Genomic DNA, 288,358 nt, shown 5'->3' on the forward strand with positions numbered 1-288,358 from the left:
CTGAGGGACTCCCTATCTAGTGCACAAAGCCTCTAGTATTGCATATTAATCAGTCCTATTTGATTTTGAAATATGATTTTTTTTTTTTTATTTGCATCAAGGTCCAAAAGCCACAGCTGGACCTGTGGTTTGGGCTCAGGAAACTCAGTACCTGTGGCGGGAGTAGCACGCTCCCTTCTCGCTGTACCTGTGACAGCCCGGGCAGCTGAAGCAGCGGCCTATGCTCGCGGCGCCAACCGCAGTTACGGAAATGACTGTGTAGCCGCACCAGCTCCACACGCAGGCAATGGCTGCCTTCCAGTTTAGGCTGAGCTCATTAGAAGTAGTGTCATGTCTATAATTAAAAGTGGCTGGGGCAATTATTTTCATTCAAAAATTTGAATTGGTTTTGGTCACAAAAAAATCCAGGTGAAATTTTTACCCCTGCTAGGCCATTATTACACCTGTGAATTTGGGCAGGTCTGAACTCTATCTCTATTTTTATATCTAGCTTCCATTTCTGACCCCAGGTGACATGACTGACAGCAGTTAGGTCCCTAGGAGCAAACGGAGCTGGTGTTTACAAAGTCACAATCATAGAGGTCAAAGGGGATGCACGAAGTCCCCGCCTGCATTACATTTCACAGGTTTTATAAGTTGTCCCATTTTTCTTTTTTTGCTGCGCACCCCTTATTGCCATCCTCAGATCCCACTTCCTGTTTCCTGGCCCACTCTGAGAGGATTCTTGTCCACAGAGACTTCATTTGGGTGACTGATCACGCAAACCTGGCTCTGCGTCCTCAAACAACCAACATCCAGCATACCCGCATCACCCCCGACTCCTCAGACCAACGGCTGTTGTTTTGTAAAGTAACTTTGCTCTTTTCCCAGTTCTCGGGTCTTTGAGCAATTGCTCTCACCGGAGCCAGGAGCCTTGGCCGGGCTTATTATTATTATTATTTTTTCTTTTTCTTTTTTTTTGTGTGGCCGCCACAAGCACCATTTAGCTAATTCACGTCAGTAAGTGGGCTTTGTTGGCTGGTTTACAAACGAGCCACTCAGAACCTCACTTGATTCCAGCCTCTCTTTCCACTTTTTAAGAAGACCCTCTGCCGTTATTAGACATCCTGCCAGTTTCTCTGCCACCTGCTTATGAGCCGGCACGTGTCCGGGTGCTGCTGTCGCAGTGCGGAGGGTGTCTGCAGGGGAGCTTTAGTGGACAGAGTGCAGCCGCTGTCCCCCCCGGCCTTCCGCCTCGGAGCACACAGCCACGGCCACTGGTTCTCACCCGGCAGGACCAGAGTGTCCCCAATAGATGGAACCGCCACAGTCCCAGACTGGAGTGGCGGGTCAGGCGGTCAGGGAGTCAGGGCCACTGGCAGCCACAAACACTCAAACACTTTGTAAAATGTTAACTCTTTAAAGGTGGGATGCTGGAAAAAACTGATGAGCTAATATTTGAGAAAAAAATGTTTTTAAATGTAAAATTTCCTCATTTCCTCCCTCTTTCCTCCCTCCCTCCCTCCCTCTCCTGCTTCCCCATTTCTCTCCTTCCTTCCCTCTCTCCCTTTCTCTTTCCTCCCTCCCTCCCTCTCCTGCTTCCCCATCTCTCTCCTTCCTTCCCTCTCTCCCTCCCTCTCTCTCCTGCTTCCCCATCTCTCTCCTTCCTTCCCTCTCTCCCTCCCTCTCTCTCCTGCTTCCCCATCTCTCTCCTTCCTTCCCTCTCTCCCTCCCTCTCTCTCCTGCTTCCCCATCTCTCTCCTTCCTTCCCTCCCTCCCTCCCTCCCTCTTTCCTTGTGTAAACCTTTCTCAAGTAATCACTGTAGCTCAAAGGGACTCACTGCTTTCCAACCTGATTCAATTATCATTTACAAAAGCAAAATAATAGTGAATTTTAGGACATGTCACACCATTAAAGCATTTTTACTGAACAATTACTGTTAAATTTATAAAATGTCTTGATCACTTTGTTTCAAGTGTCTTAACCAGTTTTTTCTAAAAATACATTTTTATTGATTTTTTACAGAGAGGAAGGGAGAGAGATAGAGAGCTAGAAATGTCGATGAGAGAGAAACACCTACCAGCTTCCTCCTGCACACCCCCCACCGGGGATGTGCCCACAACCAACGTACATGCCCCTGACCGGAATTGAACCTGGGACCTTTCAGTCCGCAGACCGACGCTCTACCACTGAGCCAAACCGGTTTCGGCATTAACCAGTTTTTCTTGCTTCATACTTTATTCAGAGTCAGAGATGCAGGGTGATTGCTGACATTTGGGGGCCCAGAGGCCACCCAACGGGAATGCAATTCATTTTGCGATAATCCCTATTCCTCCCGCACACCTCCCGGGCCTGTGTGGGCTGCCTGTGCCGAGCTCAGCTCCTGCCCCAGTTCCCTGACTGCAGGCCTGGTCCCCGTAACCCTGACCGCTCCTCCCAGTGGGCTCTCCCAGGGCCTCGCCTGCTTCCCCCGCTGACACTGCCCACACCTGGTGCCCAGCCAAGCGCTCTGAGCCTGCGTGCCAGGGCCGTGGGCCCGGCGGCTGTGGGGGAGCAGTGGCCATGGGGGAGCTCCGGCCGTGGGGATAAAAAGGGAGGCAGTCTCTACATCAGCTCGTTCTGGTCTTCACTTCCTTCTTCCCTAGGCTTTGTTTTCCTTTCTTCTTCTGTCATCGTCACCGTTGTTGTCGCTGAGCGGGACTCCCTGCAGCACTGTGCTCAGCGCCCCTGGGACAGGCGAGGCCATGGCCGCTGGGACAGGGTGACATGTCAGCCGGTGGGTTTGATGCCTTGGACTTGGACAGGTTAGACATTTTAAACCAAAGCCCAGGGTAATTTTTAACTTCGTTCATTAAAGTTGCAGATATAAACAATCAGAGGTCAGAGGTGATTTCTGAGCTGAGCTCGCACAAAGCATATAAAATCCACATGAAACATAATCAGGTGGGAAGAGAGAACATTTTGCATAAATACAAACCAGCGGGCTGGCCTTGTGCCAAGACCAGGAAAGGGCCGGGCTCCGCGGACAGCAGCCGGGGCAGGGCTGTCCCTCCACAGCAGGCAGAGGCGCAAGGCAGGGCAGTGACGGAGCAGCACCCTCCTCCAGGGAGCACGTGGGAGAAGGATAAATAACTCTCCTCAAACTGAAAAAACCCAGGTAGTGTTCATATCTATATTTAAATTACGTTTTCAATGTCGAAGCATATTTGAAAACTAGTTGAAGTGCTTGGATTGATTTTACTTGATAAATTGTGTTTAACTTGTTAAACTTTAAGTACCAGGATAAAAGTACCCCAAACTGCACGTTGTGCGATGCACAGGGAGTGGCTGTGTGGTCTTGGTGATGCTTACCAATTGCAGCATTAGTTTGTGTGAAATGGTCAACAGTTCATCCTTTTGTGCATTTTGCATTCAATTCTTTCCAAATTGCTCAGAATCCCACAATTTCCTCACCATGTAAAGCTAAGTTCCCTTTGTTTTTCTAAACTTTAGAGAGTGATTTGTTGTATTTCTTAAATGGAAATATTTCAATCGTGCATTCATTGTTGTCAGTATTGAGCTGTGATTGGCCATGAAGAAGTGCGCATCACCCGTCAGCGTTCATATCCAACACCACCCAGACGCCCCTCGAGTCTCTCCATCCACCGCTCACTCCTAGGACTGTCCTCACAGAACGATTTCTTCCCCTTCTAGGAGGTCAGGAGAAGGGGCTCGCTCCCTTTCCACGAGCGGTTCTACAGCGGAGGCTTCGCTGGCTCTCCTGAGTGAGCACTGCCGCCGCCCTGCCCTGCCTTCCCCATCTCTCCTCTCCCGGGCGCGCCTCGGAACCGTGAGGCCCACCGTTTGACATGATCCCGGAAGCGAGGTCGCGTGGGCTTTGTTGTGAGGCTGGAGTGGACTCCTGGCCCCTGGACTTGCTGCGCGACGGAAGGAGAAGCCCACACCCTCTCTCGTACCATCGGAAGTCTCAGTCTATGGCGAGACAGGCTGGTATTTGGGTGGTTATGTGAACTGAGAACGGTTTGCTATAGCCTCCCTCCTGCCTCCTCTGGAGGGGCTGCAGGTCGGTCCATGGTGCCGGCTGAACGGGCAAGGATGCCAGGCTGGCTTCGGAGCACAGAGGCCAGCCCAGCGGTTCCGCCTTCACAGGGCCCAGCGCGGGTTCAAGTCACTGATGTCCACGCCCACGGAGACGCCACCCGCCATGCCGCCTGTGCTCTGTGGGCCTCCTTGTCTCTCTCCACCAGCTCTGAGGCCGGTGGCCCTGTGGCGCCCGCTCCTCTCCCGCTGCACTCTCGGCTGTGCAGCCACCTGTGCAGGGCGAGGCACTCCCGTCCTCGGGCAGGAGTCAGGCAGGTCTGAGTGTTAAGCTCGATCCTCTCCTGACACGGTGCTTGCTTACTTCAGGGGCTGGGGTCACAGGTCACTTTTGCAGAGCCAGAGACATGTGTCTGTTCCTCTCCTGTCCCTCTCACTGTCCTCTCTCCCTCCCTCCCTCCAGCCTAGCCTTTCTTCCTCCCCACCACCCTAGATAATAAAACCCTAATATGCAAATTGACCAAATGGTGGAATGCCTGGTCTCTGTGATGCACACTGACCACCAGGGGACAGATGTTCAACGGAGGAGCTGTCCCTGGTGGCCAGTGCACTCCACAGGGGGAGCACTGCTCACCCAGAAGCTGGGCTCACAGCTGGCGAGCGCAGCAGTGGTGGTGGGAGCCCCTCTCGCCTCCGTAGCAGTGCTAAGGAACAGCGAGCTGAGCAGTAAGGAGCAGCGAGCAGGCAGGTGGTAAGGAGATAGGGTCCTGGACTGCGAGAGGGATGTCCACCCGAGGGGAGGGGCCTAAGCTGGCAGATAGACATCCCTCGTGGGGTGCAGGCTGGGCTGAGGGACCCCCCTGAGTGCACGAATTTCATGCACTGGGCCTCTAGTTCCCCTATAATTCTGTTTGTCTCTCTTTCTTCTTCCGTTAAGATGCCTAAAGTTTGACTTCCAGGAAGCGAGAAGAAACTATTTCATATGTCATATATAATATACATAGCTTATTTATTTATTTATTTATTTATTCATCTGCACCTGAAGGTATTTTTCCATTGATTTTAGGGAGAGTGGAAGAGAGAGTCAAAGACAGAGAGAAACATTGATGTGAGAGAACACATTGATTGGTTGCCTCCTCCACATGCCCCAACCAGGGCCCAGCCAGGAGGAGCCTGTAACTGAGGTAGGTGCCCCCGGACCAGAATCAAACCCAGGATCCTTTGGTCTGCAGGCCGACACTCTATCCACTGAGCCAAACGGGCTAAGGACACATATACGATAGCTTATATGTACATGTAGTTTGGAGTAGTTTTAACTGACTGTGTGTACATATTATACCCTATGAAAAAATGCCATATAAAATGCAAGATACCCAATTTGAATTTCAGATAAACAACAGATACTTCTTTAATGTATGTTCCAAATACTGGGATACACTTACACTAAAAATTATCTAAAATTCAAATTGAACTGTGAGTCCTGTGTTTTATTGACTGAATCTGCAATTTTAACTGAAGTAATTTTTACAGGCCTGTCTGATAAATGTGTGTTTTTTTTTCCAGTCAAAGAATGTTAAAAATCATTTTATGATTTTGAAAGTGAAAACTTGCAGTTGTCTAACAGGAGACATGAATAACATTTACATCAAGAAAATTAGAAATCGCCAAATTTAACTTGACAAAATTCTTATTGACGTACATGTACTAGTCACCAGGAAACTACCTGTTTTCACTTTTATAATAATTGAGTATTACAATAAATAGTCTAGTATTATTCATTATAACTTACCTCTTATATATTTTATTGGAATTAGAAACACAGATATTTACTAACAAATATAGGTGAGTAGCCACCTTATATTAAATTAATATACTGAATTATTGTAAAACATTTAGAAATTCTGTTGATTTTCTGAAGCAACTGATAATACAAAAGAGAAACCAAATGCAAGAAGTTTGCGATGAGAAGCAAAGGCTGAATCTGAAGCGCCTGAGTGGGAGTGGGGAAAGCGTGCTTTTTCCCCTTTCCATAAAAGTGCGTCCTGTGGTAGGATTTCACCGGCACGCCAACACCAAAGCCATCCTACACAGACGCCGTGGCTGAAGTGATGTGCGTCATAAGGAAAAGTGGTGTATGTGTCACTGTGCCTCTTCGACGCAAAAAAAACAACAAAATGCAAATCAAAAAGCATGCTCAGGCTCCAAGCCTCCTCTCCGCAGACTCCGTTTACGGTGACCCCTAGTGGTGAAGCCAGGCAAGTGAACACGCCGCAGAGACCCAGGCAGGCAGGAGGGGGCTGGGAACCAGAGAGTGACTCAGGCATACACAGACCCTCCCTGGCACCACTCCAGCCTCTGCAGAAATCCCTGTGAGCTGAAAAATCTTTGACAGTACAGCCAGGACGTGAAACTTGCTAAACTAGCAAACAAAATAGGTTAAATTACATTTATATCCAGTCCAATGCTTTAATCCCGACTTCTTAGCCAGCCAGGTACTGATTATGGCTTTTGAGTTAACGTGAACATAAGCATCCCCAGGTCTGAGAATGCAGGGTACTTCAGAAATGACCTGTTCCAAACTCTTCACTGCAGAAGCAGAATGTTTGGAGCAAAGAGGTTGCCTGGCCGGTTTCCTCACACACGGCGTCTCGGTGCAGTTTCCCCACGCTGGGCCCTGCTGAGGCCACAGTGTTCCTAGGCCAGCTCTGTGGCTGTGAGGCCAGGACTCTTTCCTGAGGGCAGGTGTCGGTCCTGTTCTCTGCAGAACATATTCCTGTCCTAAGAGGCAGGAGATAATAAGAAAGGCCCTGCATTCTTATTAATGTTAAGGTACAGCTAAATACATATATCAATGACAAATAAAGCTTGGATAATTTGAAAAAGTGAATTTAATAACCTTAAGGCAGTATGTTATAATAACAGAGATCAAGAAATATCACTATATAATACTCTGAAAATATAGATTTCACTTGCACAGGGAACATTTTTCACTAAATTTTAGTACGGAATTTTAGCGAAAGCTCATAATTATTTAAATAATTATGATATAATAGTAGAGATTTCTAAGTTTAAAAATAGGAAACTGAACTATTGTCTGAAAACCCCCAGAAACTTTGAGATTCATCATTTCATGGTGTTTATAACAATTTATGTATTATTTTGTTTAAAATAGCAGATTTCAAATATATCTTTCTGTTCCTGGCCAGTATACCAAATCATGAACTTTTATGTTTTTAATTTCACTTTTAAGTGGAAATATTTGGATGACTCTGCTGATAAGGTTATATATATTATATATTTATATATCCTACCTAATAAAAGAGTAATATGCAAATTAATCATCACTCCACTCCACAAACCATGCCCACAAGCCAATCAGAGCAAGTATGCAAATAAACCCAACCAAGATGGCTACAGGCACAGACAGCAGGAGGGAGACATTTCCTCGGCAACAGAGGAAGCCAAGCTTTCCACCTGTCCTTGCTGGCCTAGGCCTCCACTCAAGGTTACAAAGTTTCAATTATAGAAGGTAAACAAATACAAACAGAAATGGCTGCTTGCCACAGAGCAAGCAGGAGGCTTGGCTCTGCTCCAGGCTGCAAAGTTTCAATTGTAGAAAGATATCCCAGATACCAGGGCCTCCGCTTGGGTTGCTGGGGGGCGTGGCTGGCCTGCAAACCACCACAGGCCCCTCGCTCAGGCTGCCCTATACCGCACAGGAACCCCCACCCCGATCTGGGACACCCTTCAGGGCAAACCAGCTGGTCCCCACCCATGCACCAGGCCTCTATCCTATCTAATAAAAGAGTAATATGCAGATTGACCATCACTCCAACACACAATATGGCTGCCCCCATGTGGTCAAAGACTCTGCCCCCATGTGGACACAAGATGGCCAACACAAGATGGCCAGCATGGGAGGGCAGTTGGGAAGGACCAGACCTGCAAGGGAGGGCAGTTGAGAGGGACCAGGCCTGCAAGGGAGGGCAGTTGAAGGTGATCAACCCTGCAGGGGAGTGGTGACCAGGCCGTCAGAGGAGGGAAGGTCGGGGCAAATGGGCTGGCAGGGGAGCAGTTAGACATCAATCAGGCTGGCATGGGAGTGGTTAGGGGGTGGTTAGGCTGCCAGGCAGAAGCAGTTAGGGGCAATCAGGAAGGTAGGCAAGTGAGTAGTTGGGAACCAGCAGTCCTAGATTGTGAAAGGGATATCTGACTGCCAGTTTAGGCCCGATCCCACTGGGCAGTCAGACGTCCCACAAGGGGTCCCAGATTGGAAAGGGTTCACGCTGGGCTGAAGGACAACCCCCTCCCTCTATCCCATGTATGAATTTTGTGCACCCTCTCTCTCTCTCTCTCTCTCTCTCTCTCTCTCACACACACACACACACACACACACACACACACACACACGAGGCCCGGTTCATGAAATTCATGCGTGGAGGGGAGGGGTCCCCCCAGGCCAGCCTGTACCCTCTCCAATTTGGACCCCTCAGGAGATGTCCGACTGCCAGTTTAGGCCTGATCCCTGACAGTCGAACATCCCTCTCACAATCCTGGATCACTGGCTCCTAATTGCTCACCTCTCTGCCTGCCTGGTTGCCCCCAACTGCCCCTTCCCTACTGGCCTGGTTGCCCCTAACTGCCCCCCCCCTGCTGGCCTGGTCACCCCAACTGCCCCCTCTGCCGGCCTTATTGTCCCCTGGCCCCTGCCAGCCTGGTCACCCTTCATGGCCTCCCTACTGGCCTGGTCACCCCACACAGCCTGCTGTTCAATTGTTTGGTCACTGCTCACTAACCCCCCTAATGCCTGGTTGCCCCACACAGCCTCCTTATTCAGTCATTTAGTCTTCCCTCACTAAACCCCTTGCCGGCCTAGTTATCCTGTTTGTTCAGTCTTTTGGTCATCCCTCACTAAACTCCATGCTGCCTGGTTGTAGGCAGTCATCTTGTGAGGGCATGACAGTCAATTTGCATATTACCTCTTATTATATAGGGTATACTAGAAGCCTAGTGCATGAAAATTCATACACTGGTGGGAGTCCCTCAGCCCAGCCTGCCCCCTCTCACAGTCCAGGAGCTCTCAGGGGATGTCCTACTGATGGCTTAGGCTGGCTCCCCACTAAGCAGTAGTCTGGCCTCCCTCTGCAGGAGGTGACCAGGCCCATCATGGGAAGGTGCCACCTCCATAACCCTGCTGCTGCTGCCACTGCTGGCCACCACGGCTGCCGGCCCTCCTTGTCCCTGTAGCTGCTGTGGCATTATCTGAAAGGACGTCTGGAAGACATCTGGTGTATCTGTCTAATTAGTATAGATATCAGCCCTGGCCTGGCCAGGTGGCTCAGTTGGTTGGAGCAACATCCAATATATCAAAAGGTTTGGGGTTTGATTCCCAGTCAGGGTACATACCTAGATTGCAGGTTTGATTCCCAGTTGGGGTATGTGTGGGAGGCAATTGATTGATGTCTCTCTCTCTCTCTCTCTCTCTCTCTCTCTCTCTCTCTCAATTAATTAAAACATATTCTCTGGTGAGGATTAAAATACAATTAAAAATGATTTTACCTATGAAAACTATACAGTTGGATGTTATGAGCAAGTTGGTAAAACTCTCACAGGCCATATGCCTTTGGTTGCTCCACTGACTATTTCTCCGTAAGACTCCCCTGGATGTCTTGGGGAAGTCACTGATGGCTGCTCATTAGGAAAAGTTGGAAGGAGCTTTTTCATGGGGCGGGAGCATGGGATGAGGAATCCCTGCCCTTGCCACTCAGTGAGGTGTTTCTATAAATTTTGGGTTAACATTTGAGTCCTCAGGGTTCTATGAAGTTTGCTGTCAATGTGATAAACGAAAATTAAGCAACATTCCATGTAAACAATATCCAGCTAACTAACTTCATTATCTTATTTTCCAAACTATTATAAAAGAGGAGTCTGAGTAAGTCTTTAAAAGTATCAATAGAAAATAAATGTTATCTTTAAAATAACTGCACTAAGAATTTTTTAAAAGTAACCGAAGTGGGTGAACACAGATGTAGCTTTGATGGGGATAAAGTCAAGTTTCAGAAGCACAGTCACGGGGGAGCTCCTGCTGGGCTTTGCTGTGGCAGCAGCGCCGCCCCGGGGGCACCTGCTGTCCATGGAACGGCGAGCCCTCACGCCCAGGCCCTGCTGGGGCTGCGATGGCGGCCTCACTCGGAAGCACAGGAAGATGCCTGCTGGTGAGGAAAACCGTGGGAGATTTTTTCTAATTCATCTTTAAGACTCTAATTTGGATCAGTTTTAATCTTACGGAGAATAGCCGCATATTTTACTGAAAAGGTTAATGACGACAGGATCAAGTTACGATTTGCTGAATTGACTTACGCTCTGATCACACTGCTTACACTTGGTGATGCAGACAGAAATCCTATAAACCTCAGCTCATTTAACATGACTAGGGCTACTTTTTCAGAAATAAATTCTATGTCTCCAGGTTTCCTGATGCTGATTGCTTTGTGCTTTACAGTGAGTGAGCCTTTAAGTCTGATCGTATGATGCCACACACACACAGCTGTCCCAGCAGGCAAAACCAGACAGCCCACTGACATTAAAACTAACATGTGTGATAGGAAAGGGGCTTTCCTGGGGGTTTTGTAAATGTGCATGAACATGAAGTTCCTTAGAAGGAGCAGCACAGGAACGATTCTACCTTCCTGCCTTAGGGAGACGGGAGCCAAGGGGCTCACCCACTGCAGACGAGGGCCTCAGGACGCTGCCTTTGCTCACCCGCCATCGCTTCTCCCCGGGGATCACAGCCACACGGACCTGAACCCGCTGCCTGGTGGCTCTTATATGCAGGAAAAGGGTTTCCAACTAAGACGTTCAGTTTCTTATTAGTTCACATTCCAACTCAGTGCTTCTAATTTAATATAAAATATTCACTTCTCTATCATACACTTTATTGTGATTTCATGGCTTTTATAAATGTCGATCTAGTTTCCACTTCATTTTCTTTGCCGCTGAACTGAAGAGAAGCACGTTGGACATACGATGGGATTGTTCAAAGGGACCGGTTGTATTTTGATCACAGTGTGGGCTGTGATCCTCCGGCTCTTTCTTCTGCTGAGGAACGAAACCTTCTCCTTGGGTTGATGCCGGGTAACTCCTGCGCTTGTAGCTCTCCAGCCAGGGCTGAGAAATGTCCGTGCAGTGTCTCCACGCTGAGCACTTTAACACTGGCCTTTCTTCTTCCTAAAGTCCTTTGTTAACCAGCCTGGTGAGTCTGCCTGGACGTACTGTCTGTATGGCAAGCTACAGTCACACGGTCATAATCCCTATGAATTTAAACATTTACCGAATGTGCCCAACATAATAGCTCCTTCTGTCTTCACAGTGACCTAGAGAGCATGACATCCCATTTCCCAGAGGAAGGGATGACATTTAGGGATTAGCTGACCTTCCTGCTGCCGTGCAGGGCCTCAGGGACTCCCAATCCCTCTCCTCCGCCCAGCCACCTGTGTCCTTGCTTGTCCAAGGTCACCTGGCGCTGATACACTGACCCAGGACCAGGTGACCATCTGGACCGTCCACCCAGGGACTGGCATGACCTGGTCCCAGTGCAGTGAGCAGCCCCTAGCGGGCTGTTCCCGTTGCCTCCTGGCATGAATTCGAAGTCAGTTCACCATGCACTTCTCTCAGGAGGCAGCCACTGGCTGCCAATGCCTGCCTCCCCAGCCTCCTGAGTCCCTCCCCTGAACAGTTTGAATTCAAAGAGGAGAGGGAGGCTCATGAAGAACTCAAAGCAGAGGACTTGAGAAAGTTCCTTTGGGCCTATCAATGCGGAGTCCACGCCGAGGCTGCTGGGAGACAGTGAGCAGGCGGCCGTGGAGTAGCTGCAGATGGGACCGAGTGCGTGCACCGCGCCCGGGGGGGGGGGGGGGTCAGCGGGGCTCCTCAGCCTTGGCCAGGCCCTCGAGGCGCCGTGCAGAGGATGCACCAGGGCTTGGTGGAAACGTGGACCCAGGTTGAAACACAGGTCCAGGTCAAAACGGAGGGCCACCCCTGCTAGGGAAAGGGGTCAAGCTTGTTGGGATACGTTGAGTTTAGGGGAGAGGAATGACATGAATTCTAGACCATGGGATCGAGTTTAAGACTGGAGATGTGAAAATTACCAAAGCAGAGCAACAGGTAGAACTTACCAGAGGGTGAGGGAGCCAGAGAAGAGCAGTGACCTCACCTCACAGAGCTGGGGGGGAGGGGGAAGGTAAGGGAGGCGGTGAGACCCTGGGAACAGGTCCTGAGCACAATGCAGAGCCCGTGGAGGGCACTGACAGGGCCCCCCAACCTGACGGGTGAGGCTGCTGCCCCAGTCCTTCTCTCCACTCACGTGCAGGCCCGCAGCTCCGGCCGCCTCAGACCTCCGGCCCCTGAGGCAGAGACTGAGGTGCTGGGGCCACTTCTGTTCACTCACTTTGAGAACCTTTCTCTGCGTTTTCCCCGCCAGCTCTGCGTTTATGTTGATGGTAACTTCAAGTTGATGGAAACAAGGTTAAAGCCCAAGAGTTCATTCTCTGACTTGGAGCCTAAGCTAGCGGATATGGTGGGTGGTCCCATCTCCTGCTCAGTGCTTGGCCCACACAGTCGGTGAGTGTCCAGGAGGCGATGGCGGACAAGGAAATGAATAGAAAGTCAAATATGTGAGTGACACTCGGATCTGGAGGTGCAGAGAGTGTCAGTCCAGGCCGGACACCAGCGAAGGTACCGTTGTCAGGGGAGGCCGCCTCTCCCCCGTGTGTGGGCCGGGTCCCGGGAGCCAGGGAGTCAGCATTCCTGACAGGACTCCGGGAGTGCCCTTACTCGCAGGCTCCAGGTGACTGCCCACTGGGCTCAGCCCCTGCCCACTGGGCTCAGGCCTGCAAGACTCGCGGCTCCGGCTGTTCCCAGGTGTGCCCACTTCCCAACGCCGCCAGCTCCGGCGGCGCCAGCCGGGGCCGAGGCCCCGGGGACATGGTGGAGGAAGAACGTTTATGTGACTTCCAAGCTGTGGCCTCATTCCCAAGGCTCTGTTATTACGAAGTCTGGTCCAGTGACAATTGTAATGTTATCACCCTCCAAAATTAAGTCGTCACAATCCCTCCACTCACCGGGAACTCTGCGTCACCATTCGCTCTGCAAGTTGTGAGAAGAAAGGCGGGAACACACAGGGCAGAGCCCAGAACTGAGAGGAGGGAGTGTGATGTCTGCTGGGCCACCCACAGAAGCTCACCCCATTGAGACCAAGAATGGGACCTTCCTAATTCTGACTGACAACCCGGAGGTGGATGACAAAGGCAGAGGTTGCCTGTGCACAGGTACCAGCCGAGTCTGGGGGGCAGGGAAGGGGGGGGTTGCGTCAGGCTGACTGGATTAGCACAGATGGAAGGTCTGCAAAGACAGTAGATACAACAGGAAGTGAAATACCTAAGAGCTTCTAGAAGGCACTCTCTCTGGAGTTGGCAAATACACAACAAAGGGGTCCTGAGTCCTTGGTCTTCTCCCTGGAATCCTGTAGGACAAGCAGTCACACTCACAGGCGAACCCGGGCCAAATGAACAAGGGGGAGGTGTGTGTGGCCGCAAACAAACAAAAGCTCAATTTTCATAGAAATGTAGGTTTATTCCGATAGAGACGTGCTGAATGCAAAGGGCTGAAACAAATGAGTCATCGTTCACATTAAATAACAGAACATTTTAATAAAAATTAATATTTTTCTTGAACATTAACTTACCAGACACTGAATAACTGCACAAATTAATAAGCATATGCAAATAAACCTATTTTTCTTGTTCTCTGAAAGTGAAATATTTCCTGTTGCGCTCACCAAACAAGTCAGTCCAAGACTAATGACATGGCCATTGGCTGCTAAAATATTTGCTGCTGGTATTAGTGGAGAGAAATGGTGTGTAAGGGAAATGAATGCAACGCAATTATAGTCATCAGTCATTAACAAATGTTGTATAAATAGTTTGTTATTAATAATTATGTATAATAGGACATTGTAAAAATTAAGCTATGAAATTAAAAAAAATAATTTCTTTATTGATTACAGAGAAGAAGGGAGAAGGAGAGAGAAATAGAAACATCAATGATGAGAGAATCATTGATGGGCTGCCTCCTGCATATCCCCCACTGGGGATCAAGTCTGAAACCCAGGGATGTGCATTTGGCTGGAATCGAACCTGGGTCCCTTCAATCCACAGGCTGATGCTCTCTATCTATCCACTGAGCCAAGCCGGCTAGGGCAAGTTATGAAATTTTTATTAAGACATTTCTTATATACCATTATATTGACTGGGCTGCAAAAATATTCATTGTGGGCCGAGTGCGGCCTGTGAGCCACAAGTTAGACATGCGTGCTGTAGGGGGAAGTCGCAGACCTGTGTGGCGCAGGGGACTCTGCACACAGTGCCCCTGTGCCCTCGTCCTGGCTGTCCACACCTTGGTCTCCAGTGCCCGGTCCCGGGGAGCCACGCAGCGCATCTGTGTGGCCCAGGCACGGCTGGTGTGTCTGTCCCTCCATCGAGGGTTTCTGGCCCACCAGGGGGTCTCCATTCTCTTCAAGACACCCCCTGAGAACACTGCTTCCTCCATGGGCCTGGGAGCCGCCACTCCTTCCTCTGAATCCGCACACGTAATTACCCGAATCCTCTCTCGGAATTTTATTTCTGTTAGTGTTTCTAGAACCTTGAACATTTATTGACACATTCATTGCTCACTAAATGCAGACAAATGAATTTAATAATGTTTGTAAAAAAACTACCATTATTACTTTCCAATTATTTCATGAATTTAGGATTCCTCCTGCAAAGCACAGGCCCCGGGCCCCTCGGGGTGCAGGCCCTTTCCCTGCTCTCTCTCCCATTCCGGGACCAGGCTAGCATGATGTGAACACGGAGCCCTGCCTCAATCAACCCTTGTTTGCCTGTTCCATCAATGATTCCTGGCAAGCCCCTCCCGGCATCCCTCCTCCACAGCACTGCTCCAGGCCTATTGCAGCCTCTGCTCTGGGCTGGCTGAGGGGCTCTGACTGACAGGCGCTGTGCTGGGAAGCCCCCTGCTGAAGGCGGCCCGCACCCTGCACTCACTTCCTCTCAAGTCGTCTCCTGCCCTCTCTCTCTCAGCACTGGGCTGCTCCTGTCTGCATCTCCTCCATCTGCTGCCTCCCTCCGTGCAGCTGGGTCAGGAGGAGCTGAGCTTCCCTCCACACGCTCCGGCCTCCGCACAAGGTGCACAGGGCCCGGCTGCCCTCACTGGGCAGTGTGCAGACGAATGTGTTTCTTTGTATCTCTTCCCTCTCATTTCACACTTGGTGGATTCCCCATTGGTGGACGAATGCTCCGCCCACACTTTACTCCAGGTACACAGGGCGGCATGTATGTGAGTCTCTGCAGAGGCCATGTGTCCCGGCTGCCTGTAACTGTGCTTTCCTGCAGCTGTCTCACCTGTGGCTGCACACTCCGGGCAGAGCTGGCGGCTCCGGGACACCACGGAGCGGACTGCACTGCCCTCGGGACAGAAAGCGGCTGAGTCTGTCCTCCCGTGACAAAGCCACCCTGGAGACAAGGGAAGGAGCTGCGGAGGGTCAGGGCTTCTCCGTCCACAGGACCGCGGGCTGAGCGGAACGGAAAGGCGGCCCAGAGTGGGGTCAGACTGGGCGGCCCGCGGCCCTGCAGATGTTAAAGCCGTGGCTGCCAAGTCCCATCCTCAGCTTTTTCATATTTCTCTTTAGGTCATAAATTATTGCCTTGCAATACAATCTCTGGAGGCGTTTTCCCGCGTTTTCCATCTGCTGACCCAGCCTGCAGCTCTGAGGGGCTTCCCTGGGCCTGACAGCCCAGGCCTCTGTCCACCTTACTGTCCCTGCGGCTCCGGAGCCACTGGATCCCCACCGCCTTCCCCCCAGCGCCACGCTGTGGCTGCCCAGGCCCAGCATCTGGTGGCCTGGCCCCAAACACACCTGCCTCCCCTCTCCCCCTTCCCCCATAGCTCCAGCAGCCCCCACCTGCCCGCTGCCGGCTGCGGGTCCAGGCCTATGGGCCGCCCCTGAAGTTCCGCCCTGAAGGAGGACTTCCCCCCAGGACAGCGCTCTCCCTGCCCCCGCCGCCCCTGGCAACCTTTCCCAGACCCTAAGGGAGCCCCGCAGCACCAGTCCCCCCCACTCCGCAGCCCCTCCCCGCACCCCTTCACCGGCCTCGGCTCCGCCCCCTCCCAGCTCACCCCGCTGCTTCCAGAGGGAGCACCAGCACCTCCCCGGACCCCAGCGCGCAGGTGTGTGCACTGGCGGAGCCTCAGAGTGAGCGTTTGCTCCTCTCTGGGTCCCAGCCCTGGACCCGGCCGGGTGTGGCGATGGTGGGGGGGATTCCGGGATAGCGGCCACAGGCTCCATCCTTAGACCCCACGAAAGTTTGGACGCTACGACTTGCCTATCCTGCTTCCCAAGCTCATCCCACCTTCCAGCCGCTGGACGGGACAGGGGCTCCAGGACCAGCAGGGCCCCCCCTGGCGCCTGAGGTCCCGGCAGGAGGGCCGCCGCTTCCGAGGGCCCTGCGTCTGGCGCGGGGACCGGCCTGCGGGCTGGAAGGGGGGTGGAGGTCTGCTCAGAGCCCCTCCCGCCCTGTAAACCGCCCCCCCCCCCCACTTCCCTGCCGCCTCCAAGGAGCAGTGGAGGCTCCCCCAGCAGCTCCTAGACGCTCGTGCTCGGCCGTGGGCGTCCTTCTGTGCCAGTCAGTGCCTGAGCCTGTGTGTGTGCCTGTGTGTGGGCGCGTGTGTGCGTGTGTGTGCCTGTGTGTGCGCGCGCGCACAGATGTGTGTGTGTGTGTGCCTGTGTGTGAGCGCGCTCGCGCGCACAGATGTGGAGATGTGGGAGTGTGCGCGCGCGCACAGATGTGTGTGTGTGTGTGTGTGTGTGTGTGTGTTTGCGCGCGCGCTCGCCTGCGCCTGGCTGTGTGCGAGCTGCTGTGCAGATGTGTGTGTCTGTGTGTGTCTGTGTGTGAGGTGTGTGTCTGTGTGTGAGATGTGCGTGCTCGCGTGCGTGCAGCTGCATGTGCCGGCGCGAGGCAGTGTGCGCGCGCGCCCCCGCCCGCCGGCGCCGCGGACCGGCGGGAAGACAGGGGCGGGGCCATGCAGATGGGACGTTCCGGGGACGCGCCGCGGCCCTTCCGCAGGAGCCGGCGGAGGCGCGGGCGGGCGGGCGGCGCGGGGGACGGGCGCGGGCCGGGCCGGCGCTCGGCGGCGGGGGTGACCGCGGGCCGCCGCTGACCTGCCTGCGTGGCTCGGGCTGCCGAGCGCGGCCCAGCCCGGCGGCGGCGAGGACCTGCGGGCTCTGCCCACCGGGACCCGGGCAGGAAACGGGGAAGGGGCCGCGCCGGAGCCCGCCGTCCCCGGAGCCGGTCCACTATGCTCCTCGCCCCGGGCGCTGGCAGGCGGCTGGGCGTCCTGCGCCCCTCGGGGGCGGCCTTCCTGCAGACCTTGCTGTGGATTGTGTGTGCCGCCGTCTGCGGAGCCGAGCAGTATTTCAATGTGGAGGTAAGGACCGGGGCCGCCAGCCCGGCTGGGCCGCTCCTGACACGCTGGAGTCCCCGGGTCCGGCTGCCAGCGCCGCCGCCTGCACGCCTCCCTCCGCAGGCAGAGCTCGCCGCGCGTTTCCATCCCGGTGATGGATTCGCGCAGACCGAGTCCGTTATCCCGCGGCACAAAGGATGCTTTGAGCGGCGCGTCCCGCTGCCGCCAGGAGAGGCTGTCGCGGGCTCCGGAGGCTGCTCAGCTCCCGTTCAGGGTGAGCCAGCTGCCCAGGAGCCAGGACCCAGGACCGGGGACCGGCGTCTGGCATCCCCGCTGCCCGGGCATTGTTCCGGGAAGGAACCTTTCCGGTCCAGGCTAACAAAGGAGGCTAACAGCGGCTCCAGGGCAGGGGCACTTGCTCTGTGTGACTGCGCTGCTTGGTGACAAAACACTTGACCAGACAGAGGCGTTTTCCATTTAGAGTTAATGCCGGGTCGAGGCTGAGACACAGAGGACGTGGCATGGCTCTTTCGGTGTGTCCTCTCCCCTCCCCCGTCCTGAACATCAACGTGGCCCAATGGAATAGTTCTGAGGTGTGTTTTTAATTTGACTTCACACTCCTCTGGCAAAACAAGGAGGTTTTAGACTGTCCTGGGCTCTGCCTGGACAGCTCTGGAAACAGACAGACGCAAAGCCGAAGGGAAGTTAGGGGCAAGGACTTAGACGTCTGCCAAAGTGGCCTGCTGGCACGGCTGGCACCGCAGCGCTGGTAGCTGTGCCGCCTGGGCTCCAGAGGCTCTCCATGCACAGCACGGAGAGGCAGCAGGAGGGAATCAGAAAAGCTCCGGGCCAGTGGTCTCTGTCTTTGACACCTCAGAAGACCTTCCCAGCTCCCAGCCACTTTGCGGGGCGTGTGTCTGCACACCAGCAGGACCTGTTGCTCAGTGAGCAGCTTCTCTGAACAGACTGACATGCAGAGTCCCTGAGTCCAGGTGCGAGGGCCGTGCTGCCGTGACTTCCTCCGAGTTTCTGGAAACCGTGCTCAGGGCTGTGCTCAGGGCTGTGCAGCGAGCGGCGGTAGAGAAACAGTATTTGAAAAGTAGCAACTATTATCCAATGAGTGAGAGAAGTTTACAGATGTTAAGGTTGATGATGTTTTGCAAAAACCTCAACTTGAAAACCAAGGAGGTTTAACCCTTTGAAAAATACCACTTTGTTTTTCTGGATGGGAAGAGAGATGGAAAGTGCCGAGTGTCAGACTGTTCGTGAGGGCAGTTTGGGATTTATGGGATTACAGCCAGGGAGGCTCCTGGCAGGATTTAAGTCAGGAGGTTGTGTAGTGAGAGGAGAATGGAGTGGTTCCTAGGCTGTGGGAGAAGGTGCAGGCTGTCAGGCACAGTCCTGTGCACAGCTGTGCTGGGGGAGACAGGGGGGGGGGCGGGGGGGAGGTGTCTGTGGCCAGGGAGGCCTGCGGGCTGGGTTCGCAGACATCCTTGGGGGTAGTAGCACCAGTGCTTTCACGGTGAATAATCCCCCTTTGAGGTTCACCATTCATTTGACTGTATCTCTTCATAGTTGGAATCCCTCGGTCAGTGCAGACATCATCATGCAAGAAAAAAGTTATGCTTTTACAAAAATATTTTTAAATTTCCATTTTATCTTCTCTTTTTTCAAGATATATGGGGAATGGTTTAATGGAAAAAAATAGGTATTTTCCCATTTTTAGAGCTTTTCGGTTATTCCATCGGTATTTATTGTACCATGCAAAGACTGAATTATTGAGAGGTTAGAAGTGAGTGTCTTCTGAGACTTAAGCGGCTCTTCCAGTGGTGATTGGTGGTGATCTGGAGATTGCCTCCCTGATGTGTGCTCTGGCAGTTTCCTCACAGCGTGGGCCTGGCTTCCCGGTTAGGGCAGTGAAGGGAGCCGCTGCCTCTGCCGTCCTGCGTGTGGCCTGGTGAGGCCACCCCGAGAGACTGGCAGGCGGAGAGGCGCCCAGGGATGGTCCCTCTGCCCGGCGCTTCATTAGATGCTTCCTGCGGCAGGACAGCCAATGGGAACAGGCCTGTCGTCTTCGGAGCAGCACCGCTGGCGCTCCTCTTGCTCCGGCGTCCTGTGGGTGCGGTCAAGGGGCCGCCTGCACAGGTGGTGTCCTCAGCGTGGACTCTGAGCACCGCGCCTGGGAGCACCCGCCTGGGAGGACCCGGTCCTGGGAGGACCTGCCCGGGAGCACCCAGGCTGCAGGTGGAGGAGCTCTGGGAGACGCCTCCCTGCTGGCCTCTGAGATTGCAGGGCTCTCTCCCTGGCCAGCACCCCAGGCGGAGCCGTCCTCAGAGGGGGTGTAAGTCTCTGTTGTTCTCCGGAGGTGGGGGTGTGGAGGGTTTCTAAGAGCACAGGCATGGAGGTTGCAGTCTCAGAGCCGGAGGCGTGTGTCACGGATGGGAGAAGCCTGGTGTGAGAGGAACAGTGCACACTGTTGGGTCGTTTTGTTTTTAAGAAGCAGAAAGGGATGCATCCGCAAGGCCACTCAGCTCCCCCCGGGGCGTGGGGCCGGCACCCGGTGCCGCCCTCCCGGGCGCGCTCAGGGGCGGCCGGTGTCGGGTCCACGTTGGGTGGCTGCAGCGCGGAGGACTTCTCGGGGCACCGGAGGTGTCGCTGGGTGACCAGGCGGCGCTGCAGGCCACGGGTTGGCAGCTGTGGGCTCCGGAAGGTCATTTTGTCGCCGGCATCCCTTCCTTGTCCTCGTGGACTCCGCCATCCGGAGCTTTGTTCTGGTCTGTACGCGGCGAGCGTTCTTGCGGTGAGATTGGAAGAATTCATGATGCTACTAACTTTCATCAGCTTGACAGTTTATCAAATGTCAAATGAGTGAGCAACATTCTTATTGTTTTTAAAACAATAGCACACACTTCGAATGAGGAGATTATTTGAAGCCAATTTAATGTAAAATCAAAACATAATTGACTGGTGCACTTATCAAGGTATAGGAAGATGAGTATTTTATTGTGACAAAAACCTTAATAGAGGAAAAAGGATTTTGTTTTTAACTAAAGACAGAAGAGAGATTCTGAATTTCAAAAGGGTATTTGGTGACAGACGCTGTGAATCAGGTGCAGCTCTCCTGCACTCCCCTGCAGCCGCTCCTGGGCCCGACTCAGTGCCACTCACTCCGCCGCCAGCCTGAGCCGCCCTGCCGGCCTCTGCTGGCAGCTCTGCCGGTGGAGACAGCAGTGAAGCAGGGAGAGCTCTGTGCGCAGATTTACATGTCGTGTGTTGGCCACTTGTTTCGTATCCGCTGCCTCCTCCTCACGTCAGGGGTCAGCTTTACTTGGGCTGGAAGGATGGTGTCCCGTGGCTGGGTGGCCTCCTGGAGCAGGGACACTCTCACTGCACCCACCGTGCCGGGGCCAGGCCGGGCAGCAGGACGGGGCCATGCAGGCTCCGGCTGCTGCCGCTCTGGCTGCCCCGGCACCCAGGGCCCTCTGCATGTCAGAGCCAGACATGGCCAGGCCGGGGTCCTCTGCTCCCCGCTGCTCCGCGGGACCCCCTCTGCCTGCCGGACGTTCAGAGCTGCCTGCCAGGACACCTGGTGAGGAAAATGCAGGAGGCCCTGCAGGTTTGCCCATGCCAGCAGGCAGGCTGCCTCCTGCCTTACCCGTGAGGGGCCACAGCCAAGAACCAGCCCCGCCCGCCTGGCTGCGCCCGCTGGGGGCCCCCTCAGCTTCTCCTGGTCACAGCGATTAGGACCAGGCTAATAATGGCTTTTCTCTTTCTCCTTCATCTCTGGAGTCAGGTTGAAAACAACAAATCTAAAGTTTCTCCTTTCTCTTGCTCATCCCCTCTCAGGTAATTACATAATAAGGAAATTGTAATGCACTTGCTTATTGGTATAGTTCTTTGCTCAAATTGGATTGATCAGTTATTTTATATACATTTTTTTCACAGCCTACTCCAAGTGTTATCTTTCTACAATATTTGATAAATGACCCATAGCAATGATTTCAGAACAATAAAGGAGCCATTAAACATTTGAATAATTAGTTAAATTTATCCAGTGTCAGATGAGTAAAATTTCTTTTTTATGTTCCTTCAGGAATTTCTGATCCTTCAGTATGTAAATTTCAAATTGAGAAGGTAATTCTTCATGTTACTTCCCACCACAGTATGTTTACGTGTCTGTGAATGAGGCAGTCATTGCATTCCTTACTGTGGGAGAGTGTGGGGAGTAAGAGCACAATTCTGGCACCACATTGCTGGGTTCTACTCTCAGCCCTTCAGCTGACAAGTACTGTACATTATTAAGTCAACAAAGGACAACCCAACCTCTGTGGGCCTCAGTCTGCACATCTATGAAATGGGTCCTCACAGTATCTACCTCCTAAGGTTGCTTTTATTAAATAGATGGGTGGATGGACAGAGAGATACATAGATGCATAAAAAATAGATGATAGATATATAACATGCCTTCCACATGATTAAACACAATACTTTTTCATTATCATTATCATTAATAAAAAATAAATATTGATTCAAAGGTAACTGGCATGAGATTATTTGATTACACAAAAGTCTATCAGGTTAGGACATGCCACCTGGTTTAGGAAGATTTTCTTTTCATGCTTTTTTCATTTTTGAAAAGTGTGATCTACTGGAAGTCAACCAAGCCGGCACCAGTACATTTTCTTCCCATGGGTTTTTCTTAGACAGTTTGGATCAGCAACGTGGTTTTCACATTTTGTCTTGTCATCTGCTACTATCATAGAATGTTAAGTTCAGCTCACACCTTCTTTTGCAAGATTGAGTTTGCTGAAATCTGTTCATGTTCCCTAAAACCGTACAAGATAAATAGGCCTTTATGAGGTGAAGGCCTGTTTATTTTAACTGGCTCGAGGCCCACATGCCTCCCATCCACGGAGTAGGGTTCCATGTGTTACTTAGAGCTCTGGATTAGACCCCAAATCCAGAACATAAGAGTTTTTATTTCCAATTGGTGGAGGAAGGAGGGGGCTGAGCAAACAGGTATTAACGTTTTTTCTTACTGTGGAGAAATGATAGGTTCAGAGCACAATTTGACAATGAATCTGTTTGAAACACAACACACTGACCATGACCCCTTGGAATAGGCGGTACTGGGCAGTGTGGCATCTGCGTCGGACCAGGACAGACCTCGGTTCTGGACTCATGTAGCTTTGATCTTGGACTGTCATTTTGTCACTGCTTCTGTCTGTAAACATAAGGACTCAGCTAAGCCGTCCCAGTGCCATTCCGAACTTGAAATTCTGTTCTATTTAGCCTATGGCTGTAATTTACATAGTGAGGGGGGAAATACACCCATTTGCTCTCTCTGTAAGTTTTGGGGCAACTGGATCACAGAGGTGGGTGTTGGGATGTATTTCTGAAATGCACATAGTGATGTGCAGACCGTTTGGCTTCCAGCTAAGGTTTGTCATCGTCCGTGGTGACACGGGGAGTTCATGTTGGAAATAATCCTGGCCTTCTGAGAAGTCAAAACACCGACAGCAAATTATATGTAATTGTAAAATCAGTTTTTGGCTGAGGTAGGCAACTTAAAAAATTTAATGTTAAAAACATGATTTGATATTAGTTTGAAAAATATACACCATTTCCTAGTGGAACTTCAATCATAAAAAGGCAAATTGGAAAAAGAGCAAAACCTGATTTTGGCGGGGGTGGGGAGGTGGGATACGTAGGGTCTTGAAATTCAAATCCGTCTGCCTGCCTGTCTCCATCCGCCAGCGAAACGTGGCATTTCCGGGCGATGCAGCTTGTCCCGATGTCCCCGCGGCCCTTGTGGAGAGGGATTCTGGCACATGCTCTTCGAGGTTATTTCTGTTCTTTACAACACTTTTGATTTTGAATGTGAAAAATCAGATTGCATTTGTTCTATAAAATGTGCAGCTGATGTGAACAGCAGAAATACTTCATGCTACAAGGATAAAATGCTAAGTAACAATATGTGGGAAGCCTACTTTTCTTTTGCCTTTTTCCTGGGACAATTATTTATAGATTTTCCTGACACCATATGTGACCCCCCCCGCCAGCAGTTAGCTCTGAATGGGCGCTCTCTGCTGCATGTTTCACCACGACCGTTTGGCACGCGCATCCTTGGGTTTGGATCCGAGGACTGTCTCCACGAGCCACATACCGGGAGCCTGGCCAAGAGTCTCAGAGCCGCGCCACCTTCCCTGAAGTCAGCGGTGTTCAGCAGTGTGCGTGGCACTCGGTGTGCAGCAGGAAATTAAAAAAAAAAAAATTATTGATTTGAGAGAGAAACATCTATCTGTTGCGAATCTTGTATGTGCACTGACCGAGGATTGAACCCACACTTGGCATATGGACCACAGTGCTCTAACCACCTGTGCGACCTAACCTGGGCAAGACTTTTTTTAAGCCGTACAGCTCCTGACTATTTAGTCAGGGGCACTGACCTCTTTCCCCTGAGATTGTCAGATAGAGAATGACAACAGCAAACACAACAATGGCCATAAGAGTGAATGTATCAAAATTACACCTACTTTTTTTGTCTGATTGGCAAAAAATATATTTTTTGGTGTGCTGCAATATTTTAGAAATTAGCTTGTGCCCTTTTGATGAAAAAGGTTGAAAAATCCTGCAGTAAGTGACTGAGGTGTAGAATATGGAGGAAGGCTAGGGGGCACTGGTGAGCTGTGCACGAAGTGGAAGGACCTAGTTTAAAGTCAAGGACATGGGGGCAATCAGAGTCTTGAAGTGAATCCTAGCCAATCACAGAGCTTAAGAAAATCAGGGACTGCTGGCTCATGATTGAAGATGTGAGCTGGGTTTCCTGAGAGCCACTCAACAGCTCTGATTGCGTATTTGATGAACTGGGAGGAAATGAGCACTTCTTGGGCATGGCCCTGTGAGAAGACGTGGGCCGCCCGCCATGCCCCTGCCTTGGTGTGGTCAGCACCACACACTGTAGTGACGAGTCTCCTGAATTCTTATTGCAGCCACCAGGACGATGCTGTCCCGGGGCTCGCAGTTAGTGCAGGTGGGAGACATTTCATTGATCCTGCCTTCTAGATTGTGGACAGCAAACATCCCATTTCCACAGCGTTTCAGACTGAAGTTATATCCTTCATATAAGTTATTTCCATAGTGCCATTTTACTGTTCTATTGAATATTTCTTAACAAAAGCAGATTTTAAAACATTGGCTTTACCTATTTCTCTTTTTAAAAATATGTAAGAAATGAACCACAAAAATGAAGAGCAGTGATTTTTCTTCTTTAATGGGAACTTGGCTGATTGTTATGATTCAATGGAGGTCAGGGCCTGAGAAGAGGCCGTGACAGTGCAGTGGGGGCCGTGACAGTGGGGGTTGTGACAGTGCAGTGGGGGCCGTGACAGTGGGGGTTGTGACAGTGCAGTGGGGGCCGTGACAGTGGGGGTTGTGACAGTGCAGTGGGGGCCGTGACAGTGGGGGTTGTGACAGTGCAGTGGGGGCCGTGACAGTGGGGGTTGTGACAGTGCAGTGGGGGCCGTGACAGTGGGGGTTGTGACAGTGCAGTGGGGGCCGTGACAGTGGGGGCCGTGACAGTGGGGGTTGTGACAGTGCAGTGGGGGCCGTGGCAGTGGGGGTTGTGACAGTGCAGTGGGGGCCGTGGCAGTGGGGGTTGTGACAGTGCAGTGGGGGCCGTGACAGTGGGGGTTGTGACAGTGCAGTGGGGGCCATGACAGTGGGGGTTGTGACAGTGCAGTGGGGGCCGTGACAGTGGGGGTTGTGACAGTGCAGTGGGGCCGTGACAGTGGGGGTTGTGACAGTGCAGTGGGGGCCGTGACAGTGGGGGTTGTGACAGTGCAGTGGGGGCCATGACAGTGGGGGTTGTGACAGTGCAGTGGGGGCCGTGACAGTGGGGGTTGTGACAGTGCAGTGGGGGCCGTGACAGTGGGGGTTGTGACAGTGCAGTGGGGGCCGTGACAGTGGGGGTTGTGACAGTGCAGTGGGGGTTGTGACAGTGCAGTGAGGGCCGTGACAGTGGGGGTTGTGACAGTGCAGTGAGGGCCGTGACAGTGGGGGTTGTGACAGTGCAGTGGGGTCCGTGACAGTGGGGGTTGTGACAGTGCAGTGGGGGCCGTGACAGTGGGGGTTGTGATAGTGCAGTGAGGGCCGTGACAGTGGGGATTGTGACAGTGCAGTGGAGGCCGTGACATTGCAGTGGGGGCCGTGACAGTGGGGGTTATGGCAGTGCAGTGGAGGCCGTGAAAGTTCAGTGGAGGCCATGGCAGTGCAGTGGGGGCCGTGGCAGTGCAGTGGAGGCCGTGGCAGTGCAGTGGAGGCCGTGACAGTGCAGTGGAGGCCGTGGCAGTCCAGTGGGGGCCGTGACAGTGCAGTGGGGGCCGTGGCAGTGGGAGTTGTGACATTGCAGCGGAGGCCGTGAAAGTTCAGTGGAGGCCATGGCAGTGCAGTGGGGGCCGTGACAGTGCAGTGGGTGGAGGCTGTGACAGTGCAGTGGGTGGAGGCTGTGACAGTGCAGTGGGTGGGGGCCGTGACAGTGCAGTGGGTGGAGGCTGTGACAGTGCAGTGGGTGGAGGCCGTGGCAGTGCAGTGGGGGCTGTGACAGTGTAATGAGAATCTGCCCGCCTTATGATGCTGTCACCCCCAGCCTCACCCTGCCTGTTAGTGCTTTTAAACCAGGTGGTTCCGGGGCACAGGGTGAGTGAGTGAGCCACATTCCTGCAGACACACACACTTAGGAGAGATGGTCTCGGAGTGAGGTCCGCTGACAAACACCCCTCACCCTCCACAGGGAGCGGGGTGGCAGGTTTCTTGTCCTTAGTTAAGGCGGCACTGCCCCTGCTAGGGAAGCTGGTGAGGGCTGGAACGCATGCTCCTGGGGGGATGCCAGGGGCATGCTGCCCACACTCAGAGCCCGTGAGGTGTCCGTGGGCTGTTTCCCTCTGGAACGTTCCGCACTGGATCTCCAGCATGTGTTAACTAATAGATTCCATGTGTTAACAGATCCCATGTGTTAACAGATCCTGTTGCTTGAGGGATTATCCTTGCTCTTGTGTGAGGCTCTGATGTCCCTGCCTTGTTCGTCTTCACACCATCGCCCGCAACTCCTGCTCCCGGTCCCGCTGCCTCTCCGCTGGGCTCAGTTCCACTGCAGACAAGGCTTAGAAAGTGGGGAGCTGCAGGTGACACTGGGAATAAAGTAGACTCGTCACACCCAGAACCCAATGTGGGCGTAATGGTTTCCACGAGATTGAGGTCAAAACCACGGAAACCCCCTCTGAGGTACAGAAAACACTCGTGTGGAGGACGGGGCTGTGAATATGGCAACAGCTCGGTCCTGGAGCCCGGGATAGCCCTGCCCAGGTTCATTGGCATCTGCGTTTGCTCTGTGGATATCCAAACAGCTTCCTCCGCAGCCACCACTGGTTCTGACCTTTCACACATGGATTGTGACCCCCGTGGCTTGTGAGTGGCACGGGCTGAAGGGCACAGAGGGACGGTGACAGCACCTCCTGGAGGTAGACGGGGGTCTGCTCCAGGGATGACGGCTGGACAGAAACGTTACATGCCGGCACCGTTGTCTATTAGGGTCCAAAGGACCCTCGAAATGGGAGCACCTGGAATTGGCCTCGACCGCCAGCCAGCTCAGTGCCGGTAGAGACCACGGTAAACGGTAGCCACATGCTGCAGGCTCAGAGATGACCGTTACACTCATGCTGTCGGCGCCAGCCCTGCCTTTCTGAATCTGAGCGGAGGGGTGAGGAGTGGAGACCTCTGCGAGCAGCTCCACGTCACTGCTGGGGGGCTGCTCAGCCCAGGCTCCCCTGGAGCCCAGGTGAGAGTCAAAGTCCGGGTTCCGGAAGCAGAGCGCTGGGCTCCGCCACTGTCTTCCTGTTGCTCGTGGCACACGTGGGGAAGGGCGGGCACTGCACCGGGACCTTGCTGCCTGCATGGCTTGCCTGGGCACACCTGAGAAGGTGCTGTGGGGTCAGCTGTTGATTCTGAATCAACTGTTGGCTGATCAATTAGATTAGTGATGTTTCACTCACTAGAAAAATTGGTAATACAGGTGAAATTACATAGGATATTAAATTTTGAATTACATAGATTGCTTACATATACATATGTCATCTTGAATTATACATTATCCACTCACAAGTATCACTCCTTTATTCAAAAACTGAGCCATGGAAGATATTTAAAAAGACTCAGATTGAATTTTTAAGACATCAAAACTACAGTATGTGAGATTTAAGTTGCACTGGAAATTTAAGCAGATTTCACATGACTAAAGAATAAAGAGTGAACTTCAAGTCAGCAATGGAAGTTATTCAGAGTGAAACAGGAAAAAGGGACATTTAAAAAGTGAACAAATCATCGGTGATGCCTGGGACGGCTTCATGTGGCCGGTGATGTATAGCTGGAGTCCCTGCCAGGAGGTGCAGGGAGAGTATTTGAAGGAAAAATGAACAAAGCTTTTTCTAATTTGGTGGAAAATACATAAACTCAGGTATCCAGGAAACTCAATGGTTCTCAAGCACAAGATTCATGAGTAAAATGACACCATAATCAGTTTGGTCAGCTGAAGGACAAGGAGAATATATATATATATAGTGTGTATATATATATATATATATATATATATATATATATAGAGAGAGAGAGAGAGAGAGAGAGAGAGAGAGAGAGAGAGAGAGAGAGAGAGAAAGAGAGAGAGAGAGAGGAGAGAGAGACTTTACATATAGAGGAATAAAAAAATTAGACAGATTTCTTGTCAGAAGTAATGCAAACAAGAAGATACCAGAGGAACATCTTGAAAATGCCAAAAGAAAAAATAACTGTCAACTTGGTATTTTATACTCAGTTAAAGTATCTTTCAGAAAGGAAGGAAAAGGAAAGACTTTTTCAGGCTCACAGAAGCTGAAAGCTTCCATGCCCAGTCACAGGCAGGACATGAAATGTTAAAGACAGCCCGGGCCCACCACCAGCACACTGCTCCCCAGCAGCGTCAGCTTCGTCAGGATTCATGGCACAGCATGAACAAATCTCAGAATCACTGCAGGTGGGTGGAGCCAGGCCATAGGGGCATGTCCTTGAGATTCCATATCTATGAAGCAAGAGGCCCAGTGCACGGATTCCTGTACCAGTAGGGTGCCTTAGCCTGGCCTGTGGAATTGGGCCAAAACCGGCTCTCCGACATCCCCCAAGGGGTTCCAGAGTTTGAGAGGGTGCAGGCCAGGCTGAGGGACCCCACCAGTGCATGATTGAGGCCAGGGAGGGATGCCGGATGTTGGCCAGCTGGGGAGAGAGAGAGGGAGGACTCCCGGGCTTGTCCTTCTAATCTCACTCAATCCTGATTGGCCAAACCCCAGCAGCGTGCTAACCCACTGGTCGGAGCATCTGCCCCCAGTGGTCAGTGCATGTCATAGCCACTGGTTGACCAATTGACTGTCTGCTCCCTGGTTGTCAGAGCATGTTATAGCAGCAAGCAGTTGAGTGACCTTAGCATATCATTAGCATGTTACACTTTCATTTGTTGAACAGACAACCAGAGGACTGGACACTTAGCATATTAGTCTTTTATTATATAGGACTAGAGGCCCAGTGCATGAAAATTCATGCACTGTAGGGGGTTCCCTGAGCCTGGCCTGCCTCCTCTCACAGTCTGGGAGCCCTCAGGGGTGGGAGGCGACCTGGTGATCAGGGGAAGGTAACACCCCCATCATACGTCTGCTGCTGCCACTGCTGGCAGTGCAAGCCTCGGCTGGCCCTGGTTACTTGAGCCTTGGGCAGCCCTGGGCAACTGGGGGTCTGAGGGCAGGTCCAACCATGTGCCTGCCACCTCCTCTCCCCGCCCCTGGCTGGGCTGAAAGGACTGGGGTACTCCAATGAGGCTGGGGGGACTGGGTGCTGCCATCTTGTGGCTATGGGTGCCACCATCTTTGTGATGGTGTGATGGTCAATTTGCATATTGCCTCTTTATTAGATAGGATGATAGTAAACAAAGGCTAATCTATAGCAAGAAGAGCAGGTCAGGCTGGCCTGAGGTGGAACTGGCAGGAGAGAATGGTGGCAGTGGCTGGAGACTGCTGTGGGTGGGGATGGTCTCAGTGTGCCTGCCTAAGCTTATCGATAGCGCGTTGAGAATGCCTTCCTGCTCTCAGCCCAGAGTACCGAACCTGAGGAACCCCTGTGGACAAGGACTGGAGTGGGAGCTGGTGGAGATGGGAGAGAAGTCACAACCTGCCTACTCAGTGTTGGGTGGACAGGGCGTGGCGCTGCTTGTCTTCCTCCGGAATTCTCCTCTGGGCTGTGCTGTGGCCTGGCACTTACCACGCCTGCAGAGACCACTGCAGCACGTCTCTTCTCTCCAGCTCCCCTCCCCTCGCGCAGCTCCCTGCATTCCCGCCCTCCCTGACATGTCCTGTGTGTCCAGGGCCAAGCATTTCCTCCCATCTCCCAATGTCTGGCACTGCCCACCACTGAGTGTTCGTGTTGGGAGAGTGGGCACCATGCCCTGCTTCCAGTCTCCCTTTCTGGAAGGTGCATCCACAACATGTCCATGCGTGTGTCCTGCGCTGCACCTCTCCGAGCTTGGGCCTCGGCCTCCCTGTCACAGGCCTCTGGTGAACAGACTCCTCCCCTTCCCAGCCTCTGCTCCCTGGCTTTCCTCCTACTAAGGCCCTGCCCAGGCCTGAAGTGACTGTAGGGCAGAGTGTGCTTTGTGGTTCACACCCATGTCTGTGTGTAGTACTACATTTAAATCTCAGGAGTTTTCTAAATACTTATTTAGAAATTCATTTAAAGATAATAATAATTACCTTAATGTAGATAACATTTCTATTAAAAATAAATATTATTAAAAATATTAAAAAGAAGACATTGGCCTCACCGGTTTTTCTCAGTGGTTAGAGCATTGGCCCTGGGGCTAAGGGTCTTGGGTTCGACTCCCGGTCAAGGGAACATGTCTCAGTTGCAGGTTTGATCCACAGCCCTCGCATGCAGAAGGCAGCTAGTCCATGTGTCTCTCTCACATCAACTTTCTTTTTCTCTCCCCTTCATCCCTCCCTTCTATTCTTTCTCAAGATCAATGGAAAAAATATTCTTGGGCGAGGATTAAAAAAAAGACATTGTTTTACATTTTTCAAATATTTTAAATGTCAGGCTTAAAAAAGATAGCTCAATTTTCATATTTGTTTCTGCATTTGCACTTGAATATTATAAACCGTAGAGTCTCTGTCAGTTGCAAGCAAATGAGAGAGAGAATTCAACATTGGTATATTGTAACAGCTTTAACCTAGGCGATGCTCAGGGGGCTCTGGAGCCCCGGAGGTTCCTGCACCAAACTGAGAAGCAGGGTTCTAGCAGCCACTGTTTTGCCATTTCCCCCTGAATATACCAAGGCTCCTCCCCCGAGAGTCCTCCTCCAGCTCCAGCCTTCCTTTCTGCCCCTCTGCCTCCCGTGGGCCCAGCAGACAGCTGGCCTCGGTGCCCTCACCCAGCGGGGAGCCGGGAGGCCTCTGCTCTTCCTCAGGGCTCCCGCACATCCTGGTCAGGGCCCTGCTCTCCTCCCAGCAGATGCTGGCGCTGCTCGGGACAGGCAGCTCGCTCTTGGCGTTCCTGCGGGACATCCACTAATGCCGTTCGCAGCCAAGACTCCACGCAGGACGCTCAGCCAGGCATCAGCCTCTCCTGGGTCTCCATGCCTCTCAGTTTTTTGTTGGTTTTTGGTATATTTTTATTGATTTTAGAGAAGAAGGGATCAGTGATGAGAGAGAATCATGGATCGGCTGTGTCCTGCATGCCCCACACTGAGGATGGAGCCCGCAACACAGCGTGGGAATCTGTTTGTGACCTCCTGGTGCATAGGATGATACTGATCACTGAGCCAGCCAGCCAGGCGGTTTTAAAAAAAGTTTTTTATTGATTTTTAGAGAGAGAAGATGGGAGAGAGAGCTATTGTAGAAGCACCATCCATCGGCTGCTGCCTGCACCCCCTACTGGGGATGGAGCGGAAACACTGGTGTGTGCCCTGACTGCATCAAGCTGGTGCCTCTTGTTCCCGGGTCTCGCTCCAAGGCTCGCACAAAGGCCAGCGCGCCTCTCCCTCTTGGTCTTCTGGAGCCACGGAGTCCAGTCCGCCAGCCGGGAGAGATGAGGGATGAACTAGTGCTCCTCCTCTCTGCCCGGGGCGTACGGTTACATCTGGTATCTGTGTTAGAGGACGTTGAATGTGTGCGCAGACGACCTGCTGTAGAGGGTTGTGTGATAGGCTCCCACCTGTCTCTCCGTGGACCACGGCTTCCTGCGGGGCCAGCGACCAGGCTGCCCAGCCCTGGAACGGAGCTGCCGGGCACAGAGAAGGCATTCCCGTCGCCGGGCACGACAGGAGTTTCTGGTTTGCTCTTTGCTTCAGTTACTCTGTTAAAAGCATTTAACTTCTCATCACCAAAAGCTGCATCATCTTCAGGATGAACAGCTAGCTAGTGAGCAGCGTGGACTTTGGGGTTTTCTAGGGCCCCCGCTCCCGCCCCATGCTCCGTCAGTGCTGCTGTAAACACCGTTTGCCGTTTCCCTCACGGAGGCAGGTCCCTGTGGACCCTGGCCGGGAAGGAGGACTGTGCATTGGTCACTTCCTCAGAGGCGTGCCTCAGAATGCCTCGGTGAAATAGCCTTCTTCCAGCTCAATAGCTTCACCTGAAGCTCTTACTGTTCATAAGCGGCAAGGCCCCGGTTTGCAGGAGGAAGCAGGACCCTTTCCCGGATTTCACTGGGTCTCCCCACTCCCTCCACGCCCTGGGGCAGGTGGGCGATGGAAACGTTGAGATGCTGTCCACCTCGCACCACGAGCACATAAAACCCTGCGAGCGAGGGGTCACCGAGTGCTTTCCTTTCTCCTCAGTCATTCCTGTTTAGCTCCGATCGTGGCCACGGCAAGCACAGCAGGGAGGCCTGGGAGGGCTGGGAGGGGAGATGGGTGTGCGGCTGGTGCTGTCTCTGGCCCCCCTGCTCTGGGCACCAGCAGGCAGGGGCAGGGAGGACACGGGCTTTCCTGTCTGTGGCTGAAAAGTGCAGGCGGCCAGCGAGGCCCTGAGAGCAGACAGCCCCCTCCCCCCCGCCCCACCCCCGTTTCAGGGAAAGTGAGTCAGTAGGGATGGCAGAAAGCGCATCTCGGGTGAGGACCATCATCTGCCCGAGCCTGTAGGTTTCATTCTTTTTAAATGGTTTTCTTCTTGTTACTTGAGCTACTCCCAGAAATTTTCTAGACAGACACACACACATTCCCCGACCCTCCCTCCTCTCTCTCTCTCTCTCTCTCTCTCTCTCTCTCTCCCTCTTTCTCACTCAACATTCAGTTCTTCCTTCTGTGGAAACACATCACTTAAAACGTTCTATACATTTCTTACACTATGTTCTGGAGAACTTATCATGCAGAAAATAGGACATATACGACAGCCTTACACTGCCATGGCAACTTATGACTTATGTGGGGATTTATTTAACTGCAGTCTAATTGCTGACACGCAGGTTGTTCCCAAGGCTGTTTCTATGACAAACAGTGATGCCGTTTGCTTGCTCCAGCGTGTGTGCGCATGGCTGACGATGTTCCTGGAAGTGGGAGTGCTGGACTCAGGGCTGTTTTTAGTTATAATTCCGGGGGAGTCTGCCAAATCACTGCCCCCCAAACATGTCATTTATATTTGCCCTTGGCGCCTGAGTGTGGTGGACTCCGCTCCCTCCTGGTACTTTAATGTTTTCTAACATGACGAGTGAAACACTGATTTTATAAAAGTCCAAGTAATGTCAATAAATGGCATTCTCACAGTATTTTAATGCATTCATGTCGCTTTATTTCAAGAACTTCCCTTTCCTGCCTTATTTTGTTTTCTCTTTCTTACTGACTTGTAATAGTTTTATTACGTGTTAACTAAATCGACCCATTTTTTATCATGCATAATGAAAGGACTTATTGATTTGGCTAATTCTTTTTTCTAAGATTAGTCATTTACGGTTTCAATTTTTCTATTATGCTTTCAGAAATTCCCCAGCATTTCAAAACTGTTTCTAAAATCATTTGTTTATTTCTCTCTTCCTATTTTAACTTGAATCTTTGATTTATATAAAATGCTTCCAGGACAGCCACGGGCCTTGGAATCCACTTATTTTCCCCAAACTGACTACCAGGGGCCTCCGCGGCCATGCCCAGCACCCCTACCTCCGCCCTGAGGCCTTGTTAGAACCGTCAGTGTGAAATTGCTCAGACCACTGGTTTCCTCTGATGGACCAAGCGGGGAAGGGCAGCTGGTGGACAGAGATAGCTCAGCTCAGCCTCTCATGTGCAGCTGGACTCTCCTTGGCCTTGGCAATAGCACCCAGAAGGAAGCTTGATGAACATGCTTCTCTGAGGGGGCGGGACAGGGGTGTGCACAGAGGAAGAGGGATGGGTGTGCACAGAGGAAGAGGGATGGGTGTGCACAGAGGAGGAAGGATGGGTGTGCACAGAGGAGGAGGGATGGGTGTGCACAGAGGAGGAGGGATGGGTGTGCACAGAGGAGGAGGGATGAGTGTGCACAGAGGAGGAGGGATGAGTGTGCACAGAGGAGGGGGGATGAGTGTGCACAGAGGAGGAGGGATGGGTATGCACAGAGGAGGAGGGATGAGTGTGCACAGATGAAGGGGGACAGGGGTGTGCACAGAGTAGGGGGATGAGTGTGCACAGAGGAGGAGGAATGGGTGTGCACAGAGGAGGGGGGATGGGTGTGCACAGAGGAGGAGGGATGGGTGTGCACAGAGGAGGGGGGATGAGTGTGCACAGAGGAGGGGGGACGGGGGTGTGCACAGAGGAGGAGGGACGGGGGTGTGCACAAAGGAGGGGGGATGGGTGTGCACAGAGGAGGAGGAATGGGTGTGCACAGAGGAGGGGGGTGAGTGTGCACAGAGGAAGAGGGATGAGTGTGCACAGAGGAGGAGGGATGGGTGTGCACAGAGGAGTGGGGATGGGTGTGCACAGAGGAGGAGGGATGGGTGTGCACAGAGGAGGGGGATGAGTGTGCACAGAGGAAGAGGGATGGGTGTGCACAAAGGAGGAAGGATGGGTGTGCACAAAGGAGGAGGGACGGGGGTGTGCACAGAGGAGGGGGGATGGGTGTGCACAGAGGAGGGGGGATGAGTGTGCACAGAGGAAGAGGGATGGGTGTGCACAGAGGAGGAGGAATGGGTGTGCACAGAGGAGGGGGGATGAGTGTGCACAGAGGAAGAGGGATGGGTGTGCACAGAGGAGGAGGAATGGGTGTGCACAGAGGAGTGGGGATGGGTGTGCACAGAGGAGGAGGGATGGGTGTGCATAGAGGAGGGGGGACGGGGGTGTGCACAGATGAGGGGGGACGGGGGTGTGCACAGAGGAGGGGGATGAGTGTGCACAGAGGAGGAGGAATGGGTGTGCACAGAGGAGGGGGGATGAGTGTGCACAGAGGAGGGGCGATGAGTGTGCACAGAGGAGGAGGGATGGGTGTGCACAGAGGAGAAGGTTCGGGGGTGTGCACAGAGGAGGAGGGATGGGTGTGCACAGAGGAGGGGGATGAGTGTGCACAGAGGAGGAAGGATGGGTGTGCACAGAGGAGGAGGGACGGGGGTGTGCACAGAGGAGGGTGATGAGTGTGCACAGAGGAGGGGGGATGGGTGTGCACAGAGGAGGAGGGATGGGTGTGCACAGAGGAGGGAGATGAGTGTGCACAGAGGAGGGGGGATGAGTGTGCACAGAGGAGGAGGGATGGGTGTGCACAGAGGAGGAGGGATGGGTGTGCACAGAGGAGGAGGGATGGGTGTGCACAGAGGAGTGGGGATGAGTGTGCACAGAGGAGGGGGGATGGGTGTGCACAGAGGAGGAGGGATGAGTGTGCACAGAGGAGGGGGGATGGGTGTGCACAGAGGAGGAGGGACGGGGGTGTGCACAGAGGAGGAGGAATGGGTGTGCACAGAGGAGGGGGATGAGTGTGCACAGAGGAGGAGGGATGGGTGTGCACAGAGGAGGGGGGATGGGTGTGCACAGAGGAGGGGGGATGGGTGTGCACAGAGGAGGGGGGTTGGGTGTGCACAGAGGAGGAGGGATGGGTGTGCACAGAGGAGGGGGGATGGGTGTGCACAGAGGAGGAGGGATGGGTGTGCACAGAGGAGGGGGGATGAGTGTGCACAGAGGAGGGAGGACGGGGGTGTGCACAGAGGAGGAGGGACGGGGGTGTGCACAGAGGAGGGGGTATGGGTGTGCACAGAGGAGGAGGGATGGGTGTGCACAGAGGAGGAGGGATGGGTGTGCACAGAGGAGGTGGGATGGGTGTGCATAGAGGAGGCGGGACGGGGGTGTGCACAGATGAGGGGGGACGGGGGTGTGCACAGAGGAGGGGGATGAGTGTGCACAGAGGAGGAGGAATGGGTGTGCACAGAGGAGGGGGGATGAGTGTGCACAGAGGAGGGGCGATGAGTGTGCACAGAGGAGGAGGAATGGGTGTGCACAGAGGAGGAGGGATGGATGTGCACAGAGGAGGGGGGATGGGTGTGCACAGAGGAAGAGGGATGGGTGTGCACAGAGGAGGAAGGATGGGTGTGCACAGAGGAGAAGGTTCGGGGGTGTGCACAGAGGAGGAGGGATGGGTGTGCACAGAGGAGGGGCATGAGTGTGCACAGAGGAGGAAGGATGGGTGTGCACAGAGGAGGAGGGACGGGGGTGTGCACAGAGGAGGGGGTATGGGTGTGCACAGAGGAGGAGGGATGGGTGTGCACAGAGGAGGAGGGATGGGTGTGCACAGAGGAGGGGGGGGGGGTGTGCACAGAGGAAGAGGGATGGGTGTGCACAAAGGAGGAAGGATGGTTGTGCACAGAGGAGGAGGGATGGGTGTGCACAGAGGAGGGGGATGAGTGTGCACAGAGGAAGAGGGATGGGTGTGCACAAAGGAGGAAGGATGGGTGTGCACAAAGGAGGAGGGACGGGGGTGTGCACAGAGGAGGGGGGATGAGTGTGCACAGAGGAAGAGGGATGGGTGTGCACAGAGGAGGAGGAATGGGTGTGCACAGAGGAGTGGGGATGAGTGTGCACAGAGGAAGAGTGATGGGTGTGCACAGAGGAGGGGGGGTGAGTGTGCACAGAGGAGGAGGGATGGGTGTGCACAGAGGAGGTGGGATGGGTGTGCATAGAGGAGGCGGGACGGGGGTGTGCACAGATGAGGGGGGACGGGGGTGTGCACAGAGGAGGGGGATGAGTGTGCACAGAGGAGGAGGAATGGGTGTGCACAGAGGAGGGGGGGATGAGTGTGCACAGAGGAGGGGCGATGAGTGTGCACAGAGGAGGAGGAATGGGTGTGCACAGAGGAGGAGGGATGGATGTGCACAGAGGAGGGGGGATGGGTGTGCACAGAGGAAGAGGGATGGGTGTGCACAGAGGAGGAAGGATGGGTGTGCACAGAGGAGAAGGTTCGGGGGTGTGCACAGAGGAGGAGGGATGGGTGTGCACAGAGGAGGGGCATGAGTGTGCACAGAGGAGGAAGGATGGGTGTGCACAGAGGAGGAGGGACGGGGGTGTGCACAGAGGAGGGTGATGAGTGTGCACAGAGGAGGGGGGATGGGTGTGCACAGAGGAGGAGGAATGGGTGTGCACAGAGGAGGGGGATGAGTGTGCACAGAGGAGGGGGGATGGGTGTGCACAGAGGAGGAGGAATGGGTGTGCACAGAGGAGGGTGATGAGTGTGCACAGAGGAGGGGGGATGGGTGTGCACAGAGGAGGAGGGATGGGTGTGCACAGAGGAGGGGGGATGGGGGTGCACAGAGGAGGGGGATGGGTGTGCACAGAGGAGGAGGGATGAGTGTGCACAGAGGAGGAGGGACGGGGGTGTGCACAGAGAAGGGTGATGAGTGTGCACAGAGGAGGAGGGATGGGTGTGCACAGAGGAGGGGGGATGGGTGTGCACAGAGGAGGGGGGATGAGTGTGCACAGAGGAGGAGGGATGGGTGTGCACAGAGGAGGAGGAATGGGTGTGCACAGAGGAGGGGGATGAGTGTGCACAGAGGAGGAGGGATGAGTGTGCACAGAGGAGGAGGGACGGGGGTGTGCACAGAGAAGGGTGATGAGTGTGCACAGAGGAGGGGGGATGAGTGTGCACAGAGGAGGAGGGATGGGTGTGCACAGAGGAGGGGGGATGGGTGTGCACAGAGGAGGAGGGATGGGTGTGCACAGAGGAGGGTGATGAGTGTGCACAGAGGAGGAGGATGGGTGTGCACAGAGGAGGGGGAATGAGTGTGCACAGAGGAGGAGGGATGGGTGTGCACAGAGGAGGGTGATGAGTGTGCACAGAGGAGGGTGATGAGTGTGCACAGAGGAGGGCGGATGGGTGTGTGCACAGAGGAGGGGGATGAGTGTACACAGAGGAGGGTGATGAGTGTGCACAGAGGAGGGTGATGAGTGTGCACAGAGGAGGGGGGATGGGTGTGCACAGAGGAGGGGGGATGGGTGTGCACAGAGGGGGTTCTGGGACAGTAAGACAAGGTGTTTTCTGAGGGGGTTGTCTCCTGGGTGGGGACTGTGTGGTGAGTGGAGTCTCATGGAAAAGGGCTGAGCCTGGTCACCAGCACAGACTCCGGGCAGCGGGGGCGGGATGGGAGAGTAGGTGGGGTGGATCAGAGCCTGCGCTAAGACACAGCCTGGAGGCTGAGGGGGTCCACGCAGACCCTGGGCTGACACTCAAGAATGAGCAACATTCCCCCCGGAAATTTCTTCGCCTGATTCTATTCTTGATGCTCCTGTCCCTACGTGTCTCTCCCCTCCTGCAGCTCAGTGCTCTGAGGGGAGGCTCTGGGCCTGGCTGGGTCTGCCTCGGCATCGGGGTCCCAGCGGCTCCGGGGCTCCGTGGTGAGCGGAGGCGGCGTGGGAATCGGGGTCCTGGGTGCCCGCTCACAGGGAGCTGCCCAAGCTCCTGCTGGCCTCCGCCCGCCGCTGCCCAGACGCCTGGAGAATCGGTGCCGCGTGTCAGCCCTCTGATCCCAGATGTCGGATTCATTATTTGTGTTTCCTCAGAGCCCGTGGAATGGGGCAAGAGGACAGGAAAGTTAGGACGTTGCCAAACGCCTTCTCACCGTGGACGCTGACAAATGGACTTTGTCTCGGGCCATTTCCTCGGGGACGCAGTGCGGGCCGCGGAGAGGCCTGTGCGCTGGGGCTGACTCAGTGCAGCGTCACCAGCGGCCTCGGTGACAGGCCGCCGTGCGGACAGACCGTGTGCCGCGGCCGGCAGCCGACATGTGACCATGGCCTGAAAGAGATGCTGAGTGATTTGGGAAATAAATCCGATTTTCATCAACATCTTCAGATTTTCATCTTATTTTTAAACTTGGTGGCAAATAAGTGAGAGTGGCATTCAGAGGAGATGAGCATCTTCCTGCTTCCAGGAGTGTGAACGGCAGAGCCAGGCCGGCTCCTGCTCTGCGGCTGGTCCTGAGCGGCGACTGCAGTCCTAAAGCAGGGAGGAGGCTGGGTGCAGGGCCAGGGCCGCGAGGCGGGCCAGGCCTCCCTCAGCTCGCACGCATCCCGCACCCGCACCCCCAGGGAGGAGCTTTGCTCTGAAGTTCTTGGCTGGAGCCGGTGAGAGGTAACCCTCGCCCTGGATCAGCCTGGTTTAAGAGAAAGGGTGGTGTTGTTTTTAGGGTGAGGCAGAACGAAGGATTTGTTAAAATTAATGCCTAATGCCAGGCACAAGGGAGGCTGCCAGGGCCTCCTTCCCCGGGACTCCTCCCACTGCCCTCTCTCCTGCCCGCCAACAGCCCCGGATACAGCATCTGTGTCTTATTCTGTCAGCCCTGCTGGGTGGTCTGTGTTCCTGACGGAGGCATGCCGCTGGCTGGGGGACAGTCACTCGGTTTCAGGCTCGGAGAGAACAAGCTCTGCCTTGGCCGGCCGCTCAGTGGTTAGAGGCTCGCCCAGGTGCCGAAGGGTCTCAGGTTCACTTCCCAGTCCGGCACCTGCCCAGGTCACTGGCTCAAGCCCAGGCGGGTCGAGGCACGTGCATGAGGCAACGGCCTTCCTCCTCTCTCTGGAGCCAATGGGCAGCACATCCCCGCTCCCCCTCCCCCCGCCTCTCTGCTCTGAGATGAGAGCTGGGGCTGAAGCTGTATGGTGGCCCATGACTGGGCGCTGTTTTCTGGAGGCCCATGACTGGGTGCTGTTTTCCGGGAGGACGCTGACGGTAGGCTCGCAGGGAGAGCGCTAAGCGGGGACTCCCACCCGTAGTGCGATGGGCTGGCCTCTTGTCTCCCTGCGGCGAGCAGGGCTGCTCCGGAGGGCAGGTGGGCCTCCTCTCCGGAGCAGGGGCACATGCTGGGCACCCATCTGGCTTCCCCGCGGCCTCCTGGAGAGGCGGTGCCGGGGTGGCCCTGCAGTGCAGCCGTGTCCGTGGAGGACACGCAGGACGCGGAGCCTGCGCTGGGCGCCGGGGGCAGACAGGAGGCAGCACAGGTGGCCCTGCCGCTCCGAGGTTCGCAGCCTCCCGGCGGACTCGGAGTCTGTGGAGGGCTCCTGCCCACTACGAGCCCTCTGACTGACGTTTCTGTCCCATTGGGACACCTGGCCGTCCGTCCGTGTTGCCATAATGGCCTCGGACTGACTCACTGGCACAGCAGTGAGTGTTCAGGCCCCAGGCCCCTGGGCGGTCTCGGGTCCCGCGGTGTGTGCGACAGGGACGCGGGGAGGGGGTCCGTCAGGGCGCCCCGGCAGCGGAAGGGGGTGGTGGTCAGTCCGCTCCCAGCCCCCCTCCCGCTTGTTCCCCAGGGGCTCCGGCCGGAGGGCCCGGCAGGGTTTGCTTTAACCGAGGGCTTGGCGCTGGTGGACTTTCCCTGTCGCTCTCGGGGTCACAGGACACACACGGGAGAGGAGCTTCCTGAGCAGAGAGGCCAGGACAGGGACGACCCCGGGCAGCAGGCTGGCTGCAGACGGCCGGTGCGGACCCGGGCAGTGGCCAGGCCGGTCCCCGAGTGAGCTCCCGGGACCCCTGTCCTCCATGGACACATGGAGGCTGTCCCTGCTCTACCGCCCCGGACTGGGTGACTTTAAAGTTTAAGCTTAAAAAGAAAAAAACATTGGGTTTGTGTTGAGCAAATTTCAACCTGGACACAGTGTTAGAAATGAGCAAAGACGATTCTACTAAAGCTGTCCGGTCCACAAAGCCCCGAGGCCTGGGTGGGCTCAGCGGTTAGGCGCCGGCCCGAGCCTGAGGCCAGGGGTTTGATTTAGGTCAGGGGCACGGATCTCCGTCCTGGCCCAGCTGGGGTGAGTGTGGGAGGCAACCAGTCCTTGTGCCTCTCTCACATGGATGTTTCTCTTTGTGTGTCTCTCCCCGCCCTTCCACTCTTTCTAAAAAACAAATCAATGGGAAAATATCCTTGGGGGAGAATTAACAAAAATAAATAAATAAAACAAATCCTGCAGACCCCTTTAAAGTGAGTTATAACCAGGCATTGACGGGAGGTGAGCCGGCCGCGTCCTCCCTCCCCCTCCTCCTCCCTCCCCCTCCTCCTCGCTGCTCTCAGGCCTCTGCTCCCTGGCAGAGCTGCTGAGGACACCTGCCTGCCACGGGCATGCGTGTGCGGCTGAGTGTTTTTCCCAGAACACCGCACCCAGCAGGGAAGGCCGCACCCCGCCTTTGGGTCCCTTTTCTTGCTGTCACTGCTGTGCCTGGAGCTGTGGGTCTTGGGGTGCCGACCCGCCGAGGGCTGCGGACAGTCCGAGTCCTGGGCTCCTTGACCAGGGAGAGCACAGGGAGTTCAAAGTGGGGTCCAGGCACCCAGTACCTCAGTGCTGCCATCGGGCTTGGGGACTTCAGGCGCAGTCTCCTGGCAGCGGAGGACTGGGCCCTGGGCAGGGAGAGGGGAGGGACTGGGCAGGGAGAGGGGAGGGACTGGGACCTGGGCAGGGAGAGGGGAGGGACAGGGACCTGGGCAGGGAGAGGGGAGGACTGGGACCTGGGCAGGGAGAGGGGAGGGACTGGGACCTGGGCAGGAGAGGGGAGGGACTGGGCAGGGAGAGGGAGGGACTGGGACCTGGCAGGGGAGAGGGGAGGGACAGGGACCTGGGCAGGGAGAGGGGAGGGACAGGGACCGGGCAGGGAGAGGGGAGTGACTGGGGCCTGGGCAGGGAGAGGGGAGGGACAGGGACCTGGGCAGGAAGAGGGGAGGACTGGGACCTGGGCAGGGAGAGGGGAGGGACAGGGACCTGGGCAGGGAGAGGGGAGGGACTGGGGCCTGGGCAGGGAGAGGGGAGGGAGAGGGGAGGGACCCTGGGCAGGAGAGGGGAGGACTGGGACCGGGCAGGGAGAGGGGAGGACTGGGACCTGGGCAGGGAGAGGGGAGGACAGGGACCTGGGCAGGGAGAGGGGAGTACTGGGACCTGGGCAGGGAGAGGGGAGGGACTGGGACCTGGGCAGGGAGAGGGAGGGACGGGGACCTGGGCGGGGGGAGGGGAGGGACTGGGACCTGGGCAGGGAGAGGGGAGGGACTGGGACCTGGGCAGGGAGAGGGGAGGGACTGGGACCTGGGCAGGGAGAGGGGAGGGACAGGGACCTGGGCAGGGAGAGGGGAGTGACTGGGGCCTGGGCAGGGAGAGGGGAGGGACAGGGACCTGGGCAGGGAGAGGGGAGGGACTGGGACCTGGGCAGGGAGAGGGGAGGGACTGGGACCTGGGCAGGGAGAGGGGAGGACTGGGACCTGGGCAGGGAGAGGGGAGGGACTGGGACCTGGGCAGGGAGAGGGGAGGGACTGGGACCTGGGCAGGGAGAGGGGAGGGACAGGGACCTGGGCAGGGAGAGGGGAGGGACCTGGGCAGGGAGAGGGGAGGGACCTGGGCAGGGAGAGGGGAGGTACCTGGGCAGGGAGAGGGGAGGGACAGGGACCTGGGCAGGGAGAGAGGAGGGACCTGGGCAGGGAGAGGGGGAGGGACAGGGACCTGGGCAGGGAGAGGGGAGGGACAGGGACCTGGGCAGGGAGAGGGGAGGGACCTGGGCAGGGACAGGGCAGGGACTGGGCCTGGCCAGTGTGCGCTTCTATTTCTCCCCTAAAAGGAAGTCTGGCTGATGGGCCTGAGTCTCTGCTTCACCTCTGGTCCCTGTCACCTTGGCAATCCCAGGGGCCATGTGCTCTGCCTCCCAGGCTGCACCTGGTGGGCTGAGCCCTCCCTGCAGCTCCCTGGTGTGGGGTGGGGACAGAAATGTGCAGCCCCAGAGCCCCCTGGATGCGTAGTGTGTCCGCCTCTCCTATGTCGGACCTCAGGCAGCCTCCCACCTCTGCCTGGCCTCAGCATGGATGAGGGGAACTCGGCCCCTGTCGCCACTGTGCACCATCCCCTTCCCCTCCCCCTCCTCCTCTTCCTCCCACTTCTCCTGCTCCTCCCCCTCCCCTTACTCCCCTCTCCTTCCTCCACGTCCTCCTCCTTTCCCCTCCTCCTCCTCCTCTTCCTCCCCCCTCCTCCCCCTCCCCTTTCCCCATCTTCTTTCTCCACCTCCTCCCCCTTCCCCTCCTCCTCCTCCCACTCCCCCTCCTCCCCCCTCCTCACCTTCCTCTTCCTCTTTCCCCTCCTCCTCTCACTCCCCCTCTTCCCCTTCTTCCCTCTCCTTCTCCTCCTCCCCCTCTTCCCCCTCCCCCTCCTTTCCCCTCCTCCCCCTCCTCCCTCTCCTCTTCCTCTTCCTCCTCCTCCCCCCGCAGAGGCCTTTGCTGGCACAAGGCTTTGCGTGAGGCGGCCAGTGTGCGGTGGGTATTTCCCAGGGGCCTGCACGGACTCGGCCTCTCCGTGTGGGAAACAGCGGTGTTCACGGAGCAGGTCGCGGGTCGCCAGGCCTGGCTGCGTCTGGGCAATTCCGTGTTCTCTGTGAAGCCCAGGCGCGGGGGGATCATTCCCGCAGCCTTAGAGGATGCGCCGCCAGCACCTGTGCGAGCCAGGACTCCGACCGCCTCCCCGCAGACTCGGCCCTTCGGAGGCCCGAGGCCCCGCAGCACCCAGGGCCTCAGGTGTGCGGTGTCCCTCCGGGGAGCCTCTGAGCAGAGCCTGGCTCAGAGGCCGCAGGTGCGCCCCCTCCCCACCCGCCCCGCCCGCCGTGGCCTCGGTGGGGGTGCGGCTGCACAGCCCTGTCCGCCGCGTGTTGCTCCTGCGTTTCCCCCTGAGCCTCGGAGACCTGCTCTCGGGTTCAGGCACAGCACCGTGTTGGGTTAGGGATGGACGAGGGGACGGTGGGAAGCCGCCGCCAGCTCCGAGGAGACACGTGAGCCAGAGCGCGGGGGCAGGTGTGCCCTCTGGGGCGAGTCACGCCGGAGCAGGCAGGGTGCTCCCGTGTCCTTCAGCCACGTCCCCACGCGTGCCTGGCGCCTTGTGAGATGGGTGGGGACTGCACACCGAGCCTTTGAAAGGAGGAATAGAGCCTAAGTGGACTTGCCTCCCCATCATGGCTGACAGTAAGAATATTAAATCCAGCCCAAACACATACACACAGACACATGCACAGGCATGCACACACATGCACACACAGGGCTTATTCACCAGCTCTGGGGCCTTGCGGTATAGATCCCTGCTCCACATGGTGACTGCGGGAGTGTCATGGGAGCCGGCGCACGGTGTGTGGGAGCACACGTGCGCACACGGCTGTGACTGAGGTTTCCGCTGTCCATGCAGCCCGGGGAGTTACAGAGGCCCCGGCTCGAAGTCGGTCAGGAAAGCACCTGTTCCTGGGACAGGGCCGCGCTGACTCCTGACCGGGGCGGCCCCCCAGCTGTTTCTGACGTTCTGGCAGACCTTCAGGGTCTGTGGCTCTTCCTGTCCGCCCGCTCATTAGACAGAGCGTGCCTAGGAGAGGGCCTGGCACAGCTGCTCGCCAAACTCGGCGGGTGGCGTTCGCAGGCCGCCAGGTGCTTCCCCGGAGGAGGGGGAGCTGGGCCAGGCCGGCCTGGCCTGCGTTTAAGACCCACCTTCACTTCCATGTGCAGGCTCGGGCCAATGCAGAGATCGGCTTTCCTGGAAGAGGGTGACCTCTTGGCAGGCATGGGGATCATAGTGCCCATCCCATAGGTCCTGAGGGTCACGTGAGATTTAAAAAGATACAGCAAACACTCGGACGTATTTCCGGTCTGCCTCTGCGATTAGTTCTTCATGTTCAGAGGAAGTGGGTGATGGTCGCTTTCAGAAAGTAACGTATCAGAACCACACCGCTCTTCTTGTTGAGGTGACGGTGCTGCTAGCTAAGGGCAGTGACTGGGGGGGTTGCTGCAGTCTCTTCGCTGGTAACGGGTCTCCCCGCACGGTACCCCCCCACCCCCCCAGCTCCTTCACCGCCGGGAGCGACAGCTGCTGTCCCTGCTGTTAAACCAATAGTCACATGTAGATCAAACCAACGGAGGCTTATAGGCCCTTGTTAATTGTTAATTTACAAATGCAGTTTCTCCGTAACCAAAAAGTGTCCCTGACCCTGACCCTGACCCTGACCCTGACCGTGCACAGCTGATGGTGGTGAAGAACTAGACAGCGTTCCGGGCTTCCAGGCAGCTCCCGGGGGGCCGGAAGGGGTGAGGCCTGTTTTGTTAGACTGAGGCATCGCTTATGTCATGTAGAGTGTAGACTGACTTTTCCCATCAGGTGCTTTCTGTTAAGTATTTAACTTCCGCTTTTTCAACTACTATTTTCCTAACTGACAACTGGGGACATAACCAGCGTTATTTCAGCCCGATCTGAGGAGGGTGGTGTTGACCCCAGGAGGGTGCCCCCGAGGTCCTGGGTGGGGAGCGGGGCCAGTGGCCTGCGGGGCCTGGGGGCCGGGGGTTCCTGGGTGAGTCTTCCAGGTCTTCTGTCCAGAGCCCCGGAGGCTCCATCCCCCGCCGCTAAGAGAGCTGTTCGCGCGGGAACTGACATGAAACGTGAGGAGCAGGCAAACTGAAAGAGGGGCAAGGATTTTAGCCGACTTCTAATTTGCAAATGTAACTTCTTGCTAAATGTTAGTTTTTTACAAAGCGGATGCTTCTTCCTTAATGACTTGATGCTGCTCTCAAGGTTCTATTTTCAGGACGCCGTGTACAGGGTGCAACTATTTTCTATTTTCTTATTGTTTTTTATAAAAAGTATTGGTTGGTTTTAGAGAGGGAGAGAAGAGGAGAGAGAAACATAGACTTTTCCCACTTATTCATGCACCATTGGTTGCTTCTTGTATGTGTCCTGACCAGGGATCGAACCCACAACCTTGGTGTAACTGGATGGCGCTCTGAGCAGCTGAGAGCTTAGAAGATGGAGATTGCCAGGAAGTAACAAAGGTCTGTGTTCTGGGGCCTTGGCTGCTATCCTTTGTCCTCCCTCTCCGATCTCCTGCTCCCTGCCCAGCTGCAGGGCTCTGCCCATTGCCCCACCCCCGTTTGCAGGCGCCCCTTCCTCTGCTCACCTGCACTTAGTAGTCTGCTTTCCTGTCGGACTCTCCTGGACCAGAGAGGGCGGTATTTCCCCCGAAGACGGTGTCTGGTAACCTTGGTGAATGAGAGGAGAAGGTGAGTGACTGAAGGTCAGAGAATAGTGAGTGAGGACTGCCTCTCCACGCTCCGCTCAGGAATTCCCTGGACTGAAGTCCGGGTTGAACTCCTGGAACCAGCAGCAAGTTGGAGGGCATTTCCCATCAGCGTGGAGCAAGCATTGCCCGGGGATTTGTCGACTTCCATGGAGGGAGACACAGGCCTTGGGGACTGCGTCTCTGCGCTGCAGGGCCGCAGCCGGGGACGCGAATGGAGGAGAACGTGCTTGTGCGCGGACTCCCGAGCCCCGCAGAGGGGCCGGAAGCAGCGGGCCGGGCTGCAGGGGCTGAGCAGCGTGGCCGGGCCAGGCCGGGCCAGGCCAGCCGCAGAGAGAGGCCCGGCACGCAGTGTGCTCCCGGCGGAGGGGAAAGTACACTGGGGAGGCAGCGTCTGCAGAGAAAATAAAGCACAAAACAGGAGACAGCACAGCTGCCCCTCAGGAGGAGGGGTCATGGCGTCCATGGCTGGCCGGCAGAGTGGCTTTACGAGCGTGGACACGAGTTGCTGGCGGGAGAGTGGCCGGGCCAGGGAGCCCTGCCCTCCCTATGCCCGCCTTGCGTGGGCACCCTCAGATGCACCTGCTTCTGCCCACTCCGTCCTCCCACTCCCTCCCCCTGCCCCTTCCTCCCGCTGCGTCCTCCCGTTCTGTCCTCCCGCTCCCTCTACCCGCTCTGTCCTCCTGCTCCCTCCACCCGCTCTGTCCTCCTGCTCCCTCCTCCCGCTCCATCTCCTGCTCCCTCCACCCGCTCCATCTCCTGCTCCCTCCACCCGCTCCGTCCTCCTGCTCCCTCCACCCGCTCCGTCCTCCCGCTCCTTCCTCCCGCTCCGTCCTCCTGCTCCCTCCACCCGCTCCATCTCCTGCTCCCTCCTCCCGCTCCATCTCCTGCTCCCTCCACCCGCTCCATCTCCTGCTCCCTCCACCCGCTCCGTCCTCCTGCTCCCTCCTCCCGCTCCATCTCCTGCTCCCTCCACCCGCTCCGTCCTCCCGCTCCTTCCTCCCGCTCCGTCCTCCTGCTCCCTCCTCCCGCTCCGTCCTCCTGCTCCCTCCACCCGCTCCGTCCTCCTGCTCCCTCCTCCCGCTCCATCTCCTGCTCCCTCCACCCGCTCCGTCCTCCTGCTCCCTCCTCCCGCTCCATCTCCTGCTCCCTCCACCCGCTCCGTCCTCCTGCTCCCTCCACCCGCTCCGTCCTCCTGCTCCCTCCTCCCGCTCCATCTCCTGCTCCCTCCTCCCGCTCCATCTCCTGCTCCCTCCTCCCGCTCCATCTCCTGCTCCCTCCTCCCGCTCCATCTCCTGCTCCCTCCACCCGCTCCATCTCCTGCTCCCTCCTCCCGCTCCATCTCCTGCTCCCTCCACCCGCTCCATCTCCTGCTCCCTCCACCCGCTCCGTCCTCCTGCTCCCTCCTCCCGCTCCATCTCCTGCTCCCTCCACCCGCTCGGTCCTCCTGCTTCGTCCTCCCACTCCCTCCCCCTGCTCCTTCCTCCCGTTCCGTCCTCCCGCTCTCTCCACCCGCTCCGTCCTCCTGCTCCCTCCTCCCGCTCCATCTCCTGCTCCCTCCACCCGCTCCGTCCTCCTGCTCCCTCCTCCCGCTCCATCTCCTGCTCCCTCCACCCGCTCCGTCCTCCTGCTCCCTCCTCCCGCTCCATCTCCTGCTCCCTCCACCCGCTCCGTCCTCCTGCTCCCTCCACCCGCTCCATCTCCTGCTCCCTCCACCCGCTCCGTCCTCCTGCTCCCTCCTCCCGCTCCATCTCCTGCTCCCTCCACCCGCTCCGTCCTCCTGCTCCCTCCTCCCGCTCCATCTCCTGCTCCCTCCACCCGCTCCGTCCTCCTGCTCCCTCCTCCCGCTCCATCTCCTGCTCCCTCCACCCGCTCCGTCCTCCTGCTCCCTCCTCCCGCTCCATCCCCTGCTCCCTCCTCCCGCTCCATCTCCTGCTCCCTCCTCCCGCTCCATCTCCTGCTCCCTCCTCCCGCTCCATCTCCTGCTCCCTCCACCCGCTCCATCTCCTGCTCCCTCCTCCCGCTCCATCTCCTGCTCCCTCCACCCGCTCCATCTCCTGCTCCCTCCACCCGCTCCGTCCTCCTGCTCCCTCCTCCCGCTCCATCTCCTGCTCCCTCCACCCGCTCGGTCCTCCTGCTTCGTCCTCCCACTCCCTCCCCCTGCTCCTTCCTCCCGTTCCGTCCTCCCGCTCTCTCCACCCGCTCCGTCCTCCTGCTCCCTCCTCCCGCTCCATCTCCTGCTCCCTCCACCCGCTCCGTCCTCCTGCTCCCTCCTCCCGCTCCATCTCCTGCTCCCTCCACCCGCTCCGTCCTCCCGCTCCCTCCTCCCGCTCCATCTCCTGCTCCCTCCACCCGCTCCGTCCTCCTGCTCCCTCCTCCCGCTCCATCTCCTGCTCCCTCCACCCGCTCCGTCCTCCTGCTCCCTCCACCCGCTCCATCTCCTGCTCCCTCCACCCGCTCCGTCCTCCTGCTCCCTCCTCCCGCTCCATCTCCTGCTCCCTCCACCCGCTCCGTCCTCCTGCTCCCTCCTCCCGCTCCATCTCCTGCTCCCTCCACCCGCTCCGTCCTCCTGCTCCCTCCTCCCGCTCCATCTCCTGCTCCCTCCACCCGCTCCGTCCTCCTGCTCCCTCCACCCGCTCCGTCCTCCTGCTCCCTCCCCCTGCTCCCTCCTCCCGCTCCGTCCACTCGCGCTCTAACAGTGCTCTGTCCACCTGCGCTGCCTTTTCCTGGGAGTGGAGGCCATGATGGCCCATGTTGGAAGGAGCATGGGATGGGTCAGCACTCCCTCTGGGGGCTCCCAGGCCCAGACCTAACCTCACTCTGATGCTGGGTGTCCTCACTGCAGAGGGACCGGTCCCTGCCTTCGCCTTCCCCTCCCTCCGGGGCCTGCTGTCTCTGTCTGCTGTCCCGTCTGCTGTCCTGTCTGCGTCCCAGGAGGCCTGCTGTCTCGGCCGCAGCATGTGGCCTTAGTACAAGGAGCAGCAGCAGCCGAGTCCCAGGACTAGCCCAGCATGTGCGGGAGCAGCTTGGGGTGGGTGCTGTCAGGGGAACGGCCATTTCCACAGGTGAGCAGTCCTGTTCCAGGAAAACAGGGTTTCCTCGGAGAGGGCTGGGCACACAGGGGCTGGGGACGCCGGCTGCCTCCCCGTGACGGGCAGCCCACGAGTGCTTACACGTGGCGGCTCCTGCAGGTTTGGGCTTCAGTGTGGCTGTGGGGCGGAAGGACAGTTAGCTGTGCAGTCGTCGGTGGGGCTGGGGAAGGTCTCCTTCAGGTAGCGCAGTACCGCCTGCGCAGGGGATGTGCCTGCTTTGTGGGTTCTCCGAGGACGGAGGCCCATTCTGAGGGGGTGGGGCTGCCACCAGCCGGGCCTGTGGGTGCTGGGAGGGTGCAGAGCTGCCTGCCCATCGCGGCCTCAGCCAGTGGGCCATCACCAGCCACAGACCATTCCGTCCGTCTCCCTCCGAGGGACCCAGCTGTGGAGCGTGCTCCTGGGCCGCAGCGCAGTGCTGCTGGCCTGGGGTGCTCGGGGCCGAAGGCTCCATGGGAGGCGGTGAGCTTGACTCAGGGTAAGTACAGCCTGCCCGCCCACAGCGTCAGCGTGGATCCTGGAGAGACAAGGGCTGCTGTGCCGCCCTCTCTCTGGCAGACACTGGGAACCTAGATTAGCATCTTCCTGACCTTCAATGAATGTCAGCCCCAGCAGGGCAGGTGGGGCGGCAGCTCGAGGCCCAGGCTCCTCTGCCTGCTGAGCGACCGAAGGATGAGAAGGAGGGACCCTGAGCACAGGGACAGGTTAACGAGGGGCCATCTCCAGAGGAAGGGTGCTGTGTGGCGGGCTTGTGCTCATGTCAGAAACCGGCTGTTTTGAAATGGGAGTGAGAAGTTCAAGTGTAGGAGTTGAATATCTTTCGTTTCACTTGGTGGCTTAAGACCAGCTGGTTGTGTGCACTTCATCTGCTCGTGGCCTGAAGCAGGGCCAGTTCCCTGCTCTCGGTGTGGTCCTTCGATGCTCTCACCTTTCCAATATTGAACACACACACAAATAAAATACTTTATGGTGAAAAATCTTACCAAGTGCAAAAATGTTTAGATAACAATAGAGATAACTCACCCAGCTTAGTGTGTCAGGATTGGGTGTGTGAGATCTCTACACTGAGCGGAATTGTTATATGATGTTCTTCACACATGGGGCAGAACGAACGAAACTTGACCTGACCCTGAGTTACTTGAACGATGCGGGGTGATCCTCGGCCTCCAGCTTCCCATTTGTCACGGAGAGACGAAGGGCTTGTCCCTCAGGGACCGCGGACCCGGCTCTGGGGCCACTCGGGGAGCCACAAGCCCTTGGCTGGGGCCGGGAAGACACACCGAGTGGCTGCCCTCCACATCCCTCCTCACAGACCGCCCACAGGCGCCCACCGCTGCCCGCCCTGCTGCCCACCCCGCTGCCGTCCGCTGGATCTGTTCCGCATGCTCCGCCGTCCACTCCGCGGGCTTTTCCTAGAAATTGACAGTCTTTGAGGTCAACCCACCGGAGTCTGTATGTGCCCTGAGTCAGAGGGCACTGCATACAGAGGGCACGTAGGTGTCAGCAGTGTTGGTGACTCGATGATGGCGACGGGAACTGTGATGATGGTGATGCTTCATGCCGGGCTGTCTTATTCTCACTCAGATGTGCCCACTGGCTTGCAGACCAGCATTCCCTGTATTCTCTCTGTCCCCACCACTCCCTCCCCTCCTCTCTCACACTCACCCCTGCCCGGGGTCCACCCACCCCATCCCACAGCCTCGCTCCAGGCAGAGTCCTGGCACTCCCCTCTCCCAGCCTCTCTGCATTCAAGAAGCTCCTCTGTCTGGGTCTCTGGCTCAGCCGTCCTGGCTCCTCCCTCCTTCCTGGGAGAAAACAGCACTCTCTTAGTGCATCATGGAGTTTTCTTTGCTATTAAATTATTAACGGGAGGCATCTGAATTGAAGGTGCCAATGACAGTTCCAGTATTTGTAAGCACTCAGCAATGGGTTTATAGGGAATCTTTTATAATAAAATGCTAATGTGCAAATTGTCCCCTCAGGAATTTGACAGACAGGGTGTTTGACCACTCACTATGATATATGCTGACCACTAGGGGGTGGCACGGAATGAAGGAAGACCCCGATGAGCGCTGATCGCCAGCCAGGCCGAGGGACCCTACCTGTGCATGAATTTTGTGCACTGGACCTCTAGTTTTAAATATCTGAATCAGAAAAACGTATTTCATAGGGAAAACCTCTTAGAATTCATAAAGTGTTCACAATAACTTAGAGTTGATTCACCCATTCTAATTGGGAATGCCATGTTCGTAGAGACCATTTGTGTAGTTTACTCAGTACACATGTGGAGTGTGCTGTCCCGCAGAATGTGAGCATCTCTCTGTGCCAGACGAGGCCGAGAATGAGGACGAGATGCTGGAGAGAATGAGGACGAGATGCTGGTGAGAATGAGGATGAGATGCTGGTGAGAATGAGGATGAGATGAGGTGAGAATGAGGATGAGATGATGCTGGTGAGAATGAGGATGAGACGATCTGGTGTGAATGAGGATGAGATGCTGGTGAGAATGAGGACGAGATGATGCTGGTGAGAATGAGGACGAGATGCTGGTGAGAATGAGGATGAGATGCTGGTGAGAATGATGCTGCTGCTCAAATATGACAACCTTGATGATGACAGTGACAATGCAACTACTCTTATGCCACCAGCAGTGTACACATACATGCATGCCCGCACGTGCGCGCGCGCGCGCACACACACACACACACACACTCACACACACACACTCACACACACACGTGCACTTTGAGTTCAGAGTTTACTGTATGCCATTCAATTTCCATGGGAGCTCTGTGAAGTAGGTATTGCTTCTATTCCATCTATGGACAAATGAGAACTTAGTGGCCCATGGATTACAGACCAAGTGCTCCAATCCAGACCATAATGCAACACGGAGACACAAAGTCTACGTCTTTATACTTACTTTTCTGTTATCTGGCTGTCCCTCTTACCACTTCGCCTTTTGAAAACCCTCACCCAAGGATATGTTCATTGATTTTAGAGAGAGGAAGATAGATAGATCAATAGATAGATAGATAGATAGATAGATAGATAGAGATGGAGAGATAAACCTCAATATGAGACAGAAAGAAATCTGGACCCTGCCTGAGAATCAAACCTGTAACTTTTCAGGATTCCAGACACTGTGCCAACCAACAGCCACCTGGCCAGACAGGACTTCACCTTTAAGTAACTTTGTGTGTGTGTGTGTGTGTGTGTGTGTGTGTGTCTCAATTCTGAGTTCTTTTCCGATTCAGCCATTGTATCTGCGGACGCTGTATCTATAGGAGAGTACTAACACTTTCATTAGGAATGGTGAGCATCGCTCTTCCAGAACTCTGCCCCTGACTGACGATGCCCAGTGTGTGCTCGTGCAGAAATAATGTTCTGGATTTCTCTTGTAAGCGCTTCACCCACACATTTTTATTTTAGTCACAGTCAGATCTAGAGAAGTTGCTGTGTTTTCTTCCATCATCCAGGTTATGGAAGGACAGTATGAAGTGCATCAAGGGTCAGGCATCATCTGTGTTCTTCCTTGGAAAACTGGCATTCTAATGGGCCGTGAGTAGCCCAGGTTTCTGGTATTTTCTCTTTTCTGTCCGTTTTAAATCCACAACTTACTGCTTACTTCTTCTCTCTGGTCTGATCGTCTTGGCACGCTCCCCATGGGAGAGCGTGTCTTCCTCATTCGTTTTACGTTTCACTCTCTGGGGATTTACTGTCCTAAGTGCAAGTCCAGGCCACCCTGTTTCCTTGTGTGCACACAGATACTGACGCTAGGGGCTGCGCCAGGCCCCGGGTGGACAGAGGCGAGCAAGGACCATGTGCCCTGGTCATCTCTCCAGCTGCTTGGTGTCTGGACTTGTTTGGGTTCTGATTCCAGTAAGCCAGCTCTCTGTGGACGCTCTGGGGGGTAGCCATCAATTTTGCAGAAAGAACCGTGTTTGGTGGGTGTTAAAGGAGAGATGGGCAATGCCAGAGGCACAGAACAGAGCGTCGCTTGCCCAGGGTTTAGGAAACGTTTGGGAGGAGAGGACAGTGAAACGATAGGAGGTGCCTTTGATGTTTTTTGTGCCAAAGACTTTTAGCAGCTTCGGCCAGACAGCTGCTGACTCTGCTCACCAAGGCGCTTCTTCATTGCTCCATGTGCTGACACACAAACACATGTAGTAGTGACTCCGAGCATCCGGAGATGGCTGTTACTGTTTTTGTGAACTATACATGAACTCTCAATCAATGCTCTTATTTTGCTTCCAGTTTCCATAACTCGCTCTGGTTTGCAGGGGGAACACAATCCCTAGACCCGTTCCCCGAATCCCGCCGGGCCTCCCTCCTCCTGGTGTTTACAGAGTGGTCTGCCGTGCTTAGGAGGAAGTCACCACAGGAGATGTTCTACATCCATCAACAGTGTTGAGTTCTTGACCACATGACTTGGGCTGCTCCTCACTTTCCCTGGGAGAGCATGGCCCGTTGGCGGCTGTGCAGTGCCTGTGCCCAGCAGCACTGACGCCTCCCGTGGGAACACAAGCCCGTCCATTCGATCCTGTAAGCTCAGGGGAGAGGTGCCTGTGCTGGATTCCAACTAGAAAAAGGAGACAGGACGTAAAGACATAGGAGGCCTGCGCCTAAGACAGTTATCCTACTATTGGTGAACGTGTGAAACAGACACGCATTTTAAAAGAATGCCATGACATGAGCCTCTCCCATGGTGTGGTTTTTCTTTGAATTCCACGTAAACAGGGTTCTGTTTCAGTGGGACTGATATGGCATTCACTGGACAGTGGGATGGGGGAGTCGGGGGGGGGAGGGAGGGGTCGTTCCAGGAGCTGGGTGAGGGGTCAGGGGCCCAGTAGCTGGGACACTGACTATTCACAGGGATGGTTGAGACAGTGGGGATATGTGAAGTGGATTCAGGACGCTGAGTGCTGTGACAGCTAGCTGCATGGCCCTTAAGTTACTTATATTCTCACAGGCTTGCCTTGGGGGGTAAATATCATCATGTGTGAACCATTCGTCTTCCATCTGTAGATGGTTGCATGTCCCATCTATCTATATTCATATGGTATATATAGTATACACATGGTGTATGTTGGGATATATTTTGTGCCTATGAATGTGTATCTATTTCTATATATGATAATTAGAGACCATATATGGTATATACACTGAGTGGCCAGATTATTATGATCTCTGAACGGATAGTAATCTGGCCACTGTGTGTATATCCTATATAATAAAAGGCTAATATGCAAATTGTCTCCTCGACCAGGAGTTACACCAGCAGGCAGGCTGGCCACCCACCATGTCCCCTCCCCTGGCCAGGCTGGCTGGACCCCTCCCATGCACAAATTCATGCACCTGGCCTCCATACACTGAGTGGCCAGATTATTATGCATTCAGAGATCATAATAATCTGGCCACTCAGTGTAAATATGTTGTATATAGTATGTATATGAGTGAGTATATATTTCTACATATGATAGCTATAGTTCATACATGGTATTAGATGCACGTGAATGTGTCTATATCTGCATGAAACCTCACTGAAGGAAGGGCTTTGCATACTTCTCTAGCCTTAGAGATGGCTGATGCTAGCAAGTCCCTTTGTCTGATGGCTTTCTACCCAGTGGCCTGGAGAGTCTGCATTGAGAAGCAAGGCGAATGGCAGGGTGACCACACCCTGATGGCCAGCTGGGGTGTGTGGCTGGGTCAGGTGGGCAGTGTGCCTGGGATGGCCAGGTGGTGCTGGGTGGCCAGGCGGGGCATGTGGTGGGCCAGGTGTCATCTCGGGAAACTTGGGTGAGCGAGACAGGGCCTACCTGGGAGCTGGTCCGGGCCAGCCTGTCCGCCAACCTGTTCTCTCCCCAAATTATCTCATCATAATCAGTGTCTCTTGTGCTCAGCAATAGTTCATGTTGTTAATGTAGCTGAATCCGAGGGCTTGGGACCCTCCTTCTTCCGAGATAAACCCATAAGGTGGGTGGTCTCTGTGCAGCTCACTCTCCACAGTCTGGCCCTCTGTCGGGATCGGAGGGCCTGTTCTGGACGAAGGTGGAACCCTAGATCATGGCTTTGCAACTTCAGTAAGTGAAATGGAACTCAGTCAGTATTTTTATTTTTATTTAATTTCTTCTGTGTTGGTTATCTCTTTTTCTGCAGTATCTGTTTGTATACCAGGCTTCTCTATAAAAAGAAATGTCTACATTTTTAGTTGTTGAACAAGGAGAAGCATCAGGGAGGAAAATATTTTCAGTTATAAGCATTTTCCCTCTTGTTTGTAAGGTACCCAGGAGTGTGGGTCTCCAAGGATGACATTTTGCTCAAAAGGTGCCCTTTTCCCACACAGGGTCAGAGAGTCCTCTCTCTCAGTGACCCCTGTGTGTTAGGACAGAAGACTATGGAGGCTGGTGCTGAGGAAGGACGGGGGCTCAGGTGAGGGGCAGGCAGGGCCTGGTGTGGGTTAGAAGGAACGAGTACACCTTGCAGCCACTCCCCGGAAACTCACTCTGCTAAGCTCTTCATCATTTTGAAATTGAAAAGCTGTTTTAGCTTCTGATTCAGTGTAGGTCTCTGCCTGCAGTAGGAGGTGCATTTTCGTCATCTTTCATCTGGAGGGCAGGCAGGGAGGGAACGGGGTTCACCTGGAGTGTTAGCCTGCAGCCAGGCCCGCGCCGACAGGACTCCTCCGCTCAGCAGAGACAGCCCGTCCGCAGGAGCTCAGGTGCTGGTGGAGTTCCCGGCAGCGAATTCAAAATAAAATCAGAGTGGGCTTCACCGTTCCGGAGATAAACCCATAGTTGGCAGACCCTGAGAGGGTGATCCTGGGTGTGGTGGTGCAGGAAATACAGGGTGGGCAAACACATGTGTGCGGCTGTGTTTTTGGAAAATGAAAAGGTAATCTCTCTATAACACATGTGTCAAACACAAGGCCCGCGGGCCAAATCCGTCCCGCCAGGCCTTGCAATGTGGCCCGCACCGCGATGTCATCACTGCACTCCACTGCGTTTCCATCACAATGACAGTTTATGACTGTTCAGTAAACCATTCGGCCCGCGATTTAGGCTGGATTTTAGATTTTGGCCCCTTCTCTGATTGAGTTCGACACCCCTACAAAATTCAAGCGACCGGAATGATCAGAATTGATCCCCACTGCGGCTGGCCAACTGGCCCAATTGGGGTGGTGCAGGCCAGCTGGACCCCACCTGTGCATAAATTCTTGCACCTGCACCCGGCCTCTAGTTAATAATATGCAAGAATAAACTCTTGTATTTTGCATAAACACAACTTTTGCCTCCTTCTCTCTATGCCTACGCCAGTCAAGAGTAGTGACCGCAGACACCCGGCTTTTCCCTCGTGTGGTTTGTCTCCTGTTAACTGTGGGTTTGCACACACCTTCCGTCTCTGCTGCTGCGGGGCCGGAGCGTGCTCCTCCCTGCCTCCTGGTCACGTGTCCCAGGTCAGGCCCAGGCCTGCACCTCCACGTGTACGTGGCATCTTCCCATGGCATTTGCGGCCTGGAAGGCCCAGGACTGTGGTAGGTGGGTGTGAATGACTGGATTGACTGGATCAAGTGAAACGGAATCAAATTCAGCCTTAATCGGTGTTCTGAGAAGAGCTGCTCTAAATGCACAGTGACAGCCAGTGTGGAAGTTAAGAAGCCGAGTTACTGAATGGGAAGTCAGCCGTGGGCAGCGGGCAGGGCAGGGTCCCAGGGGAACCGTACGGAGCTTGTGGTTCTTACCTTGAAAGTGTTTGTGCCCTTCGCCCTGAGTGGCTGAAGCAGCTGCTGGAAGGAAGGGGCTGAGCAGTGCTGGTGACGGGACCGGCAGAGACGCCGTCCGCAGGAGCCCCCAGCAGGCAAAGCAGCGCTTGGAATGGTGACATTCGTGTTTCGGGTGCGGAGGTAGCACATCAGGGACCCTGAGTCGGAGTGAGCACGGCTGCCTTTCTGATGTGTGTGTGCAATATCTGTGTGCCTGTGCCTGTGCATGTGTGTGCACCTGTGCCTGTGCATGTGTGCGAAGAAGGCGAGACGATGGCAAGTACAGTGACATATACAGTTTGTCTTTCTTCTCAGAAAAAACCATCCAGTGGCCTTACAAGGAACTCTCCTGCTTCTCAGAGTGAGTTTTCCTTAGTCCCAGACCAGGTGCCGGGAGCCCAGCTCTGCGGGGAGAGTGGGCGGGCACTGAGGCGTGGCACAGCCGCCCGGGTGGCACAGACACCCAGTGGTGCCCGAAGAGCCATGAGAAGCTGGCACTCTGCACAGTGACCGCCTTCCAGGATCAAACCAGAGCACTCAGAGCGGTTTGTGATGGTTATGTTCACACCATTTGAATTCATCAGCGTCCTATCCCCACACCACGCGGCACCAGCCACAGGAGGAAGCTCCTCAGCTGGCGGACGGAGGCCACTTCCTCTGGGCTGAACAGCCACTTCCTCTGGGCTGGACGGTTACTTCCTCTGGGCTGAACAGCCACTTCCTCTGGGCTGGACGGCCACTTCCTCTGGGCTGGACAGCCACTTCCTCTGGGCTGGACGGCCACTTCCTCTGGGCTGGACGGTCACTTCCTCTGGGCTGGACAGCCACTTCCTCTGGGCTAGACGGTCACTTCCTCTGGGCTGGACGGTCACTTCCTCTGGGCTGGACGGCCACTTCCTCTGGGCTGGACGGCCACTTCCTCTGGGCTGGACGGCCACTTCCTCTGTGCCTGGACGGCCACTTCCTCTGGGCTGGACAGTCACTTCCTCTGTGGCTGGATGGTCACTTCCTCTGGGCTGGACAGCCACTTCCTCTGGGCTGGACGGCCACTTCCTCTGTGGCTGGATGGTCACTTCCTCTGGGCTGGACGGCCACTTCCTCTGGGCTGGACGTGTGATCCGACGTGGCTGCATCAGGCCTGCTCGGTGCCTGGTCTCCGGCATCCCCCGGCTCAGGAAGGCAGCTGTGAGGGAGCACATTCCACAAAGGGGATCCTCTGGGCTTTCCTCGGATCCACCTCTGGATTCTAGGAAAAGACGCCCCTGGTCCTCAGGATGCACTTTAGACACAAGGCTGACCTCACCCCGCACAGGCACCTTCACACTCTGCCCCTCGCCCACCCCTGCCCTGTCCCGCTCCCACCCTGCCCCAATCCCAGTTCCTACCCCTGCCTTGTGCCCTCGCCCACCCCTGCCCTGTCCCGCTCCCACCCTGCCCCGCTCCCATCCCTGCCATGTGTCCCTTGTGGTTGGGAGGACAGGTCACGTGTTGGGTCTCTCCTTCCTCTTCCTCTGGTGTCCTCCACGGAGACGCCGCTACAGCCGCTTGGGCCCTGTGGCTCCGGTGCGGTCAGCCAGGCGGCGGTCCTTCCTCGGCTCCTGGCACAGGCCGTGGCAAGGCGTGCAGCTCTGGTGCGAGCCCGCTCCCCACTGAGACGTGAGATACTGGAGCTTAAGAGCGGACACGGAGGCCCTTCCGCTGTGAAGCGCTGCTCGGGCGGACCGCAGCTCTGCGGGGTGTCTAGAGAACACCCACATCTCTGGCGCCATCGGTGCAGGTTTCTCCCATCTCAAACCAGGGTGTGGCCATCGGGAGGAAACGGCCCGGAACTCTGGCCGGCTCGGGCCTGACCTGTTCTGCCAGTGCCACAAGCTCCGAGTTACCGCCCGGCAGTGGCTGGGTCCCCACAGCCGCCGGCAGACCTGGAGGCCGGAGCCTCTGCCTGCCCTCTGCTGGGCTCCGTGCTGCTCTACTGTGGGCCCTGGGGGGTGGCAGGGCCGGGTGCCTGCACCAGCCCGGAGTGGGAGCCGGCTCCTGTCTCAGGCAGGGACAGCCGGAGGGGAGGGGGGCGGCCCGGAGGGGCGGGGGGTGGCCCGGAGGGGAGGGGGGGTGGCCTGGTTGGGAGGGAGGCGCGGGTGAGTCTAGTGGCTTCAGTGCCAGGCCTGATGTCCGGATTTGAGCCAAGTTTGCTAACAGCATGGACTCTGTCAGAGTAGACACCCCTCCAGTACAGCCCGCACCGCCGTGCCCTCACCATCGTGCCTGCACCGCCGTGCCCGCAGGCTGTCTCGAGGGTCCCACCTGCTCTCACAGGCCCCTTGGAGGGTCGGACTGAATGTTGTTTTCTACTTAAGGGCAGAGTCAGCTGCATTCAGTCCGCTCACCTCTGACCTCCCGCAGCCTAACGTGCCCGCCCCACAGAGCTGGCCCTCAGCTTGTTCTGTGCGGGAGCCCGCAGCCGCGCTCACGTTGTAGACACAGTGGGCCTCGGGGACTGCGCCGGCTGATTCTCTCAGACCCCCGTTCTGGGCGCCCTGCACAGCTCCCTGAGCTGCCACAGCCCAGGGGGGAGTGGGAGGGTGGTGCCCCCTGCCCACGCTTCAGCCTGGGATGGAAGGTGCTGATCAGCCCGGGGGCCAGAGCGTTGGGGGTCACTAACAGGGCTGTTTTGAAGGATGGTAAGTGACAAGGATTCTTTGCTTTAATCAGACTTCCTTGTGAAATCCAGTTTCAGCAGGAGCCCCACTAGGCCCCTGGCTTAGTATCTGATTAGGTGCCTCCTCCTCACTGCCTGCCAGGCGGTCCTGGTCCCCGGCCTGCCTGCCATTAGAATCCTGCTGGGTGAGCCGAGGTGCCCACGCATGGGCTGCTCATCTGTCCCCTGCACAGCACCCGCCTCCCTGCTCCCCTCCCGCCTCGTGGGCCCCGGCTGGCCCGCACTCTGCCCAGACCGCCCACTTCTGCAGTGCTGTTAGCTAACCAGGCTCAGTGTTTACCCTCCCGGCTCTGAGGCTGGGCACCAGCAGCGGCCGAAGAGTGAGGGGCTGGGGATCAGCAGCAGGGCCAGGGCCAGGGCCGGGGTGTGAGGGGCTGGGCCCCAGCAGGGCCGGCCGCTCGGCCGTGGTCCCAGGCACAGAGGCTGATGTTTGCAGGTGACCGAGGGCGCAGGAAGGTGGGCTGAGGCTCGGGAGCCAGTGCGTTGGGGCCTAAGTGACTTTCTGGGGCGGGAAAGAGGCCAGGACCCTCCTCCTGAGGAGACTTCATTTAAGAGAGAAAACAAAGCCCGAGGTCACATGACCACATATTTCGACCATTTGATGTTGGAGGTTGTTATGGAAATGCATTGGACCACTTGTTTTAATTCGGAAAGAAAGAACCTTAGCCCACTTACTGTTTAGCTGGAAAGATCGACTCTTATCAGACTGACTGTAAATTAATAAAATTGTTTTTACAAATACAAACATACTGTGTCTTTGTTGAAGAAAACGATGCAAGCATTTCCCCCTTATTTATTTATTTATTTACTTATTTATTTATTTTTAACTATTTAGACAGTTATTGGGCCTAGAGACTGCCAGAGAGACTGAGGAAGATCCTGGGGACAGCATTTCCAGGAGGTGTGCCAGCTCCACCAGAGACAGCCGCTTCCTGGGCCTGGGCAGCTGCCAGGGGCAGGAGCAGCGGGACCACTGGGCCCAGCCAGGCGGGGGCGAGTGCCCCTGGGGAGGGAGAGGGAGAGGCTGGGCAGGAGGGAGGGAAGCCACCGCCCCGAGGGCCCTGCGCCCGCGGGCGGCCCAGCAGTGTGAGCGGTGCGGTCCCGCAGGAAGGCCACAGCGGCGGCGGCTCCAGGAAACACCAGCCTCCCCCACCGGCGGGCGGGCAGGGCCCGGCTCCCTGTTCGCGCCAGGCACAGACCCGCTCACACTGCCCTGAGCAGTGAGGCCAGGCTCTGCCCGGAAGATGCCAGCGAGGCTTTGTGACAGCTCGCTGTGCCATGTGCGGAGCTGCCTGTGCACAGGGCGTGGAGCCGTGTGGTGCTGTTTAATAACGTTATTGGGGGGAACCACAGTAACCAGACTGGGGTGCGAGCTGGTGTGCGTTCAGCCAGCCCCACCGGAGTGGCTGCCCTGGTGTTACAAAGTGCAGGGCGCAGATGCCAGAGACAAGAGACTTAATTAGCGAAGCAGCGCCTCCTGAGGCCGCCCTGTGGGAGTGCCTGCTCTGCTCTGTGCGGTGTCTGAGCGGGTCCAGCCGCTCAGCGGTCAGTCAGATCCGGGCTCAGCCAACGCTTGCCTGCAAATGTCAGCTCTGGTCAGAGGAATCAGGGACCTAATTTGCATTATCCTTTTATAGCCAAGCTTTTCCAGACACCCCTTTACCATCAGTTAACTTTCCAGTGTGAGCCCGGTGCTGGGGAAGATGGAGAGAAGGCAGCCCGCTGGGATTTTACGTGCCCTTGGAAAGGAACAAAAGGAAGCGGAAGGAGAGGGCTCTTGGGCAGGGAGACGTGAGCCTGGCACGTGGCCGCCTGCCGTGCCCTGGAAAATGCCCTGGTGTGGACACGCTCAGACTCACGCAGCAGAAACCACACCGAACCGTGAGGAAAAGCCACGCTGGTGATTCAGTGTTATCTGAGAAAAGAGGGGAAGTAGAATTGCCCAAACAGTACTGGTTCCTGATACACTCTGGGGGGAAATGTGGCGACTGGGAAATGCCAATGACAGTCAGAATGGCAGGCTGGCTACGCCCAGAAGGGGTGGGCCGAAGCAGCCCTCCTATGGACAGATATTGTGTGAATGGGAAGAGCAAAACCCGTATCTGAGCCCGGAGCACACAGAGCGACGGGAGGGAAACGCAGCCAGGGCGCTGAGCGCCTCCAGCACAGTGACGTCCTGGGAGGAGCGGGAGGGGTGTGCAGACAGGTGTGTGTGCCTTCCTCTGAGCCTGTGGCGTGTTTGTGATGTGACCGGGACAGATGGTGCTCAGTAAAGACAATTGGTCACTGGTTTTTATGTTTGATTCTGACCTCTGGTTTAAAGAAGTTTAAAATGCTTGGCTCCTATTTTGAGAAAAAGAAGCTAAGAATGCTGGGTTTCCCAGGCCGGAGCATTCGGCACAGGAGTCCTGGCTGGAGTCGCATCATCAGTTTGTTGCTTTGATTGGGCTCATTGTTCAAACGGGAGAGTCTGGGCAGAATTGTAAGTTCATTTACTTGTCGTTAAGCCCTTAAGATGTTTTGGGAGCGCAAATTAAAAACGGAAACATCTATAACACTTTCAACAGTAAGGAGAGGTTAAAGATAAAGATAAATTAAAAAAAAAATAATAGTGGAAGTCAGAAAAACAATTCTGACAGACAATGTGAAGTGTGGTTTACGTCCCTTAAAAAAAGTTTACATTTTGTAAATTTTTATCCTTTTCTCCATTGAGAAGCAGAAAAAGCCCGAGCTGGTTTGGCTCAATAGACAGAGCATCGGCCTGCTGACTGAAGGTCCCAAGGTCCATTCCAATTAAGGGCACAGGCCTGAGTTGCGAGCTCCATCCCCAGTGGGGAGTGTGCAGGAGGCAGCCAATCAATGATTCTGTCTCATTGTTCATTTTCTGTCTCTCCCTCTTGCCCTCTCCCTTCCTCTCTGAAATCAGTAAAAATAGATATTTTTTAAAAAGAAGCAGAAAAACACTTGTTTCTAAAAAATCTTTAGTAAAAATGATATTAATTTTTTTTTTTTTTTTTTTACCTAAATCTTTAAGTTATATTTTGGAACTTTATTTATTTATTTATTTATTTATTATTTTTTTAAAATATATTTTATTGATTTTTCACAGAGAGGAAGAGAGAAGGATAGAGAGTTAGAAATATCGATGAGAGAGAATCATCGATCAGCTGCCTCTTGCACACCCCCTACCAGGGATGTGCCCGCAACCAAGGTCCATGCCCTTGACCGGAATCGGACCCGGGACCTTCCAGTCCACAGGCGACGCTCTATCCACTGAGCCAAACTGGTTTCGGCAAGAACTTTATTGATTCTTTTTGTTGAACACATAGAACACCTGTTTGTTTGTTGTTGTTGTTTTTGGAGGAGTTGAAAAACAGTTCGAAGGGGAAACAAGTGAAATGCATTTGTATTTGAAAGCTGAGTGTAGACATGAAAATCTCTCCATTAATTGTCCTGAGGGGAAAGGAACATACTGCCAGAAATACAGAAATAGCATGGGGGATGGTGAGCACGGGCAATGCACCCTGAGAGAGTCACAGCTGTCAGCATGGAGAGCAGTGCACCCTGGGAGAGTCACAGCTGTCAGCATGGGGAGCAGTGCACCCTGGGAGAGTCACAGCTGTCAGCATGGGGAGCAGTGCACCCTGGGAGAGTCACAGCTGTCAGCATGGGGAGCAGTGCACCCTGGGAGAGTCACAGCTGTCAGCATGGGGTGCAGTGCACCCTGGGAGAGTCACAGCTGTCAGCATGGGGAGCAGTGCACCCTGGGAGAATCACAGCTGTCAGCATGGGAGTGTTACAGGTGTCAGGGCCCAGGCTGGGAGGCAGGTAGAGTGATCTAGAAGCCACAGCCAGGTGATTTTGCAGGCCTCTTGGGAAAAATCAGAGGCCTCTGATTGGCACTCTATAACATGCTTTGTATGGATTTAAGAGGTGACATGTTTCTCCATGTACCTCCCACCTGTCGGGCCTCAGGGGTGGCTGGGGAGAGCTGAGGCTCTGACCATGCCCGCACCACAGCCGGGTCACCAGCTGGGCCCTGTGAGGCCTTCCCCAGGGACAGTAGGCTGATCCCAAGGAAAAATCTGGTGTTTGTAATTGATCAAGTGATTCAAAATGACATTAACAGTATCACGTTTAAACGTGTATTGCTTTTAATTAAGGAAAGAAAAGAACTTCATATGTTCCTGATCGTAGTGCTTTACGGAAGAATTGTTTCCTGTGCCTTTCTGTGCTGGCATTGTGCCTGGTGCTGGGAGTTAAAGCTGGGAGAGACATGCACAGTCTGTCTTTTAAAATATATATTGTTATTGATTTCAGAGAGGAAGGGAGAGGGGGAGAGAGAAACATCAAGGATGAGAGAGAATCACTGATCAGCTGTCTCCTGCACGCCTCCTACTGGGGATCGAGCCACAACCCAGGCCTGTGTCCTGACGGAATCGAAGAACCATTGCCTCCTGGTTCATAGGTCGATGCTCAGCCACACCAGCCAGAATGTTTTTTATTTTTTATTTAGAGAGAGAGAGAGAGAGAGAGAGAGAGAGAGAGAGAGAGAGAGAGACAGAGAGAGAGAGAGAGAGAGAGGGAGAGAGAGGGAGAGGGAGAGAAAGAGGGAGAGGGAAGGAGAGAGAGAAAGGGAGAGAGAAGGAGTGAAAGAGGGAGAGGGGTACTTGCTGTTCCAGGTATTCACTGATTGATCTTGTTGTGCCCTGACCAGGGATTGAGCTCCCAACCTTGGTGTGTTGGGATGACACTACCCACTGTGCTGCCTGGCCAGGGCACTGAGCCCCTTTCTTCCTTGGCCTCCACCCACACTGTCCCCTTCTGATGACGCCGCTCCCTGCGTCCTCTGGGACATTCTACCATCTTCCAGATGGCAGTTCCACGCTGCCTCCCCAGGGAGGACCCCTCGCATGCTGGTCAGCCTTTGCATTGTCCGTGCTTTCCTGCCAGTCCTGTCCCATGCAGGAGACTCTCACCACTTTTATTATGCAGTCCATGTACACACGCGTGTCATCAGGGAGGGAGCCTGTCATTGACGTGTCTGCTGTTGTGGGGCTGTGGGAAGGAGGCCAGGGCGGAGGAGGCACTGTGCGGTGGGCAGTAGTCCTCGGAGCAGACGCGGAGGGGGCTCTGTGATTGGAGGAGCCTCTGCAGTGCTCCCAGGAAAGCACCTCCTCCCTGCCCGGGCACCTCACCTTGTGCTTCCGTGTCTGACTCCTGCCGGCTCTGACGGGGCCCAAATCCCACACACCAGCCTTACCCCTTGGCGCTGGCCAACCAGTCTTCTGGGACTTTCTACCACCTTCCAGATCTCAGAAGAAAGAGGCTGCCAATCCAGTCTGGTAATTATAATAAAGATTATTAAGGAAAATTTACAAGGTGTGTCATAGGCAACTGCAAGATAAAATGGATCCCCATACCTCTGGGCAGGTGCCCAAAAAATCACAGAGGGTAAAAGAGGGGACTAGTCACAGGTACTAGCATGTGAATGCTACTAGATACGGGAAACTATTGTACTTTACACACTCGACCAGGTCAGAACACAACCTATTCCAGGAACTAGCACATAATGGGAGGCGAGGGAGAGGTAATGATTTATGTCAGAATGAACATCAATTATGATCAGTCTCTAAGGGGGTGTTTACAGAAATCAACCTGTCTGGCCTAAGTCTAGCTCATGGAACAAAAGTAATCACATCAGCCCTAACTGGTTTGGCTCAGTGGATAGAGCGTCAGCCTGTAGACTGAAGGGTCCCAGGTTCGATTCCAGGCAAAGGCATGTACCTTGGTTTCAGATGCATCCCCAGTAGGGGCTATGCAGGAGGCAGCTGATCAATGTTTCTCTCTCATCATTGTTTCTAACTCTCTATCTCTCTCCCTTCCTATCTGTAAAAAATCAATTATATATTAAAGTAGTCACATCATAGAACAGTCTCTCCTCAACATATGTATTTATTAATCCAGAATGGGAGATGCAACTATAGTAATGTGAATGGAAAAATGTGATCATTTAATACAGTATTGATATTTAGAGGGTTTTTTTTTTTTTTTTTTTTTTTTTTTTTTTTTTTTTTTTTTCCATTAGTCTTCTTTTGATTTCTGTAGGGAGAGGATTGATCTACAAAAGGTGGACCACAGGTGAGGAAAATACCAAAACCACATACTAATACTGTATTATTAACAAATTACCCCCAAAACTTAGTGGCTTAAAAAATTACTTGTTCACAATTTTGTCATTTGGACAGGACTCAGTGGGGATGGCTTATCTGTACTCCATTTGGTATCAAATGGGTTTACTCAACTGTAGGGGCTGGAAGACTCTCTTCCATGCACATGGTTGGCAAGACAGTACTAGTCGATGACCGGAGTCTCAGTTCTCCTCAAGTGGCCTCTTCACATGGCTAAGTTGGTCCTCTCACACAGCGGCAGCTGATTTCAGAAAGTGATTACTTTAAGAGTGAACATTCCAAGAGAACAAGTATCAACGTGCAGACACTCTTCATGTTTCTGTGAATGTCCCATTGACTAAAGCTAGTCCCTGACAAAGGCCAGAGTCCAAACGGGAAGAGCCCCATATGGGTGTGTAAACAGCAAGTGGTGTGATGCTCTGCCTGAGCATGCAGTTTGGTCGTTGGTGCGTGCATTCAGAGTCATGAATAAGTGCTGTCCCCCCTCCCCACCCTTCAGCACACCCCAAAGCAGCCAGACCTGCTTCCTGCCCGATCGGTGCCATGTTACTGATTTCCAATAAGCAGGTGGCTCTGCAGGTGCGGACTGGTTCTGGCTTTTGCAGGCAGCACACCGTTCTGGATTTGTCTGTGTGGCACGGTCAGCTCCTCCTTCCTTTTCATGGCTGAGCAGGGTCCCCACAGAGGGGCAGCAGAAGGTGCTCCCTGGTGGTGGGTTTACACAGGGCTCTGAGCTCTTGTCACTCACCCTCTGTAGCAACGTTCGTCAGAGCAGTCTGCACCCAGCGGGGAAGGGATCCCCAGATGAGGAGGTTGCACAGAATGGGGGTATGTGTTCTCGATGTTTGCGTATTGTGACGGGGTCTGGAAATCGGGGTCAGCACTGGCACACTTTTTCCATGGTGTGAGGTCTGGGTGTGATCATGGATCCAGAAGGTTAAAGGGTCCTGACTCAGGAACAGCAGCAGCCGTTTCATGGTAGACTGTTTTCTTAGATTTTAGATGCAGCAATGACTCCAAGTATAGCATTTTCAAGGTTAAAATCTAAAAACATACATCACATTATAACATTTGGGGGAAAGATTTCTAAGTGGATATAGCCTAATACAGGACATTTTTCACTTAAAACTATCTATCTATCTATCTATCTATCTATCTATCTATCTGCCTAAGGGACAGGAATGACTGAACAGCTGGAACAACCGGTTGCTATGACATGCACTGACCACCAGGAGGCAGATGCTCAATGCAGGAGCTTCCCCCTGGTGGTCAGTGCACTCACACAGCCAACCTCCGCCTACCACTCCTTACCTCCCCCTACTGGCCAGCCTCCTGTGGTCCCTCCTGGCCAGCAGGCCCTGATCATCTGATCCGGGATGGGACAGGGAACTGGGGAGTATGGGGTGGCGCTGGACACTGTGGCGAGGGAAGGAGGAGGGGATGAGGCAGGGAACCATGTGGTGGTGGGGCACTGATGGTGGCAGCATCTGGCATCCATTCTTTCCATGCCCAGCCTGGTGATCATTGCCTCCTCTCCTAACTCCATCGGGGCCTTCAGGCCCTGGGCTGGGATGGAAATGGGAGATGGGTGGTTACAAATATTTCTCTCTTTTCTATGACCAACACAGCTAGAGAGCAGACAGTAGTCCTGAGTAGGGGTAATGGAGGACTGGGAAAACGAAAGAGACAGACACAAAGACAGTGGGGAAAGCAAAGCCGGGAGCCGGTGGGACAGCTGTCCTCTGATGGAGAGACAGGGACCCAGAGCCAATACAGCACATTTATTTTATACAGTAAGATACCAGGAAGTTTTACTAAAGTTTAAGATAAAGAAAATATGTGCATTTTTATGGCTTCTTTGTAATGGTGACTTCTGGGTAGGCCCTGATAATTGTGTTTGTTCCTGGTGCCTGGCTGGATTTATTATAGATAACGAAATCCACCACCTTTCACCTGAGCAAAAGGTCAGATTGACAACCCACCTGCCTCTGGCAAGGTATGTTTCCTGGGCATGGCTCTGCCAGGCACCACTGGATTCAGATGACAATCATCGGCTCAGGCCTTTCCAAGGTGCTCGCTACAGGTTGTGGCAGATGCAGCCCCTTTTCTAGGGAGGCTGAGGGCTGGCTCCCTCCTGGGGCTGGGTGTCCATGGCCAACCTCCCTTGGCTCCTCCCCCCAGCCCCTCCTCCCTGCTGGCAGGCCCTGATCATCCTGGCCTCAATTGACCTGGCCTGGATTGACCCTGATTGCTGGCCAGGCCTAGGGACCCCACCCATGCACAAATTTTGTGCACCAGGCATCTAGTTTTTAAATAAAGATGTTTGAATCACTTTGGTGACTGGGATGTGTTTAGGGATGGCGGACAGGGAACCTGCTGGTTGCTTGCACAGGTGATATTTCAGCTGCGTGAGACTGGGGGTCCTACTGGTCCCCGGTGGCCACTGGCCTTCATGGCTCTCCTGCGTGTTTGCTGGGAGAGAGCTGTGAGACTTAGATGTGACCTGGATTGTGGAGATTTTGCTTTCTGCCTCACTGGACATTCATTTTTTAATACCATGGGACGTGTGCTCTTTAGCATCTTTCTGGGTGGACCCCAAGCTTCTGCCTGCAGATGCCAGGGAAGGAGAGCAGGGATAAGCTTGGGCTCTGCCTTCCGCTGGTCCAGGAGGACATTTATAACCCTGGTCCAGGGCAGCGGCTCTGGGACTCGCCCAGTGATGACAAAGGTGACAATTGATGCCTGCTGGGCGAGCCCTGGCTCAGTGTGCAGGAGGGCAGACCTGTTCTTCGGTGCTTCTGCTCAGCCTTTCTGCTCCATCGATTCCATTTTCTCTTCTCAAATCCATGATAGGTACAAAGAGGACCGAAAGGGGCATTTTATCCCTGGTTTCAATATGACATAGTAGATGTTTCAAACAAAATATCTAAATAATGTTTATTGAGCCATTGACAAATACATTGCCCGCCTCAATTCAGCAATATTTCGCGGGTAGAGGTGTTTTTTTAAAGTTATTTTTAATGATTTTAGAGAGAGAGGAAGGTGGAGAGAGAGAGAAACATCTATGTGAGACCAAACCATTCATCAGCTGCCTCCTATACACGCCCCACATATTTTTTCTTGATAACATTTAACATAGCATTTTATTATGTCACTAGCTTTTATAAAAGATCATTTTAGTGGCTGTGTAATATTTCATTGACAAGCTATCAGTGTTTAATCAATGTAATTGATTATATTTAGTTATTTTGGTATGTCTACTAAGATAAATTTTCACTATCTCTTTAACCAGCATACTGTAGTTTTCTGAGTAAAGACTTTTACCTCCTTGGTTAACTTTATTCCTAACTAACTTAATTTTTTTGTTGCAATGATAAATTGGATTTTATGTTTATTTCTCTTTCTGAAAACTCATAGGTGTATAAAATGCCATTGATTTCTGGCTGTTAACTTTGTATCCTGCTACACTGCCAAATTCATTTATTAAATCTTTCAGTTTTGGGTGGAGTCTTCAGGGTTTTCTATATACAATACCATGTCACCTGCAATTAATGACTGTTTTACGTCCCTCTTTTTTATGTTTTCTTCCTGTCTGATCATTGTGGCTAGGACTTCCAGTACTATGATGAATAAGAGTGGTGAAAGCGGACATCCCTTTTTCTTCCTGTTCTTAGGGGAAATGAGTTCAGTTTTGCCCATTGAGTATAATGTTGGCTGTAGGTTTGTCATATATGGCCTTTATCATGTTGAGGTATGACCCCTCTTATTCCCACTTTGTTGAGAGTTTTTATAAAAAGTGGGTGTTGGATTTTGTCGAATGCTTTTTCTGTGTCTATTGATATAATCATGTGATATTTGTTTTTCAATCTGTTTTTGTGATGTATCATGTTTATTGATTTGCCAATATTGTATCAGACTTGCATCCATGGAATAAATCCCACTTGGTCATGATGTATGATTTTTTAAATATATTGCTGGATCCGATGTGCTAATATTTTGTTGAGGATTTTAGCAGGAGTCTTAGACTGTAATTTTCTTTCTTGGTAGTGTCTTTATCTGGTTTTGGAATTAGGATAATGCTGGCCTCATAGAAAGAGCTTGGAGCTTGGAAGATTTTCTTTCCTCTTGGGTTTTTTGGGAATACTTTGAGGAGGATAGATGTTAATTCTTTGAATGTTTGGTAAAACTCCCCTATGAAGGCATCTGGACCTGGGCTTTTGCTTACTGGGAGTTTTATATTTTTTTATTTTTTATTACTGCTTCTATTTCATCAATTGTTATTGGCCTATTCAGATTTTCTGATTCTTCCTGATTCAGTTTTGGGAGATTGTATTTTTCTAGGCATTTGTCCAATTCATCCACATTGTCCAGCTTGTTGGCATATAGTTGCTCATTGTAGTATTTTCTTACAATCTTTTGTATTTCTGTGGTGTCAGTTGTTATTTCACTGCTTTTGTTATTAATTTTATTTATTTGGGTCCTCTCTCTTTGTTTCTTGATGAGTCTGGCTTAAAATATCTATACTACCCCAAGCAATCCTTAGGTTGAATGCAAAATGCAAATGGCCTATTGCACAGATCTAGAATAAATACTCAAAAAATGTATATGGAACTAAAAAATACCCCAAATAGCTACAGCAATCTTGAGAAAGAAAAAGAAAGTAGGAGGGATCTCAATACCAGATATTAAGCTATATTACAAAGCCATTGTACTCAAAACAGCCTGGTACTGGCACAAGAACAGTATGTAGGCCAATGGAACAGAACAGAAAACCCAGAAATTGAGCCAAGCCATTATGCTCAATTAATATTTGACAAAGGAGGCAAGAGCATACAATGGAGTCCAAATAGTTTCTTCAATAAATGGTGTTGGGAAAATTACACAGATACATGCAAAAAGAAATGCAACTAAACCACCAATTTACACCATACACACGAATAAACTCAAAATGGATGAAAGACTTAAATGTAAATCAGGAAACCATAAAGATCCTGCAAGAAAGGATAGGCGGTTAAATCGCAGACATCTTTCATAGTGACATCTTCCAATACATCTCCTAGGCTAACGGAAACTAAGGAGAAAATAAAAAATGGGATTACATCAAAATAAAAAGCATCTATACAGCAAAAGAGACCATCAACAAAACGAAAAGGGAGCCCACTGTATGGGAGAACATATTTGGCAATGATACATCTGATAAAGGGCTAATATCCAAAATGTATAAGGAACCCATACAACTTAACAAAAGGAAGACAAACAATCCAATTAAGAAATGTGTAAAGAACCTAAATAGAGAGTTCTCCAAAGAGGATATACAGATGGCTAAGACACATATGAAAAATGCTCAAAGTCACTGATCATCAGAGAGATACAAATTAAAAGGACAATGAGGTATCACCTCATACCTTTCAGAATGGCTATCTCAACAAATCAGCAAATGACCAGTGTTTGCGAGATGTGGAGAAAGGGAATCCTAGTGCACTGCTGGTGGGAATGCAGACTGGTGCAGCCATTATGGAAAACATAATTTTTTTCTCAAAAAATTAAATATGGAACTGCCATTTGACCCAGTGATCCTTCTTCTAGAAACCCAAAACACCTATCAGAAAGAATATATGTACCTTTATAGCAGCACAATTTACAATAGCTAAGATCTGGAAACAGCCCAAGTGCCCATCAGCAGATGATTGGGTAAAAGGTCTGTGTACATTTATCCCATGGAATCCTGTGTAGCTGTGAAAAAGAAAGATCTCTTACTCTTTGAGACAGCATGGAAGACCTGGAGAGTATCATGCTAAGTGACATAAGCCATTCAGAATAAGATAAACATGGCATGATGTCACTCATATTTGGACTCTAATGAACAAAATAAATCCAGAAACAAAGAAGCATGAAACAGTGTGGAATCTCAGAGCGAGGCAGGGGAGGAAGAGTAAGCAACCAAAGGACTTGTATGCATATGTATGTGTGCATGACCCATGGGCGCAGACAATCGGGTGGTGGAGGCCTGGGACGGGGTTGGGGTGGGCTAGAAGAGGTCAGTGGGGTAAAGAGGCAATAATAATACAATAGTAATGCTCACCCCAGTCCTCACCCTCCAGTTCTCTTAAAAAGGCAAATAGTAATACTTTAAACAACAAAGATTTTTAAAAAAGGTAATTTTTCAGAAAAATGTTTGCACAACTGTATCTTTCTGGTTTCTCATTATTTTCTCATAACCCAGGTCTTGACCTTGGTGTCTCCTGCAGGCCTGTTCCCGAGGGTGTGGCTGCTCAGCCCTCTGCAGTGAGGAGGGGTCTGGCTAGTTGTCGCTGGTTAGCCCCGAGGAAGCTAAGATCATTGCTAAGTTTATAATGGAAAACAGTATTTGGTTTTAATTGTATTTATTTGATGAATCCTGTTTGAGTATTTCCATGTTCATTAGTCATTGGTATTGCTTCTGGGAATTTTCTGTTTGTAGTCTTTGCCAGCTTCAGAAGTGTGGCTTAAAAAATTGGGTTTCATTTGTCGTTAAAGATTGTAAGCCCTGGTCTGTGAAAGTCACGTTAAGAAACAATATGACAATGATTTTTGAAGTTCTCACATGTTTTAGGGAGTTTGCACTTCAAAGTAAATAAAATGGATGATGGAACTTCAGGTGTGAAGGTCTCTTTGTGAAGCAGTTGCCAGCCATGGAGCAGTCAGTGTTAGTCAGTGGATTTTCACGCCTGTGAGCCAGGGTAGGAGATACAACCAGCTTTTAACGCCAGAAAGAGCAGAGCATGGAGAAGCCTCCTGGGGGCCGGGCTGAGGACGGGGTGTGCAGGGAGCCTCCAGGGCTGAGGGGCAGGACCCTGAGCTGCCAGGTGTGGCTACAGGGTTATCTTGGTTCGTTAAAATTTCTTTATATTTAGCTTTGTAATTTTCTATACCTCTTTCTGGTTTGACAGATTTAATTTTGATGCTGTAAAAATATATCACTACTAGAGGCCCATTACATGAAATTTATGCATTGGTTGGGGGAGGGGGGTGTTCCCTCAGCCCAGCCTGCACCCTCTCCAATCTGGGACTCCCATGGGAATTTCTGACTGCCAGTTTAAGCCCAGTCCCCAGGACAGCCTTCTCACAATCTGGGACCGCTGGCTCCTAACTACTTACCTGCCTGTCTATCTGCTTGATTGCCCCTAACTACCTCCCCTGCCAGCCTGATCAACCCCAACTGCCCCCCTCCCATGCCAGCCTGGTCACTCCTAACTGCTTCCCACCTCACCCCGCTGGCCTGGTTGCCCCCAACTGCACCCCCACTGGCCAGGTTGCTCTTCGGTCATTTGGTCATCCCTCACTAACCCTCCTGCCGGCCTGGTGGCCCCACCAGCCTGCTGTTTGGTTGTTACTGTGAGGGCATCCTGACCAATTTGTATATTACCCTTTTATTAGTATAGATTTCTGTGGTCATTTTCTATTCCTTTTAAACATGAAAATTCCAGTTCCATCCCTGGTAAGATAGTAAATAACTGAAGTAACCATTACTTCACAAAAATGTGGTTTGATGTTTCATATATGACCTTTTTTTTTTTTTAATACATTTTATTGATTTTTCACAGAGAGGAAGAGAGAGAGATAGAGAGCTAGAAACATTGATGAGAGAGATACATCGACCAGCTGCCTCCTGTTCACCCCCACCGGGGATGTGCCCGCAACCAATGTACATGCCCCTGACGGGAATTGAACCTGGGACCTTTCAGTCCGCAGGCCGACGCTCTATCCACTGAGCCAAACCGGTTTCAGCATTGTATATAACCTTTTAAATCTCTTGGAATTAATTATGATATATGTGCATTGTAAGGATTTAAGATATTTCCCCTAAGAGTTAAACAATTGTCTAAAAGCAAAGATACTTAACTGCCTTTGAGAGAAAAACTGACCTGGCAGATCAAACTAACAACCATTCATTATCCACCCATTGGTGGGATGTTTCCCTGACGAAAGGAAGTTGGCTGATTTGTTTATGATCTGGATTAGCTCTGTGCACTTGCAGGTAGGAGCGAGGAACAGGTAAACTGGATATTGGCGCCCTGGTTGTTTCAGTGTTCTTAAATGTTTTCACCGTTTTCTAGCAATGAGCTAGAAATCACAGCAGGCTGTGGGGCTCCCTTGCTGAGGAGCAAGTTTCCAGAAGCGGCTTTTCTGAGGTACCACGGGGCCTGGGTGGACACAGTGCCCCCAGGACCAAGCCTGCACCTGGACGTACTGGGAGCCCAGCAGGAGGGTCTTGGGTGGGGGGGAGGGAGCCTGGGAGCTGGGAAAAGGGAGCTCCCGTGGAAGAGGTTGGTAGCGAGTGACTTCACCTGCGTGAGAACAGCAGGGAGTGCCCTGGGCTAAGGCATGTGTCAGGAAGGCAAGCACCAGCGCCCCTCGATGGCCAGGCGCTGAGCTCGGAGACCAGGAGAGGGGTGCCTGGGGAGCGGGCTTGGGGGTAGGGGCCAGAGCACGGTGCCGGAGTGCTCCGCGGACTGGCGCGCAGATACACGCCTCAAGGCAGCTGAGCACAGACATGCCGGAACTGGTTCTAAACTACGGGAAAGAGCGTTACACTTTAATGTGTGAGAAAGTGGGAAAATAAACAGGAAGTGGTCCATCTTTCTAACATCCGGTGATAAAACTGGAAAAATAAGACGGTGTTTTCCTAAGTGTTGGCAGAGACAGTGTGGCTCAGTGTCAGTGCGGGAGTGGCTGGGCCCACACGGGTCACGGGAGGCGTGAGCGCGGCTGCGTGGCGGGTGGCACCCGCCTGACCTGCCCAAGCGTGTGGGCCCACCTGAGCATTTCCAGAACTTTCCACAGGAGAAAGCTCAGAAGGCTTCCTGCCTCTTCCTGTTGTCTACAATGCCCAGTCTGAGCCCACCAGCGTCCCCAGCAGCGTGGCTGTGTCCCTGATGGCAGATCCGCCTGCAGTCTAGCCCACCACTGCCCTCAGCTTTGGAGGATTGATGGCATACAGGGGTCCTCAAACTTTTTAAAGTGGGGGCCAGATCACGGTCCCTCAGAGAGCTGGAGGGCTGGACTATATGAACTACTAATTCCTACTGTAACACCTCGGCTGCGCTCACTGCCCAAAAAACTTGGCGGGCCGGATCAGACTCCTCTGCGGGCCGCATGTGGCCCACGGGCCGTAGTTTGAAGACGCCGGCGAGTGATAGGACATGGTCCGCTCTTTGGCCCCTTGAGTGTGGCTCTCCCACAAAATACCACAGCCTGGGCGAGTCTATTTTGAAGAAGTTTAAGTTTTAAAAATGTGGCTCTCAAAAGCAATTTCAGTTGTTGTACTGTTGATATTTGGCTCTGTTGACTAAGGAGTTTGCTGACCACTGGTATAGGAAGATGTTCATGATATAACACTAAAGGGCAGGACAGTTTATATGCAGCATGAGCCCCATGCACAACCGTGTGTACGTGTGTGTGTGTGGGGGGGTGACGTGTGTGTTTGTATCTGCAGCGTGGCATGGCTGGCGGAGGGTGTGAGGGTGGTAGGGATGATAAAGGGTGTGTTTGTGGGTTTGGGTAATTGTGTGATACTGAGAGTTGTGTGTGTTTGAGGTGTGCATGGGTCTGTGGACATGTGTCTGTGTTTATGGGTGTTTGCATGTGCCAGCAAATGCCCATGGATGTCACCATGGGAGCCAGCATGTGGAGCTGACCCTCATGGCCACAGCTGGACAGGGGGGTTAATTTCCTCATTTACATTTTTTCTCCAATACACACATTTTCATGTATTTGTGTGTATACAAGTATTTCATCACACTTAGAGAAAGATGGTAACAATTTTTAAAAAGTATTTTCAGTAATTATAAAGAAGTATCTCTAAGGATTATACATAACCTCCATTTTCAAAAAGTTAAAATTAATTTGGGTGAAATGGTAAACCGGATGATTTTAAGAGCAGAAAATGGACAAGCAGCCATTTGTATAGATTTTTCCTGTATGAGGGGACATGTCATGGGAAGTGTTGACTGGAACTAAATAACGGTAGTGTAGCTATTCTGTTTTCCCTCATGGTGCATTTTTATACACTGTAAACGGACAAAACATGTGATGGATGTTTCCACATAAAAGCTAGCTAAGTCATAAATTCTATGGGTGCAGCATGCAGTTTGGTGTGAAAGAAATCCTTTATGCCTCCGCGTGAAATGAATGAAAGTGTTTCAGATATTCAAACAGGCTCTGCTTGTTGGTAAGTGATTTGAAGTGTTGATCGGGTTTTTTTTAACACCTCGCTCAGGAAATGGCAGAAAATGTCAGAGGTTCATTTAATCCTTTAGGCCAGGGACCAGCTCAGAGGCATTCGTGGGAATTGCGAGAAAACAGGTAAATTAAAGGTTGTGTGGTCACGTCAGGATGGGAAATGCTCTCTCGATGATTTTCAGTTCCGGTTGGATCTCTGAGGTCCTTCAGAGAGAAGCCTGCTTCGCTTTGCTTACTTCAGCGTTTGCCATATAAACTATGGAATTATCTTTGCTTTTCATGGATGGTCTGTGAGCATGCCTTGAACATAGAGTTCTATAATTTGGGCAAGTATGTGCTTAATACTCTAGTTCAAGCACAGGGTTTATTTCCAGATTGAAATAGTTGTTTTGCATGGTTAATTCATTCAGACCATCCTCAAAATAAGGACAAAATAAGCTGCGCAGGGGGAGCAGCTTGGGGCCATCCAGGGGGGCGGGGGTGGGGGAGGGCCTGCCTGTGTGTGGTCACTCTGTCCTGGGAATGAAATGTTACTCAGATTGTATAATACATTTACCAACTATTTTAGCAAAACAATATATTTTATTTTTTAAATATATTTTTATTGACTTCAGAGAAGAAAAAAAAGGAGAGAGATGGAAACATCAGTTATGAGACAGAATCATGGATGGCTGCCTCCTGTACACCCCCTAGTGGGGATTGAGCCCGAAACCTAGGCATGTGCCTTTGACTGGAATTGAACTCAGGACCCTTCAGCCTCAGGCCAATGCTCTATCTACTGAGCCAAACTGCGAGGGCAAAGCAAGCTATGTTTAAAATGAAGTAAGAGCATTCTGTTTTTTCTAAAATAAATACAAATAAACGAGTCTTTAAAAAATGGATGTTTGTAATATGACAAGCCACAACCCCCTCCAGCCTTGGCGGGAGAAATATGTAATCTGATTTGTGCTTGTTTAAAATCCTGGGAGGCAGGGCGCAGTGGGCGGCATGTGGGAAGCAGTGAGAGCGCCCTCCCTCGCTCTTCGCGGGCTTTGTAACCATAACCGTGTCAGGACGGTACTCCGTCCCGCTGTGACGCCGTCTGTCACTCCGCACTGTCCTTTCCCCTGCAGCACTGATTACATTTTAGTGTACTCGACAGTAATTTTTATTTTATTTTCCAAGGAATTTTACTTTTCTTGAGTGTGTACATGTGAATTCTCTTCTCTTAAGGATGTTAATTATATGGGTTCTGTTTTTAATGTTTTCCTCGTGTCTGCTTTCTGTGGTTTTTAATGTTGAGTGGTTTCCTCTGTGACTCCGGCTTGGGGTGCGGGCGGCCATCCCCACGGGCACCTGCGTGCGCGGCTGCTCTGAGCTGCTGGCCGTCCTGTCTGGCTCCGCGGGACCTCGTGGGACTGTCCTGGAGCCCGGGCCCCCGCTCCGCTTCCTGGAGGCTCAGTCTCTCTGAGATGCCGGAGGCTAACACGGTGCTGGAGGCTCAGGTGAGCGCTGGGAGTGGACGCCACTGCTTTCCCGGAAAGCGGTTTCCAGCGGTGAAATGGAGTCCTGTGGCTTTGTCCCAGGCATCGGGTGGGAGGCCTGGAGTCACCAGGGTCCTGCCTGCTACTCACCCTGCAAAGCGTGCCATGCCTGGGATCTCCCCCAGGGAGGGTCTGTGTGGGGGAGAGGGGGAAGAGGAGGAGAGGAGGGTGCTTGTGTGTGAGTGGGTGGGGCAGGGAGTAAGCAGGGCTTGCTGGTGTGGTCCCACCTGGCCGGCTGTGCTTCCCCCATGTCCCCACTCACCACCTGGGCATCCCATCGTCAGCTTCAGAAGAGGAGCCCACAGGGCGTGGGGTTGTGTTTCCTGCCGAAGGAGGCGGAAAGGCCAAACACATGGACGAATGAAGCGCCGTGGAGTGAGGCGAGAGCTGCAGGCTGGCGCGTGCGACGGGCTTCTCAGAAGTCTGATTTAGATGTGAAGGATGAGGAGGAAGGTGTGTTTGTAATTCCCACCGAGGAGACTCGAATGCAGTGCCCCGAGCAGGAAGGTCTCGCCTGTTCTGCCAGAAAAGACCAGGTGCTGGAATGCCAGGAGAGGGCACTGGGAACAGAAGTTCAAGATTCGCCAGCGACTTGCGTGGAGTGGAGGCTGCAGTGCGGAGCCTGCGTTCTGTGTGAGTCAGGACGCAGGTCTGGTGAACTACGCGCTGGTGAACTGCTGAAGGCATACAGCCACGTGTGATATTCCTCCATCTACATGTTTAAAAGATGCCTCAGTCCACTTCCTCCCATTTGAATTTCTCTTCTCAGAAGCAGAGAGTAAGTGCTGGTGAGAACACGGGGAACTGGACCTGTGCTCCTGGGGAGATGTCACATGGAGCTGCCTCTTGGAATGGTGCGTCAGTTCCTGAACAATCGCACACGGAACGACCACGGAGGCAAACAGTTCTCCTTCTAGACCGGAGCCGTGGAGAACGGTCACGCAGGGGTCACAGAGACAATGTTATGACGGACTCCTCAGGAGCCTGAAAGATGGGACAGCCCACGTGTCCAAGGACAGATGCACAGTAAACACATGTGGTCAGTACATGAGAGGAACATTGTTCAGCATAACTACCTTACATGCTACATGCTGTAACACGGATGAACCTTGAAAATGCCCTTAATGGGATGGCCAGATGGGGGAGGATGCTTGCTGTATGATTCCATTACAAGGGTACCTGGAGTAGCCACATTCCTAGACAGAAGGTAGAGTGGAGCTTGCCACAGGCTGGGGGAGAGGTCAGGGGATGGAACCGCAGTTTGGGAAGATGAAGAAGTTGGGGAAGTGAGTAGGGGTGTCAGATGCACAGTGTGAAGGTAAAGACCATGAAGTAAACACCAACCACTTAAAGATGGTTAGGAGTCCAGGTTTCATATACAGCAGGTCCTCGGGTTACGTCGGAGATCTGTTCCTATAGCGACGTAACGGGATTTCCGCCGTCAGTCAGAACCCACCTACATAAGCACCTGCGTCACTCGATGGAGCAGACACAGCAGTGATGGTGACACAGTAACAAAGATTTAAAAGGAAGATAACAACTCCTGACCTTTACTTGTGGCAAATAAATAACAGAAAACATAAAGCACATCTGTGCATACGTTGAAATGACGGAACTTTTTTTTTTTTTATAAAAAATGGGAGATGGCGATGTGACCACGAAACGACATGAGACCAGTCTGACATAACCGAGGGCTGTCTGTATAGTCAAACTTTAGCACTTGAACATCTCAAACAATTCGATTCTTGCCCAAGTTGTTCACAAAAATTGTCTCCATTGTCAGGCAGAACTTCAGTTCTCGATCCGACTGCCCTTCGATGCTGATACCTGAGGTCAGTCACGCGGAGGAGGGAGAGGAGATGAGGACCGACTCGGAGGTTTTCTGGTGAACAACAGTTAGCAGGCGTGGGGGCAGGTCGCGGGACCAGGTAGGTTGGCCTGTCCTTAGCAAGTCGATGGCATTTCAGAGATTAACTGGACGAGAGGAGCAGGGGCTGTAGGCCCAGGTGACGGGCAGCAGCAGAGGGTTCGCACCTGCTGGGCACGCTGACCTGTGCGGAGGAGGCAGGTCTCTGGCGCGGCTGTGGCCGGTGCTGACCCACAGACGGCTGTGCCCACGCGGGAAGTCTCCTGGCCTAGAAATAAGGATGTTATAGGAGCCCAGGCCGGCGAGCTGGGTGGTTAAAGTGTGGCCCCATGCCCTTTGTGAAGCAGAGTGGGGCACGTTCTGGAGCAGACTTGCTAAGGATTAAAGGGGACCCTGAATCCTGGTGTTGGGCAGCCAGGGCAGGCGTCGGTGGCCCTGAGACCAGGAACAGACGCCAGGCAGAGGGACAGGGATGCCCCTGAGTCGGGGGCACTTGGGGCATTTTCCCGAGGACCTGAGATGCTGCCGTAGTTCCTGCGGAGAGAAGAGTGTGGTCCAGTCAGGGGACAGAACATGGGAGGGGCCGCGCCTGGGTCCCGGAGAGTGATGGTTTCGGGCAGCGGCTTTCTTTTTAAAAGACAGCAGTTGCCTTCCATGAGTTCAGCTACCACCACACCTTTGATATCACACCTCCAAAAGTTATTTTTAACCTTCACCCTCTTTTCGTCATAATTACAGTATCTTCGAAACAAATGAAATACTGTATGTTCTAAAACATGATCAAAATAGAAGTAGTAAGATGAGACATAAAATTAAAAAAAATTAAAAAGTAGTAGAAAGGACATAAAATTAAAAATGATTTCAGTATTTATTAATCATATTTGTGTTTTGCTCTCATTAGAACATATCAGGAATCGTGCCTTTTCTTGGAGAGTTCTATAACTAAATATGCCTCTTTATTTTGAAAATGCTGACTCAACAGCTTGAAATTCAGCAATTTCAAAATCCATTTATTTCTAATCTTCTTAAAAATTGCCACTGCACCGGATACGTGCCACAAGCAGGCAAATCCTGTCGCGGCTGGCTGCACGTGTGCCCCTCGGCGAGGCAGGATGTTAGTAAAATTCCGATGGTAAATTTCCATCTTCCCTCATGTCTGTCAATTGGTCCTAAAGATAAATCAGAAGATGCAGCATTTTCCTATTTAAAATAAAAGTTTTTATTGATGTTTAGAGAAAGAGGAAGGAAGAGGGAGGGATAGATAGAAACATCCATGAGAAAGAAACATTGATCTGCTGCCTCCTGCACACCCCCTACTGGGGATAACAAACAGTGACCTCTTGGTTCATGGGTCAACACTCAACTGCTGAGCACACCACTGGGTACATTTTGTCTATTTTTAACCAATAGGCTTCAAACCCACTGTAGTAATTTTTTGGCCGGGTAATTTTGTAGGTAGAAAATTCTGTTGCTGGGAATTTAAAAGGAAATTATGGGAGTTTTCTTTCTTTTTTTAAAATATATTTTTATTGATTTTTTACAGAGAGGAAGAGAGAGGGATAGAGAGCTAGAAACATCGATGAGAGAGAATCATCGACCAGCTGCCTCCTGCAAGACCCCCACTGGGGATGTGCCCGCAACCAAGGTACATGCCGTTGACCAGGATCGAACCTGGGACGTTTCAGTCCTCAGACCGACGCTCTATCCAGTGAGCCAAACCGGTTTCAGCTGGGAGTTTTCATAGACGATGCATTTATATCTCTTTGAGTAGAAAGTCATATGATAAGGGAAACATTTCCAAACAGGTTTTACTGTCTTGGCCTTTCTCTTCAAGCAGCGTCTCTGTCCCCTGTCAGACACCCCCTTCCCCCGGGGACTCCGTGTCCTCAGAGTCCGCGCCCAGCCGCCGCCCGGGAGCGCAGCTCTGCAGCAGCTGCCCACGGCCACGGCCAGCACTGCTTTCCTGTGACAGAAACGCAAGATTTTACTTCGACAACTTTTAACGCACCTTGTCATGAGAGACTCAGAAGTATCTATATGGTACCAGTATGTTCTTGTCATTCCCCATCACATCACGAAGGATTGTAGCGCTTCTCCTGTTTCAGATCATATAACCGAGCCCAGCCAGTGCGGCTCAGTGACTGAGTGGCTGTGCACTAAGCAGTCACGGTTCCCTTCCCAGTGGGGCTCAGGCCCAGGTTGTGGGCTCAATCCCCAGGCGGAGGTGAAAGGGGGAGTGGGGGGGGGGCGGCGTTCAGGAGGCAGCCTATGGATGTTTGTTTCTCATTGCCGTTTCTAGCTCCCTCTCCTTTCCTCTCTCTCAAAAATCAATTAAAAACATTTTTTAAAAAGATGATATAATTTTATCAGTTCATTTAATCTGTCCCGGAAACTAGCCTTACATTGTGATGTGGTGGGGTTGGTTCCTCATGCAGGACCTCCCCCTGGGGACCTGCCTCCTCCCTCAGGCCCCGGTGGGACATGCAGTCTGTCCCAGCCAGGGCCCGGAACCCTGAGCCTGGATAAAGGAGCCTTACTCCTCACTCTGTGGGCGGTGCTAGTGCCAGGGGGTGGCTGCAGAGGACAGGAACCCCGAATCCCGTGCCCACATCGCCGGATACAGTGAGCCTCAGTGAGGTCCCTCCTCCAAGTGGCTGTGGGTGAGGCACTCTGCCCCGCCCAGCGCGAGTCACAGGATCCCCTCCTGACTTGCTCTGACTTGTGCCTTTTAGAAAATCGCAGGCTGCCACCGGCCCGGCTGTGAGGCTGCTCCTGCTTCCACGTTGAGGCGACGGGGAAACATGGGATCCTGTGGGGAGCCCTGTCAGAAGCCACCTTTTTGGTAACCATTTCTGCCCACCTAAGGCCTTGCTGACAATGGGGTGCTTGCTGTGCACGCTTCGCTGCTGTTTATTGTTGATTGAGTTTTCTCTTTCTGGAGTTTTGGGTCTTGTTTTAAAGTGTGTGTGTGGCCGAAGCCGGTTTGGCTCAGTGGTAGAGCGTTGGTCTGCAGACTGAAAGGTCCCGGGTTCGAGTCTGGTCGGGGGCATGTACCGATAGGGGGTGTGCGGGAGGCAGCTGGTCGATGTTTCTCTCTCATCGACGTTTCTAGCTCTCTATCTCTCTCTCTTCCTCTCTTCCTTCCTCTCTGTAAAATATCAATAAAATATATTAAAAAAAAGTGTGTGTGTGTGTGTGTGTGCGCGCGTGTGCGTGCATGTGCTTCTGTATACACAGTTTTGTACATGTGCATGGTTGCACATGTGTATATGTGTTTGTGTGCTGTGTGTACATGTGTGATTGTGCATGCACATGTGTGTGTGCACCTGTGTTCACATATTCATTCTGAAAAGTCTAACTCACACTTAGGATAGACCAGTGCAGACAGATCCAGAGACATGTGCCGTTATCTCTGCCCGTTTCCCCCACAATGGCTTACAGATGATGGCCCAGGGGGGCTGCTGGAGTTCGTCTGTCTGTTGCTACAGCTCGGTCTTTGCAGTCGGAGGGTTTTGCTTCCTCCGCTGCTCAGTTCAGAGTGCAGCTCATTCGTAGGCGGATGGAGGACCTGTGCCTGGCCGACGTCCCCTGGCCTCTGACTTCCTGCCCACACAGAACGCCGTGTGAGGGTGAGAACAGGGTCGTCTCTTCGTGCCAGCTCTTCCTCTGCGCCCCATCCTGTGCGCGTGGCAGGGGCCGCTCAGGCCGTGTTCCGGGAGCTTCTTTTCGTTTCCCGCTGTTACATGTCATTTAGGAAGCCATTTGAATACACATTAGAATTCTAATGGAATTGATCTCTACTGCAGCATGCTCTGATTCATTCGTGGTGGGAGGGGGTGAGCTAGAGCCATTTACTTTTTTGAATGAACAGAAAGACTGGTTTCTGCCTCATCAGCGTACCCATTCTGACTGACTACGCCCACATCAGTTTAATGTCTTGGTTAATGGGTAGTTATAATTTATATTTATAGCCACTTTAAACTGGAAAATTCAGGCCCGAAATCCTGCCATTCTTTATAACCAATGACTATATTGTACTTCAGGGAGAAACGTCCTTAAGCTTTTGCTAACTTTGCTGGTGATACAACAAAATAGAGGGAGATTTCTTTTTAGTTGTTAATCTAAGAACAGAATTTAAGAAATACATTTAAAAGTTTTATACCAAAAATGGAAAATAACTTTATGACATTGAGAACTTAGCTATTGAAATGCATTCTTTCAGTTGCATTTCATCAAGAAATTTAGTTAATTATATCAGAATATTAATTATTATAGATTTAAACATTCTTTAGTAAACATGTTAAAATTTCACATGAAGTCAATGATTTTAAAAACTCTCGTTCCCAAATGATAGAAAACACATAACTACGTAAATGAAAGTAGCTGTCACTGACTCGGTGCCATATGGAGGGATTTGCCCTTTTCCCCCATGCCGAGCCCTCTCATTGGGTCACGTGGCCGCTGGGTACGTGAGCTGTGCATTGGCCACACCATGCATTTCTGACATGAATGTGACCTGAGACACTGGCTCAGTCACAAAGAGGCACTATGGTTTGCAATGTGCTTCTCCAGATGAAATGAAATTGCAAGCCCTTCCTCCCATTTCTTTTCCTCCAATAATTTCATCATCTCAATGGACAAAAGCTACCACCATGTCCCTTAAGACTGGGAACAAGACAGGGATGCCCACTGCCCGCTTTCTGCACTCTTACTCACCACAGCACTAGAAGCAATGGCCACAGCAAGAAGTAATAAAAGGCAAACGCATTGGGGAGAAGTAAACTGCCATTATTTGCAGATGACATGATACTGTATATAGTCAAATCCTAAAGATTCCACCAAAAAACTTCAATCACTTCTAAAATGCATTCATTTCTGCCCTAATAAGTTCATTACTGTAATCTCTAATCTTTTCTTTTGGAAAGACGGCTACATCCTAAAACATCATTTTAGGATGTTTTCTCTGTACCGTGGGTTCTGTGTTGGGACTCATCTAGTAAGAATGATGTAGTTTTATCTTAAGGCAATGATAAATTTACTAGGTTCAACCATGGGAGGAAAGTTTACCTCTCTGGCCCTTAAGGCTGGCCTGAGAGACTATAAACGAATATATTCTAAACATTCTCTGCTGGCATTTGCCATTAGTCATGGGGACTCCTTGTTTTTGTTATAACCATCTTCCAGGACATTAACCCAATATGTGAGTGTGGATTGCTGAGTGAATTAATATAGACTTTCACAATATGGCTACATGAAATATTAGTGATAAAGACATTCTTTCTGAATGGAGTCACTGAAGCCCTGGGTGCCTACTAGTCTGCACTTGCTGGTATACTACTACTGAAATCAGGTCAGATGCCTGGCACAGTGAAAGCCAAACTTGTGCTGGTGAGAAGTAAAGTGGTTTATTCAATGGCCAGCCACCTGAGGAGATCGTATGCCATCCTCCCAAAGCCAATCTCAACATTTCAGTGCAGGCAGGTATTTTTTTTTTGAAAGGGATCTTGAAACTGGTCAGTGATGGTCTGGTGTGCATCATCCTGGTCTTTGTCATACTGCTTTTATGTCATCTTGGCTCTTCAGTTGAAGGATAACAAATCTTCCAGAGCTGGGATGACTAAGGTTACAGTCTGTATTTTTTGAAGTTAGCGCATAGGATTTTTTTTTTAATTAAAAAAAAAAAAAAAAATATATATATATATATATATATATATATATATATATTATTGATCTTTTACAGAGAGGGAGAGAGATAGAGAGCTGGATACATTGATGAGAGAAACATCAATCAGCTGCCTCCTGCACACCCCCTACTGGGGATGTGCCCACAACCAATGTACATGCCCTTGACCAGAATCGAACTTGGGACCTTTCAGTCCACAGACTGACGCTCTATCCACTGAGCAAAACCGGTTTCGGCAGTGTGTAGGATTCTTATACAAATATGTTGTTTATCTTCAACTTATATATTAGACAGAGTCAGCATTTACAAAAACAGCATCAAAAGAATAGGTTATAATTCCCACTGTCGCAACACTGTGATCTAATGAAGAAGGAAATACCTGTCAGTCCAGAATTTCATATTTGTTGTCTTTGTTATGTGGTATGTCTTCTTGCCCTACCGAGCACAGCTCTTTCCCATTGATTCCTATATTTGGATGATAACTGAGTGCAAGAAATGTGTTTTGTCTATGAGGTGTCTGAATGTGTTAATGTAGCGATGGAATTCAAGGTTAGATTTTGCTGCTGCAGTTGAGGTTCTGTAGGGGGTTGTTCCAGTGAAGATGAGATGAGCTAAGTCTGGACAGTTAAAAGGAGTCAAGTTGTGCCTCAAGGAAACTTGTTTTCCTCTTAATTTGTTTTCAACTCTCTCAAATGCACATGTTCATCCCGTGAGCAAAATGCAGCAAAGCGAAGAAACGAACCAAAACAAGTTTTCCAGGTTTGTCACGCTTCCCCTTTTTCTTTTGGGCCTTGGGGAATTTCCGAGAAGTAGGTGACTCTTTACCCTCCATGTTTTGTCTTTCCTCACAACTCTGGCCACTGAGATCTCACCTGCATTTCCAGTCTTGCCTCATTCTAAGGACAGATCTTAACTCAATCAGAAGCAACTTCAAGAACTCAGAGCAGTTATGAGCACAAAATTTGACATACCGAGCAAGAATTATGATCATACATTTATATATTCTCACTCCTCCCATGATCCCTACAAATTTGATGTCATTTTTCCCAAATTCAAATGAAAGGAAATTATTTCTCAACTATCCACTATGTTTATTTTGAGAACTTTGAAAAAATACCAAAGGGACAAACAATCTCAGGAGGCAAATTTGGTATCTCCAATTGTCCCAGAGAAGCAGTATTTTAAAACAATGCTGAAAACTGGGATATATTTCAAACTGTGTGGATGGATGTCCATGATAGAGTCTTTAAGGGTGTGGGGGAAGGTTACCTTCAAATACTAGTTTGTAGATTTAATTTATTTTTTATCAATAAGATACTATAAAGTTTGCAATTTAGTAGTTCAGGATGCTGGGTAGAGGGGAGAAAGTTGAGGGGATGATGGGGGACATCTAGAATACTATCGACAATAAAAACTAAATTTAAAAGAGAGAGAGAAGGAAGCGTCTTCCTCTTTATAATTTCCCAAACTGCCTCTGGCTGTCCGCTGCAGAATGATGAACTGTGGCAGCTACCTACTGTGCTTGTTATGCACCCGGAGGGTTTTATTCTACAGAAACAGGATTGGTCCTGACCCCAGAGTCTCCTGTTCTTCTGTGGTGACTGCAGACCAGTGTGAGCACCTGACCTTCATTCACTGGTAACCGGGAGTCAGTATTCGCGAAGCGCGGCGTGTACAGCCGCAGTGGTTTCCTGCAGTGACAATGAGAGCACATCCAGCTGTGTCTGGCTGGTTTTAGGTCACCTTGCTGACCCACTTCATGTTCTCAGGAGCATGAACACCTCATTATTTAGGGGTAGTTGGTCCCGATCTTTTCCCTGTCAGACCAGAGATGATCAGCCAGGTTCAATAATGGAGTGTAAGACACGAGCAGACCCAAGAGAAGGTCCTCCTTGGTGAGTAAAAGATCACGGAAGCGCGTGTCTGTTTCCGTCTGCAGTCATATTGCGTTGTTATGTGTGAGAAGAAGCACTGTGGGTGCAGGTCACTCTGCACGTCGCTGCAGGTGAGGTGCTTGATTTTTGCATTGGCCTAGAGGAGGGTTGTCTATGGAAGTCTCAGCATCAATAAGAAAAGTCATGGAGGGCTCGCTGGTTTCACTCTCACCGGATGCCAAGGTAATCACTAGGAGTGCCACTGTCTTGTGGGAAGAGGTATTACGTTTCCTTTCTGGCCATCTTTTCAGTCCTCTCCTACCATCTATGTATTTACTTCACTAAATACATAGTTTGCATTCAGTCTATTTTACGAGTTTCTGGTAGTGGTAAGGCGATCACATACTTTGCAGTCTTCCCCGGTCTTCCCAGTGCCCACCTGACATACATAGTATATGACTAGAGGCCGGTGCATGAAATTCATGCATGGGGATGTGGGGGGGTTTGTCCCTCAGCCCAGTCTGCACCCTCTCCAATCTAGGGCCTCTTGAGGAATGTCCGATTGCCCTCTCATAATCCAGGACTGCTGGCTCCCAACTGCTCACCTACCTGCCTTCCTGATTGCCGCTAACCGCTTCTGCCTGCCAGCCTGATCACCTTCTAACCACTCCCCTGACAGCCTGATTGATGTCTAACTGCTCCCCTGCCAGCCTGTTTGCCCCCAACTTCCCTCCTCTGCCGGCCTGGTCACCCCTAACTGCCTTCCCCTGCAGGGTTGATCGTCCCCAACTTCCCTTTTCTGCCGGCCTGGTCACCCCTAACTGCCCTCCCCTGCAGGCCTGATCACACACAACTGCCCTCCCTTGCAGGCCTGGTCCCTCCCAACTGCCCTCTCTGCTGGCCATCTTGTGGGGGCCCTCTTGTCTCCAAATGGGGGCAGGATCTTTGACCACATGGGGGCAGCCATATTGTGTGTTGCAGTGATGGTCAATCTGCATATTACTCTTATTAGATAGGATAGAGGCCTGGTGCATGGGTGGGGGCTGGCTGGTTTGCCTTGAAGGGTGTACCTGAAGAGGTTGGGGGTTCCCTTAGGGAGTGGGGTGGCCTGGGCGAGGGGCCTGTGGTGATTTGCAGGACAGCCATGCCCCTCCCCCCAACCTCAGCCACCCAACCAGAGACCCTGGTATCTGGAATTTATTTACCTTCTACAATTGAAACTTTGTAGCCTGGAGTGGAGCCAAGCCTCCTGCTAGCTCCATGGCTGCCGCCATTTCTGTTTGGATTTGTTTACCTTCTATAATAGGAACTTTGTATCCTTGAGTAGAGGCTTAGGCCAGCAAGGGCAGGCAGAAAGCTTGGCTTCTTCCCTTGCCTGGGAATTCCAAGCCTCCCTCCTGCTCTCTCTGGCTGTAGCCATCTAAGTTGGTGTTTATTTGCATACTTGCTCTGATTGGCTGGTGGGCGTGGCTTGTTGGTGTAGCAGAGGCATGGTCAATTTGCATATTACTCTTTTATTGGGTAGGATTATATTCCCCATGCTGCACTTGACCTGTAACTACCGTCTTGTCCTTAATCCCTTCGCCTTCTTTTATGCAGCCCCCAAGCCCTCCTCTCTGGCAGCCTGGAGTCTGTTGTGTCATTTCTTGATGATGTTAGAGAAGGTGTCTTGATTAACAAATAACAATGACATTAAGAATGGTCATCTCAAGGTGACCCATAATCATAATGACATTGACCTGTTTGTTGGCCATGAAACAAACTGTCACCATAAATGGTGGGTCTCATAGCTCAACCGATATTTTGCAATTAAAAAGAATTGCTCACTTCTCACTCATATGGAAAAATAGCTTTTCATGCTAAATGACATAAAAAGAGAACTTTGAGAAAATCAAAATTCTTTTTTAAAATTATTTATTTTTGGCCAGGACCAGTTTGGCTCAATGGATAGAGAGTTGGCTTGGGGACTGAAGGGTCCTGGGTTTGATTCTGGTCAAGGGCATGTACCTTGGCTGCGGGCATATCCCCAGTAAGGGGTGTGCAAGAGGCGGCTGATCGATGACTCTCTCTCATCGATGTTTCTGACTCTCTATCTCTCTCCCTTCCTCTCTGTACAAAATCAATAAAATATAAATAAAAAAATTTATTTTTGAAAGTATTACATATATCCTCTTAATCTCCCATTGTCCTCTCCCAGCCCCCCTACCCCCACCCCTTAACCCAGGCCTTCAACCCCCTATTGTCTGTGTCCATTGGTTATGCTTATATGCACACAAGTTCTTTAGTTGATCTCTTACCTGCACCTCCTTCCCTCGCCCCCCTCCTCCCCTGCTTTCCCTCTGAGGCTTGACAATTTATTTGATGCTTCTATGTCTTCAGATCTATTTTTGTTTATGCTGTTCATTATATTCCATGAATTCATTTTTTATTATTCTAATTCATTTGTTTTAAAGTGTAAATCTAATATTTTTTTTAGAACATGCTATTTTCTGATTATGTACTTAAAACTTACGTATTTTATGGTCTTTCCAGTGGTATATAAATCACGGGATTTATTATTAATGGTTTTCCCTTGACTCATAAATGTTGCCAGTAGCTTGGCACCCACGAGTAACCTAGCAACAAGTCAGCTCTCCAGCAAACAACGTGTTGTAAATAAGAGAGTTCAAATTCAGGATATTGGTGCATGTGTACTCCTCAATCAAGTGCGGGGGGGGGGGGAGGTCTTTTGATGCGGGGGCTGCGTGGCAGTGGGAGTTGAGTGAGTTTCCTTGTAAATAGCGCTCTGGCGGCATTCAGACAGCAGGGCACCTGTCTCAGAGCACACCTCTGCCAGGTAACTGAGAGAGCAGGTGAAACGTGAGCCAGGCTCGCTGCCCAGCGCGGGGGTTTTCCGGGTACCGTTTCCGCTGTAGCCTTCTGCTTTCGGAGTAAATGCTGCTCTATTTTCAAGGCATTGTGCTTACAGTTTTGCACCTTCGGGGATCGACTTATTGAAAATATCACAAAATATTCCTCCTCATAGTTGTTTCCCATGTGAAGACGTTGGCATGTTTAATGTCTGTTTCCTTTAATGGAATCGGCTTCTGGACGGCTGTGTATGTTCTCTGAGAGGCCACTCCCTGCCCGGGCTGCAAGGCCACATGGAAGGGGTCAGGCGTGGGGAAGCGGTGGCTTCCGAGCCATCACTGGCAGGACCAGTGCCCCCGGGGAGGGCGTGCTGCTGTAACACGTGCTGGCTGTGCCCTGGGCCCGGGACCCCTCTCAGGCCCACAGGCAGCTGCTGCGCTTCCAGAACTCCGAGTCCCAGGAGCCTGAGACAGGGACCACATGGAGGAGTGCCCTGAACATAGGGCTGTGCGCTGGAAACAAGTCATAGGACGTCAACCAGGAAGCACCGCTCTCTGCTGACCATTCCCCTCCCCCGGAAACGCTGGTTTTAAAATCTAACCTAAATGACTCTGACTGGCTGCTGTAGGCCTCACCAGGATGGCAGCGCAAGTGCCTTCTCCCCCCGGGGACTGCCAGGCGGCTCTCACCTGGCAAAGCAGAGCATAAACCCCGGAGACCCAGGGGGAGGGCCAGTCCCCAAGGTCACCTGATGGTCTGTATGGGAAAGCCACCTGCCCGCCCACCCACGTTATGTGGATTGAAGCGACTTGCTTAACTGTGAAAGGCATGCCCTGCATGAGCCACAACGACGCCTGGCTCACGTCCCCGAGGGCAGCTCGCAGCTGTGGGCACACCTTTTGTCCCCAGAACGTGGGGACGGCATCTCAGCCAGGTGCTCAAGACGCAGACAGCTTTGGTGGCAGCTGCCCGTTCACTTCTCCTGCCAGCCGGTGTGCCCGGGGTGTGGAGGGAACTGCATAGTGTAGCAACGTGCGGTCTTTATTGGGAAGTTAGTTCCCAGGGGGCAGGAATGATCTGATTTGTGATTTTAGCTGTATTTACTACCGGGCCTTATAAACAGTCCGAGAGCAGCACATGAGCCGTTTTCTCTCATTAACATTTGTGGGCATGTCAGACATTCCTGGAGCCACCACCAAGACTGCATGTGAGGGCCAGACCACAGAACGTAGTTAAAAAGGCATAAATGCCCCAAATCGTGAAAAGCGGTAAAACCCTGAATGACAGGTGCCTTTGGAAAGGAAGTGGTGCTTAGAGGTCCAGGCGGACACGCCTGGGACCGGAAACCCGTGCTGGCGGTGACCTGATCCCAGGGGCTGTTGTCTTGCAGGTGTGGCTGCAGAAGTACGGCTACCTGCCCCCGACGGAGCCGCGGCTGGCGGTGCTGCGCTCGGCCGAGGCCATGCAGTCGGCGCTGGCGGCCATGCAGCAGTTCTACGGCATCAACATGACGGGCAAGGTGGACCGGAGCACCATCGAGTAAGTCCCGCGCACGCCCTCGGGCCCGAGCCAGACCGCCCCTGCGGAGAACCCAAGCGACCCCACGGCCTCCACCGGGCTCGCTGGTTCGGGAGCTGAACCCCTTTAAACTCAGTCCTGTGAGATGTCAGAGTTGCTCAGCTGATGTTAGCGACTCATTTTCAAAAAGGGAAAGAAACTGACAGGTGGGAGAGTCGGGTGGGCCCAGCGGCAGCCAGGACAAGAGGGGCATCAGCCACCTGTGGGCGGGTGGGCGGCTGGGGGGCAGAGGGGCACATCTCCCTGCGGAGCCCTGGCCAGCAGCCACTTGAAATGGACCAAACTAGAACACTGACGCCACGGGAGAGGGGCAGCTGTCCAAATGAGGGCCCTGGGGAGAGGGCGGCAGAGAGCCAGTGTTCAGCCCACTCACCTAAGTCAAGGAGGGGTTTCCCTAAACAGTCTCTGTCTTCAGTGCTTTTTCGCTCTGGAACACTGTCTGTCATCTTTCCGGCTGAGGCAGCACTCACTCATCCACACACAGTTCCTCACCCGCCACCGCCTCTGGGCTGTCCTCCGAGAAGGAGGCAGGCGGCTCGCGGGCCTCAGCGCCCCCCTCAGGCCGAGGGCCCGGGCCCGGAAGTTCCCAGCCTTGTGAAGGCAGGTGCTCCGGAGAGCAGAGGGGAGAGCCTCACTCCTCCTGGAGTCCCTGTGGTTCGAGTTCTTGGCACAAAGCAAAGCTCGCTCGTCAGGCACCATGCTCATCACCGTCAGCGCCCTCCGGGAGAGACGGGCGCGCTGTTCTCTCTGCTTTGTTCGATACAGAAACCATCCGCCCACAGCGGCTCCGGGTTACCTGGACGGAGCACATCGTTGTGGACCGCAGTTACAGCCTGCAGTCACTCCTGTGCGAGAGGCTATAACTTCCATCTAATCTTAGACTCTTGGCAAGATCTGCTGCTTTTAAATTAAATGATCACGCCCTCCTTCGGCAGGCAGACGTTAGTACGCTCAGTCTGTAATCCCTGGGCACTTAGAAGCGGTGATTTCCATTGTGGCCACCTCTGTATCAGAGGAAGGTGTTACCTTAAATGGCATACTACATCGCTTTTATGTTAATCAGCATTGGTGTTTGAAAGATGGTAATAAATATATATATACGGAAATGAGCCCATTGTCATATATGCCAACGGCTTTCAGATGATGAGCTTCTTAGCTAATTTGGGGAGAAAGCTCACTTAAGTTTCTTAATAAATGGGACCATTTATGTTATGGAGATAAAGGATATAGTTGGCAAGGAGAGAAAGACACGGCATGGCAATAATGAACATGAATGTAGTATGTTTTTACAATGTTAATAGGAGTTATTTCTGAATTTTAGCTTACCTTTTATGTGTCAGTGTTACGCATTGAAGTTTGGAGGGATATCATTCATGTTCAAGATGGCTTCCCCGCCCCCTCCCACACGTCCGCACGCGGTTCTGTTCTTTCCTGGGGTGTTTGTCACGGGGGGGGGGGGCGGCGCGGGGGCTGACCGGCACACGGAGTCTGCACCCTTGTCGCAGGCGTTCACCAGATTTATCGAAGTGGTATTGGGTGCAGCACAATGATTGCCTGGTGAGCTGGAAATGGCTGCGGCAGCCAGATCCCCCAGGAGACCCATGACACACTCGCAGGAGAGGCGCTGACCGAGTTCAGCGACGGGGCCTCCTCACCACTGGCTGCTCCACTGCCTGCAAGAGCTTCAAAACGCAGGAGGACCTGCCCGCCACAGCATGAGGTGTTTGCAGTGTTGCCAACCTGAAGCCGGAAGCCAGTGTACCTCAGGCTCCCCGCTGTCAGATGCCCTCCGGTTATGTTGTTGGATTGACACCTTTCAGTGATCAGTGCCCACTGACATCCCTGTGCACAGCGGGTGGCGTCACTATTGCTGGCGTGCAGGCGGATCATTCTCCACCTGACCAGCCCTCACAGGCTTCTTTGCTGGAAGTTTCCTGCTGGTGGTAGATCAGGCTGGTCCCGAGCGCCATTCCTGCATGTCAGCATCTGCCTGCTGAGCTGGTGTGCGTGAGCCAAGTCCAAGGGACCTGCTGGACAGCGGGCAGCCGGCACGTCAGAGGCTCCGACTGGACCTGAGCCCCCGCCTACAGCGGCCACGCATGGTGGCCCTGGGCACGGTGGCCCTGGGCACGGTGGCCCTGGGCACGGTGGCCCTGGGCACGGTGGCCCTGGGCACGGTGGCCCTGGGCCGGGCCTGCTGCTCCCTGGCCCGATGCCCAGGCCAGACAGACACGCAGGTTGGAACCCACAGAACAGCCTGCTGTGCCAGGGGGCAGCTCTGCCTGAGGAGCTGCCTGGTGAAGGTGTGGGGTTCTCTGGGGGAACAGGGAGGAGCCGGTGATCCTGACACGGGCCTGCACCACACGGGGCGGCCGGGCTGTGGGCCTGCGTGGCCTGGGGAAGCGGGGGCAAGGGGCCCACTTAGGGAGGGCTGCGTCCATGTCCTTCCATAGGGTGTTTCATGGAGGGACAGGAGGAGCCTGTCTGTGCCTGGGGGAGTGCTCCTCAGGAGGAGGAGGCCGGAGCAGGGTAGAGGAGAGGCCCCTGGGGTGGGGCGGGCTAAGGGGGTGGGGAGAGGGGAGCAGGGGGAGGGGGGGTGGCAGCAGAGGCCACACTGTGGTTCCTGGATTTGGGACAGCAGGGCAGTGGGACCTGCAAGTCCGTCCAGCCCAGGCCTTGGGGGTGCTCTGATTTGGGGCTGAGATTAGGCATCAGCGCAGTTGGTGCAGGTTTGGGGCAGAAGAAACACCGTGTGTTTTACTGCATGTGAAATACACAGGGAGGCAGATGTCTGGATGGAGACCGAGTCCGCGTGCTGGGAGCCGCTGTCGGTGTGCCTGGCCCACGGCGTGTGAGCGCAGGAGGGCCGCGGCTCGCTTCTCTTCCGCCCTCCAGGTCACTGCCCCAGCGAGTTACATGCTCAGAGGTGCTGTGGGATGAGGGATCAGGATGAGTAAATAAGGGAACAAGCACTTGGAACATAAATTATATGTAAAAGCCGGAGCACTCCCTGCGGAGGCCAGCGAGATGCCCTCGGCCGGGCCCGCCGGCCCAGAGGGGCGGCTGGAGGAACGCCTCGGTGTGCGCCGGGAAGGAAGCCAGGGCGACGCAGTGACACCGCCCAGTCTCTGACGCCTTCAGCTCTGTGGATGATTGGTGCGATTCCAGGGAATGTATTGTCATGGGACATACATTTGTTTCTGATGACAGCTAATTCTATCTTGTCAAATTGTATCCCATCACTCATTTCAAAGTTATTTCTCCTCTTAGAGCATTCCTTAAATACATTCCATAGCTAAATATGTGACCCCTTTAAGTACATCTGTGCATCTGTAATAACTTGATATTACCGTATTTTTCGGACCATAAGACGCTCCGGACCATAAGATGCATCAGTTTTTAGAGAAGGGAAATGAAGAAAAAAAGATTCTGAAACAAATAGTGTCCTAAAATATTTTATGTGCATTAAAACCCAACATCACAGTCATAAACACATGTAATCAACCCTGTAAAGTAAACAGCAGCATTTAGAACCATTTTAGAGCCGGGCAAGCACACAGAGACCACACAGAGCCGGGCAAGTAAAAAAACTTTTTTTTTAAAGTATATGTGTAGGCTATATTTGGACCATAAGACGCAGGGACATTTTCCCCCCACTTTTGGGGGGAAAAAAGTGCGTCTTATGGTCCGAAAAATATGGTATTTATTATTTCAGTACTTTCCATGCAGTAGGTAAGGGTAAGCTCTTGCCTGCGGAGTGTTATAGTTTGTTGATGTGATTATGAAACACCCAGAGATAAAAGCCAGTTTCCTCACCCTCGCCACCAGCGGTGCAGGTCGCGGTCTTCTCGGGTAACGCAGAGGCATGGCTCTCCAGGCCCCTCCGCACTGGACGTGGCTTTTCCAGGGCTCCCCGCAGGCTTGCGTGCCCGCCTGGGGCCTCACAGGCCAGGGCCCCTCCAGCCCGGGAGGCGGTGACTGCAGGGAGGGCCCGCCTCCGCTCAGTTCAGTCCAGCCAGTGCCGAGCCCACAGCCTGCGAGGAACCAGTACTTTCAGACATCTCCGTGGCTTTGAGACCTGGATAGACACACATTGGTTCTCCGAGCAGCTTCCCTCTCGGGGAGGGGGAAGTGCGAGGTCAGACAGGCCTCGGCCAGCTCCTGCCGGGCCCGGGGAGGGGGAAGTGCGAGGTCAGACAGGCCTCGGCCAGCTCCTGCCGGGCCCGGGGAGGGGGCCGTCTGTTGCCTGGAAGAGCGAGTCCGGCTCGCTGCTGCAGGAGTGAGGTGTTTGTAAGAGATTTGTTCACGTCACACGTGAGCTGTGTCATGTATCCCACAGACGGCATCGCTGGCCGTCCCCTCCGCAGGCAGCCCGTCCCACTCGCCAGTAAGACGTTGCTCAGTATTTGGTGAAATACAGTGAACGTTGATTCTTTTTGTTTTATTTCTCCCATCACCACGAATCCCCTCTGTGCCCTCTGCCACCTCCACACACCCGCCCGCAGCCGCACGCTGCTGTCCCTGCCCGGGCTCTCTCTGATTCTTTCCCGATTCCACGTTCGGAAGCCTGTTGGACCAGAAAGAGTCTGCTCCGGCTTTGTAATCATTGAATTTAAACGGGGTCGTGAGCAGTGGAGCCATTTTATGAGTCACTAAAGAAAATGTCCTAAAAATCCTGAGAACCTTGCTGATCGGAGAAGAAGCAGGAGCACCCAGGAAACAGCAGTCGTCAGGAAAGCAGACGCCTGTCTCTGTGCAATGTTCCAAGTTTGCACACCAAACGCAGCACCTCGTTGTGGCAGTATAAGCACAGTGAGCTCACTTGTGTGGTGCTGACCTCAGATCCGGGAAGCACTATGACTTAAGCACTGACTGTGGATGTCGTATGGCTCTATCCTGGGGAATCAGGATAACAAAGTGAAAAGAAAAGCCGGTGACGGCACATGTGCCTAAACAGGTTGTCCGTGTGAGGGGACAAGAGTAGCGCACACCCTCTTAGCTCCCGGAGCTTAAGGTCACGTCATGGATGTTAAACACTGTTGAAGGTTAGCTGGAGGAGATCTTACTGAGAATATCTTTCCGAAGTTTCATTTTAAGACACTCAGTCTACCACTGGCTCAGAGTAAGTTAGAGAGAGACAAGTGTCAGCGCTCTGAGCTGTGGGCTGGTGACTCTAGATCACTCAGGAAAAGCAATGCGCTTTCTGCTTAGATTCAAACCGCAGGAAGTGGGCGGGTTCCTGCTTGTTTCCCGGGCTCCCGCCCGCCACAGAGGGCTCCCCCGGGTCCCTCGGGGGCTAGGAGGCTGAGTCAGTAACGGAGGCCTGTTCTTGCAGCTGGATGAAGAGGCCCCGCTGCGGGGTGCCTGACCAGACCAGAGGCAGCTCCCGGTTCAGCGTCCGCCGCAAGCGATACGCGCTCACGGGCCAGAAGTGGCAGCACAAGCACATCACCTACAGGTACGCCCGCCGTCCATCCCGCATCGCAGCACTCCCTTAGGTGTCAGTGGCACACGCTGGCCACGGGACCGGTTGTGAACAGTGATCAGGAAGCCTCACGGAGAGGCACGGCTTGCCCGTGGGGCCCGCGGCTCCGCAGTGACTGCACACACACACACACACACACGCACACACACACACACCGCTCCCCGGAGGCACAGCCGTGTTCTGAGGGCTGTCGCTGCCTCCTGGACACATGGCTTCTTCCCCTGGAGCTCATGGTCCTAAAGCCTAAGGCACCCACAGGTGTTGCCATGTGGACAGCATGTCTGAACAGCTGATTGGCTTCCAGTGTCCGGTGAGGGCAAAGCTGTGGCACAGTGCAGCCCCTCTGTAGGAAGCCGCCTGCCGGTCCAGGTGGCTGCATGGTTGCCTCGTCCCCACCAGGAGGGGAGCCTGGGCTCACCCCTGCAGGGTGCTGTGGGTGCTCCTGTGACACTCCAGCAGGCGTGCAGTGGGTCGTGTTGTTTCAGCGTGCAGCTCCTACTGACATCCTCTTCCTGTGCTGGCTGGCCAGCTGAACGCCTTCTCCCGACAGGAGGGGAAGTGTCAGTGAGGCTGACCCCGAGGAGGCTGAGCTGACTGCTGGGGTTACGTCCACTGCGCCCTCCTCCCTTTCCTTCCGCAGGGCTGCCAGCTAGCGAGGCAGGCCACCCAGTCTCCAGCTGAGACAGGGCCTTGTCTAGTTCTTTTCTTGCAGTTCTATCAGCTTCAGCCTCTTGTGCTTGGCTGTTGTGGCCGAGCACATAAACATTAAGCTTTGCTATGTCTTCTTGAAAATCCGATGTCTTTATCATCCAGTGCACTCTGTCCCTGGTAATGTTCCTTGCTCTGCAGTCAGCTTTGTCTGCAATTAAGGTCGTTGTTACAGGTTTATTTTGGTTAGTGTAGTGTGGTATATGCTCATCCCTGTACTTTTACTCTTAAAGTATCGTTATATTTAAGGTTGGTTTCTTATTGGCAGCATGCCATTGCTGTTAGCGTCTTAATCCTCTCTCTCTTCCTTGGTATATAGTGACCATTCCCATTTCACTGCTCATTGATAGAGTTGAATTGGGATCTGCTGTATTTATAACTCTCTGCTGCCTACTGCTGGTGTTCTTTGTGTTCTTTTGTCTTCCCTTTTTCTGCCTTCTGTGCTTTTAATGAACATTTTATACATTTCCGTTTTCTATTACATGTCAATCACGCTCTTGAAACTTATGTCAGTGCGGTCCTGCGTGTGGGTCTGTTGGTTGGAGCTTCGTCCTGAACACCAAAGGCTGCTGCTGTCCCCTCCTTTCCCTGGAGCTCAGTGCTTGGCACACGTGGCTCCTTTTGCCATTGGAAACCCCCTCATCACGTACTCACCTGCCTCCTTGGCCCTCACCACCGTGTCTGTGATTGTCTGACTTTGTTGTTCTGTTTATTGTTTCTCATCACGACAATATAGACGTGCTGAAGAGCCTCTTCCAGCTCCGTCTCTTGTCCAGAGCAGTGATCCTGGACACAGGTTAGGTAAACAGCTGGGTCATCGCGGGGAGTCGCATATTCACGGGCAGTGAGACAGGAGGCAGGACGCCCCGGGCGTGCATCCTCTCAGATGTGTCGCAAGCGCTGGCCTGAGCATGGGGCGCTGCGATCCCGTGGTGTGGGAGGACGTGAAAGACGACTAGGAAGGCGAACCTGAGAAAAGCCGCAGTTCCCGCATGAACCGTGTGCCTCTTCAGCCATCACGCAGGAGGTCCGGGGTGGCAAGCTGACGAAGGTCGGTGGTGCCCGGCGTCCGCGCCCCCTTCCCAATGGAGTTTAGAACATCACACAGAAGGGGCTAAAGCAATGATAATAATAATAATAATAATAATAATAATAATAATAATAATGTAAACCATATCAAATCAGCCCACAGGAAATGCTGCACCCTCTCTCCCTGAGGGAACGAGCTCTCTCGCACCACCATCCTTTGGCTCAGGTGGACAACACGGCGACTCTCTGGGCACTCACTTCTCTATGCCCGTGTCTGACCGTTAGTGCATCTTGGCAGCCGTGTCCCACAGTGTGTCCCAAATCCAAGCATTTCTCAGTGTCCCCACTGGGCCTTGGCCCCAAGCTGACCCCGTGGTGTCTGCTTCCACTCTCACTGCCTGAGAATATGTTACTTTCCAATGATGACCATGCTGTTTATTTAGCCTGTAGTCCAGTGTCCCTTCTCTGCTCACAAGCTCCACCTCTAGGTGTTCCCCTCTCCTCTGGAGCAAAAGTCAGGCCCATAGGCCCTGCCTTGTCTTCATGCTGTTCCTTCTGGCCCCTGGCCCAACACCGCCCCCTGCTGGCCAGGCTGCATGTCACTGTTCTGCTTGTTGTTCCTGGAACTCCCCAGGCCCAGCTATGCCCACCTTGGTCTTCACTTGTCATCTCTCCTCCCAGGAACTCCCTGCCTACTCTTTTCCATGTGTTTCCTTACTCGTTTTATTAATATAAAAGAATATATACCATCTGGGCATAGTGACAATAGGGTTAAAAATATAGTTTGCATATATTGATAATTTTTCTACTGGGAAATGTATCTGAACTATTTTTCCATGTTGCCAAATGCCTTAAAAAGACAAAACTATTTTTAAGTTCTGTATATATTCTGATATGCAATGGAGACACCATCATTTAACTATTGATCCATTATCACAAATCATTTAGATCCCACTTCTTTTATTATTGCATTGCAATATATGTTAACTTGATTACTATATCTTCCTTTGTATATTAGGATAGTTCCTTGGTGAGATTTCATGGGTTCGTGGCTGTAAGATTGTTGGTTGAAGGGGTCTGAGATTTAGTTATACTTCTTCTGGAAATTACTCGTTGCTTTCCACAAAAATGATATAAACTTATCCTACAACAATATAAAATATGTGTAGGTATATTTATTTCATTCGTGTTCTATTTAGAAAAATATAAACAGAACTGAGAAAAGAGAAATATCTGATTAGTACAAAGTAAATTGAGAAAATATTTATAATTTTTATCTTTGTTATTAGCATCAAGACAAATAAACAAATTAAATAATGCCCAAGTTACTTCTTTAAATGTATATAATTGTTAAATATTTGTAGTTAAACGTTGTTCACTCACATTGCCTATTTTAGCTAGAACAGATTATGTATGTAATAAGAAAACAATAGAACATCAGAAACAGTAGTTAATTGACATTTTCTTTTAAAGCTGAGAAATGACTGTCTGAGAACTGGTGGCCACTGGGTGCAGAGGCTGCCGAGGATGGCGGGGCCCCCAGCGCTGCGTCTGGGCGTCATCACCCGGGAAGAAGCTGGGCTTTGTCTTCAGCTCAGAGGGCAGCACCTCCCACCCTCGGCAGCGCGCCTCCCCAGCGGGGCCTGGAGGCCCAGCACCTGCCCTGCCGCCCCACACTCCGCAGGGAACCCCACTCCCACCGGGTGGAGGATGGGGGCCCAGGAGAACCAGGCGGCCTGTGGAGTGAGCTCCAGCTAGGACGCGTAGATTTTGGTTCATCTCTCCTCTTTGCTATTTTACTCACTGAATAGATCAAACTCTCCGAGTCGGACCATTTGGAACGAAGCCATGGGCGTTCTTCTTTTCTCTCCATTTCAGTATAAAGAACGTAACTCCGAAAGTGGGGGACCCGGAGACACGCAGAGCTATCCGCCGTGCCTTCGACGTGTGGCAGAACGTGACTCCCCTGACATTCGAGGAAGTGCCCTACAGTGAGTTAGAAAATGGCAAGCGCGACGTGGATATAACCATCATTTTCGCATCTGGTTTCCATGGAGACAGCTCTCCCTTTGATGGAGAGGGAGGGTTTTTGGCACATGCCTACTTCCCTGGACCAGGAATTGGGGGAGACACTCATTTTGACTCTGATGAGCCATGGACACTAGGAAATCCGAATCACGATGGTAAGCACATCATTATTTTCATAGCAACCACCTCTCTCATTTTTAGTTTTGGAATGCCCAAGTAATTGACAGACTTGAGGTATTGATTCTAAATTAGTTTTTAAAGTTATAAAACAATGTATGAGGCTTTTCATAACGTTTAGAATAATAGTTTTTATGGGCCGCTGGGTAATGGTGGTTTCCATGTGGCCTCCACTGGAAGTGAGTGGCCTGGTTTTGTCCGTGTCTCTTAGGAGACTTCCCAGCGCTGAGGTCCTGGTGCCATGCAGCCTCGCTTCCCACACTCCATCCCAGTGTTTGTACTGGACACCGAGCCCTGACTGACATTTTCTTTTTTATTTATTTTCTTTCCTGTCTTCACCTTTCTACTCTGTAAATTTTGCCACTTTCTTCTCTGACCCATTTCCTATGGTTTCCCAATGTAATACAACTACAAAAGTTGTTATTTTGTATTATATCCTTCTTCATTTTTATGAAAAACCACTTTCTTGCCAATTTATTTTGACACATTTATCAATTTTCTAATCTTATGATTAGTCAATATGCAAAAATACTGTAAAAATAAAAACCTCAGTGTTACGTAAAAGAATAGTTACTTCAGTTATGGAATCATGGGTTTCCTCCCAGACAACAATCCTCCTTCCATTTTATGTTTAAAAAGCATCATGGAATTTGAAGGTTCCAGGGTTCAGCCATCTCTCCAGTCCCTGCAAACAAGAATGACCTCTCTTCTTTCCCCCATGTGGCAGAACGCTGGGAAAATACGAGCATGCATTGTTTTCATAACAACTAAGCAGCTAGTAACACTCTTACTTCCTCTTTGATGAGGTAAGCCCAGCCATCACACCAGGGGTTGTTAGTTCATTAGGAGGTTTGGTTAGCTGGATAATACCGTGAGTTTTTAGAACATACAGTATTCAAACACTGTATAGGACTATAGGATGCATTAAGTCACGTTAAACTTAAAATAGCGTCCAATTCCAAAGAGAGAACATGTATTAAGTATTCATGTTTTACCCCAAAAATATCTAGTCTTACTCAAAATCATGTTTTGAATTATTATCAATTGGAGTATTGGCTATAATATGAAATTATGGTTTCGTTGTTAAGAACCAGTTGGAGACGAATGATGAAGATGGTGGGAAACATGCAGTAGAATGGAAAGCAGGGATGTCGGGCTCAGACTGCCCGATGTTTGCTCCTGGCTCCCTCGCGGGCCCAGGAGCCTGCCCGGCGCCGCTCCCTGCTTCTGTGTCCGGCGAGCTCTGTGGGCCTGAGCGACCTCTTTGAGCCGCTGGCATTGCAGCCCGCAACGTGGGAGCTGGCTTGGGTTTACTTTATTTTTATCAAAACCCCACAAGCATTCTAATGGACTGGTTCAGATGTCTTCAGTTGTTAAAATTAGTTTGCAGAATGGAAGAAACGTTTGTATCCTAACTGTCTGAGAAAAACAGCAGTTACATTAGAGTTTTGCTGAAACGTCAAAACTGCATGTGCCTCCAAGGGAGAGACTTTCTTCAAAAATTCTGAACAGAGAAAACTGTGTTTCATTCCAGTGAAGAAGCTGTTGGGTGGAAGTGGTGCTCTGGAGGTGACGCTGGAGTAAACATTCCCAGAGGCCCCCCCGGGAAGGAGTGTGGGTGAAAGCTTTGTGTTTGTGGAATCACATCCCTGGCTTCCAGAGTCCACTTCTCTCCATCCAGTCTCAGAAGAAGCGGAGCTGGGGCTGCGGTCCAGCCAGGGTCCAGCTTCCTTTCCAGGCTGAGCTGGATCCAGGCAGCGTACAGCTAGTCACCAGTCCACTGTGCGACCACAAGGCCCCGGCCACATGGGAGAATGAGCAACTAGAATCCCCGGGTCTCAAAAGCGCAGGAGATGGAATTCCTTTGCTCAGGGGTTCAGTGTCCCAGATTTCCTAGCACTTGTGGTGGCCACGCGCCTCTGTCCCCGACTGTTGACAGCAAGTACCTCCCACAGCCCCCAGTGTTCCTGGGCAGAGCCCGCTCCCTCTGTGGCCCCGGGGAGTGTGAGGTGCAGCTCTCTGCTGCAGCTCCCAGATGGCCCCTGTGCTTCTCTCCGGTGAGCAATGGCTCCTCAGTCACACGGGGCCAGGCCTCACACAGCTGCTTACATCTGTATCTCTGGAGTTTTGTTAATTTGGCTTTGTGGCCTCATACATTTAAAATTATTTTTAAAATCTTCTCTGAAAGAGATGGTGCTTGCTAAAGACCCCTAGGTTCTTTTAAAACACTGGAATAAGAAAGCTGCAGAAATCCTCTAGATGTAGCCTTTCTCAGCAGTTTTCTCAGGTATCAGAAGATATTTCTTAAAAAGGAAGTTTTAAGAAAAAACTATGGGGACATTTGAGATGCCGTAGGAAACGGGACTGTTGGCAGGAGCTGGGTGGGATCGGTGCTCCCATGCTCACTTGCTCCGTGTGACGGGGTTTCCTGGGTGCACGTGTGGGGAGTCCGAAGCTGAGCTAAGGTGCCCAGTGGGCCAGTGGTGCCGACTCAGTCCGTGTTGACACATCCCGTTGCCTCTGAGCTTATACTGCCCATGTATAGCAATGTTCGTAAGTAGGCCTGTTATTGAAGTTCGAAACAAAACGATGATTTAATATTTAGCGTTATAATTTGGAGAAAAATATTGTTTTACTGGTCAAATAGGAATATTTTTTTTCTTGTGAGTTTAAAGGAAATGACTCTGCAAAATAATAGTGTTTTGCATTGCAGGATTAGGAGGCAGTTAAGTGACTATTCAAGAGGTAATCCATCGAGATAGATGCTAATTGGGTTCGGCCTTCACCTGACACCAGCGGCAGGAGCGGGGTCTGGGGTACCAGTTGTGTATCAGAGGGAGGGCTGCGCTGGCTCAGTGTGGGTCCTGGTGAGTGTGGGGAGCTCAGGGTCTGTCTGCGTGGATCCCAGCTCTAAGACTGTCTTTGGATCACAAAAATAGGAGGCAGGATTCTGATGTCTTCACTGATAAACATCTCTTCCCGTAGTCCCCGTGCTCCTGGCTTACTTCCCTGGAACGTAGATTTCTCTCCTGTCACTGCGTCTAAGCACTTGTCTTAGAAAGCAGACAGCCAGCAATTTAGCGGAAATGCAAATGGGAGAGCCTCTGGGTAAGTGCAGGCTCCTTTCCACGGTGTATTTTTCAGCTAATGACAGCAATTTGAGTTCCATCAACCTCAAAGGAGATAAACAGTGTTGTAAGCTAACTCTTCATTCATTGTTTTCCACCTTACCATCAATTTGCTCATAGTCATGATACCTCTTGAAAACTCAACCTAAAACCCACTAAGTAAATTATGTAATTGTTACATTAAAAATCCTATATAATAAAGAGGTAATATGCAAACTGACCATAACACCCTCACAAGATGGCTGCCTAAGATCAGGCCAGCAGGGGGATTAGTGAGGAATGACCAAACAATTAAATAAACAGGTTGCATGGGGCGACCACGCAGGCTGGGGGGGGGGGAGGGGCAGTAAGGGGTGACCAGTCCAGCAGGGGCAGGGGCAGAGGCAATTAGGAGCAACCAGGCTGGCAGGGAGGGGGCAGTTGGGGGCAACCTAGCCAGCAGCAGGGGGCAATAGGGGCAACCAGGCTGGCAGGGGAGGCAGTTAGGAGCAATCAGACCAGCAGGTTGGAGGGGAGCAGTTAGGGGCAACCAGGCATGTAGGCAGGTGAGCTATTAGGAGTCAGTAGTCCAGAATTGTGAGAGGGATGTCCCTGGAAGGGTCCAGGATTAAAGAGGGTGCAGGCTGGGTTCCCCCCACCACACACACGAATTTCATGCACCAGGCCTTTAGTAAATAAATAAACACACACACAGTCCTACTAAAAATGCCTTTTCTAAAAGAGATTTGAGTGTTGTTGTTTTTTTAACCTTTTATGGTGTGGATAAGCAAAGTAGGCACAGTAATTCCCAGTAGAAAATGTTACTGTGATTTGATTTTTTAAAAGTATCCATTGCCTGAATGTAAGATGGAAATTTTACCTCTGTCGAAATGTTAAGATTCCTTCTGCGAGTCATTATCATATTGTTTCCTTGGTGACAGTATGAAGTTTAAAGGGCACTATCCATGTAAATAGGCTTGTCACAAAGCCCCTTCCTAATCAGACAGGCATCTCCCCAGCCTAGGACCTCACATGGGTAATTCTCAGCAGAAGGCTCCCCATGGAGATGACGTAGAATTGTGGCAGCAAAGAGTCTAGAGGCAGATCTGATTGTACTGTGTTGCAGTTCTAGTGACAAGAAGAATGCATGCCTTCGGCTGTGTTTCTTGTCAGAAAAGTCCCTGCCAAAGACTTGTTCTGATGATGTCTGTTTAAACCCAGGAAAAGAGAAATGATGATCTGGATTTCCTCTGAGCTGTCAAAGCACGTGAATCTACTACCTTGTGTGATGTTTGTAACTGGGCTGGACTAAGGGGTGCCCTGGTACCTGGTAAATACCTCTGGGTGTGTCTGTGTGGGTCTCTGGGAGAGATTCCCATTTGAATCAGGAGACCAGGAGACAGAATAAAGAAGATTGACCCTGGCCAATGAGGGCTATCAGCCTGCCAGTGGGGAGGAGGGGGATGGGCATTGAAAATCAAGAGAGAGGACAAGAGTGTCACCTCTCTTCTTTTTTTTTTTTTTTATTGATTGAGAGATGGGGTTATCTATTTATCATTCCACTTATTTATGCATTCATTGGTTGATTGCATAAATTACCAGGGAATAGAAATGGCAACCTTTTGGTGCACAGGACAATGTTCTAACTGGCTGAGCCACCTGGCCAAGGCTGAAACTTTATTTTCAAAGTTGCCAGAGCATCCCTCCTCCCCAACGGGTGAGACCTGTCAGCAGGAGCAGCCCTGTGCAGCCCCCATGGACTGCAGCTGCCAGCAATGGACACCCCGGAGAACAGGAGCCTCGGCCTTCAGGCGTGTCCTGGCCGGAAGCAGGCCTGAGAGTGTGGACCCTCAGCCTGCTCTCCAACTTCTTCATTGAAAGGTCGTTTGACCAGATGCAAGAGAAAAGGAGGAAAGTCCAGAGACCATGAACAAGCATCCTCTGCTGGTTGTCATCACCTCATTTGAAGCTGTGAAAGGAGAAAACAGTAAAATGCAAATAACATGAGGGCCCAGATGTAATGGGGCATTTAGTATGTCCAGGTGCTATGTGAGTTCATTTTATGTATTTAACTCATGTGTCACAATAGACTTATAAAGTAGAAAGGACAATTACTTTCATTTCGCAAGGAAATTGGGCCCCAAAAGGGTGGTGACTTGCCCGAGTTTACCCAGTTAGCACAACAGCAGCAAATGAAGCCATTATAGATCCTAAGAGTCAGGGAAATGGAATATTACTTTCATTTTCAGGAGAAAAGTGTATCGTTGAAAATGAACCAAGAAAACAATATTGGAAACAACTCAGAATGCCCGTAAAGACTCGCTGGGAGCAGAGAAAGAAAGGACATTATACTCTAAAACCAGGCCCTGTCGTGTGGAAGGAAAGCTGGGTAAGCGTTTTCAGAAGAGCATGAGAAGGTAAAATGATGTGAAGTTCAAGACTATGTACAGAAGGCACAGGGATCAACCCAGCTTGTGAATTATGGGTTCTCCTGAAGGTGGGGAGAGTGGAAAAACTAGAGACAGAGATAAGCCCCCACAGAAGAGCAAAAATGCCTTGTTCTAAATTCAGACCAGTAGTATGCAGTTCAAAAGAGTCATTGCATTCATTGTAAAATTAATATAGTCAAGGTCATCTTATACTCTGTATTTTCCGTTGTATAAGACGACCCCCTAATATTACAGTTAAAACATAGGTTTAGGCCTATATTCACTGTATAAGACTACCCTCCACTTCAAAGAAAAGACTTACTTTGCCGTCAAGATCTGCAGGTAATTTTTGTGCAATTTTGGTCTTTTGCCCCCGATTTTCGGTTGACTTTTTTTCATTTCAAAAGTCACCTTTACTCTGGAAAATATGGTAAATATTGACACATGCTGGTTGTCATGTGCCCTGAATTGACTCTGACTCCTGGGGAGCCTAGGAGTGGTGATGGGTGAGCTGGCAGATGAGACAGGTTAGGAAAGATAAAGATCAAGGAAGACTCTTCACCTACAGCCACACAGGAAACTACCAAAGAACACAGATGCCAGGAGACAGTGCAATATTTTGAAATGCTAAGAGAAAATAACTAGAATTACCAGACAAAACTATAATTCAAGGATTAGGATAAAAAGAATAAAAAATGAGAAAACTGCCCATTCGTTTAACATGTATAAAAGGCTTTCTAAGATAAGTAGTACAGAATGAGAAGGAGCCTGTAAGAAGCATCTTTGATGAAAGGAAGAATTTTTATCAAAGAAATTAATTAATAAATATTCTCTCTACTAGTAGCCCTGCACATGAATCCATGCGCCAGTAGCTCTCTGTGGGGCCTGGCCACTCCACACCCACTGTCCAGGTTCTCCATGGTCCAGAGGCCCATCCGCAACCAGGTGTGGAACGCTTGCCTCGTTACCAGGGAGAGAATGCAAGCGTTCCACGTCCCGGCCTGGCGTGAAATGGTTGCTTCATCACTGCAGTAACGAAGCAAGCACTTTGCCAGGCTGCTCACACTAGGACTGGGGGACTCCTGTGGGGTTGAGAAGACTGGGTGCCACCATCTTGTGGCTATGGGCACTGCCATCTTTGTGATGGAGTGACAGTTAATTTGCGTATTACCCTTTTATTAGATAGGATAAGATAATAATGTGTAATCTGTGCAGTGAAAATGAGACAGAGCTCATTGTACAGTGATAGCAGGTAAACCAGGGAAGGAACAGACAGCATTACGTTATTCTTAAAGTCTTATATTGTCCAGCAGTAAGGTTAAAGAATAAATCTCACATGTTTTTAAGTGGATGTACTCAATCTTTAGGGATAATCAATAAAAAATGTGTTTTAAGGAGAGTATAAATTTAAAATGTCAAGAAAAGAAAAATAATGGTATAAAACAACAAGTTAAAAAATCAGGATAAAATAATTCTAAAATTCCAAATAGCTCATTAGAGCTATGTAAATAGACTGAACAGGCCAGTTCCAAACCCAAGTTCCTAAATCAATAAAAACGAAATCCCACTGTACACATCCCCCTGTCACAGGGAGGGTCGGTGAGGCTCGAGGTCAGAGAAGCAGGCGCATGTGCACGGCCTGGGGGATGAGGAGGCACAGCCCAGGTTCGAGGTTTCCGTTGCTAACACGGTAGTCTGACCAGAGTCTTGCCCTTGTTCACCAGCAGCCTTTTCACACCAGCACTGTTTCCAACAGCAAAGGAAGCAGAACCACCCGCAGGTCCCTGTTAGGAGGTTAATATAAACCGATAGTTTATAAGAACACACGGAGCGCCAAATGGCAGGAAAACGTGTCACAACTGCTACCAGCAACAACATAGACCCGTGCTCGGCAAACTGAGCCTCGCAAGCCACATGTGGCTCTTTGGTCTCTTGAGTGTGGCTCTTCCACAAAATACCACAACCTGGGTGAGTCTATTTTGAAAAAGTGGCATTAGAAGAAGTTTAAGTTTAAAAATTTTGGCTCTTCAAAGAAATTTCAATCGTTGTACTGTTGACATTTGGCTCTGTTGAATAATGAGTTAGTGCTGACCACTGACATAGACCATTCTGAGAGAAAGATGGTGAATAAGAAAAAGACACCATGATTCCATTTGTTTGAGGTTCAGAAACGAGGGCAATAAAAGATGCAGGCACAGAAATGCGCTCTCGCAGCAAGGGGAGGGTCCCAGCTGCAGGGGAATGACCAGCCCTCGGGAGGTGGGGGCAGGGGCTAGGGTCCAGCGGACCAGGAGATGGGGAAGGGGACGGCAGGGTTTCCAAAGTGAGATGATTCTTAAGACTGTATTAGTATTATGCTTCATAATTTGCATAGATGCCAGGAATGTAGTCTTCCATGTACCAAATAGCACATAACTAGGGTCCCTCCTCAGAAACGGGTCTTGCAAAGAGTACAGAAGCCCAAAATATTATTTGTTCTTAATCAAATCTTACCCATCAGGAAATTTCCATGCAAAAAACAAAAAGGCATGTGAATTAAGAATTGAAGGAAAAGTATAATTTTGGCCAAGTGACATAGGAGGAGGGGAATGTTAAAGCGACCATGGCGATGTCAGCCTGTGAACACATGAGGACACACTCCGCTGGGGACAGGCTCGGGACCTCAGCACTAGCCGCCCGGCCTGTGGGCTCCGCGGGGGCGGCCCCTGGCTCTGAAACCTCTATTCAGGCTATGAGGTATTTAACTTTGATGACTTTTCAAATGGTATATTCATCCTTTTGTCTTTTCAGAGTTTAAAATTTTCCCTATTAAAGTATGCAGATGTGTTCTTTAATTTATTCAAACACTGAATGTGGTTTAGCAGGCAGCATTTTATCCCTTTTCTTCTTCAAAGTTTTTGATGTAAAGTAATTGGTTTTCTGAGCTCTCTCAGGCAGCAGTGCCTTCTTATCAAAATTTTAGGAAATGCACTCAGTAAGGTCATTAAACCTTTTGAAGAATATGTAAAATTAGAGGCCCAGTGCATGAATTTGTGCACAGGAAGGGTCTAGCAGGCCTGCCCTGATGGGGGCTGATTGGGCCAGTGCCGGGGACGGGCTGCAGAAGATTGGGAGGGGGCAATCGGGGTCCCGATGGGGCCAGTTGTCCACCACAGTACACGTCATAGCAACTGATTGTTCCAGTAGTTCCACTCATTCCTTTCGTTCCATTGCTCCAGTCACTTGGCTTTTACAAATATAGACTAAAGGCCCAGTGCATGAAATTTGTGCATGAGGAGGTCCCCTCAGCCCAGCCTGCACCCTCTCCAATCTGGGACCCCTCATGGATGTCTGACTGCCAGTTTAAGCCAAATCCCAGGATCAGGCCTAAATCAATAGTCAGACATACCTCTCACAATCCTGGACTATTGAATCCTAATGCTCACCTGCCTGCCTGCCTGATTGCCCCTAACTGCCCCCCACTGCCAGCCAGGTTGCTCTCAAATGTCCCCCTTGCTGGCCTGGTTGCCCCCAACTGCCCCCATCCTGCTGGCCTGGTCACTCCAAAAAGCCAGCTGTTCAGTTGTTTGGTCATCCCTCACTAACACCTCTGCAGGCCTAGTTGTAGGCAGCCATCTTGTGAGGGCATGAGTGTTAATTTGCATATTACCTCTTTATTATATAGGCTACTATAAAGAACTTATTATATTTCAGTATCTTAACACAAAAATCAAGTCAGTGAAATTATATTCACAGCAACAGTGGCAACCATATTAATTTTATCTTCCTGGTTCCTGTAATTGAATAAATTACAGTTTGAGTCCAGCTAAGGCACGTGTTGGCATCAGTGCTTTTAATGAGTGTCCACACACTCAGACACTGTCCCTTTGTAGCCCTGTGATTCCTTCCTAGTGGCTGTGGGACTGAATTAATCACTCCAATGAGCAGAATGTGGTGGTGATGTTGGGACATACACAGAACTAACTCTCTCTCTCTCTCTCTCTCTCTCTCTCTCTCTCTCTCTCTCTCTCTCCCCACCCCCCCTTTCTCACTTTCCCCCTCAATACATTTGCCTTAGAGCCCTGTCACTCTGTTCTGTAGAAGCCCAGGCCATATGGAGAGCCAGGAGCAGGGACTTCTCCAGTAACCAGCATGCTGGAAGGGCACTCTGGCCTCGGCCTGCTGGAGGCACACCTAGCCTCCCAAGAGACACCTCACTCAGACCTGGTAGCAGTGAATAACTATAATATCACTCTTGAGGTTTTTTACAAAAAGCAACTATTAAAAATGTATTTTAGGGCTTTCAAGTATTGATGCTCACTCTTACGGACATAGAAAATCTTTCGTTTTCCACCTTTTGAAAACGAAGGATGTGTGGCTGCCTTCGGGGATGTGCCGATGTCCCCTGCAGGGCTGGAGGTAGCTGTGTAAGAGCAGCCGCCTGCTAGGAATCAGGAAGCCAAGCAGCGTGCCAGGGGGAGGCTGTGGGAGGTCTGGTGCTTCTGGGAAGCGGACCCCAGAGAAGTGCCTGCACAGGAAGTGATGGACTGGGATGAAGGGTCACTCCTGTCAGTCACTGAGTGGGGCTGTGGGGCCATGACAGGCACTGCCTTGTGCGGCCGGAAGGGAAGCAGAGGGCATGCCTGCAGCTGCATGTCAGGGATTCGCAGGAGCGTGGCCGAGGGCAGGCCGTGAGCGGGTGGGAAGGGAAAGGAGAGCTGCAGGGAAGGTGGCCGGGGCGGGGGGAGGGAGGCTGGTTACGTAGCAGGGCACCCGCACTATCCTTAGTAGGGACCCCTTTGGGGTGTCGCCGTGGTGAGGTTTCACACGCCCCAATGAGCCAAAGGCAGTGTCCTCGGCAGACATGGCTGGGCTCCTGGGAGACTTGGTCATGTGATGGCTTTGCTCCCGGTGACATGCGGTGGACGGTAACCTCTTCCTGTCGCCGTGACAGCGATGGCAGTAACACTCCTGCGCAGGGCCGAGGGCGTGGTGGCCTGGGAGGCAGCACTGGTCTCTGCCTCACTGAGCCCGCGGCCACGTGGCGGCTTAACCGGTGCGGGCAATGACGCTTACTCCAGACAGGTGTTTTTTGGGGGAGGGGAGTGGGGGGAGTAACTCATGGAGGGTCATGTTCAGCCCAGAAACGGGACTTCAGGGTCAAACAGACCTCAGTCCGAGGTGCTGTGCCACTTCCCGGCTCGTCCAGTTTTCTCCAAACCTTTGTTCGGTTGCTATTTGGGGGTGACCACGTCAGCTCAAGGGGTCACTGTGAGAATCCCCTCCTGGACCAAGTGCTCGTTCCCAGTCCCTCTGAAAGGAGCCTTCTCCGGCAGCGGCCCCAGAGGCCGGGCTTGTCCTGGACCCACAGGCCCAGTTATGGCTTCCATCCCAGTCAGGATGCAGCCAGAGGCACCGACCGCTGTCTTTCTCTCCCTTCCTCTCTCTCAGCACCAATGGAAACACCTCCTCCGGTGAGGATTGAGAATGAGGGTTCCTTACCGAAATCTCCTGTTCCTCCACCTCACCCTGTGGGCTTCACCGTCATAGCGGCAGACGGAGGAGACGTGGAGGCTTAGTGATGCCCAGCCTTTGGCAGGACCCACCACGAGTGAGATCCCAATAGCAGCCCCCGGCACCCCCTCCCCCAGCACCCTCCGGCACCCTCCCCCACCCCCGCACCCTCCGGCTGGCTGTGGGTGCTTTGTGCCTGTGCTGGAAGCCCCTCTGACTGCACAAAGACAGGGTTTTGCTGGAATGTTCTGAGAGCCCTCCCCTTGGCAGACGCACAGTTCTCACCAGGGCTGTGATCCCACGTGTCTGATCCCTTCACCTTGCCCTCGCTCTGGCAGTCATCCCTCTGTTCTCTGCCTGTGAGTGCTCTAGTTTGTTGTGAGTTCCTCCTGCTCTTTAGATGAGAATCAGCACCTTCGTTAGGAAAGGAAGTGGCAGTGGCTGAGGCCTGGACGCCGGGTTGTTGCCGGCACCTCGGCATCATGGGGGAGAGCGGACTTGGTCCACGGGAGGGGCGATGCGGGCCACGTGTCTCCATTACTCTGTGTCAGTCAGTGCATGGTGTCTGTCCCAGCTGCGGAGGGAGGGGCTCCACCCCTGGAGCGCGGGAGCACAGCACTGACCCCCGCGACGTGGCCAGGGCCAGCGTGTCCCAGCCGGGCTCAGCGGAGGCGGCACCCTGAGAGCCGGCACAGTGCAGGGAGCCACGGCCACGTGAGGTTTGCTTCGCAAGACTTTGCTGCTTGTAGTGAAGACATGAGACGTGCCTGAGTCGCTAAAAAGCGGACTTCTGTCACACCAGCGCCTGAGGGAAGCGTTTGGCTCTCGGGTCAATCTGGAGCTTTCCTGGCGCCCCTCCTGGCGTGCAGGCCTGAGCTGAGCACTGAGCTTATGAATTAGAACCGGAAATGTCCCGTGGGGCCATACCTTGGAAAAACGTAATGGTTTTGGAAGACCTATTAGATGGGTATTTGATTTCCTTATATTTTAAATACCAGAAAATGTCACGATATTAGTGAGGAAATGAGAGACTCAAGGCTCAGGTTGGCAGTGAGCTAAGGGGCTAGGGTGCCAGAGGAAGGAGGTGAGAGAAAGCAGCGGAGTCAGTGGGGCCGCCGAGAGGCCAGTGTTCGACAGGCTCATGAGACAACACCTGTCAGGATTCCTCATAACAGTGTTTAATCCGCACCAAGGACACGCCTGAGAGAAGAAGGTAGAGGGAGCGAAACATTGACTGGGTGCCTTCTCTGCGCTCCCACCCGGGATCAAACCCACAGCCCAGGCCCATGCCCTGACCCGGACTGAACGGGCACCCTCAGCTTATGTTCCTATGGTAAGGTGATCAGACGTCCCACTTTTGCTGGGACAGTCCCGATTTTAACAATTTGTCCCACGTCCTGCAGCGTTTTTTCCAAAAATCTGGACATTTTTAAAACACTGTGGGACAAATTGTTAAAAATCGGGACTGTCCAGCCAAAAGTGGGACATCTGGTCACCTTATCCTCTGGGACAGCGTTCCAACCCACGGAGCCGCTCGGCCGGGCTGCATCATCGTTTCTCTGTGCCTGGGGAAGTGTCCTCCCGGCACAGCGGGGGAACCCGCCTGGATGGCGAAGGGACACTGGGTGAGTGTAGAGGTAGTTATGGCAGGAGAGTGGTGGTGAGGTGTGATCGTTGGATGCTGGGGGTTCTGAGACGAGCACACCCAGACCGGGCACCAGAGGCGCCGTGGGGCCCGGCCCGCGGGGCCTCCTGTGAGAGCCCAATCAGGGTGTGTGCAGTTTCGGCCTGAGCAGTGCTCAGCCCGGAGCCCTTGGGATCCCGCGCTCTTTAGTTCTCTAAAGCGCACGTGCGACAGCCGCTGTTTCCAGTGGAATCCAGTCACAGGCGGTACCTCGTCCACAACAGTCCCGTTAGACTCCGTGCGGGTGGTTAGGGGATTGCCGTCGTCCGGAGGAGAGTGACCAGAGCTCTCCGCGGCCAGTGTTTCTGTGGACAGTGCGGGGATGCTCTGCGGGCTCTGTCCGATCAGTCAGTGTCCGTGGGCTCACCTTCCTCAGACGGGCAGGACCTTGGGCGTGGCCACAGGCTGCGCAGGACCTGAGGGCGCAGGTCCCCAAACGAAGGACCGGTGTGGTCACTGGTTTCCCCTGTTGGTCTCGGTGGTTCTCTTATTGGTCTCAATGTGCCAACCGCGTGTGATAAGACTGTCTTCCGGGGAGAAGGGAGCTCTCACAGCCCCCAGGCCCACACTCACCCCCCGGGGCAGCGGGGCCAGAGGCAGCCCAGAGCCAGACTCCCCGCCCTGTTCGCTGGGGCAGGAGCCAGTGCACAGGCTGGAAGTTGTGCAGGTGAAGAGAAATGTCACCCTGTACAGGCCCCTGGGACTCCGACCAAAAGCAGGCAGGAGGGCCCACAGGGATCTGGGACCCAGCACTGAGCTCAGGTGTCGCCTGGCTCTTCCTGGGCCCGGGAGCCACGGCTATGCTTGGGGCCCTGGTGGGTCCTCGGCTGCTTGAGATTCGTGCCCGGTGCGGGGAGTATCCGGGTCGGGGAGTATCCGGTGCGGGGAGGGCCCGGTGCGGGGAGTGTCCGGTGCGGGGAGGGCCCGGTGCGGGGAGGGCCCGGTGCGGGGAGGGCCCGGTGCGGGGAGTGTCCGGTGCGGGGAGTGTCCGGTGCGGGGAGTGTCCGGTGCGGGGAGCGCCCGGTGAGGGGAGCGTCTGGTGCGGGGAGGGCCCGGTGCGGGGAGGGCCCGGTGCGGGGAGGGCCCGGTGCGGGGAGGGCCCGGTGCAGGAGTGCGCGGTGCGGGGAGTGTCCGGTCGGGGAGGGCCCGGTGCGGGGAGGGCCCGGTGCGGGGAGTGTCCGGTGCGGGGAGGGCCCGGTGCGGGGAGTGTCCGGTGCGGGGAGTGTCCGGTGCGGGGAGTGTCCGGTGCGGGGAGTGTCCGGTGCGGGAGTGCCCGGTGCGGGGAGGGCCCGGTGCAGGGAGTGTCCGGTGCGGGGAGGGCCCGGTGCGGGGAGTGTCCGGTGCGGGGAGGGCCCGGTGCGGGGAGTGTCCGGTGCGGGGAGGGGAGTGTCCGGTGCGGGGAGGGGAGTGTCCGGTGCGGGGAGTGTCCGGTGCGGGGAGGGCCCGGTGCGGGGAGGGCCCGGTGCGGGAGTGCGCGGTGCGGGGAGTGTCCGGTCGGGGAGGGCCCGGTGCGGGGAGTGTCCGGTCGGGGAGGGCCCGGTGTGGGGAGTGTCCGGTGCGGGAGGGCCCGGTGCGGGGAGGACCCGGTGCGGGGAGTGTCCGGTGCGGGGAGGGCCCGGTGCGGGGAGGGCCCGGTGCGGGGAGTGTCCGGTGCGGGGAGGGCCCGGTGCGGGGAGTGTCTGGTGCGGGGAGTGTCCGGTGCGGGGAGTGTCCGGTGCGGGGAGGGCCCGGTGCGGGGAGTGTCCGGTGCGGGGAGTGTCCGGTGCGGGGAGTGTCCGGTGCGGGAGGGCCCGGTGCGGGGAGGGCCCGGTGCGGGGAGTGTCTGGTGCGGGGAGTGTCCGGTGCGGGGAGGGCCCGGTGCGGGGAGTGTCCGGTGCGGGAGTGTCCGGTGCGGGGAGTGCCCGGTGCGGGGAGGGCCCGGTGCGGGGAGTGTCCGGTGCGGGGAGGGCCCGGTGCGGGGAGTGTCCGGTGCGGGGAGTGTCCGGTGCGGGAGTGCCCGGTGCGGGGAGTGTCCGGTGCGGGGAGTGTCCGGTGCGGGGAGTGTCCGGTGCGGGAGTGCCCGGTGCGGGGAGTGTCCGGTGCGGGGAGGGCCCGGTGCGGGGAGTGGAGTGTCCGGTGCGGGGAGTGTCCGGTGCGGGGAGGGCCCGGTGCGGGGAGTGGAGTGTCCGGTGCGGGGAGTGTCCGGTGCGGGGAGTGTCCGGTGCGGGGAGGGCCCGGTGCGGGGAGTGGAGTGTCCGGTGCGGGGAGTGTCCGGTGCGGGGAGTGTCCGGTGCGGGGAGGGCCCGGTGCGGGGAGTGTCCGGTGCGGGGAGTGTCCGGTGCGGGGAGTGTCCGGTGCGGGGAGGGCCCTGTGCGGGGAGTGTCCGGTGCGGGGAGGGCCCGGTGCGGGGAGTGTCCGGTGCGGGGAGTGTCCGGTCCGGGGAGTGTCCGGTGCGGGGAGGGCCCGGTGCGGGGAGGGCCCGGTGCGGGGAGTGTCCGGTGCGGGGAGGGCCCGGTGCGGGGAGTGTCCGGTGCGGGGAGTGTCCGGTGCGGGAGTGCCCGGTGCGGGGAGTGTCTGGTGCGGGGAGTGCCCGGTGCGGGGAGTGTCCGGTGCGGGGAGGGCCCGGTGCGGGGAGTGGAGTGTCCGGTGCGGGGAGTGTCCGGTGCGGGGAGGGCCCGGTGCGGGGAGTGGAGTGTCCGGTGCGGGGAGTGTCCGGTGCGGGGAGGGCCCGGTGCGGGGAGTGGAGTGTCCGGTGCGGGGAGTGTCCGGTGCGGGGAGTGTCCGGTGCGGGGAGGGCCCGGTGCGGGGAGTGTCCGGTGCGGGGAGTGTCTGGTGCGGGGAGTGTCCCGTGCGGGGAGGGCCCTGTGCGGGGAGTGTCCGGTGCGGGGAGGGCCCGGTGCGGGGAGTGTCCGGTGCGGGGAGTGTCCGGTCCGGGGAGTGTCCGGTGCGGGGAGGGCCCGGTGCGGGGAGGGCCCGGTGCGGGGAGTGTCCGTTGCGGGGAGTGTCCGGTGCGGGGAGTGTCCGGTGCGGGGAGGGTCCGGTGCGGGGAGGGCCCGGTGCGGGGAGGGCCCGGTCCGGGGAGTGTCCGGTCCGGGGAGTGTCCGGTCCGGGGAGTTTCTGGTGCGGGGAGTTTCCGGTGCGGGGAGTTCCCGGTGCGGGGAGTGTCCGGTGAGGGGAGTGGAGTGTCCGGTGCGGGGAGTGTCCGGTGCGGGGAGTGTCCGGGGCGGGGAGGGCCCGGTGCGCGGAGGGCCCGGTGCGGGGTGGGCCCGGTGCGGGGAGTGTCCGGTGTGGGGAGTGTCCGTTGCGGGGAGTGTCCGGTGCAGGGAGTGTCCGGTGCGGGGAGTGTCCGGTGCGGGGAGGGCCCGGTCCGGGGAGGGCCCGGTCCGGGGAGTGTCCGGTCCGGGGAGTGTCCGGTCCAGGGAGTTTCTGGTGCGGGGAGTTTCCGGTGCGGGGAGTTCCCGGTGCGGGGAGTGTCCGGTGAGGGGAGTGGAGTGTCCGGTGCGGGGAGGGCCCGGTGCGGGGAGTGTCCGGTGCGGGGAGGGGAGTGTCCGGTGCGGGGAGTGTCCGGTGCGGGGAGGGCCTGGTGCGGGGAGGGCCCGGTGCGGGGAGTGTCTGGTGCGGGGAGTGTCCGGTGCGGGGAGGGCCCGGTGCGGGGAGTGTCCGGTGCGGGGAGTGTCCGGTGCGCGGAGGGCCCGGTGCGGGGAGTGTCCGGTGCGGGGAGGGCCCGGTGCGGGGAGTTCCCGGTGCGGGGAGGGGAGTGTCCGGTGCGGGGAGGGCCCGGTGCGGGGAGGGCCCGGTGCGGGGAGTGTCCGGTGCGGGGAGGGCCCGGTGCGGGGAGTGTCCGGTGCGGGGAGTGTCCGGTGCGGGGAGGGCCCGGTGCGGGGAGTGTCCGGTGCGGGGAGGGGAGTGTCCGGTGCGGGGAGTGTCCGGTGCGGGGAGTTCCCGGTGCGGGGAGTGTCCGGTGCGGGGAGGGCCTGGTCCTGGTCCGGGGTGCGCCTGGCGGAGGAAGCCCACAGGAGCACCTGCCAGCCTCACTCCCTGACTGCCCAGTGGACGCTCTGTCTCCAATGTCCTGTGATGTCAGATGAGGGTCTTAGCAGAGGCATCTGGTCTGAAACCAGAGGTGCTCATGCTGGACTCTGTGTTCTGTGTCCGGCATCTGGGCACGCCGGCGCTCCTTTCCTCCCGCCGCCATCTCAGCTGCGCAGGCTGTGGGCAGCGGGAGGTCTGCTGCCCGTGCTGCACGTGTGCACACACGCCTCGTGCCCCTCCTCCTGAGGGCCCCTCCTCCTGTGCACCTCTGCCCGTGACTGTGTGACCCAGGAGCCACATTGCATTGGTTTCTTATCCAGAGTAGCATCTTGAGAAAAAATTTCCTGGCAATTGTCAGCTGATTAGATGGTCATTCATATCTGTAACAGGAAGAAAGCAAAAGGGCTGGGGCATGAGGCGAAGTCGGGTGAGGTGGGAAGGCGCTCCTGTCCCTCTAACTTGGAAGGAGGACAGGCTGGAGAGGTGCAAGCCAGGCTCAGGGAAGCCCGGGCATGGCGCCGAGGGGAAGCCTCTCCACTTCTGCTCCCCGCACTCCTGCTTCGTGGCCTGCACTCCCTGCGCCTCCACAGCCCTGTAGTCTGGCAGCCACACAGCCCATGGCCCAGACCTGCACATGATGCCTGCAGCAGGGAGCACAGCTGAGCCAGTGTGCGGGCGGGACGGCTTCCACATGGACAGAGACCGTGGCCTGGCCATGGCCTCATCCCGGCCCTGCCCAGGATGGCTGGACTCTTCATGCGAGAAGGAGGATGGGGCATTGGACAGTAGGGGCCAAGTCCATGGGAGTGAAGAGACTCGGGAAGTGCGTTTCCTTGCCAGTCGCCAGAATTCTACTTGCACGGTGTCTCCAACTGAGCATCCCTGGAATGAGCTCTGTGATGCTGCCCACACGCACCTCCCCCAAAGGAGCCAAAGCACATGCTCACGCATGCACGCACACACACATGCATGCACATACACACACGCACATGGAAGCAGCTCGCCTGGGCTGTTTCTGCTTTCTCTCCTCGCAGCTGCACTCTTCTCTAAATACACCCCGGATGTCACTGCTTCCCTAGGTTCCGAGGCGCCTGCTTCAGGCCAGGTCACCCGCACCTTGGCGATGACGTCCCAGGCTAGCACAGCTGGTCCTGGTTCCCCAGGGCACCCCAGAGTCTGCCTGGTCCAGCGGGTCCCTGCTTTGCTCAGAGCATGTAGGGCCCACCACTCAGACTGAAAGCCTCCTGTCGCCATGGTCCAAAGTTCTGCACAAACTGGCTACAGGTGCCCTCTGGCTTCCCGGCCTCTGCCTATCTCCCCTTACCAAGTCACCGTGTAACACCTGTACCTCTCCCCTCATCATGTCACCGTGTATCACCTGTATGTCTCACCTCATCATGTCACCGTGTAACACCTGTACCTCTCCCCTCATCATGTCACCGTGTAACACCTGTACCTCTCCCCTTATCATGTCACTATGTAACACCTGTACGTCTCCCCTTACCATGTCACTGTGTAACACCTCTATGTCTCCTTACTATGTCACAGTGTAACACCTGTACATCTCCGCTTATCATGTCACTGTGTAACACCTGTACGTCTCCCCTCATCATGTCACTGTGCTACACCTGTACGTCTCCCCTACCGTGTCACTGTGTAATACCTGTACATCTCCCCTCATCATGTCACTGTGTAACACCTCTATGTCTCCTTACTATGTCACAGTGTAACACCTGTACATCTCCGCTTATCATGTCACTGTGTAACACCTATACGTCTCCCCTCATCATGTCACTGTGCTACACCTGTATGTCTCCCCTACCGTGTCACTGTGTAACACCTGTACGTCTCTCCTCATCATGTCACTGTGTAACACCTGTACGTCTCCCCTCATCATGTCACCATGTAACACCTCTATGTCTCCTTACTATGTCACAGTGTAACACCTGTACGTCTCCCCTCATCATGTCACCATGTAACACCTCTATGTCTCCTTACTATGTCACAGTGTAACACCTGTACGTCTCCCCTCATCATGTCACAGTGTAACACCTGTATGTCTTCCCTCATCATGTCACCGTGTAACACCTATAAGTCTCCCCTCAGCATGTCACTGTGTAACACCTGTATGTCTTCTTATCATGTAACACTTGTATGTCTTTTCTATCCTGTTTCTTTCCAGTCTCCCTCATTAGAATGTTACTTTTGTTAGGCTGGGGATTGTTGTATGACATGTTCTCATCTGTGCCATCTGAGTCTAGAGCTGTGCCTGCAGAGTGTAGGCATGCAGTGAACAGTGAGGGGGCCATGGACCAGGGATGGGTGACCCCGCTGGCTGCTCCATGGAGTCTGTGTGCCCTCAGCACTGCAGCGCTGGGCTGAGATTTGCTCTGAATTAAAAGGATGGAATCAGCTCGTCTATGAATTGATTAGAATTTGTAGTTATAGAGCTAATGTAATTACCATGACTGTGAGGCCACATTCTAGGTCAGTAAGGAGAAGAAGAGTTCTTATAACAGCCGAGTTCTCAGAGGAATATACTCAGTAATATTGTGCTGATGCTGTATGGTGCCACATGGGAACTAAACTTAGTGGCTTGTCATTTAGTAAATTATATGTCAGTTTATTGTGCTGTGCATCTGAAACTAATGTAATATTATATGTCAACTGGAACAGAATTTTTTTTAACTTTAAAAAATAATGTAAGCAGGAAAAATCAGTATATCTAATAGAAAAATATGTTAATTAACCAGGATGCCATAACAGGTCTTCTGGACAGGAGGAGGTTGTGCGTGCAGCATGGGGGGTGGAGCGGAAGGGGCCTCCACACCAAGGCTGCTTCAAGGGCCAGAGAAGGAGGCAGGGCTGGACCGGCGACTCGAGGGTGGGTGGTGCCGTGTGATTTTGAATCGAGTGCTGGGCTCCTGGTGTATAAATAATGACTGAGTTTTAGTTGCAGCTCCATAAACACAGGGGGCTGGGCACATGGCAGCCTGTCTCCGGAGCCTTCCTCACTCCTCCGCTGCCCGCTCTCACGTGTAACAGTGAGAGCCCCACCCGGGCCCACAGAGGGCTCCTGCACCGCAGGCTGTACAAGCAGATCCAGTAGACGGACCTCTCTGCGCAGAAGCAGCCATTTCTGATGCTGCTGCTCTTTCTTCAGCTCTCCTTCCTTGGTCATCCCTTCACATGTCTACACGCATGTGGCGTCCTACACGCCTCCCCACCCCACCCCCTTGTGAAGTAGCACAGGCAGGACATCCAGGGAGAAGTCAGGTTGAAGTCAGGATGCCCCATTCTCTTGGGTACAGCGTGGAGGACTCCGAGCTCGCGTGCTCCTCAGTCAGCCCTGTCTTCTCCCGCACAGGAAACGACTTGTTTCTGGTGGCCGTGCACGAGCTGGGCCACGCGCTGGGCCTGGAGCACTCCAACGACCCCACGGCCATCATGGCCCCGTTCTACCAGTACATGGAGACCGACAGCTTCCAGCTGCCCAGCGACGACCTGCAGGGCATCCAGAAGATCTACGGTGGGTACTGCCTCTGCGGGGTTGTTTCCGATGTGTAGACTTTAGAGAGAGGGAGGGAGGGACAGAGAGAGAGACCAGCTCTTCGCTCCACTTATTGGCACATCCTTTGATGGCTTCTGCCTGGAGATCGAACCTCCTACCATGGACTATCAGGGTGATGTTCTAACCAACCCCGCTACCTGGCAGGACTTTTATACTTTTTAAGAAATTAATTTATTTGAGTTATTTTCCGAAGTATAAAAATTGGTTGTATTTTTTTAAACCACTGCTTCCGTTTGCTTAACCCTGCAGAGGAGTCCAGAAATTCCTGCTGGGCCTGCTTCTTTGAAATAGGTGCTATCAGTACACTGAGAGGAAATGCTAGGGAAGCAGTCTTACCTATTGGCCAAAGCCTTCACTCCATCAAGTTTTGTTGGCAGTAAGCCAAGACGCCTGACTAGACAGATTATGAGAAATTCTTAAACACGGATAAGAGTTTCTCACTGAGTTTCATTGAGACATGTAGTTACAGTAAAGCGCTGATAACATTCAGTGTTTAAGTTCAGGTAAAAATAGGTGATAAATGACTGTAACCAATAAAAATGGTGAGAAACATAAGCTTTTCCTCTAACATCTGAGGCTTTGGTGCAGACTCACAGGCTGTCTCTCGGGTTATGATGCCGCTGTTAGATATTTCACAGACAAATCACCTTTGAAGTTGCAGAAAATGCCCTTGCTGGTTGGATATAATGAAACGGCCTCAAAGGCCTGTCGTTACTAAGAATGAAAGTTAACGAACGAGGGCGTCAACGTTAACACATGGCCACGCTGACTCACATGTATCCTAAGTGCGTGTCCAGTGCAGTGAGGGCGCTGTTATTTGAGGGGCCCGGTCTAGAATGCAGGTACGATGAAGGGAAAAGGACTATCCCACATTCCACCATCACCCGCTCCCTCACCGGACCTTGGCCTGGGAGGGCATTCTGCCACAGGCTGTGAAGTCCTTGGTGCTCATCGCCTGCAGACAGAGGTCGTGCTGTGCCAACCTGGCGCCTGTACCTCCCGCTTCCTCTGCTCGCCGGGGCTGTGCAGGCGGAACGCCCAGTGCCCAGGAGATGCTGCCGGCAGTTTAAGTGGCGGCATTTCAGTTCATTAATCCTGTGTGTATTCCTTAGTTTGTCCGCTGCGATAGCTCAGTGGTAAGCATTCTCACCGGGTTAGAACAGATTTGAAAAACACAGGTCCACTGTGTGCGGCTCTTGATTTTTGGGGAGACTCACAAGGTGACGTTTCTAGGACACTGAACACGCTGAGTATCCGAGGGAACTAGCAGGTCCTTCCTGGGGCCGAGTCAGGGGTCTGGACAGAAGGTCAGCAGATTAAGCAAGCAGGTTATTGCTTCTTTCTCCTCTTTTGTAAATCTTGGCATACTCTTCATTTATTTATTCATTTTTAAAATTTTCATTGTTGAACGTATCACATATGTGTCCCCCCTCCCCCATTCACACCCCCCAGCCCACGCCTGCACCCTGTCCCAGGCTCTCACCACCTAGCTGTCTGTGTCCATGGGTGATGCATATATACTGTAAGGTCTTTGGCTAATTCCACCCACCCTCCCCCGTCTTCCCTCTGAGCGTCCACAGTCTTTCCCAGGCTTCCATGTCTCTGGATCCTCTGCCCATAAGTGTATTTATGTACCACAACTTTTCCACCCACTCATCTACTGATGGGCACTTTCCAGACCTTAAATTGTGCTGCTACGAACATAGGGGTGCATACATTCTTTCTGATCGGTGTTTCAGGTTTCTTAGGATATATTCCTAGAAGTGGGAACACTGGGTCAAATGGGAGCTCCATATTTAATTTTTTTTTTTTTTTGAGAAAACTCCATACTGTTCTCCACAGTGGCTGCACCAGTCTGTATTCCCACCAGCAGTGCACAAGGGTTCCCTTCTCTCCACATCCTCACCAGCACTTGTCATTTGTTGATTTATTGATAGTGGTCATTCTGACAGATGTGAGGTGATACCTCATTGTCATTTTAATTTGCATCTCTCAGATGATTAATAACTTTGAGCATTTTTTCCTATGTCCTTTGGCCATCTACATATCTACTTTGGAGAAGTGTCTATTTAGGTCCTTTGCCCATTTTTTAATTGAATTGTTTGTCTTGTGTGTGTGTATTTTAAGATGTATGAGTTCCTTATATATTTTGGATATTAATCCTTTATCAGATGTATCATTGCCAAATTTGTTCTCCCATGAAGTGGGCTCCCTTTTCACTTTGCTGATGGTTTCTTTTGCTGTGCAGAACCTTTTTATTTTGATGTAGTCCCATTTGTTTATTTCCTCCTTAGTTTCCTTGCCCTAGGAGATGTAACCATAAACATATTGTTACGGGTGATGTCCTAGATTTGCTGCCTATGGATCCTTCTAAGATTTTTATGGTTTCTCAACTTACATTTAAGTCCTTTAGCCATTTTGAGTTTATTCTTGTGTATGGTGTAAGTTGGTGGTCTAGTTTGCATGTATCTGTCCAATTTTCCCAACACCATTTATTAAAGAGACTGTCTTGATAGTCTTGCCTCCTTTCTTAAATGTTAATTGAGTATAATGGCTTGGGTGGATTTCTGGGTCTATGTTCTGTTCCATTGATCTATATGCTTAATCTTGAGCCATTACCAGGCTGTTTTGATTAAAGTGGCTTTGTAATATAATTGAAATCAGGTATTGTGATTTCTCCAACTTTGTCTTTCTTTCTCAGCATTGCTGAGAAAGGGTCTTTTATGATTCCATATACATTTTCAGAGTATTTGTTCTAAATCTGTGAAATATGCTGTTGGTACTTTGATAGGGATTGCAGTGAATCTGTAGATTGCCTTGGGTAGTATGGATATTTTAATGATGCTGTTTCTACCAATCGTGAACACGGTATATTCTTCCACTTGTTTATATCATCTTCTATCTCTCTTTTCAATGTCCTGTAGTTTTCTAAGTACAGGTCTTTTGCCACCTTGGTTAAGTTTATTCCTCAGTATCTTATTATTTTTGTTGCAATGGTAAGTGGGATGTTTACTTGGTTTCTCTTTCTGAGAATTCATTATTGGTGTATAAAAAAAGCCATTGATTTTTGGGTGTTGATTTTGTATCCTGCTACATTGCCAAATTTATTTATGAAATCTAGCTGTATTTTGGTGGAGTCTTTAGGTTTTGCTCTGTACAATATGCCATCTGTGAATACTGAAAGATTTGCTTACTCCTTTCCAATCGGCATGCCTTTTATTTCTTCTTCTTGACTGATGGGTGTGGCTAGGATTTCTAGTACTGTGTTGATAAGAGTGATGAAAGCGGACATCCCTGTCTTATTCCTTTTCTTAGAAGAAATGGTTGTAGTTTTTATCCATTGAGTCTAATGTTGGCTTTATATTTGTCACATTTGGCCTTTATTATGTTGAGTATGCTTCCTCTATTCCTGGTTCCTCTAAGGGTTTTTAATAAAAAATGGATATTGGATTTTGTTGAATGCTTTTTCTGCATCTATTGATATGATCATGTGGTTTTTGTCTTTCAGTTTGTTTATGTGATGTATCACATTTATTGATTTACAAATATTGTACCAGCCTTGCATTCTTAGAATAAATCTCACTTGGTCATGGTGTAAGATCTTTTAATGTATTGCTGGATCTGATTTGCTAATATTTTGTTGAGTATTTTAGCACCTATGTTCATCAGGGATGTTGGTCTGTAATTCTCTTTCTTTGTACTGTCTTTATCTCATTTTGAAATTAGGATAATGTTGGTCTCATAAAAGAGCTTTGAAGTATTCCCTCCTCTTAGACTTTTTGGAATAGTTTGAGGAGTATAGGTGTTAATTCTTCTCTAAATGTTTGGTAAAACTCCCCTGTGAAGCCATCTAATTCAGGGCTTTTGTTTGCTGGGAATTTTTATTTTTTATTATTATTACTGTTTCAATTTCATCAATAGTTATTGACCTAATCAGGTTTTCTGATTCTTCCTGATTCAGTTTGGAATATTGTATTTTTCTAGGAAAGTTTCCATTTCATCTATGTTGCCCAACTTGTTGGCATATGGTTGTTCATAGTATTTTCTTACAATCCTTTGTATTTCTGTGGTGTGACGTTCATTATTGATGTTATTTATTTGGGTCCTCTCTCTTTGTTTTTTGATGAGTCTGGTTAATAGATCATCAATCTTGTTTATCCTTTCAAAGAACCAGCTCTTGGTTTTACTGATTTTTGTTTTGTTTTGTTTTGCCTCTATGTCATTTATTTCTGTTCTAATCTTTATTATTTCCTTCCTTCTACTTGCTCTGGACTTTTCTTGTTGTTCTCTTTCTAGTTCTTTAAGTTGTAGGGTTAAATAGTTTATTATTAATTTTCTTGTTTTTTAAGGTAGGCCTCTAGTGCTATGAACTTCCCTCTTGGGAATGCTTTTGCTATGTCCCATAGATTTTGGGTTTGTTGTGTGTTCATTTTCATTTATTTGTAGGAAGTTTTTTTTTTATTTCTTTCTTGATATCATTGGTAACCCATTCATTGTTTAATAACATGCTATTTAGCTTCCAGGTGTTTGAATGTTTTGGGTGTTTTTACTGTAGTTGATTTCTAATTTCATTCCACTGTGATCTCTGTAGATGCTTGAGAAGATTTCAACCTTCTTGAACTTGTAGAGACTTATTTTATGTCCTAACATGTGGTCTATCTTTGTGAATGACCCATGTGCACTTGAGAAGGATGTATATTCTGCAGCTTTGAGGTGAAGTGTTCTATAAATTTCAATTAAACCCTGGTGTGTCCTTTAGGATCACTGTTTCCTTGTTAATTTTTTCATCAGGAAGATCTATCCAATGAAGTCAGAATGGTGTTAAAATTCCTTATTATGACAAGATTGTTGTTGATGTCTTTCTTAAAGTCCCCTAGAAGTATTTTTTTTTTTTTTATTGAGGTGCTCCTATATTGGGTGCATATATGTTTACAAAGGTTATATTCTCTTGTTGGATTGATTCATTTAGTATGATGTAGTGATCTTTGTTGTTTCATGTGATGGCCTTCCTTTTGAAGTCTATTTTGTCAGATAAAAGTATTGCTACATCAGCCTTTTTTTTTTTTTCTTTTCCCTTTGCATGGAAAAAAAAATTTCCCATCCCTTCACTCTCATTCTGTGTGAGTGTTTTGTTATGAGGTGGGTCTCTTGTAGATAGCATATAGTTGGTTCATGTTTTCGTATCCATTGATCTACCCTATGTCTTTTTTTATTTTTTTTATTTTTTTATTTCTTGCCATTCCCCTCTGGCCTGCCTGCTTTCTTTTGAGAAATCAGCTAACAATCTTATGGGTGCTCCCTTATAGGTAACTACATGCTTTTTTCTTGCTGCTTTTAATATTCTCTCTTTGTCTTTTGCTCTTGGAATTTTATTTATTTTTATTTTATTTATTTATTTTTGTATTGTATTACAATTTTTTATTTAGATTTTATTTTCCAATTACAATTTACATTTACTATTGTTTTGTACTAGTTTTAGGTGAACAGAATAGTGGTTAGATAATCATATACTTTACAAAGTGTTCCCCCAGTATTTCCAGTACCCACCTGGCACCATACACAGTTATTATAATATACCAATTATATTCTCTATGCTGTACTTTACATACCTGTTACTATTTTGTAACTACCAATTTGTACTCCTTAACCTCTTCACATCTTTGACCCAATCTCCCAACTCCCCATCCCTCTGGCATCCACCAGTCTCTTCTCTCTCTCTCTCTCTCTCTCTCTTTTTTTTAAATAAATTTTTATTGTTCATATTATTACAAATGTTCCTCCCCCCCCCCCACAATTGCTCTCCTCCACCAGGTTCCCACCCCACCCTCTGCCCTTTCCCCTCTCCCCATTGTCCTCATCCATAGGTGCACAGTTTATGTTCAGTCTCTTCCTGCATCCACCTCTCCCCTTTTCCCCAAGAATTGTCAGTTCACTCCCCTTCCATACCTCTGATTCTATTACATTCACCAGTTAATATTGTTCATCAGATTTTTTTTAAATTTCCTTGGTTTTTAGATTCACTTGTTGAGTTACGTATTTGTTGTTCATAATTTTTATCTTTATTTACTTTCTCTTCTGTAAGAACCCCCTTCAGCAATTCATATAATTCTGGTTTGGTGTTGATGAACTCCTTTAGCTTTTTTTTATTAGTGAAGCTCTTTATCTAACCTTCGATTCTGAGTGATAGCTTTGCTGGATAGATTATCTTTGGCTGTAGGTTCTTACTATTCATCACCTTGAATATTTCTTGCCATTCCCTTCTGGCCTGCATGGTTTCTGTTGAGAAGTCAGCTGACAATCGTATAGGTGCTCCTTTATAGGTTACTACCTTCTTTGCTCTTGCTGCTTTTAATATTCTCTCTTTGTCTTTTGCTCTTGGAATTTTAATTATGATGTGTCTTGGTGTGGTCCTCTTTGGATTCCTTTTGTTTGGAGTTCTGTGCGCTTCCTGGACTTGTAAGTCTAATTCTTTCACCAGGTGGGGGAAGTTTTCTGTCACTATTTCTTTCAGTATGTTTTTGATATCTTGCTCTCTCTCATCTTCTGGGACCCCCATAATTCTGATGTTGGTTCGCTTGAAGTTGTCCCAGAGGTTTCTTACATTATCTTCAATTTTCTGGATTCTCTTGCCTTCTAGCTTCTGTGGAGGAGTGACTTCTGGTTCTTTATGTTCCAAATCTTTGACTTGATTCTTGCGATCTTCCCTTCTGTTTTTAGGACTCTGTATAATATTTTTTATTTCAGACAATGTATTCTTTATTTCTTGTTGATCCCTTATCATTTCTTGTTGATCCCTTATCATTTCTTGTTGACTCCTTATTAATTCTAGTTGATCTCTTTTCATATCCTCATAGGTCTTGTCGATCTTTTCTAGGAAATTCTTGAAAAACCTTAGAAGCGTAGATTTGAACTCTATATCCAGTCGCTTTTTGTCCTCCATTTCTTTCGTTTGTGATCTATTTTGTTGTCGCATTTCGCAGTTACAGATGGGATGGGATTTCAGGGTGGAGCCTACAGCCTTGGCTTCTGTCAGCCCCGCCCTATGCGGCTCCTGCGACTCAGGGTCCTTCAGTACTAGCTGCAAAGCGCCTCTGAGAGATAGGTGCCCTAGATTTTCGCCTGCTACTAAACAGTCTATGCTCCCCCCCAATGAGCCCGGTATTGGGGTTCAGTTCAGTTGGAAATGGAGTTGGAGGTGGCGTTCAGAGCAGTCTGGAGCCCCAGTCTCCTTCCAGCCAGGGCAATCCCGTGGCACAGCCGACCGTTCCTTCTCTGCGCACAATGTGCGCGCCGCCGGGACCTCCTTTTGCCAATTCCACCGGGGTTCCGCCTTACAGCCCAGCTCCCTATGGATGACCCTGGGTCCCCGGGGTCTGGCCTAGAACTGGGGTTCAGAGCAGTCAGAACTGGGGCCCAATACAGTCAGAGTTTTATCTCCTTCCCGCTAGGGAACGCCAGCCAGGCACTCGGCCTCCCTCCTCTCCGGCTCCGTCCTCTCCGCACTGCGTCTCCGTACCTTGGGCTTTTCCAGCTCCTCTGCGCCTCCTTTTGGTTTTCTCCTTGCTTCTCGTTGTAGAATTTCCAGTCAGTCGACTTTCCTGTAGTTCTGGGTAATGTCCATTTTATATTTTAGTTGTATTTTATTGAAATTGTTGTGTGTGGCTGCGGCTAGGTGTTTACCTGGGCGCAGCCATTTGGATCCTCTACCCTATGTCTTTTGATTGGAGCATTTAATTCATTTATATTTAATGTTATTATTGATAGGTACTTATTTATTGCTATTTTAATTCTTTTTTATATTTTCTTCTTTCTTGCCTTCTTAATTCTGTATGCCTAATCTCTCTTTCCCCCTCCCCGCCTCTCCTCATAACAGCATTCTCTTTACCATTTCTTGTAATGCTAGCTTTGCTAGCTTGGTTGTGATTTGAGATGAACTACTTTAGCCTTTTTTTTTTTTTTTTTTTTTTTTTTTTTTTTTTTTTTTGTCTGGGAAGCTCTTTATTTGACTATTTATTTTGAATGATAGCCTTGCTGGATATAGTAATATCCTTGCTTTCCATTTCCCAGAGTACTTCATGCCATTTGCTTCAGGCCTATAGAGTTTCTTATGAGAAATCAAGTGACAGCCTTATGGGAGCTTCTTTGTAGGTAACAGTTTGCTTTTCTCTTACTGCCTTTAAGATTCTCTTTGTCTTTAATTTTTGGCATTTTACTTATGATGTGTCTGGGCATGGGCCTGTTTGGATTCTTCTTGTTTGGGACTCTCTGTGCCTCCTGAACTTATGTGTCTTTTTCCTTCACCAGGTTAAGGAAGCTTTCTGCCATTATTTATTCAAACACATTATTCTTTTATGCATTACCTGGCACACCTGCTATGCAGATATTGTTATGTTTCACATTGCCCCACAACTCCCTTAAGCTGTCCACCAGTTTTTTTTAAATTGTTGTTTATTTTCTTTTTCGTTCTCTGATTGAGTGATTTTTTGCTACCCTGTCTTCAAATTCACTGATCCAATCTTCAGCTTCCCCTAATCTGCTATTTATTCCTTCCAATATGTTCTTTATTTTGCCATCTTATTCTTTATTTCTGTTTTCATAGCTATTATAGCTTTTCTCATACTGTTGAACATCTTACCATTATTATTCTGAACTCTACATCAGATAAATTTCCTATCTCACTTCATTTATGTCTTCTTCTGGAAAGTTCTCTTGCTCTTGCATTTGGACGTTATTTCTTTATCTCCTCGTTTTGGATGCCTGTTTGTGTTTCTGACTATTAGGTAGATGTGCTACACCTTTCAAGCTCTCATTAGGACAATGTCATTCGCTGTTTCTTTTTTTTTTAAATATATTTTTATTTATTTCAGAGAGGAAGGGGGAGAGAGAGAGGGGGAGACATCAATGATGAGAGAGAATCATTGATCAGGTGCTGCTTCTCACATGTCCCCTACTGGGAATTGAGCCTGCAACCTGGGCATGTACCCTTGACTAGAATCAAACCTGGGACCTTCTAGTCCACAGGACAACACTTTATCCACTGAGCCAAAACTGCTAGGGCTCAATTTGTTTCTGACAAAGACTCAAAGCCTTCAGAGACCACCTCCTTTTGCAGATTGATTGAATTTAGTTTGGAATAGCCCTCAGGCAATTGCCCACAGATGTAAGAGTTTTCCCCATCAGGGTGGGGCACTTCTGTCTGGAGGAAAGTTGTTATTCTCAGTCTCTTATGGGCCTCAGCAACTCCACACCATGGGACAAGGTGTTTTCCAAGGTGGGTAACCTCTCTTCCTCCAGGCAAAACTGCCTAGATAACAATTGTCTGCATGAGAAAAATGACCTCCAAAGTGAGAAGGAATGACTTAGCCTCTGAAACCAGGATGTCTGCCTTCTGAGGTTTAATCCCAGAGCCTCCAACATTGGCTTCTGCTCGCACAGCTCCAGTGTACTCTGCCTTCCCTTTGCGAAGCACAAGGTGAGTGGCTCCACAGGGAATTTTGTACATTGGCCCTTTAAGAGGGTGCCTGCATTAATAGCCATGTCTTCCTGGAAGAACACAATCTTGCTGCTATCCACGGCCAGATATTATGTGCATAACCTTCTCAGTTCTGGTGCTCTCTGAAGGGGGGCACAGCTTGGGGATTAGTCTGCAGAGTTCTCAGTGGCAATACCCCACATTTGAGATATTCTTCTGCAATTTCAGTTGCTGTCTGTGGGCCTGTGGCCAGCCCTTTTGTGCCTCCGCCCCTCCTACCAGTCTCTATATGGTCTCCACTTTCCAACCTTGAGTATCAGGCCTCTCTCCAGGGAGTCATCAGTTGATTATTCAGGGAGTTTTCTTACATTTAGTTGTAATTCCAGTTTGGTCCTGCAGCATCCACTTACTCCACTGCCATTTTAAAAATATATAATTTTATTGACTTCAGAGAGGAAAGGAGAGGGCAAGAGAGAGATAGAAACATTAATGATGATGAGATAGGACAACGGTGGCTAGCAGAATGACAATGTCGAAGAGAGTGTGAGGGAGGAGCGAAAGAGGAGTGTGAGGTGTGTCTCTCTGTGTGTGTGTGTGTGTGTGTGTGTGTGTGTGTGTGTGTGATGGACAGTTAGACCCTGCAGGACATTCAGGGGCTGGAAGATCAGGTTATCCTAGAGGGAGGGCCTCTGCTACTACTGAAATTACTCCCAGGGTGGCCGTCCTGACAGAAACCATGAGATCTTGAAAGGGAGAGCTGCTGTGACTAGGAGCCCAGTCTCACCACCACCCAGACTAGACTCAGACTCCATCCTGGGCCCTACAGGCACTCCAGCCAAATACCTGCTACCTCAGCTGTAGACCCACAGACACCAGAACTCCAGCCTCCCTGGATGAGGGCTCCTGTGAGTCCCGGAGTGTACTCGTCTCCTGCCAGTCCATCGCATAGTTCCCAAGCATCCTGTTGGTGACTCTTGAACTGTGTCCCTGCCAGCCAAGCCTGCAGCATCACCCTGGCCCCCACAGTCCCTCAGGTGAGTTTCTGGCTGAGTTCCTTCTCCAAGACTGAGTAGTCAGCTCCTGCCCTGTGAGTCTCATAATCAAGCCTCTGTCTGCATCCCCTGCCCACCAAGACCAAGGTGCCAGCCCAGCTTTGCACATCCAGCAAGCAAACTTTGGATCAGTGTTAGCAAGAATGGGAAGACAAGAAACAATCCCCAACAAGGAAAAGGGGGAATTACCAGAAAAGAAACTAAATGAAACATAGGCATGCAACATATCAGAAAAAGAATTCAAGGTAATGGTCCTACTGTTCATAAACCAGATGGGTGAGAAAATCAACAACTTATGTAAGAATCAGGAGGAAATAACAAAGTGATATAGTTACAAAAAGAAACATGATGGAAGTTTTCAACAGTAGACTAGAAGAAGCTGAGGACCCATTAGTGAATTAGAAGATAGGGCAGCAAAACACTCAATCTGCAATCTGAACAGCTATTGGAGAAACAAATTAGAAAGCAGGAGAGCCTAACGGAGCTTTGGGACAAAATGAAACAAAGTAACATACATATAATAAGGGTGCCAGAATGACAAGAATAGGAGCAATGATTAAAAAACCCATTTGAAGTACAGAAAATGTCCCACTAGGAGGTGTGCAGGAGGCAACTCATTGATGTTTCTAACTCTCTATCCCTCTCCCTGCCTCTCTGTAAACAATCAATAAAAAGCAATCCCATTTACTATTGCAATAAAAAAAATTAAGATTCCTAGGAATAAACTTAACTAAGGAGGTAAAAGACATGTAACTCAAAAAACTACAGGAAGTTTTATAAAGAGATAGAAGAGGACATAAACAAATGGAAGAATATACCATGTCCATGTATTGGAAGAATCAACATTAAAATATCCATACTACCCAAAGTAATCTATAGATGCAATTCAAGCTGCATTAAAATACCAGCAGCATATTTCATAGACCTATAACAAACTCCAAAAATTCATCTGGAATAAAAAAAAGACCCTGAATCCTGAAAAAGAAGAACAAAGTTAGAAGTATCAAAATACCAAATATCAAACTGTATTACCAAGCCATGGTTTTCAAAACTGCCTGGTACTGGCACAAGAACAGACATATGTAGACCACTGGAACAGAAAAGAGAACCCAGAAATCGACCCAAGCCATTACGCTTAATTAATATTTGACAAGGCAAGAGCATATAATGGAGGTGTCAAGACAGTCTCTTCAATAAATGGTGTTGGGAAAACTGGACAGATATATGCAAAAAATTGACCACCAACTTACACCACACACAAAAATAAACTCAAAATGTATAAAAGACTTAAAGGTAAGATAGGAAACCATAAAAACCTTAGAGCAAACCACAGGCAGCAAAATATCAGACATTTGTTGTATCAATATCTTTACCCATACAGCTCCTAGGATAATGGAAATTAGGGAGAAAATAAACAAATGGGACTACATTAAAATAAAAGCTGCACAGCAAAAGAAACCATCAACAAAACAAGAAAACCCACTGCATGGGAGAACATGTTTGCCAATGTTACGTCTGATAAGGGTTTATCTCCAAAATTTACAAAGAACTCAAAGAACTTAACCAAAGGAAGATAAACAACTCCATAAAAAAAAATAGGCAAAGAACCTAAAAAGATACTTTCTGAAAGTGGACATAAGGAAGGCCAAGAGACATATGAAAACATGTTTAAAGTCACTAATCATCGGAGAAATGCAAATCAAAATGACAATAGGTACCATCTCACATCTGCCAGAATGGCTATCATTAGCAAATCAACAAAGGACAAGTGTGTTGAGGATACAGAGAAAAAGGAACCTTCATGAACTGCTGGTGGGAATGCAGACTGGTGCAGCCACTGTGGATAACAATATGGAGTTTCCTCAAAAAACTAAAAATGGAACTCCCATTAGACCCAGTGATCCCACTTCTAGGGATATATGCTAAGAAACGAGAAATATCAATCAGAAAGGATATATGCACCCCTATGTTCATAGCAGCACAATTTATAATAGCTAGGTTTGGAAACAGCCTAAGCACCCATCTGCAGACGAATGGATTAAAAAGCTGTGGTACATCTACATAATAGAATACTATGCTGCTGTCAAAAGAAGGAATTCTTACCATTTGCAACATCATGGATGGGTCTGGAGAGAATTATGCTGAGTGAAATAAGCCAATTAGAGAAAGATAAATATCACATGATCTCACTCATTTGTGAAGTATAATGAACAACTTAAACCGATTAACAAAAATAGAGGCAGAGACAGAGAAGCATGGAACAGACCGTCCAACCTCAAAGGGAAGGCAGGGGGTGAGGGTAAGAGATCCACCAAAGGACTTATATGCATACACATGAGCATTACACAGTCACCAGAGTCAACAGGGAGTGAGGGCATTTTCTGGGGGTGGGAGTGGCAGGAGAGAAGTCAATGGAGGAAAACATAATATTGTAATAGTTATGTACGGGCCAGGGGGGTACTTGAGATATTAGAAGCACCACTCTGTAAAGTGTGTGACTGTTAAACCACTCTGTTGTGCACCTGAAATGTGAACTATAATGGGGGGGAAAGATGGAAAATTGTATGTTATGTTTTTAATAATAATAATAAGAAGAAACATCAATGATGAGAGAGAATCATTGATCAACTGCCTGCACACCCTCTACTGCTAGTTGGGCCTGCAATCAAGGAACATACCCTTGACTGGAATGGAAACTGAGACCCTTGAGTCTGCAGGCCAATGCTCTATCCACTGAGCCAAACCAGCTAGGGCTCCATTTTTAATCTCTCCAACACTGTTTCTTTGTAGAAACCCAAATCCCTCGAGGAATGATGATCTGCATCTGCACCGAATTACCTGTGTAAACTTTGGCTTGACTCAGAGCGCCTTAATCAGAGGGAGTTCTGATTCTGTGCTCACATGAAACTGTTCTAGCAGTTGATCCAAGCATTTCCTGACAAGAGAATGATGAGTCAGGAAGAGGTTGTAAACTGTAACAGGAGACATGGGACTAACTCGTTTATGTTAACTTTTAAAGATATTTGTGTAGAGACTGTCCCTCAAAATCCAGGACAAATGTTGGTGGCACTCACATGTGAGGCTCCAGTATTGATTGCCATTTATTTATTATTTATGCACCACCTATTCCAAAAGGGATTTGAAAGCAGCTTTTCCACAGAGATCTGTGCAAAGCTCTAAAAACTGTCATTAAAAATTAACTAGGAAAGCCTGGCCACCTGGGCCCGGAGGGAGCATGTGTAGCGGCCTCTGAGCAACGCGGCCCAGGGGCCCTGGGTCAAACGGTTTGCTGCTCAGAAGTGCATGATGGAGAGGCCTCCTACATGTGCCTCTGTGGATGGCGGGCTCTCGGGCACCATGTTCAGATCCCCGGCTTTAAATAAGCCGGCGCTGTCCTCCTGTTCCCGCAGGTCCACCAGACAAGGCCCCTCCGCCAACCAGACCCCTGCCCACAGCGCCCCCGCACCGCTCGGTGCCCCCGGCCGACCCCCGCAGGAACGACCGGCCCAGGCCGCCCCGGCCGCCCACCGGCAGGCCCGCCTACCCTGGCGCCAAGCCCAGCATCTGCGAAGGCAACTTCAACACGCTGGCCGTCCTCCGCCGCGAGATGTTTGTGTTCAAGGTAGGAGCTGGGTTCTCACTAAAGGGCGGCTCAGGGGTCCGCGGAGTGGCTTTGGAAATCAGTTCTCATGCCTTCTAAGACCCCTCCCCAGGCTGCTCACACCCGCAGGGTCAGAAAAGCATCTTAAAAACTAAAGGCCCCGAGCGTCTGCGTGCAGCAGAGACACGGCACTGGTTTGTTGCCTGGCGCACTTACGGTGGCGCCGAGGTGCTGGGCTGAGGGATAGGAGGTGCCGCCTGGGAACAGATGGCAGCCCGGTGCACACCAGCCAGGAGTGCCCCTGAAGTCCCGGGAGGGCCCCCTGCGGCCTGTCTGGAGGAGCTTCCTGTCCTCACGTTCAGGAGAGTGCTCACTGGGTCCTGGGCCATGGAGCTGATGGCTGTCTGTGAGGCTGCCCTCGCCCTTCACACAGGCCTGCTGGTCTCCTGTCAGGCTTCTGTGCTTACCCAATTCAAATATTTATTTGTTTGTTTGCTTTTATTTTTTATTTTATGCCACATTATTTTTTTAAAGGTTGGAAGCTAAAACAGATTTTACGTTGTGATAAATGTGCTTTTTGAGGCCATCGGTTCTCAGATAATCACACTAATACACACTATATTAAGGGGAGTCACATAACATTGAAAAGTGAATCTAGAATAATACTGAAAAGTCATTTTCTCCCTCAATAGCTGTAAACTGTCCTTAAAGATTAATGAAAAATATGTTTTACTTTAGCATTAGAGTATTAAAATGGCCACATCTTTACCAATAGCATCCATTCAAAAATCAAGTGACGTGCCCTCAACTTTGGTGCTCACAGATCCATAAATAATGGAATACGTTCCTGCTTATACAGGGTTTCCTGTTTGCCAGGGGCAGTGCATGAAAACAGATTCCACGTCATGTTACAGATAAAGCGCTCTGCCGGCTTCCCAGTGCCAGGACCTGATGCCATAGACAGCACCAGGCACCCCCAGGCAGAGCCCCGAGTTCTGAGGCCTGCCGCGCTCAGGCAGCATCTCCACCCTGTGGCCAGATCGCTGGTCACAAGGCAGGGAGCCCGATAAACAGCTTAGGAGACATTTCTGTTCACTACAAGCCGCCAGGCGACAAGCGAAGGCTGTGCTCCCAGCGCTCCGGCTGCCTTTTCACTCGTCTTCTCCCCGTGGCGTCGTGGTGATGCCTCCGAAGTGTCCCCCTCACCGCGACGGGAAGCCGTGTGGCCCTGATCCCTGTGGGCCTGTCAGACACAAGGCGCTCAGGGACACACGGGCCTTCAGGGCTGGGGTCATTCGGCCGGCTCCCGGCTCTGTACACTGCGAGCCCAGGGAGCCCTGACTGACGGACGAGGTGCCAGTCCAGGGTCCGGTGAATGGAAGGTCAGGGCCACTTCTCGGGGAGCACACAGGAGCCGCTATTTCCATTAGCAAGACAGGTGTGTGCGAATCACCCATGTTTTAAAGCATCTCAAATCCTCCCCCCCCCCCCATTACCTTCATCAAACTGAGCAGCAGCCGTTTGGCTGTGGACCACTGCCCTGCAGGAAGGAGCTTCCAGGCTCTCAGAAGTTAGGTTCTGGTTTTCACAGTCTCTGCTTTTTTCTAAGAATTACTTCTGTTGAAGATAACTTCTTGGCAGGCATTCCTTTCTCTTATGCTCCCCCTGCCCGATGGTTCTCACGTCATTTCATCATTTCTGAGCTCATCTCCTGGCCCACTTGGGCAGCCACCTGTGCCGGCGTGGCCCGTCGGGAGCCCGTGCTGCAGGATGGGGGCAGGGTACCTTCAGCTCCTGTAGCAGCAACAGAGCTGGTCGCACTGGCCAGAGAAGCTGCGGAGAAAAGGCTACGGGGAGTCTAGTGCCTGGGCGCCTTATTTGGTGCACTGAGAGGCCCATGTACTGAGGGAGGAAATAGAAATATGTGGATGGCAGCACAAAGCAATAAGTGATATAACTCAAAAATATGGAAGATTTGATCGAAGTGAAGAGAGCGGGACTGGGTGAGCCCAGCTCACGACACCATTGGCCCTGGGGGTACGCTCCTCCGAGCCCACGTCTGCTTACAGCGTGGATGGTCCTGTCCACTGAGGACGGGAATGCCTGCCGGGTCTGAGACCTAGGTTCGGTTTGCCTTTGTCGCTGACTGGTCTTACTGCTCCTGGTACCCACACAGGTCCGACGACCTTGACCTCGAATGGGTGTCATTCCCCCTAAAACCTGGTCTTCCTGCTGGACCCCTGCCGCCCTGCTCCCCGGCCTCCCGCAGACACAGCCTGACTGCTCACCGTCTGACTCAGGGCCCTTTGGTATTTTAGGATCACCACTATTGGATGTCGCTCTTTCTCAGGCAGCTTGATTTTTCACTTTTTTTACTCTAAATGCTCAGCACAGATCAGAAGCCTGTTATCTCTTCAGCCTCGTCCCGAGCTGGCTGCCATGTCTTGTGTGAAAGGTTGGCTCTTCTTCAGCTCCTGCCTCCCGCCACACCGTCCCAACCTCTCCCACCAGAACCCTCGTGGTTTTCCTGCCACTGCCTGCACCCAGCCAGCCTGTCCTCGCCTCTCACTTCCATCAGGACATCCTTGACCGCTTTATTTATTTTTAATTCTTCTGGATGTGCTTCCTATGCCACTTTAAAGCTTCAGAGCATTTTGTATATTTTGTTTATGTGATTATCTAAAGAAGCTATGAACAGTATCCATAGCAAATGAAGACCAGAACTATTTCAGATATGAACAATCACATGAGTCTGTCCTGCAATAAATGGTTTCCACAGTGACAATCCGTGCACATCATTCCCTCTGAAGAGGAGGAGGTGGCTCTCAGGTGAACAGTGCTCATTGCTGCTTTCCTGCCAGGAGGGAAAGTTCTGTAAGCAACCAAACTGCCCAGTGACCTCAGTGATATGGCAGTGAGTAGCGGACAGCAGTCCACCCACTCAGTGGAGAGTAATGCAAGCACTTGGGGGTTAAAGTTGGAGATTGTATGAAAGACAGTGAGAATGATTATGATGGATACTCAAATAAAACATAGCAAAATATCAAAATGTATACATCATGAATTGCATTGTTTGAAATGTGTGTTGACAAGGCATGGAAATTATAGCAAAATAAGGTTAGGAAAACTGAAGATTGAGGGAATGCAAGTGGATTGCTGTGGAGTGACGATGAATAGACAAGTATAGCTCAAAATATAGTGGAATTAGAGCCCAGCTGGTGTGGATCAGTGGTCGGACCAGGAAATCAGGGCACATGCCTGCGTTGTGGGCTTGATCTCTAGTGTGGGGTGGGCAGGAGGCAGGTGATTGATGATTCTTTCTCAGCATTGGTGTTTCCATCTCTCTCTCCCTCTCCCTTCCTCTCTGAAATCAATAAAAAATATGTATTTTTTTTTAAAAAGATAACTGACAGAATATAAGTGATGGTGGAGCCGAATCATTTTCAAAAATTATAGGTGGGCAAAGACTCCTAAAGTTCCCGTTGGAATCGTGCCTCGACTGTGGCAAGGCATGTCCTCTTCAGCTGGCAGGGACAGTGTGATAAGCAGGTTAGCCTGGCCAGTGGCATGTCCGCAAGGGGCCTGCCGTCTCCATAGCAAAGGCCTCTAGGGAAGCAGGCTGGTGTTTGTTTTTCTATAATATTATAGTTGTGTTGTTTTGTAAGCACCAAGGTGAGAATTACTCAGTTTACTATAGAAAAGCTTTTAAAATTATGCAAAGTGTCAAGATACTTGGCAGTTAACCCAGAGTGCTTTACTAATTTACTAGATTCAGCACAAAGTAGTGCGGGAAGGGGCAGGCAGCAGGGGAGGAGCCGAGCTGGGGCCAGACTCATCCTGGCCTTGCTGTGCCCGCCACCTCTGCTCAGGGGCGCAGGGGGAGTGTCCGTGGGAGAGGCCTGCGCCCCTGCAGCTGCGCTCACCAGCCCTGAGCCTGGCATTTGGCGTCCATCTGTCAGCTGAGTGGCTACTGCTGTGGGAGCGCATTGACCATTGGGGGCAGCTGCTGCACTGAGTGTCCACCCACTGGTGGTCAGTGCGTGTCATAGCGGCCAGCCAGTCAGCCGGTTGTCCAGTTACTAAGGCTTTTATATATAGAGATGCCGCTGCAGCTGTCATTTGGAGAAGTGTGCCAGCTCAGCGAGCACAGTAGGCCGTAGGCTGAGGCACACACAGTGTGTGGGAGTGAGGGCAGCAGCTAGGCGTGGGTGACTGCAGGGACCACCGTGAAGTGTGGAGCTGCGTTCCTTAGCACCCTTGCTCCCGAGGCTTTGTTTTTTAATTCTGTAATTTGACCAAGTGTCGGCTGGACACCAAATAAGAGTGAGGCCTTGAGCGTGACTTGATGGCAGGGCCAGGAGACACGGCCTCGGGGTGGGGTGCCAGGCACTGACCACACTGCACAGTGACTGCAGCCACAGGCATGGCACTGGCGTGGGGCGGGCACGCAGGGCACAGGCGTGGGGTAGGCACACAGGGCCACACCGGGAGGGAGCAGTGAGGGCCTCCCCAGGCGCCTGTGAGAACCTCGCCGAGTTGCCAAGCTTGGGGGTGAGGAGATGGTGCCCTGCAAACTGAATGAAGTCAAGAAACTGAGCAACGAGCTCAGAGACACAGTTGGGGCCATGTCACCAGGTCCTGCCTACCCTCGGGGAGCCCAAGGCTGGTTCTGCAGGCCGGCCCCCCGGGGTGACCAGGCGGGAAAGAGTGCAGAGGACCGAGCTCAGGAGAGCGTGGAGCCGACATTGGCTGTGGAGACTTGCGAGCCAGCAGAGCAGGGACAGGCAGGGCCGAGGTTTGAGGATCAGGAGAGCAAGGCTCTAAGAACTTCCGCTCTGGAGCCAGAAATGGACCCTGAACCAAAGGGCAGGCCTTGAGTTTTTTTTAAAATGAGGTCTTCTCTGTAAACATCACAGGAGCTGAAGTTGTGAGGGGCGCCAAAGGCCAGTGTTGGATGAGAAAACCCAAACATGGGACTTCATGAAGAGAAGTTCCAACCTCGCTCTCCTTCGTGTGTATAGTATTTACTGCATCTCTCGGATAATTAGTGACTCTGAGCATGTTTTCATGTGCCTCTTGGCTTTCCTTCTGTCTTCTTTTGAAAAGATTTTATTTAGATCCATTGCCCATTTTTTAATTGGATCATTTATCTTCCTTTTATTAAGTTGTATAAGCTGTCTGTAGATGTTGGAGATTAAACCTTTATCAGTGATAACATTTGCAAATATGTTCTCCCATACAGTGGGCTTTCTTGTTTGTTTTGTTGATGTTTTTTTGTTTTGTTTATTTGTGTTTGTTTTTTTTTTTTTGTGTGTGTGTGTGTGTGTTTTGTGTTTGTTTTTGTTTTTTGCTGTAAAAAAGCTTTTTATTTTGATGTAGTCCCATTTATTTATTTTCTCTTTAGTTTCCATTGCCCTAGGGGCAGTATCAGTGAAGAAGTTCTTTTGGCATGTGTCTGAGATTTTGCTTCCTGTGGATGCCTCTAGTATTTTTATGGTTTCCAGTCTTATGTTTAAGTCCTGTATCCATTTTGACTTTATTTTTGTGTATGATGTAAGTTGGTGATCCAGTTTCATTCTTTCGCATGTATCTATCCAATTTTCCCAACACCATTTATTGAAGAGACTGTCTTGATTTCATTGTATGTTCGTGCCTCCTTTGTCAAATATTAATTGAGCATAGTGATTTGGGTTGATATCTGGATTCTCTATTCTATTCCACTGATCTATATGTCTGTTCTTGTGCCAGTACCAGGCTGTTCTGAGAACAGTGGCTTTGTAATACAGCTTGAAATCTGGTATTGAGATACCTCCTACTTTATTCTTCTTTCTCAGGATTGCTGTGGATATTCAGGGTCTTTTTTTGTTCCAGATGAATTTTTGGAGAGTTCTTTCTAGGTCTGTAAAATATGCCCTTGGTATTTTAATGGGTGCATTGAATCTATAAATTGCTTTGGGAAGTATGGACATTTTGATGATGTTGATTCTACCAATCCATGAACATGGTATGTTCTTCCATCTGTTTACATCTTCCTCTATCTCTTTGTTCAGTGTCGTGTAGTTTTCTGAGTATAGGTCTTTTACCTCCTTAGTTTAAGTTTATTCCTAGGTATCTTAATTATTTTAGTGCAATGGTAAATGGAATTGCTTTTTTAGTCTCTGTTTCTGTAAGTTCACTATTGGTATATAGAAATGCCATAGATTTCTTGGTATTAATTTTGTATCCTTCTACATTGCCAAATTCATTTATTAAATCTATTAGTTTTTTGATGGAGTCTTTTGTTGTTTTTTTATCTACGATATTATGTCATCTGCAAATAAGGACAATTTTACTTCTTCTTTTCCAATTTGGATGCCTTTTATTTCTTCTTTCTGTCTACTTGCAATGGCTAGTACTTCTAGTACTATGTCAAACAGGAGTGGTGAGAGTGGGCATCCCTGTCTTGTTCCTGTTCTTAGAGGGAATGGTTTTAGTTTTTGCCCATTGAGTATACTGTTTGCTGTGGGTTTATCATATATAGCTTTTATTATGTTGAGGTATGATCCTTCTATTCCCACCTTGTTGAGACTTTTTATTAGGAAAGGGTGTTGGGGATTTTATCAAATGCTTTTACTGTATCAATTGATATGACTATATGATTTTTATCTCTCAATTTGTTTATGTGATGTATCACATTTACTGATTTGCGGATATTGTACCATTCTTGCATTCCTGGAATAAATCCTACTTGGTCATAGTGTATGATCTTTGTGATGCTCTGCTGGAGCCAATTTGCTAGAATTTTGTTGAGGATTTTGGCATCTATGTTCATGAGGGATATTGGATTGTAATTCTCTTTCATTGAGTTGTTTTTATCTGGTTTTGGTATTAGAGTGATGCTGGCTTCATAGAAGAAATTTGGAAGTGTTCCTTCCTCTTGAATTTTTTGGAATAGTCTGAGGAGGATAATCTTTGGTAAAACTCTCCTGTGAAGCCATCTGGCTCCAGGCTTTTGTTTGCTGGAAGCTTTTTGATGACTGTTTCAATTTCTTCCAAAGTCACTGGTCTATTGAGATTTTTAGATTCTTCCTGATTGAGTTTTGGAAGGTTATATTTTTCTAGGAATATGTCCATTTCCTCCAGGTTGTCCAGTTTGCTGGAACAGAGTTGTTTGTAGTATTTTGTAACAATCCTTGTATTTCGGCGGGGTCTGTTGTTTCTGATTTTGTTTATTTGGGTCCTCTCTCTTTGTTTCTTGGTAACAAATTATCTAACTCTACAACTCAAAGAGTTAGAAAAAGAGCAACAAGAAAATCAGTGAGGACAGGGAGTGTTGCAGCCTCGCCCGGGACAGCCCAGGTGGCCATGAGAGCTTCCCGCATCCCGCAGGTGGTCGCTTGCTGGCCCTGGAAATGGTCAAGGGGGCTGAGAAGCTGATGGTTTACATGAAACAGTGGCTGGGCTCATGGCTGCCATGCTGACTGCGGGTCCAGGGACTAATGGTAATCACACATGCAGACAGCAGCCTCCTTGGCCTCCTTAGGCTCCCAGCCATACCTTTGGGTGCGGCTGAGGGGGAAGGCGGATTGTGCAGACGTGGCTGTGGGCCAGGCTCCTCACAGGATCTCAGACAAGAGGTCCTGAGCAAGCTGCTGGGCTGCGACCTCTGTCCCCTGCATGCACATTGTGTTTACAGGAACAATTCCCACCATGTGTGATAGAGAGAAGTCTCAGTGACAGAATAGAAAATCTAGGTATTATGGTGTTGTATTAGAGAGAGAGAGATAGAGAGAGAGAGAAAGAGAGAGAGAGAGAGTGAGAGAGAGAGAGAGAGAGAGATGATTTTATGAGCAGAATGATAGCAAGAAAATACTGCAGAGCAAGAGCAACCTATTTGCTGGTGTCTGTGTGTGGACTCCTTCCTGTAGCCCTCATGGTGCCTGCGGGGGCACAGCAGAGCTTCCCCAGAGGTTCCTGGACTCCTCCTCCTTGGAGGCCCCTCAGCCTGAGATACCAGCACCAGGCCCCTTGGCCCCTCCCCCAGGAGCACCAGGCCCCTCGGCCCCTCTCCCAGAAGCACCAGGCCTGTGGGCCCTTCTGTTTGATCATTGCTGGATGCCTTGGAGTGAGAAAATCCCAAGGCTGTTCAGACACACCAGGCGCTGTTCGGGCCCTTGTTTGGCTGCACTGTTAGGAAACTTTCTTGCTCACATTCATTCTCCTTTTGCTCATCAACAGTAAACTCTGTGTATGGGCGTGTCCCTGGGTAGAAATGAAGCAGTAACACGTGCTTTCCAGTTGCTACTGGTTGTGGCCCCCAGCACGTGCGTGCGCACGCGCGCGCGCGCGCGCGCGCGCACACACACACACACTCACACCCCCCCCTGGTGGGAGCTGTCACTGTCTATGGTAATGGCGTTGCTTGTTGAGGACGTTCTTTGAGTCTTAGGAAGGCACTTGCCTGCCGAGCTCCCCTTTGAGTGCATACATAAAGCACAGCTGAGGAGGCAGGAGGCCCTAGCAACCCCCTGCTGTGGCAGCAGCCTCCTGACCCCAAGCCCCTCCCTTAGGAACCCCAGCTCCTGCTGAGGAATTGCTGGAGCTTCTGGGCCAGCCCACCTGCTGTCAGGAGCGAACCTCTGGTCCTGCAGGCCCTGGCCTCCTGTTGCCCAGTCCCCGTGTGTCCCTGCACCCCGTAGCCCGCCTCTGCTCGGCCTTGGTGCTGCAGGCGCACAGGGTGCTGGCTCGGCTTCTCTGTGCCTCTCTGTGCTCACCGCTCACTGCCCAGGGTCTCGCTCCCATTTCCTCAGCCCCGCGGGCAGGTCTGGGGGAAAGAATATACCAGAGGAAGCTGAAAGCAGTGCTCCATTGCACCATTGAACCTCTGCCTCTGCCTGTGTCACGTGAGACTCCACTGTCCACCGGCCACAGCATGATCCCTCATGGCGTGTTGGCTCGGGACACCACTGGACGCTGTGGGGACCAACGGCAGGTCACCCAGAGGGCAAGCTTCTGTCAATGTCCTGGCCGCGGTGACGCCTGTGCTGAGTGTTTAAGGAAATGGAGGAAGAGAGAATGATGAATGGGCTTCCGGGAGGGGAGGATGAGCAGAGGGGGGCACTGAGGGGTCGTGTCCTGCAGGGCTCGGGGCACATGGCCTAGAAGGTTCCTGTGGGAACAGCCCTGCCCCCGCCACAGAGGCCTGTCCCGGTCCCTCTCTGTCTGGGGGTCGGCGCTGGCCCGGCTGCCAGGGGTATGTCCCAATGGCACAGGGGGCTCCAGGCCCTGCGAGGCAGGGAGTATAAGCAAATATTCAGCGAACAACAGGTCAATAAAGGAAACAAAGATGATGGATTTATAGGAAAAGGTGGAGGAGACTACTTGGATTCAATGTTTACAAAGTTAAGTGGGATACGCTGCCCTGGGTACATCGAGTCAAAGAGCCTGCACTTTATCCAGCAGGGACTTAGTTTTTATTGTAAACTAGAGGCCTGGTGCATAACATTCGTGCAGGGAGGGTGGTGTCCCTCAGACCAGCCTGCACCCTCTCCAAACAGACCCCTCAAGGAATGTCTGACTGCCCGTTTAGGCCTGATCCCACTGGCTGCCTGCCTGTCTTCCTGATTGCCCCTAACCACTTCTGCCTGCCAGCCTGACCATCCCCTAACCACTCCCCTGTCAGCCTGATTGATGTCTAATTGCTCCCCTGCCAGCCTGTTTGCCTCCAGTAACCCTCCTCTGCTGGTCTGGTCACCCCTAATTGCCCTCCCCTGCAGGGTTGTTCACCCCCAACTGCCCTCCCTTGCAGGCCTGGTCCCTCCCAACTGTCCTCTCCTGTTGACCATCTTGTGGTGGCCATCTTGTGTCCACATGGGAGCAGGATCTTTGACTGCATGGGGCAGCCATCTTGTGTGTTGGAGTGATGGTCAATCTGCATATTACTCTTTTAAATAGGATGACGCATTTTTCTTTGGGTCAAAAACAAAGGGATGGGCCCTGACCGGTGTTGCTCAGTGGATATGGTGTTGCCTTGAGGACTGAAGGGTCCCAGATTCCCTTCCTCTCTGAAATCAATAAATATGTACACAAAAACACAAAGGGATGGGAATTCTTGGTAGTGATCTAAGGGCTCCTTGGTCTCCCACTCAGAACCATCACTGACCGGGGATCTACTTTATTGTTTTAACATCCGTCACCACACAGTTGCAGAATCGGTCTTTTTCTTTCTTGTTGAATTTCCTGGGGTGTTATTGGTTAATAGAATTATGTAGTTTCCAAGTGTACAATTCGATATACATCCTCTGCATATTGTATTGTGTGTTCACCACCCCCTTTACCGCTCTTCCCCCCTCCCTTTTCCGTCTGGCCGGTAATGACCCCCTGTCTGCATCTATGAGCTTTTGCTCCTCTTTCCTGCTTAATCGCCTCACCCTTCACCCAGACTCCCAGCCTCCCTCCCCTCTGCCAGCTGTGAGTCTGTTCTCGGGATCTATGAGTCTGTTTCTATTTTGTTTGTTAGTTTATTGTTCATTAGAGACGTAAATGTTAGACTCAAAACCATAAAACTCTCAAACATTGGTCGTAACCATATTTTTTTCTGATATGTCTCCTTGGGCAAGAGAAGCAACAGGAAAAGTAAGCAGATGGGAGCACATCTCACTGATGTGTTTGCACAGCCCAGAAGCAATCAGCAAACGGCCCTCTGTGGGGCGCTGTGGGAGCAAGTGGACGGGCGGGCAGTGGCCACGCCTGTGGCCGCTCTCATGATTCTCAAGATCACTTTGTTCATTCTCCGCGACCTGTAGCTCACTGCCCCCAGCAGGACACGTTGGAGGGTGACAGAGGACTCCATGACACCTCAGGCAGGATGGGTGCAGGCGGGCAGGCTGCATTCCCGCCCCACTGGTTCTCCAGCTCGGAAGCTGGCTCCTTCCACCTGGCAGGGCCTGGGCTGCACCACCTGCCCTGGGGGGGGAGGCGCGAAGGTTGGGTTTAACCTTGGTGCCAGGATGAGTGCTTTTACGTTATCTTGAAGCCCCTGTGGGTCAGCGCTGGGAGGTGACAGGGGCCCCTGTGGGTGGGGGCTGGGAGCTGACAGGGGCCCCTGTGGGTCAGCACTGGGAGGTGACAGGGGCCCCTGTGGGTCGGCGCTGGGAGGTGACGGGGGCCCCTGTGGGTGGGGGCTGGGAGGTGACAGGGGCCCCTGTGGGTCGGCGCTGGGAGGTGACGGGAGCCCCGGGTTGGTGGGGGCAGGAGTCTTGCTGTCCGGATGTGCGAAGTGGCAGCCTCAGTGCTGGCCCAGCGGGCCCCGGCGACACTGACGCCTCCTGTGCTTGGTTGCAGGACCAGTGGTTCTGGCGGGTGAGGAACAACAGGGTCATGGACGGGTACCCCATGCAGATTACTTACTTCTGGCGCGGCCTGCCTCCAGGGATCGACGCGGTGTACGAAAACAACGAGGGCAACTTCGTCTTCTTCAAAGGTGAGACGGCCCCGCCCTGCTCCGCCATACGCGGGCCACGTCCAGGGCCCTGACGCCCTCAGAGAGGTGGCCGGCAATCCTGCTGGGTGGGAGGAACCACTTATGATGCCTAGAAACACAAGTGAAGAGAAATTTTAATTCTTTCAGTTACGTTTTTCCATGTGGTATCCCATGTAGAAGTCAAATTTGTAGACTTCTTATATTTTGCTTAAAAGCACCCAAAAAAATAAAATGGATGGATGAATGAACGAATGATTAAAAGCCATTTTTTGCCCTGATCAGTGGTTCAGTGGTTAGAGCATAAGCCGGCACACAGAAGGGCCCCAGGTTCAGTTCTGGTCAAGGGCATGTATCTGGGTTGCAGGTTCAATCCCACATGTGGGAGGCAACCAACTGATGTATCTCTGTAACATCCATGCTTCTCTCTCTTCCTCTCTTCCTCTCCCTCCCTCCCATTTGCTCTAAAACAAATGAATGCTCAGCTAATGTGGCTCAGTGATTGAACATCAACCCATGCACCAAGAGGTCCCAAATTTGATTCCCAGTCAGGGCATGTGCTGAGTTTTGCGGCTCAATCCCCAGGATTACAGGGGAGGGGAGAGGGTGTGCAGGAGGTAGCCAATTGATGTCTCTCTCATCGATGTTTCTTTCTCTCTCTTCCTCTCTCTCTAAAAAAAATAAAAACATTTAAAAGGAAAAAAAATCCTACTTTAAAAATCAATGGAACAAACACTTTCCAGTGAGGATTAACAACAACAACAAACCAACCAACAAAAAGACGCTACACAAGCAACACTCACCACTCAGGTCAACAGCAAAGACTACATCCCACAGGAAGGAGTGACTCCTTTATGAGCAATCTCCTAGTTTATTGAAAACTATTTTATATAATACAAATTGACCATCACACCCTCACACAAGATGGCCTCCCCTTGTGGTCACAAGATGGCAAGCAGGGAAGAGTAGTTGGGGGGGGGGGGGTGTCAGGCCTGCAGGGGAGGGCAGTTATGGGTGACCAGGCTAGCAAGGGAGGGAAGTTGGGGGTGACCAGGCTGGCAGGGAGGGAGGGCAGTTGGGGGGGACCAGGCCTGCAGGGGAGGGCAGTTAGGGGCAACCAGGCAGGCAGTGGAGGGCAGTTAGGGGTGACCGGGTTTCTTTATGAAATACGGGGTTTGGGTTTCTTTTTAAAAGATTTTTTGGGTCACTTGCTATTTTATACAATGAAATCTATTTTATTTCTCAGACTTTGCATTATTTAGTCAGTATGTTAAACTAGAGGCCCAGTGCATGAAATTTGTGCACTGGGGGTAAAAGGGTGTCCCTCAGCCCAGACTGTACCCTCTCCAATCTGGGACCCCTCAAGGGATGTCTGACTGCCCGTCCAGGCCTGATTCCACCAGGCAGTCAGACATCCCTCTCACAATCCAGGACTACTGGCTCCTAATGGCTCACCTGCCTGCCGACCTGACCTCTCCCTAACCACTCCCCTGCCAGCCTGATCAATGCTTAAATGCTCCCCTGCTGGCCTGGTCTCCCCCAACTGCCCTCCCCTGCTGGCCTGGTCACCCCTAACTGCCCTCCCCTGCAGGACTGGGCCCTTCCAACTGCCCTGCCTCCCCTACAGGCCTGGTCCTCCCCCCTGCAACTGCCCTCCCCTGCCAGCCATCTTGTGACCACATGGGGTAGGCCATCTTGTGTGAGGGTGTGATGGTCAATTTGCACATTACCTCTTTATTATACAGGATAGTTTATAGTAAACTAGGAAATCACTCAAAAAGGATTTACTCCATCTTGTGGGATGTATTCTTTGCTGTTGACCTGAGTGGTGGGTGTTGCTTGTGTAGCTGCTCAAGGCCTGCTTGCAGGGGTGAGCTCAGAGGACTGGCCTGCCGTCCCCAGCACTTGGTCTGCTCAGAACAATAACACTCAGGTCTATGGGGCTGGGCAGAGCCTGGTTGAGTCAACCCCAGGAGCCAAGTCCAAACCGATGGGACTGCTATGTCGCCAGGACCCAGAGGACAGAAATGAGATTAAACAGGCCACGAAAAGGGTTCTGAACAGCAGCAGCAGCAGCAGCAGCAGCAGCAGCAGCTAGCCAGTATCCTCAGGGCCAGCGTATGTAGTGAGAGCGGGGAATGAAATGTGGCCTTTGGGACACTGGGTTAAGTGAGGCTGAACTTTCAGGCAAAGACAAGAGTCCTTACAATTTATTCTGTCTTTGCGGACTCTCCCTTAAGGAATGGGGGATGGTGTGGCCTCAGCCGAGAGGACATGGGGATTGGCCTCAGCTGTGGGGACACACAGGGTCCAGCCTGGGCTATAAGGACACAGAGCTGCAGTCAGACACAGTTTCACACGCTGACTGGCCCTGTGAAGTGGTCGAATTACTTGCTCCCTGTGCCTCAGTTTCTCCATTGGGACTATAGTTGGCATTCTTCTCCGGGATCAGCTGGAGCATCAGCTGGGATGTGTGCCTGCGTGGTGCCTGTTCGGCTCATGAGTGCCCAGAAGCTCTGCCCTCCTGTGAGAGAGGATGCTGTGTCTGTGATGGGGAAGCCCTCCCCCACTCTTCTTTGTCTCCTGAGCAGCAGGAGGAGGGGTACTCAGCCTGCTTCCTTGCAGGCAGCAGGCAATGTCCCTGACCCTGTGCTGGCTCTCACTGCCTGCCCCCTTAATAAACATTTTTAAAACTCCATTTGACCCTTTTCCATGTAGGAATAAGCATTTAATTTAAAAATTCTTCATGAGATTCTTTGCTTAGTGTCTGGCCCCTCTGCTGGTCCTTCAACTGCACTGGAGCAAGCACCTTGAGTATTTCTGTCATTTAGTCCACAGCTCCCACAGTGATGGACTGTACTAGGCTCTTAGTGGACAGATATCAGATGGATGGATAAATGGATGGATGGATAGATAGATGATGGGTGGATGGATGGATGGATGGTAGGTGAATGATGGATGGATGGATGGATGGATGGATGGATGGATAAATGGGTAGCTGGATGGATGAATGGATGGGTGGGTGAATGGATAATGGATGGATGTATTATGGATGAATGGATGGATGGATGGATAAATGGGTAGCTGGATGGATGAATGGATGGGTGGGTGAATGGATAATGGATGGATGTATTATGGATGAATGGATGGATGGTGGATGGATAGATGATGGGTGGATGGATGGATGGATGGATGGATAGATGGTGGATAGATGGGTGGGTGGATGAATGGATGATGGATGTATGATGGGTGAATGAATGGATAGATGGTGGATAGATGGGTGGGTGGATGAATGGATAATGGATAGATGTATGATGGATGAACGGATAGATGGATGGCGGATGGATAGATGATGGGTAGATGGATGGATGATGGATGGGTACATGGATAGATGAGTGGGTGCGTAGGTGGATGGATGGATGGATGGGTGCTGGATAAATCAGTGGATAATGGATAGAGGAAGATGGATGAATGGATGGATGGATGGTGGATGGATAGATGATGGATAGATGGATAGATGGATGGATGATGGATGAATGGATGATTGGATGGTGGATGGATAGATGATGTGTAGATGGATGAATGATGGATGGGTACCTGGATAGATGAATGGGTGGGTAGGTGGATAGATGGTGGATGGATAGGTGGGTGGATGGATCTCACTAGAGAATTACTGGAGTACATAATCTGTAATGTCCTCTCCAGCCCCAAACATTACAAGTAAGGCTGTTTGTATTATTTATAACGTCTCTGACTTTAATCAGGCCTGGCCTTTTCCTCTACTTTCTTCCCAGTACAGTGTCAGTGGGAGCAGCTTGTTACACTTGCTCCTGACTATGGCAGCTCCTATGAATTCAGGAAATGCCTCCCCTTGCCAAGGAGGCGATATTTTCCTAGAGAAATAGACGGCAAGTGGTACAATTCACATCTCCTATGTTTAAAAAAGGAAAATAGTTGAATATGAATCTCGAATACTCATTTCTAAATAATAGAAATGAAGTCCCTGTTACTTTGTAGTGTGAAAACCTTTCCTCATCAAGATGCAGAAGGAGCTGTCTAACTGTATGTCCTTAGTAAAGCCTGGAGAGTTAAATCTGTAACTCGAAATCATCGTTGTTTTCTGAGTTCTGTGCCACAAATATGCAGGCAAGGTGTTAATTTTCCTAATTTTGTGTATAATTAGCTGCTGGGATCTCATTTTGCCATCTGACAAATGCTGGCTGGAGATTTTCTGCCTGCTTTGTTTTTAAAAGAGAATATAAGTGCATTTTTAAAATCCTCCGGGTTTGCTCCTAGCAGGAAAAAAAGGGGGGATTGATATCTTCTGTAGTGGAAGTCTGATTGTTTCCCCCAGCACAGATGGAAAACACCCACAGTCCAAGGAAATATTTGCAAAACACATTAAGAAAAAAAAAAAAATGGGTTTTATACTATAACTAGAGGCCTGATGTATGAAATGTGTGTGAGTGTGTGTGTGTGTGTGTGTGTGTGCACATGCATGCACCTGTACTGTCTCCAATTTGGGACATCCCTGTCACAATCCAGGTCTGCTGGCTCCCAACTGCTCACCTGCCTGCCTGCCTGATTGTGCCTAACTGCTTCTTCCTGCCAGCCTGATTACCACCTAACCACTCCCCTACCAGCCTGATCAATATCTAACTGCTCCTCTGCTGGCCCAATTGCCCCAAACTGCCCTCCCCTGCTGGCCTGATCACCCCTAACTGCCCTACCCTGCTGGCCTGGTCACCCCTAATTGCCCTACCCTGCCAACCTGGTTGCCCCCAACTGCCCTCTCCTGTAGGCCTGGTTCTCCCCAACTTCCCTCCACTGCTGGCCTGATCACCCACAACTGCCCTCCCCTGTAAGCCTGGTCCCCCCGAACACCCCTTCCCTGCTGGCCTGGTTGCCTCTAACTACCCTTCCCTGCAGGCCTCATTGCCTTCAAATGCCCTCCCCTGCAGGCCTGGTCCCCCATAACTGCCCTTGCCTGCTGGCCTGATCACCCACAACTGCCCTCCCCTTCAGGTCTGGTCATTCTTAACTGCCTCCCCTGCAGGCCTGGTTGCCCCTGACTACCCTTCCCTGCAGGCCTCATTGCCTTCAAATGCCCTCCCCTGCAGGCCTGGTCACCCACAACTGCCCTCCCCTACCACCCATCTTGTGGCAGCCAAATTTGACCACATGGGGGTGGCCATATTGTGTGTTGGAGTGATGGTTAATTTGCATATTACCTCTTTATTAGATAGGATTGTATAGGATAAGAATTTCCTGGCAGAACTGTCACCATCTCCTTCCTCATACCCTGGCATCTCTTGCAATGCCTGGACAGCAGGCCAATGGAGCTTTTGTGTGCTTTTTCTCATGCTCTCACCCCAGGGGACCTCATGCTCCCTGATGGCAGCCATGACAGGAAACATGTGGAGGTTCCTTACCCGCTGCTGTTCACTTCTGGGTATTTATCCAAAGTCTGAAACACTAATGTGAAAAGACATATGCACCAATGTTCATTGCGGCATTATTTACAACTAGAGGCCCCATGCACAAGATTCATGCCTGGGCTTTGGCCCTAGCCCCTGCCCACTGCCATGGCCGAAGGCTTCTGCCACCTCTGCCGCAGTCCCTGCCTGCAGTGACTTTGTCCAGAGGAAGGACGTCCGGTCTAATTAGCATTTACACTTTTATTATAGGTCGCCATGGTATACATACAAGCCAACTAAGTGTCCAGTGATTGATAAATGGATATATAAATGCTACTCAATCATAAAAACAGGATGAAATCTTACCATTTGCAGCAACACTGATGGTCCTAGAGTGCATTATGCTCAGTGAAATAAGTCAGAGAGAGAAAAACAAACACTGCATTATTCCACATGCAATCTACAATGCAAAACAGAGCAAAAGTCGTAGACACAGAGCACAAGCTGGTGGCTGCCAGAGTGGAGGAGGGTTGGGAGTTGGCTGCTTGGTGCCAAATGTCAAGGAGTCCAAACCGCCAGGGACAGGCTGGTGCATCCTGGTGCCGGCAGCACGTGGCTGCATTCCCGGGTGTGCACACACAGAAGGTCTCCGACAGCACATTGAAGAGTGCCCACTCATCACAAGAAAGAGAAAGCTGTAATGTAACTAGACTCATTGTGGGGCCATTTCCCAGCTTATACAGATGTGCAAGCATTACACTGTACACACACTAATATCAATTCCATGTCAAATAGACCTCAGTACAAAACCAGGTGAGGTGGAGAAGGGCTTCTCTGGGAGGCGCTGGCCATCAGATCAGGCAGCGGGTGTTAGCGGGTGCAGGGAAGGCAAGGGTGGGTCGCGGGAGCGGAGCTGCGGAGAGTGTGGGCAGCCCCGAGTAGGGCCTGCAGGCTGTGTTGTCTGGAGGTCATTCCAAAGCAGCAATAGACGTCCTGCCGTGTGCCTTCTCTCTAGCACTGTGCATGCTCCGCAGTTCTGTTCTCCTCCCCTCAGGAACTCTCACACGGAGGGAGGGAGACCGCTAGACACGTGGATGAGGTTTAAGACTGCGGGGTTATGGATGCTGATTGTGAAGGGAAGGGGTGGCTTCAAGGCACTGTTATCTCAGAGAAGCACGTGTAGTGGGCTCAGTGTCTGAGGGGCGGGATGGGGGAAACCAGCAGCCTTGGGTCCCTGGACAGAGCACCCGAGATCCTGGGTGGCAAGCTGTAGGTCTTCCTTTGTCTCTTAGATTAGTCCCCCATGCTGATTGGGTTCTTACATAGTCATCACTGCATCCACCTTCAGAAATAACAGGGATGTTTCAGAAATAGTGTCCGGGTTCCAGATGTGAGCGTGGCGAAGCCGCCTGTGGGTTTCACATTCGGAGGCATTGCCGGCGGGGGCTCTGATTTCTGACCCGAATCAGCGTGTTGTGCACATGTGCTTACTTCCACAGGCAACAAGTACTGGGTGTTCAAGGACACGACGCTGCAGCCCGGCTACCCTCACGACCTGGTCACTCTCGGGAGCGGCATCCCCCCGCACGGCATTGACTCAGCCATTTGGTGGGAGGACGTTGGGAAAACCTATTTCTTCAAGGGGAACAGGTCAGCACACACTTGCCGGGAGAGGGGCTCAGTGGTTAGTGAGGGGGGTCTCTAGCCTACTGCAGGCATGCCCTGTGGTGTGAAGAGATCAATTAAAACCGAAATGTTTTTAACGTATTTTACAATATCAGGCAGCATCAGTCTCCCTCTCCCAAAGGAGACATATTTGTGAGCCTCAGTGTGTGGCCTGTGCCTGTGTCTCCTCTGTGGCCTCTCCAGCCGGGAGCTGAGGCGGCCGAGCGGCCTTGCCGCCCCAGGCAGTGCATTTTCTTACCATTGTACTTCCCTTGGTTCAAAAGCTATTTTTAGCAAAAGCTTTCTTCCTTAGGGTGTATATTTACAATACTTACCACTTTTAACATTTTTCATATTTTGTATATTTTTGAGGGAAAAATATTGAGAAATTGAGAATGTATTTGTCTTCACTTATCTCTACCTCCTATTGGCATCTTTCTGCGAAAAACTGGGGAGAGGAGCTGACCCTCGTAATTCAGCGGAGGGTGCTGTGTCCCCGCTCACCGCTCAGCATCTCCTCACCACTCTGTGCAAGGCGCAATGGCCATGCTTCACGCTAAGCTTAACCTTGGAGAAACTCAAGATGTTTTCTATTATTTTGTTTCTATTATTGTGGATTACACTAGCGTCACACAGAAAAGCACACTCACTTTTTCTTGTGGTGAGAACCTGGGACACGCGGCCTGCCTGTCCTGGCCCTTCCTGGGGCCACCTCTCCTCTGGCCCTCAGAGGGCCCAGGAGCCCCTCAGGGGTGCTGGTAGGAACCACAGCCCCAGCCCTGGACAAAGGACCCACCACCATCCTGGCCCAGAAAATAACCAGAACATAGTTTTTTCATGGTTCTCGCCAAAACAGTTCCAAGCTCATGCACAAAGTGTGTGATTTCCCAACCTGTTTGTCACTCTAGTCTCAGCCGATTGGTCAGGGTGTTTGGAAATGGTTGTCAGTGAATTTGGGGAACATTCACTGCATGTGGGAAACGGTGGACGTTACAACCAGACGGGACTGGCTGCCACGTGCCTGTTGGTCATCCTCCTCCCAGCGCCCTCCTCCATCCAGGAACAGTGGACCCATCTGAGAAGTGTGCTGTGTCACCACGTCATGCCTAGAACTTTCCATCTGCCCTGAAATAGGCGAGTTTATTGTTGATCCTTAGAACACCCCAGACATCAGCTTGTGAGGGTGAGAACATAGGGGTCGGGGGCTCAGTCCGCCCCTCCGATGCCGCAGTTCTGAGGCCGTCCCGACGTTGCCTCTGTCTTTCTGTCCATCCGCCCTGAGGACTCGCTGAGCTGCTCTGGGGTGTGCACCAGGCAATGTCAGCTCTGGAATGGCCACAGGGCCCGGGGGCTGTCCCTGCCGCCGCGCCCACTGCCCTCTCCCCATGCGTGCTGTTGTTTCTGCCGTTGGCAGGTACTGGAGGTACAGCGAAGAAATGAAGACCATGGACCCCGGCTACCCCAAGCCCATCACCGTCTGGAAGGGCATCCCCGACTCCCCGCAGGGAGCCTTCGTGCACAAGGAGAACGGTAGGCGCAGGCGGCCGCCCCTCGTGGGCTCGCTCAGCCATTGCGGGCCGGTCATAGGACGCGCCTGTGGGCTGCTTTCATCCCCGTGTGTGCGAACGGCCCTTCCTTCGAGCTACATTTTGCATTCTGCTCTAGATGTTTTCTTAACCTTATTTTAGTTTACACAAGAAAAAGGAAAGTTCTTTTTTAAAAGGGGGTTGTCATCGATTTTTGTATTAAAGTCCATGTGACAATAATAACACACTGTGGGCAGGAGCTGGTCGCAGAGAAGGTAGGTGTAAGGGGCTGAAGCACAGGCACGTTGAGGGTGTTGTCAGCTGAAATCCTCAGCAGACCAGGGGCCGCTCAGATGCCAGGCCTGATCAATTACCAATGTGCAGCAGCAGGAGTGGCCCTACCTCCTGGGCCTCCTCGGGGTCTGAGATCAGCGGGTCCCAAGGGAAGCCAGCCAGTTGATGGGCGGTCCACGCCCCGATGCACATGCCACACTGAGCACTTCTCACCTTGGACACTAACTAGGACTAAAGGGCAACAATAATAATTCAAAGTGCAGTCACACACAGTGTCCTGGAACAAGGGGAGGAGAAGAAATAGCACCTGAAGTAGCAGAAAGAAGCTCCCATCGCGTGGTTTACCACCGGACATAGCGGGGGAGGGGGGGCGTGTTTCCCTGTGGGTCTAGAATCCAGGAAAGCCTGGCTTTCCCACAAGAACCAACGCCCATCGCCTGCAAGAACAGCGCTGCCTTCCCCCCAAGCTAAACTTCCTGCGGAGAAGAACACCTCCCGTATTCTCAGGAATTAATGTTTTCACTCAGCAAAGAATAACAAGTACTGACAGAGACACAGGCATGTTGGGAAAATCTCTGCCTACAAGTGAGCGAACAGGTGCACCCTCAGCACATCTGTGTCTCCTGGACCGGCCCCGCCCCGCCCCATGGCATCACTCAACAGCTCGATTTTCATCTCCAGGGAACCCTCCTGGAGTACCTCTTCCGATGCCTGATCCTTTCACTCCCTGCCCGTACCACCTCTGCAAGGCGGTCCCCTGGTGCCGCATAGATGTGAGCTGCTGAAATCACTGTCAGTCTGCCCTCACCCCAGAGCCGCACTCCGGTCTGCACCCTGGTGCTGTCAGCGCCAACATCCGAATGGGAGCTCTCAGGCCCATCTCCCATAGCCACCTCTGTTTTCATCCTCTGCTCAGTGTCATCCTGTGGCTTCTTACCCTAAACGCTGCTTCTGTTGTGTTCGTCTGAAAGAGCAGCTCGGATGATGCAGTAACCTGTTTGCATTTACACTCGGACCCCAGGTGCCTCTCTCTCAGTCAGCCTGTGCGGGTGGATACCATTCCGAGCTTTTGTCTCCCTGCCTCCCTCCCATGTAGCCTTTCTCTCTCGGATTCTCTCCTATTGGTAATTATGTTTAACGTTCTTAAAACCCAGCCACATGTTTTTGAAGGCTGCGTTAAAGTGGACTATGCCATCCGGTCACACATCCTGTATTAAGTCTGCACCTCGGCCAATGAAGTAGGACAGCTTACGCCACTTGCTGAGCGCCTGCCTCCATGCAGCCATGGTGCTTATGGGCTCATTGTCTCCTGACCGTCCAACACAAGCACCTCTTCCCCTCATTGTGGCGCCCGTAGTGAGGAAAGCATCGCAGCTGGCTGAGGTGACCTGTCACCATCATAAGAGCAGTGAGACGAAGCCAGACATCCAGCCTCAAGAAGGTGCTCGGGTCACAGTCTCCATCACAGCCTCAGCGACGCGGCCCTGTGGGACCCGTGCTCGCTGTGTCGCCTGAACACCCCAGGCTGTTGGGACGTGGCCTGAGCCATGGCCTTCTGTTTCACCTGTACATCTGATGTAACAGTTTGCTTATCTTCCTCCTCGCTCTCAGCCCAGAAATAACCGCACCAATCCAAAGGCACTGGCTAACCGGAGCGGAGTGGGAGGACTGGGCCCTCGCCATTCCACAGGTGTAAGCAACAGCGAGTTCTCTCCGCTGTTCGTTGTTTTCATCACAGCTGACATTCAGGGACGGGCCTTACGGAGTAACCCTGGACAGGCCCGCGCCCGGCACCCTGCACAGTCCGTGCAGCAGGCTGACTGACCCTGCTCTGCACTCCCCAGCCTGGGAGACTTCGCTCACAGAGACTGGAGTAACAACTCTGTTTACCCCCTTCAAGGTGTTCCCTGTTAACTGCTTAAAACCCCGCTTCCTGGCCATTCCACGTTCTCTCCTTAGTGCAGTGTTTTTTTGTGTGTGTGTGTGTGTTTTTTTGTTTTTTTGTGTGTGTGTTTTTGTTTTTAATTCCTCGCCTGAGAACATGTTTTTATTGATTTTAGAGAGAACGGAAGGGAAAGAGAGAGAAACTTCAGTGTGAGAAGCACTGATGGCTGCCTCTGTGCCGGCCTGGCCGGGGTGGAGCCCGTTGCCTGGCTGTGCCCCCTGGCAGGGAGGGGAGCCCACAGGCTTTTGGGGTGCAGGATGGCACTCCCACACACTGCACCACCCTGGCCAGGCTCTTGGAAATGGGCTGCTAAGGTTACTGCAGATGCTGCTTTTAACAGTGCTGCATGCATGTGGCCATCACAGCCACGTTTGCCTGTGAATTTCCCAAACAGGATGATTTAGGTTAAATTCTTCTGAAGCAGCTACTCTTAGTAAGCAAGCAGATTACCTCAGATCTACCTCTAAAGGGAAAATGAGTACAAAAACATCTTCTCAACCAACTGACATTTCACAAACCGAAGAACTCCTGCGTTATTGACTGAGGTGAATTGGAGGGGTGGCAGGTTTCTGTTACGAAGACTTTGGGCTACTTCTCAAGTACATTTCCCTCTAACTGCTCCCGGCTGGACTGCTTGTCTCTAACACTGTCTTCAGTAAACACAGTTCGGCTTTTGCGGTTGGAGTGTGTTACGTAAAATTGGCCTGCAGATCGGATAAACATGAAAATGGAAACTTCTGAATTTCCGTAGGATACCCAGTAGCTCCTCATAATTGGAAGCTGTTGGCTTCCAGGTTATCAGAAGCCCGTGTGGCTGGTCCGTGGAATTCTAGACCAAGGCCGTCATTCCAGCACCCTGGTCCTGGGTCCTGTCCTCGCAGGCCCGCCCCGGGCTGCATCCGCTTGCTGAGTGGCTGCATCCGCTTGCTGAGTGGCTGCATCGGAGTCACAGCGCCATTGAAGAGCAGCTCTGCAGGCGCCTCTGCATGGACACGCGTGCTTTCCTGCGGTGGTCCTGACCCAGTGGTCCTGACGGAGGCCGAGCACGCGCGCTGGCATTGGCCTTGAACACAGCGGCTTCCCCAGCGGAGGGCCCCCGCCGCGGCCGCCGGGCCTGAATCTCCTGAGCGACGTCCAGCGTGTTCCGTCCGTGTGTCTGTCTCAGGGCGCTGTCTGTCACCGCCTGTGCGGTTAGCCGCGACGTATTTGTTCAGAGACAGGCTCTCTGCCAAAGGCCCGGTCTTAGAAAAAGCATTCGTGTTCAGGACTTGGAAGGCCTGAACTCTGTCTCTGAGCCTCATCTCTTTGCCTGGGAAGTACAGGAATTAGTTCCACTTGACAGAGTAGCTGTAAGGGTTGAAGGTGCCATTTCCAGTTTTTTAGCACAGACTTCTCCCATAGTAAGTGCTCAGTAACAGAGGGAAAGGAAACCCCATTAATGAGCATTAAGTCTAAAGTAGGTATACTGTTCCGAACACGCAGCTCCCCAAGTATCGTTTTTAAGTAATTATGACATTAAAGCATTCCTGTTGACCTCCTGAATTTCATCTTAAAGTAATAATTAAATGCGGCCCTGGCGGAGTGGCTCAGTCAGCTGGGCATCGTCCCATACACGGAGAAGTTTCCTGTTGGATTCCCTATCCAGGCTCACGCCCAGGTTTCAGGCTCATCCCCAGTAGGGGACTGTGCAGGAGGCAGCTGATGGATGTTACTCTCTCACATTGATGTTTCTCTGTTCTTCCTTCCTCACTCTTAAAAAAAAAAAAAAATCAATAAACTATTCTTAAAAATAAAAACACGAATTAAATCCAAGAAAGATAGTCACAAAGAAACTTGAGTTGAAGGTGTTATGGACAGAAAGAAAAAATCGGCCGTGTGCCAACAAAACCAACAGAAACTTAGAGGCCAGTCCTCTGAGAGACACACATGTCTGAATTGCCGTTCGCTGGGAAAGGCTGCCTTTGCACCCAACGGTCTGGAGCACAGCCACAGGCACTGCCAGACCCAGGGCTCCCCGTACCTCCTCCTCCCCATGAAATATATGTTAGTTATTAGAGATAGAACTGTAGATCTACCCATACTCCACGTCTCTTTTCTCTCAAAGGATTAGTAATGGCTTTGAAGTTCTGTAAAATACAGCTAAGTGACATGAATCTAACAGGCGAAGTGAGTGGCTGAGGAAGCTATGAAGTGAGGGCAGAAACAGGAGGCGCAGTGGGGGCCTAGAGCTAAACACAAAGTGCGTCACCAAGCACTAGTGATGCCCGTGGTTTGCTAACATTTCTGGTTCCCCTGAGGGAAGGCAGCCGGTGTCTGCCCAGCCATGGCCTGAGGTGGACAGAGCTTCGGGCTGTCAGGGGTAGCCGCCTTTTCCATGACGATGGGTGGTCACGTGGGTGCCTCCAGGGCAGACGTGTGGACGGGGCAGAGGCGCTGGGCCTGGTCTTTCTACACCTTTGGCAGGGAACCCTGCTCCGGGGCTGGGCCTCCCGCTCCGAGCGCACAATCCTAGGCACAGGGTCCTGGGCACACGGCTCGCTGCTCTGTTCATGCGTTCAGTGGCTGGTTCTTGTATGTGCCCTGACTGGGGATCGAACCACAACCTTGGTGTATGGGGACGACGTTCTAATGACTGAGCCACCGGCCAGGGCTTAGTCTGTCTGATTGTCTACATACACCCACTTCCACAAGTAAGCCTTTCCTCTGTGTGTTGTTTCCTCCTCACCAGGCTTCACGTATTTCTACAAGGGAAAGGAGTATTGGAAATTCAACAACCAGATACTCAAGGTGGAGCCCGGATACCCCAGGTCCATCCTGAAGGACTTCATGGGCTGTGATGGACCCACAGACAGACACACAGAAGGACACAGCCCGCCCGACGACGTGGACATCGTCATCAAGCTGGACAACACGGCGGGCACGGTGCGGGCGGTGGCCATCGTGATCCCCTGCATCCTGGCGCTGTGCCTGCTGGCGCTGGCCTACACCGTGCTGCAGTTCAAGCGCAAAGGCACGCCGCGCCACATACTGTACTGCAAGCGCTCCATGCAGGAGTGGGTGTGACGGCGGCCGGCACGCGATCCGGACACGCTGGATGGCTCCTCGCTCAGCGGTGGTGCGGCCTGGCCGGCTGACCTGCACCGCAGGCCGCTGTCCCGCACGCGGGCGGAACTCGGCCTCGGGGACGGTCCCGGATGCAGGTCCCTGCGCCCGCGTCTTTGTCTGTCTTTCTTCTTCCTTCTAGGCCTTTCTGCACGCTGGTGCGGCACACCTTCAGGACGGAGACCCGGGAGAGTCTTCCTTACACGTGCGGACAGGGTGCCCTTCCGAAGCCTGAGCCCATTCCTGGGGGAGAAAAGCAAATCTGAAAACTCACGCATTTTCGCTTTGCACCAAGAAGTTTGTGAGAGGTTGGACTGAACTTGCAGGAGAGCAGGAGACCCGGAACAGCTTTGTCTCCAAAGAGTGCTCTGACCCTCGGCGCCCGCGCCAGCCTGTCGGGCAGCGGCCAGGAGGGCCGGACGGCCATTTCTAGCCAGAATCTCTGCAATATAGTAACAGCCTTAATGACACCCCCCTCCCATCCTGTCTCACAGGCCCTCTCGTCCCCTCGTGCTCAGAGCCCCATTCAGTCAGGGCTCGGATCGTGGGGTGTGTCCCAGACCCTCCAGCCACCTCACCTTCATCCTTGTGGGGCCTCCCAAGCTGTTTTAGGCCATTGCCCCGCGCCCCCTCCCCGGGTCTGTCAGGAAGATCGCTCCAGCACAGTGAGAAGCAGCGTGTCCCTGAGGCGGCAGGGAAGCTGTGCATTAGCGGGTCAGCGGGGGGCGAGCTTGCAGAGCCGCTGGTCAGCTCCCCTGTGGGGCTGCTTTCCTGCTCATTGATGAATCTGAGCCACTAGGCTCTGCTGACGGCAGCTCTGGAAGGTCAGCTGTTCAGAGCAGATGTTCTAAACCCCATGTAATTTTTAAGTGACTTACAGTACCACGGACATGCATTCATGGCAGACGCAGACCATGTGACTGGCCAAAAGGTTTCCTGGCAAATAAAAAGGTATTTTATTATGTATCTTGTAAGAGTGAACCTTTATTTGAACAGCTGACGCTCACAGCCCAAGCCTGTTCTCCCTTTGGTCAGACGTCGGAGCTTCTGTTTTGAGATCCGCTGCCTGGCATTTGCAGGGGATGCGCAGTGTGTGGGGCCCGGGAGGGCATTGCCATGCCGACTCGGGGAGGAGGATGTCCTGCATGGCCCCACAGTGCTCCAAGGGCTCCTGCGGCCTCTGGCATCCTTCACCAAGCATTAGCAATCGCCACCAACAGCCACAACCGCCAGCCCTTCCTGCTGAGTGTGCTGTGTCCTAAGCGCCGTAGCGCCGTTCCCTCGAGCGGAGCAGATTCGTGACCGCACGCTTTTGCCTGCAGAGTGGCCCCTGGCAGGCCGCTTACCACCCTCAGAGCCCGCTGCTCAGGGGCTGCACTGGCGAAGGTCAGAGGGGGCCCCTAGCTCTGACTCGGGGTTCGGGAAAGCCAGCCTCCGGGGTGAGCTTGGTGATGGTGGACAGCGTGCCTTGAACTTGATTTCTGACCTGTTGACTGTTGTTCACAATAACGTAAATGTTGTCTGATGTAAAAAGCCCTGGTCTGTGTCTTTGCCCTTTGCCCTTTAACTTGCAAACTGGCCTGAAAGAAAGGAAGTGGGGTGTTTCCCCGGGGAGGGTCAATTCTCTCTCAGCCCAGGGAGCGGAGTCCCTGCACGGAGAGGCGGGCGGAGTCCAGTGTGCCGATGGACACTGGCTCTCACACTCGGGGAGTGCCCTGGAGGTAGAAGTGACTTTTCCTTTCCCTTTAATATATTTCCAAGTCTAAATTCATCATTTCAGTACAAATATAAAATAAGAGGTGGAAAAACAACTTCAGAATACTTTAATGGCCAATGTGGCTTTTACATAAAGCAGGAGTTTTATACCATCCATAGTAAGGCCTCCTCACTCATTTGCTGGTAACACCACGTCCAGGTGGTTTTTAAGGAGTGTGAGCACACAGTCTTATTTGGAAATGGGTGGTTTGGCTGCCTGACTTTACATGTGTCCTCCGTGTGGCAGGAGGCATGGAATGCCTTTCAGGTGCACTTTTCCGATGGGCTGGGATGCGGCGGCGTGCTGCGGGGCTACGCTGTTACTTCTGATAGCTGGATGCACCGCGTCAGGCTGAGGAGGAGACCAGTTCAAACAGAGTGGCCTCACCCAGAGGACAGGCCCTGCAGAGGACTGAGGTGTGGGAGGCACCCCCTGCAGGCACTCCGCTTCGGTGTAGCCGATGCTGGTGCTCCCAGTTCACTCCGCTCAGCTGGGAGGCTGTCTGTCTGCACACCAGCTCAGTCAGTGCTGAGACAGCAGGAGGTTCACTCCCGTCAGGACTGTGGTGTCCAGGGAGAAGTATGATGGGGAATTACACATGTTGCTAAAGACTGAAATGAGGAACTATGTCATTTGAGGACATATGTGAATCATGGAGGAATTCACTAAACCTACATGGAAAATTATTATTGTTATTATTATTATTATTATTAATGAAAAAGAAACCGAAGAAGCAATCTTCTGCCTCTTTATGCATAGGTCACCATATCCTGTTTCCCCCTACGACTAAGTGCATGAGGCTAGACAATAATGATGCCTTGGCGGGCGGGGAGGGGGTGCACGTCTGGATTCTGGCGGGTCACAGACAAGTGTGGGTTTGTCTTCACTTCAGCATGAGCGGCGGAGGTGGGAGACACGGCGTGCAGCTTCTCTTCCCGGGACCGTCGCCTCTCCAGCGGCGAGCCGAGGGGGCTGAGAGGACATGGAGCACCACGCCGGCGCGAGCAGGGATCCCGGTGCTCACTGCACGCCTCTCCCCCGGGGCGTGGGGGAGAAGCTCCCTCCTGAGGCAGCGGCAGCGGGACTGAGTGCTGGCACAGAGGAGCGGGTTCCATGGTCAGCCATTGGTGCCCAGTTCAGTGCCAACAGACACACAATCTGTCACACACTTTCCTGATCCCATCATGCGTGTATGAAAAGGTCATCCTAGGGTTCCCCAAGTTGAAACGAAGCCAAGCTCACAAGCACAACAAATACTTCTCTACTGGTTCATAGTGTTTTTTTTTATTACTTGTTATAAGCAAGGTAGTGTTCTTTCCATAAATAACTACATAGTTTATAATGTTAGTCAAATGCTGTTGTTCTGTATCATCTTAACAGGACTTAATGAAGAATTAAAAGAGCCAATCGGTCTTTATCCTCCATAAGCGATAAGTCCATGTCGGACCAGAGTGCCACTGGCGAGCTGAGCTGTGACCCTGTCAGTGCAGTGTCTGCTGGCAGTCAGAAGTCAGAGCGCAGTGTCTGCTGGCGGTCAGAGCAGGGCGCGGCGCAGTGGGGAGCCACATGGCCAGATCAGGTAGAGGAGTCTGTGAGGACATTTCTGTCACCGACCAGAGGGTGCAGCTTCTGAATCGGATGTAATAAAGTTCTAAGTAATAACTTGAAAACATAATTACTAATAAAGGAAAAAGACCAACTTATTGAATTAAGCAAACAGAACTTTCTCTAGTCAGACGGCTTGTGAGCTTCTCCTGAAGTGCAGTTTGTTTCATGGCTTATCTGCTTGTCTTCTCCCCTTCCTGTGTGTAATCTGAAAGTGCGAGGACACTGTCCAACCTCCCGGGAGTCCACACGTGGCTGGTGTGTGGACTGGGTCCTAGCAGCAACATTCCAAAATATGACAGAGGTCAAACAGAGACTTGTGTCTGACCAGTGACATCAGGCGAGCGATCATGAATGGCTACATGTGCCGCTCAGCCACGGTGATCTCAGAGAGGCGGCACGAGGGCAGTGTGCAGGATCTCACGTCTCCTTGCCCCTCACGAGACAGACCTGCATGGCCGCAGCGCAGGCAGCAGAGCGGGGCTCATGGCATCGGTTCCACGCTGCCTGGGAGGGAACCACAGCTACATCAGAAAAGTTTCATCAGATCCTTCTAAAAACTAGAACTTTATGTAATAATCTCATTTCACAGAACAACCTGCCGGAGAAAGTACATTCCACTCTGTTCACACCGGAGATGGTGACCTGCCACGGAGCAGAGTGAGCACCTGGGTGAGCACCCTACACTCAGGCCGCCTCCGGCTGCCCCGCCAGCACCGCATCATCACCTCACCTGGAGGGACGGGCACAGCCGGCCTCCCAGCCGTGCCGTGGCCGTGGCCGTGGCCTTCCCTGTGCTGCTCAGACCACCGCCCCTCTGTCTCCACGGCGTCATTTTGAAATCACGTTGAGTAGTTCAGGTCAGATTAATAACATCATTTGCAAATGTCTCCCAACATTGTACACAGATGTCTACTTTGAAATTTACGAAGACCAGGTTGGAAAATTCATAGAAATCGAAGGAAAAACCTTCCTGATATTGTAAAATTTTATTCCATTTTCTGGAGGAGTCCCGAGAGGGCAGCCTACGGTTGGGAAACACAGTTGTGAGCTTGTCAGGGAACACGAGCAGCTTAGACCTGTGCACATGACGGGACCTCCTTACACTGTGAGGTGTGGGCGTCCGGCCTGTGCTCCGCGGCCTGGCGCCAGCCCTCCAGGAAGGTGAGGACCGAGGTGGTTGTGGTCGAAGCATCATCTGCACAAGGCGATCCTCGGGAAGGAAGTCGCGTGTGAAGGGAGCAGAGGTTCCATGCCTCTTGGGTTCACAGGCAGCGTGTGGGCTCCTGTACTAACTGCCTGGGAAGGGCGCCTTGGCCTTCGCCGTGGCCTCAGTGCAAGGTGCACAGGCCGTGGAGGACCAGACGTGCCAGCTGGGATGGCGTGCTGACCATGCACCTGCCCCGCATCTGCTGCAGAGCTGAGTTCTCCGCCTTAAGGAGGGGAAGAAAAGCAATAAAATAAAGAGGCAGATGAGACCCTTGTATCCTGTTCAGTGGCCACTCAGCACCAGAGCAAGAGGTCATTAACCCTGACTTCACTTATGGAACCAGAGAGAGCAGGTAACACGAATAAAATGATGGCCTTTTTGACTTATGAAGACGCTTCTTGAGTATCTTGTTTTTCTCCACAAAAAAATACCATTCGGAATAGAACATTTTGGTAGTGCTTGGTCTGCGTGACGGGCAGGCAGGATACTGTGCTAAGGGGTCCTGGATTGCAAGAGGGCACAGACCAGGCTGAAGGACCCCACGGGTGCATGATCAGGACAGAGAGGGACCGCAGGAGGGCTCTAGGGCGTGTTCATCTCGTCTCGCCCAGTCCCAATTGGCCGGACACCAGCAGCAAACTAACCTACTAGTACAGGTCAGAGCATCTGCCCCCTGGTGGTCAGTGCATTTCATAGCAACTGGTTGAACAGTTAAATGGTCAGACATTTAGCATATTAGGCTTTTATTATATAGGATTGCATTTATATTAAAAAGAGAGGAAATAAGAGGATGGGGTTGGACAGCTTTGTGCTGTATAGCTGAAATGCTATTATCAGCATTTTTTGAAAAACCTCTCTTTTCAGAGGTTCAACCAACTCATCCATAAAAATTTGCTTCAGGCTTAAAAGTCTTGAGAGATTTTTTAGTTATGTATTTTTAAACAAATATATCTTGTTTTTATATTATAGGAGGGAAATAAATGGAGTTTACTAGTTCAATTTGGCAGTAATATGACTTTTTGACAACCTAAAATCTACTTATTGCATAGTCTATTGATGGTTTTTAAAAGAATCAATTATTGAAATTGAGAAAATTGCCTGCCTCATGGGAGTAGCAATCTATCTTCAAGAAATTTTAACACTTGTATATCTGTATCACATTCTCTGGATTCCAATAGAGGGCCACATGGTAATGATTGTGATTATCACCGTCCTTATAAGTTATCAGGTGATATAGGTTTGGAATATATATTCTATATTACTAGGTAAATTAAAGGGGAAAACTCCCATAAATTTAGTATGTCAAATAAATACTATATATATATACTTAAGTATTGCACAGGCATTTCTCTTTCAGAATGAGAATAAGCAAGCAGTTAAAAAGGAAGTTGTCTCCTGAATAAACAATAACATTTTATATTGTAGCATCTTAAGAAACTAATTTTTCCATTTTCTATTGTGTTATGGGAAGTTAAAAGAATTTAATGCTTAAAATGAATGCTGACTTCATTTAAATAGCATGAAGCAGAGGGAACACTGGGACATTTACTATGTAGGCCATTACCTGCAGCTGTTTGTCAACACTCGCCTTTGTTTGAATCCCTGTTTCAGTTATGGAGAGATGATCAAATCCAACTTGAAGCTTCTGCATTGCTCCCATCTCACTCAGTGTGACCCATGGCATTGTTGATAATAAGTAGGTTCCCCTGTGAGGGAAAATAAAGAAGGAACACGTTTATTAACTGAGTGGGTTTTCAGGATTCGAGTTGCCAGTGGTTCTTGCTCACACAAGGTTCTATATATTTATACCATCTTAAATCTGGCATGTATGTCTGTTTTCTCATATTGCCTTTGCTGACAAACCCAAAACTCATTTGTGTGCAAATATATAGCTAAATAAATGGTGCTAACATGTATTATGACTGTCAAATACAACCTGGCAATCTTGTGGTGCTTACATAATTTTTTCCATTGGTTTTATTGATCAATGCATTGAACAGTGTTTATTATTCACATATCTTTATTAGTCAATCAAGAGAGCATAGCACATTGTTAAATAAAATGTTGGTCAATCTGTGTAACAGCTCTCCAGCCTATCTCTCTAACTCCTTTCGTGTTGCCTCCTTAAAGGTCAAGGATCCATGCTGTTACTCTCATCACCATAGGCCATTAACATGTCTGGGCTTCTCCACACACTCCTCTGTTACAATGCTGTGGCCCTCTGACTGCTGTGCAACCCTGACCACACGCAGGTCACAAGCATCAGTGGGGTTCCCGCCACAGCAATCGAAGTGTGAAGGGCTGTGCAGTGATGGGTTTTTGTATTTATTAATTTCTATTTATTTTGTGTCTATTCGAGGAGGGGTCTGGATGGGGCATTTTGTCTGCTGTGCTTTACCCTCGGGAAGGGTTACATGGCTTTGCATACTGTGGCCTCTTCTGTATTTACCACCCATTCATGTGTTGTAATTAAACCACTGTTAATAAACAGGAGGACGGAGAATGGCTCAATGATGCTGTGTTCACTCTGGGTGAATGATGTGCATACATTTGTAATGAACGTTTAGGCTGTGATCTATAGAGGCTGCCTTTCCTATCTGTGTCTTCTTAATCAATAGAAAACAGAAAAGGAAAACTTGAGAAATTCAGGCCAAAATCTCCTGTGTGTTTGCCTGAATCGGGCAATGGAAGAATCCGTTGACTACTAACTGGATGGTATGCGTGACCAGGGATGGGGCGGGAAGCAGGTTTCTGTGAGCCTACGATATCTTGGGAGTGCATCTCCACTTGAAAAAGACAAAGATAACTTTGAGATAAGTGAGGATAACTGATGTTTAAAGCCATTCATCATGGCCATCTAGGTAAATTTAATTGAAGGGCCTAATGTTTATATCAAGCCTTTGTCCGCATCTCCTGTAAGGACTCTTTCCCTCGCATTCTCTGTAGGATAGGCTTGTAGAAGAGGGTGGCTGTGGCCATGTAACCACCTCAGAGAACAGAGAGGAAAACACTCCAACTTAACATTTTCATGTTCATCTCCTTAGAACACCAGGTAGTGGCGGGCAGTCAAGTGCCCAACCACGATTTCCTGACAATCAAAGGATGGCTCAGGAGTCCCCCATGAAACACTGGCTCCTGGACATGACAGTTCAGCTCTTTCCCCTTCCACTCGAACTTCCTAAATGTTGTGAATTTAAGGAAGTTCCCTATATGTGCTTACCCTCCATCCTGGGATCACTGGTGCGAACCATGTCTACATCTACAAACCAAGATCCCGCCTGACCTACCTGCGATCTTAGCCCCTCCTCCAGTGCACCTCGCCCCAGTCCCTGGAGTTTCCTGGTCAGCACAGTGAGCGAGCCCTTCTATCCCCCTCAGGCGGTGACTCTGAACCAACCCAGGCTCTCCCCCGTCTGCCGAGAAAGCCTTCTCAGCACAAAGATATGCTCCACTGAGCGACAAACACACAAGAGAACCCTGAATTCAGAGACACAGAAGTTCCATCCAAAGGGAGAGAGAAGCAAAGGGGTCCACAAAAGGCTGGCAAGAGGTGCTTCCAAGGTTGAGATATTCACCTGCCCCAGAGACACCTGGACAGACTGAGGCTGCGACACACACCAACCACAAAGACAGCAGGAGGGCAACATGCCCAAGGTGGCACCATCAGAACTGCCCTTCCCTTACTCAGGCTGTTGGGTGTTCTTCTCTAACCTAGGAAGCTACTGTGGGACATACTCTTGAAAACTGCACAATAAATGAACAGTAATAGCACATGAGGTCTGAGGAACAGAGCATCCATTTCTTAGGAAATCTAAAAAAATTTCCTGTTATGCTAGCAAGATAAATCCTAGGGTAAGAGCACCAGAGTTTAACTAGTTCAAATAGAAGTAGAGTGGGTGACTCCTGTACAGGTGTGTGTGTGTGTGTGTGTGTGTGCATGTACATGAATATGAGCACGTCTGCATGTATGTGTGAGTGTGCATGTGTTTGCACATGACATTCCTACATGCACACAGAGTGAAACTGATAAATTACATAATGTGAATAACCTAGTGGGAATTCTCCTGCGAGGCTTTGGAAGGTGTAGGGGGACTTGATAATAAGTAAAATAAAAAGAAAGTGAGTCTAAAGGCAAGACAATTGTTCATTTAAGAAACTGTTTTTGAAAATTTGTAAGGAAGGTCCAACTCAGTGCTCAGTCCTGAACACTGTTGAAGGCTTGACAGTGAATCTGCAAGGGTATGGAGGATAGAGAGGAACAGAAGTTGGAAATCAAGAGATGAGTCCTCAAATGGATTGATTTAAAGATAAAAGTAGATGTATAGTTACAATTTCTGAGGTGCTCAATTCAGGAGGGGTGGGGGGAAGATTAGACAAAAATATCAATAGAAGTTTGGGAGCAGAGGACTGTGGGAAGGGAGAGGGTGGGCATGTTGATATTTTTTCATAGCATCATCCTATATAATAAAAGGCTAGGACTATAAACGTAAAGACCAGAACAACCACTCGACCAGTTGCCATGAGGTGCATTGACCACCTCTCGATCCCTGCCTGCCCCTCCCTACCCCACAGGCTCCGATCCCCACATGGAGAATAGGGAACCACTGCTAATGGGCGGTGAGGGGGTGGTGGGATGGGACTGGGGACTGTTGAGTGGTGATGGGCTTCAGTGAGTGTTTGGCAGTGAGCAGCGGTGAGCATCAGGGGGCGGTGGCAGTGAGCGTTGTGGGGCATTACAGGACAGGGAGAGTCGGGAGCACCACGGGGCAGTGTGGGATGTTGTGGGGTGTGAGACATGGCCCTAATTCTAGGGACTAGGGACCCTACTAGCCCACAATTTTGTGCATTCAGCCTCCAGTTTTAGAATAATGTGTTCTAAACGATGTAACTGCATTAATATGACCCTAGAAAGTCTACATTAAAGCACAAAAACAAGGGTCAGCATGCCCACATTTTCATAGATACAGGTGCTGACTGTCATTGTTTTGTCTTTGTTCCTGGGCAGTCCCCATACTCAGTGGGCCACAGTTTTCCTTTTGCCCACTTCCTACATGTTCCCCTGTGTCTCTGACCTCACCCCTTACAGCACCTGTGGCCCATCCTTCAGCAGAGAGAAAGGGGCCGTGCAGCTACTGGCCACTGCTTCCCCAGGACAATGCCCGTCCCTTAGAGAGACGTTCTGGCTGAAAGCAGCCTGGGAAAGAGAGGCCTTTGAATCTCACCTACTGTGAGCAATAGTCTTCAAAGGAAGGTCACAGTGAGCAATAGCAGAGTTACACAGGCACCTCCAGGTCATGCTTCTTCCCAGAAAGAGGGCATACAGAACAGGGAGGGCTGAGAGCTGGTAGAGTATTTGTGAGCAATAAAAAAATACTTATAATATTGACATGTCACATGTCAGATTAATGAAGTTACAGTGAAATTATATTCTTTCCAAAAAAAACATATGAAGCTGCTTCATTTGCCTAATCATTTGCTATTAATTGAATATCTGTTACATTTCAAATATTAGTAACAACAAGGGATAGGATATAGAACCATGTAACCTATAAAGGAGTATGAGGAATGTTATAGGACTACAGGTGCAAGCAGATCATGAGAGAATTTAGACAGTAACACCCCAGGTTATCAGGGAAGACGTTAGAAAGTAAAAAACAAAAGTAAAGGTTGGCAATTGAACATGAGGAAGGATTGTTTTAGGCAAAAGCACAGCTTATAGAGAGGCATGCAAGTGAGAGTGAAACAGCACATTTGGGAAAACAAGTTATTCCAGAACAGGAGCCCAGGAGCCCATGCACATGGAGGAGACTTTGTTGTGGGGTCAAACCCTGGAGTCAAAAATAAGACCACCAGAGGCTGCTAATTGATTTTGAAAAAAGCAGGCAAGGATTTATTGAACTGGCCAGGATGGCTGCAAGAGCACCACACGCAGATGGAGTCCACCCTCACCGCACTGTTCCAGGTGCAGGCAGTCCTTTTAAAGGTCTAAACCACAAAAATTTTCCTTTGTTCTAAATTCTAAATTCTAAATTCTAAATTCTAAATTCTAAATTCTAAATTCTAAATTCTAAATTCTAAATTCTAAATTCTAAATTCTAAATTCTAAATTCTAAATTCTAAATTCTAAATTCTAAATTCTAAATTCTAAATTCTAAATTCTAAATTCTAAATTCTAAATTCTAAATTCTAAATTCTAAATTCCAGCCACATCCTGCAGGACATTGGAATGTGGCCCTATCTTGCAATAGCTGATAACACAGAAGCAGAACTGAGCAAAATTAATCTCTAAAGCTTATCTGCAGTTTCATCTCCTGGAGCTACTGAGTCAGTGGGAATCAATCTCCTGTGGTCCTGGTCCACAGGCACAGGAAAATTACCTTTGTGAGTTTCCAGGTCTCAATCTGGAAGCTGACGTAACTACCTTATTGTTTAAGCAAGTAAGTGTGTGCAGAAGCCAGAATAGCAGGATTAAAATTCAAACAGCAGTTTTTACTTAAGTATGGTTGCTACCATACTTCAACTTGTGCAAGGCAAGTTCAAAGACATAAGCAATGTCAAGGTCGTGAAGGGACTTTATGTCTCTGCCTTTGCCACCAACCCACCTGTGATTCTGTCAGGCAGGGCCGCTGTCTTGGGCAGGCACCTGAGGCCTTGACCAAGTTGGAGGGAAGACCAAGAATGCTCTGTCTGTCCTGGTGAGAAGAGAATGGTGAAAACTCACCTATTTCACACGGGGACATACTCCTTAGCCCCTGGCAGGCAGGGGAAGAGCTCATCTCCTACAGCCCCTGGAAGAGGAGTGCTGAGGCCTGGTTTTAGGGGTCTGGGGGCTGCTTGCACATGGTGAGGGGGAGACACAGGACCCAAGGCTCTGGGGCAAAGGCAACACTCACAGCACCGGAAAGCTGAAGGAAAGAAAACCGTAAGTTAAATTCCTATTTTCTTGGCTTGGGCATTTGCTGAAAACCAAGGCCTATGAATTTTATTTATTTATTTATTTATTTATTTATTTATTTATTTATTTTTTTTGCAGCCGCAGTTCTGAATGAGCCAGGAACTGACCCTCCTCTGACCCAGCACTGCTGGGTTTCACTGTTCCACCGTTCACAGCCTCCTTCGATCTTGTGAGTGAAGATCTCTGGGCTGAGCAAGAGAAGAATGCAGTTGTTGAAGTGAGAAGTGAAATATAGTGGCAACCACACTTTGGTAAAAACTGCTGTTTGAATTTTAACCCAGCTAAGTCTGGCCCCTGCATCTGCTTAAAACACAGTACTTACCTCAGCTTCCAGGTGGAGACCTGGAAGCTAAGGCAATTTTCCCTTGCCTGGGACCAGACCACAGGAGATTAATTCCCACTGACTCAGTAGCTTCAGGGATAGAACCTGTAGATAACCTTTAGAGACTAACCGCTGAGCTCTGCTTCTGTGTTATTGCTATCACAAGATAGGGCCACATTCTAATGTCCAGCAGGATGTGACTGGGAACCAACCCTGCGGGCTGTCCCCAGTCTTTAGAATTTAGTCTTTTTAGGATTTAGGAACAAAAGGAAAATTCTTGCGGTTTAAACCTTTAAAAGGAATTGCCTACCCCTGAAACGGTGCAGTCTTATGAGACCACCTGCGTGTGGTGCCCTCGCGGCTGTCCTGGCCAGTTATTTCAATAAATCCTTGCCTGCTTTTTTTTAATTAATCATCAGCCTCCGGTGGTTTTATTTTGAACCCAGGTTTCGACCCCACAATAAGAAGGTTATAGGCTCTGAATCCCTGAAGCGTCGGTGTACCTCCCCCCAATCCGATGTGGCTCTTCTGCCTTGTGTGCAGATCCTGTGGCCCCTTCCTCAGTGGAGTTGCCTCGAAAAAGAGAAGATAGTAAAATCTTTGCCTCATTCTTAACACTTAATTGTCTCCACGTCTGAAAAGTATAGGCATATTCCAATATACCCGCAAAGGCAATAATTACATTGTCAAACGCTGGAGGAAACAGCTTTCACACCCAAGTTACAAAGTCTCCTCAGTTTCCATCACCCAGGCTCTGAGGACGGAGAGCAGGGACCCCAAGCTGCTGCACCACAGGGAAGAGCATGGTTTTAATGGGCTGGTGTGCAGCCTGGGCTCAACAACCAGACTCTGCCGCAAATGAGAGAGGTCATGGGCGAGCCTGTAGGAAAACAAATCGCTGTGGCTGGGGAAATTGGAGATGAGATACAAACATTCCTGGTAGAATGAGATGAACCCAAACTTGCAGGGAGACAGAATGCAGGTGTGGAGGAAAGGAGCCTCATGCTGACCTGACAAGCTCAGGGGAGGCCTGCGTGGCAGTCTAGCAAACTCAGAGACTAAAATAACCACAAAGGATGGTTTGAAAGTTAAATATTTAAACTACAAATTGGTTATAGTGGGCAGTCATGTCCTAGATATTTTCCCCCACAAAGATCAACTTAGATCTTTACTGAGCCCATTTGCCTTTTTGCCTCTAAGATAACATATCTATGAGATGTCTGAGTAACTTGTAACTTTTTTTATTTTTCTGGAGCCCCTGGGGCACAACCAAATGTGGTGGACACCTGGACAGATGACTCAAATTCCTTCTTTATCATGTTAATTGTTCCTACACTCACCTAAGTACTCATCCATCATTTTACTTTTTATCCAATCCCACGAGTTTCTCACCGCTCTGCTTTCTTCCATCTCCTTAATCCGTCACCAATGGATTTCATGTAATCCACTTATGTCCCTCCTTTGATTGCAATGTATAAATACAGATGTAACCCGCCATTCTTCAGAGCATTATCTCAATCCATTGAGGTTCTGCTTCCCAGCACAGGTCAACAGTTTGGCTCAAATAAACTCACAAAGTTCTTTACAGGTTTCAGTAAGTGTGTGTGTGTGTTTGTTTTGTCTTTTTGTTTTTTTTATTAACACAGGGCTCACTGCTCTTGCTCCCAAGCCCGATGAGGCCATGTCAGGCTCCTGCTGGGAGGTGGGGGTCCTCCACCAGAAAGAACCCTTTACTGCTTGTCTTTAAAAAGCAGGGGTGCTGGGGGCGGGGATCAAGCAGGTGAAACATCTTTGCAAAGCCCGGCAAGGACTCTAACACCATTCACCACTTCCATGACCAACTCCAAGAACAGGAAAGTTCAAGTCACTATAAGTAAGCTACAGAGGCAAGGCGGGGTGGGGGTGCTGGAAACCAAACATTGTCACTAATAGAGAAACGTGAAAAGGGAATCGGGAAGGTTGGCCAACCTTGATGGCTCTGAATAGTTTAGTTGAGACATTGGTAGTTAAAGCAACCTCCACCTCTTAATCATATGTAAATTCTTGCTGATTGTCTTATTGGAATTTCCTGCCTAAAGGATATGGGTGTTTCCCATAGCCTCAATAAAAGGGATAGCAAGGCCAGAGCAGGGTAGTCCTCCCCCTAGAGGTAGACTCCCGCCTGGCCCCCCATTTTCCCAAATTAATACTTTTCTAGCCTCTCTTCATTTTGTGTGCGGCCTTCTCCAGAAACAGAACCCTGAACAGGAACCCTGAACCCCGTGGAATGTGGAAGAGGCTCCCACATGGAGCGGGGGTTGGGGGGTGGTAGTGACCATGATGCCCTGGTATTTGGAGGCAGGGAGTTCATCATTAATAAGACCAAAGCAGAGCATCCGGTCCAGGCCCACCTGCGCAGTGCACCTGCCAAACGTCTACCCTCACAGCCGATGGAGGGCCTGGGCCGACCTGAGCCTGACTCAGACCTAAGGTGTGGAGCCTGGGCATCTATGGATGGAGAAGGTGCCTCCGGTGGCATTGAGGAAAAGCCTTCGGCGTTACCACAGCGGGGACTGTGCCTCCCCACCACCTTCCCAAGCACCTGTGTCCTTGCTCAGCGGGATCTTGTTTGAGGGCGAGGTGGGTACAGATTTGCAGGGCAATGTCAGCACCCACATTGTCCTCACTAACTCCGAGGGGCCTAAGCAGCACTCTGGTCTTATATGAGTGTCTTATGGGGCAGGCGACCTTAGGGGCCCACAACCCCCTGGTGCTTCCCCACGGAACTCACCTGGCGGGGCCGCTGTGCTCTCAGCGCAGAGTGACATGATGAGTAGACCCCAGGGAGCTCCCAGGGCACAGGAACGACTCGAGAAAATGAGGCCATTGTCAGAGACTCAAATGTCAAAGCTTGTTGAGCTGCCCAGGCACGAACACCAGGCTGTCAGCCAGGCAGAGTGGTGGGTGGGTGTTGTGCTGGCTCACCAGTTGGGACTCGAGGCCTGGAAGGTGTCCTTAGCATGGCTTCTGCCCGAAATGCACGGCACAGCCGTCACCTGACCTGCCGCACGGAGCCTGGAGTGATTTGTAAAACTGTATCCGATCTAGTGGAGAACGGCACAGGCAGTGGCCACCCAGAGCTTCCAGGCCCACCTTTGCTATGTGGCCTCCTGAGAGGCAGATCCTCCTTATGGTTTAGTTTCAGGGGAAATGAACCATTGTTACCCCTACAAGGAGTCTTCCTCCCAGCACAGGGAGCACAGCCTGGTGACAGAACCAGCCTGCCGAGCAGGGCGCGGCGGGGCCAGCGGCTGGGTGCTGATGCATGTCACAGGACTCTGCCCTGTCCCAGAAAGCTTTTTCTCCAGGGCTGACACTGCAGAGGACCAGTGGGCTGCACTTTGCAGACGCCACCACCAAGGAGGAGACACAGGTCTCACCTCGGGACATCCCCGTACCCGGCTTCTTGGACAGTCAAGGCTGCTGCTCAGTAGGGTCCTCCGGAAGAGGCGCTCATCACTGGCGCAGGAGTTTGCTCTCAGCCATGGTGCCCAGAGCATCTGCTTACATCCTCACTGTCTTTGGCAGAGTGGACTGTTAGGCCCAGACTTCGTGATCCCCAAGGACCACCAGGGAGCCAAGTCCGATGCAATAAACAAAGGAGCCTTTTCCATGCTAGCATGGGCTCTGTCCCACTCACGCTGGCAGCATGGCAGAAGAGAGAGCGAATTTTGCCCAGTCTAGGGGTTTTACTCCGGTCGGTGGTGATGTCACTGCCTCAGGTAACTCTGATTGGGCTGGGTCCAGTTACAAAATGGAGGATAACTCCACCCTGCCCCACAGTGGAGTCAGGAGCTCATCCTCGCCCTGCCCTGTCCTCTCATTTCTCCCTTGTCTTATGTGCATGAGTCAAATCATTGAGTTAGCCTACTTCCTTTCAGCATAAACAAAAAATACAGTTACCAAGACCCTTAGTACCACAGTTCCCATCAGTATTGTCCTCACTGAAGTCAAGTTCCCCTCCTGCAGGCATCAGTTTTCCTCCTGGCCTGTAGTTGCCAGGATCCAGGCCATGCAGGAGCTGGGAGTCATGTAGTCAGGTCTGGGTGCCATCTACTTCAACAGCAGTGGGTGTGTTCAGGATAACCGTGTAGCATCCCTTTGAGTCCTTGGGCAGTGAATTTCTTTACCCACATTGAGTTCCTGGGCTACAGGGTCTGCGGGGGGCACTGGCAGTGCATGTGGAACAAGCAAACTGCAGAGCCTATAAGGACTTGAGCAAGGGAATGGTTACCATACCACCTGGCCCTTAAGAGGGCAAAGGACAGAGGGTTGGTCCAATTTTCACCGATTCTAGGACACATTTAGTTAAACCCCTTTTCCAGAGTCTCACTTTACCTGTCCTAAGGCTAGAGCTATACTCTGAGATACATTAACTACAAAGGTGGGGCTGTTATCTGATATTGGCAGCCCGAATCTAGGTATAATCTCCTGGAGTAATCTCTTGACTATTATAGAGGCAGTTTCTGTCTTAGTGGGATACACTTCAACCTAATCTGAAGTGTCTACAAAAACTAGACCTTAATGCTGGTGGTTTAATCTCTGAAATCCACCTACCAATGCTCTTATGGGGAAGTTCCCTGGGACCTGAATTCCCAGGGGGACCCCCTTACCTTGCTTAGCATTTACCTGTGCACAGACAGTACTTCTAGCAACTCTGCCTCACAGAAGTTCAGAAGTCTTGGTGACACTTAAGTGGGTAACCTGGTGTCACTGGGCAACTCTGACCTAGAGCCTCTGGGACCAACAGTCTTGTCATCTGGAGGGTCTACCAATCATCTGGTCCTTTAGTGGCTTGCTTCTGTTCAGCCGATTCCTTTTGGCTGCAGTTGGTAACCCTCTTTTCTCTGTGGATGGCACAGATTCTCCATCAAAAGGCCTGGATTAAGGCAGAAAGTTCTGGGTTTGTGCCCAAATGGTGTGGTCCAGGGTGACTACCACTGCCCCTGCATATCCAGTCCCATCCTGAATGTAACTGCTCCCATCCGTGAACAGTACCTTCTCATCTGTTACCTCTGTGCAATCATGAATGGGTTCCTCCATCATCATCTGGAAGCAGGCTGGCAGGGATGATGGCCAGAGTCTTATGAATCTGGACACAGGGCTGGTCCAGGAAAAAAGCTTAGCTTCTGGCCCAGAGTCTGCTTATCTGCCTCCTTCACCAGCAATGCTGTGGTGGCCACTGCCTGGAAGCAAGCTGGCCACCCTGCTGCCACAGGGTCCAGTCTCTTAGACAGATAGGCAACAGGTCTCTTCCAGGGACCTAGAGTCTGAGTGAGAACCCCTTTGGCAATGCCTCTTACCTCACTCACGTAGAGGTGGAAGGGCTTTGCGACCTCTGGCAAGGCTAGGGCAGCTGCTGAGATGAGAGTCTTCTTTAGCTCCTCAAAGGCTCATTGTCCAGTTCAACAGTTGCATTCCCCCAGTACGTGCTCCTTCCGAGGACCACAGTCCTTCTTGATGTCCAAGGAAAACAGGCAGTTTGTCCAGTGGCTTCCTGGGCTGATGTACAGGTCCTATCAGCTCTCTCAAGACTAAATAGGGTTCCCTAATGCCCATCAGGAAACTAACAGGCTTGCCTCTCCTAGCTAACCTTTCAGGACATTCTCTTTATAACTTTTATAAAAATCTTATCTTCCAAAAATACATAACCATGCCTCAAATTTTAAAGAAAAGGCAAGGGAGGAGGGAGCAGGTCCAGTACCTGTTCCCAGGCCTCTAACTGCTTGAAATTTAAAATGCCACATTTTCCCTACAGATACAGATTTATCTGCATTTCTAAGCCCCCTCTACTCCCCCCTGCAGAACATTGGTGAAAATTGTCCAAGCAGTCACAGGGGGTTAAATCATACAAATAATTGTTTTCACACAATTCTAAATAAATTATAAATCTTTGTGATGAAGTCTACTTAAATCTATAAAGTAGACACACATGACTGAACCAAAAATGACTCCCAAAGTTTACAAAATACAAGATGCAGGTACAAGCCCAAATTCAGGCTTACAATGCAATTACAAATGACAACAATGTTATATAAAGCAAAACAAAACAGATCAAATGTAAAAGTTTCATATGTTACATTAAACATTACTTCAGAAAAACTGACTTCAAAAAATACTGCATCACTGACTTAAAATAATTTTTTAAGTGTAAGCATCACATACTTTCTCATCTGACAAATGAGAATAAATCAATCATTGAGATCTTTGATCATTACTGCTTATTCTTAACATATGTAATACAGGTTAGCCTGCCATATTCTAGGCATTTAGTTTCTGCAATTAATTTTTCTTAATTCAATTTATACTTTGAACTTTTAAAGCTGGCAAGTGAAGTATAAACAAAGCACTGAATAATCTCTTTTCAGGAGAGCAGATAGTCTTGCCCTCTCCGTCCTCCCCTAGATCTCTCCGCACCAGAGGCAGTTTACTAAGATTTAAAACAATGTCAGAAAAAAGAATGAATTTTGTTCATAAGTCAATCACAATTCATAAGCATGGCCATTTGGGCAGCTTCACCACTGAATCACCTGCCACTCCCTGCAGATCACTGGAGTAGAAATTTCTGGCTATAAAATATCAGGAGGCTTTCGATGTGAGAACTTTTTTTTTTTTTTCTGAAAGTATAAGCTATGTGACATTGTCAGCTGGCTCGTCAGCAGATAGTCAAGTATTTAAACTAGAAGAAAAGCTGCTGAAATGTTGTCTAAGAAGCCTCTTCACAGGGGCAGGCACCCCGCACACCACTCAGTAAGCTGTGGGAAAGGCCGGCCAGGTCATTTGTCCAAACACCCTGAAAGAACTGCACCCCTGGCCGCTCTGTCCCAGAATCCCACAGATGCCGCGGAGGGAACAGCGTGATGGCCGAGTTCCCAAGCTTAGTCAGCGGTTCCATTAGAGATCCACGTGAAGACGTGGACGTGGTGTTAGGAGGACAGCTCGTGAGCGAACAGGACTCTTTGGGGTAAATACTGTCATCTCTTAGCTCATGCTTTTCAGACATTGGTTGTAGAGTGTCTGCCCTTAAACACAGCGCTGGGCCGCTTTGCGGGGAGCTGACTGCGGGAACGCGTATGGACTGTGCCACCTGGATGCCCTCCGCCTGCTGGATTTCTGCACAAATGCTTCAGCTATGCTTGGTGTCTGGCCAAGGTTTGAAAGCCTGGCCATTGCTGGGTAATTCTTTCCTGAGAACACTCTTTGCTTAGCCAACAGAAGTTAGCTGTCATTTTCCGTGAGGCCAAGCCAACAACGGGACAGGACAGTGGTGAGGATGTGTCCCTGGTCAGGTACTTTTAACCCAATGGACAGAATGTCAGAATGAAGAGGTGATGCTAAGTGTCTTCTCTCCTAAGAAAAAGGCTTTTTGTAGATTTGGCTCTAGAAATGCTCCCATCTGAACTTGCTTGTGGCTGTGAATTAGTCAGTCTCCTGACAGTGCTGTTTGCCTTGAACCTCAGCCATGCCTTGGCTGCTCAGGAGGCAGCCCCCTCAGGAGCATGCTCAGCTGCCAGGTGAGTGTGTGCAGTCAGTGCCATCAGCCAGGGCATCGCCTGATCCCTTCCTGGTGGTTCCTACTGCAACAGCACCTGAGTGACGGTCGGGCATGCTCATCTGCCGTGACTTTCTATTTGTGACCTAATTGAGGGATGAGAAGTTCATTGTGCACTATTGACATCCACTGCTGCTGTTGGAAAGGTCACTGTGTTTGTCATCTCCTGTTGGCCACAAAGCACGGCCCGTGCTACAGCTCCAGCAGCTGGCCACTCTCTCCAGCGGGCGTGTCCTGCATCTGGGCCAATGGGCAGGGCTCTGGCTGGCCCGGCTCAGGTGGCAGCCTCATATCCCTGTACCAACCTCCTCCTTCTAAGCTCTAGGCTTCTGGACCGGGTCACTTTCCAAGATCTCAGCTGTCAACCAGCTGAGCATAAAAGGCAAAGCCGTGTCTCTGAGACGAGGTGCCTCTCTGTGTGGGCCCGCATCCTGACAATCATTTCTCATCCACCCTCCACCCTGAACACCTCCATAGTGAAAAGACTTACAGAGCCTGTTTGAAAGCTCCAGCACTTCCTAAGAGCTGCCTTCCTTTTAGGCCACGTGACTGACTTTTGTCCTGATGTAGGAGAGGCTATGGGTCATGTCTCCTCCCAGCCAGATGCTCTGCCCTTGCTTTCCTGCTGGAGTTTTGCAATTTAAAAACTCCGAGGCCACTTCAGTGATTACACTTATAAATTAAACGCTGCTGTGGTGTCATTGTTAATGAAATTAAATTATCATCTCCTCTGATCTTACCGTCTGCCCGGAACACACATATTCCTTCCTAAGAAAAAATAATGAGTGCATTCTTTGGAGGAACAGTGCATTCTTTTGAGCACCTAATTAAGGAAAAACTGAGCCTGATCTCTAACTCTCACCCCCAGTCAGAATTAGCTCTTATTTTTAAAATTAAGTTCCTTAAAATAACTTAAAAATATCATTCAAAATGAAAAAAAGGAAACAAATTAGTATTTGAAAAGGTTGACATTTTGTAAAATCTTAATTACACAAATAGAAACTAATATAGCAGGAACTATTTTGGCTTACATTTTCACAGTGTCATTATCATACAGTATTATAATTAATGTGAATAATAAAGGCTATTCATATTCCAATCACATGGACTGTCTCATAGTAAGGAGGCTCCATACTTTAGTGTCTGATACAGCAGATGTCAGGTCATTCTCTCCTTGTTCCTCATTAATATACAGGAATTCCTTAAATTCTTCTTGATTTTGCTCTGTAAGTCTGAAATTACCTTAAAACATAAAGGGAAGAAAGGAGAAGAGATGGAGGAAAGGAAGGAAGAATGAAGGGGTGAAGGAAAGGAGCAAGGAAGGGAGGGAAAGAGGGGTGGAGGAGGAAGCGAGGTTGGCCATGACCTTAAGGTAGAGGGTCTCTCTTAGTTGGTGGTTTCCCATATCTAGAATGTCAAAAAGGATGGATGTGCAGGACCCATATCACAATACCCATGCTTATTCCCATGGGGCTAGTTACCAGGTTTGGGGTCTTTGCTTATGGGCTATTCCTCATGTGGAATACAAATAGCATGCAGGTGACCTCTTCAGTCTCTATGCAATGCCAGTTGGACCCAGTGGTCTCTACTTACTATTTGTTACTCTCTTTACTGAATTTGAATGTCTCCTTGTTTCAATATAATGTCTCTTCATGTCTCAAGCAAAAAGGTAAGAGTAGATTTCAAAGCTGGAATGGTTATGAAATATCTCTACACACACTCACTTAGCAACTGCTCATTTTGTGACCAACTCTGTGTTATGACTTGTTTGTTGAAACAGTAACTATTAATTTAAGAAAAAAATGCTTTTTACTGTTGAGAAAATTAAGTGATGACTTTAAACATGGTAACATGATGGGGTTGTAATAGAACAAAACCCCCAATGGCCTCTGAAAGTCTAAATTAGAAAATGTATTCTCAGAGAAATTTTAATTAAAGCAATTGAATTTAAGCAGTTGAGATAAAGAAGGAATTGGGAGCCCTAAGCCTTAATTTATCACTGTGATAAGGCAGATTATGGAATCTTTTTTACATACAGGTCTCTGTTGGTTTGAGCTACAGAAGCTCCATTAGATGCATTGCTGTGAGGCACATTCCTGTCTTTCTTTCAGTTAATTGTTCTCTTGCCTAGTTGATTAAGTAAAGATTAGTGTTTATCACCTTCACAGCATTTTACAAGCCTTAAAAGCTGAGGTTAAATGGTCCCTCTGAGGTGGGCAGGCCATTGCTTTCCCCTCATTTACAGCCAGGTGGAGAGACACCACGATGCAAGGTCTCACATCCTACCAGCAGGAGGAGTAGGTCAGGCATCTTACCTCCGCCCTGACCCAAGCCACTGACAGGATGTTCCATTCCATCTATTGCTCATGAGCATTTGAGGCTGTTCGCTAGTTGGGCTGGTAGGAAGCTTTGGAGAGAGGAACGAAGCTGAGAGCATTGTCTTTCTTCCAACAGCTCCAGGAAGAGGCTGCTTTGTGGGGGTGACTGATGTGGGCTCCTGCTGCCATTGCAGTGCCTTCACACAGCACAAAAGTGTTCTCCTGCTGTCCCTTCCAGAGGCCAGATTCCTCACATCAAGGTGGTGGCAGGCAGTTCCTCCTGGAGGCTGAGGCAGGATTGGCCTCTTGGCTTTGGGTGCCACTGGCCTTCCTCGGCTCCTGGCCCTTCTCCACCTGTAGTGCCAGGCTCTTCAGGGACTTGACCCTACTGCCCCTCTTATGAGCATCTGGCCCGTTGGATTGTGTGGGATAATCTCCCTAACCTCAAAACCCTTGCCTGATCACATCAGCAAAGACGCTTTTGCATATAAGGTAACATATTCCCAGGTGCAGGGATAGGTGTGGGTGTCTTTGGGTGGCCACCTCTCAAAACGTGTATGGAACAAGATAACTGATGTCACTCTCTCTTCCCTTTATGCTCTTTGGAAAGTTTCTGAGGTCCAGGGGCACTGGAATGAAGTGCTGGGAACAACCCAGTGCACCCACTGTGGGGCTTACAGGCAGAAGGACATGGCTCCAGCCCCATGTGGTTCTGGTTGAGCCCTGTGGGAAGAGCTCATGTCTCTGCTGAGTGAGCAGCTGTGAACCCAAAGCAGCAGCCAGAAGGGGCCATGATTATAGAAGCCAGAGGCGCCTTGATGACATCAGCCAGAGCTACCATCATGACATCAGCCAGAGGCACCATCATGACATCAGCCAGAGGCACCGTGATGACATCATTCAGAAGGCACCATGATGACATTAGCCAGACGCACTGTAATGACATCAACCAGAGGCATCGTGATGACATCAGCCAGACATCATGATGGCATCATTCAGAAGGCATCATGATGACATCAGCCAGAGGCACCGTGATGACATCAGCCAGAGGCACTGTGATGACATCATTCAGAAAGCACCATGATGACATCATTTAGAAGGCATCATGATGACATCAGCCAGAGGCATCATGATGACATCAGCCAGAGGCACTGTGATGACATCATTCAGAAAGCACCACGATGACGTCATTTAGAAGGCATCATGATGACATCAGCCAGAGGCATCATGATGACATCAGCCAGAGGCACCATGATGACATCAACCAGAGGCATTGTGATGACATCAGCCAGACATCATGATGACATCATTCAGAAGGCATCATGATGACATCAGCCAGAGGCACCTTGATGGTGTCAGCTGTTTAAATCTCCTGCACCCGGTTCATCAAGAGCATTTCATCCTCAGGCCTTGGGCACTTCCTCCAGACCAGCTACCGCAGCCTATCGAAGTCAGCGGATGGGCGTGTGTATCCAGAGGAGGAAAATGCGGCCTCATCTCTCCTGCTTCCAGGACTAGTCCTGACTTGACCATGGCTAGTAGAAAAGCTGTTGGCCAGACACACAGGCACCCCTGAGCCTTGATTTCCATGTCCCTGTAATGGACACATCATCGCTGATGCCCAGCATTCTGTGGAATTTTAGGAGATGGTGCCTGGAGACCATCTGGCACTTATTAATTGGCCAATAAGAAAACAAACCTGGAAACCTTGGGGTCATTCCTCTCATGGAACTCAATCCTCAAATCCCACTCTACAGTGCGCAAGCCAATTGAGGCCGTACAACAGATTCTCCCAGCAATCTTGCATGAATGCCAATGAATTAAAACATATCAGCTAATTCTATGAAAGAAAAAATGTGATCATTATAATTTATATTGCGGATATTGATCTTTTATTGAAAACACCTTCTAAATTCCAATCTCCACATCGGAAGGATGGCTGGGAACCTTGCACACTTGGGGTCTGAGGGAAGTGCTGCCAGTCCTCCTCTGTGGAAAGGTGCCGGGAGCTGCTTGCTGGCTTGGCCTGCCAGTCATTCACGTGTCCTGCAGTGGTGACAAGAGCACCCTGAGCTCCAGGCCTCAGCATTGAGCAGTGCAGGCTCCCTGCTCTCACGTAGCTTCATTCTTAGGGGAATAAAACAAATAATAATAATAAAAGCTAAAATCCCAGTAGGCAAAGCACTGGGGAACAGTAAGCTTGCCCAGTACATAGACCACATTAGAGCAGAGGTGGTGATTGTTTTTGTTGCCTGCACAGTGCATGTCTCAGGGACCGTGAGCGTTCCTAGACCTGGCAGAGGCTCTATGCCTGTGTGATGAGAGCAGACACGTGGTCCCATGAGAACTGGTGAGGAGGACGAGAGGATGGGGCCTTAGGAGGAGGAAGGACATGGGACCATGAAGGTTGTAGGTATTTGGTCTGAGTGGCAGGGTTAATTTGCATTTTAGGAGAGATCACTCCTTGTTCTGCATTCTGGAGCTGTGATGGGGCCAGAGGACCACCTGAGGGGACAGTCACATGATTCTGCTGTGGGAAGGGAGGCTGGGACGGAGTGGACTGTGGAGACGGTGAGGAGGCCCTGACTGCAATCTGAGGACAGAGCTGACAGAACCGGAGGGAGCAGGCAAGGCAGAGGGAGCCCCTGTCCTGGTGGGCCCAGACTGGCCGAGCACCAAGGCTACAGCGGTCCTCCACTGGGGAGAAGCGTGAGGGAACGGGCTCCTTTAAACAGGGACTGGGCCTGGCTGTCTCTGAGGCTTGCATTAGTTTGAACAACTTTGCATATAAATAGGCAGTATTTCATATTATTGAAAATGTTTAAAACGAACCATCTACAATTCTTACAGTAGGACTGAAGGTGAGGAAGGTGTTTTTAAATATGCTGTTTCATTAGAACTCAGAGCAGCAGTGCATGGAGCCCTCGGACTCAGGTGGGCTGTGGGTGTGGCAGGCTCTGTGGTGGTAGCAGATGCGTGGTGTGGGCATGGTGATGGCCTCGGGTGGTGTGGCCTGCTGCCCGGTGCCGTCAGCACGCAGGCACACTGGGCTGTCTGCTGGCAGCACCTGGCAGAAGGGTGTCCCATGTGCCTGGGAAGACACGGAGTTATTGCTGCGAGTCTGACTTTGTCTTTTATCCTCAGGCGAGTAAGTGCTTGAAAATACGAGTCTCCGCGTTGTTTTTCAGGCTGTAAATGAACATGTGAGTAATTTTAATTCTTACTATAAATCGGCTGTCCACTGAAATTGGTTGTATGACTATCTTTAGGTCTTGGAATAATTTCACTTTGAAATTTACTGGTAAATTTAATGCTTAACAAACAATGTTGCAAGCATTCTGCAAAACCACCTCCCACGCTATCCTGCGGCAGTGGAGATGGGTGCTTACAGAGGAACCACGGCCTGAGCTGTGAGGCGCCTGCTTGTGGTTGCAGATTTTTCTCTGGGTTTCTTGATCCATCTACATCTCTCCACTAAAAGCAACTGCACCGGAAGTCACAGGGATGAGACTGGAAGTGATTGTAGGGCAGCATTTTGAGGCCACATGGTGGACGCAAAGAACTCCAGCAGGAGGGGAGGGTCAAGTTCAGTTAGAAAAATAATTTGTCTGAGATTGGTAGCTGATATATTCACCTCCCCCCCGCCCCCCCCCCCCAGGATTACTTATAGTAAGTGACTAAACCACTGGCTCATTCTCATAAACAGTGTGTTTCATTTTGAGAAAACTCACCCCAAATTAATTCAAAGGCTCCTGCAGTCACACCATCATGTGGCTCAGGCTCGAGCTTTTTCCCCTCTGAACCTTCTCGGTTAATGGGGCCTCACATAGATGCCCTGGTGGGTCCCCAGCTCCCTTTCAGGGCCTCATGTGTGCACCAGCCGCTGTCTCCCTGGAGCCCACACCCCACTGGTTACAGAGCCAGAGCTTCAGTGGGCCATCCATCCAGGCCACCTGCCCTCCAGCCGGGGCTGCTGGTTCCACCTCCCTGTGCCCCGGCACTAAGAGAGGCTCTTGTGTGGCAGATACCGAGTTCTATGAAGTGCCTGCCGGAGCCCGCAGGTACACACTAGAGCCCACAGTTACACACCAGGGCCCACAGATACCTCCCAGGGTCCGCAGGTACACACTAGAGCCCGCAGGTACACACCAGGGCCCACAGATACCTCCCAGGGTCTGCAGGTACACACCAGAGCCCACAAGTACACACCAGAGCCCACAAGTACACACCAGGCCGGGCCGGCCCACACTGCGCTACAACTGCACACAGCGGCACAACGCGATCTCTCCACGGTTGGCAATGGAAGGCAAGTTCTACACGGAGGCCTGTGAGGAGCTGAGATCAGTGCTAAACTTAAAAACTGTTTTGGAAACTTGGACAGTATACTTTCAAAAATGGCTAAAAAATGCTGGTGAAAGTTGTGTTTTAATGGATAAAGGCAATGAAATGGAATTTAAGGAGATGAGAAGTTTACCTTTCATTTCTATCCATCCTTACCAGGGAGTGTTCCTATGTCGGTCTGAGAGCATACCGAAAGCCTGTTTTTGTCAGGGCTTGATTTCTTGGATGGTTGCTATATTTTAATCTCATAGAGAGCAATTTTAAAAATACTTCTCACAGCCCCACCTAGTCTCCATCTAAACAGGAATGACGCAGGTCTGAGAAATGGCAGGAGGGAACAGGACACACGGAGGCTGGTGTGTAGCAATTACCACTGCTGCTGGGAATGCTTTATATATATATTGATCTCAAAGAGGAAGGAAGAGGGAGAGATAGAAACATCAATGATGAGAGGGAATCATTGATTGGCTGCCTCCTGCCTGCCCCCTACTGGGGATGGAAACCACAACCCAGGCTTGTGCCCTTGACCAGAATCGAATTTGGGACCCTTCAGTCCACAGGCCAAGTTCTATCCACTGAGCGCAACCAGCTAGGGCATGCTTCTTGGATTTCTAAGGGGAAACTGAGGCAGGAGGCCAGGGTGGGGCTGAGGACCAGGATCCAGAGTGGAAGACACTGGATAAGCACTCAGAGGGCCCCATTATTTCTGAAACATTCCTGTGGACACGCCAGTGAACCCCTCGGTGCTGCCTCAGGCTCTCAGCGCCTGCTGCTGCGTCTGTGAAACAGAGATGGAGGATGCGACTTCACGACTTCCTGGCCAGACATTCACAGGTCACTCCGTGTACCCGCCACCCACTTCTTCCCTGAGGGCACGGAGCTGTCGTGTTGGTTAGCACGAGCCAAGACTCAGCCAGACACATCAGCGTCCCTGCGCTCATGCTGACGGACAGGGCTGCACACAGCCCGCAGCAAGCGGAGGGGCCAGGAGCAGGGGGTGCCTGGCCTGGCCATCAGTCCCTGCTCCTTATCCTGTAAGGGGGGTCCAGGCAGCCCTGGTGGGCCCCGCAGGCCCGAGGCCCCAGACCTCCACAGTCACCGTAACAAGACTAGGCTGCCCTCTTCCCAGCCGCACCGATGACCATCTCAGGGTGCAAAGCGGCGTAGACAAGTCAGGTCCAGGGACTTCTGCTCACATTTCGTTCAAGAAATTCTAAGTCCCTTGGACTTACAGTGTGTCGGACTTACAGAAGCAGGCTGCCTCCTCCCTTTCTACATTTCAAATGATTGCCTTTTCCACATAGAGTGGTGTGAAATGGGTTTTGTGGGCCCTAGGAAATGGGAAAAGGTGGAAGAGATGTAAAGCAATCTGCAATCCACAGACAAAACTTGTTATTTTATTTGTTAAAAATTTTATTTATTGCTTTTAGAGAGGGAGGGAGGGGGAAAGAGAGAGAGAGAGAGAGAGAGAGAGAGAGAGAGAGAGAGAGAGAGAGAGAAACATTATTGTGTTGTTCCACTTAGTTCTGTGGCTGACTCTTGTATGTGCCCTGACTGGGGATAGAACATGCAACCTTGGTGCATCAGGACAGATCTCTAACCTTCTGAGCTACCCAGCACAGCTCATTATTTTCATGTAGCAATTAGCTTGGAATGAACATGATGCCACGTGATGCACTGGGACTTAACAAGAGCACATACCATTTGCATATTGATAAGAGGGGTTGTTATCACTGGAGTTTGGAGGACTGATTCCATATGCTTCCACAAATGTATTTATTTGATTGTCACAGCTTTTATTTACCTTTACACAGCATTACAGTTGGGGAAACTGAGGCTCAGCTCATTTATGAAAAACAGTACCAGACAGAGTAGCCATGACAGCACGGTCTTCAGGGTCAAACAAATAGGAGTTTCACACAAGAGCTTCTTCCCATGTCAGCAGTTCTTCAGCCTCGCCAAGCCTCGTTCCTCCTCTACAAACTGGGAATACCACTGCCTGTGCAGCTGTGAGAATGAAAGAAGTGCAGGCATGCCAGGTGTTTTGCACAGTGCTTAACATGTGACAAGTACTCAGTAAAAGTGAACCACATGCTATTAGCAACATTAATAATTTATCCAGGGACGTGACCAAGAAGTGGCAATGCTGGCTCATGGGGTGTCTGTGTGGGCCCAAATCCTCCATGACCAGCCCCCAGACGATTGCCTTTCAGCCTGTGAGCTGAGAGTGCAAATGGGCCACGTGCTCTCTGGTTCTGAGATTCTGCTTCTGGGGCATGAGGAAGCTGCTGATTCCTTGTTTGAGTCCAGGGCACATGCAGCTGACAGGTCAGCATTGTTCTTGTTTTCCTTGTGAAGGAATTGGGTGTAGCAGCGGTTGGCACTGCAGCCAGTCTTGCTTTGGGGCTTCGCCGTGCATCCCCATCCAGCCTGCCGCTCCGTGTGCAGGGAGTGAGCGCCCAGCACGGAGTGAAGGCTGTGCTGGTGAGGCCCCAGCCCGGGACAGCTTCGGATCGGGGCTCCGCTCAGAACACATGGTTTATGGACAAGGGGCTTGAAACATTGCTCCTGGAGGGGAAGTGTGCTTCCTCCCTGCACTGAGTACCGTCCACCCTCACGGCACACTCCATGTCCTCCCGGGCAATTCACCCGACATGTCCACCATCACGGGCAGACCTCCACGTTCAGCAACATTTCCATTGAGGATGAGTGTCCCTTGTGTACAAACATATGCTCCTAATTTACTAATTATTTGACCTATTGAATGTATCAATAGGCCTTTATAGAAGAATATCAATCCTTTACTGAAAGAAGGCATGCTAAAGCTAAGTAAATACCTGTTGCACGTGAGAATATGAGACACAGTTAGCTGCTAACATGCACTGGCCTCGGCCATGAGTGACTCACACAGCGGGCTCATTGCTCGCGTGTGGCCATCGGGAGGGACAGGACTCCTCAGGTCCGCGTCCCTGCACGCACTTAGCTTCACATCAGCTGGCCTTTCCTGCATGGCTCTCTGTTATTCTTTAGAAAATGGAGGAAAACTATTTCCTTTGCAGGTGGACTCACCAGGCTGGGAAGCATCTGCAGTTGCTTTGAGATTCGTTTATAGACTCATTCCTGCCTGTGAGGCCAGTGCCCTGAGCCAGACCCAAGTCCCCGGGACATGGAGCAAGCGGCCTGCTTGGGGCCCACGTGGATCTGTCTGTCTGTTTCCAAAATGAGCAACGGATCTAAACAGATACTTTTTGAAGGAGGACAGAAGGAAAGCCAAGAGACATATGAAAACCTTCTCAAAGCCACTAATCACCCGAGAGATGCAAATCAAAACTATAATGCGGAAGCATCTCACACCTGTCAGAATGGCTATCATCAACAAATCAACAAATGACAAGTGCTGGCGAGGATGCTTATATGCATGTATATAAGCCCAACCAATGGACATAGATACCAGGGGGGTGGGGGCAAAAGCGGGGGAATGGGGGAGGCAATGGAGGGTTAAGGACACATATGTAATACCTTAATCAATAAAGAAAAAAAAAAGCTCCAGATAGGAGATCAACTATTTGTGAAACCAATATTACATACAAATTATTTAATAAATCTTACATAATAGAGAGTTAATATGCAAATTGAACATCACTCCAAAACACAAGATGGCCACCCCATGTGTTCAAATTTGGCTGCCACAAGATGGGCGGCAGGGGAGGGCAGTTATGGGTGATCAGACCAGCAGGAGAGGGCAGTTGGGAGAACCAGGCAAGCAGGGTAAAGCAGTTAGGGGCAACCAGGCTGGCAAGGGAGGGTAGTTAGAGATGACCAGGCCAGCAGGAGAGGGCAGTTGGGGGCAACCAGTCTGGCAGGGGAGCAGTTAGGTGTTGATTGGCTGGCAGAGGAGTGATTAGGGGGTGATCAGACTGGCAGCAGAAGTGGTTAGGCAATGGTTCTTAACCTTTCTAATACCGCAACCCTTTTAATACAGTTCCTCATGTTGTGGTGACCCTAACCATAAAATTATTTTCATTGCTACTTCATAACTATAATTTTGCTACTGTTAATGAATCATAATGTAAATATCTGTGTTTTCAGAATGACTTAGGCTCTACAGCAGTGGTTCTCAACCTGTGGGTCGTGGAAACCATTGGAAAACACAGATATTTACATTGTGATTCATTAACAGTAGAAAAATTACAGCTAGTAGGGTTGCTTAAGACCATCGAAAAACACAAATATTTACATTACGATTCATTAACAGTAGAAAAATTACAGTTATGAAGTAGCAACAAAAATAATTTTATGGTTGGGGTCACCACACTATAAGGCACTGTATTAAAGGGCTGCAGCATTTGAAAGGTTGAGAACCACTGGGTTAGGGCAATCAGAGGCATTTAGGCAAGTGAGCAGTTAGGGGCAATCAGGCAGGCAGGTGAGTGGTTGGGAACCAGGAGGTCTGGATTGTGAGAAGGATCCCAGATTGGAGAGGGTGCAGGCTGGGCTGAGGGACACTAGGCTCTAGTATATTGACTTAAAAAAAAAAGAAAGAAAAAAAGTTGGATGATTCTAAATGTTGTGCATTTTATGTTAATTCAGATTACACTAGTTTAAAATAGCACCGTGTAAAATGTTAATGAAATCGCATTTTATGAACCAAATTTTTAAAATGCTATAAGTGCTTATATGCATTTATAGCCATGGGAAACTTTGTCTTGGATCAGGTGCAATTTGAATCATGCAAAGTCTTTAGGATGCAGGCTTTCATGGAGCTCCTGCTGCCTCACGTGGTTTCTCATGCTGGGAAGTCCGGCCTCTCATTCTGAGGGGTTCTGATCTGTGGTCTCCCGGGTCTGCAGGAAGTCCCCAAATTTCTTTTCATTAAAGTATAACATAGGCATAAAATAGGTCACAAGACCACAGCACGATGCATTTTTACAAACTAGCATGATTTCCAGAAAGTTCCAAAACCTCCCTCTGATCCCTATAGCCACCCCTGGCACTGAGGCCTCGATGTTCACTGTGACAACGCCGATTTATTGGCTTGCTTGTTTCCGAACGACACAGAGAGAGTTGCCTGGTGTTATTCTTCTGTGTCTAGCTCATCGCATGAGTGTTTGGCTTGGACAGCTTTTCTCCACAAGGTCTATCTGGGGCGGCCGGGTCCCAGCTGAGAGCTGCGTGTTCCTCATCTTGCGGCCGGGCAGTGCCTTGTGCATCAGCTCAGGTGCGCGGGCAGCGCTGGCCCTGCACCGGGGACTGTCTGGCCAGGAGGGCCCGGGGTGCTGACCGGAGGCGGCGTCACCCCGCCCGTGGGGAAGAAAGACAATCCGCCTCAGGTAGAGCTTCTGTTCGGAGTTTCTTGTAAACAAGAACGGCATCCCCTGGCCACAAACCCAGCCCAGGAAAGCGATGTTTTCCCATCACACGTGCTCAGGTCCCTGCCTTCAGGGCGTGAGCCTGGAGCCGGCCCCAGGCACAGACATTCCTGGCTGGAAAGCCGTGAGGCTGCGCCAGGGCCGTTGGTAAAACTGCTCAGCATTCCCTGGCAGCCAGCCCATGCCGACTGGCACCTCGGCTCGGGACAACGTGGCGAGGCCTGGGCACTAGTGGGCAGGGCGTGGTGACGCCGCTGACCGGAGGCCTGGGCACCAGTAGGCAGGGCGTGGTGATGCCGCTGACCGGAGGAAGCTGTGCTCGGCCCTGCGCCCAGCAGAGGGAGGCCACCCCCCCCCCCCTTCCCTGCTACACCTGCTCCATGCTGGCTGAGTGGCTGTAACTAAGAGCCTGAAAAGTCAAAACAAAATAGAGAAATGGCTTTTGTATGAAATTAAACCTCGATGTGTCTGGCTGTGAGCAGTGCCTCGGGTAGCCCCACCCCCTTCCAATGTCAGTGTCTTAGCCGGAGACTGGAGCGTGCAGGTGGCAGAATCATATTAAGGTGTTGTCTTTGTCACCTAAACCCATTATCTTGATCTCATTAGGCCTCTACTGGGTTAGGAAAGAGGAGTGATCAGAGAGAGTAGTAAATAGACAAAATAAGGCTTCAGGCTTCAAAACAGAAACACACGAGGCCTTGGTGGAGGGGCCTCACGCAGAGGGCTTGTTGGAGGCAAATGTGCCAGGAACCCGTTGTTTCCAGGGGCTGCGTTCCCAGCCACGTCAAGCGGGTGCAGGCCCGGGAGGCCGCCCTCCATGCTGTGCCCTCCAATGGGCAGCAGGGGCCGCCGGCCACCAGCGGGGGACTCTCCTCTATCCCTTGGGTGGTCGTGATGGTGATGGGCAGGAAGAACTTTCCGGGAAATGCAGAGGCCGGTGGTCTGAGCCAGTCCATGGCCCAGACTGGTGAGCCCGCCACGGGGGACCCGGGATGCCTGACCGTCTCCCTCTTTCTGATCATGTTTTCCAGTGACACCCTCCTGCTCGGACTCCAGGACTGTGTACAGGTCATTTCCTGGTCAGGGAAGCGGGTGACCTGTTTTCGTCCAGGCCCTGAGACCAGCCTGGCTCTGGGGTCTCAGGCGTGTGTGCCACCAGGAGCCTGCACTGAGCTGAGCACAGGAGCTGGCTGGCCCGCCTGCACCGCTGGGGAGGAGCGGCCTACAGGAGCAGCCATGTGCGGGCAACGCGAGGCGATCACAGGGCACACCATGGGCCACTGCCCGCCTCCCACTACCCAAGGACCTTCCATAGCGCCATGCTTATAGAAGTCAAAGGATCTCCCGGCTCCCTGCTCCTTTCCTAAGTGAGTGATGGGGACACCTCGTGATGTGGGACTCCCCCACCCCCATCCAGCCTCCTGAGTCCACAGGGGAGGTGGGCCAGTGGGCCGCGTGGACAGGAGCAGATGCTGGGGACAGAGTGGAGCCAGAGCAGCAAAGTGACCGCTGCCACCACCGCCCAGTCTCAGGGAAATGGTTTAATTTGTTTGAATCGGGGCTGTACCACCCACACGGGGTGCCACGGGCAGGCTTCACATGTGCCCAATACTGACCTGGGCTGGGCTGCAGGAACCCATAGGCTAGACCCCACCTTCTCCAAGAGCTGTTTGCTCCCCCTTTCCTGCTGACACACCGGAAATTCCGCCCTCATCCATATGGGAGCCTGCTGGGTTCAGAGCTGGAGCCTGCGGCACTGAAACCTCCACAAAGCCCAACAGAGCAGTGAGAGGGAGCAGCTGGGCCAGGCTGTGCAGACAGTGGAAGCACAGGTGCCTCTCACAATAACGACCCCCCCACAGTGTGAGGGCAGTGGCAGTGGCAGGGCTGGAGCGGGAAGCAGGAGGGGAGGCCAGGATCAGCGCACACTGGCTCCCCAGAAAGTGCTTTGCTGGGTTCTTGGCCCAACTTCCCAGCAAAGCAACAAAACCCCATGGGAGAGCCCCCCTGCCAAGTCCACGCTGTCCCGAAACACAGACGTTGCAGGGGGTCGGGCCCAGAATCCTGATTACTCTGTGGAATAAGCCCAGACCGGCTCGAGGTAGAAAATGCACCCATGCCCTTACCAAGAAGAGCGGGAGCTGGAAAGGCCATTGCAAAAAGTACCTATGTAACTCCTGGACCAGGAACACGTGGACGTTTCCAGAGGCCTTCGACTGTGTCCAGGGTCAGAGGCTGAGCAATGACTCCTGTTGGGAGCACGAACCATCACACACATTAAGGAATGTGGTCAGAGTGGATTGGCCCACGGGACGAAGAGCCCTCAGAACCTCACCCACCAAGGTGTCTCCCAGGGAAATAACTGGGGCAGGTGCTTGGTCCAGAAGGTCTGTCTGTACACATCTATAATAACGCTTCCTGGCTGTCCTGAAATTAAGTGTGAAACAATTTGAATGGGACCACACCTTCCCTCAGGCCCCTATTAACATTGAGAAAGAAAGTCTGTCCAGCGGGGTGGTGAGGGTGAGTGCAGAAGGAAGTCACTGTGTGACACATGAAGTAATAGTGGGACACAGAGCCAAAGGCCCACTTTCTGTGGCTGCTGTGTCTGACCAGCACGGTGTCTGTTCCCACCTCAATGACATCCTGACTGGGCTCTGCTGTTGACACGTGATGTAAGAGAGACCTACCCACTGCCAATGGCCAGGGCTTGCGGCCTAGACTGGGAAAGACAGATGGGTCAGTGAGGTCTCTGCTCCAAGAACAGCAGGAAGAAATAGAAGGCAAAGGAGCCAATAGGAGTCAAAGAAGCAAAGTGACTAGAGAGAGACTCTGTGTTTGCTAATGAACTCTTCTGTTATACACAAGTTTCAGCACAAAGCAGACTTTCTCCAGAGGGTCTTCCTTCGCCTTTACCTGCATGAAGTCCCTGCCGGTAATGAACTTGCCCTTCTTGTGTTGTGGGCAGTGGGAACGGCCTCAGGTGTCTGGCCAGTGGGTCAGACCAGATTGGGTTCAACAACCTCAGTATTTGGATTCTGGCTGGGAAAGAATTCAGAGCAAGACCCAGACTATAAGAAAAAAATCTCTCTATATAAAAAGACAGAGACTGTAATGCCATTAGGACCATAACCACCTAAGAACTAGTTGCTATGACACCCACTGTGGCCAGTGAACTGGCCTGATCCGGGCCAGATTGCCCCCAACACCCTGATCAGGGTGGGGCCAGCCAACCAACCACTTTGACTGGCAGATATTTGTGGTTTGGGGACCTTGGAGTTGCTGGGTCTCAGTCTCGGGCACTGCATGAGCAAAGCTCTCCTTTAGCGGAAGTGGACCTGGGATCAGGGCCCTGGAGTCGGGGAGTGGGTGGGAAAGCTTTCCTGGTGGCCACAGCAGTCCCCGCGGGCCACGCACAGCACCTGGGCGTCTGGCCCCGGTTGGAACAGCAGCAGGAATAGAGTCAGACCCCACATGGGCTCTTACCCTGCCCACTGAGCCCAGCAGCACCAGCAGGTGGACCATGAGGTGCAGCGAGTTGCTGGGCCACAGACAGGAAGAGAATTGAGCCAGGAGGACAAGGCCCCTCACCAGTCAGAGCCCCGAGTGGCATGGGTGGGGCCAGAGCTGGAAACCCTGGCGGGATGGGCAGAGCTACAGCCCCTTGCCTTTTCGGCCTTGGCCTTGGAATTCAGAGGTCAGCCCCCTTTAAGAGAGGGTGTGGTGGAAAGGGGCAAGGCCACAGGAGGGATGGGAAATGTTGTGGCCATCTTTGGGAAACACTGCTGCCAGGGTCTTCAGTAACTATGAAGAGATAATGTTTGGTCTCGGTTCCACAGAAGAGGAAGCTGAGACTCAAAGAAGGGAGCCTTCGCAGCACCTCACCCCCTTCTCAGCCCTGACTTGTGCAGAATTGTTTTCATTGAAAGTAGAAGATCCAAATGTTTTTAGATCTTTGATCTGTTAGGCAGGAAAGGATTTAGCACAGGGAATCGGTGCTTGGGAAATCATTGGAAAGCTGGAGGAGTGGGTATTAGGCTGGGCCCCCAGGAAAGACTTCCTGTCCAGCGAAAGGAGCTGCCCCCTCAGCCACAGCTGAACTCTGGGACACTCTGGCACAGCTGTGACCTGGCGATCAGGAAACTGCTGTCCCTACAAGAGCCCTCCAGTTCCCACAAAACAGGTCACTGGCACTGCCTCTTCCACAGCTGCCTGTGCATGGCCTGGATTCTGCTGCAGGAAACCACATCTCTGCAAACATGATCACTAGCAGCAAACAGCCCAAACTGCAGGAAGATGTCTCTGCCCCACTTCAGCCTTCAAAATATTGTACAAGTGCATCCAATCAACAGAAAGGAATTCATATCCAGAAACGAGCTGCAAAGGAGTTTGGGCAATTTCAGACTTTCGTCTGGGAGTGAGATCTTGCCAATGTACCTCATGTGCCTGGTATTGATAAAAATGGGGCCCAGCTGGTGGGGCTTGGTGGTTGAGCATTGATCTATGAACCAGGAGATTACAATATAATTCCTGGTCAAGCTTCAGGTTTGATCCTCAGTAGGGGGTGTGCAGGAGGCAGTTGATCAATGATTCTCATTATTGATGTTTCTATCTATCTCTTCTTCTCCCCTTCTTTGAAATCAATTAATATCTTTAAATGGGGTCATGCTGTATATATGTGTTATAATGAGTTTTCACTTCATAGGTCACTAATGTCTTTCTGATTGATTGGCCGGCACCTGGGCAGGGGTCACTGTCCATGGCGGCTGCTCCTGACGTTAGCCGTGGCTGCTGCTGCTGCTTTTCTGGGCCTGGAGCTGACATACAGCTGAGGCCTGGATGTTATCTCTAGGGAGGGAGGGTCAGGGGACCGAACTGCAGGACCTGCCATATGCTAGGGAGGAAAGGTCACCCTGGGGGCGAGGTCCCCCCTACAATTTTCCTTTGCTAGGAACTTGGGGCCTTCCAGCCTGGTGATTCTTGCTCTGCTCATGTCTAACTGCCCACCACATGTGCACTTTTCATACATAATGTTTGAGGTGTTTGTCTTCTCCATATGTAAGTACCTGTGATTGCTCAAGTGAAAAACTCTCCCCCTCCACCCGCTAGCTCTCCAAGTCCAGAGATAGATAAATGATAGATAGATAGATAGATAGATAGATAGATAGATAATAGCTAGATAACAGATAGATGATAGATAGATGATGAATAGATGATAGGTAGGAAGATAGATAGATAGATAGTTAGATAGTTAGAATGGATCATGAGCACTCCAACAGGGACAAAAAGTTGATTCTTAGAATTTCATTGATTTGCAAGAGTTCCATTTTTGTCCAACTTGTATCTTTTCAGAAGAATGAAAACAAAAGCAACCTCTTAAAAGAGACAACATATGCTCTTAAATAAAAACAAACAAACAAACAAGCAAAAAAAAACTTACCTATATTAAATATTTTCATGATGAAGTGGATCTATTTAACAGTACTCAAAAAGGAAAGAGGTACATGTTGAAAATACAGTGACCTTCGATAAAACGGCCTAATTTGGGAGGAGCTGTCCTTTAAATTCGAAGTCCATTCTATAATGCAATAGGTTTTCCGAATGCATGTACTAACATTTGACAAATTAGTTTACCTGTTTCTACTTATGTAGACACACTTGTGTAATAAAAGTTATGTATGAAGTTCAACGTCACAGGAAGTTTCTATGTGATCACAGTGCTTTATAAATTAGTAAGAATAGGCCCAGTCGATGCGCCCACTCCCCAGCATATGTGTGAGCAAGCGCACAGCTGAGCCGGGGCTCAGTGCACGGAATCCCAGCAGAACCAAGCAACCCACGAAGGGCAGTGATCACATGAAGATCATTCGCCAAACACCGTTTATGAGCAGTGACTCTTGGAATTAAATGCCTAGACTATAGTTGTAGATATGTGATATTTATTTATGTCAGCACAATTACTACAGGGTTTTTTCAACATTTGTTAAAATAACAGTGAGTTGGTAAGCAAATCTTGGTTAAAAGCATTTTATAATTACTAGAAAGTTAATTTTCACATGTGACATACAGACCGGAAATTTTGTTCATTAAACCCGAAGTCCCTCAATCGAGGCCTGCAAAGTGAGGTGCTCTGTGTAAGCGTTTGGTTTCTGAAGGAGGAGGGGACTCCGCTGTCCTCAGTGCGCTCAGGGCCGGTGGTTCACTGGGAACTACCCGTGGTCCCCAGCTCGGTGTCAGCTCCTGGCGGCGGCGTCCACGCTGCTCTCTGCTGTCTGTCTGGTGCCCAGACATGGCGGCTTTACAGAGTGGACACGAGTCACGGGTCTCAGTCACTGTCGGAGAGCTCGGAGGATGGCCTGTGCGGAGAGACCCAATGACACTCAGGAACACCCTGGGAAGTCGGAAGGTGCTCCTCTTGGGCTCCTCTGGCTCCTGATGCCGGCGGTACTGCCAGTGACTGAGGCCGGGCCGCACCGTGAGGGAAGCCTGCGGAGTCCGCAGCACCTCCTCCCAGACGCACCCTGAGGAGCGCCGCCACGGAAGCCTTGTGCTGTGAGAGGAATGATGCCATCGAGGGCATCTTTCCATTCATCTCCAGAGAGTGGGAGGGAGGTGAAGAGGCAGAGTGGAAACATCGTTGTGAGAGAGACACATGGATTGCACTTGCCCCGATTGGAGCTGGGGCTAGACCCTGTGACAGAGGTACACGCCCTTGGCCAGAACCAAACCTGGAACCCAGTGCTCCAACCACTGCGCAAACTGGCCAGGGCTCAGGGAAGTTTTTGCCGGAAAGCAGGCTACCAGGGCGAGCTGGTACCCCCGGACATAGAACGTGCACTCATCCTGGGTTATGACGTGCACACAGAAGGCATGTCTCCTGGAAGGCTACGGGATCCGGTTTCTAACTCAGAGGGTCTAACCTGTGGCTGCCAGCTCTGCATGCTGTCATCTGCATGCGGCCATTTAAGGAAGACTCCACACAGGGTTTCCAAAAACACAGTTCCCCCAGGTCTTTTCCCTCCTCTTCTCCCCTCCTCCTCTCCTCCCCTCCTCCCTTCCCCTTCTTTCTCCTCCCCTCCACAAGGCTGTTCCTTTGCACAGACCTGGCACCAGTGCGAGGGAGAGTGTGCTCCATGGGCAGCTACCAACTGAAGCAGTGAACGCCTGGACTTGCTCTGCTTCTCAGCGTCTCCTGCCCCCCCCCCCCCCCCCCCAGACTGAGCAGCTTTGCAATGGTCTGTACCTCAGTGCACAGAGGAGGGCTCCTTCCGATTACACTTGAATTTCTGGGCCAGGCGTCCCAGTGTGGACATTTAACCGCACCCCTCGAGTAGCGGGGCTGCGGGAGGAGTTCCCGCCGGCTGTTACAAAGCAGTTCTGTCGTCACGCCTCTGAGCTGAGCCAGTGCTCCCCACCACGAACGGCCCCATGCATGTCTCTTCCCAACTTCTTCATTCCAAGCCACGCTGCGGGGAGCCGGCCTTTCCGGCCTCTTCCATCAGCTCTGTGTCTGTGGGTGGTGAGTTCCCTTTCCACAGAGGACCTGCCAGGAGATGGTTGTCCAGTCCCCACCGCGCGGGACCTCAGAGGAGTCCCCGGGCTCCTCAGAGGGAACGGGAATCCCTCATCCAGCCGCACAGGTCACTTCATCCTGCACAGCGTTTCACCTGCGTCCCCAGGGACAGCAGCCTCAGGAAGGGCATGCCTTCCGATTAAAAGCAGTCTGCCCCGGCTGTACTCAGTGGGTTGGAGCGCTGTCCCATGCACGCAAAGGTCACAGGTTCAATTCCCAGTCACGAAACAGTCAGGGCACATAACTAGGTTTTGGGAGTTCACACCTGGTCAGTATGCAAGAGGCAACCAATCTATCTTTTCTCTCTCTCTCTCTCTCTCTCTCTCTCTCTCTCTCTCTCTCTCACACACACACACACACACACACACACACACACACACTCTAAAATCAATAAACATGCTCAGGTGAGGATAAAACATTTTAAAAAGCAAGTCTGCCAAATTAAGACTCTAGGTCTCACAGGGTGACAGAGCTGGGGCTGGGAAATGGCAGAGCAGTGCTTCCTCCTTCAGACCGGGCGAGTGCTGGTTTTTTCAGGTAATTCGTCAGGTGCAACTTCCAGCTGAAGTGTGGCATAGGACAGAAATGTCTCCTGTCATGTGAGTGGGTTGTGTGGGGGAAAAGACCAGACAGAGATGGCCTGTGAGCCCTGCCCTGAGCGGCTGGGCCTGGGCCCGCTCCCCTGGGCCCCAGGAGCTCTGGGGGAGCTGAGTGCAATGCACTGCTCATGCTCCATTCACCCAACACCTACCCCTCACCCCTGGCACAGCTCACCATGGCACAGTTCACCATGACACAGCTCACCCCCGGCACAGCTCACCATGGCACAGTTCACCCAGGGCACAGCTCACCATGGCACAGCTCACCCCTGCACAGCTCACCATGGCACAGCTCACCCCTGGCACAGCTCACCCCCAGCACAGCTCACCATGGCACAGCTCACCATGGCACAGCTCACCCCTGCACAGTTCACCATGGCACAGCTCACCCCCGGCACAGCTCACCATGGCACAGCTCACCCCCGGCACAGCTCACCCCTGGCACAGCTCACCCCCGGCACAGCTCACCATGGCACAGCTCACCCCTGCACAGTTCATCATGGCACAGCTCACCCCCAGCACAGCTCACCATGGCACAGCTCACCATGGCACAGCTCACCAGGGCACAGCTCACCCCCGGCACAGCTCACCATGGCACAGCTCATCCCCTGCACGACTCACCAGGGCACAGCTCACCCCCGGCACAGCAGCAGAAGGCTGCTCCCTGTCCCAGGCCAATGCGCCGAGCCTGCTGAGTGGAGTGAGCGAAACATTGCTGACCATACTCACGATGTCAGGATTCTCACTGGATCTTTACCAGTTCATGATTCATTTCTTATAATTGAGCATCGTATCCAAGATTTTTAGTTCTTTTTTTCTAACAAAAGCCCTGGGTGATCAATCAGCACAGGCCTGGATCAGAGTTAATGAGGGAACAGCTAGAGAGGCTGAGGGGCCTGGGCCCGGGGCAAATGGAACCTGAGGGGAGTATGGAACTGAAAGATGAAACAGAGGGGCCGGAGACCGGGACCAGGCACAGGCTTTATTGAAGGAGAGGACCGCTGCCGGCTGTCTTCCAGAGGGGAAAGAGGAAGAGGGTCTGGGTGCAGGCACCTTTTAAGGGAAGGAAAGAGAGGGGATGGGGCTTAGGGCACTCAGCACATGCTGATTGGTGGTTTCATGTAAGGCCTATGATTAGGGACCTAGGGACTTAGGAATGGGGGGCTTAGGGTGTTTGTCAGGTGCTGATGGGTGGTTCAGTGCTCAGGAGTGTCCAGGCTGCAGGTGGAATTAAGTCATTCTCCATCCATCAGTTGGGGGAAGGGAGGACTTATCAGGAACCAGATGGAACTGTGCTGCAGCAGCAGTGCCTTGAGAATCAGGGCTCCTGGGTGAATACACATCACTCTGCAAAGAGCATGGGCCTCAGGTGGCTTAGCCCTGCCCATCTTCCCTGCAGCTCAGGGGGAGTCAGCACATACAATACAGCCAGCACTCAGGTAAAAAGCTGCCTGCTTTTAAGGCTCCTGCTGCTACTACTGCTGCTACTGATGTTAATGAGGAGGAGGAGGAGGAGGAGGGGGAGGAGGAGGAGGAGGAGGAGGAGAAGGGGGAGGAGAAGGGGCAGTGGGAGGGGAGGAGGAGGATGAAGGGAGGTGGAGGGGCAGGGGAGGGGAAAGAAGACAATGATATACTCTGAGAAGCAGGAAGCACTTAGGGTTGACCTGGGGCAGGAGGACTGCCTGGGTCCTTAAAGGTGAAGCCTTGGCCTGCTCTCACAAGGACAGCCGTCTGGCTGTGATATGCTTTCCCTCTTTGTCTCTGAAATGGCTTCTATTGAAACTATTGTCTGTACTTCTTTCTTTCCACTGACTGCCAGGCCTCAGGTCCTCCCTGTGGGGGGGCTGGCTGCGGGGATGGCGATCAGTCCAGGGTCCGTTTCTGAGTGTCCCTGCTGCTCTACAGGGAGCAGCTGGCTATTACTCTTCCTCCTCTGAGCCGCTCCCTTTCTGCTCTTGTGAAGGCCGGTCCTCCGATGCCGTGTGCTCCTCACAGGCTCCGCCATGGCACAGGGCTGTGCGAGCGGACCCTCCTGGTGGGTGTCCAGGGGTCACGCTGACACTACCTGTGGTTCCCTTCACCCAGGACCTGTGAGGATAGTGGAGCACCCACAGGCTGTCCGGCAGAGCTCTGAGGGGCCTGGAGTGGGGGGGAAGATAGTTTTGTTATCAGCAACCAGAAAATAGTTCTTTCAAGGGCATGGGGCACTGAAACAGAATAGCAGAAAGGGGTGATGGGACAAGCCAAGGTACTCAGACACATCAGCAAAAGCCAGAGCACTTTAACAGGAGCTGGAGGTGAGCAAAGGGTGGGCAAGATGCACAGGCTGCTCCCACCCACAGAGCAGGGCCTGCACTCCGGTGCGGCCTGGGGGGTGGGAGAGACTTCAGGGGTGGGTGCACAGCTGCCACTGAAGGGCTGCACCTGGGCCTGAGGGCATCTGAGGGGAGCTGTGCTGAGCTGTGATGTCAATACAGTGTGGGCGAGTACTTGGGTGAACTGGTTTGGTTTTAGGAGTTTAAGCCCCCTGCTTCTGTTACTTATACTAGAGGCTCGATGCATAAAGATTCATGGGAGAATGGGCCTTTCTTTCCCTGGCTGCCAACAGCGCCTTCGCTCTGGCTGGAGTCACTTTTTTGCTCCAGCTCAGGGCCACCTTTCTACCTTCCCATGCTGCCCAATGCCCCGAGTGGCAGGGGTGGTGCTGAACATCTATGTCGTCGCCATAGCATCTCATCCCGCCCCCAGCCAATAGGCACCTGTGTATGCAAATTAACCCACCATCTTTGTTGGGTTAATTTGCATACTCACTCCTGATTGGCTGGTGGTGTTGCAAAGGTATAGTCAATTAGCATGTTATTATTTTATATGTATATAAACATTTTCTCTTTGTAGCAATGAAAGTCCTTCCTTAAAGTAATAAGAAACACCAAAAAAATCAGAATATATTACCCACTGAGGAAAAGTATTTGAGCATCATAATGTGAATGTAAAAACCTCAAAATATAGACCTCTGCTTTATTTAAATAATTGAACATCGGTTCAGTTTCGAGGCTGTAGCAAACATCACAGCTGTTAAACGGAGATGCTCTGTGACTGCTGGAGTGAAGACAAATCAGCAATCAAGGTGAGGATACACAGCCCACTCAAGCTGCGGAGTAATGTTACCTTTCAGATGCACAGGGACTGCCCACTGCAAGGAACACTGTACAATGTAGCATCTGAGGAAAGCAGAAAGTGATTGGGCTGTTTCTTCTGCAAAACATTTTCTAAGTACAGGTTTGAGAAATAATTTTACAGAAAGGATTAGAACTACTCAAATATTTTTAAATGACACATCAGAATTGGCATAGAATTAAATTTGTACATATACATGCATTCAAGAGTAATACAATTGAATGTTTTAAATATAAATGTAATTACAATGAAATGTTTTACATATAAATATAATTTTTGGGACAACCAAAATTGTAACAGCTATCAGTTGTTAAATGTATACACACTTTAATAGCTGACTGCTCAATTTTGAAAATGAAATGTGTTTAATAAACACTGCCTTTATTAATAATAATAAATAATGAATAATAATAATAATGAATAGAGTTATTCAGAGTGTGTGCACATATCTGGGGGACAGCCTGCATCGATGGTTCGTTTGGCTTTGTTTTCAGAGTTCCAGTCATGTGAGCCACACTCCGTGCAGGTCACCATGAGTCATCAGGGCCAAACTCCACTTTCTGGGCCTCAGCTGTGGTGAGCGACAGCTCTCCTGAGCTCCATCTGCCCCACTGTGCGCGAGACTGGTCCCGAAGCTGCTGTGCTGCCTGCTGAGAGGCTGCCTCACACCCACACAGAGGCAGGAAGCTGCATCCCCACTGCCTGGAGCTCCATTTCCAGCAAAGGGCAGGCTGCAGGAACGCTGCAGAGCCTGCTCTGATGGCTGCATTTTATAGCACTTGCAGCCTCCCAGGGTTATGCACAGGATGTTTTTATGGAATTTTAGAGAGAGGAAGGGAGAGAAAGAGAGAAGCATCGACTGGCTGCCTCCTGTACTTGCCAGAGCAGGAATCAAACCCAAAACCTAGGTTCCAGCCAGAAATCTTTGGTGCAGAGGACGGTGCTCCAACCAACAGGCACCAGCCAGGCCCCGGTCCTTTCTTCCAAATGGAACAGAGCTGTCCCCTGGGATAAGGTCTGCCAGGCCTCAGGCAGGAGGCCCTGCGGGCTGATTAGACTCCAAAGCCCGTGGTGACCGGCACAGCACGGACTTCATGCTTATGACGCGTCTGTGGAGGGCGGTCCCTGTGAGGTCGCTCACTTGGATTCTCCCACAGGACTTTGGCTGGAAGGCGTGGAGGCCCGGCTGCGTGCAGTGGAAGTGCCGCTGTCACAGCAGGAGCAGCAGCAGCATCGCCCGCACATGGTTCAGGGCGGGGCCTGAGGGCATGAGGGCTGGAAGGGCTTGGCCATGGGGAGAGGGCTGACATAAGAATTCAAAATGTGAAGAAGGCAGGAAAAAGAACTGCAATCAAATTGGATGGGAAGATGATGCTCAGGTCAGGACTCCGGCACAGCCTGGAAGTGATCCGGTTTCCGCTAGGGCTGCTGTGGCCGAGCTGCAGGTTCTAGTGCAGCCACAGGGCTGGGCTCTTCCCCTCCGGCCCTTCATCTCCGGGCTCAGCTGGTGCCCATGGTGCTTTGGGGCCACATTACTCCACCTGTGTCTGGTGAGCACTGCTTCTCTCTCCAGATGGAGTGCAATAACACTTCCCTGGAGCCAGACAGGACTGTGTGCTACACAGAGAAGCTCAGGCAGACAGGATGGTCCGCAGCAAAGACAGTGAGGGTTTTGCTTTAGGGAGTGGCCCACTCCTGGGGCACAGTGAGCTCATGTTCACACCCAGCTTCCCCTGGCTGCCAGGGGACACGTTATTCAGGGAAAAGTAGTTGTGGTGACAGAGGGACTCAGGGCCATGGTCTCTACTGATTGGTCAGTGCTAAGGTAGGGGGTCAATAGTCATTGCATTGATGCCAGCCATGGCACTGCCGCCCCAGCATCACCACTTCCCAGGCCTGGAGCTGAAACACACTGAGAAGATGCCTCTAGTGGGATGACAGCGCTCCATGGCCACAGACCGAGCAGCTGCTGCTCTCCTGTCCATCGCAGGAGACTCTAAGGCTGTCACCTCCCGGGTGCCTCTCCTCTCTGTGTCAGCCCAGGACCCAGCAGCCATGCCAGTTAGGAGGCTGTGGTAGGATAGAGCTAAACAAATATCCAAGTCATATAATCTGTGAGTCCCTAACCAAAATCTCATCTCTTTAAGTCATCCTGCATCTCCTGATTAATTTTGTGCCAATTATAAACATGTGGAGGACAGGGGCACGTGCTGACCTGACAGCTCAGGGGAGGCCTGCATGGCTGTCTTGCATACTCAGACCTAAAGTCACCACAAGGACGGTCTGAAATTAAACTGTAACTGAACGCAGTGATGGTGGGCAGTCACCTCCTCGGCCGGTATCTTCACTGACATGGTCAACCTTTACCTTAACTAAGCCTTTCTTCTTGCATTTATGATGACACACCGTTGAAATGTCTGGGTAACTTGTAACCTCCCTTTTTCTGGACCCCTTGGGGCACAAGTTAATGTGCTGGGTGCCAGGAGAGATACCACAAATGCCTTCATTACGTTAATTGTTCACGTAACCCACCTACATCCTTCCTTTGATGGCAATGTATAAACACTGCCATTCTCCGGGGCATCATCTCAATCCATTGAGGTTCTGCTTCCCGGCAACTATCGACAGTTTGGCTCAAATAAACTCAAAAAAAATTTTTACAGGTTTCCATGTTTTTCATGTTAACAAACATACTAAGGAAAAATAGTTGGACAGACAGACCCACTAACTGGAGCCTAACCCTCCAGCCCCAGGAGCCCAGGCCTCGGACCACTCCCCGGAACCTGCTCAGACATGTGGCCGCCCTGTGGTCTCAGGGACGTGCTGACCCATTCCCACTGGACACAGTGTTTGCACAGCCCACAAGGACGCAGTGTTCACTCAGGCTGCCACACTGGGCCCTTCATCCACAGCGGGCAGTGGCCCCAGCCGGAGTCCCCGCCCTTCTCCTGGCTGGCCGGCCCTGCCACATGTCCTGTCGGTGCCTCCCTGCTCCCCGGAGCCGAGCCTGAGCCCAGCCGTCCAGGGAGAGCACAGGGCAGTGAGGCGTTTAGCGCAGCTGCTGCCTGGCTATTCAGCCCCATGAATGGAGCCCTTGATGTGATCCTGGGTGAGAAGTCTCAAAACAAAATATGGCGGGACATTTGCAATGTGTCCTTTGGGGTGGGGGTTCATGGGAAAGAATTCATACATTGAGCTTTTCACCACTGTTTACTCATTGCTCCTTCGCTCATGTGCTCAGCTTGGGGGAGGGGGAGATGGCAGACAGGGAGCTGCTCTCAAAGGTGTGAGCTGAGGGTGCTTATGTGTGTGGTTCTGTTGTTCCTGGTACATTTGCACATACAAACATACCACATCACATTAACTGCACATCGTGAAGGGTGTCTCAACTCAAACCGCCTCACCTGCCGTTGCTTATGCTGCTGACACTGAGACACGGAGTTCAGAGATGAGATTTCTCAAATGCTCAGAACCCTCTGGGAACCCCAAGAGAAGTGATTGACTGCTTTCTGGAAAGAGCGCTTTTAATGATAATAAAACACGGACAAATAGCTTGGCTGCCGCTCATTGTTCTAGGCCTCCAGCAGGTTTTGCTTAGGGCACACCGCGTTAGTCAGCAGTCAGCGCAGTCTGGGTCTAGAGTCTGGCCGGAGGCGAGGATCCATTGCTGGGTCACGTCCAGCCTCGCTTTGTGTCACCCAGAGAGACTGTCCCCATTTGCAGACCCCTCTCCTCATGGGAAGGATCTCCTCGTGCAAGCACAAACCAGTACGGAACCGGAGTGGTGTTCTCCAAGAGACACACTGAAATAGAGAACGCTCTTGCTCTGAATCATAACTGTATCCTTTCTTCGCGTGCTCAGAATTGGGTCAGGAGATTTCAGTGATAACGGTGTGACAGTTAAATAAATAATGAATCTTATCAGGATGTCTATGAGCTCTTGTTTTGTTGATTGTGCATTCATATTTTACATTTTTCTTTTACAGATGAAATTATAAGGTAGTATATGGCAAATTTCAGCAACTACATAACAAACATTTAAGATTTTAAAAATAATTTACTTTTATTTCCTTTCAAACAATTCCTGAAATAAATCACAGTAATCGGTGAATGAGGAACATCTAAAATAGTGTCTACTGTGGATATGCACACAGCACTTCATTCTGAATGCTGTAGCATCTTACCTGTCCTTGGCACTGAGGCTGCCAGGCAGCATGTGCACCTGCGTTCAGTGACAGCCCCCCTCCCCCACCCCCCCATGGGTCTGGCACAGTCCAGGAAGGTCTGGTTGTTCAGCATTGAAAAGCTTTCTTCTGATCAAATGTGCTTTTGCCTTTTTGTGCCCTCGATAACCTAATGAAATCCATCCTTGAGAGCAGAAAAAGCTACTTTCCTTTTCTGACAAGGGCCCCAGAGAGCAGATTACACATGGAAAAAAACTCAAACAATGAATCTAAGCCTAATCTGTGAGTTGAATGAGAATCCAAGATAGGGTTTCTGTCTAGTTTCTCAAATGTCTGAATTCAATGCTCAGATTACAGGTAAATGGCTTTCTGGGGAGAAAAACAAAAACAGCCATCACAACCAAACAAGCACTTATTTGCATTGCCAAGGTGTGAATATGCCCGCTGTGGCAGACTTGGTGGTCACAGCACTTCTGAGGTTCCCCACATAATCCCTGGCTCTTAGCAATTGGCTGTGTGTCAGCCAGAGCCTCACCAGAGCCACTCAGCCTGGTGGAAACTGTTCACCATCTTCCGACAATGCCTCCTGTCCAGCTGGCTCAGGACACAACCTGTGCCCCTCAACCTGTCATCTCAGGCACCACTTTTTATCACCTGAGAGCCTGCTGAGGAGGCAACATGTGCATGGGTCACACAATTCCCAATTCTCCCTCCTTTCCATATTCTTCCAATGATATATATCCTATCTAATAAAAGAGTAATATGCAAATTGACTGTTACTCTAACACACAAGATGTTTGCCCCCATGTGGTCAAAGATGGCCACCACCATATGGACACAAGATGGCAGCCACAAGATGGCCAGCAGGGGAGGGCAGCGAGGGGGAGGGGGGGAACCAGGCTGGCAAGGGAGGGCGATTGGTGGGGAACAGGCCTGCAGGGGAGAAAAGTTAGGGGCAATCAGGCCAGCAGGGGAGCAGTTAGGTATCCATCAGGCTGGCAGGAGAGTAGTTAGGGGGTGATCAGGATGGCAGGCAGAAACAGTTAGGGGTAATCAGGCAGGCAGGCAGGCAAGTGGTTGGGAGCCAGCAGTCCTGAATTCTGAGAGGAATGTCCGACCGGTCATTTAGGTCATTTAGGTGGGATCAGGCCTAAATTGGCAGTCAGATATCCTTTAAGAGGTCCCAGTTTGAAAAGGGACACCTCCCACTATCCACAAATTTTGTGCACTGGGCCTCTAGTACGTATATATATTGCTTTCAGAGTAGGAGAGAGAAATAGAAACATCAGTGATAAGAATCATTGATTGCCTGCCTTCTGAACACCCCACACTGGGTATTGAGCCCACAACCCAGGCACATGCCCTTCACTGGAATTGAACCCAAGACCCTTTGGTCCACAGACCAATGCTCTATCCATTGAGCCAAGCCACTAGGGCTCCTAATAAATTGTTATTGCTCATTGTGGAGTGTGGGGGCTGGCATGCTTGGGAGTTGAATTTGAAGATTATTAAAAACAACAACAACAACAAAAAACAAAAAATGCTGCAAAATCAAGGCACCACTTGACCTATAGAATTGGTCCTTCAGCTCACCTTTTTTGAACTTGTACTAAAACATGATGTATAGGCCCATAAATCATCTTACTATTCTGTAATTCAAACCAGCCACTTTATTATGTCAAGGCCATGCTATTATGGAAGGTTCAATTTTTAAAAATCCACCAGACAAGACAATATTGGCCCTGGCTGAGTGGCTTGATTGATTGCAATATCATTCCATGCACCAAATGATTGCATGTTAGAGTCCAGATCAGGGCACATATCCAAGTGCAGTGCAGGTTCAATCTCAGGTCAGGATGTGTACAAGAGGCAATTGATCAACGTTTCTCTCTCACATCAATGTCTCTCTCTCTCTCTCTCTCCTCCTTCCTTCTACACTCTCTCTTTCTGTCCTCCCAACCCTCCCTAAAATCAATAACTATATCCTTGGGTGAGGATTAAAAAAACAAAACAAAGAACTACACAATATTGTGAGCAGTGAGCTTTCAGCATAGTTTACAAGGACTTTCTTCTGCACACCCTAATCCCTGTTTATTTTATTTTGTGAGGAGTTAGCTCTTGGCTGTCCAATTACTGATAGGGGCCTTGTCATCACTATCATTATTATTACTGATCAAATGAATGTATTAGTTACATAAATTCAGCAGCTTATACCAGCAATGTTCAACCAGTGTGCCGCAAGAGCTTTTAACACCTGCAGTGCCTGGCTGTGTAGTCAGGGGCGCTGATCTCTTTTCCCTTAGATTGTCAGATAAAAAAATGACAACAGCCAACACAATGACAGCTGTCTGTCTGTCTGGTGTAAATGAATCAAAATTACACCTGGTGTGCTGCAGAATTTTAGTGATTAGTTTATATGTGCAATGAGATGAGAAATGTTGAACATTGCTGGCTTAATGATAGCCATCTATTAGCTCCATGGTTCCTGTGGGGCTCACACTTGGGAGAGGCTTAGCAGGGTGTCTCTAAGGCGGGCTCTGCCTGGCCATTGCCATGCAGATGTCCCCTGGGGCTGCGGCCACCGGCCAGGGTGCTGGCAGTTTGTGGAATCATGATCCCTGCCACCACCGCTCACAGCGAGAGGAGTGGGCTGTCATGACCTGTGCCCAGGGCTGCAGGCCAGCCATGAGAGGGCTGGGGTCCCTCAGGCTCCTTGGTGGCAGTGACCACACAGGGGTCTCTCCACTCAGGGGGACAGGTGTTCAGAGGCGCGACCTGGAAGCTGGTTTCCCGCCAGCTGAGCCAGTGGCAGGGGAGGCACATCCAATCTGCATACTGCCTGAAAGACAGCATTATCACCCAGTCCCCTGCTTTGCCTGGATGCTCCTTCCTTCCTCAGTGAGCAAGGAAAAATGGAAGATTGACTCTGAGGAAGTGGGGTCTACCCCTCGATGCAATAAGGCAGCACACAGGTGACCCAGGCACACAGCCATGCCTACCTCCCCTCCTTCTACCTCTCACCCCCCAAGTTCAGAGCCCTGCACCTCCATGTGCCAGCTGGGGCATCCAGCAATGCAGTAGCTCCCTGCCTCAGTTTCCCCATCTGCAAAATCATGATCATCAAACCTACATTATAAGATGTTTTGTAGGATTGAATTAGTTACCATGTGGAGTTTCCAAAAGAGTGAGCACCAGGCAGTTACTGCGTGCTCTGTGGATTTTGACTCTTTTTCTCCTTGCTTTGCTGTTGTTAGACTGTAACACTGTTGGGGGAGAGGGACACGCGGTATCAGGAATTGTACGATGTGGACTCCTCTCTACAAAAGTGCAGTGGTAGCACAGGGCATAGTTGAGGAGTCCAGGTTGAGAAGCTCGCTTTCCAGCAGCTGTAAGTATCCCCTTGGTATCCACCTCTGTCTCAATCACCTCTATCACCTCTGTCTCCCATCACCTCTGTCTCCTATCACCTCTGTCTCCAGTCACCTGTCTCCCGTCACCTCAGTCTCCATCAACTCTGACTCCCATCACCTCTGTCTCCTGTCACCTCAGTCTCCATCACCTCTGTCTCCCATCACCTCTGTCTCCCATCACCTCAATCTCCTATCACCTGAGTCCCCCCATCACCTCTGTCTCCTATCACCTCTGTCTCTAGTCACCTGTCTCCCATCACCTCAGTCTCCATCACCTCTGTCTCCCATCACCTCAATCTTCTATCACCTCAGTCTCCCATCACCTCAGTCTCCATCACCTCTGTCTCCCGTCACCTCTGTCTCCATCACTTCTGTCTCCTGTCACCTCGGTCTCACATCACCTTGGTCTCGCTATAGGGCACAGGTGCTGGCCTCTGCTGCCTGTGTCACTGCTGGCCCTACCTGTGAATAGACCCTGCAGTGCCCTACCACTGAGAAAGGGTGGGCACAATGGACAAACCAACCTGAATCCATCAGAAAGCAAGTTCTCTCTGAACTGAACTTGGACACAGTTGCCCTATGTCCCTCAAGTTTGAGGGTTGAACAAGTTTGAGGGATGGAGACAAAAGGACCAAATTATAACCTCAGGACCAGCTCCCAGGGCCCTGTCCTGACAAATCTGCATGTCATACAGCCGGGCCTGCGTAGAGGGGAGCCCTCGACCTCCAGAGGCACTGGCACCCCAATCTTGCCCCTCCCCACACACCCCAAGGAAAGGATAGGACTGGGACTTGAACTCCAGAACCTTTCAGCACCAAGGATCCGCTATCCAGGAAGATCTGTGCTGACATCCCTTTACCATAAATGAATGGTCAAGCTCCAAGGTCTCCCAATTAGAACTAGCTGCCAGCACCTCCCCATCCCCGTCTCTCCAGCCCCTTAAAATCCTCAACTAGTCCAGCAAGGGAGAGAGACCTGAAGCCCATTGAGTCTTCACCTTCTCAATTGAGAATCCTTTTCTTACAACCAGAGTGGGGAGGACAATGGTGATGGAGAAGCATCTACTAGTAGCTGCCACCGAGATGGCGGTTAAAGCTTGTGCGCTCTGCAGCATCAGACCAGGCAGTGGGTGGGCTGCGTGTGGGCAGAAGAAGAATGTCAGGGAACAAATAAAGAGCATGGAGTCATGTGCTCCAAGTCAGGAATCAGCAGGGATGAGTGCCAGGGAGCATCTACAGGACAGTGATCTAGAGAGGAGTCCCAGCCTGGGGAGGAGGAGCAGGAATTTGAATACAATCCTGGAGGGAGTACCAGTGGGTGTGGGTTTCAGGGAAATAGAAAAATAAATAAGAAGGAAGAAGAAAAGCCACTTATTAGGACGAGGATAACAACAACAACAACAGGAAAGTAGAAACATGGCCTAGAAAAGGCCCAGAAACAAAGGAGGGAGCTGAGACAGTGAAGAAGCATTGCGGCCACATCAGAGCTGAGGGCAGAGGATGCAGCGGAGGCACATGCTGGGCTTGCAGCAATCGGTCTGCAGAAAATAGCAGGTAATATTACCAAATACCTTTTTTTTTCCAGGGCTGAGCTAGATCTTGAGCCTGCATGTTTATTTATTTTTAGTCTTTTAAATTTTGATTGTTAAGAGTATTACAGCCGAAATCGGTTTGGCTCAGTTGATAGAGTGTTGGTCTGTGGACTGAAGGGTCCCAGGTTCGATTCTGGTCAAGGGCATGTACATTGATTGAGGGCACATCCCCAGTGGGGGGCATGCAAGAGGCAGCTGATCAATGTTTCTAGCTCTCTATCCCTCTCCCTTCCTCTCTGTAAAAAAATCAATAAAATATATATTTTTAAAAAGAGTATTACAGATGTCCCTTTCCCTCTTCAGCATGTCCCCCCTCTTCCAGGCCTTTACCACCTTGTTGTTGTGTCCACAGGTCATGCATTTTTTCTTTGGTTAATCTCCTCCCACTCCCGCAGTCTTCCCTCTGAAATTCCTCAGTCTGTTACATGTTTCCATGCCTCTGGTTTTATTCATAAGTTTACTTTGCTCATTAGTTTTCTTTTTATTTATTTTGATTTTTATATTCTATTATTGATAAATAGGTATTTGTCATTTTATTGTTTATATTTTTTATCTTTTCCTCTTCTTCTTTTTAAAGAATATTTCATTAGTATGGCCTTGATCATGATGAATTCCTTTAGCTTTTTCTTATCTGTGAAGCTCTTTATCTAACCTTCAATCTAAATGACAGCTTTGCTGGGTAATCTTGGTTGTCAGTCTTTGCTATACATCACTTTGAATATTTCTTGCCACTCCCTTCTGACCTGCATAGTTTTGTTGAGAAATCAGCTGATAGTCATATGGGCACTCCCATTGTAGGTAACTAACTGCTTTTCTCTTGCTGCTTTTAAGATTCTCTCTTTGTTTTTCACCTTTGACACTTTAATTATAATGTGTCTTGTTGTGGGCTTCTTTAGGTTCATTTTGTTTAGCGCTCTGTACTTCCTGGACTTGTAAGAATATTTCTTTCACCAGGTATGAGGAGTTATTATTTCTTCAAAAAGGTTTTCAATACCTTGCTCTCTATCTTCTCCATTTTGTATTCCCATGATTCATATGCCAGTACACTTAAAGTTGTCCCAGAGGCTTCCTCATATTCCAAATTGCTGATTGGATTCTCAGAATCCTCTACTTTATTGCTGATTCCCTGTAAATTATTTTTCATTTCAGTTAGTGTAGCCTTCATTTCTGACTGGTCCTTTTTCATTTCTTTGATGTTCTCACTAAGATCTTTGAAAGTCTCACTAATTCCCTTGAAGTTCTTAAGTTCCTTGAGCAATCTTATAGCCATTGTTTTGAACTCTGTATCTAGTAGTCTGCTTACTTCCATTTCATTAAGTTCTTTTTCTGGAGATTTCTTCTGTTTTTTCATTGGGGCATGTTTCTTTGTCCTATTTTGGCTGCTTCCCTGTGATAGTTTCTATGTATCAGATAAAGTTTCGGTGTCTCCTGGATTTGGGAGAGTGGCCTTGTATAGTAGCTGAACTGTAGGGCCCAGTGGCTCAGCCTCCTAGTCACCTGAGCTGGGCACTCTAGGTGCACTCCTTTGTGGGCTGTTTGCAAAGTCTTGTTGTAGTTGAGCCTTGAGTGCTGTTGATATCACTGGGAGGAATTGACCCCAAGGCCAATTGGCTGTGAAGTCCCACTGAAACTACAGTGGAAGAGTTGCTGTGCAGGAGACATCCTTATGGAACAAGGACTTGCTTCTGTGGAGCTTACTGCTCACTGAGTCTGCCCTTCGAGTGTATCAGTTGTGGATGTGGTAGGGTTGTAATCTGCAATAGTCTGAAGCTGTCCACTGGGTGCACTGGCTCTGGAGCCCCCCTGAAGGTGCAAAGCCACCCATTGTCTGTTCTCTGCTTAGAGATATCTGTCAGGAGCTCCAGAACCATCTGCAGATGGCTGCTTCTTGTGTTGGGCTTAGAAGTGCACAGGAGAAGCCAAGCTGTGAAACAATGCAGGCTGGTACTAGTGCCAGACCTAGGGCCACTTATTGAGAGTAATGGGGCATGAAGACACCAGCTACTGCTTGCTTGAGAAATTTTAGGAAAGTCTTAAGCCTAAGCCAGGACAAGCCATTCACATGGAAATGCCACTACAATCAGCTTGGATGGGACTGAGAATTGGATGGTGTAGGATCTCAAGGAATCACCAAGGAAGAGTGAATACTGTGAGTCAGGCTGACAGAAACTCACTTATGGCACCTGGTGGTCTGCTCTGTGTCTGGTGGAGGTCTCAGCAAAGGAACAATGACCTCTGCCAGCACTTTTGCCTGGGAGAAAGCTGGCCCTGAGTTCTTGCCCTGATGCCAAACAATTTAGTTCTCCTTATATGTCCCCGGATCCTTTCAAGGTGCTACCCCAGTGCTGGCACTCACAGGAAGTGAGTCCAAGTAAGTCGTGTATGGGTCTTTTAAAAGGAACTGCCTGAGTCTCCAGCAGCCTCTGTGTCACTCAACCACAATCCCTTCTGGGTTTAACAGCCTTAAGTTAAAGGGGATTCTCTTCCCAGCTCTTGACCCATGGGCAGGGCATAGGCTGTGGGGCTGGGACCCCTTGCTCCTTACAGGAGGCCTCCAAACCCTAGATATCCTTCCAGATTACATGGCACGCATGATGTTGGACCAGTGCATTCTATGCCTCCACCCCTCCCATCCATTTTAATCTCCTTTCTTCACTTCTCTAGTTGTAGGACTTCCATTAAGCCAGACTCTGCTATCTTGGTTCTACTAAATATCTTTTAAAGCTGCCACTGTCTATACCTCAGCATCAAGCCAATTCCAGCATGTCAGCAGGGCTGAATAATCTGGAAATGGCTGAGGGCATTTCCCCAAACCTAAAAGGGATGCATTAATGATTGCTTACTGCCAGACAGCTAAGGGCATTTTCATCTGCGTGTTATTGCCTCCTCCTGACCAAACTCCTGAACAGCCAGAGGTAATTCTTCTAATCTGACAATGGATTCTGTGTATTAAACCGTGGCCTTTGAAGTGCATACCTACCTTGCCTTAGGACAATTTGTGTTAATAAAAAGCAAAAGGTCCTGAGACAAAGGAGAACTTAGTTCCTTTAGCTAAGTCTTCTCTGGTTCCCCATAATGCATTCCAAAATTATGTTTCATCTCTGGACTCCTGATGAATTTACACACAGCACTTCTCCAGATTCCTGAACCCTTCTAGATACTGGATCAAGACCACGGGCAGGCTCTCATACTAAATATCTTTTAAAGCTTCCACTGTCTATCCCTTGACAGCTTATAAATTATTTTGTCCCCTTCTTCAGCCCTGTAAGTCTCATCCCAGGGACAGCCTCCAGCTCATTCTCATAGTATTGGGCTTCCTCATCTGGTCCAGGTGTAGATGAAACTGTATAGATGTGGTTCCATCAGTTCCTTTCAGTCTGAAGGACCTAGAGGCAAGTTATCTACCACTCCACACTCCAAAATGCACAATAGCAGGAGAGTCCTAGAATGTTGGCATGATGTGTAGGTTACAATGCAAAATTAAAATGTAAAGCCCCTTATTCAAATATGGGGAATTCTGATCCTGGCTGGTGTTTCTCAGTGGTTGAGGAGGTCATGGTTTGATTCCTCATCAGGGCACATGCCAGGGTTGTAGGCTTGATCCCCAATAGATGGTATGCATGAGTCAGCCTTTCAATGATTCTCTCTTATCATTGATGTTTCTTTCTCTCTCTACCTCTTCCTTCCTCTCTGAAATCAATAAAAAAAATACTTTTAAAAGGAAAGAAAAGAAAGTATCCAAGATGGTGATAGCAGAGAATTAAACAAGGCCGAGGACCCTTCTAACCACACAGGCTGCAGCACATGCCCAATTCACACCCCCACGAGGGCATCCCTCCTTCCATGTGGGAAGTGGGAGAGAGAATGTTACTAAACCAAACACTGTGTTCAATGCTTCAAAGGGCCAAACCTCAAAATGTTGAGTTTGGGGTAAGAAAAGATTAATGGAGAAGTTGTCAACCAAGAAAATAAGAGACCTACTGGTGCTGCAAATCCATCTCACCATCTGGACCAGTGAAGGGTTTTAAGGGGCTGAAGGGACAGGAATGTGTGCTGTTGGAATAAGTTCTAATGAGGGACCTTGGAGCTCGGCCATTTAAACTAGAGGAGCGTCAACGTGCGACCTTCCTGAGCAGCCAGCCCTTGGCGTCTGCAAGTTTCTGCAGCTCATGTTCACATCACAGCCCAGTCCTTTGGTGCCGGTGCAGCGGCATGTGCCCAGCTGTGTGACTGCGGATTTGGTCTGTGGTCTCTGAAAAGCAAGTTAGTATCTCCTTACAGGACAGGGCCCTGGAGCTGATCTAAAGTCACAAAAAGAGAAAAGATACTGGTTTACAGAGATTCCAGCTCCAAGCAGGGTCCATGGCATGCATCCTCATGTGAAACCTGAGCTCTGCCCTGTGATTTCCACGGTCTAGACTGAGTCATTCTTCCTGTGCCATGCACGCAGCCCTGCGGGAGCAGGTCACAATGTCTCCGTTCCTGAGATGAGTCTAACCAGTTTACTCCTATCTAGGAAAAAATGGAGTTCTAAAATTCGCACCTTGTTTTGTGCTGCCTCTGAACCTTTCAGTCCAAGATAATAGAATTCCTTTAAACTTTATTCTTTTTAATGTTACACTCCATTAGGCAAAAGCCACACTTGCAGGGGTTCTTGGAATCAGCCTTTCTCTTCTCAGACAGGCTGCAGGGGGGAGCACCCCTCAGAGCATGGTAGCCGGGGGACTCAGTGAAGACCTGCTCATCCCAAGACCCTCGTCTTCTCTCTCACAGGGGCTGTGAGCTACGAGTTTAAATCTCCCTGAAGTCCTAACAAAGAGCCTCCAGTGCACCTTGACCTCTTCTCTGACCTGCCCCTGGACTCCCCTTCCTGGCCACTCTGGCATTGCCCTTTGCCTCTTCAGTGGAGAACATTTTGCTTGGGAGAGGCAGGCAGGATAGGAAATACTTTTATTATCAACTTCAGCAAGTCTCAGATACTTAGATATTTCCCAATTTCTGCTTAGGCTCTGTCCTTCCTTAGCCCATCTTTCTCTCTGTGTGGCTCACGAGATGCAACAAAAATGAAAAGCTAGTTGACACAACCTTCTGCAGGGAAGGGCCTTCTCAGCCTCATGTTCCCTTGGGGGTGTTCTCTCTGCTCTACATTGCAGCAGGCAGCACTCGCACTAACACTTCTCCCTACATGTGACAGAGGGCTTTCCTCCAAGGTCAAACCGGTGTTGCCCTCCTCGCCTGTAAGCCTCACCACAATGTCCTGGCCGCCAGGTTCTGCGAAGTGACCTGTGCCCTCCCGCACCCTCCGCGGCCTCAGCCCGGAGTGAAGCTGTGAATCTCAGGGCCTGGTTAGAGACAACCCGTTGCTGGTAACAGCTTCTGTATCTGCCTGCTCTGGACAGGAAAAGCAGAGTCACCGAGTGACGCTGACTGAGAGATCCAGTTAAAATTAAACCACAGGAATCTGGTTGTGGGCAGAAAAGTCTTTGCAAGAGTTTGCCTCTGTGGTTAGTGTTGGTCAGCCGTGGCTACACCAAGGCTGCGATTCAGGAAAGAAAGAGACCTAGTTGAGGAGGCAAGGGCAGCTGGACCCACAGAGCAAGACAGACTTATGGGAGCAAACCGCACCCTGGGGGGAGGGATGGAACCATGGCCGCCCTCCGGGACGCAGGAGGTGCGCCGGGAGCTGGCACCTCTGTCACGGAGAGGCTCACGCCAGGCTCGAGGCGCTGGGGGAGGACAGCGGTGAGAGCTGCTGGCCCTGCTCTGACCTTCAGAGGCCCCCACACCGACCTTCGGAGCCCAAACACAGCTGCTGCTTCATCCGCCGTCCAGACCCCACCCACCCCGTGCTCACCTCATTGGAATCATACAGGGAGCGAAATCTGAAGCCACAGTCCAGCGCGGTTCATGGGCACAGAGCAGAGCCACCAGCAAAGCCCGGAAAACACGTGTTCCAGTTGGATCTTTAAACACGTGAAGGACTTGAGGGCAAAACCTTTACCGAAGTCGAAGCCCAATTTACTTGGAAACACAACTAATTTGGGGGATGGTCACCCGAAATTACCACCTGAGGTCCAGCTGAGGCGGAGACTTACGTCAGGGAAGGTCAGAAACAAGGAGCCCGTTGGAAGGGCAAGGTCACAAGAAGGACTGGCCCCGCTCCCAGGGCGCCGGGCGGAGAGTGAGGAGGAAGCTCTTGGGGACCGGGGTCAGTTCCCTAAGAAGATTGAGGCCCAGGACCCAGGCTGGGCTCACGGCCACCCCAGAGCCCAGACCAGGGCCCAGCAACATTCATTGTGAAAGGAGGCAGAGCTGCTGGCCCCTGGGGAGCCTGCAGCGGGTCAGACTTACAGCTGCGGGGGGTTATTTTGTTCTTTTTTGTTTGTGTGTTTGTTTTGTTTTAAAAACCCAGAGCACAGCGTTTTCATTTGCAGTGCCTCGCCCAAGGCTTCAGAGGAGGGAGGGTGGAGCAGACTGAAGGTGCCTGGGGAGGGGGCATGTAAACTAGAGGCATCTAGTATAACATTTACATGCCAGGAACAAAAGTAACAATAATAAACCAGTAACGTTGATTAGGAATAGAAAATGTCTATTATTAGGTAAGGAACAATCTGAGGGGAACAAATGTCTGCTATTAACCAGAAGTTCCAATTTTTCTTCTGGGCAGTTAATTTCATCCATCCCTAAATTCAGACAACATTCATCTAAAATACTCATCTAGATTAAATCTATATAGGGATGTGTTCCTGGAGAGGTTTGTCCAAGGTAGGTCCTTTATAATAGATATAACTTAAAAATGTACCAAAGCTTATGTTGATAGTGGCAAAAAAAAAACACCTCAAAAAGCCCCAAACAAACAAACAAACAAACAAACAAAAAACACACACACAAAAACTCCAAAACATTAACTTCATTATCATAGGTGATAATCAGACCATCACTGTCTAGGAGGTGGGACATTTTTCATGTCTAATAGGGAAAGGGGTCTAGAAGACAGATGTTTCCACTAGGAAACCATAAGGAGGATAATGGCAGTATAAAATCACTTTACATCACTCAGTAACAATTAGGCGATATAAGAACAAAGTCTGAGCAGCAGCAATTTGTGAGCACACAGGCCTTGTTGATGTCTTGGGATGGCTGTCTACCTCCTCTGTAGTCTGCGGCTTCTCATCTTTGAGATGAAGGCGAAAGTCAGAGACAGGAGCAGATGTCCATTCGTGGTTAGGTACCTGGTAAGGTGAGGTCCCTTTAACACTGTCGGGGAGAGTCTTTCATTAATGTATTTCCCGAAGGACAAAAATCTCCGGATGTCAGAGTCTTTGAATCTTTGTCTCCTGTGAAATGAATGTTACTAATTTGTTAGTCCCTACAATACAGACTATCTGCTTTTTAGTTTTCCTTATATTTGGGAAACAAAATATTTAAAAGTCAACAATATTTTTATTATTCTTAATTAATTTAGTCCCATAGTTATTTTTGTTTACCCTGATTATTTGTCAGTAGTTTTTTAAATTCAGTTATTCCTTGAAGTCCTATAAATCTTCATCCAGTTCAAAGAAATGACCTGCTTAAAAGCCTGAAATTTAAAGCCAGTCATTTTCATGGATTTTTCTAAAGATACAATATATCTACAAATGTATCATAGTAAAGCAGCAGCTGTCCAAGAATGACAAAATTTAAAAGTGGCATGGTTATGGATTTGATAAAAACTTTGCTTCTCTAAAAAATATAACATTCCAAGACAAAAATTTATTGGTAAATAATAATTCCTATAAAATGACATAGATAATATATAATATAAAATGAGGCACATAGCTTATTGTGAGTGGTGTATTGAACATTGAAAATAATCCTTAAATTCTCAACCTGTGAAATGCAAATACCCAGAGTATCACTGGCAGTCGCTTCTCCTCCCCCCGCTGAGGGGATCATCGCTCTTGGCTTGCCTGGTGTCCCCAACTGGACATATGCTACTCTCCTGAAAGTTTTCTGTTTGAACTAGGCCCTGAATCTTTCACGTTCCTTTCTGAAGGAAATTCCTATAACATTTATTTTAACAACAACAAAAATTATATATGTATATATTAGAGGCCCAGTGCACAAAATTCGTGTACGAGGGCAGAGGGGGGTTGTCTCTCAGCCCAGCCTGCACCCTCTCCAATCTGGGACATCTCTCTCACAATCCAGGACTGCTGGCTCGCAGCTGCTCGCCTGCCTGCCTTCTTGTTTGCCCCTAACCTCTTCTGCCTGCCAGCCTGACCACCCCCTAACCACTCCCACGCCAGCTTGATTGATGTCTAACTGCTCCCCTGCCAGCCTGTTTGCCCCAACTTCCCTCCTCTGCAGAACTGGTCACCCCTAACTGCCCTCCCCTGCAGGGTTGATCACCCCCAACTGCCCTCTCTTGCAGGCCTAGTCTCTCCCAACTGCCCTCCCCTGCTGGCCATCTTGTGGTGGCCATCTTGCGTCCACATGAGGACAAGATCTTTGATCACATGGGGGCAGAGTCTTTGACCACATGGGGGCAGCCATATTGTGTGTTGGAGTGATGATTAATCTTCATATTACTCTTTTATTAGGTAGGATAGAGGCCTGGTGCATGGGTGGGGGCCAGTTGGTTTGCCCTGAAGAGTGTCCTGGATCAGGGTGGGGGTTCCCTTGGGGCGTGGGGTGACTTGGGCGAGGGGCCTTAATGGTTTGCAGGCTGGTTATACCCCCCAGCCACCCGAGCAGAGGCCCTGGTATCTGGGATATATTTATCTTCTACAATTGGAGCTTTGTAGCCTGGAGCGGAGCCAAGCCCCCTTCTTGCTCCATGACTGCTGCCATTTCTGTTTGGGACTTATGTATGTTCTATAATTGAAACTTTGTAGCCTGGAGTGGAGGCTTAGGCCTGCTAGGACAGGCAGAAAGCTTGGCTTCTTCAGTTGCCAGAGAAACCCAAGCCTCTGTGGCTGCAGCCATCTTGGTTGGGGTTGATTTGCATATGCACTTTGATTGGCTAGTGGGGATGCCTTGTGGGCATGGCTTGTGGAGAGGAGTGATGGTTAATTTTCATATTACTCTTTTATTATATAGGATAAAACATAGTTATTAATTTCTATTTGATAAAGCTTCCCATGTAATATCAAGTATATTAAATTAGCCTAATTTTGTTCAAAAATATTTCTTTTAAGAAGAGAGAATAAATTCTTGAGTCATTCCAGGGCCCTTGCAATGTCCCAAAGCTATCTCTTCATTAAAGTCGTGAAATTTAACTTGGAAAGGCTTTCAAATAAACACAACCAAAAGATTATATCACACACTCTTTGTAATTATTCTAAAGACATAAATTAAGCTTAAACTAGTTTTAATATTAAAAATTTGGTTTGTACTATAGAATTAATCCCTCCTTTTTTCCTTAGGCCAATAAAATATTATATCCTAGGCTGAAATTTTACCACACATAGTACACAAACACACATAAACATAAAGACTATAATATATTTTGAACTAACAAACATCTATCAAGGTTACAGACAACTTTTAACCTTGAGTACACATCATATCTATACAGACACCTGTAACCTTGAGTATCCTAAATATACAGGCACCTAGCATCAATATCAGTGTATCAATCCCTTATGTTAGATGGCTAGCTTGCAATGTCAGACAGTTAAGTTTATCTTTTCTGTTTTCAAGCTAAAAAACAAAGTTATATTTCACATAATAAGAGACTGTCTAAAAAAAACATAGTTGACTTATAGAGCAAAGGACTATCTAAAAATAGCAAATAATTTAAAACAGCAGTTTCAAACAGCAGTTTTTCCAAAGGAAAATTTAGCAGCCTTCAGTGGCTTCAATGTGAAAGTACTATTTTTATTTTTCTCTATAAAATAGGAGTGCTCCCTCACTCTTCTCCCCCCTCCCCCCCTTTACTGCAACAGGGTACATCTACAGACCTGTTCCTCTCAATGTTATGGCGGGAAAACAGAACACTGGGGACTAGTTATGGTTATGGAAAATATTAATAATACTGTCAACTATGATTGCCCTTTTTGTTCAAAGAAAATGCATTCTAACTTAGCTAGGAGTCATATGCCCCAGGGTCCTGGGAGTCAACTTTGGAATGTGGTCCATTCTTATTCAAGAACCATACATTATCATGGAAGCATTAACCTTGTTGCCCCACCCAGCCTGTATAACTCCCTTCCACATGCCTGTAATCGCTACTCCCCCCTGTAATCTTTGTGCCCATGTTCATAAACAAGGGAAGAGCAAACCAAAATCCCTAAAAGGTAGAAAGCCAAAATTATATTGCAGACAAACAAATAGAAATCTCACTAGCTGTCTGGTGGCTGAACCCTGAGAGGGAGAGCAAGAAGAGCCCCCAAGAATAATAATTCTTGGCAGCTGCTGGGATGTTCTTACAATCTCTCTCACACTTTCAACCCCACCACACACAGCTAAGCTTCCCCAGAGCGGGACTTGCCTCTTCTTTCAACAAATTAAACAACAACAAAGAGACATAAAACATAAACAGTCTTATACAGACGCACAGAATAAACTTAAAGTTTACACCAGAGAATGTCCAGCATTAAAATTTACCAAACCAATGTCTTTTGTCCCTGGTTCAGAAACTGCCCTTCTCTAGAACCTCAACATTTTCCCAAATGGACTATTCTAAAAAAATGGGCTGAGGCTTTTCTAATTGCCTCTACCTCCCTTTGTCTGGGGGAATCTTTCTGGAACATGTGCTATTGGTCACGTGTCTCCCCACCCCACATCCTGTTTACTCTGGGGAAATTCAGTAATGGCCTAGCCACCTACTATTTCTTTTCTATGGAGATAAATTATAGGCATGTTTCCTACAGGGAGGAAAATGGGGTGTAGGCATTTATTAACTTCAGAATAGTTTTGAGACAGTCTCTAAAATTTCTTATTAATTTTCTATTTTTGGAAGAATTTTTTTCTATGATTTTCCTTAGAAGCTTCTAATTTCCAAATCAAGAAATGCTTCCCATATACTCATTCAGTTTAATTTCAGAGCCGGCATTTTCTAATTTTTGCATGCAAAATGTTAATGTAGGTACCCTAAATAAATTGCATTTTGGCCATTTCTAAGTTGATAATTTATAGTTAAATCTTCCCATTTCTGTAAAGTACTTGCAAGTAAAGGCTTCCTATCAGGAGTATTAAATGAGGGCTGGGGTTTGAGAGTTTCTGGCCTTGGAAAACATGCACTCACACTCCCCAGCCCGCCTCCACTCCTCCCACCTCGGCCCCAGCCTCCCATGCTGACCTGACCAGCTGTTTCCTCCCTCCCGGGACCTCTAGCCCCTACCCGAGACCTCCACCCGCAGCCTCCTCTTCTTAACCCTCACCCAGGAGAGAGGATATTCTCCATTGAGTTTTAGAGAGGGAAGAGGCGGGGAGAGAGAGAGAGATCAACTGGGAGCGGGAGTGGGACCTGCCACCCAGGGACAGGCCCTTGACCAGGAATGGAGTCCTTGAGCCCTGGCGCACAGGCTGATGCTCTGCCCACTGAGCTGCACCGGCCAGGGTGTTCCTCTTACTTCCTCAGGTTTGGATCCATGGAGGAGCCACAGTCCCTGATGATTGCCACTAATTCTCTCATTTCTTCCTCTGTTGAGGCAAGGTTCAAATGTCACTGCTAATTTCAAGCTTTTATGACAAAACAATTCATCGTTTATTTTCAGGTCGATTTGTCTACACCAGCATTTCCCAAACTTCTAAGACAGAGCACTAAGTTAAGTATACAATTTTACCTATATGTTCCCAAAACTTTTAGTTTAGCACTTCTTAGTTGGGATTCAGGACTCTGTAGTTTAACAACTCCACCAGGTGATTCTCATCGTGAGAGAAGTTTGGGAAACACTGGTCTACACTCTCAGTATTCCCAGAACATTCCTGTCTCTGCAGACCCTTCCTCTGGCTTTCCTCAGGGAATGGGGTTCCAGGGTCCCTGGCAGTGGTTGGCCATCTCTCCTGCATTTTAATGGTGTCAAATGTTGATGACAAACCCCAGTGTCTGCATTAGCCTGGCAGGTGAGTGATGGAGGAGGGCTGTCCCTTAGACCTCCAGGTGGCCTGGCAAGTGAGTGATGGGGGAGGGAGGGTCACTTAGACCTCTGACTGCCACACAGCCTCCCTGACCCACAGACAACTCTGAACTAGTGATTCCATTCAGGATGCTGTGTTTCCCTGCATTTCCACCTTTTCCACAGAGGAAGGTAGAACCCTGCGCTTTGACGGGAAATGTGAATTTTAAGTGAAAGTGTGCTGGAAAGAGCTGGCTGTGTTGGGAGCTGTCACGGGGGAAGAGGTGACCCCACCTCAGAAAGAAACGTGACGGCACCCGCCGGTGGAGAACTCTGCTCCGGGCGGCAGGGTGTCCAGGGCCCAGACTCCCGTGTCCCTGGGTGGAGGGCTGTCCTGGGACCCAGCTCAGCATGAGACATGCCAGCTCAGGCTCCTGCTGCCGCTGTGAGGGAGACCCAGGCGGCTGGCGGCTGGCGGCTGGCGGTCTGTGCCGGGCTTCCCTGCTGGAAGCCGGGGGCCAGCAGGGCTGCTTCCAAGGAGGCTCTAGGCGCATCCAGAGGCCGCCTCCGGCTCCGAGGACTTAGCTCCTTGGATCACAGCCCTTCCGGACATCATTCCCAGCTCTTGCTGTATCATCCTGCTGCTTCTGCCTTAGGCCTGTTATGAGGGTCCTTGTGGTTATAGGGAGGGTCCACCTGGATAACACAGGACAACTTCCCATCTCCTTCTCATCTGCAGCGGGGGCGGGGGGTGGGGGTGGGGGGCCGAGGGGCCTGTGGGCGCCTGGGGAGGCCCAGCCCAGTGAGGTCTGAGGCAGCCAGGGAGCAGATGCTGGCTGGGGAATGAAGTCATCCTAGACAGGATCAATCCAGTCCTGGCGATGTGTAACCCATTCCTACCTTCCTACCCTGAGGGCTCTCGGTGCTGCCCCCCGCGCCCCCCCTCCCGGTCTTTGGTAATTGTTCTCAGACACCCAGCCTGTCTTCACTGAGGAGCATGAGTTTCCCATCACCATGAGAGGACATGCTGTTTAGGGACACGTCCAGGCCTAGTTACTCCATCAAGAAGTCCTGTGCTTCCTGTCATCCTATCCATAACCTGGTGCCGCATGCGCCCTGGTGTCCTGGCGCCGGGGGCAGATGAACGTACACAGTCAGCCTGGCCACCCACCCTCCACTTAGACCACTGAGGTGTTGCCAGTCAGCGGCCATGATTTCAACAAGATTCGGTTTGGATTTCTGATGCTTACACTTTCAAATATCTAAAAATAATGAAAGAAATGCCCCAAGTCCACTTTGTGATGCTGCCTAAGAACAAATATATCGGGGCCATTTTTTTCTCTAATATGTCCTTCTTTTCTTTCTTTTTTTTTTTAATAAACCTTTATTGTTCAGATTATTACAGTTATTCCTCTCCTCCCCCCCATAGCTCCCCTCCACCTGATTCCCACCCCCTCCCCATGCTCCTACCCCCGCCACTGTCTTTATCCATAGGTGTAAGATTTTTGTCCAATCTCTTCCCGCACCCCTCAAACCCCTTACCCCCTGTGAATTGTTAGTCCAATTCCTTTCTATGTCCCTGATTCTTTTATATTCACCAGTCCATTCTGTTTTTCAGATTTTTTATTCACTTGAATTTTAGATTCACTTGTTGGTAGGTATGTATTTGATGTTTTTTTGTTGTTCATAATTTTTTACCTTTACCTTTTTCTTCTTCTTCCTCTTCTTAAAGAATACCCTTCAACATTTCATGTCATCCTGGTTTGGTGTTGATGAATTCCTTTAACTTTTTCTTGTCTGGGAAGCTCTTTATCTGACCTTCAATTCTGAATGATAGCTTTGCTGGGTAGAGTAATCTTGGTTATAGGTTCTTGTTGTTCATCATTTTGAATATTTCTTGCCACTCTCTTCTGGCCTGCATAGTTTCTGTTGAGAAATCAGCTGACAGTCATATGGGTACTCCCTTGTAGGTAACTAATTGTTTTTCTCTTGCTGTTTGTAAGATTTTCTCTTTGTCTTTTGCTCTTAGCATTTTAATTATGATGTGTCTTGGTGTGTTCCTCTTTGGATTCCTCCTTTTTGGAATCCTGTGCGCTTCCTGAACTTGTAGGTCTATTTCTTTCATCAGGTAGCTAAAGTTTTCTGTCATTATTTCTTCCATTAAGCCTTTAATATCCTGCTCTCTCTCTTCTTCTAGCATCCCCAAAATCCGGATGTTGGTGTGTTTTAAGCCGTCCCGGAGGCTCTTTACACTATCCTCACACTTTTGGATTCTTCTTTCTTTTTGCCTCTCTGGTTGGGTGATTTTTCTTTCTTATATTCCAGTTCTTTGGTTTTATTCTTGGGGTATGTTGATCTATAGTTGAGTTTCTGTATATTCTTTATTTCAGACATTGTATGCTTAGTTTCTGACTGGTCCTTTTCCATTTTTTTTTGGTATTCTCATTAAGGTCCTTGAAAGTCTCACCAAGCTTCTTGGAAGTCTCATCAAGTTTCTCGAAGGTTTTTAGAAGATTCTTGAGTAATCTTATAAATGTGATTCTGAACTGTGTGTCGTCCAGTAGTTTACTCTCCTCCATCTCTCCCATTCGTGTCATGCTTCTATGAATCCTCATTTTGGCTGCCTCCCTGTATTGATGCAGCAGCTTTTGTGGTAGGTAACTTATAGCGGCCAGTAGCTCAGCTTCCTCAATCACCTGAGGTGGTCGCTTTTGTTATATCCCTTTGTGAGCTTAGTGCAAAGTCTTGATGTGATTAAGCCTTGATTGCTGTTGGAACACTGGGAGGAATTGACCTCCAGGCCAATTGTCTGTGAGGACCTGCTGTGTCCATAAAGGAGGAACAGCTGCCCGGAGACATGCCTTGTTTTAGTGGGGCTTTGGTACTCACTGAAACCTTCTCCAGAATGTGTCACTTATGAGTGTGAGGGATTGAAACTGAACACTAGAACTCTGGTTTCTGGGTCTCAGTGAGATGCAGTGCAGCTACTGTCTGAGGCCAGTACTGTGGCAGAAGCTACAGCAAGAACCACAGTCCTGTCCTCCTTGGATCTGTTTGCCAAGGTTTCAATTTTGCTAAACTGCAACAGAGAGGGTCATTCATATGCAAAGTCCGCTGCTTGGAGCTTGGGCGTGTTTGTAGGTTTTGCAGGGCAGAGTCTCAGGGCAGAGTCTCAGGGCGTCAACTAGGCTGGGGCGTGGCCAACAGCGATGGCAGCCCATCTGCCATGGTGTCCTGGCATCTCTGCGCCCCACATCACCGAGTCTTCCTGTGTCTCGTCCACAATCTCAGCTCTGCAAGCAAGCAAGCCTCACTATCTGACCAGATGGCAGGCAGTCTAGCCTCTCCCCAGAAACTGGATTTCAGAGAGATCAGGAGCTTGTCTCTCTTCGGGTTGAAGAAAGCACTGCCCTCCATCAGCCCGGATTCGCTCCCCCCCCCCCCGCCCTCAGTTTTTCAGCACTGTGTCCTGGATTCTCTTCTTTCTCTTTCAGTCTAGTTTAGGGCTTCCTCTCAGCCAGTGTTCCCTTGGTTTTTGGGAGACAGACATTTGTTTTATATATATATATATATATATATATATATATATACACACACACACACACACACACACACACACATATATATATATATATATATATATATTAATTGTTGTGCACGGCAGCCACTTAGGAGTGTTTACCTACGCCACCATCTTCGTTCCTCTCCTGTCCTTGTTTTCTTTAAACTTTTATCCGGGCCATCTGACTGCATTGTGACCACAGCAGTCACACACGACTGTGGAGTTTTCCTTATTCATGTAATTTTTAGGTGATTTTTCAATTCATCTTGACAAGAGATGAAGAATTCTCCAACACAACTGTTTTACTGGAAAGACACATGGCCTAAGTGAGATTAAATAATTAAAAAACCAAAGACTGCCTTGTCTTTTTGTTTAGCATTATGAATGCTAGTCATTGTTTAATGTTTAATAGACATATCATTCATAAACAACCCCATACATATTAAAATTATACTAACACCTCATTTCTATTTTTCTGTTCAAATTATTATTTAACATTTATAAACATGTTGGCTCAACAATATTCTTCATACATTATTGAATTAATAGACTCTTATGAAAATTATATTAACTGTGAGTGTTTTTCCCTGTTTGTTTTAAAGCTTACTCACAAGAGTTTTCATACATAAAGTTAGAATTTTTCACAATCTTGCAATAATAAATATAATATATATTTTATACAGTGGGTAGCATTTCACAATATAAACACACAAAGATGATTTCACTCTGGGCTATTTCTAGAAGGCTAACCATTGTTTGAAAGTGAGTATTCAGCTATTAAAAATGAATGTAAATGGTCCATAGGCCCCTGGTCAATTTCCATCGATCTAATTCCGATTTGTTGTCGGCCTGTGCACTCACACGAGCAGTTACGTGTAGTTCAGTTTCCAGGAAAACAGCTCTGAGTAGGCATTTGGTTGTTTGACATTCCAAATACTGAACTTGCAGCAGAAAAGCAGGTTTTTGCCAAAAATAGATGGCAGATTTGTGGCCGAATCCAACACTTGATTCATCCTAAGTTATTCTGATTACTCAATAGGATAGGGCAGTTAAAATTGGAGTTCTAATGTGTCAACTATTGACAAAACCTTTAACTATCTTTAGTGATAAACCCCAGAAACCCCCTCCGCTTGCTGACAACCACATACACCTGGCCACAGCTCTTCCATCTCGCTGTACTTTAGGAAGGCCAGGTCTATCGAGCTACAAGGCCTGACGCAGACTTTGGAGATACAATGGGCCTCAGATGCTTCTTGCTGGCTGCACTAGGTTAGGGGTTTGTGGAGTTTAGGGGAACAGTTGTGTGAGGCCTGGCAGCTGGTTCTGATTGGGAGACCTTGGAGCTTGGCCCTTTATGCTAAAGGGATGTCAGCACAGATCTGCCTGGACAGCAGACCCTGAGCTGTGAAAGGTACCTGCATTCCTGTTCATCCCTGCATTCCTTTTTGTCCTGTCCTTTTCTTTGGTTCATGGAGGGAGTGAGGAAGGCAGGAGGGTGAGGGGCGGGGGCAGGGGGAGGGCCTTGGTTCCAGTGCAACTGGAGGTCCAAGCGCTCGGCTCTGCGCAGGCCCCGCTGCGTGGTTTCGGTCTGTGGTTCCTGAAACCAGCTTGGTACCACCTTAAACAAGACGGGACCCTTTGGAGCTGGTTCGGCGGTTATGGGCCAGGACTGTTCTAAACAAAGCGGGGAGGACCGGGCTGTGGGAAGGGAGGAAAAGTAAACCCAGGGTTTGTGGAAGCCAGGGGCCCTGGAGAGACTGTGGAGTGGGACTAAGAAGAAGACAAATAATCAAGGTTAAACACAGTGACAACAGAGAGGCAGGAAGGAACATGAGACAACCACCATTCCAGGGGCCACTGCCACCATTAGAACAGGAAGTTGGGGAAAAGGGTGATTTGATTCATTCTATTGAGGGCATGGCAGAAGAACTCGTAGAATCTTCTAGTGAGAAGCTGGACATATAATACATCATTAGAACTCATAAAACGACTCAGGGCAGATTCTGTATTGTGAACTCATCAGCACACCAGCGGAGTGGAGGCCGTGGGGGAATGACTGGCTGTGCTAGAAGATGAGTGGCAGGTGGCCTGCACACCTGAGAGAAGCTGGAGACAGTGACCCCATGGAAGCACCACAGCAGCTCCTGCTGACCTGGGAAGGAGAGCGAGGGCAGTGTGTCGGAGGGTCTCAGGAAGAATGGACGGTCCTTACTACAGGAAGGGCAGGAGGAGGGTGTGGAGCAGAAACTACTGAACTAGACGTCCTCAGTGTCTGTTTTATACACCCCTGCTGCAGGCGAGCTGCTCTCCTGTGGTTAGGGAGGCAGTGGCTCTTACTGGTAGACAGTAGATATGGTGTCTCCAGGGCTGAATGATCAATCTTTCTTTAATCCTCACCCGAGGATATTTTTCATTGATTTTTAGAGAGAATGTAAGGGAGTGGGGGAGGCAGGAAAGATAGAAACATCGATGTGAGAGAGACAAATCGATTGGTTGCCTCCTGTATATGCCCTGAACAGAGCTGGGGATTGAGCCTGTAACTGAGGTCCATGCCCTTGACTGGAATCAAACCTGGGACCCTTGGTCCTCAGCCCAATGCTCTATCCACTGAGCCAAACTGGCTAAGGCTGAATCATCAATCCAACGCACCGCACAGCCACTGCAGCCTGAGTGGCTTGACACCGTCTCAACCTCATGGTTGACTTGATTACGAAGTGTCTGCATTTTAACTTCAAGGGCCTTTGGGGAACTCACTGTCTCAGGAGATACTTTGTTCATTGATTAAGGTTCACCACCATGCTGACAGTGATGAGTGTAGACATATGTTCTCTGGGCATGCTTCACCCTGTGTGCTCTGGTATGTATATGGCCAAGGTTCTTTGGGTGCAGACAGCAACTTCTGTTGTTATTTTTTTTCTTAAGATCCCATGACAAAGGCTTTATCAGTGCTGTTTTCAAAATAAATACCCAAAATACTATGGTTACCCTAACCAGTTTGGCTCAGTGGATTGAGCGTCGGCCTGCGAACTAAAAATGTCCCAGGTTCAGTTCCAGTCAAGTGCATGTACCCTGGTTGCAGGCACATCCCCAGTAGGAGGTGTGCAGGAGGCAACTGATTGATGTTTCTCTCTCATCGATGTTTCTAACTCTCTATCCCTCGCCCTTCCTCTCTGTAAAAAATCAATAAAGTAAATGTTTAAAAAATGCTATGGTTGATGGGCCTTGCAGCCCCTCCCCACCTACATCCATAGACATTAGCAGAGCTTTTATCTACAACCAGAGCAACAGGCAACATGGATGATGGAGGAGTTGCTGCCAGCCAACTTGTGCCCCATTTCATTTTCCCATAAATATCCAGTTTTCAAAGAGGAGGAGAGATTCCTATAACTTAGTCACCTGCTGCCACTGAAATATTCCGCGATACTTTGTTTTGGCCTTTTGGAAAACTAAGGGATTTTGTTGTATAAATAGCAGAGGTGAATGTAATTCATATTCTTGCAGCTGAACTCTCAACACGCTGCTTTGTTTATTTGCGGTCACACTGCCAGAGAAAAGTAAATGGGATCAGGTGCTATTTCCAGGCTCAAAGTCTAACACTCACACCTGTTTGCGAGATGAGGTTTTCATTGACCTGGGAGAGAACCCGACATTTTCACAATTCATAGCCTCAGAATCCACTGGTGAGGGAAACATTTATTCCTGACTGGTGACCTCACCAGGATGGTTAGGGAGAGGATGTATGTATAAAAATGTCCCTGTAGTTTTAGATATTGGGGTGCCACCTTCATGAGAACACACTGCCCCCAGTAGTTCATGAGACACCGCAGACGCCATATGAAGAGGCAGACAGAAGCTGATGGCCTGGAGCAGCGTGCAGTGGCTGCTGTTTAGAAGTAGAGCTGTCCCCTGAGTGAAATGGCAAAACTGCCTTTCTGGTGTAATTTGGGAGATATTTCCTTACACGTCCTGCGGAGCTTCTCGATCCACATGTAGGCGGGTTACTGTGTCTTTCCAAACAGCTACGCAGCCCTCCGAATATATCCCCCCAACCCCCGTTCTTCTTCTGGGTTACTGTGTGGGGCTGGAGTGGGGACTGCCTAAGGTTGCTATCATTTAGAAAAAATTTAATAGGATTTATAACGTTCCTTGTATGACTCAGGATCAGCAGGAGGCGTGCCCGGGTCAGGAGAACTGGTATGGCCATGCTGGAAGGCCCTCTGGGCGGCTTCAAGCAAGATAATCATTGCACTTCCCATTTCTTACCCTTTCCACGTCTGAATCTGAATGTGTGACTCTGCACCTCATGGTCATCTGTGCTAAGGGAATGTGTCCTGAGGCCTGGAGGGGGAGGGCCACCAGGTTTTAGCCTCGGCACTGAGCTGCAGCTAAGGAGGGACGGTGCAGATTGCCCGCCTGGCTCCCAGGCCTGCTGAGAGGCAGCGCCAACTGCAGCGATTTGTTCCACTGTCCTACTCTCATTTTAGCATGGACCCATTCTTTGTCATTTATACCCTTTTTTTCTTTTCTCTTTTTCTGTTAACTGTTTTGTTTTCTTTAATTTACTTTATATTTATTGTTGAATGTATTATATACGTCCCCCTTTTTCCCCCATTGACCCTTCCTAGCCTGCCTCTGTCCCCAGTCCCAGGCCTTCACCAACCTATTGTCTGTGTCCATGGGTTATGCATACATGCTTACTTCCCACCCACCCTCCACCACCTTCCCTCTGAGATTCTGCACTCTGTTCCATGCTTCCATGTCTCTGGACCTATTTTGTTTGTCAGTTTATTTTATTCATTAGATTCCACATCTGAGTGAGATCATGTGATACTTATTTTTCTCTGACTGGCTTATGTTGCTTAGCATAATGCTCTCCATAATGCTATTGCAAAGGGTCATATCATTTTTACCAGTCCTTGTCACACCTGGGTGTGAGGAAGTTCACAAACCCTCTGTCTACATCTAGTAATTACGAAGGTTGGAGGAATGGCTTTCGCAGAATTTGCCCATGTCTCTCTCCCCCCTTTTTTTTTTAAGTTTAAATTGTACTGTATGTTCTGTAAAGGAACTAACAGCTACAGGCATAGGGTGGTGACAGGACCAGCAGCCATGAACCGCCTGTGAGCTCTGCTCTCCAGAGTACGCTGTATGAGACAGCCCAACCCCACAGACAGAGAAGAGGATGCACAGACTGGCACCTCCATTCAGTGGATGTCAGCAGCAGCAAGAATGACAGCCTGACAGGTGCTGCCACCTGCGTGACCTTCATAGGCGTGCTTCACAGGTGACCTTCACAGGTGAAAGGCCGCCTGCTGTATGGCCCCATTTACATGAAATGTCCCAGATGACTATGTCCAGTGGGAACACATGTAAATGGGTACTTGCCAGAGCTGGGGGGGGGCGCGGGGTGGGTGGTGGGAGAGAGGACACAGGAGTTCCTCCTCCACAGGCAGGTGGCACTGGAATGAAGGATGGGACTGTTCAGGACTAGATAGAGATTGTGGGTGCTCAGTCCTGTGGATGTGCTAAATGCCACTGAATTGTTCCCTTTGAAATGGTTCATTATAGGGGGGGTGAGAAGAGATAAACCAAAGAATTTATATGCATATAGTGGCCTGGTGCATGAAATTTGTGCACGGAAGGGGGCATCCCTCAGCCCAGCTTGCACTCTCTCCAATTGGGGACCCCTTGGGGGATGTCTGACTGCTGATTTAGGCCTGATCCCTATGGGCCTAAACTGGCAGTTGAATATCCGTCTCACAATCTGGGACTGCTGGCTTCTAATCACTCACCTGCCTCTGCCTGTCTGCCTGGTTGCCCCTAACCCCTCTGTCTGCTGCCTGATCACCTCTAACTTCTTGGCCTGATCTCACCCCCAATGGCCCTCTTCTGGCAGCCTGATCTCATCCCCAACTACCCTCCCCTGCTGGCCTTATTGCCCCCAACTTCCCTCTCCTGCTGACCTGACCTCACCCTTAATTACTCTCCCCCCTAACTGCCTCTGCCTGCCTGATTGCCCCCTACTGCCCTCCCCTGCCTGCCTGGTTGCCCCCAATGACCTCCCCTGCTTGCCTGATATCACCCCAACTGCCCACCCCTGCTGGCCAATTTGATTCTGATTGGTAGGTTTCTATGCTGGTCAGCATCAAAAGCTCTGCTTCCTAGGCAGCCATCGGCTCCTCACAGTTCGCCCAGATTTGATTCTGATTGGTAAATTTCTATGCCATTCAGCATCTTTGGGCTTATCTTCAGGCCTTATCAGAGAGGTGGAGCTGATCAGCAGCTCCCACAGAGGCCCAAAAGAAACAGAGGCGTGGCTGCTGGCGAAGACCAGAGAGAAAGAGGGAGGCAAGGGCAGATCAGATCCTGCCTCTCTCAGGGCCCCTCTTGGGGCCTGATGCACAGCCCCCTACACAGTCCGTGCTGGCTGCAGCACCTGCACCGGTGGCAGTCAGTGTTGTGTCACTATGGCAACCCTGCACTGGCTGCAGGACTGATTCTGGCTGAGTGGGCCTTTGGTCGTTCTGGATGTTATGGACCCTGGTTTTTATATATTAGGATATGTATGACCCATGGACACAGATTGTAGTGCCATAGGCCTTGGATGGGGAAAGTGGGCTGAAAGGGCTAATGGGGGGAAAGAGGCATCTATGATACTTTCAACAATAAAGATAAATTTCAAAAATAAAGATAACACATATTAACTGAAATTACTCAGAAAAGCTAAAGATAAAATTACTAAAGATTTACACTCAAAAAAAAGATGAGTGAAATATTTATATTAAAGTAAAATAAAAAGCACAATATTTTACACAGAAATAGGTTAATTTTACATCATGTGAACTTTACCTCCATAAAATTTTTGTATTTATATAATAACCATTTAAATTCAAGGTTTTGGCAATTTTTCTCAGCCTATTAGTTTTAGATGCAATTTTCCTTGGCATACTATGTAGTTTTATTTGTATGTCATGGTTACCCAAGACTCTACCTCACAAAGTTCCACGACAATTAGAAGTCAAGGTTTCCAGTTTCTACATTTGGAATTTCCTTCATAGGGGTGCCCAGCTCTAAATCACACACCATGATTAAAACAAAAAATGGAGAACAGATTACTGGGGATTTACTTTCCAACATATTTTATAAACTTTACGTTTTTCTTGCCTCAGTATAATTTTAAATATTGGATTGTTCCATTATTTAAAGTTGGAATCTATTTTCTAAAATGTAATTTACAGACATTTCAGAAACATAACTTTGCCAACAAAATTTCACAACACTTCCAAGAAAATATGATTGCTTCTTTATCATCAGACTAGGGCATGGCTCTGTGAAGGACTTGGCCCCAGGAAGGGCGTGGCTCTGTGGAGCCTGGGTAGGCCTCTGGTTGCCCTGGTGGCCTGAGGCTAAGAGAACACAGAGCACAGGGCTTCCTAGCTCTGCTCCCTGACTGCTCTTGTAAAGGCAGACATTTCTGAGTTTACCCTGACCAGTGCCGGCCCCTGTGAAGTAATAATTTGGTTTCCTCTTTAGGGTATTTCTTCCTGAGGCCACAATCTTCAGTAATGAGATTTGGACTGGGACCGAGGGACAAATGCAGACTGTTTTTCTCCATTCCTTATTTCTAGCTGCGTGGGTGAGTCCTTCATTTGTTTAATTTTAATCCTTTCATTGGGGAGACATTGGTAGAGTGAAAATAATCACTACTGACGGCCCAATCATATAAAATGTACTTGGTCAAAGAAGAAATTGTTTGTTCCTCTGACTCAGGATTTTAACCTCTGGGGCCATAGAAATCCTTAGTTAAGTATTTCAGAATGTCTTAAAAGATTGAAAATATGGACAGATATATGTCACGATGTCACTTTTGCTCATCAAAATTAACTTCCTTTGCTCACTAGGGGAGCAGGCCCTGCCCACTGGCTGCTGGACATGGGACCTGCCGTCGCTACCAGCATGAGTCCATCTGTTGAACCGTAAAGTAAGACCATAGTCTTAGTAAGCATAGTTAGGTTTATGCTCTTCAATTAGAAAAGAAGTCACTTCATATGTTTTATTTGTACAGATATGTACACTCAGCAAAAGGCCCATCTTTCCATCCACTTCAGTTATAACCAAGTTTCCCAATATGATTCTATTTCTATAGGGCAATATGTTAATTCTGAAGTCACAAATCCAGCACAGTTTTCAAACAGTGGCAAGTCATACATAAGTTGGAAGTGCAAAACCATAATCAAAATCTGTTTACCATTTGGTTAGCAACCATTTCCTTGGAGACAGAACAGAACAGAAATACATTTAGGCAACTCCAGACTTTGAGCTGCTGAGACATAGTGAGCACCAGACGGAGCTGTGCAGATCTGAGGGTCTGGAGGAGCAGAAGCTGACCTGACGCTGAAGCTGTTCCATGGACGCACTGTGTGTGACCGGGGGAACGCCGGCGGGCCAGTCTCCCTTGCCGCGGGCCCTGCCAGAGAACAAGCACAGACTCCCAAGTGGGGAGGGGGAAAGAGTTTCTTTTTCCCCAGTTTATAAAGGCTGCAGATCTTTGTGCTTTTATATCCCCTTCTGATTTGGTCATTGTTCTCCTTTGACTTGGTCACTATAGCAACTCCGGAGTTCAAGGGTCAAACCTCACAGGGACATGTTGAGGCCCTTGTGGACAAAAGGAGCCACATGCTGACCTGACAAGCTTAGGGGAGGCCTGCGTGGCAGTCTTGCAAACTCAGAGACCTAAAGTAACCACAAAAGATGGTCTGAAAATTAAATAAACTATAAACAGGTTATAGTGGGCAGTCATGTCCTAGGCCAATATTTTCCCCGACAAAGATCAACTTAGATCTTTCCTGAGCCCATTTGCCTTCCTGCTGCTAAGATAACATATCTGTGAGATGTCAGGGCAACTTGTAACTTCCATTTCTTTTCTGGTGCCCCTGAGGCACAACCAAATATGGTGGGCACCAGGACAGATGCCACAAATTCTTTCATTATCATGTTAATTGCTCCTGCACTCACCTAAGTACCCATCATTTTACTTTTTATCCAATTCCAGAAGTTTCCAACCACTTTGCTTTCTTCCACCTCCTTAATCCATCACCAATGAATTTCATGTGACCCACCTATGTCCCTCCTTTGATCGCAATGTATAAATACAGATGTAACCCGCCATTCTTCAGAGCATTATCTCAATCCATTGAGGTTCTGCTTCCCAGCATATGTTGACAGTTTGGCTCAAATAAATTCACTAAAATTCTTTATAGGTTTCAATGGTTTTTTTCATTAACATACCCATAAACTGGCCAATTGTTCCTAAATGTACATGGGCATGGCAAGAACCTCACATAGCTAACATGATTTTGACAAATTACAATTGGTGGACTTCCTGTCTTCAATATTGAATGTGAAGATTCCATGAAAGCGTCTTGTGGTGTGGAAGTCAGATGGAGGAGTAGTGTGAGGCCCAGAGGTGCTCAGGGCACTGCCTGGCACTGCAATGAGAACAGGGCAATCACTCGGAAAAGCAGTCTTTTCAACAAACTGCCGACCGGCTGATGGCCCTCAGCTTCCACCTCCCACCGCACCTGTGAAACAGGAATTTTAGAGTAAAATAGGATAGGCATAGAAAATTTTAGAATTTTGTAAATAGATGACATGGCTGCAGAGCAACAGAAGGTATATTTTCATAGAATGGGGAAGCTGAAGAGCTGCAACAGGTGCAATTCCATATGATGAGGGAGCTGGGAACAGCAAGGTCTATATTCACAAAATAAAGAGAAAGAAGCCCTTCATCCAGAAGAAAGCCCGAAGGGAATAGGAAAACAATAAGGAATCCAGGAAAGGGGGTAGGAAAGGGGGGTTGGGGGATTACTGCAGTAACCAGTCCAAGGGAATAGTGACCAATCAGAGGGGATACCAAGACACCAGGACCTGCAGCCTTTATAAGCCACAGGGCAAAGGAAGTCAGTGGGACCCTTTTCCCCTCCCTACTTGGAATCCATTCTGTGGGACTCTTTCCCTCTCCCCATGTGGGAATTGGTACTTATCTATACTACCGTGTTTCTCCGAAAATAAGACATCCTCTGAAAATAAGACCTAGTGCATGGAAAGATAAGACATCCCCTGAAAATAAGACCTAGCGCAACTTTGAGAGAAAAAATTAATATAAGACACTGTCTTATTTTCGGGGAAACAGGGTAATAAAAGCCTAGATGGTCTCAGGCCCTCATGCATGACATCATCACAAGATAGCTGCCACAAGATGGCCATGCACATAGCGGAGGTGGGACCCAGTGACCACTCTGTGTGGTGAGGCCTGGGGGTCCCACAGATCTGTGCAGTGCAGAGGAGGTGGGTCCTGGCAGAGAAGGCAGGTTGCAGCAGAGGAGGGCAGTTGTGGGCGATCCAGCCGGCAGGGGAGCAGTTAGGCATCAATCAAGCTGGCAGGGGAGTGGTTAGGAACCAAGGTCCCAGATTGTGAAAGGGATGTTGGAACCAGGCCTAAACCAGCAGATGGACATCCTCCAAGGGGTCCCATATTGGAGAGGGTGCAGGCTGGGCTGAGGACATCACCCCCCCAATCCCTCTGCCCCTTCTCCTCTCCCCCGCACGAATTTCATGCACTGGGCCTCTAGTTCTTCAATAAATCTTCACCTTTGCTATACCACTTTCTGTCCATGGATTCATTCTTTGATTCCAGCAGTTAAAGAACCTGGGTTCCAGTCCCAAAATTCTGTTTCCCCACATTTTAATTCCATAGGTACCTGGAAATCCATGAAACAAAGAAAGAAAATGAACCCAGAGAGACTTGTAGGGAGTGTACTTATCAGAGGTCTCTCTCAGCAGCTCAGGTGAACAGAATTCTCTCTCATTGTGACAGGGAGGCACCTGAGCTTCCATAGCCGGTTGATGGAGAGGACTCCACCTTTGACTGTGAGAGCCACAGAAGTAAAATACCCCGGGACTGGGACTTTGCCCTGGGGCAGAGAAGGCACTGTGAACACAACAGAAATAAGAGAAGTAGGAATGGAACCACGTGTTTCCAATCGCACAGGCGATCATCACCTGCGTGTCCAGAAGGTGTGAGCATTTCCTCAGAGCCATGGAGGACGTGCACAGGTGCCCCAGTAGGAGTGGGGCAGCTCAGGGTATTCCTCAGGGACAACTGCTAACTGCTCAGAACCGGCTGAGGCTGGTCTTGGGCCTGAGACACGATGGCTGTGAGTGAGTGATGGCCAACATCTGGTGAATTTTAGTCAAGACACTTCTCCGTAAACAAAATTATTCATTGCCTGTGTCCATTTCGCATGAGATGGCAGGTGGACACAATAGTGAGGTTACTGGATTAGAAATGTCTGATTTTTTAATCTGCTACAGGTCAGTCTTCATCTGGATTGATAAAAGCACGTTTCTGAGGTCAGGCCACCTCTGCTCAGTCTGTACTACTTCACAGCCATTGCTAAAGGCAGACCTACATCCCCACAGTGTACATATCAGCAGCACAACTACTTACCTATTGGGTGGACAGGTGAGAGGAAAATATTTTTCTATCACAAACTTTTCTGAAGAAGACTTTAAAACAAAAATGAAAGGAAGATGGAAAACATCAATTAAACTGTTTTGAATTTGTATATTACAAAGGAAAATATGGTTTCATTTTTACAAAAATCCCAAGCCACTATTTTACAATACAAAACTGAAATTATTTGTCATTTTACTAATTAAAATTTCTTTGAAAATTTATTCCCTATGTGGATGAGACAATTCTTTCATGAGATAATGACATTTCCCTTTCATTCATTTAAAATTACCAATCCTTCTGATATTTTTAACTTAATATTAATTCATTGAAAATATATTTCCATTTGGAAAATAGACCAAACTTTACTCGCATCTATATGTCCTCTCAGAAAATAAAAGGTCAGGACACCAGAAGCGGGGCTGCTGTCAGCAGCCAGTTTCAATTCGGTTTGGGTACAACTTCCTCAGGGCCTGTGGTAACCAGGGGATCCCTGATGGGACTGACCGAGAAAACTGATGTCCAGAAATGACGTCGACTCAGCTCTTCCCCAGGAGGCGGGGCCAAGTGGGCAGCTGTCCCCACACACACCTGCATGAATATGATTTTTAGGGATAATTTGCACTTCAGCGTGTAAAGGAACTTTTACACATCCTGTAATAAACCAAGATATTAAAAACAAAACATACCTCATCAGCAGCATTTTAAACAAAATCAGTTTTTCAAATACTTTGTAGATAATTAACATTCAATTAATTTTAATATGAATAGGTGTCTGCTATCATGTTATATATAAATGATGACATCACTGGCTGCTCAAGCCAGTGATGGCGCCCCTCAACTGGTCATGTCCCATCAGCAACAGGCGGGTGAAACCTCTGCTCCAACCTCTTTTTGTCCATGTCACAGCAATTTTTTTTGGTATGTAAAGGGTTATTTTATATTTAGACGCTGTTTTTAATTAATATTTCTTCAAGAAATAATACACAAGCATACCCCTCAAGCTCTAAATTATAGCTGATGTTCAGAGGTGGACTCAAGTACACTTTCAGACTACGTGGTTGGATGGTTAATAGTACAGCCAATCGCAACCTGTAACAATGTATTAGTCTTGTTTACTGAACTATGTGTCTTTATCTCTACTTCTGTTCTATTGCCTTCTTATTGTTAACCCTGAAATAGAAAGTAATTAATTTCTTCCTCTCCGTAGAGAACAGCAACTGACCTTGAAATTCCGATAACAAATGGAATCTGTTGAGACTTCCTTGCTGCTGCCTGCACTCTTCTGGGCTCCAATATGCAGCCCTCGGGCTTGTCCACAGAGAACTTGGACCTTGCCATTTTATTCCACATCATCCTGGCTTCTCAAAATGAAGCATCATCTTATATAAAAACTGCTGTTTGAAATTTTAACCCCGATAATTAGCTTCTGTGAATTCTTAATTGATAAGACCACTCCCAACTTCAGCTGGGCCATTAAACTTTTCCCAGACAAGGTTCTCAGTGCTGGCGGCAGGCCAAGCCTCTGGATGAAATCTTAAGGCCCAGCACATTCGGGCTCTTTAAGAATTTGCAAAAGGGGCCAGAAACACTCCATATTTGGGAGACAAAGAAAGTAAAATCATATAAATAGGGAGAATTCTTGCATGTTGAGGCCCAGAATTTGAGAGACATTTTCCTCTGGACCCTCGCATAATAAATGTAACTCCATTTCTCTGGTACTGCTTTGTTCTTCTTCGGTGTTCTATTACAGACAGAGTATTTTATCTCAACTCCCCTAGACAAACATAGTGAGTTATATTGCTGCACCCCACACACTTGAACATTTAAATGTTTGAAAAAGAGAACTAACTTTTCACATAAATCTTTATTGCAGGGATTTCTACTTATGATAGGTGCTGGAGTGCCTCAAGTTTAATGTCATATTACTGCATGTTTGGAAGAGAGATGAAATAAATCCTCGTGGTCAGGAAGAATTTATTGTAGAATCATTATCCTTTTTTAAGTCAGAAAAATTCTTGAAAGGATTTTGATGGTGCTAATAAGCTTAATGACTACAGCCTGAGCCTGAAGCAGGATCATTCTAAAACGGAGTCTGAGGAAATGGTACTATTGTATAACAGGGGATTGGGTCAATTCTTCTGAGCACCTGGTCAATAAAGAAAAGGAAATAAAATAAATACCCCGACGAACCAGATTTTAGACAGAGTAAGTGGCTGGATATTCTACTCTGAAGTGAAGCTCTCTGTAGACAGCCCCAGGCACCTGTGGAGGCTCAGCTTCCTTTGGTTTTGCTTTGACTCAAAGCTCCCGTCTAAGATTTCCACAGCTTTTGTCTCGCACTGTTCTGTTGGGTCAGTCTCACAGAGCCTGCCGCCTTTGGTTTGTCTGAAACACAACACTCTATTTTCCTCGAGGAAATGATGGCCGTGTGAGAAGCTCTTAGGGTAATGAGATGCTCCTCCTGTTTCTGGTCGCTCAGCAGCCGAGTTAATTCGGAAGAGCGTGGTGAGTAGCGAGGCTTTGCTGGGCTGCCCGCCTTCAGGCATGATCGTCCGAAGAACAACCCCAATTGTGATCAGAGGCGTCTCCCTGTGGCAGTGCAGCCGGACATACGAAGTTCGCACATCAATCCCGTCTCCTCGTCCAGAACGGGGTCACAGGAGCTGAAGCCGTGGTCTCTGCAAGCTGCTTTGATTCCAGTGTTTGAGGGACTTGGGCCTGTTAATTCTCATCCAGTGACTGAGAGGGACGGAGACTCAGGGGGCCAGGGGGCTGCGCCAGAGAACGAGAGAAAAGCCAGGGCCCTGGTGCCTCCTGTCAGCCTCTAGCCTGGGTTTATGGGGTGAAGTTAGAATGTGGGTCCCTAAGAGAGCCTCTGTGGTCCACAAGCTGAGAGACTTCCTCACACAGGTGCAAAGTCCCCAGCTCTCCTTCCTGCCCTGATTAGCACGTTGTCAGTTTCCTTCCTTTGGAATCTGTACCCGGATCTGGTGAGGAGCCGGGAGAGACTGCCCCCAGGCCTGGCCATGCAGGAGGCAAGCGTGTGTAGCATGGACGTTTCAGCAGCAGCTGGCCTCATGTTTCAGATCCTCTTTATTTTTTCAGTGGACACATTAGCTAGGACGTGGGACCTTCTTGGAGAAAGGGCACTGAAACCCATCTTGGAGGGAAGGGCGTGGTCCTGCCCGCTGGGGTCCACGTGGGGCCCCTGACTGCTGAGCTCCTAGACGGGGGCAGAGGCCCCACGTGCAAATGCGCCAGAGGCTGAGCGGTGGTCAGATGACGCACCTGGGGCCAGTGGGGGCAGCTGGGACGGAGTGGGAACAAGCTGCACACAAGATGGTCAGTGCTGGCTGCTGGATGTAAGGGTGAGCCAGCTCCGCCTCACCCATAGAACCTGTGAACTAAGATCCAGAAGCTTCTTAGGACAGTTGGGCTTCATGCACTTCCTTGACATCTTTTATTTTCACTCGTACACCCACATTCATAGCAGCGCCATCCACAATCCCCAGAAGGCGGGGAGAACCCAGCTCTCACCGACAGACGAATGGGAAACACAATGAGCCCTCTGCAGACAGTGGGAACCATTCAGGTGGAAGAGAAGGAACTTCTGGCACGTCACCACGTGGAAGAACCTCGAGGACATGCTGAGTAGCCAGTCACCAAAAAGACAAGAACCCTCTGGTTCCCCTTACATGAGGGTCCCAGAGTGGTCAGATGCCCAGACTTTCTGTTCAGGAGAATGAAAAAGTGGTAGGCATGGACGGTGTGGTGCCCGCACAACAATGTGCATGTGCTTGATGCCACTGAATGCTGCCTTTAAACCTTTCATGATGGTTAGAATGGCCCATTACCAAATGGTCCCCACACACCATGGCCCCTGGAGAGGAGACTTGCAACAGACCCCACTGGTTGGCCTCCCGAGTGACTTCCTGTAACTGTGAGTAGACAGAAAGACTGGTCAACTTGAACCTGCACAAGGGAGACATCCATGCGTGAGGCTCTGTGGGATGGTACTCACCAGGGGTCATTGTCACTTTTTGTTAAATTCAATGTTAAATCAGTTGCTGTTGCTGGGAGCACACAGGAGGCCGCATGTCTGAACTTTAGGATCCAGGTTTCCGCAGGGAGGCAGCTGGCTGTGCCAGCCCAGTCTGCGCTCTGACTGTTACTGGAGTTTGTTGGACATCCTTGACCTACTCATTCAACCTTGATTTTTGTTGCTAAGCAACACCCCCTATCCATAGCCCAGGGAAATGCTTGCCCTTTCTACAGCTCTACAGAACCCAGGGACCATGGTGCCTGGATTTGCTGTGATGGTTATTTGTTCAGTTTGGGAGGCAACTAGAAGATTTCTCCACTATAGACCCACCCGGGTAACGTCGGGTCCTTCTCTGCAGCACCATTAGCCTATTGGAGCACAGGCCATTTTCACACTGCGCTCACTGACGGCGGTGTTTGAGGCACTGAGCAGAAATGGGCGACTTTGAAGCAGACCAGGGGCTGAGCCCTCAAAGAGGCTCCAGCGTCCCACAGCGGTCATGGCCCAGGCCACGCGCTGCTCACGCCCAGGCCACATGTTGCTCACTTGAACATGGCTCCTTGCCTGCAGCTCAGTAGGGGGACTGCTCTGTGTCAAGCCAAGCCCATGCTATGTCCCAGTTTATAGGAGGACCCACTTCCTGAGTAGAGTACCGAGCAAGGAGAATACGGTGTGAAAAGGTCCCAGTGGTAGCCTGCAGCTGGGGTCTCAGAAACGGGGCCTGCGCACTGAAATCACCCCGGGAATCTATAGCACTGCAGTGTCAAGGGAGAAGAGAGGTGATGACTCTCACCTGCCTGGTGGGGTGGGTGTCAGGGGCTTAGCTCTTGACTTGGCTTCCTCCAATGAACATAAGATTAGTAGAATTTTGGTCAATGCAGTTTCCACTCAAAATTAAGAGTTGACAAATGCATAGTGAATATTTACCGCAAAGCCAGAGCAGTTACGTAAGTCATACTATTTAAACCTTCCTGTAATCTTTAAAATAGAGACTCTTCGTGACATTTTAGGGAATGGATGCTCATGGAGACCAAGGGATTTGCCCCAAATGTGTATTCAGTCTCAGCCTGAATCTGCAGGATGCTTCAAAGCAAAGCGGAAGGTGGTTTTACAAAACAAAGCCAGGCCTGTTCGTGATTGGGCTGGACTTTCTATCTGAACTGGACTCTGCACTTCCTATCTGGGCTAGGCTGGACTGTCCCTATCTGGGCTGGACTCAGTACTTCCTGTCTGGGTTGGACTCTGGGCTTTCTGGCTGGGCTGGACCGTTCCTGTCTGGGCTGCACTTCCTCTCTGGGCTGGACTCTGTACTTCCTGTCTGGACTGGACTCTCCCTGTCTTGGCTGGACTGTCCCTGGCTGGGCTGGACTGTCCTTGTCTGGGCTGGACTGTCCCTGTCTGGGTGTGCAGGGGAATTCTGAGTTATTGGCACACACAGCGCCTTCTCTAAGCTGACGGCTGCAGGCAGTTGTTCAAACCTGGTGTATCTCATTCTCAAGGTGGCCTTGGCTGGTCCTACTGTGTTACTGGAATAGTGTCCCCTCCTCCCGTTACTTCCTGCTGCAGCTTGGGGTGGTACTGTGACCTCTGAACACATTTCTCCAAGTCCTCTCTGATCTGCTCACCCCACCCCCCAGCATCAAGGGCATTCCTGGCAGAAATGGTCTCTCCTGAGTGTTTGTATCGAAATGAACTGGTGTCAAGATTTGATCTTTGAGAATAACAGCTGGTGGTCACGACTCCACACTATTTACTGAAACATACAGACGCTGTCTCAAACCATCCGGTCCAGGCCAGCATGGCCCTGTAAACTACACATCACACTGCAGGGTTCCGCGTCGGAGCAGCGCTGCCTTTTCTTCCAGTTAGGCTCTTTCACACCCGGGGGTTCGCAGCAGATTCATGCCAAGGCTTTGGCCATAAGTGACTTAGCTTCTGCTGGACTGACTTCCATCAGCATCTCTTAAAGGGGTGGAGAGGCTCCCTGACAGTAACTCCAGGTTGGTTGTTAGTTTTCAAGGTTAATGTGAAAAGCACCAGAGGAGACCTCAGCTGAAGATGAAGAAAAAAGACTCAACATCCCTGAAAATGGGGCTTTTCCCACAAGGAGGGTCCCAGCCATCGCCTCCTCTCAGGGTTTGGTTTCCATCACGAGGCAACGCGAATGGTTGATGAAAACCCAGATGTGCTCATATCTTTCATTTGCCACATTCCTTTCCCTGGAGTCCGTTCTTTGGAACAAAACAAAACACAGTGAGATGGTACTTGCCACATTAATGCTTTTCTCAAGTGCATCTTTAATGTGTTTTCTGGAGCGAGATGAGCAGAGAGGCGAGCAAAAGCCACAAGTTATGCAAACCTTCCCGCTGCGACTGAAAACTTCAGCTTCAGCTAGAAACTGTCCCAAAACGGCAGTCAGAATGGATGTGGCCTGGGGTCTAGAACTGAAAGTGTGATGAACCTTCGAGGCTCACAGAGTGGCACCGCCTGCGGCCATCAGGTTCAAGATAAAGCGTGTGCAGCTCGCCACCACAGGGCCACAGCAGTCAGGGGCGGCGGCAGTGATGTTTTGGGCCCCACGTGCCTCCTCAGTGAACTTAGAGAGCAGAGCAGCCCTTAGCCGCTGAGCTCCTGTGTGCACCTGTGAACACATCCCTGCATCTGCTCTTCTGAAATGTCCATGTCAATTTTATTTTAAACCATGTGAACATTTTGACTTCAATGTAACATTTTTCTTATGTGGCCTGTCATGGTTGCTGTGATTCTGTTACATGCACACGATACCCAGATCCAACTTCACATCGTCGCTTCACTCACCCCTACAGTCAGGACCCCAAGAGCACAGAATCAATGTTTACGTACTGGGGAGAAAGCTGGTTTTGGGGGCCAGGGCACAGCACACCTGGTGGAAGTGTCTTCTGTATTTAGCTGGACTAAAGCACCAAGCAAATAACAGCTATTGATGGAATAGAACACGTCTCTGCCTCAGCATTCGCTCTGCTGGGAACGTGTTGCCAGGAATTTCTGCCGACATTTTCATTTTCTACTTAGTAAAAGGAGAAATAGACACCCTAAAAGAGGACTGCTATATTTGTTTGTTTTGTTTTATTTATTTTTAAATTTTTAAAATTGATTTTCAGAGAGAGATGAAGGGGACGGGAGAGAGAAAAAAGTAATCACTGTGATGTGAGAGCAACACATCCATTGGCTGCCTCCTCCATGGCCCCATGGGGACCTGAGTTCAGACATGGGCACGTGCCTTGACTGGAACCAAACCAGCAGCCCCTGGTGCAGGGGGCAGCGCCCGATCCACTGAGCCACACCAGCCAGGGTGAGTACTCCTTCTGCAGACTGGATGGAGGGATGTCTAAAATGTGCTAAACAATAATAATAAAATAATAAAGGAAAATGAGAATAAAAAGTAAATAAAATGTGTGCTGTCCTCATTGCAGAGATCAGCCAGGTCTACAAAGGTAACCATTATAGAGCAAACCTGAGAGAGAGAGAAGTGAACCTGGTGTGAGGGTACTATTGCATTGGCTGAAAAACTCTCTTATTCATACAGTGTTTTTAGTGTCTTTTTAAGCTTGATTCATTGTTTTGGGGAAAAAACCTTATAACTCATCAGAAAAGTATTTGTAATTTCTATAAATTCTCAGTGAACTAAGCCACAAACAGGTGAGAAGACAAGGGACTGATGCTCATTATAGTAGAATATAACGTTAGCAGCATTTTCTAGGAACTGCGATGGTTACTGTTTAAAATAAAAACTCTAATTACCATTTTCTCTTGGCTGTTGGGGCTCGGAATGAAGAGCGGTGAGGCCCTGTGCGGGTTGGTAAGGACCTTTGACATGAAAGGACTGACTGGTGCGGCTCGGCTGGCATGGCTGTGCTGGGCCTGATTCCTTTCCAATCATCTCTTTCCGGGGTGCTCAATTCAAGTGTTATTGTGAAGTGTGGATTTAACAAGCCTTTTGAAATGACAGCTTGTGTTTCATTTAATGTTACAGTTTGTGTTGCCAATGGGACATTAGTGAACTGGAAGCCTGAATAGTCCCGGAGGACAGAGGCTGGATGAGGACATTGGCATGCCAAGGTGCTGTCAGCTTTGCACAGAAATGGGGACATTGTGTGTGGCATTTTTTTAAAAAGGCGCCGTTGGGGCGGGGGTCCAGGTTCCTGTATGAAAGTTCAGATCAGCGGGAGTGCAGGGAAATGAGGGCTCCGGCCTCAGACAGAACAGGCAGCCAGACAAAGGGGCAGCACGGTCTCTCCTCTCCAGGCTGCAGGGATCTTCCGTGGAAGGACCGCCGTCTGGAGCAGATGATGTCAGGATGCCACATCACCCAGTGCCCGCAGTGGGCCGCCTCTCCGTTCACCTCCACACAGGCTCTGCTCTTCCAAGAACATGCACTAGAGATGCTGATTTCATCTCTTCTACTAAAAATAAGTAAAAAAACATCAGCCTGACATGTATTGTTCCTACGACTGAAGAGATTCTAATGTGAGAGCTTCCTTAACATCATAGACCTGCCAGGTCCCAAGCAGAAATAGCCGCCACCTGTAAACCCCAAGTAACTGACAAGTGAAGTGAGTAGCATAGAACCCTTTTCTGAGGACCCACACTGGGAACAGGGGAAACACTTTTGATAGGTGCCCCCTGCCTGGAGGCTCCCATCAGAGCCACTAGCATGGAACAATGGGCCAGAACTTAAAATAATGGGACACGGTTCTTTTGCTTTCACAGCCTTATCTTCCTGCATGTCCCTGAAGGTATCTCACTCCACCAGACCCCATCGGCCAAAGTCACAGAGCAGCGGGCAGTGAGGGCTCTGAGCCTCTCCGGAGCAGCTCTGCCTGGCAAATGCAGCTTTCACGGTTCAGCGCGCTCCCCGGCTGCAGGACTGCACTGTTCACCGGCTAGCAGAAGTCCATGTAAAAAATGTGGGGCGGATTCCAAAATGGTGGCAGAGTAAGTGGAGGCTAAATGACACTGTTGCAGGACCACATTGGTAATACAACTAAAATACTGAACCACCCTGAAAAATCAACTGAGGACTTGCTGGTCAGAACCATGATAACCAAGTACAGAAAGTGGAGACCACACAGAGACTGGTAGGAAGTGCAGAGACGAGAAAAGGCTGGCGAGGCTCCCACAGACCTCAGCTGAAGTTCTGGAGGGATATCTCAGCTGTGGGGGTTCTCACTGAGAGCTTTGGGATCCAAACCCCAAGCTGGGGTCCCCATCCTAGAGAATCAGAACTGAGAAAGGTTCCCACATAACATCTGGCTGTGAAAAGCAGCAGGATGCTATCTACCTTATAAAGGGCTAATATCCAAAATATATAAGAAACTCATACAACAATCCAATTAAAAAACGGGCAAAAGATCTAAAGAGACACTACTCCAAAGTGGACATACAGATGGCCAAGAAACTTATGAAAAATACACAAAGTCACTGATCATCAGAGAGATGCAAATTAAAATGACAGTGTCAGAGTGGTTACCATCAACAAATCAACAAATGACAAGTGCTGGCGAGGATATGGAGAAAAATGAAAATTTTAACATTGATGAGGAATAAAAACAATAATTTCAATAAAAGAGTAAATTGGCTGTTCAGGAATGCCAGCCAGTATTTCCTGCTGCTCTCACTCTCTTCCAGAGAGGCACATGTTCTGTTAGCCAAGTCCTGTTCCCAAGAGAAAAAAAATTTTTTTCTGAATATATTTTATTGATTTTTCACAGAGAGGAAGGGAGAGGGATAGAGAGTTAGAAACATCGATGAGAGAGACATTGATCAGCTGCCTCCTGCACACTCCCTACTGGGGATGTGGCCGTAACCAAGGTACATGCCCTTGACTGGAATAGAACCTGGGACCCTTCAGTCCACAGGCCGATGCTCTATCCACTGAGCCAAACCTGTTTTGGCACAAGAGAAGGATTTTAGGAGGTTTTTCAAATAGGCCAATGACTGTCTACTCCAGTTCTGTTCTGAAGGTATTTTTTGCATGTTGTTTCCCATTCTCAAAAGTCAATTATTAATGGCATGAATGGGGACTTATTGGTCCTACTATCTGCCACAGTGAGCGGAGTGCCAGCTCAGAATATGAACACGATGCTGGTGAACCGGAGGTTTATACGTGATGACAGCACTGAGACAGATGGGCTGTTAGATTTATTTGGATGAATTGGAATTCTTCTCCAGATCTCCCCATTCTGCTGCAGGGAACAACTCTTCCTCCTCTCAGAAAGCAAGCTTGCACACGCTCAGCCGTGTTTTCCCTCTGGTACCAGCCTCCACTCTGCCCACTGCTCCTGTGAGGAAGATGCTGGGACACGGCCCACTGCCAGGTCACTCCCCAGGCTCAGCCATGCTGCTCTGATTCCCGCAGTTAGGCAGCTCCACAGGGCTTCCTGTCAGGGGCCTGGGTCAGGTGCAGCCCATCATAGCTTTCATCAGCTGGAAGTACCAGTGGGATGACTTCTACCATTTCCTCTTTTTACAACCATTTTCTGTGTTCTGTTTTTTTATGTGTTCACCACTTGGGGGACATACTAAACTTCATCCTGCACTACAGAGTTCAAAAATTAATTTAAAATACTGTTTTAATGAAATACTAATTTAAATAATATCTTAACTGCATCATATTTATTACACCCCCAACAAAAATGAAGACATGATTTTAAAATACCTTCCTGTGTTCAATTCCATGGGACTCTCAGAACAGCACTTTTCCTGCAGAGAACCAGTGTGTTTGGAGCTTAGTGGGTGAATGTATTTTTACACAAAAACACACATCCCAAGTGCACCAAACCACGTACTAATCTCTTCTTCATTTCACGTGGGCGCAGGTGTCTTTCCTTAACCCTACGGTGCCCACTCCCCCTTATTCCAGAGCTTTCTGCCCTTGAAAGGATCCTCAGATGAGAGCCCACTTGTGCTTTCATTAATGGTCAGTCCAGCCAAGTGGGGGGTGAGCACCAGGGAAAGCCCAACACGCCCCAATTCAGAGGTTTCCCCCTTCTAGAGTCAGTAAACAGTTAGCAGCAAAAGGCCCTAACTCACACATGTGACCCTTAGTCACAGATATTATCAAGAATTACCACAATATTGTGTGTAAACTGTGTGTTCACATGTACTAGTATGTGTACTAGTATGCACTGTGTGCATACCTGTGTATACTTTTTGTGTGTGCATGTGTGTATACTCTATGTGTGCATATGCTCTTGTGTGTATGTGTGTGACATGTGTGTATAACATTAAAAGACAGTCATGGGAATGACCTGTTGATGAGAATCCTCATCAACGTTTGATTTGGATGGAGTTCGGGATGAGGAGCAGTGCAATGGGAGATTCCCCTAATGAAATAGCCGATTGTTATTGTTAAAGTATTGACTTGAATGAATGATGGGTCAATAGAGAGACAGTTGAAGGAAAGAAGTTCTTTTGAGGCTTTACAACAGGGAAACATGGTGTGATGTCATCTTTATTACATGACCTTATTCCTGACCCAAATCCAATCTACTCCCCTTTGGAATTTCAGAATTAGAAAAAGCTGGACTGTTGTATCATTTATTGAAGGACATGGACAGTTATTAAACTCTGGGAAAGGAGAAGAAAACAAACATTAACCCAGAATGTTGTTCCTCATGTTTGCTGTTGAAAACGCATACTTAGAACAGAAGGAAGAGGATTCCTTGGTCACCCCATAATGCTGAGGCTTTTAAAATATAAGCAGTCACTCCCAGGCTTCTTGATGTCCCAGCCTTGTGCTTATCAAGGAGAGCGGCCAGTCCACTCCTTCTCCCCTGTGGTGGGACCACGGAGTGGAGATGGATCCTGGCAGTGGTGTGGTCAGGGGTGGGCTGACCAGGAGGATCCTCTCTCTGACAGAAATACCTTCCTGCTCAGCCCCAGGAGGCAAGTGCTCAGAGAAAGACAAGGAACCAGCAGATTGGGGTGGAAAACCTGCTTACTTTCCAGCAGAGGTGGAGGGGGTATTGTGGGGTGAGCTGTGTCAGAGACAAGTGGGGCGCCCCCACAGAGCTGACCGTGTGAGCGTCCACCCAGGGGACTCTGAGCAGCCGGCCACCCTGTGAAGCTGGAATGGAGGCGCATCATGAGTTGCACTGAGCATCCGCAGTTCCACCGGCAGGAGCCTAGCATATGGCCCGTGGGTGGCGCCCTTTCTACTGCAGATCCACCCGCCCAGGCATGGAGGAGTATGGTTCTGAGATGTGATCATTGTCCTCTGAGCTTGTTCTTTTCAGTGCTAGGAGCGATGTAGGTGAGAAGGGTGGGGAGTAGGCTGGAGGCCCAGTTCTGCCTGATCATCCACTGTGGAATTCAGGCCAACATGCTCAGCTGTGCACAGTTGTGTGTCCTGTACACCAACCGCTGTCAGATGCTGGGATGTGGGAGATGGACATCCTCACATGGGTTAGCATACATTAAATTGTTTGAGCCAAACATGTCAGAATGGAGATTTGAGATTTATTTCACCATGAATTTATCAAATGAACGTAATGTTAAACCATTTATTTTATTTTGAAAATCTTTTGGTTTCAAATCATTGAGCAATATGGGTTTAATGAAAGAACAGAGGCTGTTGTTACCTAAAATGACTTCTTCCTCCATTGACAGCAATATTTCAGATAATATATCATTCTCTTCATCAAATTATAAAAAACATGATTGTCTTGATGGACATCAATATGGCCCTGCCCCCACCTCATCACCCACATGGCAGGCCGCGCCTTAGTGTTCCTGATTTCCACGGCATCCCGGATTTCCTGGGCGTCCCTGATTTCCTCAGGGTCCCCGAATTCCTCATGAGTTTTTCTACTACAGAGCTCTCATTTCTTTGAAAAGAAAGGAAGAAAGCTCTCTCACAGGTTAAACTACTGAACATCACAGCAGCTGCCCTCACACACACATCACAGCACAGGAGTCATGTTGGCTCAACGTGGACTTGTGTCACATTGGAGGAAGGTTCCTGCACATCCCCTGTTGCATCTCCGTTACCATGGCTATCCAATCCCACAACAGAGAATGGCAGGCGACTGCCCCTGGGGACATCTGTGACAGGAGGTCAAAGAAGTCAAAGGTCACCCAGAGCAGTGAGCAGGCAGTTCTTTGGGGTGGGTGTGGTCAGATTTGGGAGGATTTCAATAAGAAAAGATGTTCCTGAATCCTGGGAGGGATAATAGAACTAAAATAGCTGCGCCAGAGGCAGAGGAGTCAGCAGGTCAGGCCCCAGCTCCTTCCAGAGCACAGGTGCGTCGGCTCGTGGTGCTGTCAGGCCACAAGGGTGCCTGCTCCCACCCACCCATCCTGCCCCCCAGAAGAGAGGTCAGGAAAAGAGCAGCAGAAGGTCCTGTCTGCTCTGGCTGCCTTATCAGGATTCCCAACCCGAAGCAGGGTGTCACCCATGCATCTCTCCCAGTTCTGGAAACAGCAAGTTCAAGACCAATTAGCTTGCAGGAACTGCCCCTTGGGGGGTATATCTCTACACGGGCCTATCTGCCTTTCTGAAGCCTCTTTGCTCTCTTTTTAAAAGGGCAAGAACCTCATCTTGACCTCCCCTAAGCCTAATTACCTCCCACAGCCAATTTCCAAATCTATCAAATTGGGGGCTTGGTTCATCACAAGAGTTGAGGGGGACACAATTCAGTCCATAACAGTGTTGGGGGGCTTGACTGGTTAATGGAGACAAAGCACTGAAGAAAGACCTGGGCCTGTGTCCCAGGGGCACCCCCACCAGACTCTCAAGGGGGGCAGTCACTGACACCATGCCCCCCTCCTCCAGCCCAACATCCAGACTGAAACAGGAGCACACAGGGGATACAGAGGGTGTTTGGCAATACAAGTAAGGAAGCAGACTAATAAACTAGAAAAGACATAACCATGGCCATCCTATATAATAAAAAGGTAATATGCAAATTGACCATCACTCCGACACACAGATGGCCACCCCCATGTGGTTAAAGATGGCAGCCTGCATGTAGACCCAAGATGGCTAGCAGAGGAGGGCAGTTGTGGGCAACAGGCCAGCAAGGGAGGGCAGTTGGGGGGAACAAGGCCTGAAGGGAAGACAGTTAGGGGTGAGGAGGCCAGCAGGGGAGGGCAGTCAGGGTTGACCAGGCTGGCAGGGGAGGGAAGTTAGGGGCAATAGGGCTGGCAGGGGAGTGATTAGGGGGTGATCAGATTGGCAGGCAGAAGTGGCTAGGGGCAATCAGGCAGGCAGGCAGGCAAGTGGTTGGGATCCAGCAGTCCTAGATTGTGAGAGGGATGTCCCAGATTGGAGAGGGTACAGACTGGGCTGAGGGACACCCCCTTGTGCAAGAATTTTGTGCACCAGGCCTCCAGTCTTTTATAAAAGTTCAAGGATGGATGGGGTGAATTAGATCTGGAAGAGTCAGCCCCAAGCACATACTTGTGCCGGTCAGTATACTGTGCACATGGCCTTGTGAATAAGAAAAGGCCCACAGGGGGGTTTGGTTCCTATAGGGCTGGCAGGAGCCTCTCAATCTCAGACACTATGTTCAAGACCTACCATCTTTCCGATGGGGACTGTGGGATTTCAACCCCATAGCTCCAGGCAGGGTTGCAGTTTCTCTGCCACATTATTGATCACGCCAAGTGTTTCTAAATCCCGAGATAAGTAAATCCCTGGGTGTGCACATGAATTGCTTGCATCTAATGCTCTGTCAATCCGAGCCTTCTGACATTGGTCAGAGCAAGGACAATAGCTGTGATTTACACAGTGGGTTGGACAGATACACAGAGCATTACTTCCAATGAATACAAAGCTACTTCTTCACAGGCATATTGAAAATCTATTTGAAGAAATAGTGACAGAAACTTTCCCTACCTGGTGAAAAAAATAGACTTACAAGTCCAGGAAGCACTGAAAAATGCAAACAAGAGGAATCCAAAGATTAATTAAAATGCCAAGGGCTAAAGACAAAGAGAGAATCTTAAAAGCAGCAAGAGAAAAACAACTAGTAACCTACAAGGGAGTACCCCTATAACTATCAGCTGATTTCTCAACAGAAATTATGCAGGCCAGAAAGGAGTGGCAAGAAATATTCAAAGTGATGAATAGCAAGAACTTACTACCAAGAATATGCTACCCAGCAAAGCTATTATTTAGAATTGAAGGTCAGATAAAGAGCTTCACAGACAAGAAAATGCTAAAGGAGCTCATCACCACCAAACCAGAATTACATGAAATGCTGAAGGGTATTCTTTAAAAAGATATAGAAGAAGAAAAAAGGTAAAGGTAAAAAATTATGAACAACAAAGTGACAACAAATACATATCTATCAAAAGTGAATCTAAAAATCAAATGAATAAAAAATCTGATGAACAGAATAAACTTGTGAATGAAATAGAATCAGGGGCATGGAAATGGAACAGACTGACGATTCTCAGAGGGAAGCAGGTGTGGGGGGTGCGGGGTGCGGGAAGAGATTAGACAAAGATCTTATATGCATATATGTATTACCTATGAACATAGACAATAGGGTGGTGAAGGCCTGGGGTGGGGTGGGGTGGGGTGGGAACCGGGTGGAGGGGAGCTATGGGGGGAAAGGAGAAGGATATCTGCAATAATCTCAACAATAAAGATAAAAACAATGTTAGTAAGATTGTTGATTATTATGGCAAAGCTGAGAAAAATAAAAATACATATAAAACAGAATGAAAGAATGGATAATTACTTCAGAGAGAACAATTATCAAGAAATAAAGAATACTGCCGAAACCGGATTGGCTCAGTGGTAGAGCATCGGTCTGTGGACTGAAAGGTCCCAGGTTCAATTCCGGTCAGGGGCATGTACGTTGGTTGCGGGCACATCCCCGGTAGGGGGTGTGCAAGAGGCAGCTGGTCGGTGTTTCTCTCATCGACGTATCTAGCTCTCTATCTCTCTCCCTTCCTCTCTGTAAAAAATCCATAAAAATATATTAAAAATAAATAAATAAAGAATACTGTAATTACTGCAAAAGAGTATAATACATTTGAAAACCTTGATGAAATGGATAATTTTCTGGTAAAGTATACAGGCTGTGAAAAAAATAAAAATAAGTTTATAGTTGTGAGTATGTAAAACACAGAGTTTATTCTTATCTTATTATTTATTAATTAATATATTGTTTTCTTTTTTAAATATATTTTTATTGATTTCAGAGAGGAAGGGAGAGGGAGAGAAAAATAGAAACATCAATGATGAGAGAGAATCATTGATTGGCTGCCTCCAGCATGCCCCACACTGGGAATGGAGCTCACAACCCAGGGTTCAATTGGCCAGAATTGAACCCTGGACCCTTCAGTCCACAGGCCGATGCTCTACTCACTGAGCCAAACAAGCTAGGGCTAATGAATTATGTTCCATAAGAACAACTGTAAACCTACTTTTGTCTCAAATTTTACAATTTCAATATTGAAGTAAGAATAAAAAAATGCTGAATATATATATCTGGGACCTTGGATTTCTCAAATTCAGTGCATTCAAGAAACAGTAATAATAAAACCACATTTACCTGTGCCAAGCGCTGTGCTAAGCCCTTGAGTGGAAAATGTGGGCATTGATGACTGGGTCAGAGCTAATTATATGCATTTCTAAATAGGTCTAAAAGAATATTTTCAAAAGATATAAAATGAAATACTAATGAATAAGAAATTCATTGTGTCATGGCTTAACAGTGTTTTCATAGTGTTACATAAAGTAATTATACATTTTATATTTGTTCATGTGACATGTAGCAATATGCAAACACTTCAAGCCACATGCTGAGTCTTTCACCAAACATCTGTCATCTCATTTTCCTTCAGTAACTAGATCATCCTTCTCTTCTCCCTCAATGTTAAAATGGGTGCACTGAAACCAACTAAAGACTACAGTTCTTAACATCCCTTGTAGTCAGATGGACAGTTAGGGGCAACTGGGCCAGCAAGGGAGGGCAGTTAGGCATCAATCAGGCTGGCAGGGGAATGGTTAGGGGGTGATCAGGCTGGCAGGCAGGTGAGTGGTTGGGAGCTAGCAGTCCCAGATTGGGAGAGGGATGTCTGACTGCCGGTTTAGTTAGACATCCCGGGTCCCAGATTGGAGAGGGTGCAGGCTGGGCTGAGGGACATCCCCTGACCAGTGCATAAATTTTGTGTACTGGACCTCTAAAATTTTGTGCATTGGACCTCTAATATACTTAATATATATAACTATATTCTTCAACTTTGATTACAGAAAAACAACAACCAAGGTTGAAATCATAGCCAACGAGTTGTTACTCTAATAAAAACACAAGTACTTGCCCTTAGATCTTCCCCAAGTTAAATTTTAAAAAACTTGATGCTTTGTCAGAGATATGGCAGAAGAATGCCTCTAAAATAAAGGAATTCTTTATTTTCTCAATCCTTATACAGTGTAATTATCATTTATGATGAAATTTGAAAGGCTTTCATGTGGTGTGTATATAGGCATGAGAGTGAGCACATGAGCATATGGGTGGGTGTAAGAGACAACGCGAACTAGGATTTACAAAAATATATTTCAATATTTTTATTTACTTAATATTTCTATGGTTTTAAAATAGAGCCTTAGTTATAATAATAGTAATAGGGCCTTTTCTTTTCCCTCTACCAAGGAAAGCATGTTGTTTTATAACATGTTAGGAAATAGGATATAAAGTTTTACTAAAAAGATTCAGTTGGCAAAATTAGAGTTGGGACACTTCCAAGTCCCCACATGGAATATAATAAATTCTCCAGAGAGATGACCTCTCACTAGGAGTCAGCCATTGGGCTAGCCTGGAAGTCAGCACATGAAGAATTACACCCAAAACACATAAAGTTTAATAGGCAAAAACCATGATGAAACACCAGCAAAGCACTTTATTCTTTATATAAGTTCTTGTAAAAAAAGAAATTAGTTTTCTTTGCCTCAAAAAGTGTTTGTTTTAGAGCAAAAATTGTAGTAGTTTAATATAAAAAACACAACTATATTTTATAACTACAATTGTTTCTAGGGAGCATATCAATATTAGTTATGATAATATTATTAATCTTGATACTTGTAATGTGTTGGGACTGGTGCTGAGTACTTTACATACATTTATGTCAATCTTTTCATCTAACAATTTATTGAATGAGGCACTATGATTCCCATTTTCAAGATGAGAAAACTGAGGTACATTGAAATGAATTTGCCCAGGTTCAGACCAATAGTAAAAAACAGAGATAATTTAAAATCAGGTCTGTCTGATTCCAAATCCAATCACTATCATGAGGCTTATGTTTTGCCAGAAGTCAAATAGAGAGGATCTGAGGAATTCTAGTATATTTAAACTGAGAAGGGAAATTCTAGATTAAGAAAATACCAGAGTATTCTCTAGGCAATATCCTATATAATAAAGAAGAAGAGGTAATATTCAAATTGACCATCACTCCAACACACAAGATGGCTGCCCCCATGTGGACAAAAGATGGCTGCTGCAAGGTGACCTACAGGGGAGAGCAGTTGGGGCAATTAGACCAGCAGGGAAGGGCAGTTGGGAGGGACAAGGCCTGCAGGGGAGAAATGTTGGGGGGAGGACCAAGCCTGCAGGGGAGCACAGTTTGGAGCAATCAGGCCAGCAGGGTGATAAGGCCTGCAGGGAAGGCTTGCAAGAGAGGGAAGTTAGGAGTGATCAGGCCAGCAGGGGAGGGCAGTTGGGGGTGACCAGGCCTGCAGAAGATGGCAGTTGGGGTGACCAGGCCAGCAGGTTAGGGCAGTTTGGGTGACCAGGCCAGCAGGGGAGGGCTTTTAGGAGCAATTGGGCTGGCAGGTTGATCAGGCTGGCAGGAGAGTGATTAGGGGATGATCAGCCTGGTAGGCAGGCGAATGGTTGGGAGCCAGCAGTCCTGGATTGTGAGAGGGATGTCCGACTGCCTGTTTAGTGGGACTGGGCTTAAACGGGAAGTCAGACATTCCTCAAGGTGTCCCAGATTAGAGAGGGTGCAGGCTGGGCTAAGGGACAACCCCTCCACCCCCCATGCACAAATTTTATGCACTGGGCCTCTAGTACTCTACTATAAAATATATACATGGAGGTACATTTATTTAATGCTAATTCTAATCTTTCCATACATTTAACTGTTCAGATTGTGTTTTCTGGCTATTGGAAAGCAATGGCTCCCATAGATACACATAAACTTATTTCCTTCTTTGGTGTAAGCTTCATAAATGGTTCTATGTTTGTGTTTACTCAAGCACATTTATAAATATTAAAATATCAGCTGAAGCTCTACATCTTCTAGGACTTTATTAAAAGGAAGTGCATTATGTGAGCAATAAATATTAGTATGGACTTAGTTTTATTGAAAACTGTGCTTCTTTTGAGATAGTTCAAGCTATACTTTGGACTAGAGGACATGGCTGAAAGCTAATAAATCCATATTATAACAGGACAGGCCATTTAAAGCAATTTGACGCTCCCTGAGAACAGTCAAATGACTTTTAACATTATGAAACCTGCCCAGTCTTGCCAAGGACAAATGAATGGCCTGTAACTCAACCAACTGTGGTGTTTCCTATAAGAATTAGCATCTCTCCTCCTAAATCATTAGCTTATAAAACTGAAGACAATTTTTTAGGCAAAAAAATTAACTGAGGTTTCAGGTGGTGTGTCAGAATTTTATTGACATGAGAATTAAAACCACCTCTCACAATCAGAACAATATATAAAAAAAAATAAATTTCTTAGTTAAGTAAGTATATATGATAAAATTTATTCATTTTTGTCCTAACATTAGGTAAAAACACTTTTAACATGGGATTCTGATATTCATCACTAATATTTTGAAAGATTGTTGGTTTTGCTATTGAAATTCTTCAGGAAAAAATGTTAATCTTCTCATGACCCATAAACACTTTATATTTCTGTCAAGGAGACATGTGAGAAATAGTCAGAACATCTGAAACACATTCTATGGGTCAGGAGTTTACAGAGACACAGAACAAGAGGAGATTTGCCATAGGAATCGGCTCATGTGGTCATGGGGATCGAGAAGCCCCGCAGTTTGCATTTTACAGGCCTGAGACCCAGTGGAGCTGCTGTGATTCAAAGGCCTGAGAGCCAGGAGGCCCGGCGTCTGAGGGCAGCAGGAGAACATCTCAGCGCAAGCAGAGAAATAATTCACCCTTCCTCCCCCTGATTGTTCCTTCAATTCAGATCTCTCCAGGGGGGATGATACCATCTGAATTATTTTTCTAAAATGTTTTTATTGATTTTAGAGAAAGGAAGGGAGAGGGCAGAGAGACAGAAACATCAAAAAGAAAGAAACATCAATTAGCTGCCTCCTGCATGTTCCCCACTGGGAATTAAGTTCACAACCTAGGCATGTGTAGTGAGGGGGATTGGACCAGCAACCCCTTGGTGCATGGGATTACCAACCAACCAACCAAGTCACAGGAGCTGGGGCCTAGCTGAATTCTTTACTCAGCCCAATGTACATGGACTCTCTCAAAAATACTCATGGACTCTCTCAAAAATACTAGTCAGCAGCAGCTGTCTGTGCTCAATCAAGTTGATGCATAAAATTAACCATCACACATATGTAACTGAAGTATCAGAAAGAGAGAGAAGGGAAAGACAGAGAGAGAGAGAGAGAGAGAGAGAGAGAGAGAGAGAGAGAGAGAGAGAGAGAGAGATTTGAAGAGATAAAGATTGAGAATTGTTCCAAAACTTACCAAAGTCTTTATTACACAGATTCAAGAAATTCACTATTCCCCAATAGAAGAAAATATAAAGAAAACCAAATGTAGGCACATTATTATAAAACTGCTGAAAACAAAACAAAGGAAAAATATTTAAAGCACAGGGAAAACCCCACAGTATCTTCAAAGCAGCAAAAACTAGACTGATGGTTGACTTTTCAAGAGAAACTACAAAAACAGTCTAATGGAAATACATTTTTAGAACACTAGAAGAAAAATTCCCTGTGAAGAATTCTAGTAAAAATATATTTCAGAAAGGCAAAATAAAGACATTATAAGACAAAACTAAAGCTGAATATTAGCACTACAATGAACGTCAAGTAAGTTCTTTAGAAAGAAGACAAATGATTACAGAGGAATACAATTGGATGAAGAAAAGAAGCAGCAAAAAGGGTAAATATACAGATAAGAGTGAAGAAAAATAGCTGTTAAAAACTTGTGGGATTTTTTTCATAGCAGCACAATTTACTATAGCTAAGAATTGGAAACAGCCTAAGTGCCCATCAGCAGAGGAGTGGATTAAAAAACTGAGGTACATCTACACAATGGAATGTTACGCTTTGGTAAAAAAGAAGGAATTCTTATCATTTTCAACAGCATGGATGGACTGGAGAGCATTATGCTAAGTAAATAATCCAGTCAGAGAAAGATAAATATCACATGATCTCACTGATTTGTGGAATATAATGAACAACATAAACTGATGAAAAACAAACAAACAAACAAACAACAACAACAACAAAAACAGATCCAGAGACAAAGAAGCATCGACCAGACTGTCAAATTTCAGAGGGAAGGTAGGGGAGGGCCTGAGTAAGGGCAAGAGGTCAACCAAAGGACTTGTATGCATGAATATAAGCCTAACCAATGGACATAAGACACCAGGGGGGTGAGGGCATGAGTGTGTGTTGGGGTGGGGGAATGAGGGGGCAATGAGGGAATAAGGACACACATGTAATACCTTAATCAATAAAGAAAAAAATGTGTGGGATTTATAACATGTAGTACAAAATATATGACACATGAATGGTTGATAGGGTTAAACTATTGCAAGGTTTCTTGCTTATCATAACGGGAAAATGCATAAGAGAGGCACTACTGAATCGAGGAGCACATTGGAATCTTCAGTGTCGCTCATGAAAACACACCAGGCTGTGTAACTAAGATGCTCCTAGATGAAGATAAGTGGGATGTTTTAAAAATGCCTGATCATTCTAAGAGAAGAAAGAAATGAAGAGGTAATGATCAAAGAAAAGTGGGACAAAACGAGACAAATAAAAAGATGGTGGACCAAAACCACCTCCATGAAAGAACATGGCCTCTCCGTGGAGGAAGGGCTGACTAGGACAGAGGCAGAGAGCATGCAGATGGGTTGGGACAGACCCTCCATGATGGATCGGTGTCTCGGGCAGGCAGGGGCTCTCTGCAGGAGCTCCCAGAGGCCAAAGCTGGGGCCGTCTGAGCAGGGACACATGAGGCATAAAAGAAATCTCCATGAGACCGCACCGGTAGAAAAGCAAGGGGAGAGTAAACAGATCTTTGTCCTGACAATTCCAAACAGTTTTAGACACTCCACCCTCGAGGAGGCGGAGCCCAGCCTCACTTCCAAAGGAGGGGCTGTGAAAGGTACCGAGTGGTTTCCCAGCTGGGATGCTATATCCCGAATCCCTATGCTGGGCTGGTTCTGCATGTCAGGAATGACCCAGATGTGACCTGCTGTGCTTCCAGCGTCCCCTGGCTTTCTGAGAGCCGTCTCCTCTGTTAAAAGGGTTAACAACCCAATTGTGTAATGATCAGGTTGTTACTAGGCTATTTCCATGATATGTGCCATTTGTGTCCACTCCAAAAGAATGTGTGTTTCCTCTCAAGTGAGCTGTTAAAACATCAGGAACAGAGGAAAAGTCTGGGCGCTGTTCTTCCCACCTCCTCCTTTCCCATGCATGTGGGGAGCGAGGGCTGCCGGCCACGCGGGTGTGGTCTGGGTGCTGGTGGAGAGCTTTGACATCCTCCAGGTTATCGTTTCGCTGCCGTTGTCAGGGTCAGAAACAGGCTTCTCCCAAGAGGAAGTGGAAAGAACAACCTCGGCTCCATTCGAGCTCTGCCGCCGCCTCCAGAGCCAGGGAAGCCGTGCTCAGCGATGGCAGTGCTTGCCCCGCCAGCCCATTGTCTTGTTCTGATCAACCCGTGCCCATTCCTCCCCTCCGGACAGCATCGCGGGCAGCACAGCTTCCTCTCACAGAGCAGCTCCTCCTGAAAAAGCATCTCTGTGAACCTTTCACTTCACCCCCTTTTCCTTTCTCCCCCTCCCCAGGCACAGGCTGTGGGACTGGCCGGTGGGGAGTAAGGAATGTGCTTGGTCTCCTTTGAGAGGAGGGGGAGCTCAGCAGTGAAGGCTCCTGACTCCTCTGGACGATCCCTGAACTCAGAACAGCGCCTTGACTGCGGGGAACGTGCAGTCAGCACTCCCCTGGTGGTTTACATTAAACCATTTACCCAGTTAGGTTTTATCTGTATTGTATGACTGTCATGTTCAGAGTATGGGTTACTCACACCTTCAATCACACTTGTGGGGAAACGGATTTTTGCTGCGAAACATGACTTCGCTGGCTCTGCTGAGTCTCTTGTGCGTTCATGTGTGCTCTCTATTTACGGACTGCTTGGGGTGGCAGGAACACTGTGGGCTCTCAGATGGCAGAGCCCTGGGGAGGGGGCTCGGCGGCCCAGGCCCTGCACAGGCTCAGGGATACCAGAGGCTGAGGTCCATGCCACAGGCAAGAGTCCACACCACAGGCACTGCGGCAGGAAGGCTTCCCGTGGCAGAAAACAGTTTGCATTCAAGCCGATCACACTGGTTTTGTCTGCAGTGAGTGCCAGGCCCGCAGGGCTGCAGGGCATGGTCACACATTGCATCCAACCTGCTTAGATTAGGTTCTAGGCCCTGGAACAAGTTCAGATCACTCGTGTCTTGGTTGTCAACCACAATATGACACCCACGTGTGGGTCACAGGGAAGTTGTGGTTCTGGAACAAGTTGTTTTGGTGGACTCACTTGCCTACAGTGACATCACCACTCACCGCGCACTCTGAGCTGCAGACACCAAACACAGGGAGAGGTCAGGCTTTCGTTCGCCTTTCTGACTGTTTCACTCCAACTGGTGGTGTGTTATGAAGAGAATTGCAACAAGGATCAAAATTATTTCAGGCAAAATCAATATTTTTCAAATTAAGGACAGAACAGGAAAATAAGAATAGCCTATTTTAATTCCATACCTGATTTAACACATATCTTTGTTGGCCATATACTATGGGCAAGGCCGTTGTGTAGGGTGTGGTCTGGGTGTTGAGAATTTTGTGACAATAACTTATTTCCAAGAAGGAAGTTTAAAATGCTGAAAATCACGCTGCAAGGTCACTGCTCCCACAGTCCCCGACAGATGGACAATGGAGCGAGCTGTGTCTCATCAGCAAACCTCCCAGGAACAAAAGGTAAGTTTAAAAGAACTTGTAATAAGGTGGGCAAAAGTGACCAAAACTAAACCAGCTAAAGTCAATTCAACTTATTTAAAAAACGTTGTTTATTTTAAACAGTTCATGTACAGAACTCCCCTCCTCCAGCCCACAGCTCATAGGTTTCATTAACAAACAGTTTTCTTTCTAAGCTGAGACCCGGCTTTGTCTGCACTTGGTGGTGTGTCTGCTGATTTGACAGCGTGGTTCTTGTTACGGGCAAATCATTACTGACACTCTCGGTGTCATTGCTGAGAAAGACGCAGCTGTTCAATAGGAGATGGGCTGCCCATAGGGTTAACAGGCTAGTTTTCATTTGTCAGTCAAACCCTGCAAATCCTAGGTCAGATGAGCAGGCGGGTCTGCGTGTAGAAACCATGTGAGCAGGTGGGTCTGCATGTAGAAATCATGCCACATGCCTGGATGGATACGGCCACCGCTGGATTCAAAGAGCAATGAGGGCTTCAGAGGCTGTAATGTACAGAGCATTTTTAGCTTCCTGATCATTTCATTGGACTTTCTACAGCCTTCTGAAGTGAGGACTGTTTCTATTCAAATGGCTTTCAGTGGGAGGCGTGTCCTCTCCCTCTGCTCTCCGGAAGATTAGACTGACCCTCCGGGCCAGGGGCAGGCCTGCGCTGTGTGGCCTCGGCTCCTGCACCCCGGACAGCACACCCGCCATGCATGGGGCCAGTTCCAGGCCAGCCCAGTGCTCCCTGTGCAGCAGGCTGTGTCCTCTGGTCCCAGCATCCCAGGGGTGCGAAGCCACCGTCTCCCATGTTCTTGGCTGAGGAAAGCTCCCGCGGACATGTGTCCCCACCGCTGAGACTGCAGGGGTCCAGACAGGGTTGAGAAACGTGGGACTCTCTGTGGGATGCTGTGCCTCTCTCTAGATCTAAACACTCTGTTGAGTTAACCCACTGGAAGGGCAGGACAGCAGCCCGAGACCTGCGGGGGTGGGACCAGGCCCCTTCCAGCTGCCCATCCTGTCCCTGGTGGCCAGCGCTGCAGGTGGTCTGTGCTCCCAGTGGCAGGCGGTATCTCCTGTGCCTTGCTGGGCCTTGGTGAGGGTGGTGGTGGGGGGCGTCTCCCAAGGAGCTTGGGGGCCTGGCCCCACCCCATCAGTGTAGCCTCTGTGAGCAGGATGGACAATGGCTTCCTGCATCACATTTGGCTTCCTCCAAATTCCCTCAACAAATGCATGCCTTTGCAATGTGCACTCTTCCTTCTTTCTTTAAAATTTAAATTAAATTAAATTTTTCCCATTACCATGTATCCTATTTATGCCTCCTCCATCTCTACCCACTCCCTGCCACCCCTCTATCCCACACTGCTGCTGTCCATGTCCAGGAGTTCCCTCTCTCTCTCTCTCTCTGTCTCTGTCTCTCTCTCTCTCTCTCCTTTTTTGCTCAATTCCTCCCCAGCAATATCCTGCTCTCTATCTATGAGTCTGGCTCTATTTTGCTTGGTGGTTCAGTTTGTTCATGAAATTCCACATATGAGCTGAAACCGGTTTGGCTCAGTGGATAGAGCGTCGGTCTGAGGACTGAAAGGTCCCAGGTTCGATTCCGGTCAAGGGCATGTACCTTGGTTGTGGGCACATCCCCAGTAGGGGGTGTGCAGGAGGCAGCTGGTCGATGTTTCTCTCTCATCGATGTTTCTAGCTCTCTATTCCTCTCCCTTCCTCTCTATAAAAAAATCAATAAAATATATTTATAAAAATAAAAAAAAGAAATTCCACATACGAGTGAGATCATGTGGTCATGCCTCCCTCTGACTGGCTTACACTTGTAACACTTCCATGATTTTCTCTTTCTTTTCAAAAGTTTGAATCCTTTCAGCCTCACCTGTGCCCCTCACTCCCTTGTCACCTTACTGAGAGCTGACTGACTGATAGGGGACAGGGAAGACGTATGCCCAAAGCTTCCAACAGACACTGTGACTGACATGGCCATCACCGGCTAGAAAGGCCCCTGGTCTCTGAACTACTGTACCACCTCCCACCATCGCTCCCCGCAGCCAGGACCAGGGCCCCGTCATCCAGGAGAGCATGCACTTGTCAGGGTTCTACAGATAGGACAATGCAGGGTGCTGGCCTTTGTCTAGCTCCTTCTGCAGACTGCTGAGAGCCGTCCAGTGTTCGGTGTGTCCAAGGTCCCTTTCTCGTGACTTCTTGGGCAGATTCCATCCACACGAATAGGCCACCAGATCTTCAGCCAACTGTCCATGAGCGATTTGGTTGTTTCCAGCTTTTGACTATTTCTAATAAAGTTGCTATGAATATTTGTGCACAAGTCTTTGCACAGACATCGCTTTCTCCCTGGGAGAGCACGTTGGAGTAAGTCAATAGGAGGACTGTGCTCAACATTGTCAGCTGTCTGGCCACTTTCAGGGTGCTCACAGCATTGGGTAGGCCTCCCAGCTGCCTGAGGGACAGCTGCCGCCACATTCCCCCCACACCTCACACAGCCCCTGTGTAAGTTAGATGCTGCAAGACTGGGTAGTGGAATCTCTTATGGTTTGAATTTCCTTTTTCCCTAATGATGGGGAGCATCTTTCCATGAGCTTATTTGAAATCTAATGTGTATTCTTTGGTAACATGTCTGTTCAAGGTTTTGGCCATTTTTTCCTGTGCTTGTTGACTTGCCGTGTTCTCTGTATATTCTGGATGCAAGTCCTTTAACAGATCTGCACTCAGCAAATTGTTTTTCCCAGTTTGAGGCTTACCTTCCCAAAGAGCAGATGATTTGTAACTTGATTGAGGTCCAGTTTATCATTTTTATTTTATAAGTTTTGTTTTTGACATTAAATATAAGAAGTGTTTGCCTCATCCAAGATCACAAAGGTTTTCTCTATGCTTCCTTCTGGAAGTTGTAAAGTTTTAGGTTTTACACTTGAGTCTAGGATCAATGTTGAGTTAATTTGTGTGCCTGGTGCAGGAATCCATTAAATTTTACTTATGGATATGCAATTGTTTCAGTGTCACCTATTGGAACACCATCCTTTCTCCACCAAATAGCCTTTGTATTTTGTTCCAAATAATTTGTCTATATGTAGGTGCACATATTTTTGCACTCTGTTCAATTTTATCAATTTATGGATCTATCTTGTTGCAAATATAATGCTATACTGATTTCTGAGGTCTTATTATGTCTTAAAACCTGTAGTATTAGCCTTCCTCCTTTCAGACATGGTTCTTTTTCCAAGTGAGTTTGCCTATTCTAGGTCCTTTAAGTTTTACTACAAATTTTAGTATAAGCTTATAAATTGCTTTAAAAAATGCTATCATAGTTCATGGTGGCCAAGACATGGGAACAATCAAAGTGTCCTGCAGTAGAAGACTGGATAAAGAAGATGTGGTGCAGCCATATCCGGGTTGGCTCAATGAATAGAGCATCAGCCTGCAGACTGAAGGGTCCTCAGTTCAATTCTGGCCAAGGGCACATGCCAGGTTATGGGCTCGATCCACAGTAGGGGGTGTGCAGGAGGCAGCCTATCAGTGATTATTCCTCATCATTGATGTCTCAATCTGTCTCTCCCTCTCCCTCCTCTCTGAAATCAACAAAAATATATTTTAAAACAATATGTGGTCCATATATAATACACAATGGAATACTACTCATCCATAAGAAATGATGGAATACTGCCATTTGCAACAACATGGATGGACCTTGAGAGCATTTCGCGAAGTGACATAAGTCAGTCAGAAAAATCTAAGAGCCATATGATTTCTCTTATACATGGAATATAAAATGAAACTCGTGAACACAAACAGCAGTGTGGTGGTTGCCAGGGGATGGGGGTTTGAGGAGAAGGGGTGGGGGGGGGGGAGAGGACCCTAATATATGGTGACAGGAGAAGATCTGACTGGGTAATGGGCACATGGTGCAATATACAGATATTGTAACATAGAAACCCACACCTGAAATTTATGTGTTCATGCTGACCCATGTCACCCCAATAAATTTAATTAAAAATGCTGTCATTAAAATTTTTTTATTGAATTAAAATTTACATAGCATAGCATTCACACATTTTATGTGGCAGTGAAAGGTTTTAAATAAATGTATGGAGCTATGCAAACACTACATTCTGTTTTGGAATATGTTCATCACCCGAAAGACCCACCTCACCAATCTGCAGTCACTTTCCTTTCTGATAGCCAGCCCTGAGCAACCACTATTTCCCTCTCTCTTTGCATTCGCCTTGTGGACATTCATAAAAAAGGAGTCTACACTGTACAGGATTGCATTTACCTTCTTTTACTGAGCATGGTGTTCGAGCTTCTTCCATGTTGCTCCATGTGTCAGCATTTCATTGTTTGACAGTTTCCATTCCATGGCTAGCCAGGTTCACAAGAGACACTTACCCAATAATGAACCAGAATGGTCTAGATTTTTGTAACTGTGAATGATGCTGCTGTGAACGTTTGCATGCCAGTCCATGTGGGATGTGCACTATCATTTCTCCTGGGTAGAGTCCTGGCATTGCGATTTTTGGCCCATATGCTAAGGATGTGTTCAACTTTAAAAAATCAGATTTTGGTTTTTAGAGTCAACAGAAGTTCACTGCAAAATTCAGCAAAAAGTACAGAGTTCCTATAAATTCCCCACACACGCACAACCTCCCCACCATGTCCCCCACCAGGGCGGAGGTTGGCTAGGCTCAGTGAACCTCCAGTGATCCACCATCACCATCCAAAGTCCCATTTACGTGGTAGCGTACTCTGTAGGAAAGTACAATGACACATAGCACACTTCAGAGCATGTCACAGCTTTGAAGTCCCCTGTGCTCCGCATGTTTACCCCTCCCCCTTCTGTGACCCTGACAGCCACTGATTTCTCACTGTGTCCGTGTCCTCTTTTACAGAGGGCATAGGGTTGGAACCCACAGTTTTGTAGTCTTTCAGACTGGCTTCTTTCACTTCTCTATACGCATTTACTGTTCTCTCGTGTGTTTTCAGGGGTGCTAGCCCTTCTGTTACCACTGAGCAGTATTCTGTTGTCTGGATGGACCACAGTTTGCACGTCCATTCACCTCCTGAAGGAGGCTCGGCTGCTTGGGGGTTCTGGCGGTTATGGATAAGCTGCTATAAACTTCTGTGCGCATGTTAGTTGTTAACCGGTTTATAACTCATTTGGGTAAATACCAGGAGTGTTGAGAGCTAGCTTGAATGGTAAGAGTGTGTTTAACTTGGTGAGAAACCCTCCAATTGTCTTCCAAAGTGGCTGCCCATGCGCATCCACCAGCCCTGGGGGAGAGCTCCTGCTGCCATGTCCTCCAGCACTGGGTGTTGTCAGCATTCTGATTGGTCGCCGCTCCTTAGATTGTTGTTTGACTTTTCAGTTCCCTAAGGACAGGAAGGGAATGTCTATGTACATCTTCTTTGCTGAGATGTCTGTTCATGTGACCATATTTTAAAATATATATTTTTATTGATTTCAGAGATGAAAGGAGAGAGAGAAGCATCAATGATGAGAGAGAATCATTGATCGGCTACCTCCTACACGCCCCGCACTGGGGATCTAGTCTTCACCCGGGCATGTGCCCTGTCTGGTAATTGAACCGTGACCTCCTGGTTCATAGGTAACACTCAACCACTGAGCCACACCTGCCAGGCTTGTGCCCATTTTTTAATCAGTTTCTTTTTAATTTTTTTTATTGTTGAGTTTTAAGTTCTTTGCGTATTTTCGATAGCAGTCTTTAATCAGACATGTCTTTGGCAAATATTTTATCCTAGTCTATCCTGTGATTCTCTTGATACTGTCCCTTAAAGAGTAGATTTTAAAAGTTGAATATAGTCCAGTTTATCCATTTATTTATCTCATAAACACAGACAACTTTGCCATTATATCAAAAAGGTCATTGTTGCTGAAACCAGTTTGGCTCTGTGGATAGAGCGTTGGCCTGCAGACTGAAAGGTCCCAGGTTTGATTCCGGTCAGGGGCATGTACCTTGGTTGCGGGCACATCCCCAGTAAGGGGTGTGCAAGAGACAGCTGATCAATGATTCTCTCTCATTGATGTTTCTAACTCTCTATCCCTCTCTCTTCCTCTCTGTAAATAATCAATAAAATATATTTTAAATAAATAAATTAATTAATTAATTTAAAAAAAGGTCATTGCCACAGCCAAGGCCACTTAGGTGTCCCCTCTCTTATCTCTAGTTTCCACTTTACCTCGAGGGCTGTGACCACTGACTTCATTGAAGTTAAGGTGCACTGGTTTCTGTCTACGAGCCAGGAACTGAGTATGGCCAGACTCCTCCCATCCCCACCTCAGGCTCAGAAAACTGGTGTCTGGGTTCAAGTCATGCAGCATGTGGTATTCTGCTTTGACAGCTGAGCTAAGACACCACACACTTACAAGGCCTCATCTTCTCATAATCAAAGAAAGACGGTCCATTACACTGTCTGCTGCTGTTTGCATCAACCAGGACCCTCTTGGTTTTTACAGACAGCAGCTCAGCTGGAAAAAAAAAAAAAAAAAGGAAGAACTGACTGCAGTAAAGGAACCCACTCCATTGGCTTGAGTAACTGGAAATATGAATGACGGAGCTCAAAGATCCTGTTAGAATCCCACCTGTGGGCTCCGAGGGATGATGGCCACCTGTAGACCCCTCCTGTCAACCCCCCCTGCCCTCCTGGTGTCCTCTGCGCCCTCCCATGTGGGGGGGGGGTGAGGACGACACTCTCCTGAGCTCCTTGCAGGCGGTGTCCTGCCCCTGCATGAGCTTGTTCTGCAGGTGCAGATGTGAGGGGAGGAGAGGCCTGTGACCCACTTCGCCTTTGGCTTCCGGGGTCCCCCCAGGCTTTCTAGGGTCCCCCAGGCTTTCTGGGGTCCACTCCACAGCCATGTGGCCTGCCCCCCCAGAGCCCAGGACAGAAAGATGCTCGGGATCCTGCATTTTTAACTTCCTGACATTTAGCAACACCTTTCAGCCCTCTGCTCTGCAGCCTCGCTGTGTGTGTGAGTGAAGGGGACATTTCCATGGGAAAGGAGACATTCCCATGGGAAAGGGGACAGTTCTACGGGAAAGGAGACAGTTCCACAGGAAAGGAGACATTTCCATGGGAAAGGAGACATTTCCATGGAAAAGGGGACAATTCCACGGGAAAGGAGACAGTTCCACGGGAAAGGGGACATTTCCATGGGAAAGGAGACAGTTCCATGGGAAAGGAGACAGTTCTACAGGAAAGGAGACAGTTCCATGGGAAAGGGGACAGTTCCATGGGAAAGGGAACAGTTCTATGGGAAAGGAGACATTCCCATGGGAAAGGGGACAGTTCTACAGGAAAGGAGACAGTTCCATGGAAAAGGGGACAATACCATGGGAAAGGGGACATTTCCACAGGAAAGGAGACAGTTCCACGAAAAAGGAGCAGGAGTGAAGTTAGGGAGGCTGTTCTCCTCACCAACACAGAGCAGTTACCCTCTAAGGGATTTTGGCTTTACTTTTTATGAAAAATGGAATCAATTGTATTGTCCAATGAAGGTGCACGCTACTTACTGGGGGTGGAGATTTTAAATTTCTGTTAGCATTTCCTTTAATGTTCAGTAGAATTTCCTGAATCATGTCTATCAGTCGCTGAGAAGTGAATGAAGGGAGAGAAACACCGCACTGCACATGTTAGAAACAAAAGTTGTAATTGTCCATCTCTCCAGCAGAGCTCCAACTTCTTTTTTCCACCTTAGCAACTGATCATAAAAAAATTCATATAAATTGATAATTGAAAAATAGTCCCAGGATGTTAAGCATGGTAGAGAGTTACTATTGTGATAACTATGCATAGTGCCAAGTGGGTACTTGAAATATTGGCAGGATCGCTCTGTAAAGCATGACTGTCTAACTACCTGAAACTGACACAAAATTATATTGAATGTATACTGCAACTGAAAAATAAAATGAATTCAATCGCATAATTTTTATATATAAAATGTATTTTATATATTGCAAACATTTTCTTATATGTTTCTTTTTATAAATTTTGAACTTTTAAAGCTTGATATATTGAATTACAAGAAATTGGAAACTAATAGATTGTCCTATGTGCTAGGCTATTTACTTCTCTTCTTACGCAATACTTGAAATATTTAAAATTAGGGAGGTTTGTTCTATGTCTTGAAATATGCTATTGGTATTTTAATGGGATTTCATTGTATCTATAGATTGCTTTGGGTAGTCTGGACATTTTAATGATGTTAATCCTACCAATCCATGAACTCGGTCTATTCTCCCACTTGTTTACATCTTCCTCCATTTCTTTTATCAATATCCTGTAGTTTTCTGAGTACAGGTCTTTTACCTCCTCAGTTAAGTTTATTCCCAAGTATCTTAATTTTTTGTTGCAATGGTAAATAGGATTTGTTTTTTGTTTATTTTTCTGAGAGTTTATTATTGGCATATAAAAATGCCATGGATTTCTGGGTGTTATGCTAAGCAAAATAAGCCAGTCAGAAATATAAGTATCACATGATTTAACTCATATGTGGAATCTAATAACAAAATAAACTGATGAATAAAAGTAGATCCAGAGGCATAGAAACATCAAACAGACTGTCAAACCTCAGAGGGAAGGCAGGGAAGGTAGGTGGGTGGGAAGAGGTCAACCAAAGACCTTGTAAGCATGTATGCCTCACCATGGACACAGGTGAAGGCCTGGGGTGGGGAGCAAGGGCGGTCTGGAAGAGGTCAATGTGAGAAAACGGAGGGGGCATATGTAATTCTTTCAACAATAAAGATTTAAAAATAAAGTGCAGGGGGAATGTTTTAGTTAGGGCAAGGCTGCAGAGCTGTTACAGAGACATAACAGAGGGCATGTGCAAGACAGGCGTTTCTTCCCTCGTGTTACTGTCTCACCCACAGCTGTGACCAATGGGCAGACAGTTCTCCTCACAGTCATTCAGAGGTGCCAGGTCCCCAGTTGGGTATCTCCTCCGTGTACATGGTGTTGTACCATGTTTGATGCTGGATAGATGACATGTGTTGACTGAAGCCCTTTGTAACAGAAAGGACATCAGACCTGTAGAGAGCACCTGGGAAGGCACATGAAAATTTCCTTAATTATTGTCAGCTGAGTCCAGTGGCATTGGCAGAGCTGTGTCCTAGAAATATACCTTGCCAGAGGCAGGAGTGTTGTCAGTGTGAGCCTTAGCTCAGGTGCCAGGGGTGGTTTGGTTTTCATTATTTAAGTTCAGCCAGGAACAAGGAATGGATGCAATTATCTGTGCTCAGCCATGAGTGACAATTACAAAAATGCCACAAGGATGAAGAATTACAGCTCCATCTTTAACCATGATTTCACATCATTTACATTGTTTTAAACTCTAGTAAAACTTCCTGTAATCGTTTATATAATAAACACTCTGGGTCACTGTCTCACCTGGTCCCAGCTTTCCCTACTGTCTTTGTGTCTCTTTTTTCCATTTTCTCAATCCCCAGCCACCCCTACTCAAGAACTTGCCCACCCTCTAGCTGTGCTGATTGTGGTCCAAGAGAGAAACACTTATAGGAGCACAGAGGAGCCATGCCTGCCCTATGGGTACTCAGACCTGCACACACACTTTCTAGTGACCACACCAGGTCACACGACTGCCCCTTGCTGCCTGGAACATGGCAGCTGCAATCTCCCATCTGCCTGGCTTAGAAGAGGTTCTGGGAAACTAAGCCCCCAACACAGAGAGTGACCTAGACATGGGGAACCAGAGAGACACGCCCTTCTGCACGCCTCTCTTGGCCCTTCGCCTTGGCATTCCTCTTAGTTTTCGGTTGTTCTCACTTGCTGTCACTACGTCATGTTGTCCTCAAACACCCCTGGCTGGCTTTCCCTGTGCTCACACCTGGTATGAAGTGTCACAGAGTGAGCGTTTTTTTAACTAGCTTACTCCTCAACCTGAAGTTTGCGAGGCATTGTATGCAGCTCCAGAGTTCAAATTTACTCTGCCATTGCTACACAGAATGTTCTCGTCTCCAATACCCACACTTTACCCACAAGTTTCAGCATCTTGTTATTTTTAAAACGCTGCCATAAAACTTTCATGTCTCCTTGTGTGCATGTCAATAGTTTTTCTGGGATCTGTGCATATCTGTGTGTGTGTGTGTGTGTGTGTGTGTGTGTGAGTGTGTGTGTGTGTGTGTGTGTGTGTGTGTAAATTCTGGACATATCATAAAATCTAAACTCATTAATCCTAACTAAATATAAGTTTTCTCTGAAAGTCTTGGTTGCAAATGTGTTTGAGATTTTAATTTGTAATTTTCACATCAGAAAAAATGATTCGGTGCACACACTATATCTTACACATTATTGTCAGGAAGATTTGGGACAGTTTATAATAAACACACACAAATGCACACAGACACACCAAACATATGTCTACAATGAAATTATTTCTGCACCTGTAACATTTTTCTAGCAACATCTGCCCTTGACAATATTCTCTAAGGTGCTAGAAGCTTTCTCTAGAGTCAGTGCTCTTTCTTCCTGAGCTCTCACCAGCATTGCCTTTAACATCCATATTTCCAACAACAGGATCCTCAAGGCACTCCAACTCTTCCCTGTGCCTCTGAAGTCTTCTGGACTAACCCTCACCCTATCCCACAGCCTCTCCTGTGTGTGCAGATGTTTGTTTCAGCAGCTATGCCAGCCTCTCCTTACAAAGGCTGGAGTCATTTTGGATTAAGGGCCCACTCTCCTCTAGTTTGACATCACATTAGCACTAACTCTACTTCCAAATATGGTCCCCTCTTGGGGTACTGGGGGTTAGGTTTCAATATCTCTTCTGAGATAAACAGGCCAAGCACTAATACTATCTCTCAATGGACTTGTATCCAGAATATGGAAAGAACTTTTAGAACACAATAACAAAAAGATAAATAACCTAATACAAAATGGTCAAACAAATAGAATAAACACTTCTTCAAAGATAACAGACAAATGGCTAATAAGTACATAAAAATATGCTCAATATAATTAGTTAACAAAAAATGGAAATCAAGATTCCAGCAACATGTCACTATCAGGGTGACAATAGTAATAGTGATAAAATTAATAGCATGTTTTGTTATAAAGCCAGTGGATGTGGAACCCTCATCACAGCTAAGACTGATGTGGCTCAGTTGGTTGAGTGCTGTCCATGCATAGAAAGATCCCTGATTCAATTTCCAGTCAGGGCACATGCCTAGGTTGTGGGCTTGATTCCCAGAAGGGGGCTTGCAGGACACAGCCAATCATGTTTTTTTTGTTGTTGTTGTTTTTGTTTTGTTTTTTTCCTTCTCATTGATGTTTCTTTCCCTCTCACTTCCTCTCTCCCTAAAAAAGAAATCAATTAAAAAAATTTTTTTAAACATAAAACAACCCAAAGGTCCATTAACCAATGAGTGGGCAAGTAAAAAATGGAATATCTATACAATGGGATTCTATCCTACCTAAGTAGTAGGTAGTATTATACAAATTAACCATCATTCTGTTACACCCACATGCCATGCCCACCAGCCACATCCACCAGCCAATCAGAGTGAGTATGCAAATAACCCAATCAAGATGGCTACAGCCACAGAGAGCAGGAGAGAGGTTTGGGTTTCCCTGGCAATGGAGGAAGCCAAGCTTTCTGCCTGCCCTTGCTAACCTAAGTCTCCACTCAAGGCTACAAAGTTTCAATGATAGAAGGTAAACAAGTCCAAACAGAAATGGCAGCAGTCACAGAGCTGGAAAAAGCAAGAGGCTATGGTTGCCCCTGCCAATGGAAGAAACAAAGCTTTCTGCACACCCTGGCCAGTCCAGGCCTCCACCCTTAGCTACACAGTTTCAATTATAGAAGACACATAAACCCCAACAGAAATGGCTGCGGCCACAGAGTGAGCGGTAAGCTGGCTCTGCTCTAGGCTCCAAAGTTTCAATTATAGAAGGTAAATAAATTCCAGATACCAGGGACTCCGCTTGGGTCACCGAGGGGCATGGTCGACCTGCAAACCACCACAGGTCCCTTGCCTGGGCCGCCCCTCACCCTGGTCCAGGACACCCTTCAGGGAAAACCAGATGGCCCCTACCCATGGACCAGGCCTCTATCCTATCTAATAAAAGAGTAATTGACCATAATCTCCTGATTCATAGGTCAATGTTCAACCACTAAGCCATGCCATTGGGCCAGAACACATTTTTAAAGCATTTAATATACAAATTATCAGATATTGATGCCACAATTATTTTTGCTTTAATGAAATAAAGTTTTAAAAGATTCTATAAAAGCCCCAAACTTTCAAAAGAAACTAAGAGCTGTCCTAGAAAATGAGTTGGATTTTACCTATATGTCAAAAACAAAAATTGAAATAAACGTATAGCAACTTGAACTGAGAAGTGACTAAGATCCATCACAAATGTCCTCTGACTATTAATATATATGGACAATTGTGTCAATATATTTGCCATATTTAAATGTCAGAATGTTCCCTCTTCCTGCACTTTTTGAAGGATGAAAGAAAGGTAATGTAAAGAGCTATTGGTAATATAATTTAATCTGAGGAGTCATGGCTTTGTTATAAGTAATCTACACTGAGCTTGAACTGTTCTTTTCCCTCTGACATCATTGGACCTTTGTGACACTCTACCCTGTCCACCATGCTTCTTCATGATGAAATCCAGCAGCATCCTTATGGGCACTTCAGATGGAGGTGGGGCAAATAACCTAAAGGACCAAAGGGTCAAAGGGATGGAGAATGACAGCTGTCACAGGATAAATTTACTCAAAGGAAAATTATTATCTCATATCAATAAAAAATGAACAGATGTCCAAAATCTCAATTAACTTATAAATTAATGGAAGAATCAGTGAAATGTTCCAACTCTTTCTGGGGGGACTCAAAGACCAGACAACTTGAAGTAGCACAATTGTTGGGGTGATGTGTATAAATTTATACTTGGACACTAGTCTGATCTGTCCACTAGGCATTCCTCAGCTGTGTCCCACCAGACAAAAAGTGTCTGCATCTCTGAGGACAACAATTACTGGTATTATCGGTTTTCTGACTCTTACAGAGTCATGAATTAGTTCAAAGATGGTAAAAGTTTGAGACAAAGTGGAAGGGGGAACAATAGAGCATCCTTTAATTTATTTTGCCAATTTTAAAGGATTTCCCCCTTTCTTCCTGACAATACAGATGCCTAACACATTTCCTTCCTGCCTTTAGGAGGTGAATGCTAGGAAAATGAGAAAGTTGAAGTGGTTAGAACATGGAACTGAGATGAATAAAATAATTGTAGAAACCTGTCTTCCTAAATCATATGGAATTGCTAGAACTTGAAGCAAAGACACATGAAAGATTCTGAGAGGGGATCTTAAAAGATTCTTCAATAAGACTTCTTCTAAAATCATTTTCAGTCAATCAGTCAACCAACCAGTCAGTCAATGTTATCTATCAATCTACCTGTGTGTCTGTCTATCTAATCATTCACTTACTAGTTTATGTAAGAACACTTTTATGTGCATGGGGGGCCTGGATACAAGGATTACCTTCTAGGATCACTTCTAATTTCTATCAGATAGGAATACAATCTGATGAGAAATAATGAAAATTATTAGTGATTATATGACAATGTGAATTAATAATTCTCACTATAGTAAAGGGGCAGACATCTGTCTCTTCAATGGGACCAGTTTTATAGTCACTTTGAGGAGTGAAAAGTAGGAGTGCTCAGGGGTTACTAATTAGTGATGATCCTACTGGGTTATTTAATTAGGTGGTCCACCTGGGTTACTAACCAGGTGGTCCTACTGGGTTACTAATCAGGTAGTCTTCAAGGGTTACTAACCAGGTTACTAACCAGGTGGTTCTCGGGGGTTATTAATCAATCAGTAGTGTTTCTCATAGGCTACTAAGCAGGTGGTCTGGGTGTGTTACAAAGAAAGTGGTCCTCAGGGATTAATAACCAGTTTGGTGACTAACGGGTGGTCCTCATGAGTTACTGAGCAGGTAGTTTTAGTGCATTACTAACCAGGTGTTTTTATGGGTTACTATTAAAGTAGTCCTCAGGGATCACTAACCAAGTGGTTCTTATTGGTGACTAATCAGGTGGTTATCATGGGATACTAATTAAGTGGCCCTCATGGGCTAGTAATCAGATGGTTCCCCAAGGTTACTAATCAGTTATTCTTCCTGGGTTAGTAATCAGGTGGTCCTCAGGGGTTACTCACCAGGTGGTTCTCATTTGTGGCTAGTGGTGGTCCTCATGGTTTACTAATAAATCAGTAATATTCGTTGTTGGTTACTAATCAAGTGGTTTTTTGGGTTCTATTTAGGTGGTCCTCATGGTTTGCTCACAAGATGATTCTCATTTGTGACTCATCAGGTGGTCTTCGTGGGTTAGTAATCAGTGGTCCTCAGTGGTGATTAATCAGGTGGCTCTCTTTGGTGAATTAGCAGGTGGGCCTAGTGGGTTACTAACCAGGTACTCCTCATGGGTTACTAATCAGGTGGTGCTCATGGATTACTACTCAGGAGTTCTCATAGGCTCCTAATTAAGTATTCCTCATGGATTACTAATCAGGTTATTGGGTGTCTTACTAATTAGGTGTTCCTCAGGGATAAGTAACCAGATGTTCCTCACTGGTTACTAACCAGGCGATGGTATTCCACAAAATACCATTGTAGTTTAATAAATAGGTGTTCCTTGTGGGTGACTATTCAATCAGTGGTGATCCTCATGTGTTATTAACCAGGTTCTTCTTGGGTGTTACTAATAATCAGTGGTGGTCTTCATGGGTTACTAATCAGGTGGTCCTCATCGATTAGTAATCAGGTGGTCCTTGTAGGCTCCTAATTAATTGGTCCACATGGGTTACTATTCAGGTGGTCGGGTGTGTTACTAATTAGGTGTTCCTCAGGAGTAAGTAGCCAGATGTTCCTCATTGGTGACTATCAGGTGATCCTCATGGTTTACCAAACAGGTATTCCTGTGGTTGACTAATGAATCAATGGTGGTTCTTGTGGGTTACTAATCATGTATTCCTCATGGGTTAGTAATTAGTTGGTTTTCAGGTGTTACTAAACAGGTAGTTGTCATTGGTGACTTATCAGGTGGTCATTATGGTTTAGTAATCTGTTGTTCTATAGGGGTTACTAACCAGGTGGCTCTCATTGGTGACTAATCAGGTAGTCCTCATGGATTACTAATCAGGTGTTCCTGGTGGGTTTATAATCAATCAGTGATGGCCCTCATTGGTTACTAACCAGGTGATCTTGTGGGTTATTAATAATGTGGTCTTCCTAGGCTACTAATTAGGTGGTTTTCCTGGGTGACTAAGTAAGGTGATACTTGTCGGTTACCCATGGTCGACAAACTGCGGCTCGAGAGCCACATGCAGCTCTTTGGCCCCTTGAGTGTGGCTCTTCCACAAAATACCACAGCATGGGTGAATCTATTTTGAAGTGGTGTTAGAAGAAGTTTAAGTTACAAAAATTTGGCTCTCAAAAGAAATTTCAATTGTTGTACTGTTGATATTTGACTCTATTGACTAATGAGTTTTCCACCCACATGGTTAACCAATCAGGGAGTTCTCATGAGTTACTAATCAGGTGGCCCTCATAGTTACTTATCAGGGGATTTCTGTGGGTCACTAATCACAGTGGTGTCCTGGGTTATTAACCAGGTGGCTCTCATTGGTGACTAATGAGGTAGTCCATGTGGGTTACTAACCAGGTGTTCCTCATGGGTTATTAATCATATGGTCCTCCTAGTGTACTAATCAGGGTGGTCCATGTAGGTTAATAATGAGGGTAGTTTTCATGAATTACTAATCAGATGGTCCTCATTTGTTACTAATTAGTGTGGTCACCTGAGTTACTGACCAGGTGGTCATAGTTGGTTACTAAAGTTAGTGGTGGTTCTTGTGTGTTACTAATCAGGTTGTCCTTGAGTGTTACTAATCAATCAGTGGTGGTCCTCATAGGGTTACTAATCAGGTGGTCCTTATGGATTACTAATAAGGTGATCATTGTAGGCTCCTAATTAGGTAATCCTTTGGGGTTACTAATTATGGGTATTTGGGTATATTAATTAGGTGGTTCTCAGGGTTAAGTAACCAGGTCTTACTCATTGGTGAGTATCAGGTAGTCCTCATGGTATACTAAGTAGGTGTTCCTTGTGGGTGACTAATCAATAAGTGGTGGTCCTTATGAGTTACTAATCAGGTGGTCCTCGTGGGTTACTAATCAGGTGGTTCTCAGGGGTTACTAATCAGGTGGTGTTCGTGGGTTTAATCTTGTGGTCCTTAGGGGTTACCAACCAGGTGGCTCTCATTGGTGTCTAATCAGGTGGTCCCCTGGGTTACTAATCAGGTGTTGCTTGTGGGTTATTAATCAATCAATGATGTTCCTAGTGGGTTACTAACTAGGTGGTCCTGTGGGTTACTAATAATGTGGTCCTCCTAGGCTAATAATTAGGTGGTTCTCCTGGGTTATTAACCAGGGTGGTTTTAACAAATTACTAATCAGGTGGTCCTCATTTGCTACTAATCTTAGTTTTCCCAGTGGATTACTAATCAGGTAGTCCTTATAGGCTACTAATGAGTTAATTCCTCTTGGGTTACTAATCAGAGTGGTTTCCTGGATTACTAACCAGGTGGTCCTCATTGATTACTCATCAATTAGTGGTAGACCTCGTGTGTTACTAACCTTGGATGTTACTAATAAATCAGTGGTGGTCCTCATGGGCTACTAATCAGGTGATCCCCATGAGTTACTAATCAATTAGTAGTAGTTCTTGTTGGTTACTAATTAAGAGGTCTTTTGAGGTAACTATTAAGATGGTCCCCAGGGCTGGCTCACCAGATGGTTCCCCTTTGTGACTAATCAGATGGTCATCATAGGTTAGTTATCCAGTGGTCCTCAGGAGACCAATTTGCATTCCCATCAACAGTGCACAAGGTTCCCTTTCCTCCACATCCTAACCAACACTCTTTTGTGTGTGTGTGTGTGTGTGTGTGTGTGTGTGTTTAAATACCATCCCGACAGCTGATAATTTGTTTATTTTTGCTGCCTGTGCTTCTGGTGTCATATCCAATAAATCATTGGCAAGTCAATATCAAGGAGCTTTTTCTCTATTTTTTTTCTAGGAGTTTAAGGTTTAGAATCTTATGTTTGAGTCTTTAATCCATTTGGAATTGATCTGTGTATGATGAGAGATAAAGAAACAGTTTCATTCTTCTGCATGTGGATATCAAAATTTCTGAGAAACTGATCTTGTTGAAGATTAGTTGACATGCATGTGGGTTTATTCTGGGCTCAGTTCTGTCCTGCTTCAGGTTCTTTTCCTCATCCAGGATGTCACACTAAGCTGAATTATTGCTCACAGTGATTTCATCAGATTGGTAATTCTCCCTGGTAAGCTTCCCCTATTCAATCATTGGCAGGTTCTCGTTCTGATGGTCCCACGACAATGCTACAATATTCGTTACATTTCCCCCTGTAAACCAGATGTTATTGATGAGTGACTTGGATATATTGAAAATTTTTATTATTTTTTAAGTAGCTAACTGTTCAGTTTTTTTTAAAAATATATATATACTATTGATTTTTCACACAGAGGAAGGGAGAAGGATAGATTCATACACTGTTTCCCCAAAAATAAGACAGTGTCTTATATTAATTTTTTCTCCCAAAGTTGTGCTAGGTCTTATTTTCAGGGGATATCTTATCTTTCCATGCGCTAGGTCTTATCTTCGGAGGATGTCTTATTTTCAGGGAAACACAGTAGAAACATTGATGAGAGAGAAACATCGACCAGCTGCCTCCTGCACACCCCCCACCTGGGATGTGCCCACAACCAATGTACATGCCCTTGACCGGAATCGAACCTGGGACCCTTGATTCCACAGTCCAATGCTCTATCCACTGAGCCAAACCGGTTTCGGCATGAAAATTTTTATTATTTTTAAATATATATATTTTAATGATGTCTTAGAGGAAAGGAGAGGGAGAAAGGGATAGAAGCATCAATGATGAGAGAAAATCATGGATCTGTTGCCTTCTGCACATCCCTCCCACTAGGGATCAAGCCTGAAACCCTGGCACGTGTCCTTAACGAGAATCAAACCCCAGGCTCTTCTGTCCACATGCTCTATCCACTGAGCCAAACCAGCCAGGGCTGTAGCAAATTATTTTAAGTGCATGAACTAGTAATGTCAAGAGGGGTGTCCATAACCTCCTCTTGTTTTTATGTATTATCTTGGAGAAGACCATAGCTTTCAACTAATTCTTAAAGATGTCAATAGTGCAGAAAGTGAGTCTCAAACCAAAGTTCCTTTTACTACCACTCTGGAGTTTTTAACACCACTACACTCCACTCCTTACCCAAGACAGCTAAATCAGAATTCTAGGTGTGGGATGCAGGTGTCAGTGTTTTTAAACACCTTTAAAATATTTTTTTATTGATTTCAGAAAGGAAGGAAGGAGGAGAGATAGACATATCAATGAGAATCATCAATTGACTGACTCCTGCTCGCCCGCCCCTTCTTGGGGATCAGGCCCATAACCAGGGCATGTGCCCTGATGGGGAATCAAACCATGATCTCCTGGTTGATAGGTCACTGCAGGCACCAGTGTTTTTAAAGCACCCAGGTGGTGTGGGCGTGCAGCTGGGGCTGAGAATCACTGTTCTGGATACTCGTTCTTTTCGGTTACTTGTGCTCTTCACTTCCAATTGCTGTTTGTCCTACTTGCTTGTATGAAGACCGTGGGACAGGAAATCACCCTTGGAGGGCAGCTAAGTGCTCTTACCACAACTTACACTCATTTTAAACTCATTTTCCTCTTGACACCTCAGCTATAAAATTGCTCAACATGAATAGTCACTCCTTAGTAATGAGCAGATGTGGGATATGACGATAATAAAATAACACAAATTATATTCATTTCTTCAGAAGAGAATCAAAAGGTACTCCAGTAAGTAAACAAAGCCCTAGGAGTACAACATGGAAACACTCCAGACAAAATGACCTTCCTGTGCTGGAAAATGACCTTTCGGAGAACATTTCCCAAGTCCTGATTAGAGGCTCATTTAGAAAATGCACTGTAAGCATTGAGTAAAGATATGTTCCGAACAAAATGATTTTATGTATTTAGCTTGAACTTTAGACAAGCAATTTGGCTGTTCCTGAGATAGCACGGTGACAAGAGAGATTAACTCCATTCTTCCTGAGCATCGAAGCAAAAGCTGCTACATAGGCCAATCTCAGGGCCCACCTGCCTCTTCATGGTGTGTCAGACTAGATCTTGTGACATTCTCCAATTTTGCCACAAAGAGGTTAAGCTGTGTTTTTATAGAAAATCTTAAACATGAATACAGAATAAATTCTGTCAGATAAGCAAAGGCACATATAAAATATATTCTACATTTTTTCTTGGTTTTCTAGAAATACTTTTAACAAAACCTTATTAGTGCTATGTCCACTGGCTGGACTTTGAGTTCCTGTGCATTTGTAAAGTTAACTCCTGTGCTGACTGTGCCCCCAGGATTCATATGCTGAAATCCTGACCCCTAAGGTGATGGCATTAGGAGGCGGGGCTGTTGGGAGGTCATTGGGTGTCACTCATAATGCAGGGCCCTCACAATAGGGGCAAACCCTTATCAAAGAGACCCCAAGAGCTTCCTGATCCTTCTGCCATATGAGGACACAGTGAGAAATCAGCTGGCATTGATCCAGGAAGAGGATCCCACCAGACACTGAGTCTGCCTGCACCTGTGGATCCCAGCCTCAGGACTGAGAAACAAAGGTCTGTTGTTTATAAGCCTCCTGGCCAATGTCTTGTTATGGAAGCCGAAATGGCCTAAGAGGGTAATCTTAAGTACAGATGTCAGATCTTCCCGCTACTTCCCGCACCTTGTCTGACAAATCCCTGGTTAAACAGTGGTTCTTCTATTGCTGATCTGAGGTCACCATACACACGGCCAGATAAGAAGAGGGAATTATTTCAAAGTGCATGGCTGATGGAGGGAGGCCTGTGCCCAGTGTCCAGGGCCAGAGCCCTGCTCCCAGGAGTTTGACTGATGAGAAATGAATTGGGATCAAGAGTGGGTGCAATGTTTATGTAAATGAAACCTCAACATTCTTCTGCATCAGAATTATGACCATTATTTTCCCTTGTGGAGTCTACATCATAGAAAGCATATTAAGAGAATCAAAGGAGAGTAATTGTCACAATATTAGACAGAAAAAATTGGGAGAATTTAGCCTGTGACTGACTTTAGCACTGCTCATTAGAAGAGTCACACCAATTGACCATGTGTGTAAACACCTGGTTTTACAGACTAGAGTTTCGAATATCTTATGATGGGAGGAGAGAGGGCCCACACATGGGATGTCGTATTCAATAAAATTATCTCCCAGATGCACTGATAACAGACCAGGCCATGGAAGTGCTTACGAACACTGTCAAATCACAGCTCTGCACTCCCCGCCAGCTTGTCCTGTGTCCCCTGCAGATGGGTTGACAATGTGCCCACTTCATAGCACATCACATAAGCTATCATCTATAAGATATACACATAAATATATAAAATATACACACACCACCCACATAAAATATACATGTAGTCATATAATATATACACACTCTATAATACACACATATAATATACACTAGTGGCCCAGTGCACAAAATTTGTGCACAGGGGGAGGGGTGTTCCTCAGCGCCCTCTGCACCCTCTCCAATCTGGGACCCCTTGGGGGATGTCCAACTGCCAGTTTAGGCCAGGTTCCACTGGGCCTAAACAGGAAGTCGGACATCCCTCTCACAATCCGGGACAGCTGGCTCCTAACTGCTCACCTGCCTGCCTGCCTGACAGCCCCTAACCACTCTGCATGTCTGCCTGCTCACTCCCAACTGTCCCCACTTGCTGACCTGCTCACTCCCAACTACCCTCCTCTTCCGGCCTGATCACCCCTAACCGCCTCTGCCTCAGCTCCGCCACCACGGCTTTGTCCAGAAGGGTGTCTGGAAGGTCTCCCAGAAGGTCTCCAGATCTAACTAGCACATTACTCTTTTATTAGTGTAGATGCACCATACATAAAATATATAATGTTTATACAACATACATGTAACATACATACACATAATATACACACTCTAAACATACACATACATACATACATAATAAACATACACCATACATGAAATATATCATGTATATACAACATACATGTAACATACATACACATAATATACACTCTAAACATGCACATACATACATACATAATAAACATACACCATACATAAAATATATCATGTATATACAACTTACACACTGTACGCACATATAAACACACATAATATACACCCCACACATATAACACACAATAACATACACATAAAATATATAATGTATATACAACATACATGTAACATTCATACACACATAATATACACACTCTAAACATGCACGTACACACACACACAATAAACATACACCATACTCAAATAATAAGCATATATACAACTTACACACTGTACGCACATATAAACACACATAATATATACCCCACACATATAACACACAATAACATACACATAAAATATATATGCAGCATAAACATACACACATATAATATATTGACACGTATACTATACACATACATAAGTATGTATACAATATGCACACACACATACATACATATAATTATATGTACACTATATACATACACACACATACACTGAGTGGCCAGATTATTATGATCTCTGAATGCATAATAATCTGACCACTGAGTTATATATATATATATATATATATATATATATATATATATATATATATATATATATGAGGCAAAGTGCATGAATTTGTGCATGAGTGTGGTCCAGCCAGCCTGGCAAGGGGGAGGGGACATGGGCGGTTGGTAGGCCTGCCTGCTGGTCAAACTCCTGGTGGAGGGAACAATTTGTATATTAGCCTTTTATCATATAGGATATACACTGAGAGTCCAGATTATTATCCATTCAGAGATCATAATAATCTGGCCACTCAGTGTATAATATACATACAGACACATAATTATGCATACACGATACATGTGCACACACATACTATGCACACATTATACACATGCATGTAATGTATACACATATAATTACACATACACTGTATGGTATTTGTAAAGGATACAGTGTGTTCTAATTGTTTTCAGTATAGAAATCCCCGCTAGTCTTCTTTCCTTTTACTTAGTTTTCTCTATTACAAACATTCAAACTTGAGCCCCACAATGAATATTTTTGCGGGCCAGCCAATATAACAGTATGTAGGAAACATTTTAATAAAAATTTCTTACTTAAATTTTACAATATCTTGTTATACATAGTGTTCTAGTGTTTTCTGTGAACAATGACTCATTTATTTCAGCCCTTTGTATTCAGCATGTCTTGATCCCAATTCAATACCTACATTTTTTTTTTCCAAAAATTGAAGCTTTTGTTGTTTTTCAACCCACATACACTAGTTTATTTGGCCCGTGTTAACCTGTGAGTTTGGCATGCTTGCTGTGAGTGACCTCTGAGCTAATGAAAGATGCCAACCACTTCTGAAAGGTGAGGTGAATTTAATGTCTCTTCCCTTTAAAGAAAAGTAGCTGTTGAAATGTTCAAAAATCCCAAAAAACAAATGTCCCCAAATTGGATGTGAACTATAAGAATCTTGCTATCACTGAAGAAAGAGGATGCTTTGGAAGCTGGGGGACTCCTTGCTGGGAGGTTCCGGTGTGGCAGTGGCTGAGGGAGGCGGTGGGTCTGGATCTGCCTGCTTGCTGACAGTCCTGGAGAGGTGACAGCACAGGAAGGGCCCTGCTCTCCAGCTGCACAAGGGTGAGGCCGGAAGCTCTTTGGAAAAGCGTAGTTTCAATAGCGAAGGCTGGCAAGAAGCGAGGGTTTATATTTTAAACCAAAAATCGTTTTGTGTTCAAAGAATCTTAAAATATCAAATGATAAAACCTGTTATGTAATCAAGACAACTGTCAAGCCAAGCCATGCTGCAGAACTCCCCGTATCTGTTCTGTGCTGTGATCAGTAATGCACAGACCTGTTCAGCAATTCATGAGCTGTTTTCTTGCCTCACACCTCATTTCCTGGAGTCCCACTTTCCCCTAGAGCTGGTAAGTGTGGAATTTTGAACATGGATTATGTGCTCATGTTACAGTCACAGTCAGCACTCACAATCTTATACATTATTGGATAAGGCTGGTGTAATCTACACTCTTGCTGAAATCCTGAGTTGCCTTCTAACTGTCTCCCTGACTAATTGCTGACTATTGGAATTCATCCTATTTAATAAAAGGATAATATGCAAATTGACCATCACTCCAACAGATAAGATGGCTGCCCCCATGTGGACAGAAGATGGCTGCCACAAGATGACCAGCAAGGGAGGACAGTTGTGGGCAATCAGGCCAGCAGGGGAGGACAGCTGGGAGGGACCAGTCCTGCAAAGGACGGAAGTTGGGGGGGACCAGGACAGCAGGGGAGGGCAGTTGAGGTGACCAGATTGGCAAGGGAGGACAGTTAGGGGTCACTGGGCCAGCAGGGGAGGGCAGTTGAGGGCAACCAAGCCTGCAGGGGAGGGTAGTTAGGGGTGACCAGGCTGGCAGGAGAGGGCAATTAGGGGCAATCAGGCTGGCAGGGGAGCAGTTAAACATCGATCAGGTTGGCAGGGGAGTGGTTATGGAGTGATCAAGCTGGCAGGCAGAAGCAGTTAGGGACAATCAGGCAGGCAGGCAGGCAGGCAAGCGGTTGGGAGCCAGCAGTCCTAGATTGTGAGAGGGATGTCCGACTGCCCATTTAGGCATAATCCCAGTGGAATCAGGCCTTTAGGGAGTCAGACATCCCTGAAGGGGTCCCTAATTGGAGAGGGTGCAGGTTGGGCTGAAGGACATACACTCCTAAACCTGTGCATGAATTTCCTGCACTGGAGGAACACACACACCTCCCTCCCCCATGCACAAACTTTGTGCACGGGGCCTCTAGTTTTATATAACACAGCCAAATATGTATTTGCCAATGATGTTTAATTACACGACTTTTAAAAAGTAAAAGCTACTATACTATTTAAAAAAGAAGAAGAATAAAGAAGCAAGGGGAAGAAAAACAAAGCTAGGAAAAGAGCTTAAATTTTTATTGATATTATAACACCTATTTTTTTCCATTTATTGCTTTTTCTTCTGGCTGCTCATTATTTTTCTCTCCACTTCCC

At 49.5% G+C, this 288,358-nt stretch overlaps 1 protein-coding gene across 2 annotated transcripts; it reads left to right on the forward strand.

Annotated features, from left to right (window-relative positions):
* Window positions 1–17,180: 17,180 nt before the first annotated feature.
* Window positions 17,181–172,450, forward strand: MMP16 (matrix metallopeptidase 16). 2 transcript variants are annotated; one of them, XM_045581566.1, is made up of 10 exons: window positions 17,181–17,557; window positions 91,262–91,410; window positions 96,785–96,907; window positions 100,550–100,854; window positions 120,968–121,129; window positions 135,106–135,317; window positions 146,619–146,757; window positions 153,671–153,821; window positions 155,251–155,366; window positions 172,308–172,450. In XM_045581566.1, exons 1-10 carry the CDS (start codon window positions 17,429–17,431, stop codon window positions 172,400–172,402), a joined length of 1,581 nt encoding a protein of 526 aa, XP_045437522.1. In that variant the 5' UTR covers window positions 17,181–17,428; the 3' UTR covers window positions 172,403–172,450. The 2 variants fall into 2 exon arrangements, with proteins under 2 accessions (XP_045437522.1, XP_036293231.1); XM_036437338.2 differs by lacking the exon at window positions 172,308–172,450 and adding an exon at window positions 160,330–161,665 and having other exon boundaries at window positions 17,183–17,557.
* The last annotated feature ends 115,908 nt before the right edge of the window (window positions 172,451–288,358 follow it).

Source organism: Pipistrellus kuhlii, unplaced genomic scaffold (assembly GCF_014108245.1).
Source record: "Pipistrellus kuhlii isolate mPipKuh1 unplaced genomic scaffold, mPipKuh1.p scaffold_m20_p_14, whole genome shotgun sequence".
Taxonomy (NCBI): Eukaryota; Metazoa; Chordata; class Mammalia; order Chiroptera; family Vespertilionidae; genus Pipistrellus; species Pipistrellus kuhlii.

Bases quoted from the DNA above. Each gene is read 5' to 3' on its own strand.
- MMP16 (XM_036437338.2), top strand. From the start codon at position 17,429: ATGCTCCTCGCCCCGGGCGCTGGCAGGCGGCTGGGCGTCCTGCGCCCC. The intron at 121,130-135,105 runs GTGGGTACTGCC...CTGTTCCCGCAG, and splicing joins GGGCATCCAGAAGATCTACG to GTCCACCAGACAAGGCCCCT. The intron at 155,367-160,329 runs GTAGGCGCAGGC...CCTCCTCACCAG, and splicing joins CTTCGTGCACAAGGAGAACG to GCTTCACGTATTTCTACAAG.